Here is a 270,194-nt window from a genome sequence, read left to right on the forward strand (position 1 = left end):
GGCTACATGCTGGAGGTAACTGGTGAGTTGTTTGTGAGTCGGCCTCATGCTCCTGTAATTTGCCCACTGGCTCCTGGTAGTGCCCATACGGCGCAGGTAGGTGAGTGTTAGGTTCCCGAGCTACTTGAGAAACCTTGGCGCGGTGCTTGGGCTCAGACATGTCCTACACTGTAGGATATGTTGGCTAATCTCTAAATTTTAACATCAGTTTGAGGGTTTAGTAAGACCGCAGAGTGCAACTGTCTTTGCTATTTTGTTATATTGCTATATTGATTACTACATCCACATAATTGCTATCTTGTGTAGGATGTCTATTGTGGTACTTGTGGTTCGCTGCGGGCATCCTCCATTGTATGCATTTTTGCTGGGGATCGTCATTAGCAACGGGCCACAAGTGCAGGATTTGCTCCCCTATATATATGCACAACCGCATGTGGGTTTGAGCATTTCCTGCTTGGTTAATGCCACGCCATTCTTTTCAGTTTATATTTATAGAGATGCCTGGAGGTGTATAAACTCCAATTTAAATGTGCCTGTTTTCCATCTACAGGCTACATTTAGGTGCACCTGTGAGGCCTGGGCAGTTACACACATATGGAGTCTGCTTTGGTAGTGAAATAATACTGTGAGTCCGTATAACATGCAGATGATAGGCGTCGCTCTTAGAATCACTGCACACTTCAGTTATTTGGGCAGTCACGCGGCCAAAACGGACCAAATAGCTCAAGTGTGAACTCATCCAAGAAGAAGCACACTCCTTTTACACCGTCATCAGCTGATTCCACATAGATGTCTACAGAACCTGCTCTATTAAACGCTTATACAAGTAGAGCCCCTGACATAGTGGAGAGGGTGTCAGCAGTAAATTTGTGTTGACGTCACTTATTATTTTGCCCTTACTCTGATCTGTGAAAACAATAACCCCCAAAAAATGGATCCTGTCTGTGTAGCATCAGCCTTCACTCGGTCAGCATTTGGTCAGTAATCCATCAGTATTGCTAATGCCCAAAAAAAAACAGGAGTGGATCCAAAACAGAGATGACACGTGAATGGAATATTTTCATGTCTTCTGTGTTTTGTACCCACTCCTGCTTTTGCCTACCAAATCATAAGCCAATTCTGATGGGACCATACAGGCCTTACAGCTGCTACACAGACAGGATCTGTTGTGCGTCTCATTTTTCCTTCCTTCTGACAGATCAGAAAAAGGGTCAAATAAATGATGATGTCAGCCAAGCCGAAAAGGCTAAATAGTGGCCCAGTCATAAAGTGGGAAGGGTGGGAACAGCATGAGAAGTCCACAAAGTGGCCCTATTACATAGTTGTAAAGTGGAAGCAGCATGAGGAGACCACAGAGTGGCCCAATGATAGAGTGTGGAGGTGGCAGCAGCATCAGGAGGCCACAGAGTGGCACAATGATAGAGTGTGGAGGTAACCGCAGCATCAGGAGGCCACAGAGTTGCAAGGTGACATATTGAGGAGGTAGCAGCAGCATCAGGAGACCACAGAGTGGCAGGGTGACATATTGTGGATGTAGCAGCGGCATCAGGAGACCACAGAGTGACCCAGTGACAAAGTGTGGAGGTGGGTGGCAATAACAGTACCCGGTGACGATGGTGGGTGTAAGAAGGAGCACTTGGCATCAGGCAGGTGGCAGCATCAGAATAGTAGCTGAGACAGGTAGCCAGAAGAAACTGGTCTCTTTTGTCAAAGTGTTGGTGTGGCACCATGGATGATCTAGTCTGATGCATCAGGCATTGGTGGGTGGAAATCCTGGCTGATCCACACCTGATTCAACTTGACAAAGGTCAGTCTCTCCACATTTAGGGTGGACAGGCGAGTTCTTCTTGGTGTAACTATTGCCGCCGCCTCATTAAACACTCGCTCTGATGCCACACTACTGGCTGGGCAGGACAGCTTTTCCAGGGCAAACTCGGCCAGTTCGGACCACAAATCCAGTTTGGCTGCCAAGTAGTCCAGAGGATCTTCAATGACGGCTGGCAGGGTCCACTCCAAGTATGCCACCACCTACTGGTTCAGGTTCTGCTCCAGGTCTAGATGCTGCTGCTGGTGAGTGGTTTCTTCACTAGGTGGTTGAAGAAAGCTGCTCATCAGCGACCCTAGATTCAGGCTGCTGCTGATGGAGCTAGTACTGCTCCTGCCACCCCATCCCTCCCCAGCAGCCATGGCAGTGGAACGTGAACACAGAGAGCCCCCCAGGTCAGACTTGCGAGAGGATAGACAATGGCGCAGATAGGCAGCGGCCAACTGACTACATAGGATGTCTCTATAGTAGTTTAGTTTGTCCTCCTTCTCAGCGGGTGTAAAAAAGGCCCCCATTTTGGACCGATAGCGAGGGTCCAACAAGGTGGAGAGCCAGAAGTCATCACTCTGCCGAATGGTGACAATTCGGCTGTCACTACGAAAGCAAGTGAGCATGCATCGGGCCATTTGTGCAAGTGACTCAGAGGGACTCCCTGCCTCCATCTCCACTACATACTGCCACAGTGTGTCTGGGTTCTCTGCCTCCTCTTCCTCATCGCCCTTTAGCTCCTCTGGCTGCTCCTCCTCTCGTGTCAACTGTGTAGCAAAACCCCCCATTTCGCTATACATTGCTTGTACTCCAATGTCCTCCTCCTCCTCCAGTTAAGCCCCCACAGGGCTTATGTGGCCATGAGATCTAGGTGCCACTTCTCCAGTCCCCTAACCAGCCAGATTTACCAGCATCTGTTCCAGGACATGAAGCAGTGGAATGACGTTGTTCATCCTGTAGTCCTGGCGACTGACAAATAACATGGCTACCTCAAAGGGCCTGAGCAGGTGTCACACATGAGCTGCCACTGGCTGACATCAAAGTTACACAGGGGAGTACTCCTGTCCGCTTGGATCATCAAGAAATTGTTTATGGCCTTTCTCTGTTCGTACAGTCGGTCCAACATATGGAGGGTGGAATTCCAACGGGTGGAAACGTTGCATATCAGTCTATGTTGGGGGATGCCATTCTGCTGCTGCAGCTCAAGGAGGGTGTGCTTTGTGGTGTACGAGTGGCTGAAGTGCATGCAAGGTTTCCTGGCCATTTTTAGGATGTCTTGCAGATGGGTGGAAGACTTCAGCAACCGCTTGACATCAAGATTGAACATGTGTGCCATGCAGGGCGCATGGCGCACGGCTCACACCTCCATGACGCAGTGCCGACACAATGTTCTTCCCGTTGTCAGTCACCATGGTTTCGATTTTGAGTTGTCGTGGAGAAAGCCAGGATTTGATTTCTTGATGAAGGACACGGAGCAGTTCCTCCCCTGTGTGACTCCGTTTTCCCAGGCAAACGAGGTGCAGAACAGCGTGACACCGCTGTGCCCTGCACATGTGGTATGCTGGATAGGCACTGTGAATTGTCTCTGCAGTGGAGGCTGAGGACACGGTGGATGATGAGGAGGCAGAGGCAGATATTGTCGCAGGACCAACGGCGTGAGAAGGTGGAGGCGGAAGCGGCATCACCTGGCCAAGTTGCTGGTGTGGCTGTGCAGGAACCACATTCACCCAGTGGGCCGTAAAGGACATGTATTATCCCTAACTTTAGTTACAGCTACACACGTCGGTGCTGCCATGCACTTTGGCAGACACGAACAGGCTCAAGGACTGGCCCACCTTCTGTTCTACATGTGTGTGCAGGGCTGGTACTGCCTTTTTGGCAAAGAAATTACGGCTTGGGACTCTCCACCTCGGCTTTGCACAAGCCATCAGTTCTCTGAAAGGTGTAGAGTCCACCACTTGGAAAGGGAGGGACTGCAGCACCAGAAACTTGGACAGGAGCACGTTCAGCTTCTATGCGTTGGATTGCACACATACTGTTGTCTCTTGGCAATCTGCTGACGGAATGACTGACAAGGAGTAGGAGGGCGAAGAGCAGGAGCATCAGGACCAGAAGATGATAGGAAGGACAGACTGCTCCCTTCGGCTGAGGTGGTGAAGCCTTGACTGCCTGAAATCGGCTGCATGCAACTAGGTGACGCAGCGGTTACTGCAGCAGGCTGGACCACCACATCGGAGCCACAGTTCTCCCAGGCCACTTTATTGTGACGCTGCTTATGTTGATGCAGGGCAGTGGTGCCAACATTAACCCTGGCCATGGTCACCTCTCCCGGCGGCTTAACAAAAAACTGCCACACCGCCGGGTAGGTGATTTTACCTCCAACACTACGCATTGACTGACTGCTACTGCTGCTGCCTCCGTGAACCCGTGCACCGCTACTTCCCGGGCAGATAGGCTTCTGCGAAGCAGGTGGTCTACCTTGGGCATGTTTGGTTCCCGACCTCCCATTGCTGCCACCCTTCTGACTCCTGGCCACGATAGCGACTTGCTGGCTCCGCTGCTGCCTCACGGGCAAGCTGCCACCCTCTTCTTCCGATGATGATGAAGCCCCTTTGTCACCCGGCTCCCAAATGCAATCAGCTACATCATCATCATCATCATCGAGTACTGTCTGCATGTCTGATGTCCTCTTTAACCGTCTTGCAACACCAGCTTCCATGCCACTCTCCTCATCACTACTTGCACGCCTAGTGGAGAAAGTGGAGGAAGCGGCGGATGTCTTCTCCACATCTTGGCTTGCCAGTAGCTGCTGACTGTCTTCTAGTAACTCGTCCTCACTGTATAGTGGAGCTGAGCCCACAGAATACAATACTTCTCTGGCTGAGGGATCAGAAAAGAACAGTGGCAGGTTGAGGACAGGTGAGGGCACAGGGCATGCTAACTAAGCGTCATGTCAGAGGAACCCACGACTCTTGGCTGGGGGTGTCTGATATCACTTGGGACGAAGTGGATGACCGAGTCAACCATTCAAGAACCGCTGGGTTGCTGGTCCAGACACGACCACTAGCTGACACTGGGAGCTCAGGCCTCTGGAAGTGACCCCTGCTGCCACGGCCCCTTACTTTGCTGCGACCTGTGCCTGCGCCAGGAACATTTAGGCCTCTGCCACTCCCCTGTGCAGGGCCTGGCACTTCTCTGTCTGACATACTGTTAGATAAAATAAATAAATAAATAAAAAGGAAATTAAAACACCCCAAAAAACTCTGTAATTTTCTCACTTCAACACACAATGGCTAATAAGCCCTTTTTTTTTTTACCACTAATACACGCTGAAAAAGGGCTGTAAATTTCTCACTTCATCACAGAACGGCAAATACTTTTTTGTGCCACTAATACACGCCAAAAAGGGCTTTAGAACATATAACTGCACCGCTGAATGACAAATATATTGTTTCTTTTTCCACTAATACACGCCACAAAAGGCTTTAAAACATATAACTGCACCGCTGACTGGCAAATATATTTTTTCTTTTTCCCCTAATACACGCCAAAAAAGGCTTCAGAACATATACCATATTTTTTGCCCTATAAGACGCACCGACCCATAAGATGCACCTAGGTTTTAGAGGAGGACAATAAGAAAAAAATATTTTTCATTAGACCTCTGGTCAGACCACCAATCAGACCCCCAATGTTAATCAGACCTCAGCTGACAGCCCCAATAAGACCCCCAATGTTAATAAACATAGAAACATAGAAACATAGAATGTGTCGGCAGATAAGAACCATTTGGCCCATCTAGTCTGCCCAATATATCTGAATCCTATTAATAGTCCCTGGCCCTATCTTATATGAAGGATAGCCTTATGCCTATCCCATGCATGCTTAAACTCCCTCACTGTATTTGCAGCTACCACTTCTGCAGGAAGGCTATTCCATGCATCCACTACTCTCTCAGTAAAGTAATACTTCCTTATATTACTTTTAAACCTATGCCCCTCTAATTTAAAACTGTGTCCTCTTGTGGTAGTTTTTCTTCTTTTAAATATGCTCTCCTCCTTTACCGAGTTGATTCCCTTTATGTATTTGAAAGTTTCTATCATATCCCCTCTGTCTCTTCTTTCTTCCAAGCTATACATATTAAGGTCCTTTAACCTTTCCTGGTAAGTTTTATCCTGCAATCCATGTACTAGTTTAGCAGCTCTTCTCTGAACTATCTCTAGAGTATCTATATCCTTCTGGAGATATGGCCTCCAGTACTGCGCACAATACTCCAAGTGAGGTCTCACCAGTGTTCTGTACAGCGGCATAAGCACTTCACTCTTTCTACTGCTTATACCTCTCCCTATACATCCAAGCATTCTGCTGGCATTTCGTGCTGCCCTATTACATTGTCTTCCCACCTTTAAGTCTTCTGAAATAATTACTCCTAAATCCCTTTCCTCAGATACTGAGGTCAGGACTGTGTCAAATATTCTATATTCTGCCCTTGGGTTTTTACGCCCCAGGTGCAATAAGACCGCAGATCAGACCCTAGTGTGAATAACCCCCAATCAGACCTCAGATAAGAGCCCCATGCCTCTCATCAGCCCCCCCATATGCCTCTCACCAGCCACCATTGCCTCTCATCAGCCCCCAGCAGCCTCTCTTCAGCCCCCATTACCTCTCATTAGCCCCCAGCAGCCTCATATTAGCCCCCATTACCTCTTACCAACCCCCATTGCCTCTCACCAGCCCCCCAGCAGGGTTATATCAGCCTCCATAGCCTGTCACCAGCCCCCAGCAGCGTTATATCAGCCCACATTGCCTGTCACCAGCCCCCAGTAGCGTTATATCAGCCCCCCATTGCCTGTCACCAGCCCCCAGCAGCATTATATAAATCCCATTGCCCCTCACCAGCCCCCAGCCATGTTATATCAGCCACTAGAAGCCTTATATTAGCCCCCATCAGCCTCATATGGAAATAATTAAAAAGGACTTACCTTTCCCGCTCCGAACGCTGCCGCTCCTCTCCTCCAGCACGATCCTCTTCATCCTGTGAACCAGCGCACACAGCGTGAGGACCATGAAGTGGTGAGTACAGAGCCTTCACTGCTTCCTGGTCCTCCGGTACTAATGAGCGCTTCCATAATGGAAGCGCTCATTAGTATTCGCCCCATAAGACTGCGAAAAATACAGTAACTGCACCGCTGACAAATATATTTTTTCTTTTTCCACTAATAACATATAACTTTATAACATATAACTGCACCGCTGACTGGCAAATATATACAGTATATACTGCCCTGAGATAAGGCAGCACAAATAGGTGACAAACCCCCTTTAATTTCTACCTCTCCATGGCATAAAATGTAAAGATTATTTGGATTTCATTCACACTTGACATAAGTGCAGGAATTCATCAAGATTAGTATTTGAAAAGAAAAAGTGATCAGGAAGGTAATGTCCCCTTTAACTCTGATGTTGACATTACCATGGCAACTGCAGTAAACAGACAGCTATTGGTCGGCTTGAATCTAAAAATCATCAGTTGGCTCCTTGGGAGATGAAACTGATTTTATGGTTAGTGATGAATTTCGGAGACACCCGGAGGAGCTGCTTTTACGTCCACTGCTCACGGTGGGATTTCTGGGGTAAGATGCTGAGATATATCTAACTGTTATATTCGGGTGCGGGATATCTCCGTATAAAACTGGTGTGTTTTTAGTAAGCTACAATAAATACAATAAAACAGGAAAAGATGTTTAGCGTTTTCCCTAAATTTGAACGGTTGATTATGTGTCTAGGGAAAATAGGACTTTTGGTCAGGTCTACAACACTTGTGGTGAAGTTACCTAAAGAAAGGAGAAGTATAAAGAATGGCAGACACTGCCGATGATTGCATTAGGGCCTTATTCGCACAGTCAGTGTTTGGTCAGTGATTTCCATCAGTGATTTTGAGCCAAAACCAAGTGCGGGTCCAAAACACAGAACAGGTGCAGATCTTTCCCTTCTACCTTATGTCTGTGTAGGATCCACTCCTGGTTTTGGCTCACAATCACTGATGGAAATCACTGACCAAACACTGACTGTGTGAATGAAGCCTTAAAATGTAAAAATTCTTGGCGTCATTAAACTCATCTCATGTAGTTGCCTGTCAGTGAGGTTCTTCATATGCATTGCGACTTTAGGCCTCATGCATTCACTTCAATGGGGCCGCAAAAGATGCGGACAGCACTCCGTGTGCTGTCCGCATCCGTGGCTCCGTTCCGCGGCCCCGCTAAAAAAATATAACATGTCCTATTCTTGTCCGCGCTTTGCAGACAAGAATAGGCATTTATATTGCTGGCGCAAATTGCGGAAGGCAACACGGGCGGCTTCCGTTTTTTTGTGGATCCGCGGTTTGCGGACCGCAAAAAAACGGCACGGTCATGTGCATGAGGCCTTAGCTTGTGAAGCCAGCTTTTTTGGATTGAACCCTTAAATGCAAATCTTGCTCTATTACTACAGGCACAGTCATATAAATATCGGAAAAACCCTCCCAAAAAGGGTAATTTTTTATTCAGATAGTTGGTTGGGCTGGTATGAGTTAATTTGCATACTCCCCTCCAAGCCTTAGGGTGCCTGTACACAGGTGTAGGGTAAGGTGCAGAAAGTCAGCACAAATTTCTGTATGGATTTCTGTGCGCTTCTGTAACAAAAACCGCATGAACAGAGCGGGCGCGATATCCGCCAGGTGCCTTCTGTTTTAAACTGCAGGCACCTGGGACTAATGTAATCGTAATGACCAAGAACAAAAATAATTGGTCAGTTTTAATGCATAGGAAACAGTGTTAAAAAAAACCTGAATATAAAACTGTTGCAGAATTGTTTATTTTTTTATAATTCCACCCCATTTGAAATTTGTTTCCGCTTCCCATTCACATTGTGTGCAACTATAAATGGCGTCATTAGAAAGTACATCTTGTACTGCAAAAGACAAGCCCTGATACGGCTATGTGAATAAAAATTTTATTACCCAAAAATTTTATTACCCAAATTACCTAAATTGCAGTTGCAGAGATCTCTTAATGAATATGCTAATTAGGGTCTCGGTGCACGATTTGGGAATACTTTTTATACTTCTTTTTGCAACCCTTTAAGAATCTCCATTGGGCTGAGACTACATGTACATTTCTTTATGTGACGACATCAACAAACTCACAGAAAATGATAGAATGTTGGAATGAGTGAGTATCAGAAGTTGCAGTTGTCCAGTTCACTTAGCAAATGAAAGGTGAGGTGTGACAAGTTACAATGGACATCGGGGTCACTCGTTTGATAAAATATTGAGACACAGGGTCCATCCTGATAGACAGTATGTGTTAAAGAGTCCAACAACTTCTGGAATATTTATGTCATGTTTTCTTTTTTATTCAGACACAATCTTCAGTCTCCGCAGTCTTCACAGAGAACCTTCTCACGGACCACAGGAGAAAACATCAACAGGCATTACATATATTCTCAGTGTATAGTATATTCTTGAAGAGCGTCTGTCAGCATGATCAACCCTATTAAACCAGGCATGTTGCCTGGTAGGGTTGATCATGCCATTAAAATGATACCTTAATATTTTTTTTTTTTTATTATTATGCAAGTTCGCTCTTTCGAGCAGAAGGGGATGGCCAGAAGCCTTGGAGCTCCGCTTTTGAAATGTCCATCTCCTCTCTGATTGACAGGGCCTGACATCTTGCCTAGCCCAGGATTTTCATGCCTGTGCTGTGATTAAGTTCTTGTGGACCTGATCTTCTGCTTCCTGAGCAGATTCCGACTGCACATGCACCGAGACACGTCAGTCCACCCTGAAGTGAAGGCGCCAAGTTCGGTGCCTTCACTTCCAGGTGTAGTCTTGCATCATTGGAGCATGCACTTTCTGGATCTGCACTATTTGAGAAGTGGCAGCAGATCGATGTGCACAAGTGCCGAGTCACCGAGTCACAGTCCACGTCCCTGCCACAGCTCTGTTTACTCTGTTTTTATTGCAACATGTCCTCAACATGTCCTCAATGATGGAAAATAGCTGCCGCCGTAAGTAATGTCACTGTCATGTGACTTAGGGCTCATGTGTGCCGGCCTTGCCTCTGTTGCGGACTGCATGCACTACTTTTTTGCTGTGTAGAAGCACTGATAAAAAAAAAACCACGGAAGCACTCTGTAGTGCTTTCATGGGATTCCAATCTGTGCCTCTGTCCCGCACCGCACCATATTTTCCGGCGTATACATACAGTAAGTGTAATCTATATTGTCTATATATAGGGTAAGTGTAGTCTATATAGTGGATGCATAGGGCAAGTGTAGTCTATATAGTATGTATATAGGTTAAGTGTAGTCTACATAGTGTTAGTGTACTCTATATAGTGTGTACATAGGATAAGTGTAATCTATATTGTGTCTGTATATCAGCTAAGTGTAATTTATATTGTCTCTGTATATTGGGTAAGTGTAGTGTATTTCGTGTATGTATAAGGTAAATGTAGTGTATATAGATCATGTATAGGGTAAGCGTAGTCTATGTGGTATGTATTAGTGTATAAAAAGTAAGTGTACTCTATCTGTTGTGTTTATAGAATGTGTCAGCTTTATAGTTAGTCTGAATATAGGGTAAGTGTATATAGTGTATGAATAAGGTGTAGTGTAATAGTGTGTATATAGGATAACTGTAGTGTATAAAGCATATGTGTGTAGGATAAGTGTAATCTATATAGTGTCTGTATAAAGAGTAAGTGTAGTGTATATAGTGTATGCATATGGTAACTTTAATATATGTAGTGTATATATAGGGTAAGTATTGTCTATAAAGTTTCTATATATGGTAAATGTAGTCTATACAGTATGTACATAAGGGAAGTGTAGTCTACATCAGTGTTTCCCAACCAGTGTGCCTCCAGCTGTTGCAAAACTACAACTCCCAGCATGCCCGGACAGCCTTTGGCTGTGCGGGCATGCTGGGAGTTGTAGTTTTGCAACAGCTGGAGGCACACTGGTTGGGAAACACTGGTCTACATAATGTGTGTATATAAGGTAAGTGTAGTCTACATAGTGTGTGTATATAAGGTAAGTATAGTCTACATAGTGTGTATGCAGGATAAGTGAATCTTTATAGTGTTTTTGCATAGGGTATGTGTAGTGTATATATTGTATTATACGGTAAGTGCAACGATTTTAGTGTATGTGTAGGGTAAGTGTAGTCTATGGAGTGTGTATATAGGATTGGTGTAATCTATAATGTGTCTGTATACTGGATAAGGCTAGTGTATATAGTGTATGTATAGGGTATGTGTAGTTAATATAATGTGAGCATACGGTAAGTGTAGTGCATATAATGTGTATATATGATAATTAATCTACATAGTGTCTGTATATATGGTAAGTGTAGTGTATTTAGTGTATGTATAGTGTATATAGTGTTATCTAGGGTAAGTGTAGTGTATATAGTGTATGTGTAGGGTAACTGTAGTCTACATAGTGTGTACATAGGTATAATCTATATAGTGCGCTTATGGGATAAGTGTAATCTATTTAATGTATGTATATAAGGTAAGTGTAGAATATATAGTGTGTATATAGGGGTAAGCAATTTATATAGTGTCTGCATATAAGATAAATGCAAAGTATATAGTTTATGTATAGGGTAAGTGTATTGTATATAGTATATCTGCATAGTGTAGTCTATGTAGTATGTATATAGCATAAATATAGTATTTATGTTTTGTATATATGATAAGTGTAATATTTATAACCAGTCTGTATATTAGGTATGTGTAGAGTATATAGTAAATGTATAGCGTATATAGTGTTTGTACAGGGTAAGTGTTGTTTAATTTATATATTATCTGTATATAGGGTATGTGTACTATATATATATATATATATATATATATATTATATGTGGGGTAAGTGCAATGTATATATTGTATGTATAGGATATGTGTAATTTATATAGTTTCTGTATATGGGGTAAGTTTAGTGTATATAGTGTATGTATATGAAATGTGTAGTCATTATAGCGTTACATACGGTAAGTGTAGTGTATATAGTGTGTATATAGGATAATTCCTCTATAAAGTGCCTGTATATAGGGTAAGTCTAGTATATATAGTTTTGTATAGTGTATATATAGTGTGTGTATAGGGTAAGGGTAGTGTATACAGTTTATGTGTAAGGTAAGTTTAGTCTACATAGTGTGTACATAGGATAGGTGTAATCTATATAGTGTGCTTATAGGATAAGTGTAATCTATTTAATGTCTGTAAAAAAGGTCAGTGTAGTATATATAGTGTGTATATAGGATAAGAAATCTATATAGTGTCAGCATATAGGATTAATGTGGTGTATATAGCATATGTATAGTGTAGTCTATGTAGTGTGTGTATATAGGTGTAATCTTTATAGTTAGTCTGTATATTGAGTATGTGTAGAGTATATAGTGTATATATAGTGTATGCAGTACTTGTATAGGGTAAGTGCTGTCAATATTGTGTGTATAGGGTATGTGTACAGTATATAGTGTATGTATAAGGCAAGTATATTGTATATAGTGTATATTTAGGGTACATGTACTCTTTGTAATGTGTATATATAGAGTAATAATAGTCTAGTGTATATTTACGGTAAGTGTAATCTATATAGTATATATATCAGGTAAGTGTAATGTAATATATATAGTGTCTGCATATAGGATAAATGTAGTGTATATAGTTTATGGATAGGTTAAGTGTATTGTATATAGTATATCTGCATAGTGTAGTCTATGTAGTATGTACAGTGGGGGAAATAATTATTTGACCCCTCACTGATTTTGTAAGTTTGTCCAATGACAAAGAAATGAAAAGTCTCAGAACAGTATCATTTCAATGGTAGGTTTATTGTAACAGTGGCAGATAGCACATCAAAAGGAAAATCGAAAAAATAACTTTAAATAAAAGATAGCAACTGATTTGCATTTCATTGAGTGAAATAAGTATTTGAACCCTCTAACAAAAAAAGACTTAATACTTGGTGGAAAAACCCTTGTTTGCAAGCACAGAGGTCAAACGTTTCTTGTAATTGATGACCAAGTTTGCGCACATTTTAGGAGGAATGTTGGTCCACTCCTCTTTGCAGATCATCTCTAAATCCCTAAGGTTTCGAGGCTGTCTCTGTGCAACTCTGAGCTTGAGCTCCCTCCATAGGTTTTCGATTGGATTAAGGTCCGGAGACTGACTAGGCCACTCCATGACCTTAATGTGCTTCTTCTTGAGCCACTCCTTTGTTGCCTTTGCTGTATGTTTTGGGTCATTGTCGTGCTGGAACACCCATCCACGACCCATTTTCAGTTTCCTGGCAGAGGGAAGGAGGTTGTCGCTCAGGATTTCACGATACATGGCTCCGTCCATTTTCCCGTTTATGCGAATAAGTTGTCCTGTGCCCTTAGCAGAAAAACACCCCCAAAGCAAAATGTTTCCACCCCCATGCTTGACGGTGGGGACGGTGTTTTGGGGGTCATAGGCAGCATTTTTCTTCCTCCAAACACAGCGAGTTGAGTTAATGCCAAAGAGCTCTATTTTGGTCTCATCAGACCACAGCACCTTCTCCCAGTCACTCTCTGAATCATTCAGGTGTTCATTGGCAAACTTCAGACGGGCCTGCACATGTGCCTTCCTGAGCAGGGGGACCTTGCGAGCCCTGCAGGATTTTAATCCATTGCGGTGTAATGTGTTTCCAATGGTTTTCTTGGTGACTGTGGTCCCTGCTAATTTGAGGTCATTAACTAACTCCTCCCGTGTAGTTCTAGGATGCTTTTTCACCTTTCTCAGAACCATTGACACCCCACGAGGTGAGATCTTGCGTGGAGCCCCAGAGCGAGGTCGATTGATGGTCATTTTGTGCTCCTTCCATTTTCGAACAATCGCACCAACAGTTGTCACCTTCTCTCCCAGCTTCTTGCTAATGGTTTTGTAGCCCATTCCAGCCTTGTGCAGGTCTACAATTTTGTCTCTGACATCCTTGGACAGCTCTTTGGTCTTTCCCATGTTGGAGAGTTTGGAGTCTGCTTGATTGATTGATTCTGTGGACAGGTGTCTTTTATACAAGTGACTAGTTAAGACAGGTGTCCTTAATGAGGGTGACTAATTGAGTAGAAGTGTCTAACCACTCTGTGGGAGCCAGAACTCTTAATGGTTGGTAGGGGTTCAAATACTTATTTCACTCAATGAAATGCAAATCAGTTGCTATCTTTTATTTAAAGTTTTTTTTTCGATTTTCCTTTTGATGTGCTATCTGCCACTGTTACAATAAACCTACCATTGAAATGATACTGTTCTGAGACTTTTCATTTCTTTGTCATTGGACAAACTTACAAAATCAGTGAGGGGTCAAATAATTATTTCCCCCACTGTATATACTGTAGCATAAATGTAGTATTTATGTTTTGTATATATGATAAGTGTAATCTTTATAACTAGTCTGTATATTAGGTATGTGTAGAGTATATAGTAAATGTATAGTGTATATAGTGTTTGTACAGGGTAAGTGTTGTTTAATTTATATATTATCTGTATATAGGGTATGTGTAGTATATATATATATATATATTTTATATGTGGGGTAAGTGCAATGTATATATTGTATGTATAGGATATGTGTAATTTATATAGTTTCTGTATATGGGGTAAGTTTAATGTATGTATATGACATGTGTAGTCATTATAGTGTTACATACGGTATGTGTAGTGTATATAGTGTGTGTGTATATAGGATAATTAATCTATAAAGTGCCTGTATATAGGGTAAATGTAGTATATATAGTGTATGTATAGTGTAAATAGTGTGTGTATAGGGTAAGTGTAGTGTATACAGTTTATGTGTAAGGTAAGTGTACACTACATAGTGTTTACATAGGATAGGTGTAATCTATATAGTGCGCTTATAGGAGAAGTGTAATCTATTTAATGTCTGTAAAAAAGGTAAGTGTAGTGTTTATAGTGTGTATATAGGATAAGTAATCTATATAGTGTCCGCATATAGGATTAATATAGTGTATATAGTATATGTATAGTGTAGTCTCTGTAGTGTGTATATAGGTGTAATCTTTATACTTAGTCTGTATATTGAGTATGTGTAGAGTATATAGTGTATATATCATGTATATAGTGCTTGTATAGGGTGAGTGTCGTCAATATTTAGTGTATAAGGTATGTGTACAGTATATAGTGTATGTATAAGGCAAGTATAATGTATATAGTGTATATTTAGGGTACATGTACTCTATGTAATGTATATATAGAGTAAGAATAGTCTAGTGTATATTTACGGTAAGTGTAGTCTATATAGTATGTATATCAGGTAAGTGTAATGTAGTATATATATACTGTGCATACACAGGCTAAGTGTGGTGTATATAGTGTATGTGAAAGGTAAGTGTAGTCTATGTATAGGGTAAATGTATGCAGTGTGTATATAGGATCAGTGTAATTTATATAGTGTCTGTATATAGGTTAAGTGTAGTGTATATAGTGTATGATATCACTTCCTGCGTGATATCCATAAAATGTTACACAGTAATAGGAGAAAAGTTCTGTTCTAAATTTTACATTTTAGAAAAATCAAAGCTTGGCCTCCGCCACATAATGCACCAAAAACAAAAAAGCTTTTCTTCTGCAGTGACTGACTATACAAACATTGCATGGTGTACCAGTTGCAATCAATATTGTTATAACATTACATGGGTTGAATTCTATTTCATATATTAAATTCACATCTGTTTTGTTAGCCCTTTTGCAGTGCTTAATCCCTCCTTGTTTAGGTGGGTCCCTACACTAACACGTTATACATATAACAGGATATATTGAGTGTAACTGGTGTTATCACTTGCAGTGTGCTTTGACATTATTTTATATACAATAGTCAGTTGTTATAGAGAAACACCAATATACTGCTTATCAGTTTGGCTTTTCAAATTAATAGTGCAAATCAGTGTAAATCATGTTATAAAAAAAAAAAAGAGTCTTAGTGTAGGGACCTATCTGAATGATCCGCCTTGACGTGGCAGATGGGCTCACACAATGTCATCAGACTGTGTGCTAAGAACCTCATATTTTTATGGTCTGGACAATTTGGTCTGGACACCTTGGGAGACTTTTTGAAGAGTATGGGTTTCTACTGTAAAATACCAGAAATGCATTTTCATTCAGACATAAGGTGCAGCAAATAATGACTGTTGGGCTCCACGTTTACCCCTATCTTATATACAGGGTGGCCCACGAAAAAGTAGCCCACCTCCAGCGATAGTATGACAAGATGAATGAGCAAGTGGATTGTTATTTTTTTAATTACCCACAAGTCACAAAAGATGCTGAAAGTGGTCCCTGTTCCGGTCTATGCCACCCTGTATTACCCCTTCTCGACATAGAGAAGGGATACATGATGACCTTTCTATGTGTGTCATTGCTATGCAATGGCCTATTTGCGTATATTCTCCTACTAGTGACATCACTGTGTGCATTATTGCTATTTTGTGACATAACTGTGTAAATTATCTACAATATGTACAATAAAGTCACTTCAACTTTTACATTATCCTTGTGCATCAGGGAGACCATAATAATCATAAAATTCATGTACTGGAATTGCTGCAGAAGGTGGTCGTGATAGAGTGGGGCCCAAGTCAATTTTGCTATGAAGCTCCACAGTTACTTGCTATGCCCCTGGAATGTACATTACATATAAAGATTCTGCAAGCAGCTACATTCGGTCAGGGAGCTGTCAGAATGGCTAGAGCTGCTGCACAGATTTAGGGGGTCATTTACTATACTGAAATACTCCTAAATTAGGCTTATTTCAGGCGCAGATGGCGGGTCAATGCTTAGTTGCTGTTTTAGGCGTAGAAAGTGGATGTGCTGAAGTTATGCAGAGGCATGCAACTTAGGCGGAAATCCCGCTAGCTACAGGCTTTTATTATGACCGGCGTCTAAAACGCTGGTCCTAATAAATGTGCCCCTTAGTTTCAACAGAACTTAAAGAGAACCTGTCACCTCACCACCTGGTGGCCAGGACTGTGGGAGTGCACATAGGCCAGTGCCTTTTCCTATATTGTGTAAGTACGACCACCACTGCTGGATTACAGGGTGGTCGTAACCATGGAAATGAGCAGTGTACAATGTGACTGAAAAATTAATCAAGACAGCAAAGGAGGCAATATGGACAATACATTAGTAATTGCCTTGTATTACATTTCTCTACATGATAAATGTCATTTGCTGAAGTGTTTTTGCCCAAAGAAAATGTTGTCCTCCTTTTTTTTTATTTTTTTTATTTAGTTTTGTTTGGATGAATCAATATAAAAGTGTTTTTGTGCTTCAGGGTATTAAACATTGATATTTTTAATTTAACATATATATTGCTATATCACATTTTTAATAAGAGGAATTAATGAAATTGCTGGACCAATTGATGGGAGGATCATGAAACCATCATGGAATGCCCAGTGTATAGGAGTCGAAGACACTCCTTTGTGAGTCCAGAAGACTGGAAAGCAACAAAATAGTCTCCCATTTGAAAGGCTGACCGTTCTCCCCTGGCAACTAGAGATGAGTGAATTTTTCAAAAATTCGATTTGCCGTTTCGCCAAATTTGTTTGAAAAAATTTGCGAATTACGTAAAAAAAACTGCTATTTCCTGGCTGCAGAGAGCCTTTATAGTGGTGTAGAACACTGTGCCTTGCAGTTGCACACACATATGGAGTCTGCTTTGGTAGTGAATTAATACTGTGAGTGAGTATGACATGCAGATGACAGGCATCACTCTTAGAATCACTGCACACTTCATTTATTTGGGCAGTTACGGGGCCAAAACTGACCAAATAACTCAAGTATGAACTCAGCCTTACAGGTTGATGTTAGCGCCAAGACACTCCGTGTGCTGTCCGCATCCGTTGCTCCGTTCCGTAGACCTGCAAAAATGATATATCATGTCCTATTCTATATCATATTATATAAAATTATATCATATATAAAATTATATATCATGTCCTATTCTTGTCCGTTTTGCTGACAAGAATAGGCATTTCTATAAAGGACCAACCGTGTTTTTTCGGATCCGCAATTTGAGGACCGCAAAACACGGCACGTTTGTGTGAACAAGCCCTTTATCTGAAGATATGCTAACAAATCAGAGGCCTTTGGCTAAAACTTCTCAAAGGGGTATTCCGGTAGGTGAAAGTTATCCTGCTCTATCCATTTCTATGGAAGTTCCGGAGATAGGCGAGTACATTGCTTGGCTATCTCCGGAACACCCACCGAAATTAATGGAGCGGCCGTGCGCTTTTGCGATTGCGCAAAAATTTGCGACTTTTTCACTCCATTATTCTGACTTGAGCTAATGATAAATCTGGCCCTTTATCTCTAGACCTCCATACATTTCCATGGGATTAAGTGATTTGCTTGTGTGAAGATTGGTGCTTATCTTATTAAACAATACCACAAGGGCCCAGTTGACCCAACATCTGGTATTAGCATAATTGAATTGGATCAAAAAATAGATGTTCCTATCACCACACAGCCTCCCAGATTCAGCTGATTATGTTGACTCTTGGTTTCTCCATCTGGGACGCTGGTCTGGGGCTTGTATCCTGAAAGCTTCTTGCCTTAACTATCAGCCTGGCGTCCACCGGCATGCCACGCAGATAGGAAGACTGTTGTAACCGTCTCTGTGTGGTTGGTGATTGAACCTGCTTGGTCGCTGCATCATAAATTTTGGTGATGCTATGACTGCTGTGTGTTTAATCCATAAAGTCGAGTTCCTATAGAAGCACAGAAAAGCATAGTAAATATGTGGTTGGAAACCAACTGTTTCAGATTGATAGATAAAACCTGCGGGGTAAAATATCTGCCCATTAACAGCATATCCATATCAAAAATGTCACATCCGAAAAGAGCGGAGCTCGCCTACTTGGCTATTTTCTTAAGCCCCAGTAAAGTGAAAGGAGAGAGCAGCCCAACGTCGGCCACTTGCCCCTTTCCTGGCTGTGTGTGACAGGGTCCCTTTCTTGGAAATTTTGGAAATTTTACTGCAGATTTTGCTGACATTCCACAGTGGATTTTGGTGCGGATTTACCAAAGATCTAACCCTACGCATTGCAAACGGTGAAATATACAGTGGAAATCTGTAGCATAAATTAAACCAATCAGATTCTATCTTTTATTTTGGACAGCCCCTTTGGAAAATGAAATTAGGAATCTGATTGGTTGCTATGGGCAACTAAGCCAGTTCTACTTTACACCAGTTTGATAAATGACCCCCTTAATTCTTCTCTGTACCAATCCTGATTCCTATTCGTTTGAATGTGTACTCTTTGTGGAAGCTTCCATGCTGATTTTTTTTAGATGAGGTATTGGTCATTTCAAAGACAATGTATAAGAAACTGGTTATACTAAAATCTTGTTAATGTGATAGTTTGGTCGATCGCTACTTATTGGCACCAAAAGAAAAGTCCACTGGAATATGTGTAAATTCAGATGTAGCAAATGGACTTGAGGGCATGGGTGTCATGGTCTTACCTTCTTGCTGTTCTCCTTCGTTTGACATGTGCTGGCGGCCATCTTGGTTTCTGGGTTTCTTGTAGCCTTCCACCCTGCGGCTCCTCCTTCCCACTGGGAGGAGCTGGATGCCTAGCTCATATTATAGGAGGTCTGTGGCTTCAGTTCCTTGCTTGGTCCTCCTGTGTTCACATGCTTCTAAGACTGCTGCTGCTTCTGGTTCCTGATCCTGGCTTCGTCTGACTACCCTGCTGGTTCCTGATCCTGGCTTCGTCTGACTACCATGCTGGTTCCTGATCCTGGCTTCGTCTGACTACCCTTCTGGTTCCTGATCTCTGGCCTCTCAAAGACTCTGCTTCGGTTTCACCATTCGTTTGGACTTTTGCTTTACAGCTTTATTTTCAATAAAGCCTTCTTATTTTCACTTATCTCTTGTTGTACGTCTGGTTCATGGTTCCGTGACAATGGGTGTGCATATTACACCTCAAATCTGTCATTACACTCCTGTCACGACCGCTACCCCAGCAGCAGTCGTGTCGCACCAGACGGAGGGGAAGGGGGACCCTTATCTATGGAAGGGAATAGTATGGCCACCCCTGACTAACCCTAAGCTGGCACCTGTCTGCCCTGATACCCTAGACGGGGTGTGAACCCGTGCGGCGAGCAGGATGCCTAAACCCTCAGTCACCCTAACAAGCCTAGAGTGGGGAAAGGCCGATGGGAGCACTAGTCACCATCACTCATGTCTAGGAGAACAGCAGGGGAAGACAGCAACAAACAAACTATAGCAGAGATAGACTTATCCAGTCACGAGCAGAGAAGGCGATCCCAATCACGACAGTCCACGCCGGACAAGAGCTCCACAGCAACACCATCAAACGATCTCCTTCAAAGGTCAGAATAGAACTGGAAGTAAGGACTATATCTGGCAATGACTGCAAGTGAAAGTGAAACTAATATAGTAGCTGGGAGTGGCAGACAGGACTCACCTGAGAAGGATGCCTACAAACTCCCAATCAGGACAAAAAGGTTCACAAGGCAAAACCCAGACGACATACTCTGAACCACGGAGCAAACTCAGAAGCTATCGTGAGTAGCAAGTCGCTGCGACCTTCTCCTCCCAGACCTGTCTGGATCAGTCACTCTTTCTACGAGGGGCCCCTGGACCCTCAAGACCAGGCCTCTCCGGATGGGAGCTATGAAAAGCCCGAATGAGTCTGTCCGCTTTTATCTCTGATGCTGGAACCCACATTCTCTCTTCGGAACCATAACCTTTCCAGTGCACCAGGTACTGAAGAGAGCGGCGAACATATCGTGAATCAACAATCTTTTCTACCTGAAACTCAAGACTGCCATCAACAACCACCGGTGGAGGCGGTAGTGGCAATGGTTCAGGAGGTTCTACATATCACTTAAGCAGAGATCTGTGGAAGACATTATGGATCCTTAGAGTCTGAGGTAGCTCTAGACGAAAAGCCACCGGGTTAATGATCTTAATTACCCTATAAGGACCAATAAATCTCGGACCTAATTTCCACGAGGGAACCTTCAACTTGATATTTCTGGTAGACAACCACACCAAGTCATTCACCCCAAGGTCCGGACCTTCAGAGCGCTTCTTATCAGCCACACGTTTGTATCTACCACCAATTCTCTTCAAACTTTCTTGCACACTCTGCCACACTGAAGAAAGTGAAGACGCAAATCGTTCCTCCTCGGGAATCCCAGACGGCCCCCCCTCACTAAACGTACAAAACTGAGGATGGAAACCATACGCACCAAAAAATGGTGACTTATCGGTGGATTCTTGACAACGATTATTAATGGCAAACTCGGCTAACGGTAAATAAGATGACCATTCCTCCTGATTTTCGGAAACAAAGCATCTCAAATATGTCTCTAGGTTTTGATTGGTACGTTCAGTCTGACCGTTGGACTGTGGATGGAAAGATGAAGAAAACGACAGATGAACCCCTAAACGAGAACAAAAAGCTTTCCAAAATTTAGAAACGAATTGGGTACCACGATCCGAAACAATATCGGAAGGGACCCCGTGAAGCTTCACGATGTGGTCAATAAAAACCTGAGCCAGTGTGTTAGCATTAGGCAATGCGGCAAGAGCAATAAAGTGCACCATTTTACTGAATCTGTCAACAACTACAAGAATACCGCTGATACTGGTAGATCCGTAATGAAATCCATTGACAGGTGCGCCCAAGGCCTGTTGGGGATGGCCAGAGGTAAAAGACGCCCTGCCGGACGAGTATGATCTACCTTAGAACGAGCACAGGTAGCACATGCAGACACAAAATTCAACACCTCCTGGCGCCACTTAGGCCACCAGAACCGATGAGACACTAATTCAGAGGTTGCCCTACTACCTGGGTGTCCTGCCAGAGTTATGGTGTTCTTTTAGTATCTCCAGGCGTAAATTTTCTGGCACAAACAGTTTACCCGAGGGGCAGGAGGCCGGGGCGTCCCCCTGAGCTTCCAACACCCTCCCCTCTAAACCTGAGTGTAATGCAGAGACCACCACCCCCTTTTGCAAAATGGGCTCTGGTACCTCAACATCACCCCCTCCAGGAAAACTTCGAGACAATGCATCCGCCTTAGTATTTTTTGCCCCCGGGCGATAGGTTATTACAAAATTAAACCTAGTAAAAAATAACGACCACCGAGCCTGTCTAGGGGTGAGATGTTTAGCAGACTCCAGATATAATAAGTTTTTGTGATCAGTAATCACCGTGACGGGATGAACCGCCCCCTCTAAAAAATGACGCCACTCCTCAAAAGCCAACTTAATAGCCAAAAGTTCCCTGTTGCCAATATCATAGTTCCTTTCTGCAGTAGACAATTTCTTCGAAAAGAAAGCACACGGACGCCATTCACGAGGGGACGGGCCCTGAGATAGTACCGCTCCCACCCCCACCTCTGATGCGTCAACCTCTACAATAAAAGGAAGCGAGACATCTGGCTGTACGAGAATAGGGGCCGAGGTGAATCTCTCCTTCAGAGATGCAAAGGCAGTTTTGGCTGCATGTGACCATTTGGAAAAATCGGATCCCTTTCGGGTCATGTCCGTCAGTGGTTTGACCACCAAGGAATAGTTCTTTATAAATTTTCTATAAAAATTGGCAAACCCCAGGAAGCGTTGCAATGCCTTCAGGTTCTCAGGCAGATCCCAGTCTATAATCGCCCAGACTTTCTCTGGATCCATGCGGAAACCTGAATCTGACAACACATACCCCAGAAATGGCAGTTCTTTTACGGCGAACACACATTTTTCTAACTTAGCAAACAATTTGTTGGCCCTTAATATCTGCAGCACTTGTCTCACATGGATCTTATGTGTATCCAGATCCGGGGAATAGACCAGGATGTCATCAAGATATATCACAACAAATCTCCCGATAAGGTGACTAAAAATATCGTTGACAAAATGTTGGAATACCGCAGGCGCATTAGTAAGACCAAATGGCATGACCAGATTTTCATAATGCCCTTCCGGAGTATTAAAAGCCGTCTTCCACTCATCCCCCTCTTTGATGCGAACCAGGTTATAGGCTCCTCTGAGATCCATTTTGGAGAACCATTTAGCACCAGCAACCTGATTAAAGAGGTCGGGAATGAGAGGAAGAGGATAGGGATCTCGGATAGTTATCCGGTTTAATTCCCAGAAATCCAGGCAAGGACGTAGGCCCCCATCTTTCTTTTTAACGAAAAAGAACCCTGCAGCCACAGGTGAAGAAGAGGGTCTGATGTGTCCCTTAGCCAAACTCTCCGAAATATAATCTTTCATAGCCTTCCTCTCCAGGCCGGAAAGATTGTATAACCGGGTTTTAGGTAGTTTTGCCCCAGGTAGTAGATTAATCGGGCAATCATATGGACGATGAGGTGGTAACCCCTGACAACCCTTCTCAGAGAACACATCCATAAAATCTGACAGAAAGGCAGGTAAAGATGTTACAGAGAGTGTAGAGCACCTACTACTCAAGCAGTTGTCCTTACAATGTTCACTCCACTCCACAATCTCCCCGGCCTGCCAATCCACCACTGGATTGTGAGTCACCAGCCAGGGAAGCCCCAATACCATAGGAGCCAGAAGACCGTCCAGGACATAACAAGAGATATGCTCTTTATGAAGGTCCCCTACCTGCAGATGGATATTATGAATGATCTGAGTTAACTCTTTCTGAGTAAGAGGGGAGGAGTCGATGGCAAAAACAGGAATAGTTCTGCGTATCGGTTCTGGAGTAAAACCCAGAGCCTGAGCAAACCGTGAATCCACCAAGTTGACCCCCGCCCCACTGTCCAAAAAGACGGAACAGATCTCAGTCTTATTGCCCGCCTCAACGGTAGCGGACAACAAAAATTGAGACATGCGTACAGTATGGAGGAAACGAATACGCCCAGACTGTTATCCTCCGCACAATCTGGGGACTCTAGTTTTCCGGCGGCTCCTTTTTTTGTGGTCTCTTGGGTTCTGAGGGACAAACCTTTACAAAATGACCCCTCCCCCCACAACGAAAACAAACCTCTGACCGACGGCGGAACTTAGGAGGATTCACCCGTCTAGTGGCGCCCCCTATTTGCATTGGTTCGACTGGATCATAACAAACCGATCCCTGCCCTATAGAGGCCTCCGTAAAATTTAATAGTCTCTCCCTGAGTCGTCTGTCGATTCTTATGGACAGAGACATAGCAGCCTCCAGAGACCCAGGGACCCCGTATACCGCCAGCGCGTCTTTTAATTTTTCAGACAACCCCTGGCAGAACTGACTCCTAAGGGCCGAGTCGTTCCATAACGTATCAGTAGCCCACCTACGGAATTCGGAACAATATAGTTCAGCAGACCGGTTCTCTTGCCGAAGTCTACGTAGCTTAGACTCAGCCAGTGAGACCCTGTCCGGGTCATCATATACGAGACCCAGGGCTTCAAAAAACTCCTCCACTGATCGTAAGGCCAGAGAGTCTGATGGTAGGGAGAAAGCCCAAGCCTGCGGATCTCCTTGCAGGAGAGAAATTACAATGCCCACCCGTTGTTCCTCACCGCCAGAGGATCTAGGGCGTAACCTGAAGAACAATTTGCAAGCTTCTCTGAAGGTTACAAATTGGTCTCTCCCTCCTGAGAACCTATCAGGTAAAGCCACTTTTGGCTCAGGAGTACCTTGGTTTCCCGTAGCAACGGTGGAACCCAAGGATGGCTGCTGCTGCTGCAGCACTGTTGCTTTTAATCCTGCCACTTCAAGGGATAATCCCTGTAATTGTTTCGCCAAAACCGTAACCGGATCCATAGTGGAACAGAAAAATACAAAGCAAAACAGCAAGAAAAACAAAAAAAAAATAAAAATGTCACTTTTTTAAAAAAATTTTAAAAGGCCAGATATACTGTCACGACCGCTACCCCAGCAGCAGTCGTGTCGCACCAGACGGAGGGGAAGGGGGACCCTTATCTATGGAAGGGAATAGTATGGCCACCCCTGACTAACCCTAAGCTGGCACCTGTCTGCCCTGATACCCTAGACGGGGTGTGAACCCGTGCGGCGAGCAGGATGCCTAAACCCTCAGTCACCCTAACAAGCCTAGAGTGGGGAAAGGCCGATGGGAGCACTAGTCACCATCACTCATGTCTAGGAGAACAGCAGGGGAAGACAGCAACAAACAAACTATAGCAGAGATAGACTTATCCAGTCACGAGCAGAGAAGGCGATCCCAATCACGACAGTCCACGCCGGACAAGAGCTCCACAGCAACACCATCAAACGATCTCCTTCAAAGGTCAGAATAGAACTGGAAGTAAGGACTATATCTGGGAATGACTGCAAGTGAAAGTGAAACTAATATAGTAGCTGGGAGTGGCAGACAGGACTCACCTGAGAAGGATGCCTACAAACTCCCAGTCAGGACAAAAAGGTTCACAAGGCAAAACCCAGATGACATACCCTGAACCACGGAGCAAACTCACAAGCTATCGCGAGTAGCAAGTCGCTGCGACCTTCTCCTCCCAGACCTGTCTGGATCAGTCACAGTCGTGACAACTCCCTAACTTACTATTGTTAGGGCAGCTTTTAAATGCCATAGTGATTAGGGGCCTTTCTAGTGACAAGTATATTGTCGAGTCTGCAGTCAGTCAAGAAAGGGTTAATACTTGGGACCACAGTGCATGAGGTAGGTAACAATAATAAGCCCCTGTAGTAACAATGGCAACTGTGCTGCTGATGTCATAGATGCATAAGTCTATGACATAAAGAACCCACAGATAAAAGGTCCCATAACAGAAGGACAAACGGCCATTTGCAGAGCAATGCTTGATGCGTCTGGAGACCTGGAGCTTCACCATCTGTAGAGGGAGGAAGGGGACGCCCGCCTAGCCAGCCAGATCAGCCCTATCGCCTAACCAGCCAGATCAAGTCCAAAAGGTTGAGAGGTATGCTGACATGTGAATTAGGCTTAAAGAGGTTGTCTCACTTCAGCAAGTGGCATTTCTTATGTAGAGAAAGTAAATACAAGGCACTTACTAATGTAGTGTGATTCACCATATTACCTCCTTTGCTGGCTAGATTCATTTTTCCATTACATTATACACTGCTATTATACTGCTAGTATACTATTAGACTCTGCCATAGGTGCTATTACACTTCTGCACATGTCTGACCTGGAGGCCTTTGTTAATGGCACCACACAATTTTGTTGCAACGTGCTGACATAGGAAGCCCCTTTCGTCTCTTAAACTCCTTAGATGCTACGGTTGCTATTGTTTGCAGCATCCAAGGCATTAAACAGCCAGGCCTGGATCCTGGTTTTCAGTCAAAACTGGCCTCCCACAGCGACCACACAGGAACAACTTCTGCTATTATGTCAATTGGCTGGAACTACATAGTTCCCATGATGTATTAAAATGTCACAGGGTGAGAAGGGGTTAACAAGTTATGGTAAGGTCTAGTTCACACGAACGTTTTTTTTTGCGAGTGTACGGGCCGTAAAATGTGTGCTCGCAAAAAAACGGAACACATACGGAAATGCATCCGTATGTCTTCTGTATCCGTTCCGTTTTTGCTGAACCATCTATTGAAAATGTTATGCCCAGCCCAATTTTTTCTATGTAATTACTGTATACTGTACATGGCATACGGAAAAACGGAACGTAAAAACGGAAAGGAAACACAACGCAACTCAAAAACGGAACAACGGATCCGTGAAAAACGGACCGCAAAAAACTATAAAAGCCATACGTTCGTGTGAACTAGGCCTAAGGCTGTATTCACACCTGTGTTGTGTTTTCTGTCATATGAAAAGGTAACCAGTACATTGCTGCCACCTAGTGGAGGTGTGAAATACATTTTAGTTACAAAGGAAAAAACTGCCCCATTTCCACACTGGAGAAATGCATCTACTGTAGCTACTAATTAGTGGAAATCACACAAGGCTATTGAGCCTTTCAGTGCAATCTTTTCAGGGAGCTGATCCCTAACATGCTGAACCGACATGTCTGAATTCTGTTACCGTACAATCCTAAACGCTCTAAGCTCTATAAAACCTCATTCACACCTCAGTGTTCCACGTATGTGCGCTGTACATGTTCTCCACGGACAGCTCACGTCCTCATTCATTTTAATGTGTGTATTCACACATCAGAGTTTTAGCACGGTCCGTGGGTCTGTGTTTTCAGCACGGATAAATGCTCTACTTTGTCCGTCCATCCATCATGCCCATTATAGTCTATGTATCCGTGAAAACCACGAATGCGACACGGATCCAACAGGGTTTCAGGGATCATTAGGAAGAGATGCTTTGAAAATTATTTTTCAGCTGTGCAGTGTCAGTGAAACACGGATGACACACGGACAGCAAAATATGCACACACGGACCACACATGGATCCTTCACAGATATCTTCATGGAGGCATCACTGACCTCCTTTTCACAGATTTAAGCACGGATGTGTAAATGAGGCTTAAGGCACACTGTCAGTTTTTCGTGGCCATTTTCCAACCATTTGTGCATTCATTTTTTGTCTGTCTGTCCGTTTTTAATGCCCGTTTTGCATCTGTTATTCACGGCTGTTAAAAATGGCTTTTTTCTTTTAAACAAAGATCCCAACCCCTGCACTGCCCTCAGTGTACAGTCGTGGCCAAAAGTTTTGAGAATGACATAAATATTGGAAATTGGAAAAGTTGCTGCTTAAGTTTTTATAATAGCAATTTGCATATACTCCAGAATGTTATGAAGAGTGATCAGATGAATTGCATAGTCCTTCTTTGCCATGAAAATTAACTTAATCCCAAAAAAAACTTTCCACTGCATTTCATTGGTGTCATTAAAGGACCTGCTGAGATCATTTCAGTAATCGTCTTGTTAACTCAGGTGAGAATGTTGACGAGCACAAGGCTGGAGATCATTATGTCAGGCTGATTGGGTTAAAATGGCAGACTTGACATGTTAAAAGGAGGGTGATGCTTGAAATCATTGTTCTTCCATTGTTAATCATGGTGACCTGCAAAGAAACGTGTGCAGCCATCATTGCGTTGCATAAAAATGGCTTCACAGGCAAGGATATTGTGGCTACTAAGATTGCACCTCAATCAACAATTTATAGGATCATCAAGAACTTCAAGGAAAGAGGTTCAATTCTTGTTAAGAAGGCTTCAGGGCGACCAAGAAAGTCTAGCAAGCGCCAGGATCGTCTCCTAAAGAGGATTCAGCTGCGGGATCGGAGTGCCACCAGTGCAGAGCTTGCTCAGGAATGGCAGCAGGCAGGTGTGAGCGCATCTGCACGCACAGTAAGGCGAAGACTTTTGGAAGATGGCCTGGTGTCAAGAAGGGCAGCAAAGAAGCCACTTCTCTCCAAAAAAACATCAGGGACAGATTGATCTTCTGCAGAAAGTATGGTGAATGGACTACTGAGGACTGGGGCAAAGTCATATTCTCCGATGAAGCCTCTTTCCGATTGTTTGGGGCATCTAGAAAAAGGCTTGTCCAGAGAAGAAAAGGTGAGCGCTACCATCAGTCCTGTGTCATGCCAACAGTAAAGCATCCCGAGACCATTCATGTGTGGGGTTGCTTCTCATCCAAGGGAGTGGGCTCACTCACAATTTTGCCCAAAAACACAGCCATGAATAAAGAATGGTACCAAAACACCCTCCAACAGCAACTTCTTCCAACAATCCAACAACAGTTTGGTGAAGAACAATGCATTTTCCAGCACGATGGAGCACCGTGCCATAAGGAAAAAGTGATAACTAAGTGGCTCGGGGATCAAAACGTTGACATTTTGGGTCCCATTGAGAACTTGTGGTCAATCCTCAAGAGGCGGGTGGACAAACAAAAACCCACTAATTCTGACAAACTCCAAGAAGTGATTATGAAAGAATGGGTTGCTATCAGTCAGAAATTGGCCCAGAAGTTGATTGAGAGCATGCCCTGAAAAAGAAGGGCCAACACTGCAAATACTGACTCTTTGCATAAATGTAATGTAATTGTCGATAAAAGCCTTTGAAACGTATGAAGTGCGTGTAATTATATTTCACTACATCACAGAAACAACTGAAACAAAGATCTAAAAGCAGTTTAGCAGAAAACTTTGTGAAAACTAATATTTGTGTCATTCTCAAAACTTTTGGCCACGACTGTACATAATACCCCCCAGCAGTAATAATGTCCCCCATAGTGGCCCACAGCATTAATAATATCCCCCATAGTGCCCCCCGGCAGAAATAATGTATCCCATAGTGGCAATTTGCAGTACTAATGTTCCCCATGGTGGCCCATAATGTTTGCCATAGTGACCCCTGCAGTAATAATGCCCCATAGTGGCTCCCTGCTGTAATGTTTCATTTCAGTAAAAAAAAGAAGAAAAAATATATATACTTACCTCATCCTCTTGCTCCTCTATTGAATGAAAAGGACCTGCCGAAGGACCGGCGCTCAGCGTGATGACGTCATCGCACGCTCCCAGAGCGACAGATCCTCTTTAATCAAAAGAGGAGTTACTGTCTCTTTGTGTGCAAGTAGATGAGGTGAGTATATGCAATGGGCGGCCGAGCCACAGGGCCCTCTATGTCGCGTCCCAGGTGTAGGAACAGCCGAGTGGTATAGGGTGGCCTAAAATGTCCCTTTATATGAGGTGTGAGTGTCACGGTGCTCCTACCTGTATACGGCTGGACCAAAGGCGTTGACTCCGAAGCAAACAAATAGTGGGAATAGTTGAGGGATAAAAGAATAACTTGAGTCCAGATCTTGAGATGCAGTTCCAACTTTGCCTTGGTCCCAGCAGGCTTTAGCATTAAGACTCTGGCAGGCAAACTCATCACTGCTACATTTGTTGCTCTCTGGCTCTGCTGTACTATCAGGCTGCTGTATAACTTTGCTTCTTCTTTATGCTGCACAACACTTAGTAGTCTGACTCTATGTTTGGCAAGGAAATACTCCTCCTGGCTCCTGAGGCTTCAAGCTTTGGCCTCCATGTCCAGCAGAGCTAAGGGTGCTCTGGATGGCTTGGGCATGTTCAGGAGAGACGTGCCCAGCACACCCTCCCTTGGCAGGGGGTAAGCTGGAACTGACTCTCACTAATCCCCACCCTTCATGCAGGAAGTGGGACTGGCCCACTCCTCCACCGAGGGGGTATAGAATGGAATGGAAATCTCCATTCTACCTAACTATAGCTCTGCCGTATTTGCTGCCACCTGCTGGTAAACCAGGCAAATTGCATTTAAACACAACAGTTGCAAACATTAGAAATGCACAGTGTAGTGGACCTGAAATAAATACACAAGATGACATGATATTAGTACATTAGAGATAGTAGCGGCATGAAGAAGTGGTAATGCCACTCTGGGGCATTACATATACACTGCTCGTTACCATGGTTATGACCACCCTGTAATCCTCTCTGGTGACCAGGACTGTGGAAACTCACATAGGCTGGTGCTTTCTCCTATACTGTGCAAGCAGGGCCACCACTGATGGTTTACAGGGTGATCGTAATCATGGGAAAAAGCAGTGTATAATGTGATGGAAAAATGAATCCAGACAGCAAAGGAATTGAAGTTGAATAGGTCTCGATTCGTCATGGCCGCCGCACGGACATTGCCCGTGCATTAGGGACCGCAAATTGCAGTCCCCAAATACACGGAACGACCGCACATCGGCCGTGTGCATGAGGCCTAAGGCTGAGTTCACATGTATTTTAAGCATCTGTTATGCACATGTTGCCTTCGTTTTAGCCATTTCCGTTATTTTAGATTTAAAAAAAATGTAGGATTTTTTTCCCTCTAAAATAACGGATCCCAGACGGAAATGGCTAAAAAGGATGCAACACGTGCATAACTGAGCATAACGGAATGCTTACAATACAGAAGAACGGAAAGCTACACGGTGATGTGGACCTGGCCTAACAGGCACTCCAGCACTAAGATCCCGTTGGAGATTGCCACTACTTAAAAAAAAAATCTGGATTATTGGATTTCATTCACACTTGACATAAGTGCAGGAATTCATGAAGATTAGTATTTGAAAAGAAAAAGTGATCAGGAAGGTAATGTCCCCTTTAACTCTGATGTTGACATCACCATGGCAACTGCAGTAAACAGACAGCTGTTGGTCGGCTTGAATCTAAAAATCATCAGTTGGCTCCTTGGGAGATGAAACTGATTTTATGGTTAGTGATGAATTTCGGAGACACCCGGAGGAGCTGCTTTTACGCCCACTGCTCACAGTGGGATTTTTGGGGTAAGATACTGAGATATATCTAACTGTTATATTCAGGTGCGGGATATCTCCGTATAACACTGGTGTGTTTTTAGTAAGCTACAATAAATACAATTTTTGGATTGAACCCTTAAATGCAAATCTTGCTCTATTAGTACAGGCACAGTCATATAAATATCGGAAAAACACTCCCAAAAAGGGTAATTTTTTATTCAGATAGTTGGTTGGGCTGGTATGAGTTAATTTGCATTCTCCTCTGAAAGCCTTAGGGTGCCTGTACACAGGTGTAGGGTAAGGTGCAGAAAATCCGCACAAATTTCTGTACGCTTCTGCAACAAAAACCGCATGAGCAGAGCGGGCGCGATATCTGCCAGGTGCCTTCTGTTTTAAACTGCAGGCACCTGGGACTAATGTAATCGTAATGACCAAGAATAAAAATAATTGGTCAGTTTTAATGCATAGGAAACGGTGTTGAAAAAAACTAATATAAATGTTGCAGAATTGTTTATTTTTTTATAATTCCACCCCATTTGAAATTTGTTTCCGCTTCCCATTCACATTGTATGCAACTATAAATGGCGCCATTAGAAAGTACATCTTGTACTGCAAAAGACAAGCCCTGATACGGCTATGTGAATAAAAAATATATATTACCCAAATTGCCCAAATTGCCGTTGCAGAGATATCTTAATGAATATGCTAATTAGGGTCTCGGTGCACGATTTGGGAATACTTTTTATACTTCTTTTTGCAACCCTTTAAGAATCTCCATTGGGCTGAGACTACATGTACATTTTTTTATGTGACGACATCAACAAAATCACTGAAAATGACAGAATGTTGGAAATGAGTGAGTATCAGAAGTTGCAGTTGTCCAGTTCACTTAGCAAATGAAAGGTGAGGTGTGACAAGTTACAATGGACATCGGGGTCACTCATTGTTTGATACAAGATTGAGACACGGGTCCATCCTGATAGACAGTATGTGTTAAAGAGTCCAACAACTGCTCCAATATTTATGTCATGTTTTCTTTTTAATTCAGACACAATCTTCAGTCTCCGCAGTCTTCACAGAGAACCTTCTCACGGACCACAGGATAGGATAAGTGTTGCCTTTATGTTGTGTATATAGGACAGGTATAATCTTTATAGTTAGTCTGAATATAGGGTAAGTGTATATAGTGTATGAATAAGGTGTAGTGTAATAGTGTGTATAAAGGATAACCGTAGTGTATATAGCGCATGTGTGTAGGATAAGTGTAATCTATATAGTGTCTGTATATAGTGTAAGTGTAGTGTATATAGTGTATGTACAGTACAGACCAAAAGTTTGGACACACCTTCTCATTCAAAGAGTTTTCTTTATTTTCATGACCATGAAAATTGTAGATTCACACTGAAGGCATCAAAACTATGAATTAACACATGTGGAATTATATACATAACAAACAAGTGTGAAACAACTGAAAATATGTCATATTCTAGGTTCTTCAAAGTAGCCACCTTTTGCTTTGATTACTGCTTTGCACACTCTTGGCATTCTCTTGATGAGCTTCAAGAGGTAGTCCCCTGAAATGGTTTTTACTTCACAGGTGTGCCCTGTCAGGTTTAATAAGTGGGATTTCTTGCCTTATAAATGGGGTTGGGACCATCAGTTGCGTTGAGGAGAAGTCAGGTGGATACACAGCTGATAGTCCTACTGAATAGACTGTTAGAATTTGTATTATGGCAAGAAAAAAGCAGCTAAGTAAAGAAAAACGAGTGGCCATCATTACTTTAAGAAATGAAGGTCAGTCATTCAGCCGAAAAATTGGGAAAACTTTGAAAGTAAGGGCTATTTGACCATGAAGGAGAGTGATGGGGTGCTGCGCCAGATGACCTGGCCTCCACAGTCACCGGACCTAAACCCAATCGAGATGGTTTGGGGTGAGCTGGACCGCAGAGTGAAGGCAAAAGGGCCAACAAGTGCTAAGCATCTCTGGGAACTCCTTCAAGACTGTTGGAAGACCATTTCAGGGGACTACCTCTTGAAGTTCATCAAGAGAATGCCAAGAGTGTGCAAAGCAGTAATCAAAGCAAAAGGTGGCTACTTTGAAGAACCTAGAATATGACATATTTTCAGTTGTTTCACACTTGTTTGTTATGTATATAATTCCACATGTGTTAATTCATAGTTTTGATGCCTTCATAGTCATGAAAATAAAGAAAACTCTTTGAATGAAAAGGTGTGTCCAAACTTTTGGTCTGTACTGTATATGGTAACTATAATAAATGTCTGCATATAAGGTAAGTGTAGTATATTTAGCGTTTACATAGAATAAGCAATCTATATAGTGTCTGCATATAGGATAAATGTAGTGTATATAGTTTATATATAGGGTAAGTGTACTGTATATAGCATATATATAGTGTAGTCTATGTAGTGTATATATAGGATAACTGTAGTCTTTAAGTTTTATATATAAGATAAGTGTAATCTTTATAGTTAGTCTATATATTGGGTATGTGTAGAGTATATAGTAAATGTATAGTGTATATAGTGTTTGTACAGGGTAAATGTTGTTTAATTTATATATTATCTGTATATAGGGTATGTGTAGTATATATATATATTATATGTGGGGTAAGTGCAATGTATATATTGTATGTATAGGATATGTGTAAGTTATATAGTTTCTGTATATGGGGTAAGTTTAGTGTATGTATCTGACATGTGTAGTCATTATAGTGTTACATACGGTATGTGTAGTGTATATAGTGTGTGTGTATATAGGATAATTAATCTATAAAGTGCCTGTATATAGGGTAAGTGTAGTATATATAGTGTATGTATGGTGTATATAGTGTGCGTATAGGGTAAGTGTAGTGTATACAGTTTATGTGTAAGGTAAGTGTAGTCTACATAGTGTTTACATAGGATAGGTGTAATCTATATAGTGCGCTTATAGGATAAGTGTAATCTATTTAATGTCTGTAAAAAAGGTAAGTGTAGTGTATATAGTGTGTGTATATAGGATAAGAAATCTCTATAGTGTCAGCATATAGGATTATTGTAGTGTATATAGTATATGTATAGTGTAGTCTCTGTAGTGTGTATATAGGTGTAATCTTTGTACTTAGTCTGTATATTGAGTATGTGTAGAGTATATAGTGTATATATTGTGTATATAGTGCTTGTATAGGGTGAGTGTCGTCAATATTTAGTGTATAAGGTATGTATACCGTATATAGTGTATGTATAAGGCAAGTATAATGTATATAGTGTATATTTAGGGTACATGTACTCTATGTAATGTATATATAGAGTAAGAATAGTCTAGTGTATATTTACGGTAAGTGTAGTCTATATAGTATGTATATCAGGTAAGTGTAATGTAGTATATATATACTGTGCATACACAGGGTAAGTGTGGTGTATATAGTGTGAGTGAAAGGTAAGTGTAGTATATGTATAGGGTAAATGTATGCAGTGTGTATATAGGATCAGTGTAATTTATATAGTGTCTGTATATAGGTTAAGTGTAGTGTATGTAGTGTATGATATCACTTCCTGCGTGATATCCATAAAATGTTACACAGTAATAGGAGAAAAGTTCTGTTCTAAATTTTACATTTTAGAAAAATCAAAGCTTGGCCTCCGCCACATAATGCACCAAAAACAAAAAAGCTTTTCTTCTGCAGTGACTGACTATACAAACATTGCATGGTGTACCAGTTGCAATACATGGGTTGAATTCTATTTCATATATTAAATTCACATCTGTTTTGTTAGCCCTTTTTCAGTGCTTAATCCCTCCTTGTTTAGGTGGGTCCCTACACTAACACTTTATACATATAACAGGATATATTGAGTGTAACTGGTGTTATCACTTGCAGTGTGCTTTTAAATTATTTTATATACAGTAGTCAGTTGTTATAGAGAAACACCAATATACTGCTTATCAGTTTGGCTTTTCAAATTAATAGTGAAAATCTGTGTAAATCAGGTTATTAAAAAAAAATGAGTCTTAGTGTAGGGACCTATCTGAAAGAGGTCGCCTTGACGTGGCAGATGGGCTCACACAATGTCATCAGATTGTGTGCTAAGAACCTCATATTTTTAAAAGTGTGGGTGACAAGATTCTTCTGAGAGTTTTTGAGCTTCCATATCTTAAGGAATTAATCAGTTGTCCCTCTTGAAGCATAGATACGTTCATAGAGATAGAGGGCATCATTTATTTTTATTAAGGCTACGCCATGAGTGGGCAGCACGGTGGCTCACTTGTTGGCACTGGTGCCTTGCAGTGCTGGGGTCCTAGGTTCGAATCTGACCAATAACAACATCTGCATGGAGTTTGTATGTTCTCCCTGTGCTTGTGTGGGTTTCCTCCAGTTTCCTCCTACACTCCAAAGACATACTGATAGGGAACTTAGATTGTGAGCCCCATTAAGGACAGTTGGATGCTAATGTCTGTAAAGAGCTGCGGTATATAGCAGTGCTATATAAATGCATAAAATAAATAAATAAATTAGGTCTGGACACCTTGGGAGACTTTTTGAAGAGTGTGGGTTTCTACTGTAAAATACCAGAAATGAATTTTCATTCAGATATAAGGTGCAGCAAATAATGCCTGTTGGGCTCCACGTTTACCCCTATCTTATATACAGGGTGGCCCACGAAAAAGTAGCCCACCTCCAGCCATATTATGACAAGATGAATGAGCAAGTGGATTGTTATTTTTTTAATTACCCACAAGTCACAAAAGATACTGAAAGTGGTCCCTGTTCCGGTCTATGCATCTTTGGGCACATCGGATTATGTTGGCCGATACTGCTTGCAGCTCTACAGCAGTGATGCTGCAGAAACAAAAATGTCCTGCTCTTTCCAACAAGATGGGACAACATGCCACACCTCACTGGCACGGATTTATGAACTGTTGATGTAGGAGCAAACTGCGAGCAAGGGGTTATGGCCACCACGTTCCTCAGACTTGTCCTCATGCAATTTTTATCTGTTAGGAAATTCAAAACACAAAATGTCCGCTAACAATCCACATCCCTGGATGAACTGAAGGAAAATATTACAAACACTATCCGCAACATTACAAGTAGTATCAGCCGACATAATCCGACGTGCCCAAAAATGCATAGATATGAATGGGGACCACTTTCTGCATTGTGTGGCATGTGGGTTATTAAAAAAACAATCCACTTGCTCATTCATTTTGTCATACTATTGCTGGAGACTGTCTACTTTTTCGTGGGCCACCCTGTATTACCCCTTCTCGACATAGAGAAGGGATACATGATGACCTTTCTATGTGTGTCATTCCTATGCAATGACCTATTTGCGTATATTCTCCTACTAGTGACATCACTGTGTGCATTATTGCTATTTTGTGACATAACTGTGTAAATTATCTACAATATGTACAATAAAGTCACTTCAACTTTTACATTATCCTTGTGCATCAGGGAGACCATAATAATCATAAAATTCATGTACTGGAATTGCTGCAGAAGGTGGTCGTGATAGAGTGGGGCCCAAGTCAATTTTGCTATGAAGCCCCACGGTTACTTGCTATGCCCCTGGAATGTACATTACATATAAAGATTCTGCAAGCAGCTACATTCGGTCAGGGAGCTGTCAGAATGGCTAGAGCTGCTGCACAGATTTAGGGGGTCATTTACTATACATTTACTATACTGAAATACTCCTAAATTAGGCTTATTTCAGGCGCAGATGGCGGGTCAATGCTTAGTTGCTGTTTTAGGCATAGAAAGTGGATGCGCTGAAGTTATGCAGAGGCATGCGCCTCTTCATAACTTAGGCGGATACCCCGCTAGCTACAGGCTTTTATTATGACCGGCGTCTAAAACGCCGGTCCTAATAAATGTGCCCCTTAATTTCAACAGAACTTAAAGAGAACCTGTCACCTCACCACCTGGTGGCCAGGACTGTGGGAGTGCACATAGGCCAGTGCCTTTTCCTATATTGTGTAAGTACGACCACCACTGCTGGATTACAGGGTGGTCGTAACCATGGAAATGAGCAGTGTACAATGTGACTGAAAAATTAATCAAGACAGCAAAGGAGGCAATATGGACAATAACAATACATTAGTAATTGCCTTGTATTAAATTTCTCTACATGATAAATGCCATTTGCTGAAGTGAGACAAGTGTTTTTGCCCAAAGATAATTTTGTCCTCCTTTTTTTTATTTTTTTTATTTAGTTTTGTTTAGATGAATCAATATCAAAGTGTTTTTGTGCTTCAGGGTATTCAACATTGATATTTTTAATTTAACATATATATTGCTATATCACATTTTTAATAAGAGGAATTAATGAAATTGCTGGACCAATTGATGGGAGGATCATGAAACCAGCCATGGAATGCCCAGTGTATAGGAGTCGAAGACACTCCTTTGTGAGTCCAGAAAACTGGAAAGCAACAAAATAGTCTCCCATTTGAAAGGCTGACCTTTCTCCCCTGGCAACTAGAGATGAGTGAATTTTTCAAAAATAATATTTGCCGTTTCGCCAAATTTGTTTGAAAAAATTTGCGAATTACGTAAAAAAAACTGCTATTTCCTGGCTGCAGAGAGCCTTTATAGTGGTGTAGAACACTGTGCCTTGCAGTTGCACACATATGGAGTCTGCTTTGGTAGTGAAATAATACTGTGAGTTCGTATGACATGCAGATGACAGGCGTCACTCTTAGAATCACTGCACACTTCACTTATTTGGGCAGTTACGGGGCCAAAACTGACCAAATAACTCAAGTATGAACTCAGCCTTACAGGTCGATGTTAGCGCCAAGACACTCCGTGTGCTGTCCGCATGCGTTGCTCCGTTCCGTAGACCTGCAAAAATTATATATCATGTCCTATTCTTGTCCGTTTTGCTGACAAGAATAGGCATTTCTATAAAGGACTAACCGTGTTTTGCGGATCCGCAATTTGAGGACCGCAAAACACGGCACGTTTGTGTGAACAAGCCCTTTATCTGAAGATATGCTAACAAATCAGAGGCCTTTGGCTAAAACTTCTCAAAGGGGTATTCCGGTAGGTGAAAGTTATCCTGCTCTATCCATTTCTATGGAAGTTCCGGAGATAGGCGAGTACAGTGCTTGGCTATCTCCGGAACACCCACAGAAATGAATGGAGCGGCCGTGCGCTTGTGCGACCGGCCGCGCAGGTCATTTCAGGGGAGCAGCAGGGGGCTTGCCGGGGGTACAGGGCCCTGTTCTTGTGATTGGTGGGGGTCCCACTGGTAGTACCCCCACCAACCTGATCTGATAACTTTTTCCTACCGCAATACCCTTTTAAAGGTATATAACTAAATTAGTACATACTGTATATCAACTAATGATTTAATACCTTGTGCAATCCATCTCTAAAAGGAGATGTTAGGATTAATATGCCTAATGTAGTTGTATATCTGATAATTCCAGTCTGGCTCAACATCTTCCTCCTTCAGTCAGCCTTCACACATTAAAGTGGTTTTCTGGGAGTTTTATACTGATGACCTATCCTCTGGATAGGTCATCAATATCTGATCAGTGGTGGTCTGACATCCGGGACCCTCGCTGATCAGCTGTTTGAGAATGCAACAGACCTTCTCACAGTTTACCAATCAGAGCGCTGTACATTGTATAGAGCTGCGCCTAGGCCATGTGACCAATGAATGTGATGTCACATGGCCTAGGGAAAGCTGAGAGAAAGCTGTGGCACTACTGCCTTCTCAAACAGATAATCGGCGGGGGTCCCGGGTGTAGTGATGAACGAAGAGCCAATAAAAGTCGCAATTTTTTGCGCAGTTTAAGCGATTGCACAAAAATTTGTGACTTTTTCACTCCATTATTCTGACTTAAATAATGATAAATCTGGCCCTTTATCTCTAGACCTCCATACATTTCCATGGGATTAAGTGATTTGCTTGTGTGAAGATTGGTGCTTATCTTATTAAACAATACCACAAGGGCCCAGTTGACCCAACATCTGGTATTAGCATAATTGAATTGGATCAAAAAATAGATGTTCCTATCACCACACAGCCTCCCAGATTCAGCTGATTCTGTTGACTCTTGGTTTCTCCATCTGGGACGCTGGTCTGGGGCTTGTATCCTGAAAGCTTCTTGCCTTAACTATCAGCCTGGCGTCCACCGGCATGCCACGCAGATAGGAAGACTGTTGTAACGTCTCTGTGTGGTTGGTGATTGAACCTGCTTGGTCGCTGCATCATAAATTTTGGTGATGCTATGGCTGCTGTGTGTTTAATCCATAAAGTCGAGTTCCTAAAGAAGCACAGAAAAGCATAGTAAATATGTGGTTGGAAACCAACTGTTTCAGATTGATAGACAAAACCTGCGGTGTAAAATATCTGCCCATTAACGGCATATCCATATCAAAAATGTCACATCCGAAAAGAGCGGAGTGAAAGGAGAGAGCAGCCCAACGTCGGCCACTTGCCCCTTTCCTGGCTGTGTGTGACAGGGTCCCTTTCTTGGAAATTTTGGAAATTTTACTGCAGATTTTGCTGACATTCCACAGTGGATTTTGGTGCGGATTTACCAAAGATCTAACCCTACGCATTGCAAACGGTGAAATATACAGTGGAAATCTGTAGCATAAATTAAACCAATCAGATTCTATCTTTTATTTTGGACAGCCCCTTTGGAAAATGAAATTAAGAATCTGATTGGTTGCTATGGGCAACTAAGCCAGTTCTACTTTACACCAGTTTGATAAATGACCCCCTTAATTCTTCTCTGTACCAATCCCGATTCCTATTCGTTTTGAATGTGTACTCTTTGTGGAAGCTTCCATGCTGATTTTTTAGATGAGGTATTGGTCATTTCAAAGACAATGTATAAGAAACTGGTTATACTAAAATCTTGTTAATGTGATAGTTTGGTCGATCGCTACTTATTGGCACCAAAAGAAAAGTCCACTGGAATCTGTGTAAATTCAGATGTAGCAAATGGACTTGAGGGCATGGGTGTGCATATTACACCTCAAATCTGTCATTACACTCCCTAACTTACTATTGTTAGGGCAGCTTTTAAATGCCATAGTGATTAGGGGCCTTTCTAGTGACAAGTATATTGTAGAGTCTCCAGTCAGTCAAGAAAGGGTTAATACTTGGGACCACAGTGCATGAGGTAGGTATCAATAATAAGCCCCTGTAGTAACTATGGCAACTGTGCTGCTGATGTCATAGATGCATAAGTCTATGACATAAAGAACCCACAGATGAAGGTCCCATAACAGAAGGACAAACGGCCATTTGCAGAGAAATGCTTGATGTGTCTGGAGACCTGGAGCTTCACCATCTGTAGAGGGAGGAAGGGGACGCCCGCCTCGCCAGCCAGATCAGCCCTATCGCCTAACCAGCCAGATCAAGTCCAAAAAGTTGAGAGGTATGCTGACATGTGAATTAGGCTTAAAGGGGTTGTTGCACTTCAGCAAGTGGCATTTCTTATGTAGAGAAAGTAAATACAAGGCACTTACTAATGTAGTGTGATTCACCATATTGCTTCCTTTGCTGGCTAGATTCATTTTTCCATTACATTATACACTGCTAGTTTCCATGGTTACGACCACCCTACAATCCATCAGTGGTGGTGGTCGTGCTCGCACACTATAGGAAAAAGCACTAGCCTATGTTAGGTCTTACGGTACCAACCACCAAATATGTAGGTCAGCACTTTTTCCTATAGTGTGCAAGCACGGCCACCACTGATGGATTACAGGGTGGTCATAACCATGGAAAAGGGCAGTGTATAATGTGAAATGTGGCAAAATGAGTCCAGCCAAACAAAGCAATATGGATAATGACCATAAATTAGGAAGTGGTTTGTACTAACTTCCTCTACATAATAAATGCTATTTGCTGAAGTGAGACAACCCCTTTAAGATGACCGTGGTCAGGCCGGGAAATACAAAGAAAAAAGTATACTAGACTCTGCCATAGGTGCTATTACACTTCTGCACATGTCTGACCTGGAGGCCTTTGTTAATGGCACCACACAATTTTGTTGCAACGTGCTGACATAGGAAGCCCCTTTCGTCTCTTAAACTCCTTAGATGCTACGGTTGCTATTGTTTGCAGCATCCAAGGCATTAAACAGCCAGGCCTGGATCCTGGTTTTCAGTCAAAACTGGCCTCCCACAACGACCACACAGGAACAACTTCTGCTATTATGTCAATTGGCTGGAACTACATAGTTCCCATAATGTATTAAAATGTCACAGGGTGAGAAGGGGTTAACAAGTTATGGTAAGGTCTAGTTCACACAAACGTTTTTTTTGCGAGTGTACGGGCCGTTTTTTTGTGTTCCGTATATGGTCCGTATACGGAACCATTCATTTCAATGGTTCCGCATTAAAAACGGAATGTGTTCCATAAGCATTCCTTTTCCGTATTTCCATTTTTCTGTTCCTTTCAAAGATAGAACATGTCCTATATTTGGCCACAAATCACGTTCCGTGGCTCCATTCAAGTCAATGGGTCCGCAAAAAAAACGGAACACATACGGAAATGCATCCGTATGTCTTCCATATCCGTTCCGTTTTTGCTGAACCATCTATTGAAAATGTTATGCCCAGCCCAATTTTTTCTATGTAATTACTGTATACTGTACATGGCATACGGAAAAACGGAACGTAAAAACGGAAAGGAAACACAACGGAACTCAAAAATGGAACAATGGATCCGTGAAAAACGGACCGCAAAAAACTATAAAAGCCATACGTTCGTGTGAACTAGGCCTAAGGCTGTATTCACACCTGTGTTGTGTTTTCTGTCATATGAAAAGGTAACCAGTACATTGCTGCCACCTAGTGGAGGTGTGAAATACATTTTAGTTACAAAGGAAAAAACTGCCCCATTTCCACACTGGAGAAATGCATCTACTGTAGCTACTAATTAGTGGAAATCACACAAGGCTATTGAGCCTTTCAGTGCAATCTTTTCAGGGAGCTGATCCCTAACATGCTGAACCGACATGTCTGAATTCTGTTACCGTACAATCCTAAACGCTCTAAGCTCTATAAAACCTCATTCACACATCAGTGTTCCACGTATGTGCGCTGTACATGTTCTCCACGGACAGCTCACGTCCTCATTCATTTTAATGTGTGTATTCACACATCAGAGTTTTAGCACGGTCCGTGGGTCTGTGTTTTCAGCACGGATAAATGCTCTACTTTGTCCGTCCATCCATCATGCCCATTATAGTCTATGTATCCGTGAAAACCACGAATGCGACACGGATCCAACAGGGTTTCAGGGATCATTAGGAAGAGATGCTTTGAAAATTATTTTTCAGCTGTGCAGTGTCAGTGAAACACGGATGACACACGGACAGCAAAATATGCACACACGGACCACACATGGATCCTTCACAGATATCTTCATGGAGGCATCACTGACCTCCTTTTCACAGATTTAAGCACGTATGTGTAAATGAGGCTTAAGGCACACTGTCAGTTTTTCGTGGCCATTTTCCAACCATTTGTGCATCCATTTTTTGTCTGTCTGTCCGTTTTTAATGCCCGTTTTGCATCTGTTATTCACGGCTGTTAAAAATGGCTTTTTTCTTTTAAACAAAGATCCCAACCCCTGCAGTGCCCTCAGTGTACATAATACCCCCCAGCAGTAATAATGTCCCCCATAGTGGCCCCCAGCATTAATAATATCCCACATAGTGCCCCCCGGCAGAAATAATGTATCCCATAGTGGCCATTAGCAGTACTAATGTTCCCCATGGTGGCCCATAATGTTTGCCATAGTGACCCCTGCAGTAATAATGCCCCATAGTGGCTCCCTGCTGTAATGTTTAATTTCAGCAAAAAAAAGAAGAAAAAATATATATACTCACCTCATCCTCTTGCTGTCACGGCCAGGCCCATGACCGTGACTTCTTACCGCATGCAGTTGCCGGCGGTTTTGTATGGGTCTTCAACCACGGGTGAGGGCCGCTTGTCTGTGGCCTCACTTGTGGTTGCCGCGGGCAACCAGTGTTGGGGTTTAGCAGCAGAGCAGCCTGAGCGTTGCTAGGCAGCTTGCTGCCCTGGCATGCGGTCACACCTAGCAACCTTTTTGTTAGGTGTGTGTGTTGTGTGCACCGTGTGGTATGTTATTGTGTGCACTTTCCCTTTATGTATGTGTGTTTTCCCTTCTGTGGCATTGGAAGGGTTAACTTCCTTCCCAGTGTGTGTGTGATGTCACTGGGTGTGTCCAACCTTTGGGTGTGGCCACTTTGGCCTATATATACCCTCTCTCTAGCAGGGCTCAGTAGGTTGCTTCAGTCTTGCTAGCTGAGGCAGCCTCCTGTGCTTTCCATTCCTCTGTGAGAGCCACCACTGTGGTCATAGGTTTAAGTTCAGGTTTTATGTCTTATTAAGTTTATGCTTACCTGTATGTGTCATGTCTGGGTGATGGTCTGTTGGGATTTTCCTATGTTGGTTTGTGCAGCTAATGGTTCTGGATTTTCTGTGTCAGGGGTCCAGTCAGCAAGGCTGTGGCAGGTTGGTTGAACTACTGAGTTCACCTGCCATTTCCGTCTGTTTATGTTTCCCCTTTTTCCCAACAGCTTGGCCGTTGAGACTCCTGCTCCTCCGTGCCTAGGAGGAGTGGGTCGTCTTACTCAGCTCCTAGCTTAGGGCCATCTTGAGGGCTAGCAGGGACTTCTAGGTTCCAGAGCATGAACCCTCCTACCATCAAGGTTGGCTCATGTAGCTAGGAGCCAGGGTCAGGTTAGGGATGCTTTTAGGAGGTGACCTGCTCCCTAATCCTGTCTTCTTGGTCAAGCAGCCATACCATCACCTGGCTGCACACGGCTGAGGATTTCCCCCATCCTCAGCCGTGACACTTGCTCCTCTATTGAATGAAAAGGACCTGCCGAAGGACCGGCGCTCAGCGTGATGAAAAGAGGAGTTACTGTCTCTTTGTGTGCAAGTGGATGAGGTGAGTATATGCAATGGGCGGCCGAGCCACAGGGCCCTCTATGTCGCGTCCCAGGTGTAGGAACAGCCGAGTGGTATAGGGTGGCCTAAAATGTCCCTTTATATGAGGTGTGAGTGTCACGGTGCTCCTACCTGTATACGGCTGGACCAAAGGCGTTGACTCCGAAGCAAACAAATAGTGGGAATAGTTGAGGGATAAAAGAATAACTTGAGTCCAGATCTTGAGATGCAGTTCCAACTTTGCCTTGGTCCCAGCAGGCTTTAGCATTAAGACTCTGGCAGGCAAACTCATCACTGCTACATTTGTTGCTCTCTGGCTCTGCTGTACTATCAGGCTGGCTGTATAACTTTGCTTCTTCTTTATGCTGCACAACACTTAGTAGTCTGACTCTATGTTTGGCAAGGAAATACTCCCCCTGGCTCCTGAGGCTTCAAGCTTTGGCCTCCATGTCCAGCAGAGCTAAGGGTGCTCTGGATGGCTTGGCTTGGGCATGTTCAGGAGAGACGTGCCCAGCACACCCTCCCTTGGCAGGGGGTAAGCTGGAACTGACTCTCACTAATCCACACCCTTCATGCAGGAAGTGGGACTGGCCCACTCCTCCACCGAGGGGGTATAGAATGGAATGGAAAGCTCCATTCTACCTAACTATAGCTCTGCCGTATTTGCTGCCACCTGCTGGTAAACCAGGCAAATTGCATTTAAACACAACAGTTGCAAACATTAGAAATGCACAGTGTAGTGGACCTGAAATAAATACACAAGATGACATGATATTAGCACATTAGAGATAGTAGCGGCGTGAAGAAGTGGTAATGCCACTCTGGGGCGTTACATATACACTGCTCGTTACCATGGTTATGACCACCCTGTAATCCTCTCTGGTGACCAGGACTGTGGAAACTCACATAGGCTGGTGCTTTCTCCTATAGTGTGCAAGCAGGGCCACCACTGATGGTTTACAGGGTGGTCGTAACCATGGGAAAAAGCAGTGTATAATGTGATGGAAAAATGAATCCAGACAGCAAAGGAATTGAAGTTGAATAGGTCTCGATTCGTCATGGCCGCCGCACGGACATTGCCCGTGCATTAGGGACCGCAAATTGCAGTCCCCAATGCACGGAACGACCGCACAAAGGCCGTGTGCATGAGGCCTAAGGCTGAGTTCACATGTATTTTAAGCATCTGTTATGCACATGTTGCCTTCGTTTTAGCCATTTCTGTCTACGATCCGTTATTTTAGACTGCAAAATTTGTAGGAATTTTTTCCCTCTAAAATAACGGATCACAGACGGAAATGGCTAAAAAGGATGCAACACGTGCATAACTGAGCATAACGGATGCTTAAAATACAGAAGAACGGAAAGCTAAACGGTGATGTGAACCTGGCCTAACAGGCACTCCAGCACTAAGATCCCGTTGGAGATTGCCACTACTTAAAAAAAAATCTGGATTATTGGATTTCATTCACACTTGACATAAGTGCAGGAATTCATCAAGATTAGTATTTGAAAAGAAAAAGTTATCAGGAAGGTAATGTCCCCTTTAACTCTGATGTTGACATCACCATGGCAACTGCAGTAAACAGACAGCTGTTGGTCGGCTTGAATCTAAAAATCATCAGTTGGCTCCTTGGGAGATGAAACTGATTTTATGGTTAGTGATGAATTTCGGAGACACCCGGAGGAGCTGCTTTTACGCCCACTGCTCACGGTGGGATTTCTGGGGTAAGATACTGAGATATATCTAACTGTTATATTCAGGTGCGGGATATCTCTGTATAACACTGGTGTGTTTTTAGTAAGCTACAATAAATACAATAAAACAGGGAAAGATGTTTAGCGTTTTCCCTAAATTTGAACGGTTTATTATGTGTCTAGGGAAAATAGGACTTTTGGTCAGGTCTACAACACTTGTGGTGAAGTTACCTAAAGAACGGTGAAGTATAAAGAATGGGAGACACTGCCGATGATTGCATTAGGGCCTTATTCGCACAGTCAGTGTTTGGTCAGTGATTTCCATCAGTGATTTTGAGCCAAAACCAAGTGCGGGTCCAAAACACAGAACAGGCGCAGATCTTTCCCTTCTACCTTATGTCTGTGTAGGATCCACTCCTGGTTTTGGCTCACAATCACTGATGGAAATCACTGACCACAGAAATCACTGACTGTGTGAATGAAGACTTAAAATGTGAAAATTCTTGGCGTCTTTAAACTCATCTCATGTAGTTGCCTGTAAGTTAGGTTCTTCATATGCATTGCGGCTTTAGGCCTCATGCACACGACCGTTGTTATAGGCATTTATATTGCCGGCGCCCGTTCCGCAAATTGCGGAAGGCAACACGGGCGGCTTCCGTTTTTTGCGGATCCGCGGTTTGAGGACCGCAAAAAACGGCACGGATGTGTGCATGAGGCCTTAACTTGTGAAACCAGCTTTTTTGGATTGAACACAGTCATAAAAAATATCGGAAAAACCCTCCCAAAAAGGGTAATTTTTTATTCAGATAGTTGGTTGGGCTGGTATGAGTTAATTTGCATTCTCCCCTCCAAGCCTTAGGGTGCCTGTACACAGGTGTAAGGTAAGGTGCAGAAAATCAGCACAAATTTCTGTACGGATTTCTGTGCGCTTCTGCAACAAAAACCACATGAGCAGAGCGGGCGCGATATCCGCCAGGTGCCTTCTGTTTTAAACTGCAGGCACCTGGGACTAATGTAATCGTAATGACCAAGAATAAAAATAATTGGTCAGTTTTAATGCATAGGAAACGGTGTTAAAAAAAACTAATATAAATGTTACAGAATTGTTTATTTTTTTACAATTCCACCCCATTTGAAATTTGTTTCCGCTTCCCATTCACATTGTATGCAACTATAAATGGCGCGATTAGAAAGTACATCTTGGGGGCGTGGCCTGGACGTCTACAGAGATGGCGGCGTGATCCCTGAGCTCCGCTGCTCCTGCTTCTAACTCGGGGCAAATTCGCTTACAGCGGCGCGTCACATGGGGAAAAAGTTACCCCTAAAGAAGCCCACTACCCACCCGTCCTCCTCCCGAGGGGAAAGAACCCTGGATACTTACCTTACCCGCGGCTCCCAGCTCCTGTCTTCCCAGAGCGGCCTTCTCCAGCGACTCGTCACAGATGCCATTACAGTGCCGGCGGCTCCCGCCTTCTCTACCACGGCAGGTGAGCGCAGCAGCTTGATAGCAGGGGAATCCTCTCTTTGCCCCCTGGCTGTAGACTTTGTGCCGGTTCGGCCCACCGATACCCCTAGCCTGAGCCTGGAGTCCCCTGGCTCCCAGTTTATAAGCACCAATATGCCGCCCAAAACGGCTCCTAAGCAGGCCAGACAGCCTGCGGCTACGCCGGCACGCCGCCGAGAATGGGGAGACAGCCCTGATATTGAGGCGGACACAGCTTATGTCCCTTTACACCCCCCTGAAGAAATAAATGTTTGGAGCCAACGTACAGCTTCTGGGGATGAGAATGGGGATGATCTCCCTTGTGCTTCCCAAGATATGAAATCTCTGCAGCAAGCATTGCAGCAGATGCCCACAAAAGAGGATTTTAAAGTAATGGTGGCTGGGGTGCATGATGCCTTTAAAGCAGAAATTTCCTCTTTAAGAGTGGACTTTCAACAAGTGTCTGCTCGTGTAGATCAAATTGAAACGGAGCATGATGACACCAGAAGATATGTGTCTAAGCTACAGTCTATTATAGCCACTCAATCCCAAGCTATTAAAGAGAATACTAATCATCTGGAAGATCTGGACAACAGAGGACGCCGTAATAATATACGGGTTAGGGGTTTGCTGGAATCGGAATCTGATGAGGACTTGGACATTATATTGAACGAACTGTTTAATCTGATTTTGGCGCCCCAAACACTGCTGGCCATTAAACTTGATAGGGCTCACAGAGCGCTTCGGCCGAAAAACACTACGTCACAACCACGAGATGTGATCTGTTGCCTACATGACTTCCGCCTGAAAGAATCCATTATGGCCAAAGCTTGCGTCTTACGTGCGATCTCTTTCAAAGGCTCAAGTGTTCACCTATACCAGGACTTATCTTGGCTGACCCTACAGAAAAGGAGAAACCTTCAACCTCTCTTAGCATGTCTGAAAGATCTCAAAATCCCATACCGTTGGGGCTTTCCCTTTGCTTTAATTGCTACAAAGAATGGCAAATCCTCAGTTTTGCGCACACACGCGGACTTATCCCGTTTTTGTTCCTCTTTGGGCCTTAACACTCCGGTCCTTGATAATTGGGAGATCCCGGACCCTCCCTCAGCTCCTGCCCCATCATGGCACACAGTCCAGCGGAAAAGAAATCGACCTCCATCCCAAACGGGAGCATCTGGATCTCCCCTTCGTGACGCGCCTCCTTGAAAGTTTATTTTTGAGGGATTGACCCCCTCTGAGGCCTTCAGATAACTGTTCTGAGCAGCAGCTCTAAGAGTTAGTGCAATTGTTTTTTATTGCATTGTTTATCTCTCTTTTTGACCTGTTTTGTCTCAGGTATTCCCTGAGCTATCGTTCTTGCCTCGCCTGTTATGGCGTCCAGTCAGGTCCCTACCGACGGGACTCTATTTGTTGCCCTCTCTCTTTCCCTCACTCTAGATTTTGAGGTGGGACAGACGTGGGCTTTATTTTTCATTTTTGCTCACGTTATATTGAGTCTTGACTGGGTGGTCACACCCATTGTTCAGAATTATATATCATGTTCTTTGTCGTATATGTTGTCCTTTGTCTTCCCTTCTTCCCTTATGTCTCTTCCCCCTAGGTTCCTTAATGATGTTATACTGAGACGAGTTTCAGTATATGGAGGAGGATGCTCACTGCAGGGTCCCTCTCTGGTCATTGGCAAGTATTGTTACAACACGTACACTCATGATTAAGTGCATTTCCTTGAACGTTAAAGGTCTCAACTCTAATGCAAAACGACGTCTAGCTCTCACTGAATGTAAATCTCAAAAGGCAGACGTTGTTTTTCTGCAGGAGACGCATTTTGACAGAGAGGGCTCCTTTAAGTTTGCGGCCCGATCCTATCCACGAATATATTCAGCCAGTGCTGACACAAAAGGAAATATTATGTGGTCAGACCACGCGCCAATCTCTGTCACGTTTAATCCAAGGGGTGCTCGTCCTAGGGTATGCCACTGGCGGCTTAATGAATCTCTACTAACTAAATTGCCGACTAGGCAGGAGTTAGGAAGTTCCTTGGAGGAATACTTTGCTTTTAATCAGCCCTCGGCCCCATCTGTAGCTATATTGTGGGAAGCGCATAAGGCCGCAAGTGTATTAGTGTAAGGACTACATTGAAAAGAGATTATAATCTCCGTTATAATAACACCCTTTCCCAGTTCAAACAGTTGGAAGCCCGTCTGGGGTCTCATCGCTCCTGTCATTTGCTACGGCGTATAGTACTCCTCCGTGTTCGGTTGCGTGAAATGGCTTTTGAAAAAACTGGTAAACTCCTACTGTATTCGCGACAACGGTTTTACATGTGGGGGAATAAATCACACACTATTTTAGCCCGTCAGCTGCGGGAGTCAACCGCGACTACTACCCCAATGTCCCTGAGAACGAGCAATGGAGACATGGTGTACGACCCCAAAGCGATACTCGACCAATTTCAGAAATACTATGCTTCTTTATACTCCCTTACACCACAGACACCCTCCGACCCAGTTGATCGCCAGACACTATTTAACTCTTTCTTGGCTCAAAGTAGTATACCCAAACTATCATCAGAAGCAGGGTCTGCGCTTAATGCCCAGATCACGACTGAGGAAATTCAAGGTGTAATTTCCCAGTTACCTAATGGCAAATCGCCTGGGCCGGATGGGTTACCCTATTCTTACTACAAGACTTTTTCATCTCTTCTAAATACCCCATCTGTGTACGCTTTTTAACTCATTCTTACAAGGTACAGCTATACCAGAAACCATGCTTCATTCCCATATAACTCTTATTCCGAAACCGGGAAGAGACCCCCTAGATTGCGCAAATTACCGCCCTATTGCTCTTCTAAACTCTGATCTAAAAATATTCACCAAGCTGTTGGCGGACCGGTTGGCGTATTGGCTCCCCCAATTGATACACTCAGATCAGGTTGGCTTTGTGAGAGGCCGTCAGGGTGGAGATAACACGAGAAGACTTATCAATCTAATAGATATTGTCAATAGACAGCATCAACAGGCATTACTATTGAGCCTAGACGCTGAAAAAGCGTTTGATCGCTTAAGCTGGCCGTTTATGTTTTCCACCCTGCAGGCTTTTGGATTCTCTGGTCCCTTTCTCTCAGCCCTCCATTCATTATATAGCCATCCTACAGCGACAATTAAATTACCATATGCAAACTCAGCTCCTTTCTCGATTAAAAACGGCACCAGGCAGGGATGTCCGCTTTCCCCTCTCTTGTTTGTGCTTTGCATTGAACCCTTAGCCGCAGCAGTCAGGTCCCACCCGGACATCCATGGAATCATGGTTAACCAAGTTGAATATAAAATATCATTATTCGCAGATGATGTTCTACTTACTTTATCAGACCTACATATTACTTTGCCCAACTTATTTGGTTTGTTAACACTATATAGTCGGCTTTTCAGATATAAGATTAACTCCTCGAAAACAGAAGCCCTTCCCTTGAATTTGCCGGCAGCCGTCCTAGCTACGTTACAATCTAACTATCGTTTTCGTTGGCAAGATGCTGCCTTGCGCTATTTAGGTGTGAATCTGGCGGCAACGTATTCTTCTATATATTCCCATAATTTCCCTGCCCTTTTTCAAGAACTTAAGCGTCAAATGGCTAAATGGATGTCTCTTCCCATATCCATGTTCGGCCGCATAGCGGCAGTTAAAATGTCTATTTTGCCAAAACTACTCTACTTATTTGAGACCCTCCCGGTACATGTACCAAGGACGGAACTACGAGCATTGCAGGCTGGTATATTTAAATTCATATGGAATGGGAAGAGGCATAGGATAGCTAGTAGTACCCTTATGGCCCTGAAATCTCAAGGGGGATTGGCAGTTCCAGACATTACCAAATATTATTGGGCCACACATCTTATACGGTTACCGGCATGGTCTAAACTCTATGCTTATTCCAGGTGGATGGAAATTGAAAAATTGTGGATTGCTCCGATACATCCTAACTCTTTGTTGTGGTCCCCAATTCCCCAAGTTCAATTACCAGAATTGTTAGGACCAATGCTACATACATACAAAATATGGCAATATTGTAAACACCGTTTCTCTCTGGTTTCCGAGAAATCCTCCATGACATATTTTCTGTTTACACCACTTTTCAATGTTGGGTCAAAAGTCTCCTTTTTTAAACCTTGGTTTTCCAAAAAAATGTTTAGGTTTGCAGATATGATTCATTATAGAACGCTACAACTACTTTCATTTAATGAACTTAGAAGTTCTAGGTCACTTACTGAAGTTACTAGATATCAGTACTTGCAAATCCAGCATTTGTTTACTACATTGTTTCATTCAAAACAGGTATCTGTCCCCACGTCCTTTGAGAAGACGTGTAAGCTCTCGGAGTCTACTAAGGGTCTTGTATCTGAAATATATGTGCTCCTCTCCTCCCCGGCCTCTCCTGCATCTATCCGTCATTCATACATGTCTAAGTGGGAATCGCTCTTACACCGTTCTATTTCAGTAGATGATTGGAAGATAATTTGGCAGAGAGCTGCGATGACATCAACCTGTGCTATTCACAGAGAGAACACTTACAAAATAATGATGTTCTGGTACCACACTCCGCAGTTATTGCATAAGTTTAATCCTGATATTTCGGATTGCTGTTGGAGATGCAACACGGAGTAGGGTTCACATATTCATATCTTCTGGGAATGCCAGATTCTAACCCCATTCTGGATTATGGTACAAGAAGTTCTATACAGCTTGTTTGAAGTAAGGTTCCCCTTAGACCCTTACATATATTTGCTGAATATTCCACACATACCTTTAAAGAAGCACCTATTAAAGTTAATGCTATACATCTTGACTGCGGCTAGGCGTTTGCTAGCAAGATTTTGGAAGAGGACAGATTGCCCATCACGGGCTGAACTCATAAATAGTGTATTAGAAGTCAGACGCCTCGAACATATGTCGGCTACATTGCTTGCCTCGGTGGATAAATTTGACCGAGTTTGGAAGCAATGGGACATGGTGTTTGATGTCTCAAACTGACTGAGTCTACACCTTACCCCACCCATCCTAACCCTAATGTGTCAAGTCTTGTCATTCCCCTTTGTATGTCCAAATCTTTCTTGCAGTAAATTTTGTATAACTCTGCATAGTTAGTGCGAATATAGATACTTTGTTACTTTAGTAGCCTATAGGCTCTTATTACAGTAATACTCATCCATGACTATTGTGTATGTATTTTCTCAGACTTATTCAATGTAAAGATATATGTATATAAAAATATGATGTATGCTATTTTTCTGCTCAAATGCCGTTAGTTAAATCTTTGTATCATGAATAATGTACTCTAAAGTCATGCTTTTTTTTTTTTATGTACATGTTTATTCTTGGAAAAATCGTCAATAAAAAGACAATTGATAAAAAAAAAAAAAGTACATCTTGTAGTGCAAAAGACAAGCCCTGTTACGGCTATATGTGAATAAAAAATATAAATATGCTTGATACTTTTATTACCCAAATTGCCCAAATTGCAGTTGCAGAGATATCTTAATGAATATGCTAATTCGGGTCTCGGTGCACGATTTGGAAATACTTTTTATACTTCTTTTTGCAACCCTTTAAGAATCTCCATTGGGCTGAGACTACATGTACATTTTTTATGTGACGACATCAACAAACTCACAGAAAATGACAGAATGTTGGAAATGAGTGAGTATCAGAAGTTGCAGTTGTTCAGTTCACTTAGCAAATGAAAGGTGAGGTGTGACAAGTTACAATGGACATCGGGGTCACTCGTTGTTTTATACAAGATTGAGACACGGGGTCCATCCTGATAGACAGTATGTGTTAAAGAGTCCAACAACTGCTCCAATATTTATGTCATGTTTTCTTTTTAATTCAGACACAATCTTCAGTCTCCACAGTCTTCACAGAGAACCTTCTCACGGACCAGAGGATAGGATAAGTGTTGCCTTTATGTTGTGTATATAGGACAGGTATAATCTTTATAGTTAGTCTGTATATAGGGTAAGTGTATATAGCGTATGAATAAGGTGTAGTGTATTAGTGTGTATATAGGATAACCGTAGTGTATATAGCGCATGTGTGTAGGATAAGTGTAATCTATATAGTGTCTGTATATAGTGTAGTGTATATAGTGTATGTATATGGTAACTATAATAAATGTAGTGTATATATAGGGTAAGTATTGTCTATAAAGTTTCTATATATGGTAAATGTAGTCTATACAGTATGTACAAAGGGGAAGTGTAGTCTACATAGTGTGTGTGTGTGTGTATATAAGGTAAGTGTAGTCTACATAGTGTGTATGCAGGATAAGTGAATCTTTATAGTGTTTGTGCATAAGGTAAGTGTAGTGTATATATTGTATTATACGGTAAGTGCAACGATTTTAGTGTATGTGTAGGTTAAGTGTAGTCTATGTAGTGTGTATATAGGATTGGTGTAATCTATAATGTGTCTGTATACTGGATAAGGCTAGTGTATATAGAGTATGTGTAGTTAATATAGTGTGTACACACGGTAAGTGTAGCGAATAGAGTATATTTGTAATGTAAGTGTAGTCTACATAATGTGTACATAGGATAGGTGTAATTTATATAGTGTGCTTATAGGATAAGCGTAATATATTTAATGTCTGCATATAAGGTAAGTGTAGTATATTTAGCGTTTATATAGAATAAGCAATCTATATAGTGTCTGCATATAGGATAAATGTAGTGTATATAGTTTATATATAGGGTAAGTGTACTGTATATAGCATATATATAGTGTAGTCTATGTAGTGTGTATATATAGGATAACTGTAGTCTTTAAGTTTTATATATAAGATAAGTGTAATCTTTATAGTTAGTCTGTATATTGGGTATGTGTAGAGTATATAGTATATGTATAGTATATATAGTGTTTTTATAGGCTAAGTGTTGTGTAATTTATACAGTGCCTGTATATTGGCTAAGTGTAATATATATATTGTATGTATATGGTATATGTAGTCTATATGGTGTGTATATACGGTAAGTGTAGTGCATATAGTGTGCATATATGATAGTTATTCTATATAGTGTCTGTATATAGGGTAAGTGTAGTGTATATATGTAGGGTAAATGTAATGTATATATTGTATGTATAGAATAAGTGTAATTTATATAGGTTTAGTATATTGGGTAAGTTTAGTGTATATAGTGTATGCATATGATATGTCTCATCAATGCAGTGTGTATATACGGTAAGTGTAGTGCATTTAGTGTGTATATATATATATAGGATAATTAATCTATATATTGCCTGTATATAGGGTAAGTGTAGTATATATAGTGTATGTATAGTGTATATAGTGTGTGTTTAGGGTAAGTGTAGTGTATATAGTGAATGTGTAAGGTAAGTGTACTCTACATAGTGTGTACATAGGATAGGTATATTCTATATAGTGTGCTTATAGGATAAGCGTAATCTATTTAATGTCTGTATATAAGGTAAGTGTAGTATATATAGTGTTTATATAGGATAAACAATTTATATAGTGTCTGCATATAGGATAAACATAGTGTATATAGTTTATGTATAGGTTAAGTGTATTGTATATAGTATATCTGCATAGTGTAGTCTATGTAGTATGTATATAGCATAAATGTAGTATTTATGTTTTGTATATATGATAAGTGTAATCTTTATAACTAGTCTGTATATTAGGTATGTGTAGAGTATATAGTAAATGTATAGTGTATATAGTGTTTGTACAGGGTAAGTGTTGTTTAATTTATATATTATCTGTATATATAGTATGTGTAGTATATATATATATACATATTATATGTGGGGTAAGTGCAATGTATATATTGTATGTATAGGATATGTGTAATTTATATAGTTTCTGTATATGGGGTAAGTTTAGTGCATATAGTGTATGTATATGATGTGTAGTCATTATAGCATTACATATGGTAAGTGTAGTGTATATAGTGTGTATATAGGATAATTCATCTATAAAGTGCCTGTATATAGGGTAAGTGTAGTATATAGAGTGTTTGTATAGTGTGTCTATAGGATAAGTGTAGTGTATATAGTGAATGTGTAAGGTAAGTGTAGTCTACATAGTGTGTACATAGGATAGGTGTAATCTATATAGTGTGCTTATAGGATAAGCGTAATATATTTAATGTCTGCAAAAAAGGTAAGTGTAGTGTATGTAGCGTGTATATAGGATAAGCAATCTATATAGTGTGCTTATAGGATAAGCGTAATATATTTAATGTCTGCAAAAAAGGTAAGTGTAGTGTATATAGCGTGTATATAGGATAAGCAATCTATATAGTGTCAGCATATAGGATTAATGTACTGTATATAGCATATGTATAGTGTAGTCTATGTAGTGTGTATATAAGTGTAATCTTTATAGAGTTAGTCTGTATATTGATTATGTGTAGAGTATATAGCGTATATATAGTGTATGTAGTGCTTGTATAGGGTAAGTGCTGTCAATATTGTGTGTATAAGGTTTGTGTCACACTTCCTGCGTGATATCCATAAAATGTTACACAGTAATAGGAGAAAAGTTCTGTTCTAAATTTTACATTTTAGAAAAATCAAAGCTTGGCCTCCGCCACATAATGCACCAAAAACAAAAAAGCTTTTCTTCTGCAGTGACTGACTATACAAACATTGCATGGTGTACCAGTTGCAATCAATATTGTTATAACATTACATGGGTTGAATTCTATTTCATATATTAAATTCACATCTGTTTTGTTAGCCCTTTTGCAGTGCTTAATCCCTCCTTGTTTAGGTGGGTCCCTACACTAACACGTTATACATATAACAGGATATATTGAGTGTAACTGGTGTTATCACTTGCAGTGTGCTTTTACATTATTTTATATACAGTAGTCAGTTGTTATAGAGAAACACCAATATACTGCTTATCAGTTTGGCTTTTCAAATTAATAGTGCAAATCAGTGTAAATCATGTTATTAAAAAAAAAAAAGTCTTAGTGTAGGGACCTATCTGAATGAGGTTGCCTTGACGTGGCAGATGGGCTCACACAATGTCATCAGATTGTGTGCTAAGAACCTCATATTTTTAAAAGTGTGGGTGACAAGATTCTTCTGAGAGTTTTTGAGCTTCCATATCTTAAGGAATTAATCAGTTGTCCCTCTTGAAGCATAGATACGTTCATAGAGATAGATGGCATCATTTATTTTTATTAAGGCTACGCCATGAGTGGGCAGCACGGTGGCTCACTGGTTGGCACTGGTGCCTTGCAGTGCTGGGGTCCTAGGTTCGAATCTGACCAATAACAACATCTGCATGGAGTTTGTATGTTCTCCCTGTGCTTGTTGGTTTCCTCCAGTTTCCTCCTACACTCCAAAGACATACTGATAGGGAACTTAGATTGTGAGCCCCATTAAGGACAGTTGGATGCTAATGTCTGTAAAGAGCTGCGGTATATAGCAGTGCTATATAAATGCATAAAATAAATAAATAAATTAGGTCTGGACACCTTGGGAGACTTTTTGAAGAGTATGGGTTTCTACTGTAAAATACCAGAAAGGCATTTTCATTCAGACATAAGGTGCAGCAAATAATGACTGTTGGGCTCCACGTTTACCCCTATCTTATATACAGGGTGGCCCACGAAAAAGTAGCCCACCTCCAGCGATAGTATGACAAGATGAATGAGCAAGTGGATTGTTATTTTTTTAATTACCCACAAGTCACAAAAGATACTGAAAGTGGTCCCTGTTCCGGTCTATGCATCTTTGGGCACATCGGATTATGTTGGCCGATACTGCTTGCAGCTCTACAGCAGTGATGCTGCAGAAACAAAAATGTCCTGCTCTTTCCAACAAGATGGGACAACATGCCACACCTCACTGGCACGGATTCATGAACTGTTGATGTAGGAGCAAACTGTGAGCAAGGGGTTATGGCCACCACGTTCCTCAGACTTGTCCTCATGCAATTTTTATCTGTTGGGAAATTCAAAACAGAAAATGTCCGCTAACAATCCACATCCCTGGATGAACTGAAGGAAAATATCACAAACACTATCCGCAACATTACAAGTAGTATCAGCCGACATAATCCGACGTGCCCAAAAATGCATAGATATAAATGGGGACCACTTTCTGCATCGTGTGGCATGTGGGTTATTAAAAAAACAATCCACTTGCTCATTCATTTTGTCCTACTATTGCTGGAGACTGTCTACTTTTTCGTGGGCCACCCTGTATTACCCCTTCTCAACATAGAGAAGGGATACATGATGACCTTTCTATGTGTGTCATTCCTATGCAATGACCTATTTGTGTATATTCTCCTACTAGTGACATCACTGTGTGCATTATTGCTATTTTGTGACATAACTGTGTATATTATCTACAATATGTACAATAAAGTCACTTCAACTTTTACATTATCCTTGTGCATCAGGGAGACCATAATAATCATAAAATTCATGTACTGGAATTGCTGCAGAAGGTGGTCGTGATAGAGTGGGGCCCAAGTCAATTTTGCTATGAAGCCCCACGGTTACTTGCTATGCCCCTGGAATGTACATTACATATAAAGATTCTGCAAGCAGCTACATTCGGTCAGGGAGCTGTCAGAATGGCTAGAGCTGCTGCACAGATTTAGGGGGTCATTTACTATACTGAAATACTCCTAAATTAGGCTTATTTCAGGTGCAGATGGCGGGTCAATGCTTAGTTGCTGTTTTAGGCGTAGAAAGTGGATGCGCTGAAGTAAGGCTACATTCACACGTCCGTGGTGTGTTGCGGACCCGCAAATTGCGGGTCCGCAACACACCAGCCCGTCACCCCCATAGAAATGCCTATTCTTGTCCGCAAGCTGCGGACAAGAATAGGACATGCTCTATCTTTTTGCGGAGCTGCGGACCCAAAATCGGGGCCGCGCTCCGCAATTGCGGCTGCAGACAGCACACTGTTTGCTGTCCGCATCCATTCCGTCCCCATAGAGAATGAATAGGTCCGCACCCTTTCCGCAAAATTGCGGAAAGGATGCGGACGTGTGAATGGAGCCTTATGCAGAGGCATGCGCCTCTTCATAACTTCGGCGGATACCCCGCTAGCTACAGGCTTTTATTATGACCGGCATCTAAAACGCCGGTCCTAATAAATGTGCCCCTTAATTTCAACAGAACTTAAAGAGAACCTGTCACCTCACCACCTGGTGGCCAGGACTGTGGGAGTGCACAAAGGCCAGTGCCTTTTCCTATATTGTGTAAGCACGACCACCGCTGCTGGATTACAGGGTGGTCGTAACCATGGAAATGAGCAGTGTACAATGTGACTGAAAAATGAGCTAGCAAAGGAGGCAATATGAACACTAACAATACATTAGTAATTTCCTTGTATTAAATTTCTCTACATGATAAATGCCATTTGCTAAAGTGAGACAAGTGTTTTTGCCTAAAGAAAATGTTGTCCTCTTTTTTTATTTAGTTTTGTTTGGATAAATCAATATAAAAGTGTTTTTGTGCTTCAGGGTATTAAACATGGACATTTTTAATTTAACATATATATTGCTATATCACATTTTTAATAAGAGGAATTAATGAAATTGCTGGACCAATTGTTGGGAGGATCATGAAACCAGCCATGGAATGCCCAGTGTATAGGAGTCGAAGACACTCCTTTGTGAGTCCAGAAGACTGGAAAGCAACAAAATAGTCTCCCATTCGAAAGGCTGACCTTTCTCCCCTGGCAACTAGAGATGAGTGCATTTTATTTAAAAATTCGATTTGCCATTTCGGCAATTTTTAAAAAAAAAAAATTGGTTCGATCCGAATAAATTCCCAGCGAATTACGTTAAAAAACGGCTATTTCCTGGCTGCAGAGAGCCTTTATAGTGGTGTAGAACACTGTGCCTTGCAGTTGCACACATATGGAGTCTGCTTTGGTAGTGAAATAATACTGTGAGTGAGTATGACATGCAGATGACAGGCGTCACTCTTAGAATCACTGCACACTTCACTTATTTGGGCAGTTACAGGGCCAAATAACTCAAGTATGAACTCAGCCTTATGTCATCAATATCTGATCAGTGGTGGTCTGACATCCGGGATCCTCGCTGATCAGCTGTTTGAGAATGCAACAGACCTTCTCACAGTTTACCAATCAGAGCGCTGTACATCGTATAGAGCTGCACCTAGGCCATGTGACCAATGAATGTGATGTCACATGGCCTAGGGAAAGCTGAGAGAAAGCTGTGGCACTACTTCCTTCTCAAACAGCTGATCGGTGGGGGTCCCGGGTGTAGTGATGGACGAACATTGGCCTGGACGGTTTGCGAACGCTATCAAATGTTCGCGAACCACAAGTTCGCGGCGGGCCCCATTCACTTTAAAGGCAGGCGAAGCTGGAATACCTCACAAATAGTCCCACAACATGGACAGTGACATACCAGATGTCTTATTTGAATTTGCGATCTCCATTACAGAGGGAAACATTTTTTCTCCCCACAGCATTTAAAGGGGTTGTCCCACAGAAAATATTCTACAGTTTTCAAACCAGCACCTGGGTCTGAATACTTTTGTATTTATATGTAATTAAAAAGTTAGCAAAGCCACAGAGTTATTCAATAAAATGTGTCTGTGTAGCGTCACCTGCTGTTTGCTTTTTTTCTTATTTCTTTGACCTGCTCACTGAGATGGCCGCACATGCTCAGTTTCATCCTTCAACTGGCTCCTGAGCTGGGATAGGGAGAGCATGGACACGCCTCCTTAGCTGTGATAGGGAGAGCATGGACACGCCTCCTGAGCTGGGATAGGGAGAGCATGGACACACCTCCTGAGCTGGGATAGGGAGAGCATTATGAGCCCGTAATTTCTGATTTTGAAGGCCAACCAGGAATCCAGATTTCCACAGTGGGCTTCACTGAATATGACTTTTTAGTAATTTTTTTCAGTGACCAACTGGTAAATCTAATGGTGGAGCAGACGAACCTGTACGCCCAACAGCTCAACACCCGGGCTCCTTTTTGGCTAGGCCTGGTGGCTGGACGACTGTCAGTGCAGCCGACATGAGGACATTTTGGGGCCTCATGCTGCATATGGGCCTGGTCAAGAAACCTAGTGTCAGGCATTACTGGAGTGGGGACATCCTCTACCAGACCCCACTTTACAGTACGGCCAAATTTGCACAGGCCTATGTACCTGGAAGGGAGGTCGCGGTTGATGAGTCTCTCACTGCGTTCAAGGGGAGACTCATTTTCCGCCAGTATGTTCCCTCAAAGCGGGCGAGGTATGGCGTGAAGTTGTACAAACTTTGTGAGTACCTCAGGGTACACTTACAAGTTTCGTGTGTACGAGGGGCGAGATTCCCGTATTCAACCCCCAGAATGTCCCCCCACTCTGGGTGTTAGCGGGAAACTTGTGTGGGACCTTATGCACCCACTGCTAGATAAGGGTAACCACCTGTACGTGGATAACTTTTATACTAGTATCCCCTTGTTCCAGTCCCTCGCCGCCAGATCCACGTCCGCTTGTGGGACCGTGTGGAAAAATCAACGCGGCCTCCCTGCCCACCCCCTCCAGGTACCTATCCCCATGGGTGAGACCCGTGCCCTTACCACTGGAAACCTGTTGCTGGTCAGATATAAAGACAAGAGGGATGTCCTTGTACTATCCACAATTCATGGTAACGGCATAACCCCTGTCCCTGTGCGAGGTACTGCGGCAACGGTCCTCAAGCCCGATTGTATTGTCGACTACAATCGGTATATGGGAGGAGTTGATCTCTCTGATCAAGTCCTCAAGCCATATAATGCCATGCGCAAAAGCCGGGCATGGTGCAAGAAAGTTGCGATCTACTTGGTGCAGGTTGCCTTGTACAACTCTTTTGTGCTGTCCCGGAGCGCTGGCAACACAGGGACATTCCTTCAGTTCTATGAGGCAGTCCTCAAGGCCCTGATCTTTTCGGACCGGGAAAGAGCAGGCCGGAGTACATCGGGACCTGGAGGCGCCCGGATCGTCCCTGGCCAACACTTTCCAGGTGTGGTCACCCATACTGGAAAGAAGGGACGGACCCAAAAAAGTTGCAGAGTGTGTCACAGGAGGGGGATACGGAAGGACTCCACTACTCAATGTGACACGTGCCCCGATCATCCGGGCCTCTGCATTATTGGTTGCTTCAGGGAGTACCACACTTCCATGGAGTACTAAATTTATATCCCAATTTAGCCACTGACAATCGGATAAAAAATGGTTTTTAGACTTGAGACACTAAAACTAAAAAATAAAATTTTCTAAAATATTATTTAGTAAAACTAAAATAAATTAAAAAAAGTAGACTTATTAGGTATCGCCGCGTCCGTAATAATCTGCTCTACAAAATACCCCCCTAACCCCATAGATGAACATGGTAAAAAAAAAAAAAAAAAAAAAAAAGGAATTTCTTTTGTCACCTTACATCACAAAAATTGTAATAGCAAGCAATTAAAAAGTCATATGCCCCCCAAAATAGCGCCAATAAAACCGTCCTCTCATCCCGCAAAAAATAAGCCCCTACATAAGATAATCAGCTCAGACTATGGAGATACTAAAATGTTTTTATTTTCTTTATAAAAAGATAATATAGTGTAAATAGACATATTAGGTATCGCCGCGTCTGTAAGAATCTGCTTAATAAAAATACCCCCCAACCCCTCAGATGAACACGGTAAAAAATAAGGGTTAACAGCCAAACAAAACGTAATATTTATTACCCTCATACCGCAGTTTACAGAAGCACCCCATATGTGGTCGTAAACTGCTGTATGACCAAACGGCAGGGCGCAGAAGGAAAGGAACGCCGTATGGTTTCTGGAAGGCAAATTTTGATGGCCTTTTTTTTTTTGGCACCATGTCCCATTTGAAGCCCCCCTGATGCACCCCTAGAGTAAAAACTCCATAAAAGCGACCCCATCTAAGAAACTACACCCCTCAAGGTATCCAAAACAGATTTTACAAACGTCGTTAACCCTTTAGGTGTTCCACAAGAGTTATTGGCAAATGGAGATGAAATTTCAGAATTTCTATTTCTGGTAACCTTGCCTCACAAAAATTTAATATAGATAAACCAAAAATAATATGTACCCTAAAAATAGTCCCAACAAAACTGCCACCTTATCCCGTAGTTTCCAAAATGGGGTCACTTTTATGGAGTTTCTACTCTAGGGGTGCATCAGGGGGGCTTCAAATGGGACATGGTGTAAATAAACCAGTCCAGCAAAATCTGCCTTCCAAAAACCATACGGCGCACCTTTCCCTCTACGCCCTACCGTGTGCCCGTACAGTAGTTTACGGCCACATATGGGGTGTTCCTGCAAACTACAGAGTCGGGGCAATAAATATAGCATTTTGTTTGGCTGTTAACTCTTGCTTTGTTACTGGAAAAAATAGATTAATATGAAATTTGAGAATTAAAATTTTTGGGCAAATTTTCCATCTCCATTTGCCAATAACTCTTCTGCAACACCTAAAGGGTTAACAAAGTTTGTAAAATCAGTTTTGAATACCTTGAGGGGTGTAGTTTCTTAGATGGTGTCACTTTTATGGAGTTTCTACTCTAGGGGTGCATCAGGGGGCTTCAAATGGGACATGGTGTAAATAAACCAGTCCAGCAAAACCTGCCTTCCAAAAACCATACGGCACACCTTTCCCTCTACGCCCTACTGTGTGCCCGTACAGTAGTTTACGGCCACAGATGGGGTGTTTCTGAAAACTACAGAATCGGGGCAATAAATATAGCATTTTGTTTGGCTGTTAACCCTTGCTTTGTTACTGGAAAAAATGGATTAAAATGGAAAATTTGCAAAAAAATGCGAATTCTCAAATTTCATCTCCATTTACCTAAAGGGTTAACGACGTTTGTAAAATCAGTTTAGAACTTTGTAGTTTATAGAATGGGGTCATTTTGGGGTGGTTTCTATTATGTAAGCCTCACAAAGTGACTTCAGACCTGAACTGGTCCCTAAAAATTGGGTTTTTGAAAATTTCTGAAAAATTTCAAGATTTGCTTCTAAACTTCTAAGCCTTGTAACATCCCCAAAATATAAAATATCATTCCAAAAATGACTCAAACATGAAGTAGACATGTGGGTAATGTAAAGTAATAACTAATTTTGGAGGTATTACTATGTGTTATAGAAGTAGAGAAATTGAAACTTAGACATTTGCAATTTTTTAAAATTTTTTGGTAAATTTGGTATTTTTTTATAAATACATTTTTATAAAAATCTCAGAATGGCCTGGATAAGTCAAAGCGTTTTAAAGTTATCAGTACTTAAAGTGACACTGGTCAGATTTGCAAAAAATGGCCTGGTCCTTAACCGCCTCCGGACCGCCTAACGCAGGATCGCGTTGCGGAGGGGGCAGCCCTGCGCAGAGTCACGCATATATGCGTCATCTCGCGAGACGCGAAATTTCCTGTGAACGCGCGCGCGCGTTCGCAGGATCGGAAGGTAAGCGAGTGGATCTCCAGCCTGCCAGCGGCGATCGTTCGCTGGCAGGCTGGAGATGCGATTTTTTTTAACCCCTAACAGGTATATTAGACGCTGTTTTGAGAACAGCGTCTAATATACCTGCTACCTGGTCCTCTGGTGGTCCCTTTTGTTTGGATCGACCACCAGAGGACACAGGTAGCTCAGTAATAAGTAGCACCAAGCACCACACTACACTACACCCCCCCTGCCACTTATTAACTCCTTATTAGCCCCTGATCACCCCATATAGACTCCCTGATCACCCCCCTGTCATTGATCACCCCCTTGTAAGGCTCCATTCAGACGTCCGTATGATTTTTACGGATCCACTGATACATGGATCGGATCCGCAAAACACATACGGACGTCTGAATGGAGCCTTACAGGGGGGTGATCACCCCATATAGACTCCCTGATCACCCCCCTGTCATTGATCACCCCCCCTGTAAGGCTGCATTCAGATGTCCGTATGTTTTTTACGGATCCACGGATACATGGATCGGATCCGCAAAACACATACGGACGTCTGAATGGAGCCTTACAGGGGGGTGATCACCCCATATAGACTCCCTGATCACCCGCCTGTCATTGATCACCCCCCTGTAAGGCTGCATTCAGATGTCTGTATGTTTTTTACGGATCCACGGATACATGGATCGGATCCGCAAAACACATACGGACATCTGAATGGAGCCTTATAGGGGGGTGATCAATGACAGGGGGGTGATCACCCCATATAGACTCCCTGATCACCCCCTGTCATTGATCACCCCCCTGTCATTGATCACCCCCTTGTAAGGCTCCATTCAGACGTCCGTATGATTTTTACGGATCCACTGATACATGCAACAGATCCGCAAAACACATGCGGACGTCTGAATGGAGCCTTACAGGGGGGTGATCAATGACAGGGGGGTGATCACCTCATATAGACTCCCTGATCACCCCCCTGTCATTGATCACCCCCCTGTCATTGATCACCCCCCTGTAAGGCTGCATTCAGATGTCCGTATGTTTTTTACGGATCCACGGATACATGGATCGGATCCGCAAAACACATACGGACATCTGAATGGAGCCTTATAGGGGGGTGATCAATGACAGGGGGGTGATCACCCCATATAGACTCCCTGATCACCCCCCTGTCATTGATCACCCCCCTGTCATTGATCACCCCCTGGTAAGGCTCCATTCAGACATTTTTTTGGCCCAAGTTAGCGGAAATTTTTTTTTCTTTTCTTACAAAGTCTCATATTCCACTAACTTGTGTCAAAAAATAAAATCTCACATGAACTCCCCATACCCCTCACGGAATCCAAATGCGTAAAAATTTTTAGACATTTATATTCCAGACTTCTTCTCACGCTTTAGGGCCCCTAGAATGCCAGGGCAGTATAAATACCCCACATGTGACCCCATTTCGGAAAGAAGACACCCCAAGGTATTCGCTGATGGGCATAGTGAGTTCATGGAACTTTTTATTTTTGTCACAAGTTAGTGGAATATGAGACTTTGTAAGAAAAATAAAAAAATTTAAAAAAATCATCATTTTCCGCTAACTTGTGACAAAAAATAAAAAGTTCTATGAACTCACTATGCCCATCAGCGAATACCTTAGGGTGTCTACTTTCCGAAATGGGGTCATTTGTGGGGTGTTTGTACTGTCTGGCCATTGTAGAACCTCAGGAAACATGACAGGTGCTCAGAAAGTCAGAGCTGCTTCAAAAAGCGGAAATTCACATTTTTGTACCATAGTTTGTAAACGCTATAACTTTTACCCAAACCATTTTTTTTTTTTACCCAAACATTTTTTTTTTATCAAAGACATGTAGAACAATAAATTTTGAGAAAAATTTATATATGGATCTCGTTTTTTTTGCAAAATTTTACAACTGAAAGTGAAAAATCATTTTTTTGCAAAAAAATCGTTAAATTTCGATTAATTATAAAAAAAAGTAAAAATGTCAGCAGCAATGAAATACCACCAAATGAAAGCGTGAAAGTGAGAAGAAAAGGAGGTAAAATTCATTTGGGTGGTAAGTTGCATGACCGAGCAATAAACGGTGAAAGTAGTGGAGGTCAGAAGTGTAAAAAGTGGCCTGGTCATTAAAGGGCTTTTTTTTTTTTTGGGCTAGTTAAATTAGTTATATTGCGATATATGAAAATATAATGGTGTTACTTACTTTGATCCAGCAGTTTCTTCCAAAAACGAAGTTTTATAATATGTAAATTCGGTCTCTACCAGCAAGTAGGGCGGCTACTTGCTGGTAGCTGCTGCAGAAAACCGCCCCCTCGTCGTGTTGATTGACAGGGCCAGCCGGGATCTCCTCCTCTGGCCAGCCCTGTCGGCATTTCAAAAATCGCGCGCCTGTGTTCATTCGGCGCAGGCGCTCTGAGATGAGGAGGCTCGTCTCCTCAGCACTCCCTCAGTGCGCCTGCGCCGATGACGTCTTCTATTTCGGTGATGTCATCGGCGCAGGCGCACTGAGGGAGTTCTGAGGAGGCGAGCCTCCCCATCTCAGAGCGCCTGCGCCGAATGAACACAGGCGCGCGATTTTTGAAATGCCGACAGGGCTGGCCGGAGGAGGAGATCCCGGCTGGCCCTGTCAATCAACACGACGAGGGGGCGGTTTTCTGCAGCAGCTACCAGCAAGTAGCCGCCCTACTTGCTGGTAGAGACCTAATTTACATATTATAAAACTTTGTTTTTGGAAGAAACTGCTGGATCAAAGTAAGTAACACCATTATATTTTCATATATCGCAATATAACTAATTTAACTAGCCCAAAAAAAAAATATCACTTTAGTGGGGTGACAGAAGCCCTTTAAGGGTGTTTAAGGTAGGGGGGCTGAAGTGGTTAAAGGGATTCTGTCATCAGAAATGAGCCCTATAAGCTAAACATATGGCGATGTCCCTTGTAAAACACAGAATCCTAAAGTGAGTTTATCAAATGCCCCTGTGGCTCTATATTCATAAAAAAGCGGTTTATATCACCTGTCAATCACTTCAAAATGTATCCATGGTGAAAGGTGCCCGGCTGCAGCCATGTCGTTTAGGTGCCCAGTGCCGCCTTCTGAGCTGAAATCGCCGCCCTCCCTTTCATGCGATCCGCCTACCTCACGTCATCACTGCCTCTCTAACCACCGCTTGCTTCATCCAGATCCCGCGCATGCGCACTAGGTATATCCTGATGCGCCCGTGCGGACTACTGGCAGCGGCCTCGTATAGCGAAGTGCGCCTGCGCCGGCCGGCGCACTTCACTCTAACTTCCACTGACTGCCCTATTACAGCCCATCCCAGCCATCCAACCTCCTACAGCCTGGTTCAAAGCTCGCGGGACCTGGATGAAGCGAGCGGTGGCTAGAGAGGGAGTGATGACGTGAGGTAGGCGGATCGCATGAAAGGGAGGGTGGCGATTTCAGCTCAGAAGGCGGCGCTGGGCACCTAAACGAGATGGCTGCCGCCGGGCACCTTTCACCATGAGACGTCCCCTTGGACACATTTTGAACTGATTGACAGGTGATATAAGCTGCTTTATTAGAAATATAGAGCCACAGGGGTATTTGATAAACTCACTTTAGGATTCTGTGTTTTACAAGGGACATCGCCATATGTTTAGCTTATAGGGCTCATTTCTGATGACAGAATCCCTTTAAGGTGAATACACTGGCGATGGAGGGAAGGGGTGGGGTTTTTAAACCTCTGTGTTTTTTCCTGTCCTATCAGAGGAAGACAGGCTCAGGATCTGGTGTCATGGAGACTTCCAGGAAAGCGGATTACCGGTGAGTGTAATACTCATTTCAACAACGTAAATTCTGAAATCAGTCACTTCCAGCAGTAAGGCCTCATGCACACGACAGTATTTTTTCATGGTCCGCAAAACGGGGTTCCGTTCCGTGTCTGTTTTTTTTTCCGTGTGTCTTCCTTGATTTTTGGAGGATCACCAGACATGAAAAGTGAAAAAAAAATCTAAGTCAAGTTTGCCTTGAAAATGATAGGAAAAGAACGGACACGGATCACGGACGCGGATGACAATCTTGTGTGCCTCCGTGTTTTTTCACGGACCCATTGACTTAAATGGGTCCGCGAACCGTTGTCCGTGAAAAAAATAGGACAGGTCATATTTTTTTCACGGACTGGAAACACGGATCACGGACGCGGATGACAAACGGTGCATTTTCCGAGTTTTCAACGGACCCATTGAAAGTCAATGGGTCTGCAGAAAATCACGGAAAACGGAACACGGACACGGAACCCAACAACGGTCGTGTGCATGAGGCCTAAGGCACATTTCTAAATCACACATCTTCTGGTGTAGCATCATTAGTAAAGCATAGTTAATGAATGTGTCACTGATGATTTTTTTTACACACAGGTGAATTGACCCTTAGGGCTCAGGCACACGACCATATGTATTTTGCGGTCTGAAAAAAATATGGATGACATTCGTGTGCATTCCGTATTTTGCGGGACGGAACAGCTGGCCCCTAATAGAACAGGCAATAATGCCGATCGTGGTAATTAAATGCTTTAGATGCCGTGACCAAGTGAGGTCACAGCATCTAAATGCGCAAAAACCCAGAAGCTCGCGCTTCCGGGCTTGCTACCAATGTCCCATTTTGCCAAAGTGGGCAACAGTAGTTGCGTTGAATTCTTTCAGCCTCGCTGACGAGGCTGAAAGTATTCATGCTGCAATTCTTATTTTGGCCACCAGATGGCAGGCCAGGATAAGAAATGAGCAAAATAGAGTTTCAATGTCAAATTTAAAATCCCTGATAGAACAAAATAAAAAATTCATAAACATTATTTATAGGCTCATATAAGACCATCAAAATGATCACAAAAAATAAAAAAAATGTTAAAAAATATATAAAAAAATATAAAAGTTTAAATCACCCACTTCCATATTATTAAAAAATAAATACCTAAATAACAATAAATATAAACATCATGGGTATCATCGCAACCAAAAACGCCCATACTATTAAAATATAAAAAAAAAATCCAATATGGCGAATGGCGTAATGGAAAAAAGGGTCAAAATGCCTGTTTCGCCATTTTTTCATAGTTTCTCTTGCCCAGAAAAATGTAATAAAATGTGATCAAAAAGTCAGGCACACTCCAAAATGGTATCAATAAAACTACAGATTGTTCCGCAAACAATGAACCCCTAAACAGCTGAGTAGACATAAGCATAAAAAAGTTATGGTGGTCAAAGTTTAAATTTATTTTTACACTATTTAGACATAAAAAACCTACACATATGGGGTATCGTTGTAATTGTACTGACTTGGAGAGAATGAAGGGCATGGGTCAGTTTTGCCGTAAACAAAACTCTGTGGGAACAAAACCTGTAAAATGGTGGAGGAATTGCGTTTTTTTGTTTTTTTTTTCCAATTCCACTCCATTTGGAATTTTTTTTTACCGCTTCCCACTACAGGTTATGCCATAAATAATGGTAGCATTAGAAAGTACAACCTGTCCCTCAAAAAATAAGCCCTCATACAGTTACGGCTCATGGAAAATAGGGAAGAATAATGAAAACGCAAAAATAAAAAACCTCTGGTATCCTAAAGGTTAAAAGAAACTTATACAGCGAGTCCCCCTAGTGGTGGCTGCGAGGTATGCTACCCTATCTGTGAAGGGGGAGGGGTAGACTAGCTGGCATGAGATGAATTCAAGAAAATAGAAGAACGCAAGGCAAAGGAGCAAATCCAGTCTGGCGGGGAGAAGGCCATTTATTTTCAAAGTCTTGTCAGCTGCAGTAAAACCTGCCTGTCACTGTCGGACGTTTTGTTGTTAATAAAGTTATTGCAGACGGAAGGTACCATTCAGCTGTTGTTACGGGGGTGGGGGAGACCGGATGTGACCTAGAAGCAGCAGAGGCTTGTGGGTAAGGGGCTGATGGTTGTGTCCTTGGAGCTGGTGGATCATGCTAGGGGCTGCGTGTAGGGGAGTCGCTCGGAGCTGGTTGTCAGCTGTCAGACGGAGGAGCCTGCACACGGCTGCAGCCTGCCGAGCGCAGGAGGTGACGGGCAGCACGGGGTTCGATCGCTCGGTGCTGCAGTTCCTGGTCTGCCCCCTCTCCAGGAAGGCTCTCAGGTAGTCCGCTAGGTACAGGTCAGGAGATGTGATCACTGTGTGCCGCAGACCTCTAGTTCCTATGATTACTGAGGGGTCCCAGTGATTGCTGCCCTATTTCAGTGGTGGCGACCCTATGGCACTCAGAGCCCTCTCTGTGGGCACCTGCACCCTGGAAAAAGTCTATAGCCATTTCCTGCCATCCATCAGCGCTCGGCTGCTCTTCTAACTCCCATAGAAGTGAATGGAGCATTCTGGGAGTTGTAGTTTGTGAACAGCTGATCCCTGCTCTATAGGCTAACTAAAACTTTTTTTTTTTTTTTGTTACAGGTTTTCATGATTTTCACGTTTTTGGCACTGCTTAAAGGGGTATTCTGACTGTTTCCGGAGCTTCCATAGAAATAAATGGAGCAGCTGCGGGCATGTGCGACCAGCTCTCCTGCTGATTTCAGTGGGGCTGTAGGTGGTAGGACCCCCACCAATCTGATAATTATCCCCTATCCTGTGTATAGGAGAACACTTGAAACAACAGGAATACCCCTTTAAAGGGAATCTGTAATCGCATCCATCCTATTAAAACCAGCTCCCATGTGTGACCAGCCCTTGCCAGCTGACTCTAATGTTCTTGCTCCCGTGTCACTCTGTGGCAGTACTATTTAATCATATGTAAATGAGTCCTTGGGTGCAATAGCAACGCCCCCACCTCTGAGTGACAGGGTAGACTTGTTGGCGCCTGGCCCTGAAGTCTCACGGCTGCGCGGTCATCACTGTGTTCAGCGCATGCGCAGTACAGAGGTGCAGCTCACCCCTTGTTAGGAAGGGATGTAAATTGCAGAAAAGATCCTCTACAGTCCATGACGGCAGCTTTGCCATGGATTTAGCTTTATTCGTTGCAAAGGGTAAAATCTGCAGTAAAAATCCACCACATGGCAGGTCAGTTTGTATGTCTCCGTGTCCTCCAACCATGAGGCTTGTGTCACTGCAGCAAGTGGCCTTTATTATGTGGAGCAGGGATCAGCAACCTCCCGGCTGTTCTGAAACTACAATTCCCCAAATCCCCTATTTACTTTTATGGGAGCTACAAGACTAGCCGAGCAAGTGTGCATGCTGGGAGTTGTAGTTTTACAGCAGTTGGAGTGCTGAAGGCTGCTGACCCCTGATGTAGACAAAGTTAATACAATCCACTTACTAATGTATTGTGATTGTCCATATTGCCTCCTTTGCTGGCTGGATTCAGTTTTCAATCACATTATACACTGCTCATTTCCATGGTGATGACCACCCTACAATCCATCAGTGGTGGCCGTGCTTGCACACTATAGGAAAAAGTGCCAGCCTCTCTGGTGGCCAGGTCTGCAAAAGTGTTTTTTCCTATAGTGTGTGAACATGGAAACCAGCAGTATATAATGTGATGGAAAACTGAATCCAGGAAGCAATATGGATAATAACAATACATTAGTAAGTGCCTTGTGTTAACTTTCCTTACATGATACATGCCACTTGCTGAAGTGAGACAACCCCTTTAAGAGCCTGAACACCAGCTCTGTCTGTGATCAGAATGTCGATAGATCATAGTCATTCTCGATTTCATGAGATATACCCCAGGTTACCGTGTATCAGACGGCACAGCATGTCACTGCCGGCAGTAATGTCTCCCTTACCATCATAGATGGCAAAGATACATGAGTGCCCCCAAGGGGCTGCTGCCCTGCGTCTTCTCTGTCAGACGCCGTACTGTACGCGGTCTGTAAATCCCTGTCTTTATTTTCCAGGTACGACGAGTCTACTAATGAACTCCTTAACGACGAGCTTGGCATCGCTTATCCTGTAGTGGATGGGATACCCAATCTGATTCCTCAGGATGCAAGGATGATTCACAAAGAGAAGAAGGAGCCTGACAACACACAACAGTAGCCTGACAACCTTGGAGATGTTTCTGTCTCTCCCCACGCTGACTGTGCTCGTGCCTCTCGTGTCGCTGTGTGGAATCTTTTATTCGGCCTCTGTGGACGAGGACTTCCCCCAGGGATGTACCAGCACGGCGAGCGTGTGCTTCTACAGTCTGCTGCTGCCCATCACTCTGCCCGTCTACGTGTTTTTTCATCTCTGGACGTGGATGGGACTCAAGCTTTTCAGACATAATTAAACTAGACGGTGACATTTCAGTGTGTGATTTGCAGGTATGGTCATGGCAGGAGTTCTTCATCACTGGGAGCATCTCACAACTGTGATTTATCTTCTTCTCTAATAAATATATATTGAAAAAATGATCTCCAGTTTTCAGGTACTGCTGCTGAGCGAATGATGGAGGGTATAGCATACAGCCTATTGTAGTCTATAGAACTATTTACAGCATAAATTGGTATGACCTCAATAGGACCTGTATGTGTAAGTTTACAAAGAGCTCCCTCTAGTGGTGACCGGATTTTATCGGTTTCCCCACAAAATGACGGCATATGGCTAAGATATTCCTTACCTTGATGACAACAGCAAAATATAAGAAACAAATATCTGGTACAGATCCAAGGGGTACAGCTCTGGCAGCAGAGTAGGTGACATACTGTATGTAAAATGGATTCACCCATGTGTCCAATGCAAGATTTCAGCCTGCCATCTGGGGCCTTTATCCACAGCCCTTCTTGCTATATTCTCTGGAGTGTCACTTGCCCTATCCATTTTGCAGTCTGCATATCACGGATCAGCAAAATATGGATGCAGTCTGAATGACGACTGCATAGTTTTTTTATTTTTGTGGTACCATTGATGTCAGTGGTCTGCACTTTGCGGACATGTTCTATCTTTTTGCAGAATATGTGCTTTCTGCATCTGTATGTCCATTCATAGAACATGTCCTATACCACGGCCCTTTGAAGTCGTTGGGTCTGCAAAAAATGCTGATGCAACACAGATATATGTGCATGAAGCAGGTGGTCAGAGGTGGGACCCACATTTTATCATATATTTATGGGATATCCCATAAATGTCTCAGATTAGAGTACTACTTTAATGCTGCAACCCACGCTATTCTAACTGAGCTTTGAAACCGATAAAGATTTCATGAAGTGGACCCACGGCTCATGATTAGGGTTGAGCGAACCCGAACTGCAAAGTTGGGGTTCGTACCGAACTTTGCAAGTTCGGGTACCCGAACCCGGACTTTTTCACTGAAGTTCGGTGTTCGGGTGATTTTATTATTTTCTATTATAACATGGTTCTAACAGAAAATAATAGCATTCTTAAGACAGAATGCTAAATAAAATGGCCATTGAGTGGTTAAAAATAATAATAATAATAAATAAAAAAAATTCGCCTCATCCACTTGATCGCACAGCCGGTATCCTCTTCTTTTTTGCAGGATCTGCCAAAGGACCTGCGACGTCATCGCAGGTCCTTTTGCAGGTCTTGAAGAAAGAAGAGGATACCGGCTGCGCGATCAAGTGGAGGAGGCAATTTTTTTTATTTTTTTTTAACCCCTCAATGGCCATTTTATTTGGCATTCTTTCTTAAGAATGTACAGCATTAGGGTCCATTCACACGTCCGCAATTTCGATTCGCATTTTGCGGAACGGAATTGCGGACCCATTCATTTCTATGGGGCAGCACAATGTGCTGCCCGGATCAGGAATTGCAGATCTGCAATTTCGTTCCCGAAAAAACTAGAACATGTCCTATTCTTGTCAGCAATTGCGGACAAGAATAAGCATTTTTCAATTAAGTGCCGGCGATGTGCGGTCTGCAAAATGCGGAACGCACATTGCCGATGTCCGTGTTTTGCGGATCTGCAAAACACACACAGACGTGTGACTGGACCCTTATAATGATTTATAAGGCTGTGTCCCTGAGAGTCCTGGAATCTACTGAATTACACCGACATAATGCGGTCATATGTACAATAGATTCCAGGATTCTCATTATAAATCAGTATAATGCTGTGTGATCCTGTCAGAGGAGTGGAGGTCAGGACAGGACCTCTCACCGATACACACTGCCAGTTTATCGCACTGAACTCGCATGTGTATGTATGGCCTTAGGCCCCTTTCAGACGAGCGAGTTTTCTGTGCGGATGCTATGCGTGACGTGAATGCATTGCACCCGCACTGAATCCGGACCCATTAATTTCAATGGGTCTGTGTACATGTTTTTCACGCATCACTTCTGCGTTGCGTGAAAATCGCAGCATGTTCTGTATTCTGCGTTTTCCATGCTGCTCTGGCCCCGTAGAAGTGAATGGGGCTGCATGAAAAACGCATTGCATCCGCAAGCAGGTGCGGGTGCAATGCGTTTTTCACTGATGGTTGCTAGGAGATGTTGTTTGTAAACCTTCAGTTCATCACGCGCGTAAAAAACTAATCAAAACGCAAAAATTGCACCCGCGCGGAAAAAACTGATTGCAATCGCAGACAAAACTGATTGAACTTGCTTGCAAAATGGTGCGAGTTTGACTGAACGCATCCGGAGCCAATACGTCACGCTCGTGTGAAAGAGGCCTTAGTCATGATCTGTTCAGAAAATAAATCTCATACAATTTGTCTGTAAATGTCTAGTTTCATAGAGTTCCATGTCTATTAAAACAAGCCGGAGGGAGGTCAGGATAGCCAACATTTTTTTTACTATAACAAATTATAAAGATTATAAGTGATACGTGTCTATTCGTCAGATACTAATCTATATATATATAAGGACGTATATATGTGTGTATGTTCCGCGATCACTCAAAAATGCAACCATCGATTTCAACGAAACTTGGTATACACATTCCTTGCTACCTGGAAAGAAATCTTGTGGGGGTCTAAGCTCTCTAGGACGTACCGATCCTGAGAGATTCCCATAAATGACCGGCATTAGCCAATACAAGCCTGCAAGTCTTTCTCTTCATATCCCAACTGCCATACACACGGTCACATGTCCCTTGTCAGCCAATAGAAGCTCGCAGGCCCTTAGTCTCCACAAACACACAGTTTTACTCCAGGTTTCCATAACAACCCAGTCATTTTGCTTCACTGCTATTGGTAAACTTTAGGCTAGGGCTACACGACGACATGTGTCGCGCGACAATCTTTATAATGATAGTCTATGGCAGGGATCAGCAACCTCCGGCACTCCAGCTGTTGTGAAACTACAATTCCCAGCATGCTCCATTCATTTCTATGAGAGTTCTGAGAAGAGCAAGTATGCATGCTGGGAGTTGTAGTTTCACAACACCTGGAGTGCCGGAGGTCTATGGTGTTGCACTGCGACATGTGACGATGTGACAGTCACAGAAAAATCCATCTTGGATGGATTTTTTGCAACTATCGTTTTACAGTTTCAGCATGTCACATGTCGCAGTGCGACACCATAGACTATCATTATAAAGATTGTTGAGACAAAATGTCGCGCGACACATGTCGTGTGGCCCTAGCCTCAAAGGGGCAGGGCGCTGTGGAGGTCACTGCTAAAGGGGCAGGGCGCTGTGAAGGCCACTGCTAAAGGGGCGGGCACTGTGGAGGCCACTGCTAAAGGGGCGGGCACTGTGGAGGTCACTGCTAAAGGGGCGGGCACTGTGGAGGCCACTGCTAAAGGGGCGGGCACTGTGGAGGCCACTGCTAAAGGGGCAGGGCGCTGTGGAGGCCACTGCTAAAGGGGCAGGGCGCTGTGGAGGTCACTGCTAAAGGGGCGGGCACTGTGGAGGCCACTGCTAAAGGGGCGGGCACTGTGGAGGCCACTGCTAAAGGGGCGGGCACTGTGGAGGTCACTGTTAAAGTGGCGTTTACTGTGGATGTTACTGTTAAGGGGGCAGGCTGCTGTGGAGGTCACTGTTAAAGGGGTTGTCTGGGATTGGTGACATTTGTTTAAGTGGACTTTAGTCACCTAAATAGTCCCTACATGCGTGTGTTGCCTTTATTTTCCTTTTGTCATGCCACGTTTTCTAATCTGAAAATTCTGTCCTGGAACTGCAGATTTTCTACAAGTCAGTGATGTACTGGGCCCCTTTGTGGAGAGCGAAGCCTCTTCTTCCGCTTCGCAAGGAGCCCGGTGACGTCACCGGCAGCAACAGACATTATTCAGAGGGCGGTTAGTAGGCGGCTACATGCAGCGCTAAGTAACGCCCCTCTGGTCCGGTGACATCACCGGCATGCAGGATAATTATGCAGAGCACATGAAAGGAGTATTGTAGGCGGTAACAGGGAGCTATATGTAACGCCCCGCTGGTCCGGTGACGTCACCGGCATTCAGGATAATTATGCAGAGCACATGAAAGGAGTATTGTAGGCGGTAACAGGGAGCTATATGTAACGCCCCGCTGGTCCAGTGACGTCACCGGCATGCAGGATAATTATGCAGAGCACATGAAAGGAGTGTTGTAGACGGTAACAGGGAGCTATATGTAACGCCCCGCTAGTCCGGTGACATCACCGGGCATTGCACAGCACTATCTGGAGTGGTGACTAATATGACGGACAGCCCGAATGACGCAATGCTGCGCTGCGCTGGGACCCACAAGGCAGTGCGGCAGGAAGTTACCGCACACATACACAAACATGTAAGCAATCAGTGGGGGACCGTAGGAGCAGTGATGGCCAGTTCACAGTGTTCGCCAGCGAACACACGCGATCTGCCATCTTAACTGACAAGTCTGTTCTCGGAACTGCCTGCTCCCGGAGACCGCATTTCATTTCAGACCGGCTCGCGCACAGACCTGTGCCTCGCCGGACTTGGACTTGTCAGTTAAGATAGCAGATCGCATGTGTTCGCTGCCGAACACTGCGAACTGGCCATCACTGCGTAGGAGCACAAGAAAAGTGGTAAAAATACAGGAAACAACAGGGGAACCTTGAATCAGCAAGACATGGTTAGATATCATGTTTTTTTTTTTTTTTAAATGTGATCCCGGACAACCCCTTTAAAGGGGCGGACACTGTGGAGGTCACTGTTAAGGCAGCAGGGTACTGTGAGGTCACTGTTAAGGCAGCGGGGTACTGTGGAGGTCACTGTTAAGGGGGCAACTGCTGTGGAGGTCACTGTTAAGGCAGCAGGGTACTGTGAGGTCACTGTTAAGGCAGCAGGGTACTGTGAGGTCACTGTTAAGGCAGCAGGGTACTGTGAGGTCACTGTTAAGGCAGCGGGGTACTGTGGAGGTCACTGTTAAGGGGGCAACTGCTGTTCAGGTCACTGTTAAGGCAGCGGGGTACTGTGAGGTCACTGTTAAGGCAGCGGGGTACTGTGAGGTCACTGTTAAGGTAGCGGGGTACTGTGAGGTCACTGTTAAGGCAGCGGGGTACTGTGGAGGTCACTGTTAACGGGGCAACTGCTGTGGAGGTCACTGTTAAGGCAGCAGGGTACTGTGAGGTCACTGTTAAGGCAGTGGGGTACTGTGAGGTCACTGTTAAGGCAGCGGGGTACTGTGAGGTCACTGTTAAGGCAGCGGGGTACTGTGAGGTCACTGCTAAGGCAGCGGGGTACTGTGGAGGTCACTGTTAAGGGGGAAACTGCTGTGGAGGTCACTGTTAAGGCAGCAGGGTACTGTGAGGTCACTGTTAAGGCAGCGGGGTACTGTGAGGTCACTGTTAAGGCAGTGGGGTACTGTGAGGTCACTGTTAAGGCAGCGGGGTACTGTGAGGTCACTGTTAAGGCAGCGGGGTACTGTGGAGGTCACTGTTAAGGCAGCGGGGTACTGTGAGGTCACTGTTAAGGCAGCAGGGTACTGTAGAGGTCACTGTTAAAGGGGCGGGCTGTGAAGGTTAAAGTTAAGGGGATGGGCTGCTATGGAGGTCCCATTTTAAAGTGGCGGGGCACTGTGGGGGGGGGGGGGTCAGTGTTAAGGGGTGGGGGACTGTGGAGTTCACTGTTAAAGGGGAGTGGTGCTGTAGAGGTCACTGTTATGGTGGATACTGTCGATACCCTTTAACGACACACACAAACATTAAATGAAATACATGAAATATACCCGTGCGAAGCCGGGTCCTTCTGCTAGTCCTAAATACAATATCAGCATTTACTGTGAGCTTAAAAATGCAAAGAAGGAAACGTGAAACGTGATTCGTGAAACATGAATTATGCTTTGTTTTATTTAGTTATGACAACTACCTCTCTATTAATGAAAAGAACATTTTGGACACAACTTGTGTCATTGTGTTTATGATGTACTTTGAACTTATTTCATATATTTTATATTGTATAATTGAAACTGTATAAAATTTTCGCTTCATCTTAACGTTGCATGTATATTTACCATTACTCTAGTGCAATGTAAAAACTTGTAATTTTTAAACATTACTACTTTATACATAATTTGGATTCATTGTTATGTATGATTATATCTTGAAAAATCTAATAAAAATCATTTGAAAAGAAAAATGCTAAGAATTACAATTAAAGGGACCTGATCAAGTAACACCAGCCTGAAAAAAAAAAAATCAAGGACACATCAAATTTTTTTTTACAGACAGACACTGGAAAAATTCCCCTTATTTTTATGGACTGTCCAATAATTTCTGGACGGTTGGCAACCCTGCACAGAGTTTAAGCAGAACACATCACCCTGTCTGTTACTGAAGTAGAGGAGAAGCCACCACTTGTGACAATACAGGCTGAAGACAACAGGCTTTCTATTTTTTTTCAAAGCCTCTGTTGTTCTCGAGGGCTAGAAGAAGCTTTCTGCGCAGCACGCCACTGCTTGAGTATTCAGGAAGGAGTAGTAGCTGAGAGCAGGTATTTGCCTCCGGAAGATAGCTTTCACTTGGGACACCAAACGAGGAGATCTTCATACAGAGATGCTGGAGCCTGAACGCTGGGATTTTGTCATTTCCTGTTATGAAATCTAAAAATCAAAATGATTCATTTGAGGACTCGATGTTTATTATACCCAGAAAGTCAATGACGTAACACTTAGCAAGAGTCGGCCTAGACCAGGGATAGGCAAACTGCGGCTTTCCAGCTGTTGTAAAACTACAAATCCCATCATGCCCTGCTATAGGCTGATAGCTATAGGCAGACTGGGCATACTGGGAGTTGTAGTTTTACAACAGTTGGAGAGCCGCAATTTGCCCATTCCTGGCCTAGACGGTATGGTAAAGCATAAAACCAAGAGAAATGACCTGCCAAAGCAGCAGAGCGGGTGTAATGAATAATGTCCACCACTAGGTGGCAGAATACAGTGGCATGTGCAGTATGCTGACTATGCAGATGGTCACATTAGGAGATTTGTCATTTCTTGGAACTGTTTTCAGTCACAAAAATGTGTGCAACAAAATCTGCTATAGTGAAATAAAAAAAAAATGGGCATATTATGTTGGCTAAGTGTATTACTTGGATATTTTAACAGCTCAATGAAGTACAGTAGATGTGGTATACTTACAGAGAAACGCTTTCTTTTTTTCCAGTGGTAGTTGGTGGAAAACATTCCAAAACATGATGATAGTTGGATATGTGGGAGAATACTTTCCAGAGTAAATGGTAGTCTGAATAGAGGAAGTAAAGAGATATATGGCTTCCGATCCTCTACAGATATGTATGCTGTTGTTTCTAACCTGCAGAATTACCACTACCCACTACCCTCACACGTATCGACAGTCATTTAAAGGGGCTGTCTCCTGACAATAACAGGACATTTTTTAACCAAGACATAATAAAAGTATAAGTTTTACTAATCAGTCAGAGAGGAAGAAGGGCCACAGATGGTCCTAGAGACCCTTGAAGAATTTTGTATCTAAACAATAATGTGGTCACCTCCTGAGAGACCTATATGTATGTTGGTCGTATAATATATATATTACAGCAACTTAGCCCCTATACACAGGACTGGGGATAAGTGTCTGATCGGCAGGGGTCTGGCCCCTGATGGTCACAAGAATGGGGACCATGATCCCCCATTTGAATGGAGTAGCATTCATAATTAGAGATGAGCGAAGTTCTCAAAACTTCAATTCGGCTGCCTTGGCGAATTTCACAAAGAAATTTGCTTCGTGACGAATTACTTCAGTGAATAGTGGGTGCTATGGTGATGGTGCTAACCCCTTCTTCCTGCCCCCCCCCCCCATTCTTGAACCCCTCAGATTCCGTGTCCATTGCTGATCACAGCATCTGAGATGACCATTGAGGGCTGACAGGGGTTAATCTGTAAAAAATAAGTAAATAAAAATACTCATCCATTTGCTCACTTAGAGTCTGCTGCGGCCATCTTGATTGAAAAACCAGCGTGAAATCTTGCATGGTGCATGATGACGTCATCATGCTGGCCAGCGTGGTGACGTCATACCTCACAGCGCACGAGATTTCGCATGGGATCTTCGATCAAGATGGCCGCAGTAGACTCTTCACACACAAATGGATGAGGTGAGTATGACATTTTTTTTTGCGCCATTTTAGGGAAAATATATTCCTTTCCACAAAGCACGAGGAAAGTCAGCTTTATGGCAAATTTTCCCTGAAATTCGGTTCGAAGTCTACTTCATGACCTTCGATTCGCTTAACACTACTCAATCAATCTCCGGCAGCCCCACAGAGTTGAATGGAGCGGCTGCGTTCAAGCATGCTGTAGTACCAGTAACGCGTACAATTTTTGGAATTTACCTTTTCAAATACAGTCCAGTCATAATTAACGTGACCAGCGACAAGAGACATCAGTTGTTCCGGCTGGAAAAATAAGAGGATATCTTTGTCGCAGACTTTGTACAGGCCTTTCCTGAACTCCTCAAACATGACAGCCACTGATGTGTTGAAAATGTACTCCACACATTTAGTGACATAGTTGTGCCTATAACATGTAGAAAAACATCAAAATGTGTCGTCAAGGAGTATGCGTTTATTACAAAGCCACTTTATTCTTTAGTATGTGCAAATTTGATCGCTATAGTTTTTATTAGGTTATTCAAAATATGTTTGCATCTGCTTCACACATGATTCATGTGTCTTTTGTACCTTTTTATGTATCAAGTGAAGATCATATCCCCCTGGATTATTTACTTTAGTTCAGTTAAAAATTTCTTAACACCTGCCAATATTTTTGTGATAATTAAAGGCTATGTACGCATTCGGAGGCAAATTTCTTTATGATTGCATTTTACTCATTTTGGGCTAAAAATATTTTTTTCACTTGGTCTTTATTAAAAAAATATTGAGCCATTATGTCACAAAGAGTTAATTGTTTGTCTAGCTGTGTGACTGGTACTTTTACTTTCACTTTGTGCCACTCATCTAATAAACCTTCTCTCTAAAACTACTAAGAGATCCTTAACACTTATTTAAGCCACATTCTTATCAGTAAGATAAGAACTGAGCTATAATGATTGTTTCTAATGTCAGAGAGCAGAGATAAGGAGCCCGTCAGCTCTCTAACTGGCGGAAGATAGGGAAAACTCAGATTCCTTTATTAGAGCATCTCAGCCCTGTACATAAAGGCTCCATATTTGTATCCAATTAAAAAAAGTTTTTTTTAAATTTCAAAATGAGTACAATGCAATAATAAAAAATTTCCTCCAAAGGTGTACATAGCCTTTAATGACTGATGTACATAGTTTATATCTTGTATTATGTTTCATAAAAAATTTTTGTGAAATAAATAATCTAGGGGGACATGATCTTCACTTATTCAAAAATATTCTGGGAAATGTTGAGTTATATATGGAGCATAAGGAAAATAAATCTGTATACAATTAAAAATGACAAAGTTAAAAATGGGACATATTTGTTTTCGGTTGTTGTGGGTGGGTTTACGACTTCTTTTGGGGAATTTTATCTTCAGAATTTTTTTTCATACAGCATATTGGCACCAGTTACAAGTGGAAATTTAGTCCCTGCCAGCAATAAAAAAAAATTTGATCTGGATCTAATAAGGCTTACCGTTGCAGGTTTAACTTCTGCCAGACACCAAATACAGCAAAAAAGGCATTGACCTACTTTATTGTGCATACACTGCTCACTGAGCACCATGTATTGATCTGGAAGGCAGAGGAGGTTATACATCCGTGGCCTCATTTACTCTTTCAAAGGCACTAAACATATGCCAACGAACCTGATGTACTGTATATTGCCAGGTGGTCAGTAAGTGGCTAAGAATATGTGTTCAGAACACTTTTATAAAAAAAAATAAAAAATTTATTGAAAAGTGTAAGTTAATCAATTAGTATATTGTGAACATATACTTACCGGAGTTGATGGGTGCCAAACTGTAGGAAGGGTGTTAAAATAACCTCAATTTTCTGAGGCCCCTCTACTGAGCAGGGTGATGTTTTGACTGCAGTGGTGACGTAACAATTATCAGTGCTGTAGCCAGTCACTGGCTTCTGCAGTGTATGACATGACACAGCTGAAGCCAGGGATTGACTGCAGCTGTCACCTGCAGTATATGGACAAGTCACCACCGCAGCCAAAATAATGCATCACAGCTGCAGCCTAGCAGAGAGGATGGTGCAGCAGCAGAGGCGGCACGGGAAGGTGAATTTAAGTTTGAGACCTTATGGAGGCTCTGCCATCATCAGCCTCCATATACACTGTCTGTCCAAAAAAACGTCACCACCAAAAAAAGCCTTTAGCTTTGATTACGGCACGCATTCGCTGTGGCATTGTTTCGATAAGCTTCTGCAATGTCACAAGATTTATTTCCATCCAGTGTTGCATTCATTTTTCACCAAGATCTTGCATTGATAATGGTAGAGTCTGACTGCTACGCAAAGCCTTCTCCAGCACATCCCAAAGATTCTCAATGGGGTTAAGGTCTGGATTGGTGGCCAATCCATGTGTGAAAATGATGTCTCATGCTCTCTAAACCACTCTTTCACAATTTGAGCCCGATGAATCCTGGCATTGTCATCTTGGAATATGCCCGTGCCATCAGGGAAAAAAAAATCCATTGATGGAATAACCTGGTCATTCAGTATGTTCAGGTAGTCAGCTGACCTCATTCTTGGAGCACATACTGTTGCTGAACCTAGACCTGACCAACTGCAGCAACCCCAGATCACAGCACTGCCCCCACAGGCTTGTACAGTAGGCACTAGGCATGATGGGTGCATCACTTCATCTGCCTCTCTTCTTACCCTGATGCACCCATCACTCTGGAACAGGGTAAATCTGGACTCCTCAGACCACATGACCTTCTTCCATTGCTCCAGAGTCCAATCTTTATGCTCACTAGCAAATTGAAGCCTTTTTTCTGGTTTGCCTCACTGATTAGTGGTTTTCTTACAGCTACACAGCTGTTCAGTCCCAATCAGTTGAGTTCCCTTTGCATTGTGCGTGTGGAAATGCTCTTACTTTCACTATTAAACATAGCCCTGAGTTCTACTGTTGTTTTTCTTCGATTTGATTTCACCAAACATTTAAGTGATCGCCGATCACGATCATTCAGGATTTTTTCCCCGCCACATTTCTTCCTCGAATACGATGGGTCCCCACTATCCTTCCAGTTTTTAATAATGCATTGGACAGTTCTTAACCCAATTTTAGTAGTTTCTGGAATCTCCTTAGATATTTTCTCTGCTTGAGGCATGCCATCTTTTCCACGACCACGAGATGTGTATTTCAACATGGTTGGGGTTAAATAACTTGTTGCCAGCTGAAAGATAATTGCGCATGTAGTAATTATCCATAACTATTTGCTTAGTTAAATCCAGGTGGCGACTTTTTTTTTGGACAGGCAGTGTAAGGCCTCATGCACACGACCGTTGTTTAGGTCCGCATCCGAGCCGCAGTTTTTGCGGCTCGGATGCGGACCCATTCACCTCAATGGGGCCGCAAAAGATGTCTGCATCCCTTGCTCCGTTCCATAGCCCCGCAAAAAAAATTGAACCTGTCCTATTCTTGTCCATTTTGCGGCCAAGAATAGGCAGTTATATCAATGGCTGTCCGTGCTGTTCCGCAAATTGCAGAACGGACACCATCCGCAATTTGCGGACCACAAAACACACAACGGTCGTGTGCATGTAGCCTATGTCAGCTGCAGTTTGGTCTACTAACCACTGCAGCATTTTTGCAGTAGCTCAAGTAAGTCCAGTGAAGAGTCCTAAACATGGCATGTCAGGACCCAGGTGTAGGGGCAGTCTAGGGCTGGTATACACAGGGCTAGGCACCAGACAGTGCCCCTGTCAGGGAGGTGACTATGATTTAGGCCCATTAGCGTTATTTTAGTCAATTAACATGTCATAATAGAGTCAGCACACATCCCTTTAAGCCTTGGATATTACAGCCAAGCCAGTTCCAATTGACCCAGGAACACTGAACACACTCCAACAGAAAATGGTAGGATCAAACTAGTTCCATTCCACATGGGTGTCACCATACACACTGGGGAAAATTTACAAATACTGTCGAAAAGTAAGACCTGTATCTGCAGATCAACGCTAACAAGCATTCGTACGAACGCTCGTTATCAATGATCTGCCTGCGCAAACACTCCATCAGGCAATCGCAATTTTTGAGCAGGCTGAAAAATCATCTTTTGCCGGCAGCAGATTGTGCCATCTAATCGCGGTCTGCTGTCAGCAAATATGTAATTATTTTGTATGGGAACGAGCGATGGCATTAGCGATTGTTCCTCTCCATACTGTGGAGGAGATCGCTGCATGTAATAGCAAAGGTCTCCTCCACTGACGAGCAGATGATTGTCGGGAAGGAACGCTTCCTTCCTGACCATCATCAGCCTCATCTGCTGGTCTAATACCTGCCTAATACAGTGTAACCGTAGACAGTTTAAAATTTTTATCATTTTATCATCATCACAGTGACTGATGCTGAATGACCCTACCACTTAGTTGACTACTGTGATTTCTTCAGTTCACTGTATACATACTTGTTTAAATGGGTCACACGCTCTGTCGCTCCATTGGGGATCAGTTCTATGGTTTGGTTTTCCCAGGAGAGCTGCAAGTGTGTATAAGTAAGAATTATTACATTTTATTAATTTAAATTCAAAAAGAGAACATTTTCATTTGACCTGTTGTACACATCCATTTCTACATCCTCCCCGAGCTGGTATGAATCCCTTAATGTGATTATGGCTGTGATGTAATGAGAGAGCAAGGTAGCTGCCTGAGCTACCTGGTTATGTGCCTAGATATTGTAACCACTGAAAATATCAAGTGCTTATTACGAGGCAGATTTCTAAAAAATTAGATTCTTTAGTAGTTGATATTTTTAATAGCTAACAGAAAAGATGATTACAAAATTGGAAGCTTATAAGACTATGCAGGTCTCTCTCTCCGGTATGTTATATCACAATATCTGAAGATTCACATATTGATATGTAACGCCCCGCTAGGGGGTATTACCACTCTTTTTGCCCTATCACTATCTATTATGGTTAACCCAATGTCATCATCTGTATTTATTCCAGATCCTGCACAATGTGTATCTCTATTTCTATGTGGATGTTATGTTTAAGTGTAATATACCTGGTTCACCAGCAGATGGCGGCAGTATTGGCAGAGCTAGTTTGTCTGGAATGGAACCTTTTTGTCCATTCAAGCCCTCTCTAGAGAGGGAGAAGTTTTAGTTTTGGTCAGTGGAAGGTCAGTCTAACCTACCCCTTCTAGGGGAAAGGTTGTGTGAAGGAGTTCTGAGTACCCCCTGCAAGGTGTTCCAGAGCACTGCCTGCTCTGCTGGGCCTGGAGGCCTAAGCTGAGTGCCTCCCGAGTCAGGAGTAAAGATTCCCTCAATGAAGACAGAGAGAAAGATACAGATCAAGATAAAGACAGAGTCAGACTACAGAAAGCTAAGTTGCAGCCTACAGCAGAAAAGGAAAAGTTCCTATTTAATCCAGCCAGCATAGCAGAGCTGAAAAAGTACAGACATAGCAGAGCTGATTGTGTTTGCCTGACAGAAGTTAAGCCAAAACCTGCTGATGACCAAGATAAAGTTGGACAATTGTTCCCTGATGAAAGTTTATTCAAATAAAGCTGTTAACTACTGCAATACCAGTCTGGACTCAATTTATTCTGCAAATCCCTCAACTGTTAACCCTATTATCACTGCTTTGGACGACTACGCTTGGGGTTTCCAGTTTATCCAGGTAGGAGCACCGTGACACGTGCTACACCACAAAGGGACATTAGGCCACCCTTACACCACTCTGGCATTCCTATCCTGGGTACCACCATATCTACTAAAAGGGGGACCCTGTCCCTCGTTGCTGAAATGCAACTGGCGTCACGAAAAACACTTTCCCTTTAAGGGACCCCTGGTGAATGGCACCGCTTTGCTGCAGATACACATATATACATATAGGAAAATGAAGTGAAGTGGATGATATAAAGCAGATCAATACAAGTGGAGGAGTAAATAGACAGTTGTAGTGGTAAATTGTTCTAGCAGTTAGAGATAAGGAGTGTTTGGTACGCACATAGGAATAACGAAGTCATTCACCCAAGTCTCGCGCAATTTTAGCCAAGATTAATTTTTGCTACTAGGAGCCCATACATTGCTGTACAGAAACAGCATTACAAAGAAAGTTATTTAACAACTCAACTTTGGATCTATGATCCAAAGCTCGATTTGTTCAAGCCTAATTAAGACACATTAAAAATAGTTAAAACACAATGCAGAGAAAAGAAAAGGCGGCATCACTGGATGAAAACGCAAGGGCACAGGTGACAAGTGCAATAGCCATAAAGAAAGTTGTGAAGATGATCAATTACCCATGCTGTGTCTCTATTCTCTATTCAGGATGGCGCCAACCCCAACAAGCATTTCGGCAATCCTTCATCCTCCTGTACTACTGAGCGCTTCCACAATAGAAGCACCCATTAGTATTCACCCCATAAGATACACTGATGTTTTCCCCCCACTTTGGAGGGAAAAAAAGTGCGTCTTATAGGGCAAAAAATAAGGTCTATATACAGGTGAAACTTGAAAAGTTAGAATATCGTGCAAAGTTCATTTATTTCAGTAATGCAACCTAAAAGGTGAAACTAATATATGAGATAGACTCATTACATGCAAAGCGAGATATTATTTGTTATAATTTGGATGATTATGGCTTACAGCTTATGAAACCCCAAAGTCACAATTTTGAGGTCCCATTTGCTCAGGGGGTATTGATTAATTAGCTGACTAGAGTGTGATACTTTGAGCCTAGAATATTGAACCTTACCACAATATTCTAATTTAAAGCTGCATTAATGCAATTCCTTTTAATTTGCATAACTGAAATAAATGGACTTTTGCACGATATTCTAATTTTTCGAGTTTCACCTGTATATATATATATATATATATATATATATATTTGTGGAAATAGTATATACGGTATATATATATATATATATATATATATATATACAGTACAGCCCAAAGGTTTGGACACACCTTCTCATTCAAAGAGTTTTCTTTATTTTCATGACTATGAAAATTGTAGATTCACACTGAAGGCATCAAAACTATGAATTAACACATGTGGAATTATATACATAACAAACAAGTGTGAAACACATGAAAATATGTCATATTCTAGGTTCTTCAAAGTAGCCACCTTTTGCTTTGATTACTGCTTTGCACACTCTTGGCATTCTCTTGATGAGCTTCAAGAGGTAGTCCCCTGAAATAGTTTTCACTTCACAGGTGTGCCCTGTCAGGTTTAATAAGTGGGATTTCTTGCCTTATAAATGGGGTTGGGACCATCAGTGGCGTTGAGGAGAAGTCAGGTGGATACACAGCTGATAGTCCTACTGAATAGACTGTTAGAATTTGTATTATGGTAAGAAAAAAGCAGCTAAGTAAAGAAAAACGAGTGGCCATCATTACTTTAAGAAATGAAGGTCAGTCAGCCAAAAAATTGGGAAAACTTTGAAAGTAAGGGCTATTTGACCATGAAGGAGAGTGATGGGGTGCTGCGCCAGATGACCTGGCCTCCACAGTCACCGGACCTGAACCCAATCGAGATGGTTTGGGGTGAGCTGGACCGCAGAGTGAAGGCAAAAGGGCCAACAAGTGCTAAGCATCTCTGGGAACTCCTTCAACACTGTTGGAAGACCATTTCAGGGGACTACCTCTTGAAGCTCATCAAGAGAATGCCAAGAGTGTGTAAAGCAGTAATCAAAGCAAAAGGTGGCTACTTTGAAGAACCTAGAATATGACATATTTTCAGTTGTTTCACACTTGTTTCTGTATATAATTCCACATGTGTTAATTCATAGTTTTGATGCCTTCATAGTCATGAAAATAAAGAAAACTCTTTGAATGAGAAGGTGTGTCCAAACTTTTGGTCTGTACTGTATATATATATATATATATATATATATATTTGTGCATTTATATTATACAGGTTATGTATAGTGGGGGAAGATTTATCAAACTGGTGTAAAGTAGAACTGGCTTAGTTGCCGACAGCAACCAATCAGATTCCACCTTTCATTTTCCAAAAGAGCTGTGAAAAATTAAAAGTGGAATCTGATTAGTTGCTATGGGCAGTTCTTCTTTACACCAGTTTGATAAATCCCCCCATTGTGTGTATATCTATATATAACGGCTGGTACCTGGGTATCAAACCCGACTTCGGATCACAGTTTTAAAATGCTTTTTAAGTTGAATAATCGAAGTCTGAAGTTATTCAATGAAGTCTTGCGAGACTTCAGACATAACTAATTTCACCTCTGCGAATCCCATACGTTTCAAACAAAGTTTTGAACGAAGCGACTTTGGATCTATGATCTAAAGCACGCTTTGCTCAACACTAATTTCCATCTATTGTAGAGCACTGTAGTGTGTAGCGACGTTTTGTCCCCTAGTCAGATCTGTAAGTGGTGTCAACTGGTCCTCCACACATTCTAGAACAGGTTGCTGGCGGCCATTTTAAGTAATTCCCTGTGGGCAGTCTTATGTGCTTGACTCACGGAGACGTGTCCATAATACTGCTCTCCTATGGCTTTCTCCACCCAGCATAGGGCAGCATGGCCTTGCTGACAGGTTCTCTTTATGGCTGCCCATACATAACATAGCCTCAACAGTGGGATCCACATGGGGCTCACCACTTATTGCCGGTCCGCATTTGTACTTGATGGCCTGCACTTTGAAACAAATAGCATGCACAGGTGCCAGTCGACAATTTAAGGTGCAGCTAGAAAGTTGCTTAGTCAAATACCAACTGAGCCTCCGTGATTCCCCTTTCACCTTTTACTTGACCCTTCTTCATCTTTATGTGTAGCCATGTTATCTTATTCTATGGTATGTACTCCCTTGATATCAAGGTATATGGAATTTTAAACACATAGGAGGTAAAGTGGTATAAAAGCAGGCAAAAGTGTCTTCAAATGCCCCAGATTTATTATTCTGTATCAGCCAATTTTAAACCTAACATATCTTTAGACTGTCTGGTGTAAGTTTGCACTGTCTAAATATTAGCTAGGATTAGTAACTCTGCCCCATAGTGTGTGCCTTGTTCCATTGCTTCATACTGAACACCAACTACATGGGAGCCACCTGCATAACAAACCTAAGGGCTCATGCACACGACCACGTGCAGTCTGAGAAACATGGCCCACGTGGAAGCCGCATCTCCCGGACCAACGGCAGCTCTTCTGACCTGATGGCCCAGTGAGTTCCTGTCTAATCACACGTCTATTGTAGTAGTACTTACATCATCATGTGAGTACAGTCCAATAGACCCACGTTCAGATAGGAACTCTTTGGCTGGCATCACTGGCTCAGTGGTTAGCACGGCTTCCTTGCAGTACTGAGGCTCTGCATTTGAATCCTTCCTGATCAATATCTACTTCTATCAGCAATATCAGGGCAATATCTTACTTTTACTTACAGTGAAATACAGATCTAGCCTCTCCACATCCTTTTCATTTTCAGTATCCAATAGACTCTGCATACTCCTGCAAAAAAGTTATAGCTAACTCATTGGCAGGGTAACAAACATGTCAAGAGATTTTTATACATTTTTGTCTTTAAAAGAAAAGTTGTCATCAACTTTATGCTGACCTCACTGAGGGCAGCATAATATAGTGACAGAAATGCTGATGTCAGCGGTGTGTCATTTATAAGCTAAAAGTAAGTGGTTGCTGAGAACCAGCATCGTAATCATTGCAGCCCAGGCCTTGAAAAGAGTCAAATCTACCTGAGAAGAGTCATGGTTATCCATAATCTCCTGCTCTCACCCACCTGCTGATAATTGGCAGTTCTCTTCTAGAGAGAAAGGGAGAAAACTAGGTAGAAGCCGGTCAGTCATCAGCAGGGAGAGCAAGAATTCATGAATAACCAGGACTCTTCTCAGGTGGCCGGGACTCTTTTCCAGGCCCAGTCTGCAATAATTGTGATGTTGGTTCTCGGCAACCTCTTACTTATAACTTATAAATGACAGACCGCTGAAATCAACTCACCTGCCACTACTTTATTCTGCTGTTAGTATGGGCAGCATAAAGGTGATGATAGGTTCCCTTTAAGTATATTTACTAACCCCTATGGATTTGGCCTATTTTGGGCCTAATTTCTTTCATTTTTTCATCACCAAATTCCATAACCTTTTTTTTCCATGGGGGCTATTTTTGTTATAGTTATAGCTTTACAATTATTAAGATTTTTATATATTTTTTTTGGGGGGGGGATTCAATTCTGGCATTTTATTTTTTTCACACCATTCATAGTACCATATGAATGACATTTTAACTTTTTTTTTATGGGCGCTACATTTAAAATTCTAGATATGTCATAACTTTTTCATTGACACACCATAGCCGTTATCAGGCTTTTTGTTTTGCAGAATACGTTTTTTCAGTTGCACCATTTTGGGGTACATAAAACATATTAATTTCATATTTATTACAATTTGTAGAGGGATAATGGGAAAAAATCTGAAGTTGCGCCATTGTTTTTTTGTTTTTGTTTTAACCCCTTCAAGGCCCTGCCATTTTTCACCTTAAGGACCAGGCCATTTTTTGCAAATGTGACATGTGTCACTTTATGTGGTGACAACTTTAAAACCCTTTTACTTATCCAAGCCATTCTTAGATTGTTTTCTCGTCACATATTGTACTTCATGATAGTGGTAAATTTGAGTCAAAATATTTCATCATTATTTATAAAAAAAAATACCAAATTTTCCAAAAATGTGGAAAAATTCGCAATTTTCAAAATTTCTATTTCTCTGCTTTTAAAACAGATAGTGATATCTCCTTAAATAGTTATTACTTTACATTTCCCATATGTCTACTTTATGTTTGGATCATTTTGTAAATTACATTTTCTTTTTTTGGGACGTTAGAAGGCTTAGAAGTTTAGAAGCAAATCCAATTTAAAAGGACCAGTTCAGGTCTGAAGTCACTTTGTGGGGATACATAATAGAAACCACCCATAAATGGCCCCATTTTAGAAACTACACCCCTCAAGGTATTCAAAACTGATTTTACAAACTTTGTTAACCCTTTAGGTGTTTCACAAGACTTAAAGGGCTTCTGTCACCCCCAAAACACATTTTTTTTTTGGGCTTGTTAAAATCCGTCACCAAAAGAGAAGACGTCATCGGCGCAGGCGCTCTGAGGGAGTGCTGAGGAGGCGAGCCTCCTTCTCTCAGAGCGCCTGCGCCGAATGAAGACAGGTGCGGGATTTGAAAGGATGACAGGGCCAGCCAGAGGAGGAGAGCGCTCGCTGGCCCTGTCAATCAACAGGAGGCGGGGGAGGTTTTTTGCGGCGGCTACCAGCAAGTAGACGCCCTACTTGCTGGTAGTGAAGTGATTTGCATATTTTAAAAGATCGTTTTTTAAGGAAAAGAAGCCACAGACAAAGGTAAGATCCCTATATAGGGAATAGTAGTTAAATAAGGATTTTAACAAGCCCAAAAAAAAAAAGTGTTTTGGGGGTGACAGAAGCCCTTTAAATGAAAATGGAGATGAAATTTCAGAATTTCACTTTTTTGGCAGATTTTCCATTTTAATCCATTTTTTCCGCTAACAAAGCAAGGGTTAACAGCCAAACAAAAATCAATATTTATTACCCTGATTCTGTAGTTTACAGAAACACCCCATATGTGGTCGTAAACTGCTGTACGGGCACACGGCAGGGCGCAGAAGGAAAGGAACGCCATATGCCTTTTGGAAGGCAGATTTCAATGGGATAATTTTAACTTGCCATGTCACATTTGAAGACCCCATGATGCACCCCTAGAGTAGAAACTCCAAAAACGTGACCCCATTTTGGAAACTACGGAATAAGGTGGCAGTTTTGTTGGTACTATTTTAGGGTACATATGATTTTTGGTTGGTCTATATTACACTTTTTGTGAGGCAAGGTAACAAAAAATAGCTGTTTTGGCACCGTTTTCATTTTTTGTTATTTACAATGTTCATCTGACAGGTTAGATCATGTGGTATTTTTATAGAGCAGGTTGTTGTGGACCCGACAATAGCAAATATGACAACTTCTTTTGGTTGTTTGTTTCAGTTTTACATAATAAAGCATTTTGTAAAATATTATTTTTTAGTGTCTCCATATTCTGAAAGCCATATATATATTTTTTTTTTCTGGGCGACTGTCTTATGAAGGGGCTAATTTTTTTCGGTATAAGATAGTGGTTTGATTGGTACTATTTTAGGGTGCATATGACTTTTTTATCGCTTGGTATTGCACTTTTCGTGATGTAAGGTGACAAAAAATGGCTTCTTTGACACCTTTTTTTATTTTTATTTTTTTACAGTGTTCACCTGAGGGGTTAGTTCATGTGATATTTTTATACAGCAGGTTCTTACGGCCTTGGCGATACCTAATATGTATACTTTTTTACATTTATTTAAGTTTTACACAATAACAGCATTTTTTAAACAAAAAAAATCATGTTTTAGTGTCTCCATATTCTGAGAGCCATAGGTTTTTTATTTTTTGCCCGATTGTTTTATGTAGGGTTGCTCATTTTTTGTGGTATGAGGTAACGGTTTGAGTGGTACTATTTTGGGTGGCATACACCTTTTTGATCGCTTGGTGTTGCACTTTTTGTGATGTAAGGTGACAAAAAATTATTGTTTTAGCACAGTTTTTATTTTATTTTTTCTACGGCGTTCAGGTAAGGGGGTGGATCATGTGATATTTTTGTAGAGCCAATTTTTTTTTTACTTGAAACTTTATTTTTTTTATTATGAAAAACACTTTTTTTTATTTTTGTCCCACTCTGGGACTTCAACTTCTGGGGTCTGATCCCTTCTGCAATGCATTACAATACAACCTGTATTGTAATGCATTGACTGTGAGACCCAGCCCAAGGGGCTGGATCTCACAGACTTCCGTAGTAGGCAAGCTCCGATGCCTATGGAAGGCATTGGGCTTGCCTTCTCTGCCATCAGGTCCACATCACTGCAGCGCGGGGACCCGATGGGGAAGCGGAGGGCAAACAGGGGGTTAAAATGCCGGGTCCTTAAGGGGTTAATGCCATTTACCTTGTGGTATAGATAACATTTTTAAAGTAGATTAAATGAGTTGTTAAAAATGCAGCAATCCAATATATTTATTTACTTTTTTTCACAATATAATAGTATGATGGTACGCAGGGGTGGGAAGGGGTTAAAAGGTGCCACCCGTTTAGGTGTTAAAGGGTTTGTCCCATATTTCTGTTTTCACAGCGAAATAGGAGTAAGCCTGACCCCCTGGGGATCAGAATTATCTCCCATTTCCAGCTATTGCTGTGGCACATCAGCTGTTAGTTGCAGTTAACTTTCAGGGGTGACTGCATGGACACAGTTCCTGATCCTGCACCATTATTGTGCTGTGAAATGGCACGTGTATGGCACAGTGCACATTAACCCTTCCCAACATCCGCCATACATATATATCCGGTGGAAGCCAGTTCTGCAAAGATGGCGCCCGCTCTGGAGCTTAGCACATGCCATAGCAGGCAGGTGACCGCTGTTTTATACAGCAGACAAAGGTAAAATTACAGTAAAAAGAATAATGGTAAAATTACAATACAGTGCTATACAGAATAAGGTTATATTATAATTTCATCTTATTTATCCCACAAGGCAAACTCTGAGAAAAATAAAGTGCAACACCAGAATTGTTGCTTTTTGGACATTCCCTCTCATTAAAAATTTTAATAACAAATGACCAAAATGTCATATGTACCTCAAAAACAACACCAATGAAAACTAAAGGTTTGCCGTTTTTTGCCAAATGTTTTAGATTTCCAGCAAAAAACCATGACATGTACAGTCAGTCAGAAGTATGTAGTGAGTGGTGACTGCCAGGGCTTTTTATATATTTTAACTCCTCCTACAGGTAAAGCAAACGTTGTGTATAGAGATAGTTACCATGACTTACCTTCCCATGGTAGGTTGTAGCTCCTTTAAGTCCTCTAGAGTAATTTTTTTACCCAGAAGTTTTTTAAACAAAGCCAATGGGAATGGCAGATAAATAACAGTCTGGTTAAAAATTGCCAGCCCGCACATAATGCCATAGAGATAATACAGTTTTTTGTCCGCTAATGGCTGAAATATATAAAAAAAAGAATTTAATAGAAACAGAAAAATTATCTTATAACTTTTTTTCTTTTATTAGTTAGAAGCAATGTTCCCCATGGTTTTAAAGGGGGTTGTCTGGTATTAGAGAAACCTGCCTGCTTTCTTCTAAAAACAGCGGCACCTGTGTCCACAGGATGTGTGTGATATTACAGCTGTGGCCTGTTCACTTAAAGGGGTTGTGCAGACCATATACAGGTGAAACTCCAAAAATTAGAATATCGTGCAAAAGTCCATTTATTTCAGTAATGCAAATTAAAAGGAATTGCATTAATGCAGCTTAAAATTTTAATTTTTGTGAAAAGGTTCAATATTCTAGGCTCAAAGTGTCACACTCTAGTCAGCTAATTAATCCATACCCCCTGAGCAAAGGGTACCTCAAAATTGTGATTTTGGGGTTTTATAAGCGGTAAGCCATAATCATCCAAATTATAACAAATAAAGGCTTGAAATATCTCGCTTTGCATGTAATGAGTCTATCTCATACATTAGTTTCACCTTATAAATTGCATTACTGAAATAAATAAACTTTGCACAATATTCAAATTTTTCGAGTTTCACCTGTATATTGATGACCTATCATCAGGATAGGTCATCAATATCTGAACGGCGGGTATCCGACACCCGTCGTCTTCTCTGGAGCAGTGGCGTAGTGCAATTACAAGCACTCGCTCCATTCAAGTGAATAGAGCCAGTACTTGTCATTACACTGCACTGCCAAAATTTCCAAAAAGACAAGCAGTGTAATGTAGAGGAGGCGGAACTCACATGGAGCGCCACCTCCTCTTCAAACAGCTGATCAGCTGCGGTTTCAGAAGTCGGACCACCATCAATAAAAATATATGTCCAGCAAAACCTCTTTAACCACTTCATTACCGGAGTGTTTATCCACTTCCTTACAGGCCAGTTTTTCAGTGGTAGCAATGCGTCTATCGAACTGCAAATAACTTATTAATTTCTGAACCAGCCTACATGTATTTGGTATTATTTTTCTCGGGACACCTTAGACCTTTCTTTTGTGCCATTAGATGATGGATATAATATTTTTTTTAAAATAATAAATTAAGGAAAAACTGTAAAAATTATGAAAAAAATATATTTTTCCTTTCTTAGCAATTTTTTCTCTAACTATTACAAAAGGTTTCAAGACAAAACATTTTGTGATCCTAAACACTGAGGATTACACACGGTAATGTAAGAGACAACTTAATGATGAAACTACATATAGAAAACTTAGACGGGATCCCACTGAGGACTACTTTAAACAGCTCACAGAATACTGTAAAAATACAGATGCAGGCTTTCTTTTAGAAGAAGAGGCTAGATTCATTACAGACACACAAAAACGGGTACCAGTATTTTACTGCATCCCCAAAATACATAAGGATTTAAATATGCCACCGGGAAGACGCATTGTATCGGGTATAGAGTCTATTTCTTCTAACTTGTTCTAGGTACCTTAGATGTAAGTTCACTATACACAATAATAGACCATACATTAGGTCTGGAAGCCCTCCATAAACAACTGATTACAAACAGTGCATTAAAAGAGGACCAGATCTCCTTCTTGATTGAAGGAGTGAGATATACAGGGTGGGCCATTTATATGGATACACCTTAATAAAATGGGAATGGTTGGTGATATTAACTTCCTGTTTGTGGCACATTAGTATATGTGAGGGGGAAACTTTTCAAGATGGGTGGTGACCATGGCGGCCATTTTGAAGTCGGCCATTTTGAATCCAACTTTTGTTTTTTCAATAGGAAGAGGGTTATTTGACACATCAAACTTATTGGGAATTTCACAAGAAAAACAATGGTGTGCTTGGTTTTAACGTAACTTTATTCTCTCATGAGTTATTTACAAGTTTCTGACCACTTACAAAATGTGTTCAATGTGCTGCCCATTGTGTTGGATTGTCAATGCAACCCTCTTCTCCCACTCTTCACACACTGATAGCAACACCGCAGGAGAAATGCTAGCACAGGCTTCCAGTATCCGTAGTTTCAGCTGCTGCACATCTCGTATCATCTGAAGGCAATCGTCTATGCTGTGAAGATACGAGATGTGCAGCACCTGAAACTACGGATACTTGAAGCCTGTGCTAGCATTTCTCCTGCGGTGTTGCTATCAGTGTGTGAAGAGTGGGAGAAGAGGGTTGCATTGACAATCCAACACAATGGGCAGCACATTGAACACATTTTATAAGTGGTCAGAAACTTGTAAATAACTCATGAAAGAATAAAATTACGTTAAAACCAAGCACACCATTGTTTTTCTTGTGAAATTCCCAATAAGTTTGATGTGTCAAATGACCCTCTTCCTATTGAAAAAACAAAAGTTGGATTCAAAATGGCCGACTTCAAAATGGCCGCCATGGTCACCACCCATCTTGAAAAGTTTCCCCCCTCACATATACTAATGTGCCACAAACAGGAAGTTAATATCACCAACCATTCCCATTTTATTAAGGTGTACCCATATAAATGGCCCACCCTGTATATTGACCCACAATTTATATGTTTTTGATAGGGAGTATTATGTGCAACAAAAATGGACGGCCATGGGCACCAGATTAGACCCCAGCTATGATAACCTCTTTATAGCGCAATGGGAGACAGACATCATTCAATCTAGGCTGGGGGCGGATCTGGTGCTGTGACGTCGATACATAGACGACATTATATTTATCTGGCAGGATACGGCGGAATCTTTCAATATTTTTTTACAAGATATTAATATCAACGATAGAAATCTTAGATTTACCTCTGATATAAGTAAAACAAACATACAGTTTCTAGATTTAAATATCATGATAGATGATCATAGACTTATGTGCAGTACTCACCTCAAGCCAGTAACTAAAAATAGTTTAATTCGCTTTTCCAGTTGCTATCTATTTAGAAGACTCAAGCGCAATTGTACTGATGAGCAACAGTTTGAGAGAGAAGCCAATGACCTTAAACAACAATTTCTGATAAGGACTATCCTGAACATTTATTAGAAGACTCAATGAATAAGGTGAGGGTTATGAATAGGGAGGAGTTTTTTACCCCTAAGCAGAAAGGCAAATTGGATGAAACTTTTAGGATAATTCTGCCATTCCACTCTCAATATAGAGTAGTAGAGAGGATCATTAAAAGGTATTGGCATCACCTACTCAATGATAAAACCATTGGACCAGAACAGACAAATACCCCACAAATTACATACACTAAGGTCCCTAATCTGGGTCTAAAAGTAGCTCCGTCGGTTAGGAATGAGAGAATTACTAATAGACAGAATTGGCTGACGTTGTAAGGGTTCCACACGTGTGGACGATGTTCAAATTGTAGGATCACTTCTTTCCCAAAAATAACAATGAAAGTGTACTCTACACAAAATACATTCAGTTTAGATATTAAAGGGTTTCTATCACTTCGTATGACATATTTAGGTGTCAGACACTAGCGATCCGCTAGTGTCTGCTCTGCCCAACCATCCTAATATGATAGGTTTTGGGGCAGCCGTTTTGCTAAAATAACAACTTATATCTATATGCTAATGAGCCTCTAGGTGCTATGGGGGCGTCATTAGCACCTAGAGGCTCCGTCTACCTTCATAAACTGTCGCCGCCCAGCGCGTCCCTCCAGCCCGCCCATCTCCTGCTGAATGCGATCCTCTCCGTGCGCGTCTCTGTTCTGCGCATGCGCAATGAATGTCTGACCGCTTCCCTGCTCAGACATCTCCACTGCGCCTGCGCCGATGACATCATAGTGCTCCGAGGAACAGGCGCAGTGGAGATGTCTGAGCAGGGAAGCGGTCAGACATTCATTGCGCATGCGCAGAACAGAGACGCGCATGGAGAGGATCTCATTCAGCAGGAGATGGGCGGGCTGGAGGGACGCGCTGGTCGGCGACAGTTTATGAAGGTAGACGGAGCCTCTAGGTGCTAATGACGCCCCCATAGCACCTAGAGGCTCATTAGCATATAGATATAAGTTGTTATTTTAGCAAAACGGCTGCCCCAAAACCTATCATATTAGGATGGTTGGGCAGAGCAGACACTAGCGGATCGCTAGTGTCTGACACCTAAATATGTCATACGAAGTGATAGAAACCCTTTAAGGAAGGTTTAACCTGCGACTCCACGGATGTTATATATTTCCTACAATGCCCTTGTCAGAAACAATATGTACGGAGTCCAGTGGGACTTGGAAACTGAAGCCTACAGAGGCTCTGTGTGGTCACAGCCAGGAGGGCTGAGGGGCCACGAGGCTAAGGAAAGCCAGATCTAATACCCTGTTTTGTGGACTGCGCTCTATAGGTGAGGTAGAGACTACCTCTGTATTAGCTAGGGCCTGGATGGGCAGGTGTTTATTTTGTTTATGTTTTTGTTTTGTGCAGGTGCTGAAGAGCCAAAAAAAAACACTATTTGGACTTGAACCCCGTTGTCAGAGGAGAAGTCTGTGATTGCGCCCCCTGTAAGAGAGTGATCCCTTACACCGTACTATTGTACTCTGAAAATAAGCACTATTTATGTAATTTATCTGCTGGCTGGGCCCGCCACAAGACTTCAAAAGACTGGAGAGCATTTTGGATTTTGTTATTTACCTAAGGTATTCATCTTGGGGAAATTTTGGACATTGAAATTTTTTTTTTTTGCGTTTATATATTTACGCAGAAAAAAAATCCTGCTATACAAAATATGGCTAAAACAAATAGCTAGATTTTTAAAATAAACAAATGTGTGTATGTTTGTATATTTTACACATACAAATTCCACTAATAATAATAAATAAATATTTTTTATTTAATTTTTTATAAACGAAAAGGGGCGGGATATTTGTATGGGTGTGTACATAGTCTAATTACTATTGCTTATACTAGTAACTATTGCTATATCTTTTAAATCTTTTATTTTTTAGTAATTTTTTTAACCGTTAGGATACTGAAGGTTTTTTCGTTTATGCGTTTTCATTTTTCTTCCCTATTTACCTTGAGCCATAACTTTTTTTATATTTCCGGTCACATAGCTGTATGAGGGCTTATTTTTTTGCAGGACAATTTGTACTTTCTAATGCCACCATTAATTATGGCATAAAATGTAGTGGGAAGCGGTAAAAAAAAATCCAAATAGGATGGAATTGGGAAAAAAACGCAATTCCTCCACCGTTTTACGGGTTTTGTTCCCACAGAGTTTTGTTTATGGCAAAACTGACCCATGCCCTTCATTCTATGGGTAAGTACGATTACAACGATACCCCATATGTATAGGTTATTTATGTATAAATAGTGTAAAAATAAATGTAAACCATATTCTGACCCCCATAACTTTTTTATACTTATGTCTACTGAGCTGTTTAGGGGCTCATTTTTTGCAGGACAATCTTTTGTTTTTATTGATACCATTTTGAAGTGTGCGTGTCTTTTTGATCACATTTTATTCCATTTTTTGGGGTACGAGAAGCAATGAAAAAATTGTAAAATCAGCCATTTTTACACTTTTTTCCGTTACGCCATTCGCCGTATTGGAATTTTTTTAGTATTTTAATAGTATGGCGTTTCAGTTGCGATGATACCCATGATGTTTTTATTTATTGTTATTTTTTTTTTTTTTATTATTATACGGAAACTTTTTATATATTGAGTTAAACTTTTATATATATTTTTTTTTTGTGATGATTTTGAAGCTCATATATGAGCCTATAAATAATGTTTTTTTTATTTTGTTCTATCAGGGATTTTTAAATTAGATATACACTAGAAATTGCTAATTTCTTATCCCGGACTTAGTGTTCAGCGCAACTACCGATGCACACATTGGCTGCACGGGGCATCGGTAGGTAGGTTTTTGCACATTTAATTACTACGATCAGCATTATTGCTAGACATGGTAATTAGCTGCAAATCTCTGCTGTTTGAAACTGCTGTTTGCACGAGCAAGCGGGCACCATGTTTACACATCGCTGGTAGCGAACGGGTTAATTTTTTTACAAGAGTGTATTACAGTCAGACTGCTCCAGCTGGCTTCCGGATTTCTCCCTGTGACCGCAGCTGTCTAATGACAGTGCAGTCACAGCAATCTGCGACAGCACGGGCCGCCGGCAGATCACTATGTAACCCGACGCTTTTATACATCGGGTAACAGATAAGAGCCTACTGCATCGACGTAGAAAGTCGTGCGGCGGTAGGAAAGTGGTTAAATGCAATACCAGACAGAACCCATGGACCAGTGTGGCGCTGTTTCTGACCAAAGTAATTGACAAAAGTGTGATAAGTATCCATGAATAATAACATTGCAATTAAAATTTACTAGGTGTAAAAAAAAACTAAAAAAAAAACTTACATGACTCGGAAACCACACTGGTAGTAGTGGATCAGTACAAGTGAACAGACCATAGTCAGGCTGTACCATCTTTTCAGCCACTAAAAGGAAGAACTCTGCCATGTTTGCTAGGGGATCAGTTGTAGGTTCACCGTGAAATTCCACCTTGGGGCGAATGTAGATATGATAACATTTTGTTAATGTGTACTAAAAGAACTTTAGGTTTTCTTTTGAAATTCTTTTTATTAAAATTTTTATAAACAAACAAATAGAACAGAAATTGCTTTCTAAGTCGCGTGGAAGATATGAAGAAATAAACATAAAATTTTTCACAATGTCAAAAGAGAAACATATTATAAGCGATTTGTATAACAGCTTGTATTGTGAAGAAACGATTGTAACCAAGAAGTATTGATTATCAGTAAACAGGTTATATACTATTTTTATAGAACTTTAGGTTTTCTGTGTTCTGTTATACCCCTGTCCAACCTACTGTATATTCCACATAAAATATAACCCTGACACATCCAGAGAGAACAGATTCTTACCTTTAGAGATGGAATACTTATGTACTCATATGCTGGATGTACAAATCAGCTAATTACTTTTAGCTCTTCACATACTGAATTGCTATACTACTATGCAGTGTAGAGTTGGTGCTCAGTTCAAACAACGTTATTTACAGTCCGCAGGAAAAAAAAATCATATTTTGATACCTCTGGATGCCTGGATAGGTCATCAGTAAGGAGCACAACTGATTGATGGGGTCCAACACCCGGGACCCCCGCCGATCAGCTGTTTGGGAAGGTACCAGTGATCCGGTGAGCGTCGAGGCTTCTCCGTTCTTAACAAGTACAGCGCCGTACATTGTACAGCAGCTGTGCTAGGTATCGTGCTCAGCCCCATTCACTTTAATGGGGCTGAGCTGCGCCTATTCTATGTAACCGATGAACGTGTTGTCACATGGCCTAGGAAAAGCTGGAGAAGGCTGTGGCACTACTGCAAGTGCTGGTGCCTTCTCAAACAGCTGATCGTCGGGGGTCCCTTGTGTCAGACCCCCACCAATCAGATCGTGACAACCTATCCTGAGCATACTGTAGATCATCAATATCAAAATCTCGGAAAATGACTTTTTTCTATTGTAATCATTTTTATTTTAATTAAAGGAAATGCATGGAATAGTGATTAGAACAGAACTCCTAAGCTCTGCAACATAATGAGGAGGACTCATAAGTGCTTCACTGCAGGGAACTTTTGCAAAGTTACTGCACAGGAATTCAAGTGAGTAGAAAGGTAAAAATAACATATTTGAATCATTGGAACAGATTTACTAATCCTGTCTAATTTTTAGACAATGTAAACTTAAACTAGACGGTCTAAAAAGTGCCAAATTGGTCCGTGGACTGATGCTGGATGATAAATTTGGCTTATGTTTGGACTGTCTAGTCTGTTTATACCACTAGACTGTCTAGTCTATTAGTTGGTTTACTTTACTCCACAATTTTGGCGGATTTGTTTTGGCTATGTTGTTGCAACTTCTTTTCTGGCAGGCTATGCCCTTTACCCTGTAGTTCAGGCCCCTTGTTGGGTGCTGAACCCCCAGCGGAGCTGCACTCACCATGCATGAAGGGCCTGTCAGTGTTTAAGTACTGTGTGTTAGGCCTCTTGCAAACAAACGTATTTTCTTTCCGTGTCCGCTCCGATTTTTTTGCGGACCGTATGTGGAAGCATTCACTTCAATGGGTCTGCAAAAAAAACGGAAGGTACTCCGCGTGCATTCCGTTTCCGTATGTCTGTATTTCCAGTCCGCAAAAAAATAGAACATGTCCTATTATTGTCCGCATTACGGACAAGGATAGTACTGTTCTATGAAGGGCCAGCTGTTTTGTTCCGCAAAATACGGAAGGCACGCGGATGTCATCCGTATTTTTTGCAGATCCGTTTTTTGCGGACCGCAAAATACATACGGTCGTGTGGAAGAGGCCTTAGTCAGTAGGTACCACTGGTGCCTGAGCATACCAAATTACAGTTTGGCCCATTGTGAGAATCTCCACATCCTAAGGGCTCGTTCACACGAACGCGTGATGCCCATTGCCGTATTGCAGACCGCATTTGCGGATCCGCAATACATGAGCACAGTTCCGTGGCCATTCTGCATCACGGATGCGAACCCATTCATTTCAATGGGTCCGCAAATCTGGAGATGCGGAACGGAAGGACGGAATGGAACACTATGGAAGCTCTACGGAGTGCTTTCTGGGGTTCCGTTCCGTGCTTCCGCACCGCAAAAAGATAGAACTTGCTCTATCTTTTTGCGAAACGGAAGAATCGCGGACCCATTCAAGTGAATGGGTCTGCGATCCCCATGCGCCTGCCCCGCGGACAGTGCCTGTGCATTGCGGATCGCAATTTGCGGTCCACAGCACGGGCACGGGCTTCATACGTTCTTGTGAACAAGCCCGAAGGTGGATTTTGTGGAAGCGTACTGTAAGCCTGGAAGCTTGTGTGTATAAGTCAGCTAGAGAAGTACAGCATTACAAAAAGTACTCCCAAGACACAACTGCCTGTTAACTCAGATTGCAGCTGTGAGAACTGTAAATTCTTTGGAGATCATACTTGTGAAACATCTGCTAGTTCATGCATGCTGAACCTGTGATTAATGTACCTGAACTTGAATCTTCAGTAAATAATCATTTGCTGTTAACTTAGACTCATGAGTTCTTCACTACATTTGCACCGCAAGGTGCTGGCGTTACGACAATCAGGACCCTGCCTTGCACCGTAAAACCTTCAATATCTAGGGCACCTCAACCATTAGGCAGGAGGACCTGAGAACCAGAGTGTGCCCTGAAGGGAAGAACTGGTGCGCCCCTTCCCGTCACTGCACGCCAGCCCAGGGAGCTTCAAAAAGCCGTGAGTACAACTACTACACCTATCTGGTCACACATAGTCATGCGCACACCTGTGGCCCAGTCGATGCACAAGCTGAAGTCATATTACAGTGCCATACCACAACCTGTGTACCAGCCCCATAACAAAAAAGTGGATTGTAAAGGAAGCAGCATGATATCAGTACAAGCACTGGTTTGAAACTAGAATGAGTCCAAATCATTCAAGTGGTTGTCTTTGCACTTGGTGTGAGGACTGTTGAAATGTAACCTATAGAAGAATATTGACTGCTTTACATTGCTGTGGTTGTCCCTGGTAACTGAATATTGCTTCTAGAGACTGGTCACATATAGAAGAGACAGAATACTCTATTTGTTGTATCATACTGTTATTCAGTAAAGAAGTGAAGATTGCACTACCTCCCCTAGTGTTGTTGTCACCATCCACCTGCAACACTATAGGTGTGTTGGAAAAAAAATGTCAGTGTCAGTATCTTATTGAAGGGGGTGTGCCACCTGGGACCCTGGCGCTCCTGTGAACACCGCAGCCTTCTCCATGCTCACGAAGCACAGCGCCGTACATTGTATAGTAGCTGTGCTTGGTATGGCGCTCAGCCTCATTCACTTCTATAGGGCTGAGCTGTGCCTAGGCAATGTGACCAATGAACGTGTCATCACTGGCCTAGAAAAAGCTGTGAGAAGGCTCTACTATGAGCACTGCTGCCTTCTCACACAGCTGATCGGCTAGGGTCCCGGGTGCCAGATCCCCACCGATCAGTAATTGATGGCCTATCCAGAGGATAGGTCATCAGTCTTAAAGTCTCTGAAAACCCTTGTAAGTCCCTCAGACTCCCTAAACAATATATTCTGCTCCAAGCATCCAAGAGTTCAAACTGCTGCCTAGGAAAAGGTGCAGCTGCAGGAAAATGCTCTGGTGTTATATTGTGAACAGAAGAAGGAGTTCTTCTCACCACAGACACCACAACAGTCCCATGGTCTGCTTCCATGGTGATGTCACGGTTGTGTCATGGTCTCGTTGTTGCTTGCCGTGACACGTTAGCCATGCATGCTGGTTGCCTGGGGCAATGTGTTGTTTTTGCAGCATGTGTGTGCTTTACTCCTTAATCCTGGTTCCTTCTATGTCTGGTGCATGTGGGGTTAAGTTCCTGGTTGGGTGTGGTCACTTTGAGCTATGTGGCTGGTAGTCTGGGGTTAGTTGTCCTCCAGCCTCTGTTGGTGCTGGAGCTACTTTCTGGTGCTGGGTATTCCACCTGCCCAATCCTTGAGGGCCACCTTGTGGGACATCAATGTCATCCCGTTGTTTCTTTGTCTTCTACTCTACCTTCCCTATTCTATTTATGGTGTGGGTTATGTTCAGGGTTTGTGTTGTTATGTCTTGTTGTTCCATGTATGGTCTGTCTTTGGTGTGTACGGTCCTGCATGGATGCTAGACATTCCCCTGTCTGTACCTTCGGTGAGAGGGCTCCTAGGTTCCCCGAAGGGGGAACAATGAGTCAGTGAGCAGCTCTGCCTGGGGCCTCCAGGCATCCTGGCCGCTAGGGGGTTCAAGTAGTTGCTGGTGAGTTGGTTCCTCTGTTTGTTGTTTTGTACTGAGTCCGGTACGGGGTTCCGGTACCAGTACATTTGCATGGGTTCCAGTTCGTTGTGGTGTGGACTGCTCGTGTGCCTTCCAGTAGCCGCGGCAGGTAAGTTACCAAGTATTCCAGTGTTCTTGGGTCAGTGGTTATTCTTGCCACTGGACTTTTACCTGCCAATCCAGTTTGCTTCTCACTGTTATCCCTCTCTGTGAGCGTGGTGTCTTACTGTTATGGTGTAATGTTCTAGGGGTTAGGTGGACCCGCTCTAGGACATGACAGTAAGTTTTGTTGTTTTCCCATTGTCGCTGGTAACTAGGCCTTAGTGAGACGCTTGTTCGTTCACCTGGGAAGGAACAGGTCGTCCCTAGTCCTCACATTACTTCCAGGGATCATTAGGGTTAGTAGGGCCCGAGGTTCCTGTGTATGAGCCCTCCTACCATCTGGGTTCGCTCATACAGTTAGGAGTCAGGGCTAGGATTAGGGTGGTATTAGGAGGTTACCTGCTTCCTGTCCCCAGTGTCCAGGCCTAGTCTTTATTCCAGTATCCTATCAGTGTTCGGTGGGGAGTTTCCCTCCACACCGCACCGTAACAGGTGAGTATGCCACTGGCAGTCCAGATGAAAAACATCTCTGTCATAGTTTTCAATTATTTTAAAGGGGAATCTGCTCTGTTGTTCATTCTGTGTAGATTATTTTCTGCACAGATTTAAAATCTGCATTGTGAAAAAAGTATAAGAATGAGCGTGTCCATTCCGCCATACTGAATGTACTAATGCACGACAGAATAAAATCAACATTTCTACCAAAGAATTTTATTCAAAAGACACAGATGACTAATTTGATAAAAACCAACAGATTTTACCTGTAATTCCTTTTGTAGGTCACAGTCTTCCACCACGCTTAACTTCTTCAGTGCATCTTCCACTAGATGTTGGTGTCTGAGTTTGAGATGTAAAATAGGTATTCTGGGGGTTTCACTACTGCCCAGCAATCTGTTTATCATAAGCACTTGGTTGGCTTGTACCTTTTCTTTCTAGGAATAAGATAAGCACAAATGAGAAGATGGATGGTTAGTAACAAAGGAACATTGGGGGGAGATTTATCAAAACTGGTGTAAAGGAAAGCTGGTTTAGTTACCCATAGCAACCGATCAAATTCCACCTTTCATTTTGCAAACAATCTCTGAAAAATAAAAGTTGGAATCTGATTTGTTGCTACAGGGAACTAAGCCAATTCTTCTTTACACCAGTTTTGATTAATCTAGTTTGTAAAGAAATGCATCCATCCAGTTAAGCCTGTTATCCTGCAAAGTTGATCCAGAGGAAAGTTAAAAACTCTCATGAGATAAAAACCAATCTTCCCGACTCCAATCAGGCAGTGAGAATAACTCTCTGGATCAACAACCCATCTCTAGTAGCTATAACCTGTAATATTATTACCCACCAGAAATACATCCAGGCCCCTCTTGAACTCTTTTAGTGAACTCACGATCACCACCTCCTCAAGCAGAGAGTTCCATAGTCTCACTGCTTTTACTTTAAGAATCCTCTTCTATGTTTGTGTACAAACCTTCTTTCCTATAGACGCAGAGGATGTCCCCTCGTCACAGTCCTGGGTATAAATAGATGATAGGAGATATCTCTGTACTGACCCCTGATATATTTATACATAGTTATTAGATCTCCCCCCAGTCGTCTTTTATGTTCGAAATTGAATAACCCTAATTTTGACGATCTTTCTGGGTACTGTACTCCACCCATTCCAGTTATTACTTTAGTTGCCCTCCTCTGAACCCTCTTCAGCTCTGCTATGCCTGTCGTGTTCAAGGTAACCCAAAATTGTACACAGTACTCCATGTGTGGTCTGACTAGTGACTTGTAAAGTGGCAGGAATATGTTCTCATCACGGCAGGGGTGTAACCACCATAGAGGAAGACCATGCGACTGCTATGGGGCCCAGGGCAAGAGGGGGCCCAGTTGGAATCATCCCCTCTTCTACTGGGGGTGAAAACTTGGTCAGGAATCTACCCTTTAAAGAAACTACTTTTAGCAAACGAGGCAGTGGAAAAAATGGCCCAAGGGTCATTGAAAGGCGTTTAGGCGGAAACCCTTCTGTCCTGTGTGGGGGGTCCTGGTTTGATCCTTGCTATGGGGCCCTTCTTTCTCTATGTAAGCCACTGCATCATGGGCATCTATGCCTACTTTGATGCACCCCATAATCTTATAGGCATTGGCAGCAGCTGGTTTCTACAGCTTAGTTTGCTGTTTACTAAAATTCCTTTTCCATTTAGTAAGTACGGGTGACTTGCATTATTCCTTCCCATGTGCATAACCTTACATTTGTCAGTGTTAAACCTCATCTGCCACTTCTCTACTCAAGCCTCCAATCTATCCAGATCCCTCTGTAGTAGTATACTGTCCTCTTCAGTGTTAATTACTTTACACAGTTTAGTGTCTTCTGAACAAATTGATATTTTACTGTGCAAGCCTTCTACAAGATCATTAATAAATATATGGAAGAGAATAGGGCCCAATACTGACCCCTGTGGTACCCCACTAGTGACAGTGACCCAATCTGAGTGTGTACCATTAATAACCACCCTCTGTTTTTTATCACTGAGCCAGTTAGATAGATACAGATTAGATATATACAGATTAGATAGATGGATAGATAATAGATCATTAGACAGATATGAAACAGAACGATAGATAGACAGACACAGCTGTTCACTTTCTGTGGCAATCCCAGGCCTTTCCCAGGCTCTGAGGCCTGTAACAGTGATGTTCATATGGAGCCCGGAAATTAATTGCAGTCTATGGGAGTAGTGATCTGAAGATAGCATGTTAAAGACCCCTAGGGTGTAAAAGTGTGAAAATAAAATCACCTCCTTTCCCCATATTGAAAATAAAAATAAGCAATAATTATTTTTTTATATTATTGCCATTGCTGCGTCCCAAAATGCCCAAACTGTTCAAATACTAATATATGTATCCTGTACAATGAAAGCTGTAACAGGAAAAAATATCAAAATGGCCTATTTGCCATTTTTTGCCACTTCACCTTCCAATTTTTTTAAATATAAAGTGATTAAAAAGCTACACACCATACCATACAAAATAGTATCAATAAAATGAAAGATCGCCCCACCAAAAAATAAGCCCTTACACAACTGTGTAGACATAACAAAAAAAAAGGTTGTGGGGGGGTCAAAAAATGGTAATGCAAAGAAAAAAACATTTTTAAGTATTAAAACACAAGAACAACTGTAAAAATGTGGTATAACTGTAATCCTACTGATCCAGAGAAATAAGGTTACAGGACAGTTTTACCGCATAGGGAATACTGTAAAAAAGGAAACTCATAAAACTGTGACGGAATTTAGTTTTTTCCTATTTACACCCCATTTGGAATTTTTTCTACTACATAATTTGGTATATTAAATGGTGCCGTTAGAAAGCATAACTTGTCCCACAAAAAAACAAGCTTACATACTTACGTATTTTTCGCCCTATAAGACGCACCTGCCCATAAGACGCATTTAGGTTTTTGAGGAGGAAAATAAGAAAAAAAATAATTTGAACCAAAAGGTGTGCTTTTGGTGGGTTTTGAACTAATGGTGGTCTGTGGATGACAGTATTATGGGGGATCTGTGGATAACGCACTGTTATGGGGGATCTATGGATGGCATTGTTATGGGCAATCTGTGGATGGCACTGTTATGGGGGCATCTGTGGATGACTCTGCTTTGGGGGGGGATCTGTGTATGACACTGCTATGGGGGGATCTGTGGATGACACGTATATAGCAACTTATGCTAAATATGTGTCATCCACAGATTCCCCCCATAACAGTGTCCCTGTGTAAATAGTGACCCCCAAAACAGGGGGTGGAGGCCGGCAACTGGTGTTGAAATTGCGCAGGGGTCCGGTGCAGTCACTGTACTCTATTACACTTGGCCCCGTACACAGCAGTATTCATATGTAAAGTGTAGGCAATCCATATTTAAAGTGTAGGCAATCCATATGTAAAGTATAGCAGTCCTCTGCGGTAGCGCAATCCATGTAGTACTCACTATGAAACTCCCATACTAGCAGGTCACTCACTTAGTCACGCACATGCTCCTCCCACTTTATTGATGAAGCAGGCGGAGAATGCACATGATGAAGTAAGTGACCGGCCAGCCTGCCTGCTAGTACTGGAATTTCATAGTGAGTACTACGTGGATTGCGCTACCGCAGAGGATTGCTATACTTTACATATGGATTGCCTACACCTTATATATGGATTGCCTACACTTTACATATGAATACTGCTGTGTGCGGGGCCCGCTGTAATAGAGTACAGTGACTGCATCGGGCCCCGCCACGATTCCAACAGCAGTTGCCGGCTGGGGGGGGAAAAAGTGCATCTTATGGGGCGAAAAATACGGTACATCTGTATGTACGGGACAATAAAAAAAAAAAAGAGATGGCATGGTGGGAATGCAGGGTGTAAAACATGAAAAAAATCGCTCCATCAGGAAGGGGTAACGAAAACTTACATTTCCAGTTTTCCTGGGTTGACTCCTTCTACTCAAGACATCTTCAAAGGTCCTCATGCTGCCGTTAGTCACAGCTTTCATCTCCTTCCCTGCAGCTTGGTGACCTTCATGATGGCAGAGGCCTGTGTTTCTTACAGTCCCCTCGATGATCACTCACATTTCTCTCCTGCCTGAACTGATCACACAGATCGGTGTCGGGCAGGGAGAGAAAGAAGTGTGCAGACGCACGGCTCTCTCACTCATTGGGTAAAGCGCTGTATGAATTACTGTATTTTTCGCCCAATAAGAGGCATTTTTTCCCCCCAAAAGTGTGTGTGGGGGGGGGGGGAAATGTCCCTGCGTCTTATGGGGTGAATACTAATGAGCAATTCCATTATGGAAGCACTCATTAGTACCGGAGGACCAGGAAGCAGTGAAGGCTCTGTACTTACCATTTCCTGGTCCTCTGCAGTCGGCTGTGCAGTGGCTGCGCACCGCATGAGGGCCCTCTGTGACCTCACGCTGTACGCGCCAGTTCACAGCAAGCTGGAGACAGAGCGCAGGCGGTGAGGAACCGCGGCGTCCGGGAGCAGGAGAGGTAAGTGGTTTATTTATTTTATCTGGCATGAGGCTGGGGGCTGATCTGAGGCAATGGGGGTAATGAGAGGCATAAGGGCTGATAATGGGGCTGATGAGAGGCATAAGGGCTGATAATGGGGTGTCACGATCCCTCCCGTGACAGATGCTAAAAGATCTGAGAGACTTAAATCACGTGAGGTTATCTGACAGCCGAGAGGTTTTCACTTTGCAGTGTTGTTGTTGGTATGCCCACACCTCTTGTTTCAGGTGTAGTTTGTGGCCATTACTGCTCCTCTATTTAATCCGGACTCACACTTCTTCCCATGCGGTTGATATTCTCTGCCTTGAGTTGGAAGAGCTGGTGGGCTGATTAAGGGCTGATTATGGGGCTGATGAGAGGCATAAGGGCTGATTATGGGGGCTGATGAGAGGCATAAAGGCGGATCATGGGGGTGATGAGAGGCAATGGGGCTGATATGGAGGCTGGTGAGAGGCATGAGGCTCTTATCTGAGGTCTGATTGGGGTTCATTTACATTGGGGTCTGAGCTGAGGTCTGATTGGGGGTCTGAGCTGAGGTATTATTAACATTGGGGGTTTGATTGGGGCTGTCAGATGAGGTCTGATTAACACTGGGGGTCTGATTGGTGGTCTGACCTGAGGTGTAATGAAAAATATTTTTTTCTTATTGTCCTCCTCTAAAACCTAGGTACGTCTTATGGGCTGGTGCATCTTATAGGGCGGTATACGGTAGTCTTTTTTTCATTCGTACTATGTATGTAATTTCAGGGAAGACTTTGTGTGATGGATCACCTTTTATGATATTCTATTATCTGCTTTATTTAATTCAAAAAAGTAACTTACATTCATCTTCTCTATTGCATCGAAATGCAAATACTGAATCTTGGTGGCAAATGTAAGGATAAATGGATAACGACAATATATTTCAGGTAGTATGGTGCCATTAGCCTCCTGCTGTAAAACACGATAAGAGAGAATCTGAGCCTTAGAGGACAGAAGATTACGTTTACATCAACATTTCAGAGTTTATTGAATCAAGAAGAATTCTGACTACAAAGTTGTCTTCTGGTATAATACATCTCTGCATAACCCTTACAACACTCTACTGCATATACCTGGGCACACCCACCCCAAATACAGTATCATGTGTAATAATTGTCCCTTATGCTGGCCATACAAATGGCAGTGCAGACACACACCTCTATATATAATGGTCTTGGAAACATAGCTTGCCGATTTCCAACTACCTATACAACGTGCAATTTAACACAAAATGGTGTACTCACAGTTTGTCTTTGATAGATCCTCCAGTTCTTAAGATCAACAGGGATGATGATTACATTGGAAACTTCAGGCACGCAGAAGTAGTTTATTGGTACTTTATAACCAGCTTTCATGTTTGCCTGCATCACAAATATATATATATATATATATACATACACACACAGAAACATTGCTATAAATATGCTACTAAATGAAAATGAGGATTTATGCCAAGTTGTAAAGTTCCGCTATCCACAGGATAAAGGAAAACCATCTGAACTTTGGGGGCCTGACGGCTGGGCCCACACCAATCAGTTCGATGGAGGTTCTGTTCCTCCAACTGGAGTGTTAGGTTGCACATGAACACTGACACGCCGCATTCATCTATGGCTGTGCAGTGCTTGGCTATCTCCAGCAGTTCCATAGCGAATGAACGTGACACAAGCTCTTTAAGGGGCATCTATCAGCAGATTTGTACCTATGACCCTGGCTGACCTGTTACATGTGCGCTTGGCAGCTGAAGACATCTGTGTTGGTCCCATGTTTATATCTGTCCTCATTGCTGAGAAAAATTATGTTTTCATATATGCAAATGAGCCTCTAGGAGCAATGGGGGCGTTACTGTTACACTTAGAGGCTCTTTTCTCTCTGCAACTGCCACTCCCTCTCCACTCTGATTGGCAGGGCCAGGTAGGGAAAACATCATTACAGCTGGCCCTGTCAATCAAAGTGGAGAGGGTGCGGCAGTTGCAGAGAGAGCAGAGCCTCTCGGTGTAACAGTAACATCCCCGTTGCTCCTAGAGGCTTATTTACATATAATAAAACATTATTTTTCTCAGCAATGTGGACACATATGAACGTGGGACCAACACAGATGTCTTCAGCTGCCAAGTGCACATGTAACAGGTCAGCCGGGTTCATGGGTACAAATCTGCTGACAGATGCCCTTTTTCACAACTGGCACATGAGGGACATATGTGAAGCTGCTGTAGATAGACTGTCTATTTTCTGTAATTAATCAAAAGGTTTAGTGGGGGAGGGGAGTGGGTTTTATGAAAAAGTGTAGCAGATGCTGATATGTATATTTCTGCTAATTGAGATTATGAACGGTTCATTCCTACATAAGTGGCTACAGTTACATTTGTAAGGTGAAATCTTAAAAAATGTCCAAACCCACCTTATAAAGCCGCTTTAGTACTTCGAGTATATTTTTCTTAGACTCCTTGTTATCATTGAATACACTCAATACCAAGGCAATTTTAAACATCTGGACTTGCTTTGTCAGAGAAGATTCAGGCAAAGATGACCATAATGTCTCTGAAAAAACGACAACAAAGTATTTCACAGATGTGGAAATAAGATGCAATTTCATTAAAGGGGTTATCCCATAACTAATGTAAAAAAATTCTAATCAGATCATCATATAGTACATGACAACCTCTTTCTAACAAAGCTAGAACCAGAGCTGTACCTCACATGGATCCAGAGATCTCCCCATTCAATGCTCTGCTAGATTGATATCAAGCTGGCAGCTCAAAGGGAGTGTCTATTCTGCTGCAGCTAAGGGGCGTGTCCATGCTCTCCCTATCCCATCTCAGGAGGTGTGTCCATGCTCTCCCTATCCCAGCTCAGGAGGTGTGTCCATGCTCTCCCTATCCCAGCTCAGGAGGTGTGTCCATGCTCTCCCTATCCCAGCTCAGGAGGTGTCCATGCTCTCCCTATCCCAGCTCAGGAGGCGTGTCCATGCTCTCCCTATCCCAGCTCAGGAGGCGTGTCCATGCTCTCCCTATCCCAGCTCAGGAGGTGTCCATGCTCTCCCTATCATAGCTCAGGAGGCGTGTCCATGCTCTCCCTATCCCAGCTCAGGAGGCGTGTCCATGCTCTCCCTATCCCAGCTCAGGAGGCGTGTCCATGCTCTCCCTATCCCAGCTCAGGAGCCAGTTGAAGGATGAAACTGAGCATGTGCGGCCATCTCAGTGAGCGGGTCAAAGAAATAAGAAAAATAGGAAACAGCAGGTGGCGCTACACAGATACATTTTAATAACTCAGTGGGGGAGATTTATCAAACTGGTGTAAAGTAGAACTGGCTTAGTTGCCCATAGCAACCAATCAGATTCCACCTTTCATTTTTCTCAGCTCCTTCTGGAAAATGAAAGGTGGAATCTCCCCCAGTGTCTAAACTAAATTTTTAATAACACGCAATTACGAAAGTATTCAGATCCAGGTGCTGAACCCAGCAATATAAGCCTTTGACATGTCCCTTGTTAATTGCCAGTATTTTCCTCCTGTGCCGACTGCTACTAATGAGCGCTTTCATTGACCCCCCCCCGTGTTAATAAAAAGAAAAAAAAAAAAAAAAAGCACTCACCTTCTCCATTTGCTCGCGCTGCTGACTGGATATGCAGGACAGGACCTGCGAGACGTCATCACGCTGGAATGCAGATCCTGTCCTGAGCTTCCAGTCAGCAGGGGGCATTCACCGCAGCATTAGTAAATGGAGGAGGTGAGTGCCTTTTTTCTTTTTGTAGAAGCTGGGGGGCATTTCTCTTCCTGGGGGGCACTAATGGGAGCATTATTCTTCCTGGGGCGCAAATGGGGGGCACTAATGGGGGCATTATTCTTCCTGGGGGCACAAATGCGGGGCATTATTCTTCCTAGTGGACACTAGTGGGGCCATTACTCTTACTGGGGGGCATTAATGGGGGGCATTAATGTGGACAGTATTAATTTTGGGGGTGCTAATGGGGGCATTACTATTACTGGGGGCACTAATTGGGGCATTATTAATTCTGGGGTGCGCTAATGGGGGCATTAATTCTGGGGTGCACTAATGGGGGCATTAATATTATTGGGAGCCACAGTATGATAGTGACTAAACACCCCATGTTAAGCCATGCCCCCACAACCACACCCCCTTTGGGGTGTGGCTTAACTTGGGCAGTATTTTTTGTTGGTGTGGCAACCCTATGTATATGGCACTTACTAATATAGTCTTTGTTGATATTCTGCCCCATTTTCTATATTTGATAAGCCATTCTCCCTTGTTGGCCAAGTCTTTGTGCTCTCCACACAGAGGTCCTGTCCATAAAATGGCTGCTGATGGAGGGCCATGTGACCAGGCAAATCTCCATTCAAATACACTACACCTGCACTAAACTCCCAACAGGGCAAGTGCAGATGGCAGATGCAGTGTATTTGAGCGAAGAAGGCTGAGTGATGTGTCTGGAGTTATATTTGCCTAACAAGGGGACATACCGTAGCTTATGAAATATAGCAAATGGCACAGAAAATCAGCACAGGCTATTTTAGTAAGGCCTCTTGCACACGACCATATGGCTTCTTCAGTATTTTGCGGCCCGCAAAAAATACGTATGACGTCCGTGTGTATTCCGTCTTTTGCGGAACGGAACAGCTGGCCCCTTATAGAACAGTACTATCCTTGTCCGTTATGCAGACAATAATAGGACATGTTCTATCTTTGAACAGAAATACGGAAACGGAAGGCATACGGAGTACCTTCCGTTTTTTTTGTGGATCCATTGAAATGAATGGTTCCGTATATGGAATGCAAAAAACGGAATGGAAACGGAAAAAAAAAACGTTTGTGTGCAAGAGGCCTAAGTGTGATATAGTCATCTTATATACAGTCAGGTCCATAAATATTGGGACATCGACACAATTCTAACATTTTTGGCTCTATACACCACCACAATGGATTTGAAATGAAACAAACAAGATGTGCTTCAACTGCAGACTGCCAGCTTTAATTTGAGGGTATTTACATCCAAATCAGGTGAATGGTGCAGGAATTACAACAGTTTGCATATCTGCCTCCCACTTGTTAAGGGACCAAAAGTAATGGGACAATTGGCTTCTCAGCTGTTTCATGGCCAGGTGTGTGTTATTCCCTCATTAATCCAATTACAATGAGCAGATAAAAGGTCCAGAGTTCATTACAAGTGTGCTATTTGCATTTGGAATCTGTTGCTGTCAACTCTCAAGATGAGATCCAGAGAGCTGTCACTATCAGTGAAGCAAGCCATCATTAGGCTGAACAAACAAAACAAACCCATCAGAGAGATAGCAAAAACATTAGGCGTGGCCAAAACAACTGTTTTGAACATTCTTAAAAAGAAGGAACGCACCGGTGAGCTCAGCAATACTAAAAGACCCGGAAGACCACGGAAAAGAACTGTGGTGGATGACCGAAGAATTCTTTCCCTGGTGAAGAAAACACCCTTCACAACAGTTGGCCAGATCAAGAACACTCTCCAGGAGGTAGGTGTATGTGTGTCAAAGTCAAAAATTAAGAGAAGACTTCACCAGCGTGAATACAGAGGGTTCACCACAAGATGTACACCATTGGTGAGCCTCAAAAACAGGAAGGCCAGATTAGAGTTTGCCAAACGACATCTAAAAAAGCCTTCACAGTTCTGGAACAACATCCTATGGACAGATGAGACCAAGATCAACTTGTACCAGAGTGATGGGAAGAGAAGAGTATGGAGAAGGAAAATATTCAGCCAAATGCTTCAGAACCCATTGGACGGCGCTTCACAGTGCAGATGGACAATGACCCAAGCATACTGAAAAAGGAACCAAAGAGATTTTTGAAGGGAAATAAGTTGAATGTTATGCAATGGCCAAGTCAATCACCTGAACTGAATCCGATTGAGCATGCATTTCACTTGCTGAAGACAAAACTGAAGAGAAAATGCCCCAAGAACAAGCAGGAACTGAAGACAGTTGCAGTAGAGGCCTGGCAGAGCATCACCAGGGATAAAACCCAGTGTCTGGTGATGTCTATGCGTTCCAGACTTCAGGCTGTAATTGACTGCAAAGGATTTGCAACCAAGTATTAAAAAGTGAAAGTTTGATTTATGATTATTATTCTGTCCCATTATTTTTGGTCACATATGCAAACTGTTGTAATTCCTACACCGTTCACCTGATTTGGATGTAAATACCCTCAAATTAAAGCTGACAGTCTGCAGTTAAAGTACATCTTGTTTGTTTCATTTCAAATCCATTGTTGTGGTGTATAGAGCCGAAAATGTTAGAAATGTTTTGTTTTTTCAGCCTAATGATGGCTTGCTTCACTGATAGTGACAGCTCTTTAAATGTCATCTTGAGAGTTGACAGCAACAGATTCCAAATGCAAATAGCAGACTTGAAATTAACTCTGGACCTTTTATCTGCTCATTGTAATTGGATTAATGAGGGAATAACACACACCTGGCCATGAAACAGCTGAGAAGCCAATTGTCCCATTACTTTTGGTCCCTTAACAAGTGGGAGGCACATATGCAAACTGTTGTAATTTCTACACCGTTCACCTGATTTGGATGTAAATATCCTCAAATTAAAGCTGACAGTCTGCAGTTAAAGTACATCTTGTTTGTTTCATTTCAAATCCATTGTGGTGGTGTATAAAGCCAAAAATGTTAGAAATGTGTCGATGTCCCAATATTTATGGACTTGACTGTACATGATGATCAAAAGTAGTCAGAAAGTGGCCAACCATTTTAAACAAAAGTTTTATTGTGCTGTTTAACACGTGAAACATCAAAAGGCTGTGCTCACATATTGTAGACTTTAAAGGGATTCTGTCATCAGGTTTGGGGCTATAGAGATACGGACATGCACGGCTAGACCTTACTTGTGCCCAGCCACGCCCCCCTGTGAAGGAGCCCAGCACCGCCTATGTCTCCTCCTTTCATCAACGATAGATTGCCGTAATCTCGCGATGCGCAGAGCCGGTATAGTGTTCCTTCCCTGTGCTGGTATCAGCCTCAGGGAAAGAACTGCGCATGCGCGAGCTAGCGCATCGCAAGATTACGGCAATCTATCGTTGATGAAAGGAGGAGACATAGGCGGTGCTGGGCTCCTTCACAAGCGGGCGTGGCTGGGCACTGCTGGGCACAAGTAAGGTTAGTGCAGCCCCTTGGACACATTCAACACTCATTTGCATATCTATAAAATCTTTTTTTAAAGAAATTAAAACCACACAGCCCTATAGGACAGGTATATTGCGGACACGCTAGCGGCGATCTAGCCGTGCATGTCCGTATCTCTATAGCCCCAAACCTGATGACAGAATCCCTTTAACACTTAGGATACCGAGGTGTTTTCATTTTTGCGTTTTCATTTTTCTTCCCTATCTTACTTGAGCCTTAACTTTTTTATATTTCCATTCACAAAGCTGTATGAAGGTTTATTTTTTGTGGGACAAGTTGTACTTTTTAATGCCACCATTAAGGCCTCATGCACACGGGTTCCGTTTTGCCGTGATCCGTGACCGTTTTTTCGTCCGTGGGTCTTCCTTGATTTTTGGAGGATCCACGGACATGAAAAAAAAGTCGTTTTGGTGTCCGCCTGGCCGTGCGGAGCCAAACGGATCCGTCCTGAATTACAATGCAAGTCAATGGGGACGGATCCGTTTGACGTTGACACAATATGGTGCAATTTCAAACGGATCCGTCCCCCATTGACTTTCAATGTAAAGTCAGGAGTTAATATACCATAGGATCGGAGTTTTCTCCAATCCGATGGTATATTTTAACTTGAAGCGTCCCCATCACCATGGGAACGCCTCTATGTTAGAATATACCGTCGGATTTGAGTTACATCGTGAAACTCAAATCCGACAGTATATTCTAACACAGAGGCGTTCCCATGGTGATTAACACATTGGTGGCTAGTGCGGCCGCCCCCCCCTCCCTCCCCTGTAGTTAACTCATTGGTGGCCAGTGGGCCCCCCTCCCTCCCCTGTAGTTAACTCGTTGGTGGCCAGTGGGCCCCCCCCTCCCTCCCCTGTAGTTAACTCGTTGGTGGCCAGTGGGCCTTCTCCCCTCCCTCCCCCTCCTAATTAAAATCTCCCTCCTATCATTGGTGGCAGCGGAGTGTACCGATCGGAGTCCCAGTTTAATCGCTGGGGCTCCGATCGGTAACCATGGCAACAAAGGACGCTACTGCAGTCCCGGTTGCCATGGTTACTTAGCAATTTGTAGAACCATTATACTTACCTGCGAGCTGCGATGTCTGCGTCCGGCCGGGAGCTCCTCCTACTGGTAAGTGACATGACCTGTCACTTACCAGTAGGAGAAGCTCCAGGTCGGACGCAGACATCGCAGATCGCAGGTAAGTATAATGGTTCTACAAATTGCTAAGTAACCATGGCAACCGGGACTGCAGTAGTGTCCTGGTTGCCATGGTTACCGATCGGAGCCCCAGCGATTAAACTGGGACTCCGATCGGTACACTCCGCTGCCACCAATGATAGGGGGGAGATTTTAATTAGGAGGGGGAGGGAGGGGAGAAGGCCCACTGGCCACCAACGAGTTAACTACAGGGGAGGGAGGGGGGCCCACTGGCCACCAACGAGTTAACTACAGGGGAGGGAGGGGGGCCGGCCGCACTGGCCACCAATGAGTTAACTACAGGGGAGGGAGGGGGGCCCACTGGCCACCAACGAGTTAACTACAGGGGAGGGGGGGGGCCCACTGGCCACCAACGAGTTAACTACAGGGGAGGGAGGGGGGCCGGCCGCACTGGCCACCAATGAGTTAACTACAGGGGAGGGAGGGGGGCCGGCCGCACTGGCCACCAATGAGTTAACTACAGGGGAGGGAGGGGGGCCCACTGGCCACCAATGAGTTAACTACAGGGGAGGGAGGGGGGGGGGGCCGGCCGCACTGGCCACCAATGTGTTAACTACGGGGGAGGGAGGGGGGCCCACTGGCCACCAACGAGTTAACTACAGGAGAGGGAGGGGGGGGCCAGCCGCACTGGCCACCAATGTGTTAACTACAGGGGAAGGGGGAACTGCCCCCAGCTGCCTGGCAGCACCTGCCAGGCAGCAGGGGGCAGCCATGTACACAGTTCTTTTAGTATATTCTAACCTGAAGCGTCCCCATCACCATGGGAACGCCTCTGTGTTAGAATATACTGTCGGTTCTGAGTTTTCACGAAGTGAAAACTCAGCTATGAAAAAGCTTTTATGCAGACGGATCTTCGGATCCGTCTGTATGAAAACTAACCTACGGCCACGGATCACGGACACGGATGCCAATCTTGTGTCATCCGTGTTCTTTCAAGGACCCATTGACTTGAATGGGTCCGTGAACCGTTGTCCGGCAAAAAAATAGGACAGGTCATATTTTTTTGACGGACAGGATACACGGATCACAGTCTCGGCTGCAAAACGGTGCATTTTCCGATTTTTCCACGGACCCATTGAAAGTCAATGGGTCCGCGAAAAAAAACTGAAAACGGCACAACGGCCACGGAAGCACACAACGGTCATGTGCATGAGGCCTAATTATGGCATAAAATGTAGTGGGAAGCGGTAAAAATATTCCAAATGGGGTGGAATTGGAAAAAAAAGCAATTCCTCCACAGTTTTACGGGTTTTGTTCCCATGGCGTTTCGTTTGAGGCAAAACTGACCCATGCCCTTCATTCTCTGGGTCAGTACGATTACGATACCCCATATGTATAGGTTTTTATTGTCTAAAAAGTGTAAAAATAAATGTAACCCCTTCCCGACACATGACGTACTACTACGTCATGGGAACCACTGTGTTCCCGCAATTTGACGTAATAGTACTTCATGGTGATCACGAGGGCACCGGAGCGGTGCGCGCGCGATTACTGCAGGGGCCCGGCAGTCCCTGGTAGCCGGGCCCCTCCTGTATCCGCCGACATTGCTGTAAAAGCCGATGCCGGCGGATTAACCCCTTCTATGCCGTGGTCCGCACTGACCGCGACATAGAAGGGGTTTGTGTCGGGTGAGTGAGCGCATCGAGTCCCCGCGCTGCTGTGGCAGGGACATGATGCGTGACAAGGCAGCCCGATGCCGTGCAGAGGCTGCCCAATGCCTAGCACGGCATCGGGACCTGCCTTCTACGGGTGCCGAGGAGATCCAGCCTCAGGCTGGGTTTCCTAGGCAACCTCTTAGTGTATGACTCAGTGTAATACACTAACAGGCAATAAATTACAATACAGATGTATTGTAATGCATTGCAGAGGGGATCAGACCCCCAAAAGTGAACATCAGAAATAAAGTAAAGAAAAAAAAGTTTAAAAAAAAAGTGTTTTTAATAAAATTAATAAAGTAAAAAAAGAAAAAAAAAACGCCCCTTTACCCTTATTTTATAATAAAAAACAGAAAAACAAAACCACACATATTAGGTATCGCCACGTCCGTAAGGACCGGCTCTATAAATATATCACATGATCCACCCTGTCCGATAAACACCATAAAAAAAAAAATGTGTAAAAAAAAGCCATTTTTGTCACCTTACATCACAAAAAGTGCAACACCAATCGATAAAAAAGGTGTATGTCCCACAAAATGGTATCAATAAAACCGACACCTCATCCCACAAAACATGAGCCCCTACCTAAGACAATCGCCCAAAAAATAAAAAAAAACTATAGCTCTCAGAACATGGAGACACTAAAACATCATTTTCTTGTTTCAAAACTGCTATTATTGTGCTAAAGTGAAATACATAAAAAAAATATACATATTAGGTATCGTCACGTCCGTAACAACCAGCTCAATAAAAATATCAGATTGCCTAACCCCTCAGATGAACACCGTTAAAAAAAAAAAAATATGTAAAAAAAAGCAATTTTTGCCACATTACATCACAAAAATTGCAACAGCAAGTGATCAAAAAGGCGTATGCCCCCCAAAATAGTACCAATCAGACCGTCACCTCATCCCGCAAAAAATTAGACCCTACCTAAGAGAATCGGTCACAAAATAAAAAAGCTATGGCTCTCAGACTATGGATACATTAAAATATCATTATTTCGGTTTCAAAAATGCTATTATTGTGTAAAACTTAAATAAATATGAAAAAGTAGACATATTAGGTATTGCCACATCTGTAACAATCTGCTCTATAAAAAAGTCACATGACCTAACCCCTCAGGTAAACGCTGTAAAAATAAATAAATGCGCCAAAACAACCAATTTTTTGGTCACCTTGCCCCATAAAGTGTAATAATAAATGATCAAAAAATCATATGTACCTAAAAATGGTACCAATAAAAATGTCAACTCTTCCTGCAAAAAACGAGCCCCTGCACAAGATGATCGGCAGAAAAATAAAAAAAATAGGGCGTTCAGAAAATGGAGATACAAAAACCTAATTTTTGTTTTCAAAAATGCTTTATTATGTAAAACTGAAACAAACATCATAGAAAGTAGACATATTTGATATCATTGCGTCCACATGATCTAACCTGTCAGATGCATGTTGTTAAAAATTAAAAATAAAAACTGTGCCAAAACATCCATTTTTTGGTTACCTTGCCTCACAAAAAAATTTATATAGAGCAATTAAAAATCATATGTACCCCAAAATAGTACCAATAAAACTGGCACCTTATCCCGTAGTTTCCAAAATGTGGTCACTTTTTTGAGTTTCTACTGAAGGGGTGCATCAGGGGGGCTTCAAATGGGACATGGCATCTAAAAACCAGTTCAGCTAAATCTGCCTTCCAAAAACCATATGGCGTTCCTTTCCTACTGCGCCATGCCATGTGCCCGTACAGCCGTTTACGATCACATGTGTGGTGTTTCTGTAAACCGCTGAATCAGGGTAATAAATGAGTTTTATTTGACTGTTAACCCTTGCTTTACTATTGGAAAAAAATGGATTAAAATGTAAAATCTGCCAAAAAAGTTAAATTCTGAAATTTCATCTCCATTTTCCATTAATTCTTGTAGAACACCTAAAGGGTTAACAGAGTTTGTAAAATCAGTTTTGTATACCTTGAGGGTGTAGTTTCTAAAATGGGGTCATTTTTGGGTGGTTTCTATTATGCAAGCCTCACAAAGTGACTTCAGACCTGAACTGGAAACATTTCAAGATTTGCTTCCAAACTTCTAAGCCTTCTAAAGTCCCCAAAAAATAAAATGTCATTTTCAAAATGATCCAAACATGAAGTAGACATATGGGAAATGTAAAGTAATAACTATTATATGAGGTATCACTATCTATTAGAAAAGTAGAGAAATTGAAATTTGAAAATTTGGTAATTTTTCAAAATTTTTGGTAAATTTGGGATTTTTCACAAATAAAGGTGAAATATTTTGACTCAAGTTTATGACTATCATGAAGTACAATGTGTCATGAGAAAACAGTCTCAGAATGGCTTGGATAAGTAAAAGTGTTCCAAAGCTATTACCACATAAAGTAACACGGCAGATTTGCAAAAAATGGCCTGGGCAGGAAGGTGAAAACAGGCCCGGGGTTGAAGGGGTTAAACTTTGAAGAAAAAAATACTTTTTTTTTTTTACATCACCATATTCTGACCCCCATAACTTTTTTTTATACTTATGTCTACTGAGCTGTATAGGGGCTCATTTTTTTGTGGGACAATCTGTAGTTTTCATTGATACCATTTTGGAGTGTGTGTGACTTTTTGATCACATTTTATTAAATTTTTTGGGGTAAGAGAAGCAATGAAAAAATGTCAAATCGGCCATTTTGACCCTTTTTTTGTTACGCCATTCGCTGTATTGTGTATTGGAAAATTTTATATTTTAATAGTATGGGCGTTTTTCAGTCGCGGTGATACTCATCATGTTTATATTTATTGTTATTTAGTTTTTTTTTTTTATTATACGGAAAGGTGGGTGATTTAAACTTTTATATAAAAAAAAAAAATTTGTAATGATTTTGAAGCTCATATATGAGCCTATAAATTCTGTTTTTTAATTTTTAATTTTGTCCAATCAAGGATTTTTCAAATTAGTTTGTCAATTGCTCATTTCTTTTGTTGGCCTGCCATCTTGTCAGCAAGGCTCATAGTATTCACAGCAACTACCGATATCACCATTGGCTCGCACTTCCGGGTTTTTGCGCATTTAGATGCCGTGATCTTACTTGATCACGGCATCTAAAGCCTTTTAATTTTCGCGATCGGCATTATTACCGGTCATGGTAATTAGCCGCAGGTCTCTGCTGTTGCAAACAGCAGAGACCTACTGGCCATGACGCCCACTGCACATGCGAGCGGGCACCATGTTCGCACATTGCTCCAGCGCCATACATGTACGGTGCTGGTCGTGAAGGGGTTAAAGGGGTTGTTCTAGACAATTCTGTCTCAAAAGCTGGCAACCTCAACAATGAGCTGACTGGCACAGTTCTGGCTGCTTAAGGCCTCTTTCACACGGGCATTACGGATTTGTACCGGATAGGATGCGGGTGTGTGGCGGGGAAATCGTGCGAGTGAGCACACAATTTCAGTCAGTTTTGACTGCAATTGCGTTGCGTGGTTCCGTTTTTTCCACACCAGTGCAATGCGTTTTGCACGCGCGCGAGAAAAAACTGAATGTGGTACCCAGATTCGAACTTCTTCAATGAAGTTTGGGTTTGGGTTAGTTGTAGTGTAGATTTTATTATTTTCCCTTATAACATGGTTATAAGGGAAAATAATAGCATTATTTAATACATAATGCTTAGTAGAAGGTCAATTGAGGGCTAAAAAAATAAATAAATTAACTCACCTCCTCCATAGCTGCCGGTCTCTGCTCTTTCTTCAGGACCTGTGGTGACATCACTGAGCTCATCACATGGTCCAATCACATGGTCCATCACCACGGTGATGGACCATGTGATTGGACAATGTGATGTGACGTCACCACAGGTCCTTTAGCCGGCAGCTCATGATTAAAGGAGTAAGAAGAGATCGGCAACTACGCGATCAAGAGGAGGAGGTGAGTTAATTTTTTTTTATTTTTAATCCTTCAATCCACATTTTACTAAGCATTCTGCATTGAGAATGCTATTATTTTCCCTTATAACCATGTTATAAGGGAAAATAATAAAGATCGGGTCCCTATCCCGATTGTCACCTAGCAACAATGCGGATGCTTGCGATTTTCACGCAGCGCTATTCACTTCTCTAGGGCCTGCGTTGCTGGAAAAACGCACAAAATAGAGCATGCTGCGATTTTCACGCAACGCACAAGTGATGCGTGAAAATCACCGTTCATGTGCACAGCCCCATAGAAATAAATGGGTCCGGATTCAGTGCGGGTACAATGCGTTCATCTCATGCATTGCACCCGCGCGGAAAACTCGCCGTGTGATAGAGGCCTAACCCTTTGGAAACTGTAGGTTTTTTCATTTTTGCGTTTTCATTTTTCTTTCTTATCTTCCTTGAGCCATTATTTTTTTTTATTTTTCCATTCACATATCCATATGAGAGCTTTTTTTTTGCGAGACAAGTTGTACTTTCTAATGCCACAATTTAATATGGCGTACAATGTAGTGGGAAAAAATTCCCAATGGGGTGGAATTGGAAAAAAAAACCTATTCCTCCACCGTTTTACGGGTTTTGTCCCTACAGCATTCCCTTTGCAGCAAAACTGAGCCATGACCTTCATTCTCTGGGTCAGTACGACTACAACAACACCACATATCTATGGGTTTTTTATGTATGAATAGTGTAAAGATAAATGTAAAGTTTAAAAAAAAAAATTTTTTACATCAGCATATTCTGACCCCGTACCTTTTTTTAAAATAATTAGATCTACTGAGCTGTGTGGGGGCCCATTTTTTTTGTGTGACGATCTATAGTTTTTATTGATACCATTTTGGCGTGTGTGACTTTGTGATCACATTTTTCACAGAGAAACGATAAAAAAAATTGAGAATCGGCCATTTTGACCCTTTTTTCCATTACACGGTATTGAAAAAATATTTTTATACTTTAATAGTACGGGTGTTTTTGGACGTGGTGATGCCCATGATGTTTATATTTTTAGTTATTTGTGTATTTTTTTTTTTTTATTCTACGGAAAGGGGGGCGATTAAAATTTTCATATATTTTTGACATTTTTTTTATATAATTTTTTTTAACTTTTTTTAAATGGTTTTGTAGCTCGTGTTTGAGGCTACAATACTCACTTTTAAAAAAAAATTCTGTACCTTTATTTTTCATATAGATCATTAATGGTACTAGAATTTGTCATTTCTTATGTTGGCCTGCCACCTGCTGGCCAAAATAAGAATTGCAGCTCCAATACCCTGAGTTTCTTAAGAGAAACCCAGCGTACTGAAACCAACATTGGCCGCAGAGGATGCCGGTAAGAATCTTGTGCTTCCAGGATTTTTAGCTTTTAGATGCCATGATCAGACTTGATCACGGCATCTAAAAGCTTTAATGACCACGATCAGCATTATTGCTGGTCGCGGTCATTAGCCGCAGGTCTCTGCTGTTTGAAACAGTGGAGATCCGCTGGCCATGGCTCCCGCTGCGCGTCATGATTACCCATCGATCCAGCGCCATACAAATACGTGCTGGTTGCGAAAGGGTTAAACCTCTAAGTTAATACATAATTGAGCACACCAGGGAATGAGCCAATTTCCACTCTAGACTAGGGCAGTCCCAAGCAGAGACCCACCCACTCTGACATCCATGTGCTCTACAGCCTAAAGAATACTATACATAATAACCTATGCTCAGACGTGCCTTACTAAGTTCAAGAACATACCCAACATTTTTAGAGCATTTGAGCTGAGACTGTTGATAGCCTGTACCAAAGAGGATGCCAGTGGCAAGCAGATGTTGGCATCCTGCATTATAGGACATTCTGGGATTAAAAGAAACACAGACAGAGCCTCAAAAAGATTTGGGAGACTCTCAGTTGCTGGGATCAGTTCATTTTTCAAACTGGAGCATATCTGTGAGGAAGGGAGAAAAATATATAGATTAACAATATTAGATCAGTAGCTGGGCTAGTTTCAGAACTACGCAATTTAATATAATGGGGAAATCCAATCATAATCATCTTCTGATACGTCATAGACCAGGGATGCCCAACCTGTGGCCCTCCAGCTGTTGCAAAACTACAACTCCAAACATGGCCTTATATCTGTAGGCTATCCGGGCATGCTGGGAGTAGCTGGAGGGCCGCAGGTTGAGCATCCCTGTCATAGACAATCTCATTAGTGAAGACTGTCATTGCAAACGCCACTGATTTCCAGAATGAAAAATTCTCAATAGAGAAATTAAACAGGTCCATATACAACAATGGTAGATTTCCAGTAATAAAGGGGTTTGAGCACACTATAAACCAGTGGTGGCGAACCTATGGCACGGGTGCCAGAGGCAGAACTCAGAGCCCTCTCTGGGCACCCTCACCCTGGAAAAAGTCTGTTGTACCAATATGCCTTAGACGTTTCCTGCCATTCATCAGCACAGCACAGGCATTACATTGAATGTAGGCAGGTTATTATAGCTAAATTATAAAGTACATGGGTTAAATTGCTGTGTTGGCACTTTGTGATAAATAAGTGGGTTTTGGGTTGCAGTCTGTAAAAGGTTCGTCATCACTGCTATAGACTCATACAGTAAGAGAAGATCATTTCCATTTTTTTCTCTTTCTCTTTAAGGTAAGATAAGACAAAATAAAACAATTTAAAAAACACAGAGGTTGAACCTTGCCGATAATAAAGTGATGAGATATCTTAGCGATGGGATTACAGCATATTGAATTTCTTGGAAGAATCATTATAATCTAAGCTACACTGTAAGAAAGGCCTTGCTTCATAATAAAGTTTTCTCCCATACAGTAAATTACTTACAATGTCAGCAATCCACTTGTGTTGGCATAGTGTTGTAAAGAGTTCATTTGCAACCTGAAGGTCCACTATTGGAGCAGATGGGTCAGATGAAGGACCTCTATGGGGGGTTTAACAGAGAAGAAAAAAAATCAATGATATAAAACAGCACAGTGGTCAGCAACCTCTGGCACTCCGGCTGTTGTGAAACTACAGTTCCAAGCATGCACACTTGCTCAACTGTTCTTGAAACTCCTATAAAAGTGAATGTAGCATGTTGGGAGTTGTAGTTTGACAACAACTGGAGTGCTGAAGGTTGCTGATCCCTGTAAGGGCAGATATTTCTACTGCTATCATCGTTTACTGTACAGACTAAACACTCTGTGAATGAGCATCTCATTCACAGATAAACATGGATAAGACTTTTGACTGATTAGTTTTACTACCTATAGGCGGGGGTGCACCAGCAGTGAGGCCAGATGAGGCGATCGCCTCAGGCAGCACCAGGTAGGGGCAAGAGGGGGGCAGCCGAAGGGCCATGGGCACTTTCATTGTGGCAAAGTGGTTAGGTTAAGAAATTGGCATGGGGGGGCACCGTTTCAGTTTCCGCTTCAGGCAGCAGAAAGGCTAGGTGCACCCCTGTCTATAGGCTTTAGCTAAGATCACTCTTCAGTTTATTTGCTCAGTTATTTTGATCAGTTAGGCCTCATGCACACGACAGTATTTTTTCACGGTCCGCAAAACGGGGTTCTGTTGGTCCGTGATCCGTGACCGTTTTTTCGTCCGTGGGTCTTCCTTGATTTTTGGAGGATCCACGGACATGAAAAAAAAGTCATTTTGGTGTCCGCCTGGCCGTGCGGAGCCAAACGGATCCGTCCTGACTTACAATGCAAGTCAATGTGGACAGATCCGTTTGACGTTGACACAATATGGTGCAAAATTGCAAACGGATCCGTCCCCCATTGACTTTCAATGTAAAGTCAGGAGTTAATATACCATCGGATCTGAGTTTTCTCCAATCCGATGGTATATTTTAACTTGAAGCGTCCCCATCACCATGGGAACGCCTCTATGTTAGAATATACCATCGGATTTGAGTTACATCGTGAAAACTCATATCCGACAGTATATTCTAACACATAGGCATTCCCATGGTGATGGGGAAGCTTCAAGTTAGAATATACTACGAACTGTGTACATGACTGCCCCCTGCTGCCTGGCAGCACCCGATCTCTTACAGGGGGCTGTGATCAGCAAAATTAACCCCTCAGGTGCCGCACCTGAAGGGGTTAATTCTGCGTATCATAGCCCCCTGTAAGAGATCAGGGGCTGCCAGGCAGCAGGGGGCAGACCCCCCTCCCTCCCCAGTTTGAATATCATTGGTGGCCAGTGCGGCCCCCCTCCCTCTATTGTATTATCATTGGTGGCCAGTGTGCGCCCCCCTGCCCCCCCTCCCTCCCTCTATTGTATTATCATTGGTGGCCAGTGTGCGCCCCCCCCGGCCCCCCCCCTCTATTGTATTAATATCATTGGTGGCCAGTGTGCGGCCTCCCCCCCCCCCCCCCCCCGATCATTGGTGGCAGCGGAGAGTTCCGATCGGAGTCCCAGTTTAATCGCTGGGGCTCCGAACGGTAACCATGGCAACCAGGACGCTACTGCAGTCCTGGTTGCCATGATTACTTAGCAATATTAGAAGCATCATACTTACCTGCTGCGCTGTCTGTGACTGGCCGGGAGCTCCTCCTACTGGTAAGTGACAGGTCTGTGCGGCGCATTGCTTAATGATCTGTCACTTACCAGTAGGAGGAGCAGGTAAGTATGCAGCAGGTAAGTATGATGCTTCTAATATTGCTAAGTAACCATGGCAACCAGGACTGCAGTAGTGTCCTGGTTGCCATGGTTACTGACCGGAGCCCCAGCGATTAAACTGGGACTCCGATCGGAACTCTCCGCTGCCACCAATGATCGGGGGGGGGGGGAGGAGGGGAGGCCGCACACTGGCCACCAATGATATTAATACAATAGAGGGGGGGCCGGGGGGGGCGCACACTGGCCACCAATGATAATACAATAGAGGGAGGGAGGGGGGGGGCCGCACACTGGCCACCAATGATAATACAATAGAGGGAGGGAGGGGGCCGCACACTGGCCACCAATGATAATACAATAAAGGGAGGGAGGGGGGACCGGGGGGGGCCGCACTGGCCACAAATAATATTCAAACTGGGGACGGAGGGGGCCTGCCCCCTGCTGCCTGGCAGCCCCTGATCTCTTACAGGGGGCTATAATACGCACAATTAACCCCTTCAGGTGCGGCACCTGAGGGGTTAATTGTGCGGATCACAGCCCCTTGTAAGTGATCAGGTGCTGCCAGGCAGCAGGGGGCAGTCAAGTACACAGTTCAAAGTATATTCTAACTAGAAGCGTCCCCATCACCATGGGAACGCCTCTGTGTTAGAATATACTGTCGGATTTGAGTTTTCACAAAGTGAAAACTCAGCTCTGAAAAAGCTTTTATGCAGACGGATCTTCGGATCCGTCTGTATGAAAATAGCCTACGGACACGGATCACGGACACGGATGCCAATCTTGTGTGCATCCGTGTTTTTTCACGGACCCATTGACTTGAATGGGTCTGTGAACCGTTGTCCGTCAAAAAATTAGGACAAGTCATATTTTTTGGACGGACAGGATACACGGATCACGGAGGCGGATGACAAACGGTGCATTTTCCGAGGTTTTCAACGGACCCATTGAAACATCATAGGAGGTACACTACAAGAAGCATTAGATGTTAAAAGCATTAGATGTTAAAAGTGACACGAGTGGACCAATCCTGAAGCAGCGCTCAAATGGAGACTGAAGTCTCAGACAGGCCCTATGAGAAATGCAGCTCCCACAATGGAGGAGTACCATGAGGTAACGTGCCCATATACAAAGGTGAATAATAGTTCATATGAAATCTGACTCATATTCAAATGGTGAGTGTATTCCCATATAGAACTTATTAACAAATAACGTCCAGAAAACAATGACAAGGGAAGGGGATGGGGGGGGGGGGTGAGGAAAATAAAGGAAAGAGAAGGGGTATATGGGGAAGGTTGTGTATAAGGTTCCCCTCCTCTGGACCGATGATAGTAACATTGGATAGTTAAGATTCAAGTAGGGGATCGGAGGGTTACATGACCAGTGATAGTGCCAATTAGATGATAAGAATGTAAGAATGTAAATTCTGTCTTTTGAAAGGGTAGTATGTAAATTTAAACTTGAGTAAATTCAAACTTGAATAATCAGGGTGTCTAGGTCTCTAAGCTGGTGAGGGGATATGAGATCCTTCCTGGCTTTCCATGGGAGCCAAATTTTTGTATATTTGTGATAGGATCGGAGTTCCCAATGAGATAGTTCCTCCAATCTTGCTATAGCTTCTACTTTCCCTCTCCATTGAGAGATTGTTGGAGGGACTATTGATTTCCAATTGGAGGCAATCAGAATCCTCGCTGCTGCCAACAAAATTCTCAAAAGAGATAATTTTGAGGCCATAATAGTGTTGGGTAGTAAAGTCAACAAAGCTATTTCAGGAACGCAAGGAAGTATATCCTCTTTTAATTCAAGAATATCCCTCACCAGACCAAAAATCCTATCCCAAAAGGTTTTTATCTTGGGGCATTGCCACCAGATATGTAGGAAAGAACCTTTTTCCGTGTGACATCTCCAACAGCTGTTTGGTGTGTCTCCATACATCTGACTTAACCTTACTGGAGTTAAGTACCACCTTGTGAGAACTTTATATGCATTTTCTTTTACAACTACACATCTAGAAGTAAGTTTCGGGGCACTTAGAATGATCTGAGTTTCTCTTTCCGAGAACTTCTTGTCTAAATTTCTCTCCCATTCCTTTAAAAAGTATAGGGAGGAAGGGGCTTCTAAAGACCGCAAATTACCACTCACAATTGAGATGATCTTTGACGGATATTGAGTTTGAGAAACAAGTCTCTCAAACCAGTTAAGTGTTGAATTTGTTTGGATCTTTTTGAGAGTGGAGGTGATGACAGACTTTAGACATGTATATTGCATCTGACTAAAATTTGTGAGTCCAAATTTACCACTTATGGAGGCGGGATCTAGAAAGGTACCTTCGTCATCCAGTAACTCCTGTATTGGTAAGGTAGAATTACGTACTTGGGATGGTAAAATATTAAAACTATCAGAGTTGAGGCTAATACAGTCACTGATGTTTGTGAGTAATGATGGATATGTCAAGCAAGTTCCTCTTATATCTGGATTGTTCCACAAAGACAATGTAACTGATGTCAATGGAACTCCTGTAATTGTAAAAGGAGGTTTCCCAGATTCTGATAATAACAGGGGTCTGATAGAACAGCCCACCAATTTTTCTTCCAAAGGGATCCACATTTTATGATCTGGTCTCCTTAACAAATCAATGATTCTGTTAGGATGAACGGCTCTGTGGTACCTTTTGATGGAGGGGAACCCAATTCCACCTTTTAAAAAAGGAAGGAGCAGAATCTTATTGGAAATTCTAGGTTTTATATTACCCCAGATATAAGAAGAACACATCTTCCTGAATGACTCAAAGAAACTGTTTGGTAATTTTACTGGTAGAACTTGCAGTAAGTAGGTAAACTTGGGGACTATTAGAAAGTTGAAGATGTTACGCCTACCTATCCAAGAGATGAAAGAGGGGGACCAAGAATTCAGTATTGCAGGTATGGATTTTAGTAGAGGGAGGAAATTAGCATCATATAATTTATTTAAGTCTGGTGTTATATTTATTCCCAAAAATTTTATAAAAGTGTGCGTCCATTCAAATGGGGAGTTTTCTTTGAGTTTCTGAAGGAGTCTGGGAGGGAGAGTTAAATTCATAGCCTCTGATTTAGCTAAATTTATTTTAAAGTTTGAGATGAAGCCAAAGGTAGTAAAGGTCTTAATTATAACAGGGAAAGCTTTTGATGGATTGGAGATCATTAAGAGTAAATCATCAGCATACGCCGCTTGTTTAATCTCCAATGTCCCACAGGTCAGGCCTTTTATTTCGTTAGATTGTCTAATGTGTTGTAAAAGAGGTTCAATCGTTAGGATAAAAAGTATCGGTGACAAGGGGCATCCTTGTCTAGTTCCATTATTTATTTGCACCGGTTGAGAGAGAATGTCATTGACTTTAATATTAGCGTTAGGAAATACATACATAGCGAAGATGGCATTTATAAAGGGGGTAGGGAAACCCAGCTCTTTGTGTTTGATTCATATACAGTACAGACCAAAAGTTTGGACACACCTTCTCATTCAAAGAGTTTTCTTTATTTTCATGACTATGAAAATTGTAGATTCACACTGAAGGCATCAAAACTATGAATTAACACATATGGAATTATATACATAACAAACAAGTGTGAAACAACTGAAAATATGTCATATTCTAGGTTCTTCAAAGTAGCCGCCTTTTGCTTTGATTACTGCTTTGCACACTCTTGGCATTCTCTTGATGAGCTTCAAGAGGTAGTCCCCTGAAATGGTTTTCACTTCACAGGTGTGCCCTGTCAGGTTTAATAAGTGGGATTTCTTGCCTTATAATTGGGGTTGGGACCATTAGTTGCATTGAGGAGAAGTCAGGTGGATACACAGCTGATAGTCCTACTGAATAGACTGTTAGAATTTGTATTATGGCAAGAAAAAAGCAGCTAAGTAAAGAAAAACGAGTGGCCATCATTACTTTAAGAAATGAAGGTCAGTCAGTCAGCCGAAAAATTGGGAAAACTTTGAAAGTAAGGGCTATTTGACCATGAAGGAGAGTGATGGGTTGCTGCGCCAGATGACCTGGCCTCCACAGTCACCGGACCTGAACCCAATCGAGATGGTTTGGGGTGAGCTGGACCGCAGAGTGAAGGCAAAAGGGCCAACAAGTGCTAAGCATCTCTGGGAACTCCTTCAAGACTGTTGGAAGACCATTTCAGGGGACTACCTCTTGAAGCTCATCAAGAGAATGCCAAGAGTGTGCAAAGCAGTAATCAAAGCAAAAGGAGGCTACTTTGAAGAACCTAGAATATGACATATTTTCAGTTGTTTCACACTTGTTTGTTATGTATATAATTCCACATGTGTTAATTCATAGTTTTGATGCCTTCATAGTCATGAAAATAAAGAAAACTCTTTGAATGAGAAGGTGTGTCCAAACTTTTGGTCTGTACTGTACATGTATGACTCCTTTTCTTAACATTGTATTTACTTTTTGCACTGTCCCATTGGGGTATTGTATCCCTTGTTTGTAACCCTTTTCTGTGTTATAAAATCAATAAACAGATTTTAAAAAGAAAGAAAGTCAATGGGTCCGCAGAAAATCACGAAAAACGGAACAACGCCCACGGGTGCACACAACGGTCGTGTGCATGAGGCCTTACTGTGAGCCAAAACCAGGTGCGGGTCAAAAACACAGAACAGGTGCAGATCTTTTATCCCTGATCTCTGTGGAGGCTTCACTACTGGTTTCGCCTCACAATAACTGATGGAAATAACTGACCAAATAACTGAAGTGTGAACTTGGCATAACAATAGTCTCTGACTCTGGTAGGTCATTTTAAGAGGGAGTGTTTGAAAATGGACAACTATGTAGACTATCACCAGCTTCACAACTATTTTCTTTCTCCATTGCATCTAAATGAAGCAACTTTGCAAATATGCTATCATTTTGTGGCTACAGCTCATATGTAGCTCAACCTATGTATCCCCATGGTTGCAGACTACAAACAAGCCCTCTGTAGTCTGATCCTAAAGTCATAAGGGGATATTTATCAAAACTGGAGTAAAGGAAAACTGGCTTAGTTGCCCATAGCAACCAATCAGATTCCACCTTTCATTTTTCAGATCTCCTCTGGAAAATAAAAGGTGAAATCTGACTGGTTGCTATGGGCAATTAAGTCAGTTTTCCTTTTCATCAGTCTGATAAATCTCCCCCTTAGTCCCTTACATCTATTCCCTGCTTTAGCTTATTTTTAAAATGTATATTAGCAAGAAAAAAGGACAGAAGGGGGTTTGACTGCATGGTCTGCATAGGGGCTATATACTGTATGCAAAATTAAAATATTTTAAATTAAGACTATTTGAAAAGTTGCCTTTTTTTCCAATATATTGGAGCACTAAAAATGTCCAGTTGATTACATTTCCTCTAATGAAGAGGTTTACCTTGGCCTGGAGAGCGCATGAATGGCGTGAGGAGTCTTATAGGCCATACATGCTCCTCTGGAATTCTGGAAAGAAAGGGATGCAAATGAGCCCTTAACAAGCTGTGCCTCTAATGCCACCAGATGTAAGGCAGCTATCCTATTAGTCAATGTTCAACCTTTTAAACAGACCTTGAGACATGACTAGGCATCTTACCCAGTTAAGCCAGTACTCTCTGCTTTGCACTGATCTGATGAGGGGCAATCACCCTGAAACATATGTCTGCAGATGAGGTGCTGGATTAGTTATAATCCTAAATTATGTGTCAAGTTGAGTATTGATTAATAGGATAGCTACCTTCCATCTAGAGGCATTAGAGGCAGAGCTTCCTAACATCTCATTTGCATACCTTCTTTATTGCATATCATGTAATGTTTTCTTATGGGTATTGTCAAACTGTATGGTACCATTGTTGCATAGAGAGTAATAGCGTACAAAGCATCTTTTCCCTTACCGGTTCTTTAAAAAACTTGCAGTCAGGCAAGCAGGTGCCGAAAATATTTGGATTATTTCCCTGCAAAGGAGAAAAACAATTATTTAAAGGCGTATTCTATTTAAAGGGGTATCAATGGGGATCCAGCACACCGCATCCAATGGGATTGGGATTATCGGTGGTGGATCCCTGGATACGTAGACCTCTGGGTATCATGCCTCATTTGATATAACTGTTGAATGTATTATGATGCCGCCGTTTGAGTAATTCAGAGCCATGTAGCTTTTCCAGCTTCTGAGACAGATCTTTGCAATTCATGCTCTCCCCGGTTTCAGATGTGTTGCCAAGAGGGGCCGTACTTTAGGTTATTTAGATCAGATAATAACACTATTCATACACTTGTCTCAAAGGGGATTTTTGAAGTGTGGCAATAGTCGTTGTGCAGAGTGTGACAACGCTTTGGAAAAATCTATTAATTGCAGTTCACATTATGTAGTGTATGTATTAATATGCACTTCCTGAGATGTCTATTACATTGGCTGCACTACCCATAAATTGAAAAAATGTATTGCGGAACATCTTTCTTATATTAATAAAGGATCTGCTAATGCATCAGGGGCAGCCAAACATTTAACTGAACACCATAATAAGTACATTTTTTGGTGCAGAGAGGGTTAAATGCCCTGCGAGGGGCAGTGATTGGAAAAAAAAAGTGTCCCTTATGAGAAGCTTTCTGGATATTACAACCGAACACCAAGTTCCCAAATGGATTGAATTTCAAAAACATTTTTTTTTATATTTGTTGAGAATGTTTTCTTTAAAGGGAATTTGTCACCGAAATGTTTTTCTGCTGTTAAAACTAGATAGTAACACATAACCTCTTTTCTAATATCATTTTATTTTCTGTTTTCCTGAACATAATTATGGGGGCGGCCATCTTGCCTGAGCTGTTCTTAACAGCGTTTAGAAAGCATTAAGAAAACTGCTTCACGGCAACCACATGGGCCATAGACACAATGGACAGGAGGGAACCTCATTGACTTCTATGGGGAAGAGTTTTCTAGGCATGCTCTGCGACCTGTGCAGACGTCATTGTACAAGGAAATAATAGATACGATTTTATAATCACCTATTGTGAATGGTGGATCCTGTCTTATCTGTCATTCTAATCTTGCCTGTAATGATATCACCTCTGTGCATAGATAAGCAGGTAACTGCAGTAAAATGATCTGTACTGACCAAGAAGTGATGCCTATTATTAGGCTTAGTGGCGAAACTGCAGGATTTTATGGTTTTGTTTAAATATAGATATTGACATGGAAAATTAAAATTATTAAATATAAAAATATTAAGCATAAAATCGTGATTTAAACAATGGGTCATTTTCTGATGACCCGTTTCCTTTAAAATCTTCCTGGTTATTCTTAGGGTGGGTTCACATTACTCCGTATACATTACAAAAAAAGGGATACACACTTTCGTGTATCCTGCACAGTCCAGTAAAAAAAAAAAGTGCATATATGTTTTTTTTACAATGGAACTCTATAGTGAACAGATGCCACTGTATTGCATCAGTCTGAGGCATTAGTATAACGTATACATTGGGAAAAACGTAATGTGAACCCAGCCTAATTAATGCATCACCCGTGTATGACGTCCGCTATGATGTGGCACTTGTCTATTGGCTGCTAATTGTTTTTAATCAGTGTGTGCATACAAATTATACATGCTATGAGTAAGGACACCTCGTCCAGAGCATGTTGGCTTTTTTCACTGCATGATGCCTCCATTTTAATAAGTTGCAAAAGAATTGGAATCTTATCCTGGCGTGGAATCCATTATTTTTCAGCTGACAATCTAATGTGTATGGTTAGCCATCAGCTGAATTTCAACGCTCGATCCTTTTGTTCTTGTGGGAGATAAGCCAACACATACACAATCAGCCGAATTAGGTGTCAGAGGAGATAGCTGTCAGCCAGCTAACTTACAGCCTAGGAGAACCATAGCACATTTTCATTGGTGTTAATTTGCATTTACAAGAGCCAATAATCGTCCAGATTGTCGGGAACGACTGTTCCTGCGAACGGTCGTTTCTGACAATCCGCCCATGTAAATATTCTGCCAATCACCCGATGAACAAGCAAAACACTCATTCATCAGGTGATCCTGTTGTTCGTGCAGGCACCACCGATCATAGCTTCAGGGCAGCAGATCGTGTGGTCTAAACAGCGATCTGCTGCCCAGAAACAATGATTCTGTATGGGGACAAGGGATCGCTATAGAGATCCCTTGTCCTCATACTGTGAAGGAGATCACTGCATGTAAATACAGAGGTCTTCAGTGAACTAGCAGCCGACAATTTACTTCCCGACAATTAGCTGCATAATCGTTCCATGTAAATCTACCTTTAGACTTCAAAAAGGTAGAGTGCTTTATGGCCCCTTCAGGTTCTTGCTTATCAGGGCATTACAATAGGGGACACAGAGGATGCATTAGAACCTGGGCTCTGCTGCCTGGAGGGCCAAAGATTCCCTTTGCAAGTATGAGGTGAACAGTACTATGAATGACACTGATTTATTGGGGGCCCTATTAGTAATTTTGAATTGGGCCCAATATAGTCCATTTTAAAAACCTGCTAATGTTACATTTTATCAATGCCTAAGTGCACTTTTCCTCAGGTTCTCAAGTATTGCCCCACTGGTACTTTTCTGTGGCTTCATAAGTCTGATCATGCATGAGACCATCAGTAATGTCCTATAAGTCCCTCAGGCTGCTGCATGTTGTTCCAAAAGTAAATGTTCTTTACAATGTCCAATACTATAGTAATATTCACTAAATACCTTTTTGCATCCTGACGCTTTGATATTCCAGGTTTAGTGTCTATCCACTTCTTTATGACAGTGCTGTCTAGTCGGCAAATTTTTTGTAAGTTATCAGTCAATAGAGTAATAGTATGGGTCTACAAGAGAAAATAGGAGGTTAAAGGGATTTTCAGGGCTCCAGATATTGATGAAGTGAGAACAGTTGGTCGTTGTGGGGTACTGGATGTCGAACCCCCACCAATTTGATAATAATGACCTATCCTGAGGATAATTCAGTAATATCTGGATCCCAGAAAATCCCTATAAGTGAAACATTGTATGTCAATGGTTGAAGCAAAAGAAAGTAAAATAATTTTTGGTTCCCAAATCACGCAAAGTCAAGGTTTGAGCAGAAGTCACAAATGCAGCTACTACAATCTGCATTTTTACTTTGTTGGCAAACCATCAATAAAGTGTGTTAGGGCATCTTTATCTAAGTCTATCAAGAATACAATAGAGCTGTGATATTCCATTTTTCCACCTACTATTATCACAAGGATTGCCTTTCAGATAACATTTACCCTTCACAGAGGCAGTAAACTGACAATGGGGTTACCTTTCTATATAGGGGGTTTCATCCTTTGTGTTTGTGACTGCTGCAAAAGGACTCTGGGGGTCATTTATCATTTAAGATAGTTTTCATATCACTTTTAAGTCAGGTTAACATTGTGTGGTTGCACCAAAATTATGAAATGTTGCATAGTTTTCACGTATTTGGTGCAACACACTGTGATATATGACTTAGGTCTCATGCACACAACAGTATGTATTTTGCGGACTGTTTTCCACAGACCCATTGTTCCATTTTTGCTTTCCGCTCCGTAAAAACTGTCCGTATGGCTTCAGTATGCTATCTGTAGGTGTTCTGTTTTTTGCAGAACTATGAATGAGTTCACTTTTGACTCTTCCCATTTTTCACACCCCCTATATATCTTGTTTGTGTCATAGCCCCAACTCCATTTTCTACAGCGTTTTGCAGCATTGAGAGCATTGTTTGAATCCGGTGTCTTGCAAGCATTGGTTTCCGACTATTGCTTTCTGTTGTACCATGGCTGACAACTCTGAGGAAAAGATTATCCTGTGCTGGCTGTTTTCTCTGCGATACTGACAGCAGCCAACTACTGTATGCTGGACAAAGAACCGGGGAGGAGGCATTCACCCTATTGTCTCATAGTGGCGCAGGAAGGGCCACTTGCACACACTGTACATGGATCTGCAACAGCATCCTAAATAATTTTATGGGTGTTGTCGTATGTCTTTGAGCAGTTTTGTTAGCAGCTCTGCGTGCTGGCCTCACATACCTGAACAGAAATATGACGAGCTGCATTTCACCCGAGGAACGGCTCATCATGACGCTGAGTTAAGTTTTAATTCTGTCAAATTCATATTTGTCATTATATATTAGATATTTGTCAAATATATGTGTGTATATACAGTATATATTTTTTTATATTTTTTAAATGTTGCTTTCTTAGCATGTTTTAATGTTATTTTATCTTTTTTGTGTTGTTATGTTACATAGTTACATAGGTAATGCGGTTGAAAAAAGACATACGTCCATCAAGTTCAACCAAGGGATAGGTGGGGATGCGAATCCCAAAAGGAATTGATACTCGGATTTCTACACTTTTTCATTAGCATTAATGTTTTTTACTTTTAAGAATTCATCTAAACCCTTTTTGAAACTGTCCACTGTTCCTGCTGTGACCACGTCCTGAGGAAGTCTATTCCACAGATTCACAGTTCTTACAGTAAGGAAGCTTTGACGCTTCTGGAGACTGAACTTTTTCTTCTCCAGTCGGAGGCAGTGCCCCCTTGTCTTTTGAGCGCATTTTACATGGAACAGTTTTTCACCGTATCTTTTTGTATGGCCCATTTATATATTTGTATAGGTTAATCATGTCCCCTCTTAGACGTCTCTTCTCAAGACTAAATAAATTCAATTATGTTAATCTTTCTTCATAACTAAGACCCTCCAGGCCCCTTATCAGTTTAGCCGCTCTCCTCTGTACTTTTTCCAGCTGCAGTGCATCCTTTCTATGTACTGGTGCCCAGAACTGGACTGCGTATTTCAGATGAGGCCGCACCAGCGCTTTGTAAAGTGGTAATATTACATCCCTGCCCCGCGAGTCCATGACTAGTTTAATGCATGACAATATCCTGGTGGCCTTAGAAGCAGCTGATTGACATTGTATGCTGTAATTTAATCTACCATCCACAAGGACACCCAAATCCTTCTCTATGCTTATGCTTTTTAGATTTATATATATTTATATTTTATGTTGCTTTCTTAGCATGTTTTTGTTTTTTTAAAATAAATTTGTAATTTTCCAAAATGTAACAATACAAGGTACATATTGAGTATTCAGAGCGTCTAACATGACGCAGAAGATAATAAGGAGGTCATACAGTCTGGATGTACACAAGACAATGGAGGTGTTATTTCATACAGCATTTTCGTAATCTGTATATATAAATTACTGCATTCTAGTGTTGTCGACCATCGTTAGCCTATCCCTACGTACTTAAAAGAGGTGTTATATGGGTTAAAGGTTTAAATAATGACCTGTTTATTGCATCCCCCCATCTGACTGGACTATAATGGGAATATCAATTAAGTAGTAAATCTGAATTCCTGCCATAGTCGCCATTGGTTTAAAAAATTTTGGTGGTTTCGGGCTTCCCATGAAGATAGTTCTTCAAAGCAATACAATTGGTCTATTTTCTGCTTCCATTGTTCCATGGAGGGAAGAGTAGTGGATAGCCAGTATTGAGCCCAAGATGGCGCCGACTCCATCTCTTAAGGTTATTGAGCGCGCCACTGACCTCTCTGAAGGGGAATCCGACACTGAAGATTCCCATAGCAGGACGGCCCTCCCGATCACCCGCCGCTTCCTGAAGCAAACGCTCGGCAAAGCCTTAGAGCCGATCCTAAGTGAACTCATGGCTCTCCGCCATGATATGCATCACATTGGCGACAGAGTAGTGGCGCTGGAAACCCACCAGACCGCGATTCTGGCTCACCAAACAGCCACGCGTCCTCCCTGCAGAAATGTTGTACACACCTTAACGACCTTCACAGCGCTCTGGAGGACCAAGAAAATAGAGGACGCAGAAATAATCACCTCACACACCGTTACAATTCGCCTTAACGGGCATACCTTGTTGAAAGTTTATACTTTTGTTACATATGTTATTGTTCTTGCTTTGTTTAAGGTACATACTCCATCATCCTCGAGGAACCAAAAAATTATGGGGACACCTCTGGCATCCGGCCCACCCAACCAGACAGATCAGATCTTGTGCGAACGAAGTGCGTCTACCTGGGGAGAGGACGCACCTCAGCAAGGTAACCCTCAACGTTTAAGATGCCATGGCTGACTTATCATTTGCTTCCTAAAATGTTAGGGGCTTCAACTCCCCCTCTAAGAGGAGTCAGGTCTTCGCATTGTTACGCAAATCTGGGGCCAGTGTCTTACTCCTGCAGGAGACGCACTTTAAGTTCAACCACTACCCCAACCTTTCCTTAGCATGTTTTTTAATGTTATTTTATCTTTTTGTCTTATGTTTTTTCGATTTCTGGCAACTGGGAATTCATTTGCTTTGCTGCATTTTCAGTTCCTGCTGGGAGTCTCAACGATTTATGCAATTGTTTGTCAAACACGTCAATTGATTTGGCTGCGACTCTGAGAAGTGGTGATGCCAGAGCCCAAGGCTGAGGATTGGATCCAAATTGCTGAGAGCTTTCATCCTTATGCGCAGTTCCGAAACTGCTCAGGAGCAATGGATGGCAAACACATATGTGTTAAGAAGCCTCCTCACTCTGGGTCCATGTACTGCAATATAAACAATACTTTTCTTTAGTGCTGTTGGCTTTGGCAGACACTACTTATAAGTTCATAATTGTTGATAATTTTTTTTGCCTACTATCCTCTAATACCTCTTTTTATAAATAAATAACAAGAAATTACATGTATTGTGTGTTGTATGTAGTTTGCGTAAATTTGCCCAAATTGTGGGGATTTTAGCAATGTGATACTCCAGGTATGTGGAACCTGCAGCCCTCCAGCTGTTGCCAAACTACAAATCCCATCATGTCCAGACAGCTGACAGCTATTAGTCTTCAGCAGGTCATGGTGGGAGTTGTAGTTTGACAGTAGCTGGGGGGTTGCAGGTTGCCCATCCCTGAAATACTATAAGAACTGACACTTGAAGGAACTGTCCAAGGTACCAGGAGTGTATGGGCACTCTGTTTGAATGAGGTACCATAAAATTATGTTTTGTATTTGGACTTTTGCTTTCAATATATGGCCTAACATCTAATAAAATTTACAATTAAATTGTTTCCAAATGTATTTTCATCTATAACTGTCTGCTACTATTTTTATTTTATTTTTTAAGGCAAAGGCATGTATAGTATATAAATGTTCACATTAATGAAATAAAGATTAAACATATTTACACGTCTACTTATTTTAATTTAAAAACAATAAAAAAAAAAAAATTGGATTATGTTTCAGCCCAAACAAATAAATTATAAATCAAAATTCCCTGCTGAAAGGGCAAGGTGCATGGCCTGGGTGAGCACCCACATTACCTTGTGAGTGGTATGGTTGGCATGGGCCAGGATAGGATGTTGAAAGCCATGTTCCCATTCCTATGAATACAGGGGCTAGAAATAAGTGGCTTGGCATGGATGGTGGGTTGTGAAGCTTGCTCCTGGTTGAGGATCCATTGTCAACCCCACAGTCCGCTGCTTTATTTTGTCCAGAAATCTGTGTAGTTTCACTTGATCGAGTGGTGAGTACATTATAGCAGCAACTGAGGCCATTGCACTGACATACAACCTAAGTTTTTGGGTGTGCCAGTTTTGGATTAAGGGAGCTAGGCCACATAACATACACTCCTCCTTACTTTGATTTCTTCTCTGGCTCAGATACTGTAACATTTCCAAATCTAGGCTTGTTCGAGTATCTGACCCAGAGACAAGAGTGGCCCTAGCCCCCCTGTTGTAGGGGTTGTGGACTGGGTCCATGGCTGACTCCTCCGGATGACGTTCTTGAATGTCTTGATCCTGTCTGCTTGCCTCAACATCTGGCAAAACTGGACAAGGGGATTCCTGACTCTGAGCAGCTTGTTCGTCTTTGGATGGGCTATTGTCTTTGAATAGGCTATTGCTATTATAAAATATAAACTGCACTACCATTCTACTCACAGAAAGTAGAGTATATACTAAAGGCCTCAGATCCAGAATGGGTTTAAGAAATTGGAGCTGCCTGGGGTACATGTATTGCTGTTTTCTCGAGCCACCATCAGCGCTTTGGCCGTGTGTAGCACAAAGTTCCCGTCGAAATTGATCCCAGCAAGATTGCCATCGGTTCTTCACTTTAAGGACTGTGAAAACACAATAGAAAAAAAAAATTACATATCGTTCAGTTCAAATATTTACAATACTATTATAAGACATTTCACATTTCTTGAAACATGTATACAGTGAAAAATTACTTTAATCATGTATATGTAACATCAATGTCTCTTAAATGATGTATATGTGACTATTAGGCTACTTTCACACCTGCGTTTAGGTCGGATCCGTCTGGTATGTGCCCAGACGGATCCGCACCTATAATGCAAACGCTTAGATCCGTTCAGAACGGATCCGTTTGCATTACCATGAACAAAAAAAAAATTAAAAATTTTTTTTTATTTTTTTTTGTTCATGATAATGCAAACGGATCCGTTTTGACTTTACATTGAAAGTCAATGGGAGACGGATCCGTTTGAAAATTGAGCCATACTGTGTCAACTTCAAACGGATCCGTCCCCATTGACTTACATTGTAAGTCTGGACGGATCCGTTTGCCTCCGCACGGCCAGGCGGACACCTGAACGCTGCAAGCTGCGTTCAGGTGTCCGCCTGCTGAGCGGAGCGGAGGACAAACGGAGCCAGACTGATGCATTCTGAGCGGGCCCCTTCAAACGGAACTCACAAGCGGAGCCCCGAACGCTAGTGTGAAAGGAGCCTTACATAGCCATATAATGAATTTGACATTGTAAAACAAATGCACCAAAATGCACTATATCAGGGATGGCCAACCTGCGGCCCTGCAGCTGCTATCGAACTACAACTCCCACCATGGCCTGCTTTAGGCTGATAGCTGTAGTCAGTCAGGGCATGGTGGGAGTTGGAGTTTGGCAACAGCTGGAGAGCCACAGATTGAGCATCCCGGCAGTATATCAAAAGTCAAAAATTCAAACCTAATTAATTTATAGACACTTGTCCCATGCAAGGCTCACTTTTGTGTGTATTTCCCAAAAATGATGTCACCCATGATGCAAGGGAGTTGGTGACAGTTGCAGCTGTACAACACCCTCGCAGGATGTTTGGTCCCACACAATAGGGAAATGCAATGGCCATCGTGGACGGGTTAGGAGTGACACGGGTGCTGGGGACCGGGTAAGTATCTTCAATAGATGGGGCACAGCCATTGTGGGGGCATTTTGATTAACATGTCTAGGCCCTTATTCCCCTATAGCTATGCAACTGCCTCAATGGTGAAAAGCACATTGTCAAAAACTTATGGGGTCATTTATCAAACTGGTGTAAAGTAGAACTGGCTTAGTTGCCCATGGCAACCAATCAGATTTCTTTGTTGACAGCTACTGTCAATTTGATTGGTCGCTATGGGCAACTAAGCCAGTTCTACTTTACACCAGTTTGATAAATGACCGAATATTCGTCATGGGTGGTCTTACCTAGATCAGCCTGCTTTTTTTGGTCGCCTTTCTCCCACTCTCATGGCAGCATTGTGTGTGACACCTCCTCCCAGGTCGCATTCTTTGCTACATGGTCCTGGTAGCTGTCTGTCCGTGTGTTCCATATTTGTGGGTTCTCCTGTATGAGGAAAATCAATCGTTCGCCTCCATGCTAACCACAGGAAATCCTTTTGCTGTGCATTAGAGGTCTGAACATGTGCTTAGCCAATGTGTATAAACACAAAGCACATGTCAAAGGTGGCTTTGGCCTGTAATATCTAAATAATGGTTCCACAAAAAAACGGATGACATGCAGTGATGTTCCGTATGCATTCCATTTTTTTTGCAGAACCATTGACTTAAATTAAGCCACGGAACGTGATTTGCGGACAATAGTAGGCATGAGGACATACGTAAACAGAATGCACACTAAGTAATTTCCATTTTTTTGCGGACCCATTTAAATGAATGGACCCACATACAGTCCACAAAAACAAAAACAAATGGAGATGGAAAGAAAATACGTTTGTGTGCATGAGCCCTTAGTCCTAAAAAATACACCAGAGGGCTGCCTCGTGTAGGATGCAACTTTTTTCCGACTTTTCATTGACATTTCAAATGTCACAGACAGTAAATGTGATATAATCCAGGACTCTTAAACGTAGACAACAGTAAAAAAAAAGTGTTGAGGATCACGAGATGTCAAAAAAATGTCACAGTTGCCATGGAAATGCTGCAATTGCCATGATTTGTGACTTTTTTGCGCCACAAAACTGACATGTCTGATTTCATAAATAACCTCTTATGTTTTTTTATATAATTTTTAATGGTACTGTCAAAATGAAAAATAGCCACAAATTCTAAAGAGAGTGTTTTGTATGAATATTCTTTTTTTTTTTTTTTTTTTTTAACTGCTCTGAAGAGAAATCTAGCTTGATAAAACGATTCTAAATTGGTCACTTCTAAAAAGATCCATAAAGTTTAGATTCACATGCTACGCGTTTCAGATGAACACATGCCATGATGAAGGACGACATGCATTCGTCCGAAATGCATAGCATGTGAATCTGCATTTTATGGATCTTTTTAGAAGTGACCAATTTCTCTTATCAGTATTGGACCGTTTCCGGAACGGCGTCTCCATGCACCGTTACATTTTCCCGGGATTTGAACTTTGCAATGTGGTTTAGTGGTAAGCTATATGACCTTCCCGTAGCCTTGATCAATAAACAATACCCCTTTCTGATGGAAATGTCTCTTTAAATATGTTAAATTGTTCACGCAAGGGTTTTTGATAAGAAACTAAACATAAAGTTGCACAATCTGAAATTAGTTGGAAAGAAGATCAAAAGAAATGCCAGAAAAGATTATTCTACTAAAGTAGTAGTAGATGCCTACTGGACAGTTCTTATGAGATTTGGGGCATCTAGAAAACTCCTCTTCACTGGCTGTAAGGATCATTATTATAGAAATGTCCAACAGATTCTAGACACAAATCGATTATTGGCTATTTGAAAAAAAAATATTCCTTCCATGCAAATGTACTTTTACCTAGGTCTGTAATGTTTACTGACTCATTAAAAAGCCTCATCAAACCTGTGGTTGCAGAGTGGAGGTTGCAAAGCTGACATTGTTCCCAGCAAAGATCTGCTTTAAAGAAATGTCCTTGAGGTCTGGAAAAAAAAATACTACATTAGTAAAATTTCATATAAACCTTCTAATGCATTTGTTGAAAATTGGGCAGCTAGTTATCTAACCCCTTTAAAGGAGTATTCTGGTTAGAACAAGTGATCCCTTATCCACTGAGGTTAGAGAACTTGTTCTAACTGGAAAAAAAAAACCTTAAGGATGCAAACTGCTTTGACCTTCAAGATGACCTCCCAAGTGTAACTTTGTAATGTTCTTACAAATCTGATTGATTATGACATTGTTTTATTCTTGAAACCATGCGGTTCATTTACAAAACAGTTATGCCAGTTTTCTGGAGTAGAAAAGGTGAAAATTTTAGAGTTTCTTAAACAAAATGGATGGAGCTTAGTAGAAGGAGCAGGGTCTTCACAGCCATATACATTTAATATTATTTATGCCAAAAAGTGCCATAAATTATAACTGAAATCTATGCCAGTTCAAGGGATATGAATACGTTTTCAATGCACTGTAGTTATGCCACACAAATTAGTAACCAAATAACTTCCACTATATGTATTTTATGATTATACAAGGACTTTTAGATTTTGATGAGAAGATTATGAAGTGTACCACGAACGTACTAAAGTCGCAAGTTCCAACATGACCTAAGGCAGGGTTTCTCAACTCCGGTCCTCGGGACCCACCTACCAGTCATGTTTTCAGGATTTCCTTAGTATTGAGCAGGTGATATAATTAGTGTCCATGCATCAGGACTTACCACAGGTATTCATTCTGTGGGATATTCTCAACTCCTGACCGGTAGGTGGGTCCTGAAGACCGGAGTTGAGAAACCCTGACTTAAGGTATAATGTCTGAAACTAACAGTGACATACAATAGATAACCATTTTTAACCCCATAGTGAAACATTGAGGTCATTTGAGTAAGGGTAATGCTGCAGTGTTACACCAGCTCTCCAACTACCAAATGTCACTGTGGAGCTCTAGCCTTAGTATCCTACAAAACCTGATCATTGAACTGAAAACATTGTACCTTTTGAAGTGAACACAATGTCAGCTTCCAATGGGACTTCTGGTGGATGATCATCTAGTTTCACTTGTATTCCATGACCAAAGGATACAATTTGATTAGACGTGAGAACATATAGAAGTGTGTGATAGCTGGAAACACAAAACAGTACTATTGAACAGGATCCTCTACAGACATTGGGGGAGATTTATCAAAACTGGTGTAAAGAAAAACTGACTAAGACCTAATTCACATCTTCGTTTCAGAGATCTGGGTGCTGGATCCAGCGCAAATGTCGGCTGGACAAAAAACCATTGCATGCTACAGACTTTATCCGGCCGAAACTCAGCATTGATGCTGTAAATTGGCCAGATCACTGCCAGACCTCAGAGCAAAACGGAGATGTGAGGTCTTAGTTGCCCCCAGTAACCAATCAGATTAATTCTTTCATTTTCCAGAGCAGCTCTAAAAAAATGAAAGGCGGAATCTGATTGGCTGCTATGGGCAACTAAGCCAAGGTTTATGACAAGAAACTAATGGTATGCATTACTTTGGTCAATGTCTCATAGAACAGTTACGTGAAGAACACTGGAGACAGGTCACTGGGTCCATATTCTACACGGAAATATGGATCTACTGCCAAATTAAAAATTGTCCGTGTGGTGTGACTGTTTTTATACAGAAGTTTGAAAATGCCACAACAGGGGTGGATTGGCCATAGACCTTACAGAGCTCTCCTTACGGCCGGCCAGTGAAGTTATTGGGGATGTATTTTGTGCTACAGGCAGTATTTTGTGATGGACTGTGGTATTTGGCTCTGTTGGGGTGGTATAATGTGCCACAATATGGTATTGCTGGCCTGGTCTTCCATCAATTTGGACCCAACTACAAAATGGGGCCACTTTTAGTATTTTGTCCAGGGCCACTTTAAGTTCCCAGTGCACCCCTGTGCCACAATACTACATAAAACTACATGTGCATCGAGTGAAACAAATTCAACTAGGGTCAGCTGTGGATTTTCATATTTATTGTGGATTATTTTCAGAATTGCTGGTGCACTGGATTTCATGAGCTTCATGAGCTGATATGCATGAGCTTCCAGCTCTCCCTGCATCTCACCACTGATTGTAGTAGGGAAAAAACTGTCAATCAGCGGCAGGGACAGGGAGGGTAGGGAACTCATGAATATCAGGACTCATTGTCTTGCACTCGGTATTGATCAGCCCCAGAACTGGAGCTCATCAGTACACGATTTTAGCTAAACAGCTTGGTCAATTAAAGAAAGTGAACCATCATTTTGCTAAGGGGATCTGTCACTAGGTTATGTAGCCCTCAGACAGGAGCATAAAACTGGTGACATGTTCCTTTTAAAAGTAGCTTCCTATGTAGTGATGAGCGGCAGGGGCAATATTCGAATTCGCAATATTTTGTGAATATTTGGTAGAATAATCGTTATATATTCGCGAATTCGAGATTATTTTCTTGATCGCGATAAATCAGCAATGTAATATTCGCGTAATGCGCGTTAAATATACGTATATGCCGGCGTATAAGACGACTGGGCGTATAAGACGACCCCCAACTTTTACACTGAAAATATAGAGTTTGGGATATACTCGCCGTATAAGACTACCCCTTTTTCAACACACAGCAGTACATTACTGCATCCCACCACCATCCCTGGGTACCACTGCCATCCCTGCATCCCACCACCATCCCTGCATCCCACCACCATCCCTAGATACCACTGCCATCCCTGCATCCCACCACCATCCCTAGGTACCACCGCCATCCCATGGTATCACCACCATCCCTGCATCCCACCACCTTCCTTGTCCTCCCTCCCTGCCTCCCAGACCCTAAACATGTGGCACCTATACCCTGAACATGTTTTTGTTATGTTATGGCCGTGAGGATCCCGTGTATCCACGCTCGCCGCATGAAATCTCGCACATGCATAGGAGCGAGATGCGAGCGGCCGGGAGGATGGCGGTACAAGGAGCATACAAGGTACAGAGCAGGGGGGAGGCATACAAGGTACAGAGCAGGGGGCGGTATACAAGGTACAGCGCGGGGGAGGCATATGCCGTGGGTTACATCGCAGCTCTCAGCTGCTGGGGATACAAGGCAATAGCCCGGGCTCTCTCTGTTGATAATTCGGGCGTCCCGGCACTGCAGCGCCCGCCATACCCGGCGTATAAGACGACCCCCGACTTTTGAGAAGATTTTCATGTGTTAAAAAGTAGTCTTATACGCAGGAATATACAGTAGGCGTGGGTCACTATAGCAAAAATTTTCAAGCTGCTAGAAGTTTCCTGAGACTGGAGAAAAGGCCTCATGCACACGACAGTTCCGTTTTTTGCGGTCTGCAAACCGTGGATCCCCAAAAAACGAAAGGCGCCCGTGTGCCTTCCGCAATTTGCGGAACGGAACGGGCAGCCCATTGTAGAAATGCCTATTCTTGTCCGCAAAAACTCCGGCTCGGATGTGGACCCGAACAATGGTCGTGTGCATGAGGCTAAATGGTTCGCAAGGCAGAACATTATAATAGCTTTATATGCAGATAGAGTGCTCCAAAATATATGCGCGATTGCGAGATCGGCACTAATGATGCAAATATTTTGGCGCAATACATGCAACTTCATATTTTAACAGTTCTGACTACTTATTAGTGATTGGTGCACTAAGTATTGTTGTGAACTTGTGACATCACAGCACTATGTATGTATGTAGCATACATACATACAGCACTATGTATGTAGCATGTATCTATGGACAGAAGAACCTATCAGCTACACTATATCACTATCTAACCTACACTGACTATCTCCCACTAATTATCTGTATTTAACTTATAATAATATTATATAATATAATATAATATATAATATTATAATTAACTGCTCAAAAAAATAAAGGGAACACAAAAATAACACATCCTAGATCTGAGTTAATTAAATATTCTTCTGAAATACTTTGTTCTTTACATAGTTGAATGTGCTGACAACAAAATCACACAAAAATAAAAAAATGGAAATCTAATTTTTCAACCCATGGGGGTCTGGATTTGGAGTCACACTCAAAATTAAAGTGGAAAAACACACTACAGGCTGATCCAACTTTGATGTAATGTCCTTTAAACAAGTCAAAATGAGGCTCAGTAGTGTGTGTGGCCTCCACGTGCCTGTTTGACCTCCCTACAACGCCTGTGCATGCTCCTGATGAGGTGGCGGACGGTCTCCTGAGGGATCTCCTCCCAGACCTGGACTAAAGCATCTGCCAACTCCTGGACAGTCTGTGGTGCAACGTGACGTTGGTGGATAGAGCGAGACATGATGTCCCAGATGTGCTCAATTGGATTCAGGTCTGGGGAACAGGCGGGCCAGTCCATAGCATCAATGCCTTCGTCTTGCAGGAACTGCTGACATACTCCAGCCACATGAGGTCTAGCATTGTCTTGCATTAGGAGGAACCCAGGGCCAACCGCACCAGCATATGGTCTCACAAGGGGTCTGAGGATCTCATCTCGGTACCTAATGGCAGTCAGGCTACCTCTGGCGAGCACATGGAGGGCTGTGCGGCCCTCCAAAGAAATGCCACCTCACACCATTACTGACTCAATGCCAAACCGGTCATGCTGGAGGATGTTGCAGGCAGCAGAACCTTCTCCACGGCGTCTCCAGACTCTGTCACGTCTGTCACATGTTCTCAGTGTGAACCTGCTTTCATCTGTGAAGAGCACAGGGCGCCAGTGGCGAATTTGCCAATCTTGGTGTTCTCTGGCAAATGCCAAACGTCCTGCACGGTGTTGGGTTGTAAGAACAACCCCCACCTGTGGACGTCGGGCCCTCATATCACCCTCATGGAGTCTTTTTCTGACCGTTTGATCAGACACATGCACATTTGTGGCCTGCTGGAGGTCATTTTGCAGGGCTCTGCCAGTGCTCCTCCTGTTCCTCCTTGCACAAAGGCAGAGGTAGCGGTCCTGCTGCTGGGTTGTTGCCCTCCTACGGCCTCTTCCACGTCTCCTGATGTACTGGTCTGTCTCCTGGTAGCGCCTCCATGCTCTGGACACTACGCTGACAGACACAGCAAACCTTCTTGCCACAGCTCGCATTGATGTGCCATCCTGGATAAGCTGCACTACCTGAGCCACTTGTGTGGGTTGTAGACTCCGTCTCATGCTACCACTAGAGTGAAAGCACCGCCAGCATTCAAAAGTGACCAAAACATCAGCCAGGAAGCATAGGAACTGAGACGTGGTCTGTGGTCACCACCTGCAGAACCACTCTTTTATTGGGGGTGTCTTGCTAATTGCCTATAATTTCCACCTGTTGTCTATCCCATTTGCACAACAGCATGTGAAATTGATTGTCACTCAGTGTTGCTTCCTAAGTGGACAGTTTGATTTCACAGAAGTGTGATTGACTTGGAGTTACATTGAGTTGTTTAAGTGTTCCCTTTATTTTTTTGAGCAGTGTATATATAAGCTAACTAACTAACTAACTAACTATCTAGGCAACTTTCCTATTGGTTGCTAGGGATGTTGCTAAGCTCAGACAAAGACATTTCAGCCTCATTGGCCCACAAGCAAGAAGGGAGGTTACTGATGAAAAAAAAATCCAGAATATTCAAAATTACAAATATATATCACTTTATTCTGAATATTCGCGAATTCTCGAAGTGCCGATATTCGCGAATAATATTCGCTGTTCGAATATTCGCGCCCAACACTATTCCTGTGTTCTATTAGATTGTATCTCAGGGACTCAGCTTATGAATTTCATGGCTGACAATTACTGGTTGACTATTAGATAACTGTCAGCCAAATTCTCATTCGGCAGCTATTTATCCTGACCTCCTGATACACATGCGCACTGGGTGTGACCATACATGCATGTTGTCTGAGTGAGGAGTTGGAGAAATCTACTGCCAGACACCTCTGAAAGCTACTTATCTCCCCAAAAAGAATGGGCATGTTGAAAACCAATTGCCTGATCATTATCTCCCCATCATCTGCAATTAGGGAAGAGTTTGGGGGCCCCCATACACATCAGATAGTGGGCCTGTCCTGCCAAAATCAGCAGATTTGGCAAATTATATGTTTATGAGCAGCTTTAATCTACCGTATTTTTCGCCCTATAAGACGCACTCCCCCCCCCCCTTATGGGGCGAATGCTGCCATTTACACTGACACACCGCCGCAGCGATGCTGTCGGCGGTGTATCAGCGGGGAGGGAGGAGGGGCACTGTTACGGGGGCAAATGACACTGTTATGGGGTAAATCTGTGGATGACACTGTTATGGGGGCATCTGTGGATGGCACTGTTATGGGGACATCTGTGGATGAAATGACACTGCTATGGGGGGGATCTGTGGATGACACATATATAGCATCTTATGCTATGTGTCATCCACAGATTCCCCCCCCCCCCCCCCCATAACAGTGTCCCTGTGTAGCGAATGACTCCCAAAACAGGGGCTGGGGGGCGGCTTCTGGTGCTGTTATGGCAGCGGGGCCCGATGCAGTCGCTGTATTCTATTACACTGGGCCCCGCTCACTGTAGTAATCATATCTAACGTGTAGGCAATGTTAAAGTATAGAAATCCTCTGAAATCCAGCATGTAGCACTTACTAAACTCCCGTAGCAGGCAGGAGGCCGGGCGGCTGCAGCGTAACTCACTACGTCACGCGCCTGCGCCACCTGCTTCATTGATAAAGTGGGAGGAGCAGGTGCGTGATCCCCCATAATAGTGTCATCCACAGACCACCATTAGTTTAAAACCCACCAAAAGCACACTTTTTGGTTAAATATTTTTTATTATTATTTTCCTCCTCAAAAACCCAGGTGCGTCTTATAGGCCGGTGCGTCTTATAGGGCTAAAAATACGGGTAATTAAAGCAAGGAACCCATATACTGTTCTCCGCCAGTGGACCTCTGCAGTTTGTGTCCACTGTGGGGGAAAGAGGCCGTAGCTGTATCTATACTCACACACAGCTGGAAATCACCAGACAATGTGTTTCTTCCACAGCTTTCCCATTACTGGTGCAGATGTTTATATGGCTTTTCTTTAGGCAGCAGACTGATTAGCCAACCCTGGGCAAAGCACCTTTATTGCTTACCTTCCACAGGCTATCTGTGAAACCTGCCTTTCATATTCTTCTATCTTCTGAGGCACAGAAGTGTGAGTAATAGAACTCTTCCCTAACTGTCCTTGTGTTCCATCTCCAAAAGTGTATACAGTGCCCTCCTAAAATTGAAATGTTAATATTGAAATTTTAGGACATTAGAAACCAATTACAAATTATACAATGTTGATGAGCTGCATCACTTGTATTAAATAAAATGATAGTAGAGTGTATTTAAACAGCCCCTCTTTTCATACAATATGATTCAGGTTTTAGAAACAGAAGAACAGTTTTTCTATTTCTAACACCCCAATTAAAGGCTATGGAGAGGGACTGTGCATCCTTCTCCTGATCTCCAGCCAAGAATAGGGACTAAGGACAGAGAGTACAGAGAGGAGGTGGGGGTGCGGGTAATGAGCGGTAGCACTTGTATGCAGTCTCCATTACCACATCCCCACATTACCACAGTGTCCTGTCCATCCTCTCTGTACTTCATGTCTCCTCATGAACTCCATTCCCACAGAGGTTCATCTAAAGATTCGCTGTATTCAGGATCATAATACCTGACAGGAAGAGCAGAGAGGGGGATGAGGCAACTCTGTAGCTCAGTGCTCTGAAGTAACTTGTCCTCCTGTGTGATTAGGACAGGTTTTGTGTGTACTGATAGGATGGAGGCCATTTTATTTCTCCTAATGATTGCTCCCTAGACAAAACGAGCCATTATAACTAGTGTTGAGCAAATCAAGCTTCGTATTAGACATCCAAAGTTGATTAATTCAAACACTTTGGTTTTAATGATGGCTTCTGTTTTTAAAATAGCAATACGAAGTGTGGTTTGGTACCGGCTGGTACCTCGGTACCAAACCCAACTTCGGATTGCTATTTTCAAATGTTTTTAAAGACGCAGATATGATTACCAAATTAATTTACCGAAGTCTCGCATGTGTCACCGCCAGTTCTGTGAGAAGGTCTGGCAGACGTCCTTCTCTACCTCTTGCATGATGTTCTTTGTTTTGGTTTCACTTTGTCATCTCCTTTCCTTCTCCCAGGTGTCACCTATTTAGACTAATTGTCTCCCTTTTATATTCCCTCCCATACTGCCTCACTTTGCGGTTTATACTACTTCCTGGATGAAGTGTTCATTGCTGGAGGCTGCTGCTGCTGTTTACTCAGATAAGTCTTTTCATGTATTGTGTTTCCTTTCTGGCTTGATTCTAGGTGACCCTGACTCCGTCCGTATTAAGTGCAGAGAGCCGGTGGTCGTGTTCCCTCACTATTATAGGGTTTTCAGGTGTCACACAGTCTAGGTACGTGGGCATGCAATCGTCTACCATTGAGACCCTTGCATGGGCATAGCAGTCAGGGAGAGCTCTTAGGGTTTTATAGGGCTTACCTATATGCTCCTTAGTTTGGGATCAAGCCAGTCGGACGTTTATTCATAAGTTCCAGCTATCTGCAACATCATCCGTGACAGCATGGCTTTGGGTAAAACAAATTTTGCCTACACGGAGGCAATCAATTTTAATGCTGAGACAGCATTAAAACCTGAAGTGTTTGAACGTATTGACTTTGGATCTCTGATCTGAAGCTCGATTCATTCAACACTAATTATAACTAATTAAAGGTATTTGGGACTATATTTATAATAAAGTAATATTTAAGTATTTTAATTTTTTTAATTCCTGAAGAACCCCTTTAAGGTCAGATGAGCCTTTGTCCATTCAGGAGATGCAGCCTTCACACGGGCCATGTTTCCCGGACTGCACACGGTCTTGTGCATGCGGCCTTAGTCCCACAACAACCCTTTATCTACTTATATATCCCATCAATAATGCAGGTTTAAAAAGTTACATGGATGGGGCATCATCTCTAAAACCCCCTCCCCCTGTCAATAATGCCTTTAAGTGAAATAATTGGAATTGCTATGAGATCTTTATTTGTAGAAGTACTGTGATCACAAAAATATTAGAAGGTCTTTTGTCTATGTTTATCTAGGTGTTTACACCAGTATTTTGGCACTTTTTAAAGTTGCATTGGTCTCCAAATTTCAAAAAAATTTTGTATTTTGTTAAATTTAACAGTAACTAGGAAAGTGGTCATGCTTATCTAGAAGGCATAGTTTAGGGTTATATTTATCAGCCAGAGTGAGGAAATAACAAAAAATATAGTGTATATTTACATTTGCTCAGAGCAGTCATAGAAATACTGGATTGTGATAAAGGAGTTAAAGTAGCCAGAAATGTGTACCTTTTATTAGATGTGGTGCCTGACCGGCTGCCCTCTCCACTCTGACAGGAGCAAAATAAAATGTGTTTCATTTGGAATATTTGGAATACTGGGACCTCACCACATGTGCACTTGACCCAATCCCATCCCACCTCACCACAGTTTATCCCAGCCCTTACTCATCTCTTCAACCTATCAGTAACCTCTGGTGTCTTCCCTTCTGGTTATAAACATGCTACCATTACACCCATCCTCAAAAAGCCTTCACTTGACCCATCTTCTTTGTCTAGTTATCACCCCATATCACTTCTTCCATATGCCTCAAAGCTACTTGAGCAAGATATCCATTCTGAACTGTCCTCTCATCTCTCCTCCTGCTCCCTCTTTGACCGGCTACCACTCAACTGAGACTGCCCTCACCAATGTCACCAATGACCTACTAACAGCCAAAACCAAAAAAACATTACTCTGCCCTCTTTCTCCTTGACCTGTCCTCTGCCTTTGACACTGTCGACCACTCCCTTCTGTTACAAACTCTCTCATCTCATGGCATCACTGACCTGGCCCTCTCCTGGATCACATAATACCTCACAGAGCGGACATTTAGCGTCTCCCACTCTCACACCACCACCTCGTCTCATTTCCTCTCTGTTGGTGTCCCGCAATGCTCTGTCCTAGGCCCCCTGCTCTTCTCTATCTACACTTTCAGCCTGGCACAGCTCATAGAGTCCCATGGCTTTCAGTATCACTTTTATGCTGACAACACACAAATCTACCTCTCTGGTCCAGACATCACCACCTTACTATTCAGAATCCCACAATGCCTATCTTCCATATCCTCCTTCTTCTCCTCTCGCTTTCTAAAACTTAAAATTGATAAAACAGAATTCATCATCTTTCGCCCATCTTGCTCAATCCCCCCAACAGACCTATCTATCATGATCAATGGCTGCACACTCTCCCCAGTCAACCAAGTCCGCTGCCTTGGAGTGACCTTGGCTTCTGCCCTCTCCTTCCGACCACACATCCAAGCCCTTTCCAACATCTGCCGCCTCTAACTCAAAAACATCTCCCGCATCCGCGCTTTCCTCAACTTTGAGTTTGCGAAAATGCTTGTACATGACCTCATCATCTCCCACCTAGACTACTGCAACATCCTCCTCTGTGGCCTTCCATCTAGCACTCTCGCACCCCTGCAATCTATCCTCAACTCTGCTGCCCAACTAATCCACCTCCCACCCTGTTACTCCTCTACCTCTCCCCTCTGCCAATCCCTTCACTGGCTCCCCATTGCCCCATGAATTCAGTTCAAGATACTAACAAATACATACAAGGCTGTCCACAACCTGTCCCCTCCCTACATCTCTGAGCTACTTTCCCGATACATCCCCACATGCAATCTCCGATCCTCACAAGACCTCCTTCTCTCCTGTTCTTATTATCTCTTCCCACAATTGACTCCAAGATTTCTCCCGTGCATCCCCCACACTCTGGAACTCGCTACCCCAACATATCAGACTCTCACCTACAGTGGAATCCTTCAAAAGAAACCTAAAAACTCACCTCTTCAGACAAGCCTACAACCAATGACCCTGCTGCCTCTATATCGCCATGACCAACGTTACCCTCTCCTACTGTGTCCTTCTCCCATACCATGTAGATTGTAAGCCCTGAAGTGGCAGGGCTCTCTCTCCTTCTGTACCAGTTTGTAACTTGTCTTGTTCATGCTTAGTGCAATTGTCTGTATTATGTATGTATACCCCTTTTCATATGTACAGCGCTATGGAATGAATGGCGCTTTCATAATAATTATAATAAATAATAATAATAATAATAATGATAGAGGCATGGCTGAAGAAGATAGTTGTAATGGAGAGGGTGTGGACCCATGGTGCCACTTAACAGATTTTGCTTGAGGTTACTCCTAATGGCGTTGACAAGGTTGGTCCCCTGGTATTCACGCTTTCACCCCTGTACAGTGATTTGGACTTCATTGCAGGGGCCATCATGCCTCTCCCTCTATTAGTAGTTTTCATTCAAAAGCTGCTGACCCAGGATAGTCAACAGACATTAGTGCTTGGCACCAATGGGACAGTCAGAAGCGTTATCAGAGGCAAGCTGAAGTCAGAAATAGTAGATCTCATGCAAAATGGTAAATGAGCAGTAGATCAGGGCAGGGGGTCAATACTGTGACCAGGCAGGCACAGGAGGACAGAACATACAATAGAACACTATTGCAGGACTAGGCAAGCTAGGAACCTTTTGCCCAGACAGAGAAGGTGCTATATTCTTCACAGAAAATGTTGCCATTGGCTGGGAACACGTTAGTCCGTGGTCCTTTAAGACCCGGGAAGAGCATGTATCCTACAGGAGCATGCACCAGGAAAAAAGAGGTGAGGAAGGCTGTGAGTGTCCTGAAGTGGGGAGCAACAACAAGAGTCAGTACTCTGCTGGAATTACATTGGTTCTCTGTGGTCAGTAGGATTTATGGGATTTTGAAGAAGACATTTTATTGAGTCGCGCTAAGGCTGCACTTATTGTGGATTACGCACAGTTTTTTCATATGAATTTTCATGCAGAAAAACCAAAGAATAATACAGTACAAGCAAAGTGAGTTTGATTTGACAAATCACATGACCTGCCTTGTGGATTTAGAAATCTCCAGCATGTCAATTGTTTGCGATTTTTATTTTTTGTGGATCTGCGGCAAATCTGCAACAAAAACCGCAAGCAACACATGCAGACGTCGATACACATTGGTGCGGAAAGGCACAGAAATTTGCATGAAAATCCTTGTGGAATTAATTTTTTTCAAACCTGCACCCATGTGCATGTATCCTAAACATAAAGACTGAAGAGAATACCTAAAACTGTTACCCTGACGGGAGCTTCATTTTGTCTTGAACTTTCTATGATCAGTATATACACTTTAATCTGCCTTCCTCTACTAAGTATATAATAACTACTGGACAAAGTCTCTGGAGCATGTAAATCCTCAATGTTTTTATTTTTTTTATTATATCAGGCTCTACAGTAACTATTCTTATATTGGACATTCATAGTATAAAATGTATGTACCTTGCTTAGTACGGCAGTATGTTCATCTCCACAACTGATATAGATAACACCTTTATCTCTCAAAGAACTTACTGCATGTGGTTTAAAGACACCTGCTTATTAAAAAGACAACAAAAAAGTTTTTTTTTTTTCTCAACCATGTATTCATACAGATGACTATTATGTCTATAAACACAATCTACCTTTTAGAGGGTCACTCTGAAGTCCTATTTGTCCTGCATTATTCTTTCCCCATCCAAACACAATTCCTGACATTGACAGAGCAAAACTCTGAGAACCCCCTGCGGAGACTTGAAGCAGAGGAACGCCTTTCAGAGACTTCACAACTTGAGGGATGGCTTGGTTAGGCATCTCTTTGCCCAGCCCCAGTTGACCGAAATCATTCTTTCCCCATGAAAAAACATTGCAATCTGTAAAATAATGCCAAAAATACAGTACTTTAAAGGATCTGATGTGTTATCTTACTTAAAGCCCTTACTGCTGCTATGGAGTAGATGGGATGTTTAGGGTGGATCAATCTCTCTATGCCATGACTGAAGGGATTCAGAAGAAAATGCTCCAGATGTTCTTATATATTTGTGGGAAAGTGGGAGGTGTGACCCACCACCATTTGGGAGCCCACTTTTTGCTATGGGGAGACTATTTTCTCTACATATGCCCCTCAAACCTACAAGAAGGAATTCTCTCCTCATTTGAGTAACTAAATGTAATTATATAATTTTTAGTTATGGGCGAGCATGCTTGGCCGAACACAATTTTGACTCGAGCATCGAATTGCTCGAGTCTCCTACCCGCACGTTTGTTGGCTGCTACGCAGACATTAAACGTGCGGGAAAGTACTGACACTCACTGTAATGCCGTAGCCATGTTGGTCAGTCTTAGTCAGGGAGATCTGCAGCAGAAGGGACAGATAGTGTAGGGACAGGAATTGTTTTTTTTTAGGCAGGGTTTACTGTTGAAAGTCCTTTTAAGGACTATTGTTTTATCTGGCTGCAATATATATTATTAGTGCAACCTAAATTGCGTGCAATTGTTTGACCGCTGCTGACAGTGACACAACCTCTGCTACATCTGTTGTGTTACATTTGCGCATCCTAAATATCTGTGACATTCAGTGTAATTTTTTTGCCGCTGGTGACGGCGACATTACCTGCACTACATCTCCTGTACAACATTTGCGCATCCTAAATATCTGTGACATTCAGTGTAATTTATTCGCCGCTGGTGACAGCGACATTACCTGCGCTACATCTCCTGTATAACGTTTGCACATCCTAAATATCTGTGACATTCAGTGTAATTTTTTCGCCGCTGGTGACAGCGACATTACCTGCTCTACATCTCCTGTATAACATTTGCGGATCCTAAATATCTGTGACATTCAGTGTAATTTTTTCTTAGCTGCTGGTGACAGCGACATTACCTGCGCTACATCTCCTGTATAAAGTTTGCACATCCTAAATATCTGTGACATTCAGTCTAATTTATTTGCGCATACACTTACAAAACCTTCGCTACTGTACGTGTGACATACTTTCAAGCATATATATTCATTTTAATATGCTCAAGGCGAGCAGTAAGGGACAGGGAAGTGCCTTGCTGCTGATGGTGCACTCAGAGGCCATGGCCCTGAGCGCGGTGAAACTGTGCCTGCTGCCAGAGCACAAGAAACACACTCATCCACGATACCTAGCTTCACATCCCAGTTTGCAGGGCGGCGCATGAAACCACTCTCGAAGTCACACCAGTGCGACCAGGTGGTTGGTTGGATTGCAGCAGATAATGCTTCGAGTCGGTTAAGCACCACCCTGTCTTCCACAAAGTCCAGTCTCAGTAGCCAAGAGTCTGGTCAACAGAATCCTCACCCTGATCCTCCTTCCTCCCACCAGGGAGAGTCTTGGCAAACAAGTGATCCCACATTCGGATATTCCATGGAGCTCTTTTCATCGCAATTCCTTGATTTGGGCCTCTGGCCAAGCCCGCTTGAAGAGGGACATAAGGAGATCTTGTGCACTAATTCCCAAACTCTTGAGCATCCACAGTCAGAAAAAGATGATGGTGGGGAACGGCAATTAGTGTTTCACGAGGTGGATGATGATGATGATGAGACACAGTTGCCAATAAGTCAACGGCAATTAGTGTCTCAAGAGGTTGATGATGAGGATAAGACACAATTGTCAATAAGTTAGGTCAACAACTCAGGAGGATGACCAGAGTGAGGAAGTTGAAGAGGAGGTGGTTGGCAATGAAATCACTGACCCAACCTGGGAAGGTGGCAAGCCGAGCGAGGACAGCAGTACAGAGGGGGAGGGATCCTCAGCACCGCAGCAGGCTGGAAGAGGCAGTGAGGTGGCAAAAGAGAGAAGGCGAGCAAAAGGGAGAAGGCAATCTCCCTTGCCAAGGGGTAGGTATTCCGCAGTCTGGCGCTTTTTTTAGGAAAGTGTGGACAATAAAAGAATTGTCATTTGCAACCTGTGCTGTACCAAAATGAGCAGGGGCGTGAACACTAGCAACCTTACTACCACCAGCATGATCCGCCACATGGCATCCAAGCACCGTAATAAGTGGGACGAACACCTGGGTCCACAATCTGTGTCTGTGAGTCACACCACTGCCTCCTCTTCCCCTATGGTTAGTGCTGGCCAATCGCCTGTCGAAGGCGCAGGCGAGGATGCCTCCTGCCCTGCACCTGGACCTTCGCAAGCACCATCAGTGACCACATCCACTTCCCTGTCCCAGCGCAGCGTACAAATGTCATTACCCCAGGCATTTGAACGCAAGCGCAAATACCCAGCCACCCACCCAAAGGCCATAGCACTGAATGCGCACCTTTCAAAATTACTGGCCCTGGAAATGTTGCCATTTAGGCTTGTGGACACTGAGGCCTTCTGCAGCCTAATGTCGGCGGCCGTCCCGCGGTTTCCCTGACGGCACACTGGGTGAACGTTGTGGAGGCCGGGAGAGAGTCGTACCCTGGGATGGCACAGGTACCACCGATGCCAAGGATTGCAGGCCCTACTTCCATCCGGAATTCCGTCACCACCTACATTAGTGGCTGCAAACCCCCCCCCCCCTTCTCCTCCTCCACTTCCACCTCTGAATTCTCATCTTGCAGCACCAGTCAGCCATCAGTCAGTAGCTGGAAGCAGTGTAGTACTGCAGTGGGGAAGCGGCAACAGGCCGTGGTGAAACTAATTTGCTTAGGTGACAAACAGCACACCGCCGCAGAGCTGTGGCAAGGTATAAGGGACCAGACTGAGCTGTGGCTCTCGCCACTCAGCCTACAACCAGGCATGGTTATGTCTGATAATGGCTGTAAATTGGTGGCAGTTTTGGAGCTCGGCAAGCTCACACACATACCATGCCTAGCCCATGTGTTCAACTTAGTGGTTCAGCAGTTTCTCAAAACCTACCCCAATTTGCCTGAGCTACTGGTGAAGGTGCGCCACGTGTGTGCCCATTTCTGAAAGTCATCTACAGCTGCCACCGGTCTGGCAACGCTGCAGCAGCGCTTGCAATTGCCAGCTCACCGACTGTTGTGCGACGTGAGCACGCGCTGGAACTCCACGTTCCACATGTTGGCCAGGCTTTGTGAGCAGCAGAGGGCAGTAGTGGAATACCAGCTGCAACATGGTCGTCGCCTTTACAGTCAGCTTCCGCTCTTCACAAGCGACGAGTGGGCATTAATGTCTGACCTCTGTGAGGTTTTACGCAACTTTGAGGAATCAACACAGATGGAGAGCGGCGATCCTGCTATTATCAGAGTAACCATCCCACTTCTGTATCTACTCAAACGCTCGCTGCTGACATTTAAGGCCGACGCTTTGCATGTGGAAGAGGTGGAAATGGGGGAAGACATTACACAGGGTGATAGCCAGACCACCCTCAGTTCGACTTCTCAGCGCAAATTGGATGATGGAGGAGGAGGAGCAGAAGACGGTTGCCTCCGCTACAGAGGGTAGTACCCATAGCAGGTTTATTCCACCTGTTCAGCGTGGATGGGCCGAAGAGGATGAGGAGATGGAGAGTCATCCTCCTTGTCTGTTGGGACTCTGACACACATGGCTGACTTTATGTTATGCTGCCTTTCCTGTGACCCTTGCGTTTTACGTATTTTGGCCAACACTGATTACTGGTTGTTCACCCTTCTCGACCCCGCTACAAAGATAACTTCTCATCTCTAATTCCTGTGGTGGAGAGGACTAGCAAAATGGAAAATGGAAAAATTGCTCCAAAAATTTCCAGCTGACAACGCTGGCGGCAGAGTACGTAGTTCCTTGGGCAACCAAAGAGGGGAGACGAGAGGAACACACAGCAGTTCCAACAGAGGCAGGGCAACACTCTTCAAGGCCTGGGACAGTTTCATGACACCCCGCCAGCACCCTCACCCTGATGCGCGGCCTAGTGATCCCTCTGTGTCTTACAACTATTGGGTGTCCAAGCTGGACACGTGGCACGAACTAGCGCTCTACGCCTTGGAGGTACTGCCCTGCCACCAGCGTTTTGTCAGAGCGGGTATTTAGTGCTGCTGGAGGCATAATAACTGATAAGCGCATCCGCCTGTCAACTGAAAATGGTGACATGTTGACTCTTATTAAAATGAACGAGGCCTGGATTCCCCTTACTTCTCTACTCCACCAGAGGAAAGCTGCTGAACATAAAGGCACTCTAAATGTGGCTTTTATGGTGTATTGAATACACTGTATTCCCATGCGCCCCTTCCACCACAAAAAAGGGTATATGGTTCAATCTTCCTTTTCTCGTCCTCCTCCATCATATCAACATGCTTATTAGGCTGCCCTCGCTCCTAATGTTTTAGAGGGTCAGCTCAGCATCAGACCCTAACCCCTAATGTTTTAGAGGGTCAGCAGCAGGCCCTCGCCCATAATGTTTTATATGGTCAGATCAGCAGCAGGGTTGTGCCCTAATGTTTTATATGGTCAGATCAGTAGCAGGCCCTCGCTCCTAATGTTTTATATGGTCAGATCAGCAGCAGGGCCTCGCCCCTAATGTTTTAGAGGGTCAGCTCAGCAGCAGACCCTCACCCCTAATGTTTTAGATGGTCAGATCAGCAGCAGGCCCTCGCCCCTAATGTTTTAGAGAGTCACCAGCAGGCCCTTGCTCCTAATGTTTTTGAGGGCCACCAGCAGGCCATCAATCATAATTTTTCAAGGGTGTGTATGATGCCCTCCTTTATGTGATATACAGGTTGTATCAGAGTGCCTCTTCCTTGTAATTTTTGCAGGAGTCCAAGATGCATCCAGACATCCTCCTCATGCTGTTCCCGAACCATTTCAGTGGTGTTTACATCATTTTCTGACCTTTTCCTGTGATCCAGACACCCTCCCCTCTTCAGAGCAGGGGTGCCTGGTTTAATGCTCTGGTTCTCCCATTGACTTCCATTGTGCTCGGGTGCTCCAGTGTTCTACTCGAGCACCAGAGCACCCGAGCACTTTGGTGCTCGATCAACACTAATAATTTTATTATTGGAACCACAGGATCAGCTTGAAAAAATGAAAAAATTATAAAATGTTCAGACCAAGGAACCCAGGGGTCCAAAACAAGTAGCCTTGCTCAGAAGTTTAATGTTCTACAAGCAGGACTTTTTGGAGTACTTGCAGTGTTATAAGCTAGATCATTATATACTGTACCTTCTGAAAGGGCAACTGTATGGAAATGTCCACAGGATATTTGTATTATTCTTATGTCAGACAATACGGTTATCTTTCTGTGGTATGACATAAAAAGGTATCTTTAGTAAAAAAAAATTCCATAGTATGTGACATTTCTTTACATTCATTCCTTACATTCACACCCTAACACCACCAAGCTTCTATATACATACTTCAATGGGTCATTATATAGCAAAGTACAGTGTGGTAGAGGATCTGATAACACCCTTTTAAGATGACCAGACAAATTAGATGACTGTTGGCCAAACCCACCAATTTGTATCCCACCATCTAATGTGTATAAGGGTGTTTCAGTGGCAGAGGTGCGTGTGTATGGGGGGCATCAGGAGGAATAGCTGTTGGCCAAATTAACTCATTTGTCCAACATCTATCTAAAGTGTATGATATTGGTTGCACCAGAGGGTCTTTTTGAAGCTTTAGGGCATCACTAGCAACAGCACCTACTCAGGACACCCCAACAAAATGTTGACGCTTCATCATGGTACTTTTTGCTTTCTGTGTGACACTGAAATGACCTTAGATGCAAACAGCTGTTTAAGAGTGTACTGTACCTAGGAATACGGGAGTTCTGAGGAAATTGTCCTGATCCAAGTTGTCCTTGTGACCCTCCACCCCAAGTAAATATATTTCCGTCACTGCAAATTACCACAGAGTGGTTAGACCCACAGCTCACATCCACAATTGTCTGGGCTTCCAGGGAATGGATTTGTCCTGTAAGGAATAAAGACCCATAATTCCATATTAAAGTATAAATAGTGGCTGAGGAGATATATAGTTTAAATGACAATTTTAGTGTATATATGTACTTATCACAAGATGAATCAAACTGTATGTATGCATGATAGAGATAGCACCAAGGTACCTCAGGTAATTAATGGTGGAGAAAAAGGCAACAGGCTCCCTTATAGGGGGTTTTCAGCAATTTATATTGATAACCTATACTCGGGATAGGTCATCAATATCTGATCGGCAGGGGTCCGACAACTGGCACCCCCACCAATCAGCTGTTTGAAGAGGAGGCGGCACTCCATGTAGGCACCACTTCCTGTTCATTACACTGCACTTCGTGTTGGACTTGTAATTTGTACTTGTAATTACAATGTGCCGCTGCTCCACAGGAGATGACGCGTAGTGTATTGACCAGGAAGCGGCACTCGCATGGAGTGCCGCCTCCACGTCAAACAGCTGATTGGTGGGGGTGGTGGGTGTCAGACCCCCGACAATCAGATATTGATGACCTATCCTCAAATTGCTGCATAACACCTTTTAGAGCCCAATTAGACTGCCTGATCTTCAGGCGGGACCAGCGCCAGTGGTTGATAAACACATCGATTGGTGCTCGTTTGCACAGGCCTGTTACACAGGCGTAAGATGAGTGAGTGTGGGAAGAATGATTGTTACCTTAGTCAGTCCTCCCTCATTCAGTTCTATTGATTATCAGTAGTACATCACTAATTACACACATCCTGATGAAAGATGTAAATCAGCCGACCAACAAACGACAAATCGTTCATCGGCTAATCAGAGGCTCGATTATACCGGCCAATAATCGGGTCTGGATATCATTCCGTCTAGTAGGGACTTTTTTCACTGTGAACTATCACCTTGAACTGTCAGTAAGGGGGTTTATCTAACAACATTCCCAGCAATTTTCTGCACGGCCTAGTTCACACGTCAGTTTTTGGCCAGTGCTGTTCCCACATAGATTGCTAGAGAACCTATTTTGTTAGTCACTGATACAAGTGGTGGCCCCATGACACAGTGGGGAGGTTGTCAGCAGTAAGTTAGTAAGTTTCTGTTGACGTCAGTTTTTATTTTTCCTTTCTTCTGATCCGTCAGAAGAACACACACACAAAAAAAAAGGAATCCTGTCTTTTGAGCATCTGCCTTCACACAGTCAGTATTTGGTCACTAATTGATCAGTATTGGTAAGGCAAAAACAGGAGTGGACAGAAGTGAATTGGCCTTAGACATTACAGGGAAATTTCCCAGTGGGCCGATGCCCATGGAGCAGGGGGGGCAGTATTTTGTGATGGACTGTGGTATTTGGCTCTGTTGGGGGTTGTATAATGTGCCTCAATATGGTATTGCTGGCCCTGCCTACTTATGTTGGCCCTGCCTTCCATCAATATGGACCCGACTACAAAACAGGGCCACTGTTAGTATTTTTCCAGGGTCCAAAACAGAGATGACATGTGATGGGAATATTTGCATATCTTCTGTGTTTTGGACCCACTCATGCTTTTGGCTTCCAAATCCTTATCAAACCCTGATATAAAATACTGACCGTGTGATAGAGGCCGCCCTCATGCTCAATTTGTATGAGTTTCGGCCATTTGCATTTGAAATCGGATTTATTCAGATGGAAAAGAAGTCCTGCATGCAGGACTTTAATGGCCTCTATCACACGGACAGTATTTGATCAGTATTGGTAAGGCAAAAACAGGAGTGGATCCAAAACAGAGATAACATGTAATGGAAGTATTTGCATGTCTTCTGTGTTTTGGACCCACTCCTGCTTTTGGCTTCCAAATCATGATCAAATCCTGATGCAAAATACTGACCGTGTGATAGAGGCCCTATGGATGCTCTGAAGACAAGGCGTGATAAAATTGCTTATCTATTAAACAAGGTGGACACTGTTCAATTAGATAGCTTTGTGCAGGGATTGATGCGAACTGAGCTGTCTCCTATGCAGTGGCATAGCGTGGGTTGCTAGCACCCGGGGCAAGCCATGTATTGCGCACCGCACGCCCCTTTTTACAGATAATGTAGCAGTCCTATGTAACACCACAGATAATACAGTGATAATTCTCTGAGTACAGATCAGGGGCGGACATATCGCCTGTGCAGCCGTTTCAGTTACAGGATCGCGCTTGAGTCCGACTGCGCATGCGCCACCTGTACAAGCGCGGTCCCGGCGACTGAGCCGGGTGTCAATTACAATGCTTAGAGGCGGGGTTAGGGCAGGGGAGTTACAGCCTGGAGTGAGGGAAGGGCTACCCCCTTTGACTTCTAACGTGACTTGTGGAGCTGGAGAAGAGTACTTTATAAGGCGATTTTTTCATGCATATACATGGCAGAAAAGCGGGACAAGACTGTATGATAACACAATGAGGATGATCTATAAGGTACTTTTGATAGTTTATTAAGTGAAATGCAGGTGAAAGGTTCGCTTTAAATATTCCTTTATTATAAATATATTCTCAAATACCTTTCATTAGTTCCAATGGCTCGTTTTGTCTGGGAAGCAATCATCAGGTGAAACAAAATGGCCGCCGTCCTATTAGTACACACAAAACCTGTCTTGATCACACAGTAGGACAAGTTACTTCAGAGCACTGAGCTAAAGAGCTGCCTCATCCTCCTCTCTGCTCTGCTTGTCAGGGATTATGATCCTGAATACAGCTGATAAGAACTTTAGCTGAATCTCTGGGGAATTTAGATCATGAGGAGACATGAAGTACAGAGAGGACGGACAGGACAGACTGTGGTAATGTGGGGCTGTGGTAATGGAGACTGTAAACAAGTGCTGCTGCTCATTAGCCATACCTCACCCTCCTCTCATGTCTCCTCATCATCTCCATTCCCAAGGAGATTCACCTGTATTCAGGATCATGATTCCTGACAAGCAGAGCAGAGAGGAGGATGTGGCAGCACTATGGCTCAGTGTGGGGAAGTATTTTCATTTTTTTAATTCCTGGAGAACCCCTTTAACCACCTCCGGACCGCCTAACGCAGATTCGCGTTCCGGCGGTGGCAGCCCTGCGCTCAGCCACGCATATATACGCGTCATCTCGCGTGAGCCGAGATTTCCTGTGAACGCGCGCACACAGGCGCGCGCGCTCACAGGAACGGAAGGTAAGAGAGTGGATCTCCAGCCTGCCAGCGGCGATCGTTCGCTGGCAGGCTGGAGATGTGATTTTTTTAACCCCTAACAGGTATATTAGACGCTGTTTTGATAACAGCGTCTAATATACCTGCTACCTGGTCCTCTGGTGGTCCCCTTTGTTTGGATCGACCACCAGAGGACACAGGCAGCTCAGTAATATGTTGCACCAAGCACCACTACACTACACCCCCCCCCTGTCACTTATTAACCCCTTCTTCACCCTTGATCACCCTTGATCACCCCTGATCACCCCATATAGACTCCCTGATCACCCCCCTGTCATTGATCACCCCCCTGTCATTGATCACCCCCCTGTAAGGCTGCATTCAGATGTCCGTATGATTTTTACGGATCCACTGATACATGGATCGGATCCGCAAAACACGTACGGACATCTAAATGGAGCCTTACAGGGGAGTGATCAATGACGGAGGTGATCACCCCATATAGACTCCCTGATCACCCCCCTGTCATTGATCACCCCCCTGTCATTGATCACCCCCCTGTAAGGATGCATTCAGATGTCCGTATGATTTTTACGGATCCACTGATACATGGATCGGATCCGCAAAACACGTACGGACATCTGAATGGAGCCTTACAGGGGAGTGATCAATGACGGAGGTGATCACCCCATATAGACTCCCTGATCACCCCCCTGTCATTGATCACCCCCCTGTAAGACTGCATTCAGATGTCCGTATGATTTTTACGGATCCACTGATACATGGATCGGATCCGCAAAACACGTAAGGACATCTGAATGGAGCCTTACAGGGGAGTGATCAATGACGGAGGTGATCACCCCATATAGACTCCCTGATCACCCCCCTGTCATTGATCACCCCCCTGTCATTGATCACCCCCCTGTAAGGATGCATTCAGATGTCCGTATGATTTTTACGGATCCACTGATACATGGATCGGATCCGCAAAACACGTACGGACATCTGAATGGAGCCTTACAGGGGAGTGATCAATGACGGAGGTGATCACCCCATATAGACTCCCTGATCACCCCCCTGTCATTGATCACCCCCCTGTAAGACTGCATTCAGATGTCCGTATGATTTTTACGGATCCACTGATACATGGATCGGATCCGCAAAACACGTACGGACATCTGAATAGAGCCTTACAGGGGAGTGATCAATGACGGAGGTGATCACCCCATATAGACTCCCTGATGACCCCCCTGTCATTGATCACCCCCCTGTCATTGATCACCCCCCTGTAAGGCTGCATTCAGATGTCCGTATGATTTTTACGGATCCACTGATACATGGATCGGATCCGCAAAACACGTAAGGACATCTGAATGGAGCCTTACAGGGGAGTGATCAATGACGGAGGTGATCACCCCATATAGACTCCCTGATCACCCCCCTGTCATTGATCACCCCCCTGTCATTGATCACCCCCATGTAAGGCTGCATTCAGATGTCCGTATGTTTTTTACGGATCCACTGATACATGGATCGGATCCGCAAAACACATACGGACGTCTGAATGGAGCCTTATAGGGGGGTGATCAATGACAGGGGGGTGATCACCCCATATAGACTCCCTGATCACCCCCCTGTCATTGATCACCCCCCTGTAAGGCTGCATTCAGATGTCCGTATGATTTTTACGGATCCACTGATACATGGATCGGATCCGCAAAACACATACGGACGTCTGAATGGAGCCTTATAGGGGGGTGATCAATGACAGGGGGGTGATCACCCCATATAGACTCCCTGATCACCCCCCTGTCATTGATCACCCCCCTGTAAGGCTGCATTCAGATGTCCGTATGATTTTTACGGATCCACTGATACATGGATCGGATCCGCAAAACACATACGGACATCTGAATGGAGCCTTATAGGGGGGTGATCAATGACAGGGGGGGTGATCACCCCATATAGACTCCCTGATCACCCCCCTGTCATTGATCACCCCCCTGTCATTGATCACCCCCCTGTAAGGCTGCATTCAGATGTCCGTATGATTTTTACGGATCCACTGATACATGGATTGGATCCGCAAAACACATACGGACATCTGAATGGAGCCTTACAGGGGGGTGATCACCCCATATAGACTCCCTGATCACCCCCCTGTCATTGATCACCCCCCTGTCATTGATCACCCCCCTGTCATTGATCACCCCCCTGTAAGGCTGCATTCAGATGTCCGTATGATTTTTACGGATCCACTGATACATGGATCGGATCCGCAAAACACGTACAGACATCTGAATGGAGCCTTACAGGGGAGTGATCAATGATGGAGGTGATCACCCCATAAAGACTCCCTGATCACCCCCCTGTCATTGATCACCCCCCTGTCATTGATCACCCCCCTGTAAGGCTGCATTCAGATGTCCGTATGATTTTTACGGATCCACTGATACATGGATCGGATCCGCAAAACACATACGGACATCTGAATGGAGCCTTACAGGGGAGTGATCAATGACGGAGGTGATCACCCCATATAGACTCCCTGATCACCCCCCTGTCATTGATCACCACCCTGTAAGGCTGCATTCAGATGTCCGTATGATTTTTACGGATCCACTGATACATGGATCGGATCCGCAAAACACATACGGACATCTGAATGGAGCCTTATAGGGGGGTGATCAATGACAGGGGGGTGATCACCCCATATAGACTCCCTGATCACCCCCCTGTCATTGATCACCCCCCTGTCATTGATCACCCCCCTGTAAGGCTGCATTCAGATGTCCGCATGATTTTTACGGATCCACTGATACATGGATCGGATCCGCAAAACACATACGGACATCTGAATGGAGCCTTACAGGGGGGTGATCACCCCATATAGACTCCCTGATCACCCCCCTGTCATTGATCACCCCCCTGTCATTGATCACCCCCCTGTCATTGATCACCCCCCTGTAAGGCTGCATTCAGATGTCCGTATGATTTTTACGGATCCACTGATACATGGATCGGATCCGCAAAACACGTACAGACATCTGAATGGAGCCTTACAGGGGAGTGATCAATGACGGAGGTGATCACCCCATAAAGACTCCCTGATCACCCCCCTGTCATTGATCACCCCCCTGTCATTGATCACCCCCCTGTAAGGCTGCATTCAGATGTCCGTATGATTTTTACGGATCCACTGATACATGGATCGGATCCGCAAAACACATACGGACATCTGAATGGAGCCTTACAGGGGAGTGATCAATGACGGAGGTGATCACCCCATATAGACTCCCTGATCACCCTCCTGTCATTGATCACCCCCCTGTAAGGCTGCATTCAGATGTCCGTATGATTTTTACGGATCCACTGATACATGGATCGGATCCGCAAAACACATACGGACATCTGAATGGAGCCTTATAGGGGGGTGATCAATGACAGGGGGGTGATCACCCCATATAGACTCCCTGATCACCCCCTTGTCATTGATCACCCCCCTGTCATTGATCACCCCCCCTGTAAGGCTGCATTCAGATGTCCGTATGATTTTTACGGATCCACTGATACATGGATCGGATCCGCAAAACACATACGGACATCTGAATGGAGCCTTACAGGGGGGTGATCACCCCATATAGACTCCCTGATCACCCCCCTGTCATTGATCACCCCCCTGTCATTGATCACCCCCCTGTCATTGATCACCCCCCTGTAAGGCTGCATTCAGATGTCCGTATGATTTTTACGGATCCACTGATACATGGATCGGATCCGCAAAACACGTACGGACATCTGAATGGAGCCTTACAGGGGAGTGATCAATGACGGAGGTGATCACCCCATATAGACTCCCTGATCACCCCCCTGTCATTGATCACCCCCCTGTCATTGATCACCCCCCTGTAAGGCTGCATTCAGATGTCCGTATGATTTTTACGGATCCACTGATACATAGATCGGATCCGCAAAACACATACGGACATCTGAATGGAGCCTTATAGGGGGTGATCAATGACAGGGGGGTGATCACCCCATATAGACTCCCTGATCACCCCCCTGTCATTGATCACCCCCTTGTCATTGATCACCCTCCTGTCATTGATCACCCCCCTGTAAGGCTCCATTCAGACATTTTTTTGGCCCAAGTTAGCGGAAATTATTATTTTTTTTCTTACAAAGTCTCATATTCCACTAACTTGTGTCAAAAAATAAAATCTCACATGAACTCACCATACCCCTCACGGAATCCAAATGCGTAAAAATTTTTAGACATTTATATTCCAGACTTCTTCTCATGCTTTAGGGCCCCTAGAATGCCAGGGCAGTATAAATACCCCACATGTGACCCCATTTCGGAAAGAAGACACCCCAAGGTATTCCGTGAGGGGCATATTGAGTCCATGAAAGATTGAAATTTTTGTCCCAAGTTAGCAGAAAGGGAGACTTTGTGAGAAAAAAAATAAATATCAATTTCTGCTAACTTGTGCCAAAAAATAATAATTTCTATGAACTCGCCATGCCCCTCATCGAATACCTTGGGGTGTCTTCTTTTCAAAATGGGGTCACATGTGGGGTATTTATACTGCCCTGGCATTCTAGGGGCCCTAAAGCGTGAGAAGAAGTCTGGGATCCAAATGTCTAAAAATGCCCTCATAAAAGGAATGTGGGCCCCTTTGCTTATCTAGGCTGCAAAAAAGTGTCACACATCTGGTATCGCCGTACTCAGAAGTTGGGCAATGTGTTTTGGGGTGTCATTTTACATATACCCATGCTGGGTGAGATAAATATCTTGGTCAAATGCCAACTTTGTATAAAAAATGGGAAAAGTTGTCTTTTGCCGAGATATTTCTCTCACCCAGCATGAGTATATGTAAAAAGACACCCCAAAACACATTGCCCAACTTCTCCTGAATACGGCGATACCACATGTGTGACACTTTTTTGCAGCCTAGGTGGGCAAAGGGGCCCACATTCCAAAGAGCACCTTTCGGATTTCACAGGTCATTTACCTACTTACCACACATTAGGGCCCCTAGAATGCCAGGGCAGTATAACTACCCCACAAGTGACCCATTTTGGAAAGAAGACACCCCAAGGTATTCCGTGAGCGGCATGGCGAGTTCCAGAATTTTATATTTTTTGTCACAAGTTAGCGGAAAATGATGATTTTTTTTTTCTTACAAAGTCTCATATTCCACTAACTTGTGACAAAAAATAAAAACTTCCATGAACTCACTATGCCCATCACGAAATACCTTGGGGTGTCTTCTTTCCAAAATGGGGTCACTTGTGGGGTAGTTATACTGCCTTGGCATTTTAGGGGCCGAATGCGTGAGAAGTGGTTTGAAATCAAAATCTGTAAAAAATGGCCGGTGAAATCCGAAAGGTGCTCTTTGGAATGTGGGCCCCTTTGCCCACCTAGGCTGCAAAAAAGTGTCACACATCTGGTATACCCGTACTCAGGAGAAGTTGGGCAATGCGTTTTGGAGTTTCTTTTTACATATACCCATGCTGGGTTAGAGAAATGTCTTGGCAAAAGACAACTTTTCCCATTTTTTTATACAAAGTTGGCATTTGACCGAGATATTTATCTCACCCAGCATGGGTATATGTAAAATGCCACCCCAAAACACATTGCCCAACTTCTCCTGAGTACGGGGATACCAGATGTGTGACACTTTTTTGCAGCCTAGGTGGGCAAAGGGGCCCACATGCCAAAGAGCACCTTTTGGATTTCACCGGCCATTTTTTACAGATTTTGATTTCAAACTACTTACCACACATTAGGGCCCCTAGAATCCCAGGGCAGTATAACTACCCCACAAGTGACCCCATTTTGGAAAGAAGACACCCTAAGGTATTTCATGATGGGCATAGTGAGTTCATGGAAGTTTTTATTTTTTGTCACAAGTTAGTGGAATATGAGACTTTGTAAGAAAAACAAAACAAAAAAAACCACATCATTTTCCGCTAACTTGTGACAAAAAATAAAAAATTCTATGAACTCACCATGCACCTCACGGAATACCTTGGGGTGTCTTATTTCCAAAATGGGGTCACTTGTGGGGTAGTTATACTGCCCTGGCATTCTAGGGGCCCAAATGTGTGGTAAGTAGTTTGAAATCAAAATCTGTAAAAAATGGCCGGTGAAATCCGAAAGGTGCTCTTTGGAATGTGGCCCCCTTTGCCCACCTAGGCTGCAAAAAAGTGTCACACATGTGGTATCTCTGTACTCAGGAGAAGTTAGGCAATGTGTTTTGGGGTGTCATTTTACATATATCCATGCTGGGTGAGATAAATATCTTGGTCAAATGCCAACTTTGTATAAAAAAATGGGAAAAGTTGTCTTTTGCCAAGATATTTCTCTCACCCAGCATGGGTATATGTAAAATGACACCCCAAAACACATTGCCCAACTTCTCCTGAGTACGGAGATACCACATGTGTGACACTTTTTTGCAGCCTAGGTGGGCAAAGGGGGCCACATTCCAAAGAGCACCTTTCGGATTTCACCGGCCATTTTTTACAGATTTTGATTTCAAACTACTTCTCACGCATTTGGGCCCCTAAAATGCCAGGGCAGTATAACTACCCCACAAGTGACCCCATTTTGGAAAGAAGACACCCCAAGGTATTCGCTGATGGGCATAGTGAGTTCATAGAAGTTTTTATTTTTGTTACAAGTTAGTGGAATATGAGACTTTGTAAGGAAAAAAAAAATAAATCATCATTTTCCGCTAACTTGTGACAAAAAATAAAAAGTTCTATGAACTCACTATGCCCATCAGCGAATACCTTAGGGTGTCTACTTTCCGAAATGGGGTCATTTGTGGGGTGTTTGTACTGTCTGGCCATTGTAGAACCTCAGGAAACATGACAGGTGCTCAGAAAGTCAGAGCTGCTTCAAAAAGCGGAAATTCACATTTTTGTACCATAGTTTGTAAACGCTATAACTTTTACCCAAACCATTTTTTTTTTTACCCAAACATTTTTTTTTTTATCAAAGACATGTAGAACAATAAATTTAGAGAAAAATTTATATATGGATGTCGTTTTTTTTGCAAAATTTTGCAACTGAAAGTGAAAAATGTCATTTTTTTGCAAAAAAATCGTTAAATTTCGATTAAGAACAAAAAAAGTAAAAATGTCAGCAGCAATGAAATACCACCAAATGAAAGCTCTATTAGTGAGAAGAAAAGGAGGTAAAATTCATTTGGGTGGTAAGTTGCATGACCGAGCAATAAACCGTGAAAGTAGTGTAGGTCAGAAGTGTAAAAAGTGGCCTGGTCATTAAGGGTGTTTAAGCTATAGAGGCTGAGGTGGTTAAGGAAGTGCTGCAGTGAACAAGCAGCAAGCATGCTGTGGCCAGGGCTTAAAGGAAACTGTGGAGCGGATCCCAGAATAAACAGTACCTGCAAGGACAGAGCCCAGGACTGCAGCGGTGAATGGGGAAGCACTGGCAGCAGATCACCGCTGAACACCACTGCGGTAAGCAGGGGAACAGCACAGCAGCCGCTGTTACAGTAGAGGTCAATCCATCCCAGCAGAGGCCACCCATGCTGGGCAAGGGGTTTAAACAAAACAAGCTATTCTAAGTCATGAAAGGTATTTGTGAATATATTTAGTATAAAATAATATTTGAGTATTTAATTTTTTTTTAATTCCTGGAGAACCACTTTAAATAAGCCAGCACCCCATCTGCAGACAGCTGTTTCAGGGTGATTGCCCCTAATCAGTGCAGAGCAGAGAGTATTGGCTTAACTGGGTGAGGCCAAAGTCAGGATTTGGGGGATACTATCTCTCCTTGGGGAGAACATCTTAATCGGCGTGAGGAGACTTCTATGCTCTATGCTCCTCTAGAATTCTGGGAAGAAAGGGATGCAAATAGCCTAAGTCAGGATTTGGCGGTACTAAGTCGCTCTCCCCAAGGAAAGATAGTACCCCCCAAATTATGACTTGGCCTCTCACCCAGTTAAGCCAGTACTCTCTTCTCCGCACTAATGAGGGGCAATCACCCTGAAACAGCTGTCTGCAGATAAGGTGCTTGCTTATTCATTATCCAAATTATGTCTCAAGGCCTAGTTAAAGGGTCAAACATTGACTTATAGGATAGCTGCCTTACATCTGGTGGCATTAGCATACCTCCCAACCGTCCCGGATCCGGTGGGACAGTCCCGGATTACAGTGACTGTCCTGCGGTCCCGGAATGGGGTAGGTATGTCCCGCTCTCAGGTCACATATCTGGGCATCGCTACTGTGAGGGGGCACAGATCTGGGCATAACTACAGTGAAGGAGGCACATATCTGGCCATAATCTGTGAAGGGAGCACAATGTGGGCATAAATACTGTGTGGTGGCATTTAGGGCACTGGGATTAGGTGTATAGTTATGTTTTGGGCAGAGTCAGAGGCTTGGCTTAGTGCTGAAATTTTTTTTGCAGTGCCACCTTTTCTGCACTGCACATAGTGTCCCTCTTCCTTCTTTTCAAAAGTTGGGAGGTATGCATTAGAGGCAGAGCTTGTTAAGAGCTCATTGCATCCCTTTCTTCTTTAAACATAGTGACATGGAAAAATTAGCAAAAATAAATAAAACATTACCAAAATTCTAAACAAAATATGTTTGACATAAAAATGTAATTTAAACAATAATCAGAAAACAATTTTCTGGCTACACATTCCCTTTAACAATGAAATTGTACATTGAGAAAGCACACTTCATCTAGTATCAGTCTCACCAGCCGTCTGTTATCTTATTATCCTATGTGCGAATTTGTTGTGTCATTTTTACTGCCATCTGCTGGCAAATTCTGGAAACTGGGAAACTGAAACTTAGTAACAGGAGAAACGAGAAATGAAACTTATTTTTGCCATTCATAGTAGCACATCGTGAACTGTTTTTTTTTCCATGCAGAAATATTGTTTATAGTAGTAAAAAAATGATTTTATTTGAATTTTTAGATTATATCTATAAATATTTATATTAAACTCAGTGTCGAAAAACATTCAATAAACAAATCCTGTAAAAAAAAAAAAGAAGTATTTCCTTAATAAAAGAAAATAAAAATGAAATACAAGGCCAACAAAATAGGGGAAAAAATGTTTTGTTTTGCAGGGTTTTTTTTTGCAGTTTTTAGGTCTCCCTATTGTTATCACATAAGAACCTAGCTTATTAAAGAAATGTATATTTTCTAGTACTACTGTGTGAAGTGTTGATTCCCTTGTATACAATTTTTATGCATCATTCAGAAGACAGGATGAGTCTACATATACCTATATATGTAGCAGGGCAGGGTTTGTCATTTCACACAACTCATCAGGGTATCCCAACGAGCCTTATATAATTTTACATAGGACTGTATCTGAGACTATTGCATTATCTTTATATAAAAATAGCCACACAGAATTTCATCGCATATCCAGCTCTGATGCATATGCATTATTATAAAGCTTTTCAAAACCAGCAACAAAAATACAGCAAATTTGCACAAAAACTCCAAAGCGACAGATCTTACCTAAGGAGCTCGTGTCAGTCCTCCTGCCCAGCTGTTCATAGTCATTCTGACCACAGGAAAGAACAATGCCATCTTCCTGGAGGAAAAGTGTATGTCTTCCTCCGCATGCCACCTTTTGTACACCCACTTGGTTAGTAAAGTAGTCATTTTCGGTGAAGTCAACATCTTCCTCTCCTTTGTCTTCAAGACCCAGCTGCCTAGATCTGTTGTTGCCCCAGCAGTACATGTTTGCTAGATGTATGTGCCTGTGATGTGGAGCCCTGACTCTCTCACCACACACTGATAAATGCAGCTGTCCTCCTCTATCACATCAGTCTCCACCCTGTGAGGCCAAAGACCAGTATTTGTCAATGGGTGTGCCCCAAGGCATCAATATGTACCATTTCATAATAAATGAAAGTGAAACTCATTTGCATTTGATTTATACATCTGAGCTAAATTTGATTTGTTATTGGATTGTTTCTTTTATACAGAATGCTATTCTTATGGAAAAAAACTCACATTGGTTACTGTATCACGGCAATTTGTGCCAAATGGCAAACTTGGCACTGATAAAATTGATAACAGACTTAAAGGGGTTTTCCAAGAGTTCGATATTGATGGTCTATCTTCAAAATAGGTCATCAATATCTGATCGGTGTGGGTCCGACTATCTGCATTCCGCTGATCAGTTGTCCTTACCAGACCAGTGACATCACTTTCATTGCTCGCATGGTTAATGTTCAGCTCAGTCCTATTCAACGTACGGCACTGTGATTGGTATGAGGAGGCTGCAGCACTCCCCTGAGTGCAGCGGTCTCTTCAAAAAGCTAATCGGTGGTGTTGCCAGGAGTTGGGCCCCCACTGATTAAATATTAAAGAGGGTATTCCATCTGCGCTCTTCATTAACCTTCCACCTCCACAGGTCCCCACTTCCAGCTAAGCAGGACATGAACACTGGTATCTGTGCATTTACAAGCATAGATAGCAGTTTGTCTGCCAAAGCCCTGCTTAATCTTAGCGCCCTGGAAGAGAAGACACTGCGCAAGCGTGGCTATCGCTGCAGTATTTCGGTGGAGGCCATAACCTCTGACAACGAGCACTGAACAATTGAAAGGAGGAATGAGCTATATTGAGTGGAGGCCATTACAGTAATAACATTTATAGGATAAGTTGATTATGCAGAGCAGAACAACTTGAAAGCTACTTGACATTATGGGAATACCCCTTTAATGGCCTATGCTGAGGATAGGCCATCAATATTGACCCGGTCCTCTGGGAAAAACCCTTGAAAGGGATTTTTCTGGAAGTTAAGTATTGATGTCCTATCCTCAGGATGGGTCATACATATTTGATCTATGGGAGTCGAATTTCCAGGACTCCCCCAATGATCAACTGTTTGAAAGTGTTGATGGCCTCTTCATAGTGTCTCTAGCATGATGCCGAGTTGCATAAAGGCTATGCGTCCGATGAATGTGATGTCACAGGCCTAGCAAAAGACCACAGTGAATGAATGGGATTGAGCTGCAATACTAAGCATAGCCACTTTACAATGTATGTATGTGCTTGGTACACTATAAAGAGGCCGCAGTAGTCCCTTCAAACAGCTGATTGGTGGGGGTCCCTTGAGTTTGACCCTAACCGATCAGATACTGATAATGTACTCTGAGGATATGTCATCAATATTTTATAAGGGGTTGCCCACTTCAGAAGAATATTTCCAAAATGGCCATACAGCGCATGCTGTGGCAGAATAAAATCAAAGCCTGCTTTTATTACTCCTGAGCTCCTGTTATGAAGTCCCCTGGCTGAACACATTCAGCTACTATCCAGCACCACGCAAAAGACGATGCAGCCAAAGAAAGCTGTCACATGAGAAAACCACGTGACTGACGCCATTTTTCTTCCCATTGACATGGTGGCCACAGTGCTGCACTGTTTACATGGGCCATGGAAGGCAACTGGGGAGCTTTGTAACAGGTGCTGAGGTGTGACAAAAGCATGCTGTCAGATTATTATTATTGTTCTGAAGTGGCCAACTCATGGAAAACCTCTTTAACCCTTTAGTGACCAGGCCATTGTGAGCCTTCGTGAACAAGCACATTTTCCCCCTTTTATTCATCCTGGCATTCCAAGAGAGGTATAACTGTAACTTTACGTTGATGTAGCTGTATGTGAGCTTGTTTTTTGCCAGACAAGTTGTAGTTTTTAATGTCATCACATACAGGGTTACAGTCTATTTAGAAAGGATCATAAGAAACAGAGAGGGGGAGGGGTCTGCCTTTATGTAAAGTCCTGTCTAAAGCCCACACTCCGGGAAGATATAAGTGAGGGACATGAACATGTGGAGTCACTGTTGGTAGAAATACATGGAGGAAAAAAGAATAATAAAATACTAATAGGTGTTTATTATAAGCCACCTAATATACCAGAGTCCACAGAAAAGCTACTACTAAGAGAAATAGACGAGGCGGCAGATCATAATGAGGTGGTTATTATGGGGGACTTCAACTACCCAGATATAGACTGGGAAACTGAAACCTGTGGATCTCATGAAGAAAACAGGTTCTTGGATAAAGACAATTACCTTTCCCAACTGGTTCAGGACCCAACTAGAGTCACTGCCATTCTGGACTTAGTATTAACCAATAGACCTGACAGAACAACAGATGTGCAGGTTGGGGGACACCTGAGAAATAGTGACTATAAAGTAATAAACTTCCAATTATCCTTCAAACGAGCGTTTTTTCAGGGTGGCACAAAAATACCAAACTTCCAAAAAGCACAATTTTACCAGCTAAGAGAGGCCATTAACTGGGACAATGTCCTAGGGAATAGAAATGCAGCCACAAAATTGGATATTTTTAAAGGTCCTCCTAAACTCTAATTGTGAAAGGTAAATTCTGTATGGCAATAAAAGGGTGAGGAACAAGAAAAAAACAATGTGGATAAATAGAAATGTAAAAGAAGCAATAAAGGACAAAAAGAAAGCATTTAAATCACTAAAACAGGAGGGTAGCAAGGAAGCATTAAAAAACTATAAGGAAAAAAAATATAATATGTAAATGACAGATAAAAGTAGCCAAGCTGCAGAGAGATTCATTGCCAAAGAGAGTAAAACTAACCCTAAGATGTTCTTCAATTATATAAATGGTATAGAGTTTAAAGAGGACCTTTCACCCATTATGACAATGTGAACTAAGTATACATACATGGAGAGCGGCGCCCGGGGAACTCACTGCACTTACTATTATCCCTGGGCGCCGCTCCGTTCTCCCATTATGCCCTCCAGTATCTTCGCTCACTAAGTTATGGTAGGCGGAGGTTTCAGTCACTAAGCTATGGTAGGCGGAGTCAGCCCTTGTTCTGCTGTTGCGCTGGCCAATCGCAGCGCAGAGCTCACAGCCTGGGAGGTTATTTTCTCCCAGGCTGTGAGCTCTGCAATGCGATTGGCCAGCACTACAGCAGAACAAGGGCAGACTCCGCCTACCATAACTTAGGGAACGGAGATACCGGAGGGCATAGCGGGAGAACGGAGCGGCGCCCAGGGATAATAGTAAGTGCAGTGAGATCCCCGGGCGTCGCTCTCCATGTCTGTATACTTAGTTCACATTGTCATAATGGGTGAAAGGTCCTCTTTAAACCTGAAAGTGTTGGCCCTTTACAGAGTGATGAGGGAGAAGTTGTAGAGAACGATGAGGAGAAAGTGAAGCTCTTAAATATTTTTCCCCCCAATGTATTCACTAAGATAGATGAACTGTCAGATGAAATGCAGAGTATCAAAGTAAATTACCCATTAAAAGTGTCCTGTTTGACCTAAGATGAAGTGCAGCAGTGTCTTAAAAAGATAAAAATAGGGGGTGTGGCCAGCGATGGAAGTGTGAGGATGCGCTCGATATGAGCTCTGCTGCACCCCTGATTAAAACAAGCCCGCACCTACTCTTAATGATGAGGAAAACTACTAAAAAGGGTTGAGCCCGTCCATCTGCTCCCCTTACTGCTTCCCAGGGCGACTTGTGCGCTTACTTCTCCAGGCAGGCTGACCCTGAAGCAGGAATGCCACCGGACCCGGCCTGCTTGCCCCAAGATGGTGGCGGCTCCCTCTCCAAGCGGCTTGCCGAGGTGTCCGCCCAGCCAAATGAGACCCGGTATCCGAATGCAAGGGAACGCCGCTCCCTCTCTGCACCACCCATGGCCCAACCTGAATGCCAGGCACCTCCTGTGCCTGACTTGCCGCCCAGCCAAACAGCTTTTCTGTCGCATGAAGCTCCCCCCTTTTTATTTTTACCTTTTATTAAGTTCCATATTGTTCTTGACAATAATGTTTTGTTTAGGTACAGCTCTGTCCCACCTATATGAAGAGGACAGGCACACTTTATAGTACTGATCTCTGATTTGTGTTTTCATACTGTTCTTACCTATGCTTATAGCAATACCTCAGTATGCTCATGCAGAGTCTTGTCTCTAATTGAAATGCTCATTGCGCACAAGTTATAATACCGATTTATGATGCCTTTTTCTGACTTCAGCTTTGTTTAACTACTGCTTTGTATTGCAATTCTAGATGCTTAAGTAATTGTTGCATCATTTTATTCTCTATGCAATTTGTACTTCTGAAAATTGTATAAAATCCAATAAAAGCCTTAATTAAAAATAAATAAATAACTTAGACGAATCACCGGGTCCAGATGGCATACACCCCCGTATCCTGAGAGAATTAAAGGGATTCTGTCATCAGATTTTACCCCTATAACCTAAACATATGCTCATGTCCGGACTAATAATAAGAATCCTAAGCTGGCCTTATTAAACTTCACTGTGGCTCTATTTGCCCAAAAAACTGGTTTTTATAACCTGTCAATCACTTACTTAAGGTGCCCAAGGGGAGGTCCGTTAATACAGGGATCCCGGCCACACCCCTCACCGTCCGGTGCCCAGCGCTGCCTTCCCTGTCTTCATCGCCGCCTTCCCTGTCTTCATCGCCGCCTTCCCTGTCTTCAGCGCCGCCTTCTACAGCTCAGCGCCGCCTCTGCAATCCTCCAGTCCCTCTGCCAGATCCCGCGCCTGCGCACTAGGCTCAGCCTGATGCGCCCGTGCGGACTCTAAAGCGCACTTCGCTCAACCCTAATATGACCTGCAGATTGGCTGAGCTTAGTGCGCAGGAGCAGGATCTGGCAGAGAGACAGGGAGGATTGCGGAGGCGGCACTGAGCTGTAGAAGGCGGCGCTGAAGACAGGGAAGGCAGCGCTGAAGACGGAAGGCGGCGCTGGGCACCGGACGGCAAGGGGTGCGGCCGGGCACCCTGTATTAACGGACCTTCCCTTGGGCACCTTAAGAAAGTGATTGACAGGTTATAAAAACCTGTTTTTTGGACAAATTGAGCCACAGTGAGGTTTAATAAGGCCAGCTTAGGATTCTTCTTATTAGTTCGGACATGAGCATATGTTTAGGTTATAGGAGTAAAATCTGATGACAGAATCCCTTTAAGTAATGTCATAGACGGACCCTTATTTCTGATATTTAAGGACTCTATATTTACAGGGAGCGTTCCACAGGTTTGGCGCTTAGCAAATGTAGTGCCAATATTCAAAAAGGGTCCAAAACAGAGCCTGGAAACTATAGGCCAGTAAGTCTAACATATGTTGTGGGTAAACTAAAAGTTTTCTAGGAGATGCTATTCTGGAGTATCTCAATGAAAAAAAGCGCATAATTCCGTATCAGCACGGTTTCATGACGGATTGATCCTGTCAAACTAATTTAATCAGTTTCTATGATGCGGAAAGTTCTAGACTTGACCAGGGTAAGTGTCACGGCTGTATGTGAGCAACAATAGTATACACAGTAAAAGAGCTACTGACCGGACCCAAACTAGGGAGGATAAAGGGTGACCCCTGTCAGACCCTCAAAGCTCTCCCTATTCTGCTAAAGCACATGCCCGGATCCAAATGGCGGAACGAGGCATGCCCACGTGCCTAAGACTGATGACCACTGTAACCCCTACAATAGTGGAAGGGGCACGGCCACCGGTGCCCTACTCAGTATATGGAGGGAACCGTGGCCACCTCAGATCCAGTCAGAAAATAATCAGGTACACAACAATGTCTGTACACTTAGCTGAAGGTGTTGCAGCCGCAGAGAAGATGGATCCAAGGACAGCTGGCAATATCCGGAGTGCTTGCTGCAGCAGAACACAGGTCCAGTGAACTGATAGCTACAAGTGAAGATACTAAAGCAAGAGCTACAACTGAAATGAGAACTATAATCGACGCCCTACAATAGGAGGAGGGGTGATATAAAGAGAGGGAAATCAAACGCATGAGGAACAGCTGGGAGGAAGGAAACCAAAAGTAAACAGAGCAGTGAGAACTCCTCCCAGCTCTAGTAGTGACATCATCACAGGGGTGGAGAAACAGAGCTGTGAGAACGTCCCAAAGCTCTGGTAGTGACAGTAAGTCAATAGATGTCATATATCTTGACTTCTCCAAAGTATTTGATACTGTACCACATAAAAGGTTGGTATATAAAATGAGAATGCTTGGACTGGGGGAAAATGTCTGTATGTGGGTAAGTAACTGGCTCAGTGATAGAAAACAGAGGGTGGTTCTTAATGGTACACACTCAGATTGGGTCACCGCCACTAGTGGGGTACCTCAGGGGTCAGTATTGGGCCCTATTCTCTTCAATATATTTATTAATGATCATGTAGAAGGCTTGCACAGTAAAATATAAATTTTCGCAGATGACACTAAACTGTGTAAAGTAATTAACACTGAAGAGGACAGTATACTGCTACAGAGGGATCTGGATAAACTGGAGGCTTGGGCAGAGAAGTGGCAGATGAGGTTTAACACTGACAAATGTAAGGTTATGCACATGGGAAGGAATAATGCAAGTCACCCATACATACTAAATGGTAAAACAGTGGGTAACACTGACATGGAAAAGGACTTGGGAATTTTAGTGAGCAGCAAACTAAGCTGTAGAAACTAGTGTCAGGCAGCTTCTGCCAATGCCAATAAGATCATGGGTGCATCAAAAGGGGCATAGATGCCCATGATGAGAACATAGTCCTGCCACTTTACAAATCTCTAGTCAGACCACACATGGAGTTCTATGTTACAAATTTTGTGGTGGTCATTTTTCTCCATAAATAATATGATATTACTCTCTGGGTCAGTACGATTACAGCGATTTTATGTTTTACTACTTTTACACATTAAAAAATATTTTTTAAAGGGGTTTTCCAAGATGTTAATATTGATGATCTATCAATATCAGATCGGCAGGGGTCCGACACCTGGCACTCCCGCCGATCAGCTGGTTGAAGAGAAGGCCGCATCCAAGTGTATAGGAATGAGCAGTCTCATAGAAGTGAATGGGATGGCTTTTAATTACACCAGCACAAACGTAGAAAATACCACAGCACTCCCAGGTCTTCAAGCAATTCTGATTTATTCACCAAAATGTGAGACGTTTCAACCTCATTCTGTCACTACCAGAGCTTTGAGACGTTCTCACAGCTCTGTTTCTCCACCCCTGTGATGATGTCACTACTAGAGCTTGGAGGAGTTCTCTCTGCTCTGTTTCTCTGCCCCTGTGTTGAGGTCTTTACTTTCTGTTTCCTTCCTCCCAGCTGTCCCTCCTGTGTTTGATTTCTCTGCCTTTAAATCACCCCTCCTCCTTTGTAGGGTGCGGATTATACTTTTCATTTGAGCTGTATCTCTCGCTTGAGTATCTTCACTTGTGTGATATCTTTCAATGTTAAATTTTCAATTGGTCAGGGACCACTAGTTGTCTCTAGGTTGACACGTGCTCTGGGTTAGCAGTATTAAAATTTAACGTTTATTAAGTACCCATAAAATTATAACTAGAACTCACACATTAAAATTATCAGTGGTGCCTGTCTTATTGCACTATTCTCTTGTATAATTATACTGATAGGCCACTAGGGGGCAATAGAGCTCTTTTCTCCGGTGATATCTGTGGTCTGTATTTACCAGTGGTCACAGTTATTTATATCGCGCACTGTTAGTTCCACAGTGCGCTCCTTTATCTAAGAGCGTCCTCCCTGGGCACTAAGTACTGACATACATATCATACACAATGGCTCGACATGGCACTTCACTGCCTAAAATTACATATAACACACTCTGCCCCCCGACATGTTTCGCCAAGCTCCCTTGGCGTCTTCAGGGGAATGGGCAGTGTTTGTGTTGGGGGCGGGACTGGGCTTATAAAACCTCCCAACGTTTGTCATGACTGTATGAACCAATAAACATCTCTATTACATCTCATCATATTCTTCCAGCCAATCGGTACTGGCGTTACGTGTGATGTTCATTTATTAGACCTTCCCACCTCTTTTTCCTCAAACCGGCAATCAGCTGCGCGGGCCGTCCGTGCGCATGGACTTAGTAGCGATCGTGAGTTCTCCCTCATCGCGCATGCCCAGGCACTCTAATGATGTTATCATTCTTATTTCTTAGTGAAGCGCGCCTGCGTCTGGACTTGGCGCTGGTAATACTTACCATATGTTCTTTCAATATACTCAGGGACTTGATGATTCGTCCGTCTAACTTTCGGATCTTAGTGCGCATGCGCCCAGACTTAGTGCCGATCATAGATACCAACTATTCACTGAGCGTGCTCAGACACTTAGTTTTACGTCCTAAATAGTTCTAATAGGTCTGGTTTTCATCGCTTGAGTACAGTCTACTTACTGATTACTCATTCCATATATGGATTGTACATACTGCTATGCTGTTAGACCTTCTTATTTCTGGACTAACCTCCCTACTTCTAATATTAGGTGCCTTACATGAGGATAGATTGCTGGTCTTGCATATAGTCATTTGTTGGACCTAGGTAAATGCTATGTAATATTCCCCATGTTTTTTATTACCTATATATCTGCATGATAAAAAGGGGGGGGATACCTATTCTTATCTTACCTTTAACACCTGTGTTTCACTTTCCCATCTGTAAGATTTTCATAATAAATTTATGATATATCATTTTGTAAATTTATGCGTAGTTTACAGTTGGGTTTGCTATTTGCTGTACTTTCATGTGGGATTATTAGATGGTCCACTTATGCTAATATTAGCAATGTATTCCCTTTGATCCATTGTTCCGATAGTAGCTGATTAGCTTATAGAATACAGTTTCCTATGTGCTATTGTATCTAAACTCACCGATCTTATAGTGTGTATAGTGTATAATACTTATTGTACTTCTAAATCCTGAGCGGGGGTGCAGGATATACGCCTACTAGTCCCTAATTTATTCCCCGCAGTGTGGTGGAATGATCCAACAATTGTTTAAATTATTTATTTATTTTTATTTTTTATTACTTATTTTTATTTTTATTTTTGTTATTATTTATTTTTATTTTTTATTTATTTTTATTATTTATTATTAATTTGGTGAAAAGGGGACTTGTAATGAGTCTCCTATTAGTCTTCCATATTCAAACTAGTGCAACTATTAGATATGTGCCACTATTAGTGATGGTGCTTGCTAATCCTATACTGAATCACCTTTTATTGTATTTATTATAGGTACCAGTCTACTACCGTTTTCCATCCCCCACAGCTCTCCATCCAGTACAGCTCTCACCAGGTATGTATATACTATTTTTTCTTTTTTTTATATATATATTTATTAATATGTGTTTTATTTTTTTTATTTTGTTTTTAAACATGAATAGATCCCTATATTTACTTGCATTTTTAGTACTATTTGTGGGGATCTCTCTCATAGGATGTAATTTATTCCAAAGAGATGTATCATACAGTCATGTGATACACTAGATATGTGGTGCCTACTTCCCTACTACCCCTGTCTATTTAATGAAGTTCTATAATCATCCGGTTTTTACAATATTACTTATTACAATTGTTATTTAGGATCTCTTTCATAAGTACGATACGTACGTGAAACCCTCATTTAGACCGTGCGGGGTTTGACTATGTAGGCGGTATATCCACCGAGCTTCCTCCTGTTGTAGTCGTTTATCCAAATTACCCATCCATGGGCCTAATTTTAATTTTTGGATCCCCCATACTTTCAAACTCTGGATGTTTCCATGGTGTATATTTTGCACGTGTCTTGCAAGGGGTGTGTCACTGAGAGTATTGATGGTACTAAGGTGTTTGGAGATTCGCCTTCTAAGCTCTTGTGTGGTTTTCCCCACATACATTTTTGGACAGCCACACTGAATGGCATAAATCACCCCCATCGATTTACAATTGATGTACTCTTTAATCCGATACTTTTTGTTATCGACTGGGTTTTGAAATTCTTTTTTCGGTATCATCCTCCCACAGAAATTACAGTCACCACATGGGTATGATCCCACCATATGGAGCCAGGTAGGTGTATCTTGTTTTTTGTCTTGCATAAAATGGCTATGCACTAATTTTTCTCTTAGATTTTGCCCTCTCCAATACGTGATGGCTGGTGTCGGGGTTAGGATGTCTTTTAGTTCATCGTCTAAGAGCAAAATGTGCCAGTGTCGTCCCAAGATGTTGCGTATTTTTTCGTACTGTCCATCATAGTTCCCTATACATCGTACCACTTCTCTATTTTGGCTTACACGTTGTTCGCCACTGTGAAGTAGAGTGGTTCTGTCACTCTTTTTAGCTCTGTTGTACGCATAGTGTAGAGTTTTCTTAGGATATCCTCTTGCCAAGAATCTATTATATAGGAGCTTACACTCTTCCTCAAAGCTCTCCACAGTAGAGCAATTTCGTTTTGCTCGAATATATTGCCCTATTGGAATGCCCTTTTTAAGGGACGTGGGATGGTGGCTTTGCCAGTGCAAAAGACTGTTTGTAGAAGTTGGCTTCCTATATATGGTGGTGTTGACGCTACCATCGTTTTCTAATGTGATCGTAAGATCTAAAAAGTTAATGGTTCTTTTATCTATTTCTGCGGTAAACTTAAGGCCTAGAAGATTGTCATTCAATTCCTTGACGAATTCAAGGAAGTGTGTACTAGTGCTGTCCCAAAGTATTAGAACGTCGTCTATGAAACGACCCCAGTATAATATATTTTTGGTAAATTGGTAATTCTCATCAGTGAATACAGTGCGTTCTTCCCACCACCCTAAAAATAAATTTGCAAAATTAGGGGCGCAAATCGTCCCCATAGCTGTCCCGGTGGTCTGTAAATAAAACTTCCCATCAAACAAAAAATAATTATGTGTTAACAGAAATTGTAATAGTGATAAAACAAATGTATTGTGCTCTTGATATTGTGTGCCTTTTGTGTTTAAATAATATCTGATTGCTTCTTGGCCTAAGTCATGCTGGATACTGGTGTAGAGAGCTTCTACATCCAGACTCGCTATCAATGTGGTATGGTTAACTTGGATATCCTGGAGCTTCATCAGCGTATCTAATAAGAATCTCGTCAATAAGTAAAAATAAGGTGAGTTTAGGAGCATGGCTAGTTTCCTATCTAACCAACCCACCACTTCAGTATTTTTATCTGAAGCCAGCAGAGTGTTCTCCACACAAGATCTTCCAGTGAACGCTTTAGATATCAACTTTGCTTTTAAGGAATTAAATAAAATGTATAAACAATATATAAGATCTATATGGGAAGTAACAAGCCTGGAGACCTACCTGCAACAAAATATCGTGTACAGAGGTATCAGGATCAATATAAGACCAAATTCCCATGAAGACGATCCTGAATTCCAGAAAGGCTGGGAAGCCCTGCTAACAGAGAGCTCCCTGCGGATGCAGGCATACCTGTTAGAGTATGAAAAAAAGATACTGAGCAAAACCGCGTCACAGCTTGAGAAAGAAATTAATGATATTCAGGTATTTCGTACCCAGACTGAGTTTACAAACCTAGAAATAAAACTCCAGCAGAATATTGAATATCTACAAAGCGAAGTAAAAGAAAGGAAGCACCGTAAATATAATAGGGACAAAAAAGATTTTGAAACAGGAAAAATCTATATAACAAAAAATAGTCAAACAAATTATCGCGGAAATTATAACCGCAACGAATATACCGACATATCAGAATCAGATATCTCAGAATCTGAGGGTAACACCCCTGCATATAGAACAGGCTATAGACCTAGATACAAACGCAGAGGTAATAATAGATCTAATTACAATCAAGCGAGACATCAAGGTAACTCTCAAAATATCTTGAGATGTCCCAACCCGGTGCCAACAAACACAAGTGGAGTAACCAGTGGAGGAGAAGGACAGTCATCTACAGGACAGCCGTCATCCTGTTTATTGTTACCTCAAGCATCAGGAGGAGTCCCAGCAGTAACCACTACCCAAGCAGGGAATACAACACAAACATTCATGCCTCATTTTTTAGTACCTGGGGTACAACTCAGGGATCGAGACAAATGGGGATATCGACAGAGCCACTGGATCACCCAATAAAGGAATGCAAATCATCAACCTTACGGACCTGACACTAACACCTGAACATTAAAATGTACTTAGTAAGGGCCTATCTTTTACACCTTTACCCTATTTCGACTGTTTTAGTTGGGTGAAAGATATTAATCTGTTTGCTAGGAAGCTAGCTTTACATAAAGAACATAAAAATTTGGAGAAAGACCCAACCAAATTTAATACAAAAGAAACACAAGCAATACAAATTTTAGAGGATTTGGAAAGAGAACATAGGGGAGAAATAGTGCCAATGAGAGCACCACATAGTACTCTAACCCCGCAATCCAAATATACCCCACCATTCACGAAATACGGTAAAATTGAGTCCTTTGTAGATCTAGTCACTAAAGACCTTCAGGAAATAAAGACCAAAAAATCACGATTAGGATCCAATTTAAACCCTCAAGAAAAAGTGGCTTAAGATAATCTGATGGAAAATAAGGATATAGAGATCAAACCCTCAGATAAGGGTGGCAACATAGTGCTCCTTAAAAAAGACGACTATGTACGTATGGTGATGGCTCTCCTAGAGGATAACAATACATATCAACCATTGAAAGAAAATCCTACGGAGAAATATAAAAAAGAACTAAAAGCCATTTTGGACCAAGCAAAATTGAAAGATCTTATTACTAAAGAAGAGATGAAAGTACTCTATAATCCCCATCCTACGATAGCCACGTTTTATGCTATCCCAAAAGTGCATAAAAAACGTGACCCAATACCAGGCAGGCCCATAGTGTCGGGTAATCAAAATCTATGTGAAGGGATCAGTGGCTATGTGGACCAGATGATATCCCCATTTGTACCCAGTCTGTCCTCTTACCTCAAAGATACCAAAGATACGCTGATGAAGCTCCAGGATATCCAAGTTAACCATACCACATTGATAGCGAGTCTGGATGTAGAAGCTCTCTACACCAGTATCCAGCATGACTTAGGCCTAGAAGCAATCAGATATTATTTAAACACAAAAGGCACACAATATCAAGAGCACAATACATTTGTTTTATCACTATTACAATTTCTGTTAACACATAATTATTTTTTGTTTGATGGGAAGTTTTATTTACAGACCACCGGGACAGCTATGGGGACGATTTGCGCCCCTAATTTTGCAAATTTATTTTTAGGGTGGTGGGAAGAACGCACTGTATTCACTGATGAGAATTACCAATTTACCAAAAATATATTATACTGGGGTCGTTTCATAGACGACGTTCTAATACTTTGGGACAGCACTAGTACACACTTGGGACAGCACTAGTACAACAGAGCTAAAAAGAGTGACAGAACCACTCTACTTCACAGTGGCGAACAACGTGTAAGCCAAAATAGAGAAGTGGTACGATGTATAGGGAACTATGATGGACAGTACGAAAAAATACGCAACATCTTGGGACGACACTGGCACATTTTGCTCTCAGACGATGAACTAAAAGACATCCTAACCCCGACACCAGCCATCACGTATTGGAGAGGGCAAAATCTAAGAGAAAAATTAGTGCATAGCCATTTTATGCAAGACAAAAAACAAGATACACCTACCTGGCTCCATATGGTGGGATCATACCCATGTGGTGACTGTAATTTCTGTGGGAGGATGATACCGAAAAAAGAATTTCAAAACCCAGTCGATAACAAAAAGTATCGGATTAAAGAGTACATCAATTGTAAATCGATGGGGGTGATTTATGCCATTCAGTGTGGCTGTCCAAAAATGTATGTGGGGAAAACCACACAAGAGCTTAGAAGGCGAATCTCCAAACACCTTAGTACCATCAATACTCTCAGTGACACACCCCTTGCAAGACACCTGCAAAATATACACCATGGAAACATCCAGAGTTTGAAAGTATGGGGGATCCAAAAATTAATATCTGGTTAGCTGTAGGTGACACTCATGTGGAGGATATATCTTGTTTTGTCCTTAACGGATTGCCTTCTCCTCTAGTTTTGGGGTTACCCTGGCTCACTAGACATAACCCCACTATTGATTGGCAAGGAAGGCAAATAAATGAGTGGAGTGAGTTTTGTAGAGAGAATTGTCTCACAGCGACTTTTGCAGAGGTGTCTACTAAAACTGTGCCATCATTTCTCTCTGATTTCTCGGACGTGTTTTCCGAGAGCGGTGTTCAGGAGCTACCTCCTCACTGGGAGTTTGACTGTCCCATTAACCTCATTCCCGGCGCCAAGCTGCCAAAAGCACGCCTCTACAATCTCTCACAACCGGAAAGAATCGCAATGCGAACCTATATCTCTGAGAGTCTCGATAAGGGGCATATTCGTCCCTCAAAATCACCGGTTGCCGCTGGGTTTTTTTTTTGTTAAAAAAAAAGATGGCTCTCTGAGACCTTGCATAGATTTTAGGGAGCTGAACCGTATCACGATTCGCGATCCCTATCCCCTTCCTCTGATCCCGGACCTCTTCAACCAAATTGTTGGGGCCAAGGTTTTTTCCAAATTGGATTTGAGAGGCGCGTACAACCTGGTCAGGGTCAGAGAGGGGGATGAATGGAAAACGGCCTTTAATACCCCTAACGAGCATTTCGAGAATCTCGTTATGCCTTTCGGCCTGATGAATGCTCCGGCCGTCTTTCAGCATTTTGTTAACAGTATTTTCTACCATTTAATGGGGAAATTTGTATTGGTGTATCTTGATGATATTTTGATTTTTTCCCCTGATGTTCAGACCCATCAGGATCATCTTTTTCAGGTTCTGCGGATTCTGCGGGAAAATAAATTGTACGCCAAGCTGGAGAAATGTGTTTTTATGGTATCGGAGATTCAATTTCTGGGTTTTCTCCTCTCTGCTTCTGGTTTTCGCATGGATCCGGAGAAGGTCCGTGCTGTGCTTAAGTGGGAGCTTCCTGAGAATCATAAGGCTTTGATGCGCTTTCTGGGTTTTGCGAACTATTACAGAAAGTAAATTTTGAATTATTCCTCTGTTGTCAAACCCCTCACTGACATGACAAAAAAGGGGGCGGATTTTTCCTCTTGGTCGGAGGAGGCGTTTGCAGCTTTTTCTAAGATTAAAGAGAGTTTTGCGTCTGCTCCCATCTTGGTGCATCCCGATGTTTCCTTACCTTTTATTGTTGAGGTGGATGCTTCCGAGGTGGGTGTGGGTGCGGTTTTGTCCCAGGGCCCTTCTCCTGCCAAATGGCGACCCTGTGCCTTTTTCTCTAAAAAAATCTCCCCGGCAGAGAAAAACTATGATGTGGGAGATAGGGAGTTGTTGGCCATCAAGTTGGCTTTCGAGGAATGGCGCCATTGGTTGGAGGGGGCCAGGCACCCTATCACCGTTTTTACCGACCATAAGAATCTGGCGTACTTGGAGTCGGCCAAGCGTATGAATCCGAGACAGGCCAGATGGTCTCTGTTCTTCTCCAGATTCAATTTTGTCGTTACATTCCGCCCTGGGATCAAAAATGTGAAGGCTGATGCTCTCTCTCGCTGTTTTCCGGGAGGAGGAAACTCTGAGGACCCGGGTCCCATTTTGGCGGAGGGGGTAGTTGTTTCTGCTCTGTATTCTGATTTGGAGGCCGAGGTCCAGGCTGCCCAGACTGAGGCACCTGCCCGTTGTCCTTCTGGGAAGTTGTTTGTGCCTCCTGAGTTACGTCACAAACTCTTCAAGGAGCATCATGATACTGTTCTTGCTGGTCACCCCGGGAGTAGAGCCACGGTAGATCTCATTGCTCGGAGATTTTGGTGGCCGGCTGTTCGTAAGTCGGTGGAGGGTTTTGTGGCTGCTTGTGAGACGTGCGCTCGCGCTAAGGTCCCTCGTTCACGGCCTTCAGGTCCCCTTCTCCCGTTACCCATACCTTCCCGTCCTTGGACACACCTGTTCATGGACTTTATCACGGATCTTCCTCGTTCCTCGGGGAAGTCGGTGATCCTGGTGGTGGTGGATCGTTTTAGCAAGATGGCTCATTTCGTACCCTTCCCTGGTTTACCCAATGCTAAAACGTTGGCGCAAGCTTTTGTCGACCATATTGTTAAATTGCATGGCATTCCCTCTACATAGTAACATAGTACATAAGGCCGAAAAAAGACATTTGTCCATCCAGTTCGGCCTGTTATCCTGCAAGTTGATCCAGAGGAAGGCCAAAAACCCTGTGAGGTAGAAGCCAATTTTCTCCACTTTAGGGGAATAAAAAATTCCTTCCCGACTCCAATCATGCAATCAGAATAACTCCCTGGATCAACGACCCCTCTCTAGTAGCTATAGCCTGTAATATTATTAAGCTCCAGAAATACGTCCAGGCCCCTCTTGAATTCCTTTATTGTACTCACCATCACCACCTCCTCAGGCAGAGAGTTCCATAGTCTCACTGCTCTTACCGTAAAGAATCCTCTTCTATGTTTGTGTACAAACCTTCTTTCCTCCAGACGCAGAGGATGTCCCCTCGTCACAGTCACAGTCCTGGGGATAAATAGCTGATGGGATAGATCTCTGTACTGACCCCTGATATATTTATACATATTAATTAGATCTCCCCTCAGTCGTCTTTTTTCTAAAGTGAATAACCCTAATTTTGATAATCTTTCAGGGTACTGTAGTTGCCCCATTCCAGTTATTACTTTAGTTGCCCTCCTCTGAACCCTCTCCAGCTCTGCTATGTCTGCCTTGTTTACAGGAGCCCAGAACTGTACACAGTACTCCATGTGTGGTCTGACTAGCGATTTGTAAAGTGGTAGGACTATGTTCCTATCACGGGAATCTATGCCCCTTCTGATGCAACCCATTATCTTGTTGGCCTTGGCAGCAGCTGCCTGACACTGGTTTTTGCTGCTTAGTTTGCTGTTTCATAAAATTCCTAGATCCTTTTCCATGTCAGTGTTACCGAGTGTTTTACCATTTAGTATGTACGGGTGACTTGCATTTTTCCTTCCCATGTGCATAACTTTACATTTATCAGTGTTAAACCTCATCTGCCACTTATCTGCCCAAGCCTCCAATCTATCCAGATCCCTCTGTAGTAGTATACTGTCCTCATCAGTGTAAATTACTTTACACAGTTTAGTGTCATCTGCGAAAATTGATACTTTACTATGCAAGCCTTCTACAAGATCATTAATAAATATATTGAAGAGAATAGGGCCCAATACTGACCCCTGAGGTACTCCACTAGTGACAGTGACCCAATCTGAGTGTGTACCGTTAATAACCACCCTCTGTTTTCTATCACTCAGCCAGTTACTTACCCACATACAGACGTTTTCTCCCAGTCCGAGCATTCTCATTTTATATACTAACCTTTTATGTGGTACAGTGTCAAATGCTTTGGAGAAGTCCAGATATACGACATCCAGTGATTCGCCGCTGTCAAGTCTAGAACTTACCTCCTCATAGAAACTGATTAAATTAGTCTGACATGACCGATTCCTCACGAAGCCATGCTGATATGGCGTTATTTGCTTATTTCCGTTGAGATGCTCTAATATAGCATCTCTCAGAAAACCTTCAAACAGTTTACCCACAACAGATGTTAAACTTACCGGCCTATAGTTTCCAGGCTCTGTTTTTGGCCCCTTTTTGAATATTGGCACCACATATGCCACGCGCCAATCCTGTGGGACATTCCCTGTCAGTATAGAGTCTGCAAATATTAGAAATAAGGGTCTGGCTATGACATTACTTAATTCCTTTAGGATACGGGGGTGTATGTCATCCGGTCCTGGCGATTTGTCTATTTTAATCTTTTTAAGTCGCTGATGTACTTCTTCCTGGGTCAGACAGGACACTTTTAATGGGGAATTTATTTTTACATTCTGCATGTCATCTGACAGTTTATTTTCCTCAGTGAATACATTGGAGAAAAAAATATTTAACAGCTTTGCTTTCTCCTCGTCGCTCTCTGCGACTCCCCCCTCATTACTCTTTAAAGGGCCAACACCTTCAGATTTATACTTTTTAACATTTATATAATTGAAGAACATTTTAGGGTTAGTTTTACTCTCTTTGGCAATTAATCTCTCGGTCTCTAGTTTGGCCGCTTTTATTTGTTTTTTACATGTTCTATTTTTTTCCTTATAGTTTTTCAGTGCTTCCGTGCTACCCTCCTGTTTTAGTGTTTTATATGCTTTCTTTTTGTCATTTATTGCTTTCTTTACAGTTCTATTTATCCACATTGGTTTCTTTTTGTTCCTTAACCTTTTATTACCATACGGTATGTACCTCTCACAATGAGTTTTTAGGATGTTTTTAAAGATATCCCATTTTGTGTCTGTATTTGTGAGGACTTTGTCCCAGTTAGTTTGGCCTATGGCCTCTCTTAGTTGGCTAAATTTAGCTTTTTTGAAGTTTGGTATTTTTGTTCCTCCCTGTAGAAACGCTCTTTTGAATGATAATTGGAAGGTTATTACTTTATGGTCACTATTTCCCAGGCACGCAGTTTGTGTCCAGATTCTGGAAGGCTTTCTGTGCTCGCCTGGGGGTTTGGCTGTCCTTCTCTTCTGCTTTTCACCCGCAGTCGAATGTTCAGACTGAACGTGTCAATCAGAATCTGGAGACATATTTGCGCTGTTTTGTGGCAGAGAACCAGGAGGATTGGTGTTTGTTTCTCCCTCTGGCTGAGTTTGCTCTGAACAACCGTCGTCAGGAATCTTCTGATAAGTCACCATTCTTTGGGTTCCATCCGCAGTTTGGGACATTCTCGGGAGGGGCTCCTTCTGGTTTGCCTGAGGAGGAGATATTTTCCTCGTCTTTGTCTACCATTTGGCAAAAGATTCAGAGTAATCTTAGAAAGATGAGTGAGAAATATAAGCGTGTGGCTGATAAGAGACGTGTGCCTGGTCCGGACCTGAATGTGGGTGATCTGGTGTGGTTGTCTACAAGAAATATTAAACTAAAGGTTCCCTCCTGGAAATTGGGTCACAAGTTTATTGGGCCTTATAAAATCTTGTCAGTCGTCAATCCTGTTGCCTTCCGTCTTGATCTTCCACGGGTTTGGAAGATACATAATGTATTTCACAGATCTCTCTTAAAACCATATGTCCAGCCCACGGTACCCTCCTCTTTGCCTCCTCCTCCGATTTTGGTTGATGGCAATCTAGAGTTTGAGGTTTCCAGATTTGTGGACTCTCGCATTGTCCGCGGTTCTCTTCAGTACCTCGTTCACTGGAAGGGTTATGGTCCTGAGGAGAGGATGTGGGTCCCAGGTACTGTCACTACCAGAGCTTTGAGACGTTCTCACAGCTCTGTTTCTCCACCCCTGTGATGATGTCACTACTAGAGCTTGGAGGAGTTCTCTCTGCTTTGTTTCTCCGCCCCTGTGTTGAGGTCTTTACTTTCTGTTTGCTTCCTCCCAGCTGTCCCTCCTGTGTTTGATTTCTCTGCCTTTAAATCACCCCTCCTCCTTTGTAGGGTGCGGATTATACTTTTCATTTGAGCTGTATCTCTCGCTTGAGTATCTTCACTTGTGTGATATCTTTCAATGGACCTGAGTTCTGCTGAAGCAAGTACTTCGGATATTGTCTGCAGACTTTGGATCTGTTTTCACTGCTGCTGCAGCTCCTTCAGTTAAGTGTGCAGACATTGTGTGTTTCTGTTTGTTTGCTGACTGGATCCGAGGCGACCCCGGTTCCGTCCATATTCTGAGCAGGGCACTGGTGGCCGTGCCCCTTCCACTATTGTAGGGGTTACAGTGATCATCAGCCTTAGGTACGCGGGCATGTCTCGATCCACCATCTGGATCTGGACATGTGCTTAGCATAGGGAGAGCTTTTAGGGTCTGACAGGGGTCACCCTTTATCCTCCCTAGTTTGGGTCCGGTCAGTAGCTTATTCACTGTGTATGCTCTTGTTGCTCACATACAGCCGTGACATTATAATCCGCCTAAACCGTCCTTTTCGACATGGATCTGCTTTCTAACCTGGTTGACTGCATGCAGGGTCTTTCTTTGGAGGTAGCGGATCTCCGTCAATCTATGACTCAGCTTCATGCATTTGGCTCTGCTCCGGCCCATGGAGTCTGTTGCGAGACAAAGGTCTCACTTCCGGAAATGTTCTCCGGGGGCAGTGAGAATTTTGTTCACTTCAGAGAGGCATGCAAACTCCATTTTTGCTTGTGTCCCCATTCCTCTGGTAATGAGGAGCAGAGGGTGAGGATTGTCATCTCCCTGCTCAGGGGTAATGCTCAGACTTGGGCTTTTTCGCTGCCATCGGGGGATCCCTCCCTTCGATCCATGGAAAGATTTTTTGTGGCCCTGGGGCAGATATATGATGACCCGAATCGTGTTGCTCTGGCTGAATCTAACTTATGTTTTTTATGCCAGAACAAACTGTCTGCGGAGCTTTATTGTTCTGAATTTCGGAGATGGGCAGCTGATTCAGGTTGGAATGATGCTGCACTCCGGAGTCAGTTCTGTCATGGTCTCTCAGAGAGATTGAAAGATGCGTTTGCTTTCCATGAGAGACCAACGTCCTTAGTGTCTGCCATGTCATTGGCGGTACGCCTTGACAGGCATCTAAGAGAAAGAAACGAGACCTCTCTGTCCAGCCATTGTCAGTCTAGGGGCAGTGGTGCGGACTCATTCAGTGTGCAGGGGCCTCATTCTGTCTCGGTCCCCTCTGAGGAGGAGCCCATGCAGCTAGGTCGACTTGCCCCTGATAAAGGAGGATTTAATCCTCAGAGAATGGTGTGTTTTTGTTGTGGGGGCATAGGTCATTTGGCAAATGTTTGTCCGTCTAGGAAATTCATGAACTGTACTAAGAGTGATAATAAGAGAAAAACCTCAAAAGGTAAATCATCAAACTCTGCTTCATCTGCTACTTTGGGCAAAGTTGATGTAGGAATTGATGCTTTTCCTCTGACCTGCAGTTCCCGTTTTCTCCTTTCTGCCAAGGTGGCGCTAGAGAGCAAAGTCATTTCTTGTGAAATTTTTGTCGATAGTGGAGCGGCCGTCAATCTTATTGACACTCAATTTGTAGCCATGCATGGTTTTACATAGAAACATAGAAACATAGAATGTGTCGGCAGATAAGAACCATTTGGCCCATCTAGTCTGCCCAATATATCTGAATCCTATGAATAGTCCCTGGCCCTATCTTAGGTTTGCACATTAGAAAAGGATATACCTGTTTTTGCTATTGACTCTGCTCCACTCTCACAGAGATCCCTGAAGGGCATTGTTCACAATATCCGGTTAGCTGTAGGTGACACTCATGTGGAGGATATATCTTGTTTTGTCCTTAACGGATTGCCTTCTCCTCTAGTTTTGGGGTTACCCTGGCTCACTAGACATAACCCCACTATTGATTGGCAAGGAAGGCAAATAAATGAGTGGAGTGAGTTTTGTAGAGAGAATTGTCTCACAGCGACTTTTGCAGAGGTGTCTACTAAAACTGTGCCATCATTTCTCTCTGATTTCTCGGACGTGTTTTCCGAGAGCGGTGTTCAGGAGCTACCTCCTCACCGGGAGTTTGACTGTCCCATTAACCTCATTCCCGGCGCCAAGCTGCCAAAAGCACGCCTCTACAATCTCTCACAACCGGAAAGAATCGCAATGCGAACCTATATCTCTGAGAGTCTCGATAAGGGGCATATTCGTCCCTCAAAATCACCGGTTGCCGCTGGGTTTTTTTTTTGTTAAAAAAAAAGATGGCTCTCTGAGACCTTGCATAGATTTTAGGGAGCTGAACCGTATCACGATTCGCGATCCCTATCCCCTTCCTCTGATCCCGGACCTCTTCAACCAAATTGTTGGGGCCAAGGTTTTTTCCAAATTGGATTTGAGAGGCGCGTACAACCTGGTCAGGGTCAGAGAGGGGGATGAATGGAAAACGGCCTTTAATACCCCTAACGGGCATTTCGAGAATCTCGTTATGCCTTTCGGCCTGATGAATGCTCCGGCCGTCTTTCAGCATTTTGTTAACAGTATTTTCCACCATTTAATGGGGAAATTTGTATTGGTGTATCTTGATGATATTTTGATTTTTTCCCCTGATGTTCAGACCCATCAGGATCATCTTTTTCAGGTTCTGCGGATTCTGCGGGAAAATAAATTGTACGCCAAGCTGGAGAAATGTGTTTTTATGGTATCGGAGATTCAATTTCTGGGTTTTCTCCTCTCTGCTTCTGGTTTTCGCATGGATCCGGAGAAGGTCCGTGCTGTGCTTAAGTGGGAGCTTCCTGAGAATCAGAAGGCTTTGATGCGCTTTCTGGGTTTTGCGAACTATTACAGAAAGTTCATTTTGAATTATTCCTCTGTTGTCAAACCCCTCACTGACATGACAAAAAGGGGGGCGGATTTTTCCTCTTGGTCGGAGGAGGCGCTTGCAGCTTTTTCTAATATTAAAGAGAGTTTTGCGTCTGCTCCCATCTTGGTGCATCCCGATGTTTCCTTACCTTTTATTGTTGAGGTGGATGCTTCCGAGGTGGGTGTGAGTGCGGTTTTGTCCCAGGGCCCTTCTCCTGCCAAATGGCGACCCTGTGCCTTTTTCTCTAAAAAAACTCTCCCCGGCAGAGAAAAACTATGATGTGGGAGATAGGGAGTTGTTGGCCATCAAGTTGGCTTTCGAGGAATGGCGCCATTGGTTGGAGGGGGGCAGGCACCCTATCACCGTTTTTACCGACCATAAGAATCTGGCGTACTTGGAGTCGGCCAAGCGTATGATTCCGAGACAGGCCAGATGGTCTCTGTTCTTCTCCAGATTCAATTTTGTCGTTACATTCCGCCCTGGGATCAAAAATGTGAAGGCTGATGCTCTCTCTCGCTGTTTTCCGGGAGGAGGAAACTCTGAGGACCCGGGTCCCATTTTGGCGGAGGGGGTAGTTGTTTCTGCTCTGTATTCTGATTTGGAGGCCGAGGTCCAGGCTGCCCAGACTGAGGCACCTGCCCGTTGTCCTTCTGGGAAGTTGTTTGTGCCTCCTGAGTTACGTCACAAACTCTTCAAGGAGCATCATGATACTGTTCTTGCTGGTCACCCCGGGAGTAGAGCCACGGTAGATCTCATTGCTCGGAGATTTTGGTGGCCGGCTCTTCGTAAGTCGGTGGAGGGTTTTGTGGCTGCTTGTGAGACGTGCGCTCGCACTAAGGTCCCTCGTTCACGGCCTTCAGGTCCCCTTCTCCCGTTACCCATACCTTCCCGTCCTTGGACACACCTGTCCATGGACTTTATCACGGATCTTCCTCGTTCCTCAGGGAAGTCGGTGATCCTGGTGGTGGTGGACCGTTTTAGCAAGATGGCTCATTTCGTACCCTTCCCTGGTTTACCCAATGCTAAAACGTTGGCGCAAGCTTTTGTCGACCATATTGTTAAATTGCATGGCATTCCCTCTGATATTGTTTCCGATAGAGGCACGCAGTTTGTGTCCAGATTCTGGAAGGCTTTCTGTTCTCGCCTGGGGGTTCGGCTGTCCTTCTCTTCTGCTTTTCACCCGCAGTCGAATGGTCAGACTGAACGTGTCAATCAGAATCTGGAGACATATTTGCGCTGTTTTGTGGCAGAGAACCAGGAGGATTGGTGTTCGTTTCTCCCTCTGGCTGAGTTTGCTCTGAACAACCGTCGTCAGGAATCTTCTGATAAGTCACCATTCTTTGGTGCATATGGGTTCCATCCGCAGTTTGGGACATTCTTGGGAGGGGCTCCTTCTGGTTTGCCTGAGGAGGAGAGATTTTCCTTGTCTTTGTCTACCATTTGGCAAAAGATTCAGAGTAATCTTAGAAAGATGAGTGAGAAATATAAGCGTGTGGCTGATAAGAGACGTGTGCCTGGTCCGGACCTGAATGTGGGTGATCTGGTGTGGTTGTCTACAAGAAATATTAAACTGAAGGTTCCCTCCTGGAAATTGGGTCCCAAGTTTATTGGGCCTTATAAAATCTTGTCAGTCGTCAATCCTGTTGCCTTCCGTCTTGATCTTCCACGGGTTTGGAAGATACATAATGTATTTCACAGATCTCTCTTAAAACCATATGTCCAGCCCACGGTACCCTCCTCTTTGCCTCCTCCTCCGATTTTGGTTGATGGCAATCTGGAGTTTGAGGTTTCCAGAATTGTGGACTCTCGCATTCTCTTCAGTACCTCGTTCACTGGAAGGGTTATGGTCCTGAGGAGAGGATGTGGGTCCCGGTGTCGGACATTAAAGAAACTCGCCTCATCAGGGCATTTCATAGGGCTCATCCTGAGAAGGTCGGTCCTGGGTGTCCGGAGTCCACCCATAGAGGGGGGGGTACTGTCACTACCAGAGCTTTGAGACATTCTCACAGCTCTGTTTCTCCACCCCTGTGATGATGTCACTACTAGAGCTTGGAGGAGTTCTCTCTGCTCTGTTTCTCCGCCCCTGTGTTGAGGTCTTTACTTTCTGTTTCCTTCCTCCCAGCTGTCCCTCTTGTGTTTGATTTCTCTGCCTTTAAATCACCCCTCCTCCTTTGTAGGGTGCGGATTATACTTTTCATTTGAGCTGTATCTCTCGCTTGAGTATCTTCACTTGTGTGATATCTTTCAATGGACCTGAGTTCTGCTGAAGCAAGTACTTCGGATATTGTCTGCAGACTTTGGATCTGTTTTCACTGCTGCTGCAGCTCCTTCAGTTAAGTGTGCAGACATTGTGTGTTTCTGTTTGTTTGCTGACTGGATCCGAGGCGACCCCGGTTCCGTCCATATTCTGAGCAGGGCACCGGTGGCCGTGCCCCTTCCACTATTGTAGGGGTTACAGTGGTCATCAGCCTTACGTACGCTGGCATGTCTCGATCCACCATCTGGATCTGGACATGTGCTTAGCAGCATAGGGAGAGCTTTTAGGGTCTGACAGGGGTCACCCTTTATCCTCCCTAGTTTGGGTCCGGTCAGTAGCTTATTCACTGTGTATGCTCTTGTTGCTCACATACAGCCGTGACATTTTCGTTCTTTGGGTACTACAGACTGGTACCCAACACCACCGGCACCACTACTAAATTGGCTGAAGGAGCATACCTGTTAGTGCTGCTACAACTTTCTTTTCTATTTGAATGTTTTAATTACACCTGCTCACCGCTGTGACGTTTACAGTGAGCAGGTAAACAATAAAGGGAAGGACGGAGCGCGGCCTTCTCTTTAACCAGCTGATCGGCGGGGGTGCCGGGTGTTGGACCCTTGCCAATCTGATATTGAGGCCTATCCTGAGGATAGGTCATTAATATTAAACCCCTTTAAAATAAAATATAATAAATATTAAACCCCTTTAAAATAAAAGGGGGGATTTATCATCCTCTTTATGCCAGCCAAAAAAGTGGCGTCAAAAAGTCCCAAACTATGCCCACGATGTTGTTGCGCAAAATTTTGCAATTTTTTGTGGGGGAGGGGGTTTTCTCACCACCCGCCAATTTTCAAAGTGGTGTGCGGCGAGGGGCCAGAGTTGGCAATGATTACAGCAGAGATCTACACCTGCTCACGTGCTGGTGCAAATCTCCACTTTTTCATACTAATTTGCATATGGATCAAAAGTTGATTTTGGGGAGACAATAAACATCAAGTTCAGCACATAAAGGTATGTATGGGATTGGGTGTATGAGAGTTACAGTGCACCGGGAACAGTTTAAAACATACAGAAGTGGTGACGGACTCCTTTAAAATATTACCAATATAAGGTGTTGTCTCATTATACACTGCTCGTTTCCAGGGCAATCCAGCAACGGTGGCCGTGGTTGCAATAAACATTTCAGCACTTAATATATCCAACACCTAAGCTAAGCTACACCCAAGCTAAATGTTTTTGGATAGACACATCATATATTATACATGAAAAATTATAAAAGGATATAAAAAGGCAGAGGATAGGTCATCATCAGTTTAAAAATCTTGTAATAAATCTCATAAAACCCGCGATGCTAGGGAGGCTCGTCCCCGTCTCTGTCTCCGTTTGCCATTGGCTGCTTTTCCCTGACACCGGATCTTTTCATCCGTGTACAGGGAGAAGCAGCAGCGGCGGTGCGGGGACCAGGAGTGGCGCAGGGAGAGGGGTAAGTATATTACCTGTGAAGGGCCCGCCACATGGGTGCGCAGTTGGAGACATTTCATAACCCCTTTAACTCAAGTTCTGAGAAACTTGATTATGCTGGAATACTAGCATATAACAAATTGAACAATACAGGAATAAAAATAATAGAAGATGGATTTCTTTGAACTAGATATGATATTTAAGAATTTTGGTTATTTATAGATCAAAATTGGAAAATAAGGGACCAAGGCATCAGGTTGGGCAGGGATGTAGGAAAAAGGAATTTATGGTAATGAAAGAATGTAGATTGTAATTATATACACACTAATGGATATATTTATTTGTATCCTCACCTTTTATTGTAAGTAAAATAATTTACTAAAACGTGATAGGAAAAAATGACTTAAATGGTAATTTTTTCACCAAGATCTTTCTATATAAAAAAAAATCACGAAAGCTGAAAAATACTTTTCATTTTTCTTCATTAAATTTATTGAGGGCGAGGAATGAGAATTCTTGGTAGAACATAACTGTTAAACCGATTGCAAAGTGATTTTTGAAATGATAAATTCCTAAGATCTGAATTCTAAAATCAAGTTCATCAGTAAAAGGCACTTCCCTATGGTACCACAGGGTGGCAGTAGCAGCCATCTTCATAAACCATGTTATGTCACATCTATAATTATTGCATCATTCTCATACCAATGATTTAAAATGTCATTCTGGTTTATTTTTAATAGAGGCAAGGATGTTAAACATTTCTGTAATATACAGTACTTTATTAGGGAAATGTGAGCTACTAGGTAGGCAGCAGGGAAAAAAAAATCTAAATTCAACTCAAATTTATCAAAAACTGTGAAGAGAGATGGAAAGAGAGGGAACACTTTAATAGCACTTTGAATGTCAATATTAGAGCCGGTTTTAGGGGATGGCAAAAGTTCCCAGGCATCCATTTCTTACGTGGCATCTACAACCAAATAACTGAAGCTAAAATACATTCAAGTAGTTATCATAGTTTCATTTACACTGCCATTAATAGAGAAAACAGTGATGCCATTGAAACTCGCAGCCTTCTCTGTCTCCTGCTTTGCTCAAGCTGCCGGGTGCATGGGATGCGGAGCAAGACGGAGCCGTCATGACCCTCAATGCAAGTCAATGGGGACGGATCCGTTTTCTCTGACACAACCTGACACAATAGAAAACGGATCCGTCCCCAATGACTTTCAATGGAGTTCATGACGGATCCGTCTCGGCTATGTTAGAGATAATACAACCAGATCCGTTCATAACGGATGCAGACGGACGTATTATCAGTAACCGAAGCTTTTTTGCTGAACCGTTCCGGATCCAGCAAAAACGCTAGTGTGAAAGTAGCCTATGTTTGTCACAGTAGATTAAACATGTGTCCCACTGTATGCTGCCTCGTCTTAAAACCTGCACAGTGACAGTTATCCCAAGGCCATTAACATGTTTCTCTTGAATATAGTACCAAAAATGATTCCACAGGCTCATCCACATACATTAACTTTACCATAGAGATGTCACCTGTCTGCTTTTGAATGACATGATAAATGATGATTAAAAAAATCCCATCAAAGCTACAATGAAAAACTTTAGAACATTGTAAATAGTTTACCAAAGGGCTAAAACTTTGTAGAACATAAATAAAAATATTACCTATTATACAAACTATTGGGGTCATTTATTAAGACCAGCATTTTAGATGCCGATCTTTAATACCCCTTGCGCCAGCCTCTACATAACTTAGGCGCATGCACTGCTGGCCTAAATCTACGCCAGCTCTCTTGCTGGCGTAGATTTAGATAATTTTGTACGCCTAAAACAGGCATAGAAAATGATAAATGAGCTGGTTCCCCTTCCCCACCCACGCCATGCCCCCTTTTTTTTAGACCTGGCGTGAGCAGGGTAAAGATGCAGATTCAGACGTATACCCCTAGGCGACCGAATCTGAGACCGATATATGCCAAAAATTGGCGTATATCTAATAATGAATGATCCCCTATATGTACACACGTGGACAAAATTGTTGGCACCCTTCCATTAAATAAAGAAAAACCCACAATGGTCACTGAAATAACTTAAAACTGAGAAAAGTACGGTAATAATACATGAAAATTTACTGAAAATTTGCTAATAAAAATCAGACATTGCTTTTGAATTGTGGTTCAACAGAAGGATTGATAAAACAAACGAATGAAACTGGCATGGACAAAAGTGATGGTACCCCTAACGTAATATTTTGTTGCACAATCTTTTGAGGCAATCACTGCAATCAAGTGATTTCTGTAACTCTCAATGAGACTTCTACACCTGTACACAGGTATTATGGCCCACTGCTCGTGAACAAATTGCTCCAGCTATCTCAGGTTTGAAGGGTGCTTTCTCCAGACTGCATGTTTCAGGCCCTTCCACAGATGTTCAATAGGATTTAGGTCAGGGCTCATGGAAGACCATTTCAGAATAATCCAATGCCTTTCTCTTAGCCATTATTGGTTGTTTTTTAGTTGTGTGTTTTCGGTCATTATCCTGTTGGATAGGATAAGATAAGATAAGATAAGATGCCTTTATTGTCACTGTACAATACAATGTACAATACAATGAAATGTTGTTTGGAGCAATCCTAGATGCCATGGACAGAGGAACAAGAACTGACATTTAAACTAAAGCATTACACTAGAAAAAAACAAAACATTGCACTAGAAAGCATTACTATTCACAGTTCACAGCATATACACTCCCCTAAAGAATTATTAGGAACACCATACTAATACGGTGTTGGACCCCCTTTTGCCTTCAGAACTGCCTTAATTCTACATGGCATTGATTCAACAAGGTGCTCATAGCATTCTTTAGAAATGTTGGCCCATATTGATAGGATAGCATCTTGCAGTTGATGGAGATTTGAGGGATGCACATCCAGGGCACGAAGCTCCAGTTCCACCACATCCCAAAGATGCTCTATTGGGTTGAGATCTGGTGACTGTGGGGCCCATTTTAGTACAGTGAACTCATTGTCTTGTTCAAGAAACCAATTTGAAATGATTCGATGTGACATGGTGCATTATCCTGCTGGAAGTAGTCATCAGAGGATGGATACATGTTCTCATTCTGTTTACGCCAAATTCGGACTCTACCATTTGAATGTCTCAACAGAAATCGAGACTCATCAGACCAGGCAACATTTTTCCAGTCTTCCACAGTCCAATTTTGGTGAGCTCGTGCAAATTGTAGCCTCTTTTTCCTATTCGTAGTGGAGATGAGTGGTACCCGGTGGGGTCTTCTGCTGTTGTAGCCCATCCGCCTCAAGGTTGTGCGTGTTGTGGCTTCACAAATGCTTTGCTGCATACCTTGGTTGTAACGAGTGGTTATTTCAGTCAACGTTGCTCTTCTATCAGCTTGAATCAGTCGGCCCATTCTTCTCTGACCTCTAGCATCCACAAGGCATTTTTGCCCACAGGACTGCCGCATTCTGGATGTTTTTCCCTTTTCACACCATTCTTTGTAAACCCTAGAAATGGTTGTGCGTGAAAATCCCAGTAACTGAGCAGATTGTGAAATACTCAGACCGGCCCGTCTGGCACCAACAACCTTGCCACGCTCAAAATTGCTTAAATCACCTTTCTTTCCCATTCTGACATTCAGTTTGGAGTTCAGGAGATTGTCTTGACCAGGACCACACCCCTAAATGCATTGAAGCAACTGCCATGTGATTGGTTGACTAGATAATTGCATTAATGAAAAATGGAACAGGTGTTCCTAATAATTCTTTAGGTGAGTGTATATAGCAAGAGCAAGGTAGGAAGTGCTTATGGGTATATATACACACTGATTCAGACACCACTGCAGACAAGAGATCATCATAGGTTCATGAATGCAGCAGTCACTTTCAATCTGTGGTAGTTTCTATCCTAGGAAGGGGCAATAATCTCCGAGCATTTAGGAGACTGATTGCTTTGGGGTAAAAGCTGTTCTTCAGCCTAGTGGTGCAGGCATGTAGGGCTCTAAGACGCCTACCAGAGGGTAGGGAATGAAAAGGCTGTGGCTGGGGTGAGTTGGATCCCCGCAGATAGTTTTTGCCCTGTTGCTGCAGCGAGCAGTAAAGATGTCATCCAGTGATGGTAACTGAGTACCAGTGATTCTGCCAGCCATTCTGATGATGCGCTTGAGGGTCTTCTTGTCCTCAGAAGAGTAGCCGGAGTACCACACTGTAATGCAGTATGTGATAACAGATTCTATGGTGCACCTGTAAAAATTGACTAGCAGCTGTTTTGGGAGTTGTGCTTTCTTCAGACTCCTCAGAAAATAAAGCCTCTGAAGGCCTTTTTTGGTAATTTCTGTTGTGTTTTTTATCCATGACAGGTCCTGACTAATATAAACTCCCAAGAATCTGAAACTTTGAACTATCTCCACGTTTCCACCATTAATGCTAATGGGGATGGTGTCCATTTCGTTTCTTCTTCCTAAAATCCAGAATTGGCTCCTTTGTTTTCTTGGTATTGAGTATGAGGTTGTTGTTCTTACTCCATCTCTCTAGGTTCTCCACCTCTTTCCTATAGGCAGTTTCATCATTGTTGGAGATTAGGCCTATCACGGTCGTGTCATCTGCAAATTTTATAATGGTATTGGTATTGTGAATAGGTTTACAGTCATTTGTGGACCCAACAACATGTTGCAGTAAATAGTGTTAAAAATGATGCAAGCGTGTGCCTTATACAGGAAGCATCTGGTTACCACCAGGACGGATCCGACAGCCGTGCCCTCCCTGCACAACCAAGTATCGGATAAAATCAAGTGTGCACTGCGCAACGCCATCTGTGGCAAGGTCCACCTAACCACAGATATGTGGACCAGTAAGCACGGCCAGGGACGCTATATCTCCCTAACTGCACACTGGGTAAATGTAGTGGCAGCTGGGCCCCAGGCGGAGAGCTGTTTGGCGCACGTCCTTCCGCTGCCAAGGATCGCAGGGCATCATTCTTTGCCTCCTGTTGCCTCCTCTTCCTACTTGGCTTCCTCCTCCTCTTCTTCCACCTCCTCATCCGGTCAGCGACAGACCTTCACCACCAACTTCAGCACAGCCAGGGGTAAACGTCAGCAGGCCGTTCTGAAACTGATGTGTTTGGGGGACAGGCCCCACACCGCGCATGAGTTGTGGCGGGGTATAGAACAACAGACCGACGAGTGGTTGCTGCCAGTGGGCCTCAAGCCCGGCCTGGTGGTGTGCGATAATGGGCAAAATCTCGTTGCAGCTCTGGGACTAGCCGGTTTGACGCACATCCCTTGCCTGGCGCATGTGCTGAATTTGGTGGAGCAGAAATTCATTCACAACTACCCCGACATGTCTGAGCTGCTGCATAAGGTGCGGGCCGTCTGTGCGCGCTTTCGGCGTTCTCACCCTTCTGCTGCTCGCCTGTCAGCGCTGCAGCGTAACTTCGGCCTTCCCGCCCAAAGCCTCATATGTGACGTGCCCACCAGGTGGAACTCCACCTTGCACATGCTGGAGAGACTGTGCGAGCAGCAGCAGGCCATAGTGGAGTTTCAGCTGCAGCACGCACGGGTGAGTCGCACTGCGGAACAGCACCACTTCACCACCAATGACTGGGCCTCCATGCGAGACCTGTGTGCCCTGTTGCGCTGTTTCGAGTACTCCACCAACATGGCCAGTGGCGATTACGCCGTTATCAGCGTTACAATAACACTTCTATGTCTCCTTGAGAAAACACTTAGGGCGATGATGGAAGAGGATGTGGGCCAGGATGAGGAGGAGGAAGAGGGGTCATCTCTAACACTTTCAGGCCAGTCTTTTAGAAGTGGCTCAGAAAGAGGATTTTTGCAACAGCAGAGGCCAGGTACAAATTTGGCCAGCCAGGGCCCACTACTGGAGGATGAGGAGGAGGAGGAGGATGGGGATGAAGCATGTTCACAGCGGGGTGGCATCCAACGCAGCTCGGGCCCATCACTGGTGCGTGGCTGGGGGGATACGGAGGATGCAGACGATACGCCTCCCACAGAGGACAGCTTGTCCTTACCTCTGGGCAGCCTGGCACACATGAGCGACTACATGCTGCAGTGCCTGTGCAACGATTGCAGAGTTGCCCACATTTTAACGTGTGCTGACTACTGGGTGGCCACCCTGCTGGATCCCCGTTACAAAGATAATGTGCCGTCCTTAATTCCCTCACTGGAGCATGATCGGAAGATGCGCGACTACAGGCGCACGCTGGTAGACACGATCCTGAGAGCATTTCCGACTGACGCCGGGGGACAAGTGGAAGCACAAGGCGAAGGCAGGGGAGGAGGAAGAGGTCGCCAATGCAGCTGTGTCAGCGCCAGCATCTCAGAAGGCAGGATTAGCATGGCCGACATGTGGAAAAGCTTTGTCACCTCGCCGCAACAACCGGCCCCAACTGCTGATATGGAGCGTGTTAGCAGGAGGCAGCATTTGAACAACATGGTGGAACAGTACCTGTGCACACGCCTACACGTACTGACTGATGGTTCTGCCCCATTCAACTTCTGGGTCTCCAAATTGTCCACATGGCCAGAGCTTGCCTGTATGCCTTGGAGGTGCTGGCCTGCCCTGCAGCCAGTGTACTCTCTGAACGTGTATTTAGCACGGCAGGAGGCGTAATTACAGACAGACGCAGCCGCCTATCCACAGCCAACGTGGACAAGCTCACGTACATTAAAATTAACCAGGCTTGGATCCCACAAGACTTGTCTGTATCTTGTGCAGAATAGACATTTATACCACCATCAAACATACATTATTGTACTCAAGTCCAGTGCAATGATTCTTTGTTTTCTTTTTTTTATTTGTCCCAATATTTTGGGGGCTACCTACCCCCAAAAAAAACAAAAAAAAACATTGTTGGCTACCTGTTCCTCCTCCATTGCTGCCTCCACCTACAACACCACATTCACCGCCTCCTCAACCTCCAACTCCATATCCACCTCCTTCTCTGAGTTGCAGGTTAATAATTTGTAGTTTTTAGTTATTTTATTTCATTTTAAGTTATTTCCCTATCCACATTTGTTTGCAGAGCAGTTGCCATGCTCTTAAGCACATTTTACTGCCTTTTACATCCCTCTAGCCTTTTCAAGGACTATTTTAGTGCCCTAAATTGAAAAAAATCTTATTTTCAATTGTCGGGTGACATTTTACAATTTTCGGCGTATACAAACCCCTGCTGTGCCTGGGTGACAGGGGCCTAAATCTCTCAAAATCCTCTGTTGTATTGCTGGGTGACATGAACCCCCCTTTGCCGTGAATGAACCCCTGCTGTGCCTGGGTGACAGGGGTCTAAATCTCTCAAAATCCTCTGTTGTATTGCTGGGTGACATGAACCCCCTTTTGCCGTGAATGAACCCCTGCTGTGCCTGGGTGACAGGGGCCTAAATCTCTCAAAATCCTCTGTTGTATTGCTGGGTGACATGAACCCCCTTTTGCCGTGAATTAACCCCTGCTGTGCCTGGGTGACATGGGCCTAAATCTCTCAAAATCCTCTGTTGTATTGCTGGGTGACATGAACCCCCTTTTGCCGTGAATGAACCCCTGCTGTGCCTGGGTGACATGGGCCTAAATCTCTCAAAATCCTCTGTTCTATTGCTGGGTGACATGTACCCCCTTTCGCCGTGAATGAACCCCTGCTGTGCCTGGGTGACAGGGGCCTAAATCTCTCAAAATCCTCTGTTGTATTGCTGGGTCACATGAACCCCCTTTTGCCGTGAATGAACCCCTGCTCTGCATTGCTGACAGGGGCCTAAATCTCTCAAAATCCTCTGTTCTATTGCTAGGTGACATGTACCCCCTTTTGCCGTGAATGAACCCCTGCTCTGCATTGCTGACAGGGGCCTAAATCTCTCAAAATCCTCTGTTCTATTGCTGGGTGACATGAACCCCCTTTTGCCGTGAATGAACCCCTGTCGTGCCTGGGTGACAGGGGCCTAAATCTCTCCAAATCCTCTGTTGTATTGCTAGGTGACATCTACCCCCTTTTGCCGTGAATGAACCCCTGCTCTGCATTGCTGACAGGGAACTAAATTTAGTGAAAACATCTGTTACTGATCGGAATATGCGCGACTACAAGCGCACGCTGATGATAGCATTCCCACCTGACAGCGGGGGCACAGTGGAAGCACAAGGCGAAGGCAGAGGAGGAGGAAGAGGTCGCCAACGCAGCTGGGGCACCGCCAGCACCTGAGAAGGCAGGGTTAGCATGGCCCAAATGTGGAAAAGCTTTGTCAGCCTTGGAGGTGCTGACCTGCCCTGCAGCCAGTGTATAGTGTGAACGTGTGTTTAGCACGGCAGAGAGCATTATCACAGGCCACAGCCAATGTGGACAAGCTTACGTTTATTAAAATGAACCAGGCATGGATCCCACAGGACTTGTCCGTACCTTGTGCAGAATAGACATTTATACCAGCCTCAACCATCCATTCTTGTACTCAAGTGCACTTATTCTTAGTTTTATTTTGTTATATGTCCCAATATTTTGGGGCATACCCCAATTTAAAAATAAAAAATGACACAAATCAGTGTTGGCTACCTATTCCTCCTTCACCGCCACTTCCACCTACACCGCCACGTCAACCTACACCGCCACATCCACCCATCCACCACCTCCTCAACCTCCTACTCCTAGATCCAGATTGTTATTTTAAAAAAAATTCTGTATTTTATGTTATTTTAAGTCATTTCTCTATCCACATTTGTTTGCAGATCATGTTGCCATGCTCTTAAGCACATTTTGATGCCTTTTGCAGCCCTCTAGCCCTTTCCAGGACTATTTTAGAGCCATTTTAGTGCCCAAAAGTTCAGGTCCCCATTGACTTAAATGGGGTTCGGGGTCAAGTTTGGGTCAAGTTCGGGTTCCAAACCCGAACCTTTTTTTTCAAGTTTGTCCGAACCTGCCGAACCCGAACATCCAGGTGTCCGCTCAACTCTACTTTTCACCCTTTAAATAGTTTGAAGACAACATAGTTTAACATGTCCCTATGGTCAAATTATTTTCAATCTTTTCTAGGGGTACCTTCATTTTCGTCCAGGTCAGTTTCATTAGTTTTTTTTTTTATTATTATTCTGTTGAACCACAATTCAAAAGCAATGTCTGATTTTTATTCGCTGATTTTCAGTAAATTTTTATTTATTATTACTTTTGGCAGTTTCAAGTTATTTCAGTGATCATTGTGGGTTTTTCATTTTTTAATGGAAGGGCACCATGTGTGTATCTATAGTTAAAGAGGACAGTTCTGGGAAAAGCACAAAAAGTGATATTAGATTGAAAAGAACTAATATCCCTCAGTCTAAGGCCTCCTGAAAATAACCGGATCCGTTTAGCGGTCCGTGTGCATCCTGCAATTTTTGCAGGACCCATTGTAAAAAAAAAAAAACTATTTTTGTAAAAAATGCTAAATGGACAAGAATAGGACAGGTTCTAACATTTGTGCCCGGCTGCACAAGTGCTCTCCATTTTCTTTGCGGACCCATAGAAATGTGGATCAGTCCAGAGACAGGCGTTTTTATTTTTTCATGTTTTAGTTTTTTCATGTTGTGTGATTCCGCCTGCACTGTGAAAGAAAGGAGATGATTCTAAAGGGAGCTTTGCACTCCATTTGGGATGTGGAAATCAATTGCCTGTTTTGCCATTCTGTCAGTGAGCCATTGGTCTGTATAATATACTTTATATCATTATGCATAAAGTCAATCACAAACATGGCAAATAGGCATATATTATTGGCCATTGGCCCTACGGGGAAATTTCCCAGCGGCAAATGCCCATGGGGCCATCTGAAGCCTCCTCATGGTCACGAGCCAGGTAAGTAATGATCTGACGCTCCCCTCCTGATACCTGAAATTCAACTGTATTGTTATTCTGAGGCAACTGGAGTAGGAGGACAGAACGTGGCAGCTGACGTTGGCTACCACAGGGAGTTTTTTGGGGAAGTATTTTGTGCTGCACTGTGGTATTTGGCTGGAGTGGTAATATGATATTGCTGCCCACTCCCCTCAATTTTTCCCTTCCCTAACCGCAGTGTCGGCCCGTGTCCAGCTGAGAACATCTGATCACCGCGCCTGTGTAACATCCCAGAGTTATGTTACTAAACTCTTTTTCCCCGCTACTATTTGCTGGTAACATATGCCTTGTCATCTAATGTGATTTTATTTAATATCCCTCACAAATGTGCATTTTGAAAGCCTTGTTTGAATGTAATTGCTGTAATTTTCCATGTTCACCAGCAGGTGGCAACAATGTGTCAGCAGGGCCTTAATAACAGTTTAGCATATCTAGACTGGAATAGTTCATTCCAGTTTAGCTCCCCCTCTATGAGCAGAAGTAGGCTGGCCCATGTCCTGCCTCATGGGGAGAAAAGGAAGTTAAAGTTAGTGTGCCAGCCACCCCGGCTAGGGGAAGGCTGTGCTTGTAGGAGCTCCCAGTTCTAGGGATCCCAAGCCAGGATCTTGTCTCGATTGAGACCAAAGATCACCATTCCCAGTCTGAGCCTTCAGCCTCAGCTGGTAGAAGCAAGCAGCCACCTCCAGAACTCCAGGAAGAACCATTCCCTGTGAGCGAACTGTGAGTACTATCCAGAGACCAGGAGAAGCCAAATTCCTCCTCAGCTAGTCAGTCCCATACACAGCAGAAGATAGACAGAGCAGAAGAAACAGATTCCTGCCACGTATTACAGAGCAATAAGCAGATGACTAATCCTGCCAGAGAGCTCCAGGCACATGATAGAAGCAGAAGAGATATTGATCCCTGCCATTCAGGGAGTGCAGAATTATTAGGCAAGTTGTATTTTTGAGGATTCATTTTATTATTGAACAACAACCATGTTCTCAATGAACCCAAAAAACTCATTAATATCAAAGCTGAATATTTTTGGAAGTAGTTTTTAGTTTGTTTTTAGTTTTAGCTATTTTAGGGGGATATCTGTGTGTGCAGGTGACTATTACTGTGCATAATTATTAGGCAACTTAACAAAAAACAAATATATACCCATTTCAATTATTTATTTTTACCAGTGAAACCAATATAACATCTCAACATTCACAAATATACATTTCTGACATTCAAAAACAAAACAAAAACAAATCAGTGACCAATATAGCCACCTTTCTTTGCAAGGACACTCAAAAGCCTGCCATCCATGGATTCTGTCAGTGTTTTGATCTGTTCACCATCAACATTGCGTGCAGCAGCAACCACAGCCTCCCAGACACTGTTCAGAGAGGTGTACTGTTTTCCCTCCTTGTAAATCTCACATTTGATGATGGACCACAGGTTCTCAATGGGGTTCAGATCAGGTGAACAAGGAGGCCATGTCATTAGATTTTCTTCTTTTATACCCTTTCTTGCCAGCCACGCTGTGGAGTACTTGGACGCGTGTGATGGAGCATTGTCCTGCATGAAAATCATGTTTTTTCTTGAAGGATGCAGACTTCTTCCTGTACCACTGCTTGAAGAAGGTGTCTTCCAGAAACTGGCAGTAGGACTGGGAGTTGAGCTTGACTCCATCCTCAACCCGAAAAGGCCCCACAAGCTCATCTTTGAAGATACCAGCCCAAACCAGTACTCCACCTCCACCTTGCTGGCGTCTGAGTCGGACTGGAGCTCTCTGCCCTTTACCAATCCAGCCACGGGCCCATCCATCTGGCCCATCAAGACTCACTCTCATTTCATCAGTCCATAAAACCTTAGAAAAATCAGGCTTGAGATATTTCTTGGCCCAGTCTTGACGTTTCAGCTTGTGTGTCTTGTTCAGTGGTGGTCGTCTTTCTGCCTTTCTTACCTTGGCCATGTCTCTGAGTATTGCACACCTTGTGCTTTTGGGCACTCCAGTGATGTTGCAGCTCTGAAATATGGCCAAACTGGTGGCAAGTGGCATCTTGGCAGCTGCACGCTTGACTTTTCTCAGTTCATGGGCAGTTATTTTGCGCCTTGGTTTTTCCACACGCTTCTTGCGACCCTGTTGACTATTTTGAATGAAACGCTTGATTGTTCGATGATCACGCTTCAGAAGCTTTGCAATTTTAAGAGTGCTGCATCCCTCTGCAAGATATCTCACTATTTTTGACTTTTCTGAGCCTGTCAAGTCCTTCTTTTGACCCATTTTGCCAAAGGAAAGGAAGTTGCCTAATAATTATGCACACCTAATATAGGGTGTTGATGTCATTAGACCACACCCCTTCTCATTACAGAGATGCACATCACCTAATATGCTTAATTGGTAGTAGGCTTTCGAGCCTATACAGCTTGGAGTAAGACAACATGCATAAAGAGGATGATGTGGTCAAAATACTCATTTGCCTAATAATTCTGCACGCAGTGTACATTGCCAATACCTGCTGGGACGAAAGACTATTGCTGTAACTCATATGGATTAATGCTGCCTCCAGTAAAGACAAGTTGAATTATATTTCAAGTCTGGATCTCATTCATTACTACCAAGTTCCTCAATTACTCCTACTAGCAACACACTCATTTATTGCAAGTGAGCCAGGATCCAGGAGTCCAGCCGTACCAAGGTAGGAGACACTGTTGACACTATACCTACTACTACACAGAGACATTATACCACTCTGGCATTCCTCACCTGGTACGTGAGTTACAACATCTTAAAGGGCCCTGAGACTGTACCCTGCGCACGCTGCAATTGGCGTCACAAACAAAAACTATAGACTTATATACCCATATCCGGACCCACTGCATAATTTGGCGTCCGTGTAACCGTACCACGGTCCTGCTCATTGCACCTGCGCACTGGCCCACATTTCCCACCCCCGTCGTTGTGCACCTGCGTGGTGCGGCACACCTCCTCACGTCATGTCCGGTGCGACCGGAAGTGACGAGGGTAGGGAAATCTCACTAGGTAAGGAAATATAACGTTACAGCGGCACGCATCGTGGCAGTTTTTTTACTAGGCAGTTTTTTTTACTTTTCATACTAGGCCACACCTCTAACTCCGCCCAAAGCATCATTACTGACTCTGTCACAATGGCAGCAGCTGGGGATCGGTTAGGTGAGTGTAAGTTCCTTTAGTTTTTTACAGCATGTGGAGCCCCTGGGACATTTTATTCTTACGACTTTGATATCCATTTAAATATTAGCACATAAATCATCAGCTTATGGATATTTTAAGGTAGAAATTGCACAAAATAATGAAGTTATGGTCTAATATACAGGTGGAAACCATACAAATAGTTTAGTAAGGAGCAATTTAGTAAATTTATTAATGCACATTTATGCATTAATTCCCCAGGTCAAAAGAGGGACATTTAAGGATCAAAGAGGGACAGAGGAACTTGGGTCAAAAAGAGGGACTGTCCCTCCAAAAGAGGGACACTTGGGAGGTATGTAACAGTAAGTCAATAGTATAATCAGGCCAGTCAGTAACCTTATCAGCTATCTCATGTGCAGCTGCTGATAGTTTCCCCAGACATGCAATAACCAGTCTGTCGCCACATGGAGCAGTTCATAGCCTTGAAAAGGGCTGCTGTCATGTCCTGTAATGTTGCATCAGCTACAGAATGCTAAGGAATTTTACTGCTGACCTCTAGGTGTAACTGTATACTTCATACTGCATATCGGGCAGGTTAGGCTACTTTCACATCTGCGTTTTCCTTTCTGGTTTTGAGATCCAGCAGAGGATTTCAAAACCAGAGGAAAACGCTTCAGTTTTGTCCCCATTCATTGTCAATGGGGACAAAACTGAACAAACTGGGATGGAGTCCACCAGAATGCATTCCGTTCCGTTTTTTTGTGCTACCATGCTCGACACAAGACCTCTGCAGGCAACGTTTTTGTGTGCGGCATGGGATACTGATCCCATTGACTTACAATGGTTTTAGTGCTGGATCCGGTATGTTCATTTTCGGTATAATGCAACCGGATACGTTCTGAACGGATGCAGCTGGTTGTATTATTCAAACGGATGCATTTTGCTGTGGCTTTGAGACCCCCTGTTGGATCGCAAAACCGTACGGCAAAAACGCATATGTGTAAGTAGCCTTAAAGAGAACCTGTCACCATGAAATGCAGTGCAATCGGCAGGCAGCATATTATAGAGCAGGAAGAGCTGAAAAGACTGATATATACGGTAGTTTTGGGAGAAAAGATTCAGCACTACTTAATTGATACATTTAAGGGCTCATGCAGATGAATGTGTGTGCCCCGTGCCCGTATTTTGGCCTGCAAACAGCGGGTCCGCAATATACAGGCACCGGCCCTGGTTACTCCGTATCACAGGTACAGACCCATTGACTGGAATGGGTCTGCAATTTGAAAGATACCGAGCGGAGTCATGGGTTGGATGTCAATGGAAGCACTACAATGAGTTTACACTGCAAAAAAATAGAACATGTCCTACTTTTTCTGGTGCGACCGTCTCTAGGGGATCGCGTACCCATTGACTTGAATGGGTCCGCATCCGCAAACGGCGTGCACACGGACAGTGCGGACCGCAATTGCATGGAATTGGGTAACACACGTTCGTGTCTTTGCCTTTTCTGAGCTCAAGACGGCTCATCAGTGATTGACAGCATTCTCTGTGTAAGGGTCCTATTACACAAACACATATTTTTCATGAGCAGGAAGCGAGTTATTTGCGTTCAGTCACATGAAACAATGATAAATATTTTTTGATGTTTACTCATTATTGTTGCTTGTTCGCCCCTGGAGCATTTACAATGTTAAAGGGGTATTTTAGTTGGTTAAAGTTATCCACAGGTTAGGGTATAACTATCAGATCGGTGGTGGTCCTATCGCTGGGACCCCCACCAATCACGTGAACGGGCACTCCATGCCCCCTGCTGTACCCGGCTATCTCCAGGACTCTCATAGAAATCAATCTAGAGGTTGTGTGCATGTGTGACTGGCTGATCCGTTCATCTCAGGGGAGTTACAGGGAGTAGGGGCCTTCATTCTCATGATCGATAGTGGTCCCAACGGTAGGACCCCCACTGATCTGATAATTAACAGGCCAGAATGCCCCTTTAAGGCTGCCTGTACACAATGCAGCCCCAGCAGCGGGTTCACCACTAACTGCTGGGCTGCACCTATAATTGTCGGCCATCACCTCCACCTGCTTTTTGCTTCGGACAGCATCTACAAATGTGGCCCAGCAAGTACACATGCAGCCTGTTTTGTCCGATCCACGGAAAATGAAGGACTTGATGGCTTTAGGGCCACCTGAGGCCAGATACTTAATGATCTAATGTTGTCAGCATTAATTAATGCTAGAGAATCAGGTACTTATGCCACAGGGGCCCTCCTGAACTCATCTGTGTCACCATGCTCAGAATGGCGATAAAGTTGAATACTGTGGCAATGGCGGCTGTATTTTGTGCTGCACTGTGGTATTTAGTTCTGCTGAAACAGTACCTACAATACCAAGAAACTACAATGTTGCAACATTGTTACGAAAGGAAACATAAATGGAATGAAATAAAATGGTTAATACTAGAATACATTAAACCTGGATTTACTCCAGAAAATAATAAGAATAAATTGCTGCAACATGAAACTAGGTGGATTACAAAAATGGAAACATTAAAACCAAAAATGGTTGAATGACATCTGTAATTTTAAAGTATTTTTGTGAAATGTCAATTTGTAACCAAATGAATATTTTTAGACACGAATTGAGATTCGAGACAGACTACGCCCATGCCCTAGAATATTTAAGGCTGTTGGTTACACCTGATCTTCACGCATGAGTAAGGGGGCGTGACCCCCAAAACGTCGCGCTTGAATGTGGTTTACAACTCGGCCAACTCTGAACAAGTGGGCCTGAGAGCCATGCAACACTTTTTAATTGTGAAAAATAAAGTAAAGAAAGGACCAAGAGGTCTTCTGAAGCGTGAGTAGTATCCTTCTCATCTAACAAATATTCAAAATGTTATATGGCTGAATGGCGTATATTAAGTACAATGCTACTCCGCCATTCTGCCAATGTACTGCTGGAATACGATGGCAGGACTTCCGAACTCACATCCATAATGGAGAGGAACCCCTGAGTATGAGCTCATGCATCCAGTCAATGTCTTCCAGCAGTGCTTTGCGCCCACAAACCTGGGAATCGAAGGGGGGGGGGGGGGGGATCAACATGATTTGCGATCCTGATTCAGTTCAAGCAATACTGTTCATGAAGTACTGCGATTGATTGCAGTTGGAGGACTTGACAGATTCCCTTTAAGGAGTTATCAGAATTAAAATAAAGAAAATGAAAGAAATGACTTAAACAAGTAAACATTCACTGGGAGGGCATGCAGCTAAAAGAAAGCTGTGCAATCCAGATTTCAGTCTCTGCAAAGTTTCCCATTTTGTTTCTCAGCTATAGTATATAGTCATTTGTGATGACCAAGTGGCGTTTTGTCTACCTTGGCTACTGGGGAAGAACCTCCTCTGCTGGGATACAAGCCAATTTTGTCAAGAAAAAATTATATGTATGGAAAGAACACAAACCACAAATACAGCAGTGTAAAAAAGGTCAAAATGTGTATGTATGCCTTCTCTGTCCTGAAACTGGCTGAACGTAATTAAAGTTCGTACTTGAGGTCCTAGATTGCAGCAGACTGATGAACATTGCTCGACACAGATGTCTCAAATGTTATTCTGCTTGCTCGACCTCTTTCTGATAGCAAAATAAAATTCAGGACCTTTAGATTACCACAATTTTGGATTTACAATGACAATATCACATATGTACCGTTCAAATACTGTATTTTAATAAAGAAACATTTCTCAAGGATTTTTTTTAAACTTGTTTTATTAAACGCAAAATCAAGTAGTAGTACCTTTAGCAGCAAAAGGCACAGTTTCATAGTATATCACAGTACAGACTCCTCTCAATAATTGTGTATGGATAGCACCAATGATGGTAATAGTAGTGCTCCCTGACTCTCCTTCTGAGTAAACTTTACAGCCTTTTCAAATAACCACAGGTGTGCTAATCTGTTCTTATTAACCCTTTCTGCAGTTCCCGGGCTAAGTGGTGCAGAATTTAGATCCAGATGTCCAGTCCGTCTTAAATTGTGGTGGGTGCCAGAGGCAATGAACCCTTTCCATAGCAGCAAAGTCTTTCTGCCATAAACGAGGAAATACCCTGCTGTCTTTATCTTGCATGACCTTTATGGTTCTGGAGCTTATAAGATCCCAACAAAGTTCTATTTAAAAAAAGAGAGAGAGAGAAAAAGAAAAATAAATGTTCAAAATATTCCTTGCCACACACTTATATAATCCTAGATTCCCTAGAATATTGTCATGGTAGAATTTAGATATAATCCCTAAACAAAGGGATCTCATCTCGCCTATTGTCTGTGATGCTCCAAATCCTGAGATTCCCTCTAGAATGTTCCTGGCCAGAGAAGACATAACTGTTGGTGGTATGTGAGTCCTCTTCTGACCATATGTCAGAAGTTTCCTTAATTTTATAGTAAAAGCTCTAAGGCTTACCCCTTACATTCTACAATTACAATTCATCCAATAACATTGTGCGGTGTGTAAAATAAAGACCTGAGTGTCCTTATAGCATGCCATAGGAAGAATTTTAACTCTGTGGGCAGAGCAAAAAAATTCCTTCTCTGAATGAATGAAGGCCCTTTGTGGCATAGACATCCAGCTCAGGCCCGCACTGGCAATCGGTGGGCTGCTCTATAAGGTAAAAAAGTGGGCCACTGGGTCCTTCCTTAATCCGGCCCCCTGCTGTTAAATGGTATAACTAATTCACTATGGCAGATCCCGGGCCGCTTGCCCTGCCTGCATAAGCCACTTAGTTCAGTACAGAGTTAACTGCTGGCTCCATCTCCCTCTTCCTCTGTGTCCTTGCAACCATGGTGCCAAGGTCAGACTTGCCCACTGGAGGATCCGGCAGCCTTTCCTCCTAATGAACGGAAGCTATCCTGTCTGCTCTAGCAGGGCTGGAAGCTGGAGAGGAGGGGGCCCCTCTGACCATCCATGGATGTTCTACAGAGTGTGCAAGCAGAGCACTTAGAGATCATGGCTTCTCCTCACCTTTCTTCCAACTAACATGTTCAGTATTGGGACCAACAGGAGAGGAGCCAGCAGGCACTGACACTGAGCTGTTCTGTCTGGGCTGCCTCCCCCACAGACGTCATCTGCCAGCAAAAAAAGTCAATGGAAATATGGGTGTAAAAATATATATTAGAGTGTTGAGCGAAGTTAAGCATTCAAAGTGGAATTTGGTCTGAAGTTTAGGAAAACTTTGATTTTCAACAAATCCAAATTTCCTTGCTCTTCGTGGTTACGAATCAGTTTTTCCTAAAATGGCGGCTGCGCGTATTACAAAGTGAAAATTAGAAGCCCGGGAATGCGAGTTCACTGATAATGCTGTGTAGCCAGCCAATCTGCAGATAGCAATCCACTGTGATGTCACAGCCCTACAAAAAAAAAACTCATCTCACACGGTCTCCACCATTGTCCTGTGAGCTGAGCGTAGGGAGAGACGTGGCAAGCGCTCATGTGCTAGGGACAGTGTTGCTGAAAACAATTAATAGAAGAATATTGGAGAGGGAGAGTGCAGGGAGAATGCATTGAGAGTGCAGGGAGAGTGCCAAGAGACTTTTTCTGCATCAGTTTTATTTATTTATTCCTACATTTACCTATTCCTACATCAGTCGTAAATGTAATTCAATATCAATAATATGGAAGCCTTTATTATTCCGGTGCCAGCGTGCCAACCAATACCATCCAGTTTGCCCCTTTAGGGGGGCCAGGTCTAAATGATGACCATCCTCATCTCTTGCTGGCTTTACTTCTTCCAAATTATCCTTCATGTCTTCATGTCCTAGAAAAGTCAGCAAGATGCAGACAGAGTAGGGGCTGGATGGTCCTGATGCATTGTCGTCGCTACAGGGGGGCAAGTGCCCCCCCCAGGTCATTCCTTGCCCCCCCTGGTGCCCCCCCTGCTGATTCGCTGAATCGCTAATTAGTAATCGCTGCCTGCGCCCGGCCGGCCGCCTGCACTACTGTCTGATTGAGTGATTAAAGTTAAAGCACACAGAACACATACATACACAGTCGACTCTAGGATGAGAGTCACATGACAGGTGGGGGTGGGGGCGGCGTTCGGACCCAGCAACTCGCGGAGGCAGAGCGTGCAGGGCGGGCGAAGGCTGTGAGTGTGGCAGCCGCAGAGACGAGTTGACGACTTGACGTCACGGTCGTGAACACGTAAAGCTGCGCTGCTGCGTGCCTGCCTGGCTTGCCCGCCCGCGCGAACGGACTTTGCTGCCTTCATTCATGTTCTGCTCCTGCTGCGTCACTCTGCTGCGCTAGTCTAGTGACTTAGACTAGACTTGTGAGCAGCTGTCTGAGCCGCCTGTCTACAGGTGCCCACTGCCTAGGGCTAGGCCCCAGGCCCCCAGCTTCGGACTGTCAGGACTGGAGAGGAGGCACAGTCTGAGTGACAGGAGTGGACTCAGTCGACTGTGTCTGTGGCTGCTGTGGCTGTGGCAACTTCCCAACTCTGCCTGCCTGGCCCTAGAGAAAAGAAAACAAAGTAAGAATAAAAAGTTTAAAAAAGAAGTATGCACCCCTATACCCCCACTACCTCGCCTCATGGCCTGCCCTCCTGCTTGGCTTACGCCCAGCCCCTCCTCAACCCTGATACCCCTATAACTTAGGGGTATCAGGGTACATTATACAGGGGTAATATAACTGAGGACCCCTGTATAATGTCCCCACTCCTCTGATTTCACTGAGTCCTCCTCAGTTATATTACCCTTGCATAATGTACCCTAATACTCCTTAGTTATAAATTATAATATTACCCATAATGTCCCCTTACTGATACCCCTCAGTTATATAACTGAGGGTAATCAGGGTACATTATACAGGGGGTAATATAACCAAGGGGTATCAAGGTACATTATACAGGGGGTAATAAAACTTATATTACCACCGTATAATGCCTGATAGGCCTCCTGAGTTATATTACCCTTGTATAATTATGTACCCGGATACCCCTTAGTTATATGATCCCGGCGGGGTCATATAACTAAGGGGTATCAGGGTACATTATTATACAGGGGTAATATAACTCAGGAGGCCTATCAGGCATTATACGGTTGCAATATAGCTTACATTACCCCTGTATAATGTCCCATGATAGCCCTCCTCAGTTATATTACCCTTGTATAATGTACCCTGATACCCCTCAGTTATATTACCCCTGTGCAATGTACCCTGATATTCCTTAGTTATAATATTACCCATAATGTCCCCTGACTGATACCCCTCAGTTATATAACTGAGGGTAATCAGGGTACATTATACAGGGGGTAATATAACCAAGGGGTATCAGGGTACATTATACAGGGGGTAATATAACTTATATTACCACCGTATAATGCCTGATAGGCCTCCTGAGTAACTTATATTACCCTTGTATAATTATGTACCCGGATACCCCTTAGTTATATAATCCCGGCGGGGTCATATAACTAAGGGGTATCAGGGTACATTATTATACAGGGGTAATATAACTCAGGAGGCCTATCAGGCATTATACGGTGGTAATATAGCTTACATTACCCCTGTATAATGTCCTATGATAGCCCTCCTCAGTTATATTACCCTTGTATAATGTATCCTGATACCCCTCAGTTATATTACCCCTGTGCAATGTACCCTGATATCAGGGTGCATTATACAGGAGTAACATAACTAAGGAGTTCTATCCTATCAGGGACTTAATACAGGGGTAATGTAAGCTATATTACCCCTTTATAATGTCTGATAGCCCTCCTCAGTTATATTACACCCAATGTACCCTGATACCCCTTAGTTATATTACCCCGGCGCCAGGGGCGTAGCTGCAGGGGAAGCGGCTGCTTTAGTATTTTTCAGTAGTATGATTAGCTGGTGAAAATTATTACTGCCCCCCCATTTTTGACTGTGTATGTTCTGTGCCCCCCCTATATATTGATCCTAGAGTCGCCACTGTCCTGATGACATATTCTCATCAATACTAAATGATGTGAAAAAGGAGGAAAAGCAGATGGCAGAAGAAGGGATCCCACCTGTAAGGCAGGAGAGCGCTGGGGTTGGAGAAGTGGATATGCCTGAGGTGATTAATATTCAGTGTTTACTGCCAAATAACCTGCAGGAGATTGCAGACCAGAACAGCAATAGTATGCATATTGTTCCTCCACCTAACCAGCCAAACCTCATACCAGCAACAGCCCCTGTTTAAAGGTGCCGCACAGCCATTAACAATGAAGGACTATACAGTGCGATCTTCATTATTAAATGAAAGGCGTCTGCGGGCTAATTGACCATGTGGTTGCTGAATCTAATTTTTCAAAACTTCTCATTTCTAATATATATATATATAGTATGTGTGTGTGTGTGCATTTGTATCCAGTGTACTGTATATCGCTCAGTGCAGGGGAATCTGAACTCCAGTTTACAGCAGTGCACAAGAGTACAGATTCTAAAGTGCAATAAATTCCAGGCATCTATTTCACTAGGGAAAAAAAATAATTAAGTAAATTACAACAATCATTTCCATCACATTTGGGCAACAATAAAGTGTGTGTGAAGGTATAAGTACACTTTACTAAGCCAATGTATGTACCTTATGGGACATCCAACAACTACCAAAAATTTTTTTAGGTTCTTACAATTACAAAATGAACTTAATCGTCACTTCCCCAGTCACGAAAATCTACTATCTACTGTATGTTTGGATTTTTTCCATTCTCCATGCTCTTGTGAATTCATGTCCTCCATATATACTTATTAAGAAGGTGGAAAAGCTCTGACACAGTTGAGTATGGAGAAAAACATCCCTACTATAAGTACCGAGGGTTATGAATACTCTATTAGCTCTATATTCTCCATGAAAGTTATTTGATCTCAAGTACATAAAAATTTTTTAATTTTATGCATATTTAAGACTGAATGAATAAAATTTTTGCCAATTTGATGCAGTTATTAAACCAGGCGTAAATCCTAAAGGAAAAAATATATAAAGTAAAGATTTAAACTGTACATCTTTTTTCCTTTTGTTTCTACACGTGTGATGTTGAAGTAAAAAAGCGTAGCTTCACTTTGAACCAGGTATTGCTTCTACAGCAAACTATCATTATACTTTAGGAAGCGTCCTTTCCTTGCCAAATGTAATATGCTAGCTTCATATTACAGCAGCCTGTAGCTGGCTAAAGAAATGGATCAGCCAGCACTCACCCTGTGCACGCCGCACGTGATAGGACATATCGATTTGATTTGATGCATTAAAAAAACATCATACTATCAAGACACGACTGCTGGGATTTCTTCTATACTGTAGCTGGCTAAAGACATGTCAAACGTCCCAATGAAATCAGAAGTGTATTTCCACGAGGCTGACAATCTCATGAGGATTAGTTTAGTTAATATTCAACAGGGCTAATCTAGCATTCTATTTAATTCCACCGTAGATTTTACTTGTGGAAATTTTTCATTGTATATGAACAGGGTTGCCGAAACCCAATTTACATATATAGAATGTAGAGTATTTTTGGATCTTATGCTTTCAAATCTGACACGTGTGAAAAGAGCCCTAACGGACCTCCAACCATGGACTGCTGTAGCTTACATGAAAATACGTATGTAAACTGAGTTCTTTTTGATATAATTTATTTTGTATAGTTGATCCTGCATTCACAGCTACATTTTGGCCATGTCTGCCAGAAACAAGAACAAACCAGAACCTAGACAAGTCTTTCATTGGGTCAACAAAACCAATAAACACACGCGGAAAGCAATGTAGATGTTGCCATGGATGCCCTTCCCACTAAAGTGGAGGCTGTGTACATTTTTGTGCCCAGGTTATTCATCTTTTGATTCATTTATGCCAACTTTGTGAATTAACCACAAGAATGTTTTGCTCCAGCTTTTCCTTCACCTATCTATGGATGTCTACCCATGTTGTGTGCAATGGGATCCAGGGCTGAGCTGCAGCCCCAATTGCTTCTTTTCAGGCCCTTCTTTTAGCAGTGGTGTGATTACTGGTGTTTTCATCCAGCCAAAAATAGCAGAACCCCTACTTTTTAGTATCTAATTGTCAACTATCCAATGAATAGGTGATAATTGTTAGATTGGTTGGGGCCTGACCTCTGGAACCCCACGATCTCTAGAACAGTGGTTCTGTAGCCCCTGTTTGAATGGAGTGGCAGTCAAGCACATCTGCTGCGACTCCATCTAAAGTCTAGGGGACTGAGGAAGATAGCAGTTTACAGTGCTTGGCTATCTTTGTCAGTCCCATATACTCTGAATAGTATGGCAGCATGCATGTTCAACCACAGCTCCATTCAAAGAGGACATGAGCCCCTATTGTAAGGATCAATAAGGTTCCTAGCAGTCAGATCTCTATTCCCCACCGATCTAGACGTTATCATATAAACAGTGGATAGGTGATAATTTATTACCAGAATTACTAATATATTTATTACCAGAATAACTGATATATTATGCAGCTCTCAGATCTCTCTCTCCTATTATGCCAAATGCAAAAGTATTATAAAGTTAATTTTTTTCTATATGTTTAACCTACTTTCACACTAGCGTTCGGGGCTCCGCTTGTGAGTTCCGTTTGAAGGGGCTCACAAGTGGCCCCGAACGGATCCGTCCAGCCCTAATGCATTCTGAATGGATGCGGATCCGCTCAGAATGCATCAGTCTGGCTCCGTTTGTCCCCTGCTCCGCTCAGCAGGCGGACACCTGAACGCAGCTTGCAGCGTTCAGGTGTCCGCCTGGCCGTGCGGAGGCAAACGGATCCGTCCAGACTTACATGTTAGTTTTTTTCACAAAAGTCAACCTGTAGAACAGTTCTTCACAATGTCACAATATGACTTTGTCAGTCTATTCAAGGTACTTTATACATTACTAGCAGTTATTTCCTCATGTAATATGCCCTAAGGTGAACAAATAGCTTAGAATTCGGCACGTCTGCAAACAAAAGGAATCTACAAGGGTCAGATAACATCTTAGCAATGGCATGACAGAAATACGAGGTATTGATGTTAGGTGCACGTTTACTATCAGGAATGGAAATCCTCATATGTCTCTTATTCAATGAGATATATTTTTAAACGGTAACATTCAAACTATGTTTGTATCATTGTCCATGCCTTGTCTGATCTTCTGTACCTGTTAGGCTACTTTCACACTAGCGTTCGGGTGTCCGCTCGTGCGCACCGTTTGAAGGGGCTCACGAGCGGCCCCGAACGCATCCGTCTGGCCCCAATGCATTCTCAGTGGAGGCGGATCCACTGAGAATGCATCCGCCTGCCAGCGTTCAGCCTCCGCTCCGCTCAGTGAGCGGACACCTGAACGCTGCTTGCAGCGTTCGGGTGTCCGCCTGGCCGTGCGGAGGCGAGCGGATCCGTCCAGACTTACAATGTAAGTCAATGGGGACGGATCCGCTTGAAGATGACACAATATGGCTCAATCTTCAAGCGGATCTGTCCCCCATTGACTTTCAATGTAAAGTCTGAACGGATCCGCTCAGACAACTTTCACACTTAGAAAATTTTCTAAGTTTTAATGCAGACGCATCCGTTCTGAACGGATGCGAACGTCTGCATTAACGGAGCGGATCCGTCTGATGAAACATCAGACGGATCCGCTCCGAACGCTAGTGTGAAAGTAGCCTTATGTGTCCTGATCCAGTCTGTTTCATGTATAGCCTGGTAGTGTTCCACTGCTTCTCATCCTGTCTGTTCCATGTGTAGCCTGGCTGTGCTTTCTGCTTCTGTTCCTGTCCTGCCTTCGTGAGAGGGCTCCTGGGTTCTCTGGAGGGAGGACATCTAGTCTGTGTGCATCTCTGCCTGCTTCCATTCCTCATGGGGTCCAGGCATCTGCTTGTGTGCTGCTTCCCATTTGTCTTGTCTGATCCATGTCCTGTTGTTGTCTGGTCCGCTGGTGCTTGCACCAACGTGTTTCTTTTGCAGGTAGCGGCCAGGTGTACCGGGACCATCCTGGAGGTGCGACCAGTGAGCCCTCCGCCAAGTTCATCCCCACCACCAGGGGCTCTGGGAAGAACAGGGCTCGCTGGCTCTCTGTCCTCTGGGTTTGGCCTCCTGCCTTGCCGATGCACTTGGTTCAGTGGTAGTGCTACCACTATTGCCTAACCTGCTTGCCCTGTACTACTGTCATGTTCCCTTATTACATGTGTAACTAAAGTATTCTGTTGGTTTCTTGGTCTATAATCAATCTGCCTGTGTCTTGTTTGCAAGACGTTCCGGAGGTCTGCCTGGTCCTTTGGAACGTGACAAGGAGAGAAAGCTGTCAGTTGAACAATTACCCTATTCAGTTGATAGCTATCTAATTTATATGGCCAGCCTAATTCTAGGCCTTAACTTCTGAATGATATATGATGTAAGTGAAGTATGGAGCTGGCTCACAAGTCTTGTGAAGACTCCCAGGCTTGTCATAGCAAGCTGCCTTAAAAGCTCTGCCCGAGGCATGGCCTGACAGGCAGCATGTAAACATTCCATAGTATATGCACCTGCATATAGGGTTGTGCTGACTGAATCCCCCACATTTTTTCTTTGTAGTATATATTGGAGGCGTGGCGATCTCCATGCAGTCATGCACACCTGACCAGTTAGTCTGCCCTGGAGGCTGGTTTTAAATTCAGTATAAAACTGAGTCTACTTCTACAGGGCCTACCAGTAGCCATTTGGCTCCAGGAGAAGTATATAGTGGGCTCAGCATGTTGGTACTTGCATCCCTGGATCCGATGAAAGCTGTAACGGCACCAGACGGGGTTAAAAGCAGAGTGTGCCTGGCGTTCATGCTGTACCTGCGCTCCCTGGACTTTGTGTGGCTGTCATGGCCCATAAACAGGTAGGAACTAGTGTTAGGGACCACTCATAGAGGCGACCTTGACGTGGTGAGTGGCTTATTACGCTTTGGCCAAAATGTACACCAATGCCTCATTCAACATCCAGCATGGAGGCAGGGCGGAGTGCTGGTTGCAGAGTGCTATTGCATTTGTGTTTTTTTCTTTGTATATGTATTTCGCCATAGCGATGTGCACCTGCATATAGGGTTGTGCTGACTGAATCCCCCACATTTTTTCTTTGTAGTATATATTGGAGGCGTGGCGATCTCCATGCAGTCATGCACACCTGACCAGTTAGTCTGCCCTGGAGGCTGGTTTTAAAGTCAGTATAAAACTGAGTCTACTTCTACAGGGCCTACCAGTAGCCATTTGGCTCCAGGAGAAGTATATAGTGGGCTCAGCATGCATGTTGGTACTTGCATCCCTGGATCCGATGAAAGCTGTCACGGCACCGGACGGGGTTAAAAGCAGAGTGTGCCTGGCGTTCATGCTGTACCTGCGCTCCCTGGACTTTGTGTGGCTGTCATGGCCCATAACAGGTAGGAACTAGTGTTAGGGACCACTCATAGAGGCGACCTTGACGTGGTGAGATAAAATATAACATAACATATATTAATAATATTTATTGTACGTGTCGATCGCCGCAACAGAAAATATAAATAAATCATGGTCACGTTGACCCTCCAGACACACACAAGCGAGTTTAATGTGAGAATCTCGCAGCGTGTGTCAGTGTGAAGTCCCTTTCTGACTTCCGCTCCTTTGACAGGATCGCACAGCATTATGAAGATGCTTTTTTTTTTTGCAGGGTGATTTGCAGTTTTTATTGGTACCATTTTGGGATATATAAGGCGAGACTCACATGAGCAAGTTCAATGCGAGAAACTAACAGCGTGTGTAAGTGTGAGGTCCCATTGTGACCTCCGCTACTCTGACAGGACCGCACAGCAATGCTCTGAGACCTGGAATCTATTGTATTAGGCCTCTTTTTCCGTTTCCGTTCCTTTTTTTTGCATTCCGTATACGGAACCATTCATTTTAATGAATCCTCAAAAAAACCGGAAGGTACTCCATATGCCTTCCGTTTCCGTATTTCTGTTCCGTTCAAAAATAGAACATGTCCTATTATTGTCCGCATAAGGCCTCTTACACACAACCGTATGGCTTTTTCAGTATTTTGCGGTCCGCAAAAAACTGAACCGCAAAAAATATGGATGACGTCCATGTGCATTCTGTTTTTTGCAGAATGGAACAGCTGGCCCCTGATAGAACAGTACTATCCTCGTCCGTTATGCAGGCAATAATAGGACATGTTCTGTCTTTGAACGGAATAGAAAAACGGAAATACGGAAATGGAAGACATACAGAGTAACATCAGTTTTTTTTTTGCGGATCCATTGAAATGAATGGTTCCGTATGCAAGAGGCCTAATGGACAAGGATAGTACTGTTCTATAAGGGGCCAGATGTTCTGTACCGCAAAAAACGGAATGCACACAGATGTCATCCATATTTTTTGCGGATTAGTTTTTTGCGGACCGCAAAATACTGAAAAAGACATACGGTCGTGTGAAAGAGGCCTTACACTAACAGAGTTCAGACAGCTCACCCTTCAAAAAAAAAAGCGCTCACGCTCTGTAGATGGAAAAATAAAAAAAAATGTCAGAATATGGCAATGGAAAGAAAAATACATTTACATTTTTACTATAAAAATATAGAAATTTAGTAACGCCGTAATCCTACCAACCTGCACAATAAGGTTGCCTTTAGTATTGTTTGATTCGGATTCGTCCTGTTTTGGACGAATTTGAATCTTTTTGCTGATTACAGTAAACATTAGGAGTCCTAGAATGCCGTAGGTGGCTTAAACTGTATTTTCCCCGTCTCCAGTATCGCAAGACTTGGATTTGTCCAAAACAGGACAAATTCGAATCAACCAACACTAGTTGCCATGTAATTTTTAGAGCACAGTGAATGCTGTAAACACAAAATATAGTGGAATAGCATTTTTTTTTCAATTTCACCCCACAAAGAATTCTTTCCTAGCTTACCAATACAAGGTATGGTAAATTATGTGGTACAATTAAAAATACTTTTCCAGCAAAAAATAAGCCCCATATGGCTATGTGAACAGAAAATTATGGCTCTTGGAAGGTGGGGAGGAAAAAAACAAAAATGCTAAATCAAAAATTGGCTGTGTTTGGTCCACATCACGGACCAAAATAGTGCATATCTCTGTGATGTTTTTAATGACCCACAATCAAATCAATGGGTACTTGTGCTGTCTGCAGAAAATATGGACAGCACACATCAGTGAAAAATGGAAATGTGGATGAGGCCTTTGGCCTTCTGCACATGACAGTGTGCTTCCCGTGGCCGTATTGCAGACCACATATGCATATCCGCAATACATAGGCACCATTCTGTGTGCATTCCGCATTCACTTGAATGGGTCCGCAAATCCGGAGATGCGGAACGGAAGCACTACGGAGTGCTTCTGTGGGGTTCGGTTCCGTGCTTCCGTTCCGCAAAAAGATAGAACATGTTCTATCTTTTTGCAGTGCAGACCTACGGATGCGGATTGCAAACCCCATTCAAGTGAATGGGTCCACGATCCACATGCGGGTGCCGTCGGTCGGTGTCCGTGCATTGCGGACTGCAGCACGCCCTTAGGCCCCTTTCACACGGGCGAAATTCCGCGCAGGTGCAATGTGTGAGGTGAACGCATTTCACCCGCACTGAATCCAGGCCCATTCACTTCAATTGGGGTGTTCAGATGAGTGGTGATTTTCACGCATCACTTGTGCGTTGCGTGAAAATCGCAGCATGTTCTATATTCTGCTTTTTTCACGCAACGCAGGCCCCATAGAAATAAATGGGGATGCGTGAAAATCCCATAGCATCCGCAAACAAGTGCGGATGCGGTGCGATTTAGACGCATGGTTGCTAGGAGATGATGTTAGTAAATTGATAAAAGTCAATTTACTGTATTATTTTCCCTTATAACATGGTTATAAGGGAAAATAATAGCATTATTAATACAGAATGCTTAGCAAAATGTGGCTTGAGGGATTAAAAAAATAAAATAAAAATTAATTCACCTCATCCTCTTGTTCGCGCAGCCCACATCGTCTTCTTTCTTAGGCCTCTTTCACACGGGCGTTGCGGGAAAATGTGCGGGTGCGTTACGAGAACACGTTTCCGCGCGAGTGCAAAACATTGTAATGCGTTTTGCACTCGCGTGAGAAAAATCGCGCATGTTTGGTACCCAAACCCGAACTTCTTCACAGAAGTTCGGGCTTGGGTTAGGTGTTCTGTAGATTGTATTATTTCCCTTATAACATGGTTATAAGGGAAAATAATAGCATTCTGAATACAGAATGCATAGTAAAATAGTGCTGGAGGGGTTAAAAAAAAATTAAAAATAATTTAACTGCCCTTAGTCCACTTGATCGCGTAGCCCGGCATCTCCTTCTGTCTCCTTTGCTGAACAGGACCTGTGGTGAGCATTCATTACAGGTCAAGGACCTGTGGTGATGTCACTCCGGTCATCACATGATCCATCACCATGGTAAAAGATCATGTGATGGATCATGTGATGACCGGAGTGACGTCACCACAGGTCCTTGACCTATAATGAATGCTCACCACAGGTCCTGTTCAGTAAAGGAGACAGAAGGAGATGCCGGGCATCGCGATCAAGTGGACTAAGCGGAGTTAAATAATTTTTTTTGTTTTTTTAACCCCTCCAGCGCTATTTTACTATGCATTCTGTATTCAGAATGCTATTATTTTCCCTTATAACCATGTTATAAGGGAAAATAATAATGATCGGGTCTCCATCCCGATCGTCTCCTAGCAACCGTGCGTGAAAATCGCACCGCATCCGCACTTGCTTGCGGATGCTTGCGATTTTCACGCAACCCCATTCACTTCTATGGGGCCTGCGTTGCGTGAAAAACGCAGAATATAGAGCATGCTGCGATTTTCACGCAACGCACAAGTGATGCGTGAAAATCACTGCTCATGTGAACAGACCCATAGAAATGAATGGGTCAGTATTCAGTGCGGGTGCAATGTGTTCAACTCACGCATGGCATCCGTGCGGAATACTCGTCCGTGTGAAAGGGGCCTTAATCTTTCAGGACCTGCAAAAGGACCTTTGATGACGTAATCACGTGGTGACGTCAGCGCAGGTCCTGCTGAATGAAGATTTCGCAATGCACACGCGACGCATCCGGAGCAAATCCGGGACGTCCGTGTGAAAGAGCCTTAGAATGTAGATCAATGTCAAATAGCCTATTACTGTGGCTGCCTGATGACAGAAGTCGATTGTGATGGAAAAAAACATGAAGAATTTCAGCGCATTGAATACAAGCACACATTTTCTGGAAAAATAATCAATTATTTTCGATCATTGCATGGGGAAAAAACATGTCACGAATCGCATGGTGACCTGTCATGTCCTGTGCATTATATATGTAGAAACAAAAGACAGATAAAACCTCTGCTGTATGTTCAGTGGACTGTACATGTTTGGAGGTGGCAGGCGGATGTAAACCCCAGACTTTGATCACTGACTACCGTAGCAGAAAAACATATACAAAAAATGATTTCAGTCTTTTAATTTTGTGGGATCCATTTACACTAAAAAGTGTAGTTGACTATACTTTTCTATACAGTAAAAAAAAAAGTATATAGACATACAAGGGCTTAGGGCTCATGCACACGGCCGTTGTGCAGCCTTTCCGTGCATTGGGGACCGCAATTTCCAGTCCCCAATGCACGGGCAACGTCCGTGCCGCAGCCGGGACAGATCCGTAGTGCTTCCGTGGGGTTCAGATCCGTGCTCCCCTTCCGCATCTCCGTGATTGCGGAACGATTCAAGTGAATGCGTATGCGGGCTGCAATGCGGCCACAGGCACACAACGGCCGTGTGCATGAGCCCTTATCCAGATGAACGATCTTCCCATCTGGTTTAGGACGGGCAGCACCCGGACTGCAAACTGACACATTAAAGCAATGAACCAATTCACAGGTCAGTTACTGATCACAGAAAATATACATCTGTTTTCAGTTCTGGACTGGCCCATTCAAGTGAATGGTGCAGTGAAAAAAATTACTACACAGGAGTTGCTGCGTGTTATTCTTCACTTTTTCTCACTCATGTGAAAACATGATGGCAATTGATGCCACACGGATAGAAAAGGCTGACAAACTGAATGCAGGTGGAGCCAAAATTGATTCAGCAATGATGGAAAATCTTTTTTTTTTTTTTTTTTTATGGATAAGCCCTAACAGTCATATGCATGGAGGAAGGATTAGAAAGGCTGTAAGGCCTCTTTCACATGGGCAAGATTTCCGCGCGGGTCCAATGCGTGAGGTGAACGCATTGCACCCGCACTGAATCTAGACCCATTCATTTCTATGGGGCTGTGCACATGAACGGTGATTTTCATGCATCACTTGTGCGTTGCGTGAAAATCGCAGCATGCTCTATATTGTGAGTTTTTCACGCAACGCAGGCCCCATAGAAGTGAATGGGGCTGCGTGAAAATCGCAAGCATCCGCAAGTAAGTGTGGATGCGGTGCGATTTTCACGCACGGTTGCTAGGTGACGATCGGGATGGGGACCCGATCATTATTATTTCCCCTTATAACATGGTTATAAGGGAAAATAATAGCATTCTCAATACAGAATGCTTAGTAAAATAGGGATGGAGGGGTTAAAAAAATAAAATAAAAATTGAACTCAATTTGATGACGTCAGTCAATTTGATGATGTCACTACGCTCATCACATGGTCCATCACATGATCCATCACCATGGTGATGGATCATGTGATGGACCATGTGATGAACGCAGTGACATCATCAAAGGTCCTATTCCTCACAGATGAAGACAGAAGAGATGCCGGCTGCGCGAACAAGTGGATTAAGGTGAGTTAAAATTTTTTTTTATTTTTTTTTAACCCCTCCAGCCCTATTGTACTATGCATTCTGTATTCAGAATGCTATTATTTTCCCTTATAACCATGTTATAAGAGAAAATAATAATGATCGGGTCCCCATCCCGATCGTCTCCTAGAAACCGTGCGTGAAAATCGCACCGCATCCGCACTTGCTTGCGGATGCTTGCGATTTTCACGCAGCCCCGCTCACTTCTATGGGGCCTGCGTTGCATGAAAAACGCACAATATAGAGCATGCTGCGATTTTCACGCAACGCACAAGTGATGCATGAAAATCACTGCTCATGTGCACAGCCCCATAGAAAAACGCATTGCACCCGCGCGATAAAAACTGAACAACGGAACGCAATCTCAGTCAAAACTGACTGCAATTGCGTACCTACTCGCGCGGGTTTCCTGCAACGCATCCGGACCTTATACGGACACGCTTGTGTGAAAGAGGCCAATCAGCGCAGATTTTGTTGCAGATTTTTCTGCAACATTTTCCACTGCAAAATCATTTTGCCATAGGATAACATGGTGGAAATCTTGATATTGCTGATTTTCTGACAGATTTTTCTGTAACCTGTGAAGTCTCCCTAATTGTACATACGTTTTCCTCAGTTTTCTACTTACTAATAGACTGAATGTTACTGCATATTCTCAGTTGTGTCTATTTGTGCCTCTTTTGAGGGTTCTGCATATGTGCATAGATCTTAGGCAGGGATCAGCAACCGGTTAGGTGATAACTGTTAGATCAGAGGGGGTTTTACTGCTGGTATCCCCACTTATCACATGAACGGGGGTCCCGTGCTCTTATATGAATGGAGTGGCAGGTCGATCATGCACACCATGTGTAGATATCAGAGTATGGTCATCTACAGCCATCCCACAGACTTTGAATGGAGAGGTAGTGTCCATGTTAGACCATTGGAAGAAAATAACCCATTCTCATGATCAGAGGGGTTCTCACTGTTATCTCGTATATATACACTGGATAGGGCAAAACCCCTTTAAGGTGCTCTAATCAGTTACTTAGACTGAAATCTTGGAAGCCATTAACGCGGGACGACTCTATACATCAACAAGGTTCTGGTTTCTTTTAGCAGCAGGTAAATTGAATTACAAGATGAAAGAAAGTTAAGAGATGTCACGGTGAGTATGATTAGTTACTTCTATCTTTTGCACAGTTTTATGTCTAGAAGGTGACCTTAGATGAATCAACTCTGAAGATACCAAGAGCTATGGATATCCCGCAGAAGCATTATTTTCGCCAAGCATCATTATTTTAGATGTGGATTTACAGCTGAAAGAATAACCTATTTCCAGGTGTTAACCCCTTAAGGACGCAGGGCGTACCGGTACGCCCTATTTCCCGAGTCCTTAAGGACCAAGGGCGTACCGGTACGTCCTGACTTAAATTCGGAATTCCGGCGCCGCAGGGGTTAATCGGAACGGGACGCCGGCTGAAATCATTCAGCCGGCATCCCGTAACAACGCAGGGGGGGGTCATTTGACCCCCCCGTATCGGCGATCGCAGAAAACCGCAGGTCAATTCAGACCTGCGGTTTTCTGCGTTTCCGGTCCATTCGGGTGTCCTGTGACCCGATGAACCGGAAAAAGACTGCGATCGGTGGCGTAATTTTACACCACCTATCGCAGTCCAAGGATTTGGAGAGGCGGTGCTGGCCCTGGTGCTGAACGCCGCTGTCCAGGGTGCTGATTGGTGCAGGGGAGAGAGGCGCGAGATTCAAACTTCCTGCGCTCCTCTCTCCCCTCCTCTTCCTGTCCAGCACCCTGACCGTGCAGCACCGTCCAGAACGAGCTCCTGTGTCCCCCTAATCGCCATCCATCACCCTCCTGCACCCATCGCCACCCAGGTAGGTTAGGGTCAGTGAGGGAGAGGCACCGTTAGGCAGGGAAAGAAGGGAAAAGTTAGTTAGGAAAAAAAAAAAAAAAAAAACTTTTATTCCAAACTTCCATCTATCCATCTAACCCTAACCCAGACCCCCCCCTGCCACTTGTCCCCCCCCCCCCCACCCCCCACCAGCCCCCCTCCCCCACCCCACACCAGCCTCCCCCCTTCCTCACCACCACTTTTTTTTTTTTTTGCGTGCGCTGACTGGCCGGCACTTTTTTGCGTCCGTCCAGTGTTAGCGCATCGCCCGCCCCACCACCCCACCGACCGCTGATCAGCGTTGTACCACTGATCAGCAAGTTTTAACTTTTTTTTTTCCTAACACTTGCCCTTTTTTTTTTGCCTTTTTTAGTACGTGAACACCCGTTGCCCCCACACACACGCACATAGAATAAAGGTTTCCACACACGCACACCTACACGCACACACACCCATGGCCCGCCGGATGTTCTCGGCCGAGGAGGCATACGCCCAGATTGCCTCCGACTCTGAGAGCCCCAGTGAGGATGAGGATGACCCCACATTCCTTTTGTCATCCGCATCCTCCTCATCATCATCGGATGACGATGAGCCACCAAGGCGGCGGAGACGCCGCCAGGCGGAGCCAGGGGCCCCACATGCTAGGGATCCTGTGGCCCACACTAGTACGAGCCGCCCTGGGGTTCGTACTGGTTTCCCGGCCCACCAAATAAGTCCACCGGAGCCCCCTGCCGATGAACTTAGCTGGTGTCCCCCAGTGGACTTTGAGCCTGAGATTCCGGATTTTGCTGGCAATCCTGGAATCCAGATTCCCACAGTGGGGTTTACTGAAATAGACTATTTTAGTTTTTTTTTCAGTAACCCACTGGTGAATTTGATGGTGGAGCAGACGAATCTGTACGCCCAACAGTTCGTCGCTCAAAACCCAGGCTCAGTTTTGGCTAGACCAGGTGGCTGGACGCCGGTCAGTGCAGCCGAGATGAGGACATTTTGGGGCCTCGTGCTGCATATGGGTCTAGTCCAAAAACCCAGTGTCAGGCAATACTGGAGTGGGGACGTCCTATACCAGACCCCACTGTACAGTATGGTCATGACACGTACACGGTTTGAGGCCATCCGGAAATGTCTGCATTATTCCGATAATGCAGCATGTCCACCCCGAGGTGATCCTGCCTATGACCGGCTGTATAAGATACGGCCGGTCATCGATCACTTTGGGGCCAAATTCATGGAGGCCTACGTACCTGGAAGGGAGGTCGCGGTTGATGAGTCTCTCGTTGCGTTCAAGGGGAGACTCAGTTTCCGCCAATACATTCCCACAAAGCGGGCGAGGTATGGCGTGAAGCTATACAAAATTTGTGAGAGTGCCTCAGGGTACACTTACAAATTTCGTGTGTACGAGGGGCGAGATTCCCGTATTCAACCCCCAGAATGTCCCCCCACTCTGGGTGTTAGCGGGAAACTCGTGTGGGACCTTATGTACCCACTGCTGGATAATGGTTACCACTTGTACGTGGATAACTTTTATACCAGCATTCCCTTGTTCAGGTCCCTTGCCGCCAGATCCACGTTCGCTTGTGGGACCGTGCGGAAAAATCAACGCGGCCTCCCTGCCTACCCCCTCCAGGTACCTATCCCCAGGGGTGAGACCCGTGCCCTTACCAGTGGAAACCTGTTGCTGGTCAGGTATAAGGACAAGAGGGATGTCCTTATGCTGTCCACAATCCACGGTAACGGCACCACCCCTGTCCCTGTGCGAGGTACCGCGGCAACGGTCCTCAAGCCCGATTGTATCGTCGACTACAATCGGTATATGGGAGGAGTTGATCTCTCTGATCAAGTCCTCACGCCATATAACGCCATGCGCAAAACCCGGGCATGGTACAAAAAAGTTGCGGTCTACTTGGTACAGGTTGCCATGTACAACTCTTTTGTACTATCCCGAAGCGCTGGCAGCACAGGGACATTCCTCCAGTTCTATGAGGCAGTCCTCAAAGACCTGATCTTTTCAGACCGGGAAAGAGCAGGCCGGAGTACCTCGGGAATTGGAGGCGCCCGGATCGTCCCTGGCCAACACTTTCCAGGTGTGGTCCCCCATACTGGAAAGAAGGGACGAACCCAAAAAAAGTGCAGAGTGTGTCGCAGGAGGGGGATACGGAAGGACACCACTACTCAATGTGACACTTGCCCCGATCATCCGGGCCTCTGCATTATCAATTGCTTCAGGGAGTATCACACTTCCATGGAGTACTAAATTTTTATAATCCTCAACAGTCCACTAGAGAACATAAAACACTATGGCTCTCAGACTTTGGAGACACGGAAACAATTTTTCTTTCCCCAAAAAATATTAGTTTTAGAGCAGGCATTCTCAAACTGCGGCCCTCCAGATGTTGTAAAACTATAACTCCCAGCATGCCCAGACAACCTACAGCCATCAGCAGGGCATGGTGGGAATTGTAGTTTTACAATATCTGGAGGGCCGCAGTTTTAGGATGCCTGCTTAGTGTCTCCAAAGTCTGAGAGCCATACATATTGGGCATCGTCGCGTGCGTAAAAGTCGTCGCTATAAAAATAACTTTTGACCAAACGCCTCGGATGAACGGTGTTAAAAATATAAAATAAAAACTGTGCCAAAACACCAATTTTTGGGCAAAATTTCAATTTGAATCCATTTTGCCGGTAATAAAGCAAGGGTTAACAGCCAAACAAAACTAAATATTTATTGCCCCGATTCTGTAGTTTGCAGAAACACCCCATATGTGGTCGTAAATGGTTATATAGCCGCACGGCAGGGCATAGAACGAAGGGAACTCCATATGGTTTCTGGAAGGCAGATTTTGATGGACAGTTTTTTTTTTGACACCATGTCCCATTAGAAGCCCCCCCTGATGTAGCCTAGACTAGAAACTCCAAAAAAGTGACCCCATCTAAGAAACTACACCCCTCAAGGTATTCAAAAGTTACTTTACAAACTATGTTAACCCTTTAGGTGTTCCACAAAACCAAATAGTGAATGTAGAAACAATTTTAGAATTACATTTTTTTGTTACATTGCCTCAAAAAAGAGTAATATAGAGCAACCAAAAATCAAATTTACCCCAAAAATAGTCCCAAAACAACAACCACCTTATCCCGTAGTTTCCTAGATGGGGTCACTTTTATGGAGTTTCTACTCTAGGGGTGCATCAGGGGGCTTGAAAGGGTACATGGTGTCAATAAACCAGTCCAGCAAAATCTGCCTTCCAAAAATGACGTTCCCCTTCTTCTATGTCCTGCCGTTTAGCCAAATAGTAGTTTACGACCACATATGGGGTGTTTTTGCAAACTACAGAATCAGGGCAACCCATTTTGAGTGTTGTTTGGCAGTTAACCCTTGTTTTACTCCTGGAAAAAATTGATTATATTGGAAAATTTTCCAAAAAATATAAATTTCAAAATTGTTTCTCCATCTGCCATTAACTCTTGTGGAACACCTAAAGGGTTAACAAAGTTTGTAAACCCAGTTTTGAATACCTTGAGGGGTGTACTTTCTTAGATGGAGTCACTTTTTTGAAATTTCTATTCTAGGGGTGCAACAGGGGGCTTCAAATGGGACATGGTATAAACAAAACCAGTCCTGCCAAATCTGCCTTCCAAAACCCATATGGTGTTCCCCTCCTTCTATGTGCTACCGTTCGGCCAAACAGTAGTTTACAACCACATATGGGGTGTTTTTGCAAACTACAGAATCAGGGCAACCCATTTTGAGTGTTGTTTGGCAGTTAACCCTTGTTTTACTCCTGGAAAAAATTGATTATATTGGAAAATTTTCCAAAAAATATAAATTTCAAAATTGTTTCTCCATCTGCCATTAACTCTTGTGGAACACCTAAAGGGTTAACAAAGTTTGTAAACCCAGTTTTGAATACCTTGAGGGGTGTACTTTCTTAGATGGAGTCACTTTTTTGAAATTTCTATTCTAGGGGTGCAACAGGGGGCTTCAAATGGGACATGGTATAAACAAAACCAGTCCTACCAAATCTGCCTTCCAAAACCCATATGGTGTTCCCCTCCTTCTATGTGCTACCGTTCGGCCAAACAGTAGTTTACGACCACATATGGGGTGTTTTTGCAAACTACAGAATCAGGGCAACCCATTTTGAGTGTTGTTTGGCAGTTAACCCTTGTTTTACTCCTGGAAAAAATTGATTATATTGGAAAATTTTCCAAAAAATATAAATTTCAAAATTGTTTCTCCATCTGCCATTAACTCTTGTGGAACACCTAAAGGGTTAACAAAGTTTGTAAACCCAGTTTTGAATACCTTGAGGGGTGTACTTTCTTAGATGGAGTCACTTTTTTGGAATTTCTATTCTAGGGGTGCAACAGGGGGCTTCAAATGGGACATGGTATAAACAAAACCAGTCCTACCAAATCTGCCTTCCAAAACCCATATGGTGTTCCCCTCCTTCTATGTGCTACCGTTCGGCCAAACAGTAGTTTACGACCACATATGGGGTGTTTTTGCAAACTACAGAATCAGGGCAACCCATTTTGAGTGTTGTTTGGCAGTTAACCCTTGTTTTACTCCTGGAAAAAATTGATTATATTGGAAAATTTTCCAAAAAATAGAAATTTCAAAATTGTTTCTCCATCTGCCATTAACTCTTGTGGAACACCTAAAGGGTTAACAAAGTTTGTAAACCCAGTTTTGAATACCTTGAGGGGTGTACTTTCTTAGATGGAGTCACTTTTTTGAAATTTCTATTCTAGGGGTGCAACAGGGGGCTTCAAATGGGACATGGTATAAACAAAACCAGTCCTGCCAAATCTGCCTTCCAAAACCCATATGGTGTTCCCCTCCTTCTATGTGCTACCGTTCGGCCAAACAGTAGTTTACGACCACATATGGGGTGTTTTTGCAAACTACAGAATCAGGGCAACCCATTTTGAGTGTTGTTTGGCAGTTAACCCTTGTTTTACTCCTGGAAAAAATTGATTATATTGGAAAATTTTCCAAAAAATATAAATTTCAAAATTGTTTCTCCATCTGCCATTAACTCTTGTGGAACACCTAAAGGGTTAACAAAGTTTGAAAAAACAGTTTTGAATACCTTGAGGGGTGTAGTTTCTAGAATGGGGTCATTTTTGGGAGGTTTCTATTATCTAAGCCTCACAATATGACTTCAAACCTGAACTGGTCCATAAAAAGTGGGATTTTGAAGATTTCTGAAAATTTCAAAATTTGCTTCTAAACTTCTAAGCCTTGTAACATCCCCAAAAAATAAAATATCATTCCCAAAACAATTCAAGCATGAAGTAGACATATGGGGAATGTAAAGTCATCACAATTTTTGGGGGTATTACTATGTATTACAGAGGTAGAGAAACTGAAAATTTGAAATTTGCAAATTTTTCAAAATTTACGGTAAAAATTGTATTTTTTTATGCAAAAAAATTAACTTTTTTGACCCAATTTTAGCAGTCATGAAGTACAATATGTGACGAAAAAACAATCTCAGAACGGCCTGGGTAAGTCAAAGTGTTTTAAAGTTATGAGCACTTAAAGTGACACTGGTCAGATTTGCAAAAAATGGCCTGGTCCTTAAGGTGAAAATGAGCCCGGTCCTTAAGGGGTTAAAGGTTGTCAAAGACCCCAAAAATTGGTTGGGCATGGTGTGAGAATAAAAATAAAAATAAAAACACCAAGTTTGGCCACCTCTGTTCCTGCGCCATGTGGCCTTAGCGATGATATGTGCAGGCTCAGCAGTCACATGCCATGTCTGTATGGGCAACACTGAGGCCATTAATTGGCTGCGAACTGTGACGTGCATGTAGACAGCACATAACACCTCCGGCCAGGCGGGGGACAGGAGGCACATCTAAGGAACTGAGACAAGCAGACCAGGTGAGTGGGGGGTTTTCTCACACCATGCCCAGCCTTCTCCATTTTTTCAGGTCTCAGACAACCAGTTTAAAGAGCTGAGCATGTGAACCTGTATTAATTTTAAAGAAGACCATTCAACTCTGACACATCTAATTATGGCTATATGTTTTACCCTGCAGGATGTACTGACTAATTCTGTTTCCAAAAGCCCAGGAGAGGCAAGTCTAATAGAGTAGGTCCCATCTGTTGGATGTCGCCTTGTTGCTCGTAGATGGTCCCGACCCAATTTTTATCAAAATGATGCACAAAGAGCTTCTAATTTTCATATAGTAAGTATAGCAGTAATGCAATTTACATTTATTCATGTTTCCAGTATTTGCATGTGTCTGATTTCTACTTGTAGTCCTTGCTTGCTTTGACATTGAAGCCATGGGCAGAGCTTGTATTGCAGCGCTGCTCCCATTCACTTGCAGTAATCAATTACATTCACTACTCAATAGAAGTTGGCACCAAAGCTTCTCTGAAACAGCTGACCGTGGGGAGTGCGGGGTGTAGGATAGGCCATCAATAGTAATGGAGTGGACAACTCCTTAAAATAAAAAAATAAAACGTTGCCATATACTTATCTTTGCATTCTCTCACTGCTGCTGACTAGTTCCCCCCTTCTTTAAGCTTAGAATAGTGGTGACTTGTGGATTGCATCAGGGGACGCTATTTCCATGCCCTAACAGATGCATTAGGGTTGACTTGTTTAGTAGCCAGAAAATTACTAAAATGACTCTCGATCTGATGCTAAGCCTTCTTGCTCATTTCCAGCCTGTAAACATCATTTCTCCTGACAGCTAGAACTCTGTTCTTCATCTGGCAACTGTAAAATCCTTCTTATTGGACACTTCCCAGTACACGCCTGGCAGGCTAAGTGGGATTTAGTTTTTCACAGAACAAGAGTCAATTGATTTCTCTACTTTAGCAGAATACATATATACTGTAAGAAGGTACAAGGAATCATGGGGATGATAGGTACGTGTCACAGAGGTTCCTGGCCTCGGTGGAGTAAGAGACAGTTTTTATGTGTCAGCAGCAGTTGCTGTTTGACACCTTAAGGCGTCATGCACACGACAGTTGTTTTGCTCAGCTCTCCGTTCCGTTTTTTTTGCGGATAGGATGGGGACCCATTTATTTCAATGGGTCAGCAAAAAAATGCTGATAGTTCATCTGTTTGTGTTCCGCCCCCGTTGTCCGTGTTTCCCTTCAGCAAAAAGAAATAGTGCATGTCCTACTTTTTTTCACATTTGCGGACAAGGATAGGCATTTATTACAAGGGATCTGTGGAAAAAAACGGATCCTCCAAAAAAAAACTGATGCCGCATCCGTTTTTTTTTGCGGACGCAAAAAACAACTGTCGTGTGCATGAGGCCTAATACTTAGTATGTCTGTATAGCTGATCCGGGATGGCTCTTACTGGGAGTAGTCAAAGTGCTGGGTGGGTGACTATTCCCCATATTCCAGGCGGGGTTTTGCCAGGCCTAAAAACCAGCCAGCACTGCCAGGTGGAGTGGATTACCTCCGTCTGACAGTGGAGCTCAGGAGGTCTGTGTGCTGGGATCTGAGGCTTGTGCCGTGCTGGAGGGCTGAGACCCATCTGTAAGGGAAACGGGTCCCCTAAAAGCCTGCTATGGACTGCTGGAGGCAGAACTGCCAACAAGGTGATTTTTGATATGTGAACTTTCCATTGTGTGTGAACCAACACCAAGACTGCAAAGTGACGTTTTGTTATTGCTTTATGTGTGGATAAACACGGAAGTTTGATTTAAGAACTGGTCTGTGTCCGCACACCCTGTACTGTGTCCGCACACCCTGTCTACCAGAGCAAATCCCCACAATACATAAAGAGGCGTTAAAGGGGTTATCCCATGAGTAATGTAAAAAATAGAAATCAGACATCATATAGTGCATGCCAATCTCTTTCTAACAAAACTAGAACCAGCCCTGTACCTCACATGGATCCAGAGATCTCCCCATTAAATGCTCTGCCAGATTTTATGTCCATGCTCTCCCTATCACAGCTCAGGAGCCAGTTGAAGGATGAAACTGAGCATGTGCGGCCATCTCAGTGAGCTGGTCAAAGAAATAAGAAAAAAGACATAGCTGTTCAGGTGACAACAATACCACCTGACCACTTCATACTTACACCTTTTCCAGTGAGCATACATATGTTCTGAATGGGGAAAAGGGAGAAAGCTACTGCCAGACATCGCTGGCAGGATATTCATCTCCCCAAGAGTAAAAGGATTGGGCGTGTTGAACTCCAACAGCTTGATCCTTCTTTTTCCCCAACATCTGCCATTGGGGAAAAGTCAGGAAGCCCTATACGCATTGGATGGTTGACAGTCCTGCAGAGCTTGTGTAAGGCCAGCATTAAGTAGGGTAACCAACTAAGTATTAATGGATAACAATAATTAAAGGGGGTTGACACTTGCTGCCCAATAAATACTTTTGTTTTTTTAAATATAATTTTTTTTAATATAATTTTTATTACATTTTTTCCCAAAATAATATCCGAGATCAAGATACAATAGAAATATTTCCAGCGTACATTAAATCAAGCATATGTCATACATAATAGCAATGAAGAATTATCCCCCCCCCCCCCGTCCTTACCCCATTTCCCCAAAACCTTTGTATCAGCTTCTTGACTAATTCCCACCCCATACCATCCAAAAAGACTTCGTATCAGGAAATTTTCCAGGAAACTTTTAGGAAACTTTCAGTGCCCCCAGTTTATCTTTCAGGTCTTCCAGCAAGTACCACGACGTTAGTTTGAAGGGACCCATAATTCTAGAGTATTCCGAGCTCTCTATATAGTTCAATATGAACTTGCGCCAGGTGGTATATCATTTTTTACCCATCCCTAAGTTAGACATAACTGAGCTAATGTCTTTCCAGAAACCCTCTATTTTAGGACAACTCCATAACCCATGAAGTAAGTCTGACTTTGACAAGGGCAGGCAATCAGTCTATCCGGGTTGCCCTTAGATCTAGGGATATCAAACCCATAAATAGCATAATGTAGAATTTTTTAATGAGTCTCCCTCCATTGTTCATTAGGTATTGATTTATGTAGGGCCACAATCCTCGAACACAAAGGCTTATAGATTTCCCTAATCCCAAGGGTCTCCTCCCACCTCTTCTTAGGATCTTTCCTCTCCCACCTATCCCTGAGACAATGGTACAATAGTGAAATTGACGGTCTGGTTTTGGTTTTCAAAAATGAGTCAAAATCATTAGGTCTCAATTCCCTAGAGAGATCTTTGGCCTTATTTTTGCCATAGGTTTTGGGAGGAAAGTTATGGGAGGAAAGTTGAGCCCATCAAACCCCACTTGTCTTCCAGTTCTGGTAAAGTCGCCCATCTGCCTTCTTTATCATGGAAAAGGTCCCCTATCTTTTTGATTCCCTTACGCGCCCATTCTCGTATAGTTGCACTGTACCTTCCTGGTTCAAAATTTGGGTTGCGCATTATTGGGAGATGCTTAGATATTTGGTATGGCAAGTGAAATAACTTCCGTAAAGTTTTCCAGGTCAAAATTGTGTCCCTCAGGACTAGCGACCGTTTGATCAGTGGTGGGAGACTAGATACGCTGGTATGCAGTAAAGCCACCAGGTCCCAGTGTCCCGACAATTGAACCTCCAGATTTACCCAGTCTAGTATGTATCTGCTGTTACAGGCTAAATTGTAACCGCGGATATCTGGGAAATTAAGCCCTCCCTGGTCCCTCCTTAATTTCAGTTTGTCCAGTGAGATCCTCGGCTTCTTTCCCTGGCATATGAAATGCAGGAATCTGCTTTCCAGGAGTTTAATATCAGCATGTCTAAGTAATAGCTGAATTGTCTGTAGACGATACAAGAGCTTGGCTACTCCCATCATCTTAACTAGATGGCAGCGACCTGCCAAGGAGAGAGGCAAGTTTTGCCATCTGTCCAGATCTGCAATTATTTTGGATATTAGATGGGGAAAGCTTAATTGGTATAAGGAATATGGATCCCTCCCCACCTTTATACCCAAATACGTGATATGAGATCTGGCAACAGTGATCTCCGATCTCGTAATTGCCTGTTTTAGGATCCTCCCCATAGGTAATAACGATAAAAATTCACATTTGGAAATGTTTATCTTAGAGCCAGAATAGGCACCAAAGTCTGCTAAGGCTTTGAAGATGGTCTCTAGGTGGTCTTCTGGCCTCGCCAGAAATAATATAATGTCATCAGCAAATAATGCTGCTTTTACTTGTTTGGATCCTACTGCTATTCCCTCAAATAAATCGGAAGTGCACAAGAGCCTAGCCAGGGGCTCCAGTTCCAAATTGAACAGGAGTGGCGATAAAGGACACCCCTGGCGAGTCCCTTTCAGCAGTCTAAAAGGTTTGGACAGAAACCCTTGAGTGCACACTCGTGCATTCAGATTTTCGTATAACCTGGAAAGGAATGTTCTGAATGCTCCACAGAAACCCATTTTGTCCAGTACCGCTTCCAGCCATGCCCACCTGACATTGTCAAAAGCTTTTTCCGCGTCTAAGGTGAGCATGGCTGAAACCTCCCCCGACTTAGGCTGGTGATGGACCCTATCCAAAACTGTAAGGACAGTTCTAATATTGGTGACAGCTGATCGTCCTTGAACAAATCCCACCTGTTTCAGTCCTATTAAGGATGGAAGAATCACAGCCAGTCGATCTGCCAAGATCTTGGACAATATTTTCGTATCAACATTTATGAGGGAAATTGGTCTGTAAGAACCTGGTTGAATGGGATCCTTTCCCGGCTTGGGTAGAAGTTTGATATGACATGTTATCCTTATCTGGGTAAACTTGGCCCTTCAGCACTCTATTATAAAGTTCTAACAATACTGGGGATACCTGAGTCAGCATGGCTTTAAAATACTCCCCAGTAAACCCGTCGGGTCCGGGGGCCTTCGCATTTCCCAACCTTTTAATAACTGATTGTAGTTCTTCCATGGAGATGTCAGCATTTAAGCTTTGTAGCTGTTCAGGAGTAACCGATGGTAGTTTAACACGATTAAGGAGGATGTCAGTCAAGCTAGCTGGGGATTTTCCTTTATACAAAGCTGAATAATACTCTCCCACTATCGCGTTAATGGTGGCTGGGTCCGTCACTACCTTGCCATTTGCATCTCTGAGGCTGAATATATATTGGGGTTTTCTTTGACCCTTGGCTAGATTGGCAAGCAGGCGCCCGGCCTTATTTCCATATTTATACATCGCTGCCTCAAAATATACTTGTTTCAGAGATTCCCGATCCCTTTCGCATTTGTCAAATCCCTGGCGGACTTCCACCCATTTTGCCTTATTTTCCCTAGAGGGATTATTAGTGAACTCCCTATTTGTCTGTCTTACCCTAATACTGTTCTGCTCTAATTGGTGCTGCTTTTTTCTGGCCGAAAACATAGCCTATGATCTTTCCCCTCATAACCGCTTTTGAAGCATGCCAAAATAACTCTGGTGTGTCTAAATGGATCTGGTTGTCATCCTTATATTCTTCCCACCATGCTACCAGTTTGTTTACAAAGTCCTCGTTGGTTATCAGATTAGAGGGAAACCTCCATAAATAATCTTTGCCTTTTGGGAAAGTGTCTCTTGTTTAGTATCACTGGGGCGTGGTCAGAGATAACTGTCACCAATGTCCGAGCTTTCCACCAAACATGATAGAGAGCCCTGAACAAGAATATAATCAATACGCGACCATGAATCTCTGGCATGTGAATAAAAGGTATACGCCCTGTCATCAGGGTGAAATTGGCGCCAAGGATCTACAAGTCCCACCCCTTCCATTAGTGGGCCTAAAACTTTGTCCTGAGTATTATTGTCACCCTTCTCACGAGTGTTTGATTTTCTATCCTCGGTTCCCAATACAACTGAGTTAAAATCACCTCCTATTATTAAATTGGATTTTAAATCCGTAAGCAATCGGCCTTCCAGGGTTTTGAAAAATTGGGAATTATTCAAGTTAGGACCATATATGTTATAGATAGTATATTCCGTATCCTGAACTCGTAGTGAAAACTTAACCCATCTACCTTGGTCATCTGAAGAAGATCCCAGCACTTGGCAATTAAAAGCTCTACCTCCGGACCGCCTAACGCAGGATCGCGTTCCGGAGGTGGCAGCGCTGCGCACAGTCACGCATATATGCGTCATCTCGCGAGACGCGAGACTTCCTGTGAACGCGCGCACACAGGCGCGCGCGCTCACAGGAACGGAAGGTAAGAGAGTTGATCTCCAGCCTGCCAGCGGCGATCGTTCGCTGGCAGGCTGGAGATGTGTTTTTTTTTAACCCCTAACAGGTATATTAGACGCTGTTTTGATAACAGCGTCTAATATACCTGCTACCTGGTCCTCTGGTGGTCCCCTTTGTTTGGATCGACCACCAGAGGACACAGGTAGCTCAGTAAAGTAGCACCAAGCACCACTACACTACACTACACCCCCCCCCCGTCACTTATTAACCCCTTATTAGCCCCTGATCACCCCATATAGACTCGCTGATCACCCCCCTGTCATTGATTACCCCCTGTCATTGATCAACCCCCTGTAAAGCTCCATTCAGACGTCCGCATGATTTTTACGGATCCACTGATAGATGGATCGGATCCGCAAAACGCATCCGGACGTCTGAATGAAGCCTTACAGGGGCGTGATCAATGACTGTGGTGATCACCCCATATAGACTCCCTGATCACCCCCCTGTCATTGATTACCCCCCTGTCATTGATTACCCCCCTGTAAAGCTCCATTCAGACGTCCGCATGATTTTTACGGATCCACTGATAGATGGATCGGATCCGCAAAACGCATCCGGACGTCTGAATGAAGCCTTACAGGGGCGTGATCAATGACTGTGGTGATCACCCCATATAGACTCCCTGATCACCCCCCTGTCATTGATTACCCCCCTGTAAAGCTCCATTCAGATGTCCGCATGATTTTTACGGATGCACTGATAGATGGATCGGATCCGCAAAACGCATCCGGACGTCTGAATGAAGCCTTACAGGGGCATGATCAATGACTGTGGTTATCACCCCATATAGACTCCCTGATCACCCCCCTGTCATTGATTACCCCCCTGTAAAGCTCCATTCAGACGTCCGCATGATTTTTACGGATCCACTGATAGATGGATCGGATCCGCAAAACGCATCCGGACGTCTGAATGAAGCCTTACAGGGGCGTGATCAATGACTGTGGTGATCACCCCATATAGACTCCCTGACCACCCCCCTGTCATTGATTACCCCCCTGTCATTGATTACCCCCCTGTAAAGCTCCATTCAGATGTCCGCATGATTTTTACGGATGCACTGATAGATGGATCGGATCCGCAAAACGCATCCGGACGTCTGAATGAAGCCTTACAGGGGCATGATCAATGACTGTGGTTATCACCCCATATAGACTCCCTGATCACCCCCCTGTCATTGATTACCCCCCTGTAAAGCTCCATTCAGATGTCCGCATGATTTTTACGGATGCACTGATAGATGGATCGGATCCGCAAAACGCATCCGGACGTCTGAATGAAGCCTTACAGGGGCATGATCAATGACTGTGGTGATCACCCCATATAGACTCCCTGATCACCCCCCTGTCATTGATCACCCCCCCTGTCAAGCTCCATTCAGATGTCCGCATGATTTTTACGGATGCACTGATAGATGGATCGGATCCGCAAAACGCATCCGGACGTCTGAATGAAGCCTTACAGGGGCATGATCAATGACTGTGGTTATCACCCCATATAGACTCCCTGATCACCCCCCTGTCATTGATCACCCCCCTGTAAAGCTCCATTCAGATGTCCGCATGATTTTTACGGATGCACTGATAGATGGATCGGATCCGCAAAACGCATCCGGACGTCTGAATGAAGCCTTACAGGGGCATGATCAATGACTGTGGTTATCACCCCATATAGACTCCCTGATCACCCCCCTGTCATTGATCACCCCCCCTGTCATTGATCACCCCCCCTGTCATTGATCACCCTCTGTAAGGCTCCATTCAGACATTTTTTTGGCCCAAGTTAGCGGAATTATTTATTTTTTTTCTTACAAAGTCTCATATTCCACTAACTTGTGTCAAAAAATAAAATCTCACATGAACTCACCATACCCCTCACGGAATCCAAATGCGTAAAATTTTTTAGACATTTATATTCCAGACTTCTTCTCACGCTTTAGGGCCCCTAGAATGCCAGGGCAGTATAAATACCCCACATGTGACCCCATTTCGGAAAGAAGACACCCCCAGGTATTCCGTGAGGGGCATATTGAGTCCATGAAAGATTGAAATTTTTGTCCCAAGTTAGCGGAAAGGGAGACTTTGTGAGAAATAAATTAAAAATTTGGGCCATTTGGGCACCTTTGCGCATCTAGGCTGCAAAAAAGTGTCACACATCTGGTATCGCCGTACTCAGGAGAAGTTGGGGAATGTGTTTTGGGGTGTCATTTTACATATACCCATGCTGGGTGAGAGAAATATCTTGGTCAAATGCCAACTTTGTATAAAAAAATGGGAAAAGTTGTCTTTTGCCAAGATATTTCTCTCACCCAGCAAGGGTATATGTAAAATGACACCCCAAAACACATTCCCCACCTTCTCCTGAATACGGCGATACCACATGTGTGACATTTTTTTGCAGCCTAGGTGGGCAAAGGGGCCCATATTCCAAAGAGCACCTTTAGGATTTCACAGGTCATTTACCTACTTACCACACATTAGGGCCCCTGGAAAATGCCAGGGCAGTATAACTACCCCACAAGTGACCCCATTTTGGAAAGAAGACACCCCAAGGTATTCCGTGAGGGGCATGGCGAGTTCCTAGAATTTTTTATTTTTTGTCACAAGTTAGTGGAAAATGCTGATTTTATTTTTATTTTTTTCATACAAAGTCTCATATTCCACTAACTTGTGACAAAAAATAAAAACTTCCATGAACTCACTATGCCCATCAGCGAATACCTTGGGGTCTCTTCTTTCCAAAATGGGGTCACTTGTGGGGTAGTTATACTGCCCTGGCATTCTAGGGGCCCAAATGTGTGGTAAGGAGTTTGAAATCAAATTCTGTAAAAAATGACCTGTGAAATCCGAAAGGTGCTCTTTGGAATATGGGCCCCTTTGCCCACCTAGGCTGCAAAAAAGTGTCACACATCTGGTATCTCCGTACTCAGGAGAAGTTGGGGAATGTGTTTTGGGGTGTCATTTTACATATACCCATGCTGGGTGAGAGAAATATCTTGGCAAAAGACAACTTTTCCCATTTTTTTATACAAAGTTGGCATTTGACCAAGATATTTATCTCACCCAGCATGGGTATATGTAAAAAGACACCCCAAAACACATTCCTCAACTTCTCCTGAATACAGAGATACCAGATGTGTGACACTTTTTTGCAGCCTAGGTGGGCAAAGGGGCCCATATTCCAAAGAGCACCTTTCGGATTTCACAGGTCATTTTTTACAGAATTTGATTTCAAACTCCTTACCACATATTTGGGCCCCTAGAATGCCAGGGCAGTATAACTACCCCACAAGTGACCCCATTTTGGAAAGAAGAGACCCCAAGGTATTTCGTGATGGGCATAGTGAGTTCATAGAAGTTTTTATTTTTTGTCACAAGTTAGTGGAATATGAGACTTTGTAAGAAAAGAAAAAAAAAGAAAAATCATCATTTTCCGCTAACTTGTGACAAAAAATAAAAAGTTCTATGAACTCACTATGCCCATCAGCGAATACCTTAGGGTGTGTACTTTCCGAAATGGGGTCATTTGTGGGGTGTTTGTACTGTCTGGCCATTGTAGAACCTCAGGAAACATGACAGGTGCTCAGAAAGTCAGAGCTGCTTCAAAAAGCGGAAATTCACATTTTTGTACCATAGTTTGTAAACGCTATAACTTTTACCCAAACCATTTTTTTTTTACCCAAACATTTTTTTTTTATCAAAGACATGTAGAACAATAAATTTAGAGCAAAATTTCTATATGGATCTCGTTTTTTTTTGCAAAATTTTACAACTGAAAGTGAAAAATGACATTTTTTTGCAAAAAAATCGTTAAATTTCGATTAATAACAAAAAAAGTAAAAATGTCAGCAGCAATGAAATACCACCAAATGAAATCTCTATTAGTGAGAAGAAAAGGAGGTAAAATTCATTTGGGTGGTAAGTTGCATGACCGAGCAATAAACGGTGAAAGTAGTGTAGGTCAGAAGTGTAAAAAGTGGCCTGGTCTTTCAGGGTGTTTAAGCACTGGGGGCTGAAGTGGTTAAGTAGAATCAGGACTCCTGCTTTCCTCCCATAGGACGCCGAGCCAAACACTTGCCCTACCCACAGCTTTTTTATCCGTCCAAAGTCACCTGCCTCCAGATGGGTTTCCTGGAGCAGGGCAATATCTGGTTTCGTTTTTTTCAGGTGACGTAAGACCATCCACCTTTTTTGCGGGGAGCGTAAACCCTTTACATTCCAGCTAACGATCCTCATATATCCTAATAAATGAGTTTCTCAACATTATCCTCAATCGGATGGTCATGACGGTGGGAACATACATAAGCAGAGTATAGGCTGATACCAAGACTGACACAAACACCCCCTTAACATGAAGAACAATTTCCCTCCCTCCCATCACAACTTTGTATTGCAGGTAAAATATCTTCCTCCTCTCCTTCTTCGACGACAATGCATCTTCCCACTTATATTTCTGCATGACTTACTTTTTTCTAGACTGCAAAACTAGACATCCCCCCTCATTTTGAAACGTTATAATGCAACCACAAAACATGCGAAACAAAACATGTGTATATGTGGATAAAACCTCAGCGTCCCCCCCCCCCCCCCCCACGTCTGCTCAAAGGCACTATCCAGGGTCTATCACCGATACTACACAAAGGATATCAGGCAGCAATAAACACATCCCATTCATGGCCTATTGATGAGAAGAGTTCATCTCGATCTGGAGTCAGGAAAAAGCAGCTGCAGTACATTTTTATAAACTTTCAGTTTTTTCTGTTATTTAGAATTTTCCGATCCAGCCCCTCTAACTTGTGTGGGCTTATACACACAGTCATATAACAGCCGTAATAGGGCAGCTATAGGGATGCGCAGGGCCTTACTGTCACATTTTTTCTCTTGGGTTCCATTTAAATCTGGCAGTAAAAAGGAAACATGCTCTATCACATGTACAAAGCTATTGTCAGACCCAGCATTTTATTGTGGCATATGGAGTCTCCAAAGACTGCCTGTGACCTGTACTGCCAGGGGCGTAGCTATAGGGGGTGCAGAGGTAACAGTCGCTACCGGGCCCAGGAGCCTGATGGGCCCAAAGACCCTTGTGCCACATAAAAAGACACCGGTATTATAGAAAGTGCATGCTGGTCAAGTTACACCTCTGGCTGGAGGGAAGGGGTTAGGTCAAGAATTTGGCATGAGAGGGGCTGCCATCTCAATTTTTCCCTCAGGCAGGACGAAGGCCTTGTGCTTCCTTGCCCTTGGCCACAAAGCACTGAGGGAAGGGGGCCCAAACAGAACTCTTATACCAGGGCCCATGAGCCTTTAGCTACGCCCCTGTGTACTGCCATCTGCACATAGGCATGAGCCAGGGAAATGAAGGGGGCATCACTCTGTGTTGGGGCACTTAAGGGTACATCACACTGTGTGGGGACATTAACCAGGAACATTATACCGTGAGGGCATCACTGTTAGGGCACTTAAGGGAATATTCGGGCCGGCTCTTACTAGGAGTAGCCAAAGTGCTGGGTGGGTGGCTTCTCCCCACGCTCCAGGCCGGGTCTTTTTTTAGCCTATATAAAACCCAGCCATCAGTCTCAGCTAGGTGTGGTTTATCCTCCATCTGACAGAGAAGCTGGGGAGTCTCTGTGTTTTGGGACCTGTGAATTTGTGCCGTGCTAAAGGGCTGAGAGTCGCATGCTGGGAAACAGGCCCCTAAAGCCTGCTGTGGACTGCGGGTAGAAAACTGCTAACCAGGTGAAGATTTTGTTCTATGGACATTGCATGGTGTGAACAAACACCAAGACTGTGAACAGTCATTTTGGTTTTCCTTATGTGTGAATAAACACAGAACTGTTTAAGTTAAAGACTTTGCAATTGCGTCTATACTGCGTCCGCTAGCCTGTCTACCAGAGCAAATCCCCACAATATATATATATATATATATATATATATATATATATACACCCATATATATCATGCAGGGATCATCATACATCATTCTTGGCCATTCAGGGCCAATATACAGTACAGACCAAAAGTTTGGACACACCTTCTCATTCAAAGAGTTTTCTTTATTTTCATGACTATGAAAATTGTAGATTCACACTGAAGGCATCAAAACTATGAATTAACACATGTGGAATTATATACATAACAAACAAGTGTGAAACAATTGAAAATATGTCATATTCTAGGTTCTTCAAAGTAGCCACCTTTTGCTTTGATTACTGCTTTGCACACTCTTGGCATTGTCTTGATGAGCTTCAAGAGGTAGTCCCCTGAAATGGTTTTCACTTCACAGGTGTGCCCTGTCAGGTTTAATAAGTGGGATTTCTTGCCTTATAAATGGGGTTGGGACCATGAGTGGCGTTGAGGAGAAGTCAGGTGGATACACAGCTGATAGTCCTACTGAATAGACTGTTAGAATTTCTATTATGGCAAGAAAAAAGCAGCTAAATAAAGAAAAACGAGTGGCCATCATTATTTTAAGAAATGAAGGTCAGTCAGTCAGCCGAAAAATTGGGAAAACTTTGAAAGTAAGGGCTATTTGACCATGAAGGAGAGTGATGGGGTGCTGCGCCAGATGACCTGGCCTCCACAGGCACCGGACCTGAACCCAATCGAGATGGTTTGGGGTGAGCTGGACCGCAGAGTGAAAGCAAAACGGCCAACAAGTGCTAAGCATCTCTGGGAACTCCTTCAAGACTGTTGGAAGACCATTTCAGGGGACTACCTCTTGAAGCTCATCAAGAGAATGCCAAGAGTGTGCAAAGCAGTAATCAAAGCAAAAGGTGGCTACTTTGAAGAACCTAGAATATTACATATTTTCAGTTGTTTCACACTTGTTTGTTATGTATATAATTCCACATGTGTTAATTCATAGTTTTGATGCCTTCATAGTCATGAAAATAAAGAAAACTCTTTGAATGAGAAGGTGTATCCAAACTTTTGGTCTGTACTGTATATGTATATTAGAACTGAGACATTATATATATATATATATATATATACAGTACAGACCAAAAGTTGTTTTACTGTTTCATTAAGCAGTTTGCCTCCATGACACCTGCCCCCCCCCCCCATATCCTGTCCTATCTCATCCTCATGTAGCCCCTGCTGTCTTCTTTCCTCCCTCATGTATCCAGAGCTCCTGTTCCACCCTCCTATCTCCTATTGCTGCCCTGCACAGACCTCCTGCCACTACTTGTTATATGAATCACCCTCAGAGCCCCTTCCACCTACTTGCTGTGTCCACCCCTCCTCTCCATCCAGGGCCCCGGGCCCCTGCCTCTCATTATGGTGGCATCTGAACAGCATTCACCATAAGGACCTTCTAGCGTCACAGGGTCATGTGACTGTGCCCCCCACCCTGTACTGTGCCCCTCACCCCGTACTGTGCCCCTTTATACCCTGCTTTGTGCCCTCTTACCACAACCTGTACAGTGCCCCTAGTCATTCCCTGTATTGTGCCCTCTTATACCCTTTTATCCGGTCACTGTATGGTGGTTTTATCATTGTATGGCGGTGTTATCACTGTCTGGCGGTGGTATCTAATAACTGTATGGCCATAACTGTATCCCTTTTCCTGCCCACGCCACTTTTTTTAGACCTGGCATGAGAGGGAAAAGATACAGATTGCGGTGCTAAGGAGCTTTGCGCCACATATGTGTCAGAAATACGCCTAATATAGACGTATTTCTATATAATAAATGACCCCCTAATTGTATTATTATTCGGGGGTAGGGCTAATATCTTTATAGTATATAGATTCTAGTGTATTATACTGTGCCCTGTATTTCCCAATAGATAAATGATCCTTGGGAAACACAGTCCTCATCGCAGACCACCAGGACCAGGTTGTGCGCCCTGTCAGTACATGGCGGCCTCCCCTATCCGCCACGCTGCTCCGCTGTGTACTGGTGCTTATTCTGACACTAGGGCTGGGTTCACATCCCATTTCTGCCATCCATTTAATGTATACCAAAAATGTATGCGTTACCAGATGCCTCAGACTGATGCCGTACAGTGGCGTCCATTCACCATACTGCTCCATTGTAAAAAAACATATACGTTAACGTATGCATTTTTTACTGGACTTTGCAGGATACAAAAACGTGGCGTGCGGCACATTTGCATACATCAAACCGATAGGAAAAACGTGATGTGAACCCACTGGGAAGGGGGGGGGGGGCGTAATAAAATTTGCTGTGGGGCCCAGTCAGTTCTAGCTACATCACTGCACATCTCCTTCTCTCCTCCAGGCCCGGCCCAGGGGTGACGTCATGACGTGTGTCTCCTCCTGCGGGCCTGAGGAGAGAAGGAGCACAGGGAGCTGTGGTTAGTGAATGACAGGACCGCTGGCTCCCCTGCACTCCAGCAATGATAGGTATGTGAGGGGACCACTGGGGGGGTCATTACACTGTGAGGGCCCCTTACACAATATAATGACCCCCAGTGCCCCCTATTTAGTATAATGATCCCCATTGACCCTCCATTTAGTATAATGACCCCCAGTGTCCACCATTTAGTATAATGATCCCCAATGACCCTCCATACAGTATAATGACCCCCAGTGCCCCCTCCATACAGTATTCCCCACAGTGTGGGGGCTACTGGGAATCATTATTCTGAATGGGGGGCAACTGAGGGTTATTATTCTGAATGGAGGGCCGCTGTGGGGTCATTATACTGTGTGTGGGGCCACTGGGGGTCATTATAAAATGTGGGGGGGGGGGCATTATACTGTGTGAAGGGCCACTAGTGGTCATTATACTGTATAGGGGCCACTGGGGGTCATTATACCGTGTGGGAGCCACAGGGGGACATGTAAATGTAAAAAAATGCCTCAAGGGGGCCCACTGGGATTTACCGCCCAATGGCCCACATGAACCTGGAGCCAGCCCTGGGAATAGTAGTTGGGAGTGTGGTGTGTTAGCGTAGTTTAGGTGTATTGTAGTGTCGGAATATTTATGCTGTCTCTGATTAACAGTCTATATTATTTATGTAAAAAAAATTGAATCTGTAATGAAGGAGATTCTAATCTATTATCATAAATACCAAGCTAAAACGAGTTCGTGATCTGCGCTAAGTTAAACGACAAAAAGAAGGTAGTGGTAAATCAAAATATATATTTATTAAATAACAATAATACAGTGCAAATTAATCTATATATAAAAATTGGTGACCATATAATTATAAAATCAATGATATGCAAATCCTTTAAGAAAGTCAAAGTACTCTAGAGTATATATCTATCCACTACAATGCCTTATAACGCTAGTACCTTCTTATATACTTTAAATCAATTTGACACCTGATTTCTCTCAGCCGACAAATGTCTGATTAAACCCAAATCTGGTCTATTTCAGATTTCCTTTTCTTTATCTATACAGATATATATATATATATATATATATATATATATATATATATATATATATATAAAAAATGAAAAAAGGGCAGCACTCCACTGGATTAAAACAAAATAAACTTTATTTACCCATAGGCTACAGCGACGTTTCGGCTCATACACAGGAGCCTTCCTCAAGCCTTCCTCAATATATATACATAATCAACCATACCGGCCTAGAACTGAACTCAGTTCTTTGGAGATGATACCATGTTCTCACCAGTATATATATATATATATATATATATATATATATATATATATATAATCTCCCTGGATTGGATTAAGGCTTTTAGTATGATACTGCAAGTACACCCCCAGCCTTATTCCAAAACAGATACTATACACAAAGTATGGTTAATTGAATATATATATATATATATAGATATATTATTAATTAATCCTCCTACAAAATATAGGTAAGGTTATACTATACCAGAATATCGGCTAGCAGAAATCAGTTTTAATGGTTTTAAGATGGCTGCCTCCAATGGCTGGATAGGTGGTCAAGCGGATGGATCAGAGGGATCAAGATGTCTCCACATGTGTCTTTCAAGATGTTCAAGATGTTCCCCTCCAGAGGTGTGTTAGGATGATGATCTTGATCCCTTCTGTCAGTTCACCCAACCTTTTTATCCCATTTTAGAAAGGGCTCGGTTTGGTTTGATCATTTACTTAGTGACATCACTTATCACTAAAAGGAACTCCCCTAGTGATTTTATAATTCATTCCTTAATTCTATTCTACCACCAGATGGCACCAGAGGTCAACATATAAATTTGGGGAATTAATTCAGATTTTTACTTATTTCCATCTTAATTTGAAGAAGGGATAAACTTTAACTAAGATTCCAGACAGAACCTTGAAGAGATCTGAAGGAGACAATGAAGTTTATCTTTTGTCAAACATCTAGTCTCTTTCTAAATCTCTGAGTAAACCTAATTAATTCCAAACACACACTAAAACACTCTTGGTCATTGTTTGGTAAAGTTACAGGGTTTGTTTATGATCACCTGTATCCACAATTCTCCTTCAAGAAATCTTCTAAGAAAGAGATCATTAACTTACACCAGTTTCTGACATAGTACTCTTAAATTACCTAGGAATTTTCACCTCAATTCTAACATTGAATGAATATATCTTGATCATCCTTCTAGTTATATAAAACAAATATTTAAACCAATGATATAAAAACCAAAAATCCTATAACGCGATTATTCAAATAAACCTTACAATTTGTGGTAAAATTATATTCTTTTTACTCACTGGGAATAAATCAAAACTCAGCATATTCCCTTATCTGAGTAAATGCCTCTTATGGTATATGTCTAAAGTTAGTAATTCTAAGTTCAAAAGATCCTGAACTCATCCTGCCCTTTCAAAATAAGACAAAATGGTTGTTATACAGCACAAATATCAGGATATCAAAGTCTATATATATATGATGGATTCTTCTATGTCCAATAATTCTGACAGTAGTGTGTTTATTGTATTGCGGTGTATGTCTATATGTATATATATTTATAACCATTGATATAAATATATATAGATATAGTAGAATTTATAGACTGTAGACTTGTATTTGTGAAATAAATTATTTTATTGTTTAAAATACAGTTTATTGTCTTTTGTAAGAAGGGGTATTTTATATGGGGGGACACATTATGGTGGGTACTATGGGGAAGGGGGAGAGGAGTACTATGGGGTCATCTACGGGGGACACTAAGAAGGGGTATTTTATACTTGCAAATTATAGGGGACGATGAGGGCATCTACTGTGCACTATATATAGGGCATGTTATACTGGTACATTATGAGGGGCACTAGGAGGAAGGGGGAGAGGAGCACTATGGGGGCATTTACTGGGGGCACTATATAGGGGTATTTTATACTGGGACACTATGGGGACATTAGCTCAACTGGGGGCATTAAAAGGGGGTATTTTTTGCACTGGCACACATTATAAGGAAGCATTTTTTGTACTGTCTCATTATAAGGAGAATTATTACTACTGGGTGGCATTATGGTGGTCTTTATTACTACTGGGGGTCTATGGGGAACATGATTACTAGTATAGGCACTATAGGAGCATTATTACTACTGGGGACATGTTGGGGGCACTGTAGGAGCACTATTACTACCATGTGTGCTCTAGCAGAGAATTATTACTATTGGTGGGACTTTTTGGAGCACTATTACTGTGGGGGCACCTTGGCACGGTATCAGTTTACCACAATTCTTTTTGGGGGGACGTTATGTTTACACTATTAGTGTCAGGTGCACTATTTTAGGGCACTGTGTGCCATTAATTGTTTAAGGGGGCATTATCTGTGTGGTACTAGTATTATCAGGTTTTTTTTCTGTTTCTGCAGTATAATATTGGGGAGCACAGCATTGGGGGTGGTAGGATGATTTGTCCAGAAGATGGGAGGATGATGGAAAGGTAGTAAACTAATATTTTTGTTGTCAGACTGCAGAGACGAGAAATGGCTGAAAAATCGTGGTCTGGTCTGAAAGGAGAAGATGTGGAAAGAGAACATCTACATCAAAGGAGACATCACTGGATGTATGAGGTATGGGGTGCTGTATTGCCCTGTATGTTCTGTAGTGATGGGAGGGTGGATATAGAATTTGGTCCACACTTTAGCAGCCTGGCCCCAGACTTCAGGTCACACATTAGCTATACTCAGAGAGTTATCACTGTGTTATCTGTGGTGTTACATAGGACTGCAGGTGATATCTACTACATTATCTGTAAAAAGGGGCGTGGCTACAGGTGGGGGGGTGCAATATTTGGCTTGCCCCGGGTGCTGGCAACCCACCCATACGCCACCCGGTCAGAGTGATAGTTTTTACTAAGTATGTGATTTGTCTATCTGTATATGTCTTTATCACTGTTAGTAAAATACTTAGGGGGTCATTTACTATTCTGAAATATGCCTAAATTAGGCGTATTTCAGGTGCAGATGGTACAGACTTTGCGCCGCTTAAGCCAGGTCTAAAATTGTCAAATAAGAAAACTCCCAGCAGCTGTGTCTTGATGCAGGTAAACTTTTTTTTATTCCATTTGTAGGAATGGTCTAAAATTGTGGCCGTGATGTGGGCGGGGAACGGGACGGGCCGGTAGGCCCATTTTATTCATCATTTTTTACGCCTGTGAGACAACCCCTTTAAGGTGGATTTACACAGGCTGAGAAGCAGCCGATTATCGGGAAGGAAAAGTACCTTCTCAAGTCAGCTGCATGCTCAGTGGGGGTGAAGCACTGCATTTACAGTATGAGGACGAGGGATCGCTGTTGCCATCGGTTGTCCCCCTACAGAATCATTGTTTCTGGGTGGCAGATCGCTGTTTAGACAGCACAATTCGCTGCCCAGAAATGAGGATTGATGTTCCTGCACGAATGACAGGATCTTCCGATGAATGAGCGTTTCCCTTGTTCATCGGGTGATTGGGCAGATTTTCAGGAATGAGCATTTGCCGCAACGTTTGTCCCTGATAATCTGCCAGACTATCAGCATGTGTAAATCCACCATTATGTTCTTGCGTTTAATTTAAACAGGAGGATCTTATCTTTCCTGCTCACATCCAGGGGCGGATTGGCCATAGACTCTACAGGGGCCCCCTGAGTCCTCCTCACGAGTGCTAGCCTAGTAAGTAATGATCTGTCACTCCCATAGTTAATTAACGATGGGGGAGGCAAATACTGTAGTTATGTACCTGACCCGTTACCACAGATGCCCTCCTGATTCCTGAATTCAGTTGTATTATCATCCTGAGGCAATTGGTGTAGGAGGAGAGAACATGGCAGCTGGTGCTGGCCACCATAAAGGGGCAACTTCTCAGGAGGTATTTTGTCCTGCTGGGGCATTATTTGGCTGTGCTAGGGTGGTATTTGTGCCGCAATACGGTATTGCTGGCCCCACCTACTTGTGTTGCCCCGCCTTCTGTCAATTTGTACCCGCCTACAACATGGGGCAACTTTTTTTTTTTTTTCTTTTTTTTTTCTTTTTTTTTTCCAGGACCACTTTAACCCCTTAGTGACCAAGCCTGTTTGGGCCTTAATGACCAAGCCAAATTTTGGAAATCTGACATGTGTCATTTTAGCTTAGAATAACTTTGTAACGGTTTTGCACATCAAAGTAATTCTGACATTGTTTTCTCGTCACATATTGTACTTTACTTAGGTGGTAAAATTATACCGATAAAATATGCGTATCTTTATTAAAAAAGTGAAAATTTATGAAAATTTGTAAAAATTGGCACATTTTCCTATTTTAAACTGCAATATTTCATATACATACATAAATACTATTCAATATTTTTTTATCAGAAATATATTTCCACATCTTTACTTTATTTTGGCTGCACTCACAATTTTTTTTTACTTTTTATTTTTTTATTTAGGAGACTTTACATTTTAACATAAATTTTAACATTTTTGAAGTACATATTTTTTCCTGCAACAAGCCAAGTTTGCAGAGGCTTATAAGTGTCAGAATAATAGAACGCCCCCAAAAGTGAACCCATTTTAAAAACTAGGCCCCTTAACGTATTTATCTAAGGGTGTAATGAGATTTTTGACCCACTAGTTTTTTAAAGAAATTAATGCTAAGAAGGTGAAAATAAATGTAATTTTCATTTTTTACACAAAAGTGTCAATTGAAAGACAGATTTTTTTCTACAGAGCACATGAAAATGAAGATGTACACTCCAAAATGTATCACCCCGTTTCTCCTGTCTTCAGAAATACCCCCATTGTGGCCCTAATCTTATGTCTTGACAAACGGCAGGGCCCAAACATAAAGGAACACCCAGTTGTTTTCAGAACACAAAATTTGCTTGAAAATGGTTCAGGCCCCATTGCACACTTGTAATGGCGTTGAGCTGCCAAAACAATAGAAAACCCCCATAATGGACCCCATTTTGAAAACTAGACCCCCTAAGGTATTCACCTATGGGTGTAGTGAGCATTTAGACCCCCTAGTTTTTTGTAGAAATTAATGCAAAGCAGGCAGAAAAAATTTAATTTTCATTTTTTACACAAAAGTGTCAATTGAAAGACAGATTTTTTTCTACAGAGCACATGAAAATGAAGATGTACACTCCAAAATGTATCACCCCGTTTCTCCTGTCTTCAGAAATACCCCCATTGTGGCCCTAATCTTATGTCTTGACAAACGACAGGGCCCAAACATAAAGGAACACCCAGTTGTTTTCAGAACACAAAATTTGCTTGAAAATGGTTCAGGCCCCATTGCACACTTGTAATGGCGTTGAGCTGCCAAAACAATAGAAAACCCCCATAATGGACCCCATTTTGAAAACTAGACCCCCTAAGGTATTCACCTAGGGGTGTAGTGAGCATTTATACCCCCTAGTTTTTTGTAGAAATTAATGCAAAGCAGGCAGAAAAAATGTAATTTTCATTTTTTACACAAAAGTGTCAATTGAAAGACAGATTTTTTTCTACAGAGCACATGAAAATGAAGATGTACACTCCAAAATGTATCACCCCGTTTCTCCTGTCTTCAGAAATACCCCCATTGTGGCCCTAATCTTATGTCTTGACAAACGGCAGGGCCCAAACATAAAGGAACACCCAGTTGTTTTCAGAACACAAAATTTGCTTGAAAATGGTTCAGGCCCCATTGCACACTTGTAATGGCGTTGAGCTGCCAAAACAATAGAAAACCCCCATAATGGACCCCATTTTGAAAACTAGACCCCCTAAGGTATTCACCTAGGTGTGTAGTGAGCATTTAGACCCCCTAGTTTTTTGTAGAAATTTATGCAAAGCAAATCAGAAAAGGTAAAATTTATTCCAATGTCTCTACGACCCATCCCAAAGGGATCCCTCCCTCCCTGGAAAGCCCACAAACTAAACAGAAAATGAGAATAAATTGAATTCCTGAACCCCCCCCCCCCCCCCCCCCGTTCTTTTTGGTATTAATTAAATAAAATTAATAATTTGCAACCGTATGGTATGTTTCAAAGCAGGGGTAATTACAGAGGCCTGGTTGTGATGGGCAACTGGAGCAGTAAATCCGGGTGTCCCTCCTCCTTCCATGTTTGCTACACACCCGGCATCTTTTCTGGGGATACGTTTTGCTGGTAGTGGCAGGGACGGGGTGAGGGAAATGGCGTTCTGAAAGCCTTCGAACGTCCTCCGATTCGAAGGTTTGCCTAGGGGCGGGGGACTCAAACAGGAGACTCTCAATAACCTTCTCCTGGTACTCGAGGAAGTTGAGGTTTCCCTGGGACTTTTTAAATAAAATAAAACTATTGTAGGTAGCAATCTGGATGAGGTAGATTGCTACCTTTTTATACCAGGCCCTGTTTTTTCGCTTCACCAGGTAGGGGTGAAGCGCCTGGTCCGAGAGGTCTACACCTCCCATAAATTTATTATAGTCTGTCACACAGACTGGTTTGTGCTTGTCCGCCGTAGCCCCCCTCTCCCTAACTGCCACTGTGGTGTCTGCATGCAAGGTGGTCAGCATGTAGACATCCCTCCTGTCCTTCCACTTCACAGCAAGCAGCTGGTCACTTGCGAGGGCGAAGGATGTTCCTTTCTCCAAACGTTTGGAGACCAGCGGTTGTGGGTATCCCACTCTATTTTTGCGGACTGTCCCACAAGCCCCTGTGTTTGCAGCATGGAGGGATTTATAAAGGGGTATACTAGTGTAAAAATTATCGGTGTACACGTGGTACCCTTTGTGCAGGAATGGCGCCAATAAATCCCACACAATTTTTCCTGATGTCCCAATATTTTCAGGGCAGCCTGGGGGGTTAAGTTGGGAGTCTCTGCCCTCATAAATAGACAGACCACAGGTGTAGCCGGTTGTGCTCTCGCACACCTTATATAATTTTATCCCATATCTGGCACGCTTGGAGGGAATATATTGACGGAAGGAAAGGCGGCCTTTAAAACTAAAAAGGGATTCGTCAACGGATAAATTTTTCTCAGGGGTATATAATTTCAAGACAAAAACACAGAAATATAGTGGCAATACTGGAGGAGCGGCTCAACCCCTAACACTGTAGCGTGTTTTATATTGGGGGAGCAGCCCCACCGCATGTGGACCGCAGCATACGACTATCCCCAGCAAAAAATGCATACGGTGGAGGATGTCGGCGCGGTCCACATGCACCACAAGAGCATCCTACACAAAACGGAGCATTGTGCGGATGTAAATACAATCATATAAATCACAGAAAAAATGCACCAAACGGATATGCCACTGACTATACTGGCTAGTCATGAATGCAGATATTAAAAGCTGAGACTTTCGCCAATATATTCCTGTCAGGAAAATATCGGAGCCCATCATTGCACCACGTCACGGTCACTCAGCATGGCAAAGGGTCCTACCACTACGCTACCTATGGTGTGAACACGGTCTGAAGGCGATGTAATCCAGCTCGCAGCCAGGCTTCCACACAAACGCCTAGCAGGACAACTAGTGCAATGTGAACAAAGCCAAGACTGCAAGCCACGCCCATATCAGACCCTGTGATGGAGGTCACCAGGTGCAAAAGAGTGTTTGAATGCCAGGTAACGGCACATACACTACATATAAAACAAGACAAAAACACAGAAATATAGTGGCAATACTGGAGGAGCGGCTCAACCCCTAACACTGTAGCGTGTTTTATATTGGGGGAGCAGCCCCACCGCATGTGGACCGCAGCATACGACTATCCCCAGCAAAAAATGCATACGGTGGAGGATGTCGGCGCGGTCCACATGCACCACAAGAGCATCCTACACAAAACGGAGCATTGTGCGGATGTAAATACAATCATATAAATCACAGAAAAAATGCACCAAACGGATATGCCACTGACTATACTGGCTAGTCATGAATGCAGATATTAAAAGCTGAGACTTTCGCCAATATATTCCTGTCAGGAAAATATCGGAGCCCATCGAAGCTTGCAGTCTTGGCTTTGTTCACATTGCACTAGTTGTCCTGCTAGGCGTTTGTGTGGAAGCCTGGCTGCGAGCTGGATTACATCGCCTTCAGACCGTGTTCACACCATAGGTAGCGTAGTGGTAGGACCCTTTGCCATGCTGAGTGACCGTGACGTGGTGCAATGATGGGCTCCGATATTTTCCTGACAGGAATATATTGGCGAAAGTCTCAGCTTTTAATATCTGCATTCATGACTAGCCAGTATAGTCAGTGGCATATCCGTTTGGTGCATTTTTTCTGTGATTTGTATATAATTTCAAGAATAAATCTGTAAGGAGAGAAATAAGGGGTCTCAATTTATTTAGGCGGTCGAAGGCTGGGTCAGTTCTGGGGGGGACTTGGGAATTGTCTGAAAAATGCATGAACCGCATTAGAACTTCATAGCGGTTACGGGACATAACTGCTGCAAACACAGGGGTTGAGTGGACAGTACTCGCAGCCCAATAGGATCGGACAGAGGGTTTTTTTACAATGCCCATGTTCAAGGTAAGCCCCAAAATTTTTTTTATTTCAGGGACACTTGTGGGGGTCCACCGTCTTACATAAATAGACGTGGGCTTTTGTACAGCAAACTGTGTGGCGTACAAATTAGTTTGCTGCACAATTAACTCAAGGACGTTATCGTCCAAAAATAAATGAAAAAAATCATAAGGGGTACAATTGCCGACATCCACATTAATTTGGGGAGTGGATAAAAATTGGGGTACTTGGGGGGAAAATGAAGTGGCAGGAACCCACGTAGCAGAAGGGACGGGACCGCTGGGTGGAGAATGAGAGGAGGTGGTGACTTCTACCACCATAGGGCTATGGGGTCTGGGGATGGAATCGGAGTCCTCGCTATCTGAAAATATTTCCGCCTCTGAAGCGGTGCCAGATTCAGAGTGGTCAGAGCAGAGAAATTCGTAGGCCTGCTCCGCACTTAACAATCTCCGAGCCATTTTTTTTTTTTTCTGTACAGCTCAGAAATAACTGACCGTCCCTAAAACTGACTGACACCCACCGACTGATTGACACCCACTGACAGAGTGACACCCAACAACTCACTGACACCCACCGACTGACTGACACTGACTGACCGCCAGTTACAGACGGACACAGGGTCCCTAATAAAAATAATTGACCGTAACTAATAGACGTCTAATGACGGACGCCTAATCACGGACATCCACTGACCGCCAGTTACTGACGGACAGTTTATAATTTGATTTTTTTTCTTTTTCTTTTCACAGTAAGTATTCACAGAGCCAGGACAGAAGTCTGATCTCTCTCTCCTCACAGAACAACTGCGCTGAGGGGAGAGAGAAGCACAGCCCCTGTCCTGGCCATGTTTTGTAAATATAATGGATCTGATCTCCATGATAGGTTTATCATGGAGACCACATGATCAGGGACCATTATTATTGGTCCCTGATGGTTACTGTGATGAAGGCAGATCTTCAGCACAGTAACCAGTGCGCATGTCTGTGGCTTTTTTTTTTTTTATTATGGGGGGGGGCGCCCTAATAACTTTATTATCACATATCTTGGGGCCATATTGCCCCCGATCGGGGTGCTGGGGGACCCGATCGGGGCATAATTCAAACTTCTCTCTCCTCTCCTGAGGAGAGAGACCTTACAGAGAGCGGCGGCGGCCGGCTTTAAGTCTGCGCATGCGCCGGGCCGCCGCCGCCATCTTCCTTGAGGGTAAGGGGGGGGTGGGGGTGAGGATCGGGACCCAGCTTAGGACCTGCAGCGCTGGGGGACCCGATCCTAGCACTGGAGACTTTCTCCCTCCTCTCTTACATGAGAGGAGGGAGAAAGTTTAGTGCGGGTAGATCCGCTGCCAGCATTTTCGGTGATCGCCGTGATAAAGTGTATCACGGCGATCACGTGATCAGAGACCGCTTGTCACGGTCTCTGATCACTGCCCCGAGCCCTCAGCTACCTCCGGTAGCTGCGGGAACGGAGCTGCAGAGCTTGATTTTAGCGCTAACTTGGGCTAAAGTGCCGCCGTAAAAGGGCGGCGCTCCAGCCCAAGGCCCCTTAGTGACCGCCGTAAAAACACGTATGGGTGGTCACTAAGGGGTTAAGTTCCCAGTCCACCCCTGCTCCCATCTACACATCAAATAAGTATCATAAATTACTCTAATTAAAGTAACATAAGGCCTACCAGACTGTAGCTATGATAAGACCCTGCATAAATATCCTGCATAGGCAATGTATGTACAGTACATCATATGCATGTATAGATCTCCAGGTCCCAGTGGTAGGAATTGCATCTATCAGACATTTATAGTACATCCTGTGTTTGAGATAGAGAAACCCATTTAATGTATATGACTGGGCATTGCCCAGTCTCAGTGCCCGCGCCATGCACTCACTGGGGTCTACATGCTTCCTGCACCCTTATCTTATTCAATTTTTCAATGTAAAATTATTATTCATTTTCCTGTCATCAACATACCGTTACATACCGCAACAAAGTGTATTCCATGAAATCAAGCATTTTAGTTGGTAACTCTGTCACCCTTATAAACTACGGTGATGGCTAAACAGTGTGCTGGACGTTGAGCTTAACGGGGGTGCCTGCCTATAAAACCCTTTTGGGCAGCCCCTCACCGGACCTGCTCCCCAACGATCAGTTCTGCGCTCAAGTTCCCCGCTTTTCAAATTCCAGAGGACTCCTGAGCACACACATAATAGAGAGGAGTCCAGGACTAGTCCTCTCTATGCACTGCATGGCGGGTTTGTGGGCGCACAGATGTAGTCCCTTTGGATAGGTCATCAGTATCTGATCGGTGGGGATCTGACATCCAGGACCCCCGCCGATCAGCTGTTTGAGAAAGCACCGCCAGTTCTATGAGCGGTGCGTCCTTCGCTGTGCTCACCAAGCACAGAGCCATACATTGCATAGCGTCTGTGCTTGGTATCGCACTCAGCCCCATTCACTTCTATGGGGCTGAGCTGCTCCTAGGCCATGTGACTGATGAACGTGACATCACTAGGCCAAGGGAAAGCTGGAGAAGGCTGCGGTGCTACTGCAAGCGTCACGGCCCTTATCAATCTAAAAGTCTCGGAAAATCCCTTTAACATACATTTTCAGATCTTAAAGGGAACCTGTCACCGGGATTTTGTGTATAGAGCTGAGGACATGGGTTGCTAGATGGCCACTAGCACATCTGCAATACCCAGTCCCCATAGCTCTGTGTGCTTTTATTGTGTAAAAAAAAAAACGATTTGATACATATGCAAATTAACCTGAGATGAG

At 43.3% G+C, this 270,194-nt stretch overlaps 2 protein-coding genes and 1 long non-coding RNA gene across 7 annotated transcripts; 1 reads left to right on the forward strand and 2 right to left on the reverse strand.

The window, feature by feature from the left end:
* Positions 1 to 43,969: 43,969 nt before the first annotated feature.
* LOC120989773 lies at positions 43,970 to 71,018 on the reverse strand. Its single transcript, XR_005776319.1, has 3 exons — positions 70,611 to 71,018; positions 49,678 to 49,680; positions 43,970 to 43,980 (listed from the first exon to the last, which is right to left on the reverse strand). It is a non-coding gene; the product is annotated as an uncharacterized LOC120989773 (long non-coding RNA).
* PIGY (phosphatidylinositol glycan anchor biosynthesis class Y) lies at positions 69,474 to 72,021 on the forward strand. 2 transcript variants are annotated; one of them, XM_040418088.1, is made up of 2 exons: positions 69,474 to 69,563; positions 71,524 to 72,021. In XM_040418088.1, the coding sequence occupies exon 2, from the start codon at positions 71,682 to 71,684 to the stop codon at positions 71,895 to 71,897; it is 216 nt and encodes a 71-aa protein (XP_040274022.1). In that variant the 5' UTR covers positions 69,474 to 69,563; positions 71,524 to 71,681; the 3' UTR covers positions 71,898 to 72,021. The 2 variants fall into 2 exon arrangements, with proteins under 2 accessions (XP_040274022.1, XP_040274021.1); XM_040418087.1 differs by lacking the exon at positions 69,474 to 69,563 and adding an exon at positions 69,630 to 69,772.
* A 5,786-nt stretch (positions 72,022 to 77,807) lies between these two features.
* On the reverse strand, positions 77,808 to 177,679 carry HERC6 (HECT and RLD domain containing E3 ubiquitin protein ligase family member 6). Of its 4 annotated transcripts, none has more exons than XM_040418092.1 (23): positions 177,351 to 177,679; positions 164,548 to 164,707; positions 163,955 to 164,031; positions 158,486 to 158,713; positions 158,304 to 158,395; positions 152,994 to 153,121; positions 146,894 to 147,021; positions 145,810 to 145,886; positions 137,437 to 137,555; positions 134,618 to 134,677; positions 126,952 to 127,048; positions 125,859 to 126,048; positions 112,516 to 112,655; positions 111,362 to 111,478; positions 110,919 to 111,026; positions 105,821 to 105,991; positions 100,494 to 100,637; positions 93,968 to 94,134; positions 89,475 to 89,541; positions 84,519 to 84,589; positions 80,303 to 80,486; positions 79,089 to 79,191; positions 77,808 to 78,551 (listed from the first exon to the last, which is right to left on the reverse strand). In XM_040418092.1, the coding sequence occupies exons 1-23, from the start codon at positions 177,574 to 177,576 to the stop codon at positions 78,340 to 78,342; spliced, it is 3,066 nt and encodes a 1,021-aa protein (XP_040274026.1). In that variant the 5' UTR covers positions 177,577 to 177,679; the 3' UTR covers positions 77,808 to 78,339. The 4 variants fall into 4 exon arrangements, with proteins under 4 accessions (XP_040274026.1, XP_040274024.1, XP_040274025.1 ...); XM_040418090.1 differs by having other exon boundaries at positions 77,810 to 78,551; positions 158,304 to 158,398; XM_040418091.1 differs by having other exon boundaries at positions 77,810 to 78,551; positions 110,919 to 111,029; positions 177,351 to 177,678.
* Positions 177,680 to 270,194: the final 92,515 nt, after the last annotated feature.

This window comes from Bufo bufo, chromosome 2 (assembly GCF_905171765.1).
Source record: "Bufo bufo chromosome 2, aBufBuf1.1, whole genome shotgun sequence".
Classification (NCBI taxonomy): Eukaryota; Metazoa; Chordata; class Amphibia; order Anura; family Bufonidae; genus Bufo; species Bufo bufo.

What these genes read in the sequence shown, in the direction of transcription:
- PIGY (XM_040418088.1), top strand. Translation starts at nt 71,682, where the DNA reads ATGTTTCTGTCTCTCCCCACGCTGACTGTGCTCGTGCCTCTCGTGTCG.
- HERC6 (XM_040418089.1), bottom strand. Translation starts at nt 177,576, where the DNA reads ATGTACTGCTGGGGCAACAACAGATCTAGGCAGCTGGGTCTTGAAGAC. An exon ending in ATGCAATAGAGAAGATGAAT is followed by an intron (nt 105,992 to 110,918) that starts GTAAGTTACTTT and finishes TCTTATTCCTAG; the next exon opens with AAAGAAAAGGTACAAGCCAA. An exon ending in CTACAACCTACCATGGGAAG is followed by an intron (nt 89,542 to 93,967) that starts GTAAGTCATGGT and finishes ACTTTTTTGCAG; the next exon opens with GAGTATGCAGAGTCTATTGG.